Source organism: Melospiza melodia, chromosome 6 (genome assembly GCF_035770615.1).
Source record: "Melospiza melodia melodia isolate bMelMel2 chromosome 6, bMelMel2.pri, whole genome shotgun sequence".
NCBI classification, from domain to species: Eukaryota; Metazoa; Chordata; class Aves; order Passeriformes; family Passerellidae; genus Melospiza; species Melospiza melodia.
In genome coordinates, this window is record NC_086199.1 from 4,814,554 (window position 1) to 5,099,453 (window position 284,900).

A 284,900-nucleotide genomic window follows, 5' to 3' on the forward strand; every position below is an offset into this window, starting at 1 on the left:
TTATCCTGAATGTATTTATAGCCCGATTCTTTTGGGTTAGCATCACCATCTGTTTCCTCAACAGTCACATATTCGGGGGAGAGCGAGTGCTCTTCACATTATGCAAGCAGCTTTCTTGATTAAACCAGCCCGGCGTGGATGGATTTTGTTATGAAACCCTGGCACATCTCTAACTCTCAGGCTCCTATTATCAATAACTCTGAAAAGCCCATCCATTAAATTAAGCCACTTTTAAGCTGCAGCTTGCATTTCAGAACTCGTGTTAACTGTGATTGATTAACGTAATTTAAGAGGAGATTTCCAATGGACTATAAAGACGGTGATGTGATTAGCAGGAAACTCTGATCATTCCTAACCCAGGGATAATATGTTCAGGAGGAAGCCATGGGCTGTGAATTCAACTAGGGCCCCTGATTTTTGCACAACATATCTAAGCAGTCATTTTATATAAAACATTCTATTTAAAACATAAGCATAGTGACATAAATACGTAATTATAGCACAGAAAGATATAAATGGGTGAGATCTGGGGATGAAAACAGATCATGCAAACATCACGCTTAGACTTTAGTCATATATTAACTAAATTACCCCAATTTTTACACCTAAAGTATTTCAAGAGCAACAACATGAAGTATAGTAGTATATTATGTCTTTATAGGACCCCTATAACAGAGGTACTCAGGAGGATTTTACAGAATTTGAGAGGAGGAATATTCACACTCCAGTGAGAGCACATTCTCACCAGGCAGTGACTGCACAGCTTCCCTGTGCTGTCCTTGAACAGAGAGGGCAGACAGCATTCCAGGTAGTAACTTATCCCAGAATCATGGAATACCAGGTTGGAAAGGATCTCAAGGATTATCTGACACAACTTTTCTTGGCAAAATCACAATTGAAATAAGATAGTCCAGCGCTCTGCATCTGAATCCTAAAGTGTCCAGTGTTGAGGGATCCACCACTTCCCTGTGGAGATTATTCCAATGGCTGATTGTTCTCATTGTGAAAAATTTACCTTATGTCTGAACAGAATCTCTCCAGGAGCACTTGGGAAATTCTGGGATTGTTTCCCTGACAGAAAAACCAAATACAGAAAAGTTTCTTGAATATAATTCAGCCAGGTGTAATTACCACTGCGTGCATGTTCTTGGTGCACTGGGGAATTGCTCAAACAGGGCAGAGTTAAGGTTCTGTTGTGGAAATGACATTTGAACATATTTTCATGCCTCGTTGTTTGCATATCCTTTAAAGTTCAGCTACATTTCCATGTTCTGCAAGGCCATAAAATACTAACCATAAAAAAAAATTTAAAAAGCCACTAAAACATAACACCACACGAAATCATAAGGCAAGTTGAAGTCGGTGTCACAATGTTAAATCACTGCAGGAGTTTGTTTGTTTATTTTTTCATGTGTCAGCATCCTCCACTGCTGCCTTGGCAATGATCCCTCCTCCTCCAGAATCCACTGGATGTGTGCTGGTCCCATCACTGTTTCTGTGTCTCACATCAGCACTACAGCCTTGTCCTTGCTCCTCAGTTTCCTCTCCTAGGAGAGGATGGGAAGCTGCTGATGGGTTGTTTAAGAGTGCCTGGGCTCCTGTGGAGCTGTGGGATGGTGCCTGAAGGAGAGATAGCAGGGATTTCTGAGGGATTGTGATTTATTATGATCTCTGCTTTGAGAGGAGTCTCCCCTGAGTTTGTCACTGCAAAGTTCCCCTTCTTCACACCCTTTCTGCATTCCCTCTGCAGTGCCTGGATTCCTCATGTGTCCTCCAAGATCCCTTCCAGGATCTGCTTCAGCTCCCCCAGTCTGCACTTCTGCTCCACACACACCAGGACCTTCTCTTCTCAATGCTGCCTCTTGACCTTGCCTTGGTGACTTTAGGGTGACCAGAAGGGAGGAACACGACAAAGCTGTGACAGGAGCAGCAGAGAAAGCGTTTGTGCAGAGCTGCTAGCCCATGGGCTAGTGAGGGGGCTGGCCCAGGCAACACAGCAGATGGTGGCAGTGACAGCTTTTGGTGTCTCACATCACTCCCACTCATCACCCAGCTCCCACACACCTCCACCTTCAGGGGCTGCAAATAGGAAGTGTGGATGTGGGACACAGCAAAAAGCACAGCTCCACAAGCTGCTGCAGCAGCTCACAGGTCAGGGGGGTTGTGTTCAGTGACAACAGAGCACAGCAGTGTCACCTCAGCCTTCCCTGAAATCCTCTGCCTTCATTAGCACCCTTTTCCTCCTCTGCACAAACCCTCAGGCTCTCAGCCTGGCCTGGCTGGCAATGAGCAAATCTCTAGACCCAACTCCCCAGTTAATTGCTTTTTCCATGCTTGTTTTGCTTCCCTGAAGAGGAAATGGGTCTTGTGCACTTGGCTGAAATAAATACCCAGGATTCGTCTTTTGGGGGTGTGAGCAGGGCCACAGTCACACTCCTGGACATGACAACTGCCTGAAGAGCAGCAGCTCTTACAGGTGTGCTTATTGTGGGGAAGGGGAGGACTGGCAGGGGAGAGAGGATGGTTGTTGGGAGTGGGGCAAGTGCTACCTTTGGAATCTCTTCCACAAATTATCCCAAATTTGCATTACACTGAGCAAAATCTGTTAGAAATTCCCTTTTCCCAGCCAGGGGATCCAGTCACAGAGAGACACATACCACAAACAATATTCATCAGAACACTTTTTATTGATTAGGTTCTTTCTACTGAGCCCAGCTGATTTCCTGCCTCTCTGATCCCCTGTCTCAGGCCACCCAGTCTTGAAAGCATGGATTCCTAGAAGGTCCTGAGCTGAAAGTGTGAAAAACACCAATCACGTTTTTTAAAATTTTAAAAATTTAATAGTAACAAAATGGTTATAAAAATAGTAATATAATTGGACTAGTAAAAATTTGGACAGTTAGGGTTAGGACAATATGAGACAATAAAAATAAAGAATTATGGATAGTCCAGGTACCTTTTCTGGGCAAAATAAGCCCAAAAAAGGACACCCATTAACAGAGGATTAACCCTTAAAAACAACAGCCTGTTGCATATTCATACACCTCATCCATGATGCATAAATTCCATTCAAACACAGGATTCTATCTGGTCAGTGTCAGCTTCTTCCTCTGAATCCTAACAGCGCCTTTGAGGCGGGAAGTTAATTTCTTCTGATAATGAAGCAATAAATTGTTTTTCTCTGAAAGAGTGTCCTGTGTCCTGTGGCTGCTATCTGGGTGCAAGTCCTGTCTTTAAAAAAAGTATCCTACGTAGCATAGTTTCTATTTTAACATTATGTTATAACCTAAAACTATATTTAACACAGTACTTAAGAGAATTAATACAGCATCACTTTCTAACACAACACATATAATATTCATTTTAATATTTGCAAAAAGCCAATCATAAAATATGCATTTTTCACAGGTTGAAAAATTGGGAAAAATTTCTTCACCAAAAGGGTTGTGCAGTCCCCTTGTCCTGTCCCCAGGGAACAGGGACAGGACAAGGGGAAATGGCCTCAAACTGTCCCATGGGCAGTTTAGGTTGAAAAATTGGGGAAAATTTTCTCACAGAAAGGGCTGCACAGTCCCAGCACCGGCTGCCCAGGGACCTGATGGAGTTCCCATCCCTGGCTGAATTTAAAAGCCATGTGGATGTAGCACTTGGGGACATGGTTTAATGGTGCAATGGCTGGATTGTGAAAAATGCATGTATTTATGATTGGCTTTTCGCAAATATTAAAATGAATATTATATGTGTTGTGTTAGAAAGTAATGCTGTATTGATTCTCTTAAGCACTGTGTTAAATATAGTTTTAGGTTATAAAAAAATGTTAAAATAGAAACTATGCTATGTAGGATACTTTTTTTTCAAAGAAAGGACTCACAGCGAGATAGCAGCCACAGGACACCTAAATCTTTCAGAGAAAAAGAATTTATTGCTCTCTTATCAGAAGAAAGGAACTTCTCGCCTCGAAGGCGCTGATAGGAGTCGAAGGAAGAAGTTGACGATGACCAGACAGAATCCTGTGTTTGAATGGAATTTATGCATCATGCATGAGGTGTATGAATATGCAACAGGTTATTGTTTTTAAGGGTTAATGCTTTGTTAACAGGTGTTCTTTTTCGGCATCGTGCTGCCCAGAAAAGGTACCCGGACGTCCGTAACTCTTTGTATTTATTATCTCATATTGTCCTAATTCAATTTGTCCAAATTATTATTACTTTAATTGTATTACTATTTTTATAACCATTTTATTACTACTAAACTTTAAAAAAATTTAAAAACAAGTGACTGGCGTTTTTCACGGACTCGAGAACCTTGGGCTGCTTTTCCAGCCTAAACGATTCTGTTATTTTCACAATTTTGCTCCAGCCGGAGCAGCCCCGGCCGCGCTTCCCCCGCCGCCCTCAGGCAGGGCCCGCCCCTCCGGCCCCTCATGGCGGCTGCCCAAGCTGCCCCTACTGCTGCCGGAGCGGAGCTGAGGGGAGCCCGCCCCGCACCGCGCCCGCCGCCGGCACCACGGCGCTCCCGGCTGTGCTGGAGCCCTGCAGGATGGGGCGGGAGCGGCGGTGCTGGCCCAAGAGAGGCAGCGGGGCGGTGGAGGGGCGGACAGGCGCTGCGGGCAGCCCGGCGCGCCGGGAGCAGGAAGGGCCCGGTAGCGGCGGCTGAGGGAGGGGAACGGGAGGGAAGCGGGGAAGGGAACGGAGGAAGGGAGGGAGAAAGGGAGGCCGGGCCGCGATGCCGCTGTACGAGGGGCTCGGCAGCGGCGGGGAGAAAACCGCCGTGGTGATCGACCTGGGGCAGGCCTTCACCAAGTGAGTGCCCCGCGCTGAGGCCGGGATTTGGGGGTGTCCGGTCTGCGGAAGGGAAACATTCAGGGAGACCTCAGAGCTCCTTCCAGTGCTTTAAAGGGACTCTGAGAGACCTGGAGGGGGATTTGGACAAGGAGCTGGAGTGACAGGACATGGGGAATGGCTTCACACTGACAGAGGACAGGCTTAGATGGGATATTGGAAAAAATAATTCCCTGTGAGGGCGTGAGGCCCTGGCACAGGATGCCCAGAGAAGCTGTGGCTGCCCCTGGATCCCTGGAAATGTCCAGGACCAGGTTGGACAGGGCTCGGAACACCCTGGGATGGTGGAAGGTGTCCCCGATCATGTCAGGAGTTGGAGTGAGATGGTTTCTAAGTCCCCTTCCCATCCCAAGAATAATTACGTGAGGTTTTCCCCTTTCTGTCTTGATCTGTGTGGTGTGGAGCTGGTAATGAACAGCCTACGTTTTTAATGTTGTGGTTTAGATTAAAACAAGATTTAGCTCTAGTGCTGAAGCAGGAATTCTCGCTGTTTTTTTCAGTATTTCACCTCGTGGGCCAAAAGCTTTGTTATCTGGGAACGGGAGGATTTAACAGAGCCTACATGGATGGGGACAGGTGATTCCCATGGGTGGATTCACAGCTTTTCCCAAGTTTGTAGTGCTTGTGAGCTTTTATTCCTTGGGCATTGTTTATCCAATAAAACCCTCTCTTGGAAATGCCTTTTCCCTGAATAGTGTGTTTCTAGGATCTGTTCCCAGCCTTCATTCTGATAGAAGTAATAGGAGCTGAATTGTATGAGAAATGTTTGTTCTGTTGCAAATAAGGCTGAAATTCAGCTGAAAGTTCAAGGAAAACACTGGGACTGCACAAGCATCTGTTTGAGACAGAAGAAGAAAATTAAATTCTGAATTCAAGAAATTCAAAATTCTGCTTCAAGATTTTATTTTTCTGAAATGATCCAACATGTTTGCACTTGCCAAATCCCACTCAAGCATTGACTTTTTACATTAAAAGTGCTCCAAGTCCAGCAGCTTTGCAGAAAACTGTATTTTTCCTCAGAGATTTGTAGTTACTGGGAGGGACAGGGGTGAAACAAATATCAGGCACTGAGGCTAGAACAAACTTTGAATTTATTTTGCTTTTAACTTCCTTTCTTCAGTACAGAGTTCTTGTGTGTTTGAGGAAGACCAGGTGGGTTTCTGGAAAGTTTGATTTGGGGTTGCTGCTGTTTTTATCCTTTTGTTGAGAGAGTCAATAAAAAAGATACAAAACCTTTAAATTTAAATTTTTAAATTTATCTCATCTTTAAATTGATCTTAAAGTGGTTGGATAGGAAAACTGTGTGCAAAACCCCTCTCTGCAGTAGGAGAATTCCCTAATTCATTACTCTGTGATGGTCCCCAGGCCCAGGGGGTCAAGTGGTGACTTCAAATAATTTAATAAAATCAACATTTTCTTTCAGGTGTGGGTTTGCAGGAGAAACAGGACCCAGGTGCATCATCCCCAGTGAAATCAAGAAACCTGATGCCTCAAAGGTGAGCTGGTTTTATGCTGTTTGTTATGGCATAGAAAGAATTTGCAGATGCTTTTTCTGTCCATCACAAGCCATTTTTCACTGCCTGAATAAAATATTCTGAAACTTTATTATTACATTTTTCATTATTTTAACTGCTGCTTTTAAAAACTGTGGGTAGGTGCAGGTAAGTGTGATGCCAGTGCTCAGTGCCCATGGAGCTTGTGTTTTGGGGAGTTTATTGAGAATAAACAACAACAACAACAACAACAACAACAACAACAACAACAACAATAATAATAATAATAATAATAATAATAATAATTCTTTTCATTTAGTAGAGGTTGGAAAACTAATTCTAAGTTGCCTGTATGAAAAAATAGCATTAATTAACTGGATTTCAGTTATAGGGTGGGTTTATGGGGTGTTTTAAGGAAAAAGAGCAAATCAGGCAGGAGTGAATATTTATATATAATTTCAGATAAAATGTATATTATGTATTTTATATATTTCTTTATATATCCTGTGAATATATGGATATATATATAGACATACATATACATACATATATATATAATATATTTTTATATATATAATATATTTATTTAGATATTTATATATTATAAATATATATTTATACATTATAAATATATATTATATAAAAATAGAAATATTTATATATTATATACACAATATTTATATATTATATATTTATGTTTTATTACAATATTAAATATTTAATATATATTTATATATTATATACACTATTTAAATATATAATATATATTAAATATTTAATATTGTATTATTAAATATATATTTTATACAATATATTTTTATATACAATATACATACTATAATATAATATATTTATATTATATTTATATTATATTTATATTATATTTTCTATAATATATAAATATATTTATATTTATATAAACATATAGATTTGTATAAATTATTGTATATTTATATATTTATATAAATATATGTGTTGTATACAATATATATTGTATATTTATATATTATATACATATTCTATATATATTATAAATATATATTTATATATATATTTTATATACAATTTATATAAAGATATTTATATATATTTATAGATTTATAAATGTATTTATATATTATATACAATGTATTTTATATATAATATATTTATATTTAAAATTATTTTATATAAATACATAAAGCTAATTTTATAATAATATTTTATAATAATGTATATCATTATATAGAATAATTATTTATTTCTATATAATTATTTATATAGAAATATAAATAATTACTGCTCAGCATTGGAGCTGACTGTGGGTATTTTCCCTTGCCAGCCTGTCAAGGTGGTTCAGTACAACATCAACACAGAGGAGCTGTATTCCTACCTGAAGGAGTTTATCCACATGCTGTATTTCAGGTAAGAGACCTTCCAGGCCTTCCCTGAGCACTTCCAGGGCTGTGAGCAGGGGATGGGCCCTGCCTGCTTTGATAAGAGCACTGAGATAAGGCTTTGCAAGGGGCTGCCTGGCTGTGGTGGTGCTGAGATCCAGGTTATCTCCCAGAGAGTTCCTGTCCTGCAGCAGCAGTTGCTCTGCAGAAGCAGGAGGTGTTTGATAAATGACCTTTGAGCTGAGGGGTTTATAAAGGGCCTGAGAAGGGGAAGGCATTCCCTCAGGAGTTGCATTGATTTTGGGAGGGCTGAAGCTCCTGTCAGTGCAGAACTCTCCTGTGGGATCTCAGCACAGCAGTCCTGATGTGCAGAGACACCGAGATAACCCCTGGGGGGCTCGGAGCTCCTGGAATGTTGCCAGAAGGGTCTGGTGGCTGGACTTTGATCCTGCACAGGAGACAACACCTGTATGAGGATGGGAGGATCTCACTGGGATAAATGGTGAAGGGATAAGTTAATTAGAGTGTGAAACACAGGGTTTAGAATTTCGGTACAGGGGGGTCTAGAGAAACAAGATGGAGGAATTGGGGCGTGTCCTGTTCTTCTTCTTCTTCTTCTTGGCCTCCATCTTCTGTGGTGGTGGTGGCACGTTGGGATTGGTTCTTACTAGAAGTGCACTGGTCAATAAGGGTGAAAGGTGTCGGTTTCTCGGCTGTTTAGGTGGCCTTGGACAGCCCGGCGCTTCAAAGGATGAGAAGAGACTTCTGATCTTTCCTCGGTCTCGGTGTTTATTAATTGTTTATCTAAAAGATTTTCTCTCAGCCCGACAGAGGTCTGCTCAGCAGCCAGCCATGAGCACACTGAGAGCCCCCGGGGCGGTCACCTATCTTTATACTCGAAATTACGTATACAATATTTGTACTTTTTCCCCAATACCTTTTACCCTTATTAACCAGTGCACTTTTAGTAATAACCAATCCCAAAGTGCCAACATCACCACAGAAGATGGAGGCCAAGAAGAAGAAGAAGAAGAGGACGCGCCCCAATTCCTCCATCTTACTTCTTCAGACCCGCCTGTACAGAAATCCTAAACCCTGTGTTTTACACTCTAATTAACTTATCCCTTCACCATTCACCCAGTGAAATCCTCCCATCCTCATACAGGTGTCGTCTCCTGTGCAGGATCAAAGTCCAGCCACCAGACACTTCTGGCAACATTCCAGGACTCCCGAGCCCCCCAGGGGTGGTCTCGGCCACTCTGCACCTCTGTTCTGAGGTGCTGAGATCCCACAGAAAGGTATTGGGGGAAATAGGTAAATATCTTATACGTAGTTTTGGGTATAAAGACAAGTGACCGCCCCGGGGGCGCTCAGTGTGCTCATGGCTGGCTGCTGTGCAGACCTCTGTTGGGCTGAGAGAAAATCTTGTAGATAAAAACTAATAAACACTGAAGAATGAGAAAAAACCTGAAGACTCTTTTTGTCCTTTGGAGCGTGGGCTGTCCAAGGCCATCCCGAGCCTTTCCAGGTCATTAAAACAGCCAAGAACGGGACACTCTCCCCACAGTGGTTTGGAAGGAGGAATCTTTACCTGTGGAATGTTTTTACCTCAGCAGTACATCCCTTTATTCTGTTGTTAGTACCCTTAGTGAATAATGAAATTGGGCTTGGTCTTTTCTCTTTGCTTCCAATCCATATTTTTCCACAGTGAAAACCATCACAGGGAAACCAGGATTTAATTTCTGTGCCTCAGATCTGCTGTGGGCTGGGTTGTTTTCTTCTCCTGTCCTGGACCAACACTTTGCAATTGCAATCTGGACAATTTCATCCTCTTCCACTGAAATCAGAACATCAGAGTATCATCATTCTTATGTGCTTTATGACACTGGACAAGCCATTGATGTCTTATTCTTGTGTTATTTTATATTGATTTAGAAATGTATCATGAATTCCCTGACTTCCTTTTAGGAAAGCACTGAGGTTTTTAGATTAGTGAAAATCTTTGGGTCTGCTGTAGCAAATGTATCTAAGTGCAAATCTTTAGGATTTTTGAGGAAAATGGAATATGACTGTAGAACAGATCTCATGATATCTACTTAAACTTCCCAATTTTATTTTTCACATCTTTGTCTGTTTTTAGGCACCTGCTGGTGAATCCCAGGGACAGGCGTGTTGTGATCATAGAGTCAGTGCTGTGCCCCTCACACTTCAGGGACACCCTCACCAGGGTCCTTTTCAAGCATTTTGAGGTGAGTCCTGCACAGAAATTTGCACATTTGCTCCACTTGCCAGGAAGAATTTTGCTGTCAGTACCAGATGTGGGAAATAAAAATGGAAATAGTGGCAAAAGAGTGAGAGGCATAAAAAAGAAAATTCAGATGATGGTGTGAGGAAGTAGGGCATGGAAGTTGAATTGAAGACCATTTTGTTCCTTTCTGACTCTTCATGAGGCCACAAAGCAGCAACAGCAATTAACAAGGCTCTGCAAGGTTTCCCTGCCTTGTGGATAACACAGCTCACAGTGCACTGTCCCAGACAGATCCAATAATCCCCATTGAGCCCTGCCTGCAGCCAGGATTTCTATTTAAACACTTCTTAGTGCCCTGTCAGCAAATCTCCTGATTTCTGCCACAGTCAATATCTGCCCAGCACGTGGCTGAGCTCATTTGGAGATGAACTTACCTGAAATCAAATAGTGCTCTGCCTAATCAGCCTTTGTGAAGAAAAGTTGTGGGTAATAAAACCTGTGGCTGCCCTGGAGGTGTCCAAGGCCAGGCTGGGACAGTGAAAGGTGGAACTGGATGGTCCTTAAGGTTCCATCCCACCCAACCAGTCAAGGATGCTGTGAAAAGTCTGAACCTAATTCTTGTGTTGTTGTAACATAAAATGTTTTAAAAGGTGACTCCATGCTTCTTCAGTTCAGACAGAAGAAAGTTCAAGGTTTTTCTATAAAATTAATGAAACCAGTTTGACTTCACTGTCCTTCCACAGCACAGTTACCAACTAAGCTCAAACTCCTGTATAATTCTTTCTTACTATTGGTAAAATTTTCTGATCACTTCACCTTGCTGAAAGATTTAAGTTGGTTTTTGGAGGTTTATTTCCTAATCCCTTTTGCAGCAATAAAATGTCTCAGCTAGAGCACATCCCATGCAACATGGTTTATTGAAAATGGCTCAGGTATTCAGTCATATTTTGATGGAGAGACTTTGTAACATGTTGAGAAGCCAGGTAATACTGATAGAAATTGAATTCTCTCTGGTTTCTATTTTTCTGCTTGGTGCAAAGAGTGGTTTATTAATTCAGGGTCAATATTTTGCCTTCTGGCTCTGGGTTAAGGGTCAGTATGGTTCCTGTAAGTGCAGGATTTATTGAAATTTCTCATTTAATTCACACTTCAAAGTGTTCTTTTAATGGAACTGTTGCTTTCTAGAAAACTTGATCGATGGAATTCTGGGAGAAGGAATAATTCTCATGTAATTTCAACTTGAGTTTCCACATTGTTTTTATGAGAATGTTTCAAACAGCCTCTTCTGTTTGGATGCAGCAGTGTTTATAATAAAGCACACTTTTATGGATTTTTTAGCTCTTTTATTCACATCTTCAAGTTTTTACAGCTTTTGAAGTGGCTGTATTTCAGCTTCTTTCATTTTTTTCAATAACAATAAGAAAGTGGACATGAGTTTTATAGCCAACACTTGCTTTTCTTGCAATCCATCATTACTGAAGTACCTGGTGTGCACCACAAAGAAGATGGACACAGAATCTGGAATCCTGTTGTATTTGTTCATTAGATTACTACTGGAATAATTCAAGTTGTTTTGGTTTTGCTTTTAAAATGTCATTCAGGAAAGGCATCAGTGCTTTGTTTCTTTTTTGTTTCCTTTTTCCCCCCTTCTGTCAACTTTGCTTTTGTTATTTGTGTAGGTACCTTCTGTTTTGTTTGCTCCAAGCCACCTGATGTCTCTCCTGACACTGGGGATCAACTCTGCCATGGTGCTGGACTGTGGATATGCAGAAAGCTTGGTGCTGCCTGTATCCTTTCTTTTCAGTGGGGCTGCCATGAAACATGAGATTTTTATTGATTAGAAATTCACTTTGGACAAAAGCAGTTAGAAGGTGGCAGATGCAAGGGATTGTAGAAGGGAAAAGGCATTTTATTCCAGCAGATTGAAATCTAATGAAAAAGAGATTTTCCTGAATTTCCTGTAGATCTATGAGGGAATTCCAATCCTGAGTTGCTGGGGTTCCCTTCCCCTGGGAGGAAAGGCCATCCACAAGTAAGTTCATAGTTACCCATTCCAGATTACAAATTATTTACTTGTCAAAGTTCCTCTTTGACCATGAGCAAAAATTCCTTTTCTAAATCATAACTTGCTGTAACATCGTGCTGTAAATTTTTTAAATTAAAACTGTGCAGCTGTAGCTGATGTGGTAAAATCTGTGGGAATGGGGTGTCCTTAGGATTATATTTACAAGGATGTAACTGCAAGGAATGAATCCTGTCCCTGGGTGCATGGATCTCTCTCTGTTTCAGGGAGCTGGAGTATCAGCTGCTGGAGCAGTGCACGGTGGACACAGGACTGGCCAAGGGACAAAGCCTTCCCTCTGTGATGGGTAAGGACTGGGGTGGGCAATCTGTGCTGGGAACAGAAAGTAAAATGGGTTCAGGATTCACTGTGTCTGCTGTGGCCTGCCTGCATGAGTTCTGTCTTGGCATCCTGGCCTGGAGCAGGAGGTTGTTGTTCCCCTGTACTCAGCACTTGAGGCCACACCTGGAGTGCTGTGCCCAGCTCTGGGCCCTCACTTTGGGAAGGACATTGGGACAATGGAACATGTCCAGAGGGGACAGCGAGGCTGGAGAGGGGCTGGGAACACAAACCCTGTGAGGAAGCCCTGAGGGAGCTGGGGGTGCTCAGCCTGGAGAAAAGGAGACTCAGGGCTGCCCCCATCACTCTGCACAGCCCCTGAAAGGTGCCTGTGCTCAGCTGGGGCTGGGCTCTGTCTGCAGCAGCACTGACACACCCAGAGCACACAGCCTCAGGCTGCACCAAGGGAAATACAGGGTGGATATCAGGGAAAAGTGTTTTACAGAAAGGGTGAGAAAGTTCTGGAATGGCTGCCCAGGGAGGTGGTGCAGTCCCCATCCCTGGGTGAGTTTAACAAAGCCTGGATGTGGCACTGGGTGCCAGGGGTGAGCTGTTTGGGCTGGGTTGGACTCCATGATCCTGAAGGTCTCTTCCAACCCAGTGATTCTGTAATTTCACAAGTGTATTATTTTTATGACAAGCCTTTTCTCCCAGCAGTTTTGAATAAAAGCTGAGATAAAAGTTCTGCAGTAATTTTTCAGTCTGTTTTGAGCAAAGACAAACTTATTTCTGTTCTTAATATCTTCTCTGCTTTGGAAATCTTTGAAAGCTGCTGTCAGAGTGAAAGTTTAATCTATTAAATGTAATTCAATCTTAGAACAAAAGTTTTTTTTAAGCAGGAAGAGAATTTAAGAACGAAACTAAGTTTTTTTTTTTTCTTATTTCAGGTTCAGTCCCAGAAGACATAGTAGAGGATATAAAAGGTAAATTTGTTTGCTTTGTATATCTCTATAGTGGAGTGTGATAATAACAAGTGTGCAATATTTTACATTTAGGAATTAAAAATATTTTACATTTAGGAATTTATTTGTCTTCTCTGCTATATTTATTACCTTAGATGAACTTGTGTTGTTCTTCCTCTTTGAAAGCAAAACCAAAACCAGGTTTTGAATTCCTCTTTCACTTTAACCTCTGTGTTGTTGAGTTGCAACTTTTAGATATATTTGATAGGTGGGCACAGAAAGAGGATTGCACTGTTGTGTAGTGTTGTTTATAGATTAACTAGAAAGGCTCAGTTTGCTTTAAAGTCAATTTTTCAAAAAAAAAAAAGTATTTATAAAGATGTTTTGGGGTGTTCAGGCAGGCAAGAGGAGACAAGAACTACATTTACTACACCAGAAAAAGTAGATTCTTTCTTTGGGAGAACTTGGGTGAATTCCTATGTGATTGTTCCATGTGCAACAGAGAGAAAAAGATGTGTTTTCAAGAAAACTGTAACTAGTATGTATCCCTTGGGTCAAATTAGGAAGAAATCCTTCAGTCAAATGCAAAATAAATGCAGCTGGTGCTTTGTGAAATGGAAGTTGCTTTTCTGATTCCTGGACTCGCACACTTTTTCTGATGAGTTGTGTTTTCTGTGCAGTCTTTTGGAAGCACAGACCCCAGGCTGGGGATGAAATTGTTGCTGTCTGTGTTGAAGGGTTGTTCCTTTGTGACAGCAGGTCATGGGGAAGGTCCTCACCTGTGCCAAATGCAATAATGAAGTGTACAATAACAGTGGCAGCTGGGATACAAATGAGGCTGGGCTCTGTCAGTGTTGTCTGGAAGCAGAAAACCCCTCTGGAGTTCTCAGGGTGTTGAAGAGTTGCAGGAAGGAAAATGTTGCATGGCAGGAGTTTGTTTAGGAAATGAGCAATGCCTCATTTGAAGCTGTGGTGCCAAGGCTGCAGTGAAGGCAGGATACAGCCCCTGGCACCTTGAGGCACCATTAGGAGCATCCCTCTGGCTTTAAATCTTGTGTGAGAAAGGACAGGCAGGATTTCCAACATGATTTTAGTGTCAGCTTTGTTTAACTTGTGATCTAGAGAGCACCTGAACTCTGCTGGAGAGGAGAGACTGCTTCTCTTGGCATTTATTTGATAATATCTTGGACCAGCAAGGGCCTGGAGTGTGTGTTCTTCTCTAAATTAAGAAAATTGTTGGTTTTGCTGGTGATGAAAGGATCCAGGGCCTCACTCTGCCCCTCTGTTCCTTCCCCTCTGCTCAGTCCGCACTTGCTTTGTCAGTGATCTCCAGCGGGGGCTGAAAATCCAGGCAGCCAAGTTCAACCTTGATGGCAGTGCTCAGGTGAGTGGAGGAGGAAGCTCTTCCTGCTCCTTTGAGGTGGCTGCAGCTTTTGGTGCTCTGAAATAATAATAATAATACAAGTTTGGTTGTGTTCCAGCGTCCCTCACCACCTCCAGACGTGGACTATCCCTTGGATGGAGAAAAGATTCTCCATGTAGTTGGGCCCATCAGGTGAGAAATGCCATGGCAGAGTATTTGTCATTACAAGGATATATTTCAACTCTAAAAGCACATAAATGTAGCTATGATATTTTCTGAAAAAATCCTTTTTTTAGGATTTTTCCTCCTGAGAAGCTGAGAGGCCTCAGGAACAAAATGTAAACATTGATTATCTGCTGCTGTGGAATGCAACAGGGGGATTGGTCTCATGTGGTTGTTTCTAATTAATGGCCAATCACAGCCCAACTGTCCAGACTGTCTCAGTCAGCCACAAACCTTTGTTATCATTCCTTTTCTATTCTTAGCCAGCCTTCTGATGAAATCCTTTCTTCTATTATTTTAGTATAGTCTTAATAGAATATATATCATAAAATAATAAATCAGCCTTCTGAAACATGGAGTTTCAACATTCTTGCCTCTTCCCTCATCCTCAGACCCCTGTGAACACCATCACACATAAGTTTTCATAAAATTGGATTTTAATGAGACACTTGCATATGCTTTTAATGCCTCTAAAGTGAAAGCTGTATGCTGGGCACAGTGCAAACCCACCAGGGGAGGGGGTGGCTTCTCCAGAGCCCCAAGAGAGGCTGAGAACAGAGAGGTTGGCAGGATGGGGGAAGAGAAATGTGTATCAAAGCCTGATAAGAGGGATAGGTTTAGTGATATGAACAGGGCATTTGAACCTGGACAAAAGGAGGCTCAGAGGAAACCTCACTCTGCAGCTCCTGCCAGGAGGATGCAGCCAGGGAACAAGGGACAGGACAAGAGTGAAGGGTCTCAGGTTGACGTGGGGAGGTTTAGGTGGGGTGTTGGGGAGAATGTCTTCACTGGAAGGTTGTAAAGCACTGGGACTGCCCAGGGCAGTGGTGGAGTCACCATCCCTGGAGGTGTGCAAAACACACCAAGTGTGGATGTGGCACTTGGGGACGTGGCTTAGGGGTGAACAAGGTGCTGATGCTGGGTTGAGGGCTGAATGTGATGACCTTAAAGCTCTTTTCCAAAGATTCCATGGCTGTCCCAAGGAGCCCATGATTGTCCCCTCCCTGCTGGCACTGCTGTGTGACAGGAGTGACAAATGTTGGAGCAGAGGGCTGGAGTTACCTGCAGCTCTGCTGTGCCCAGTCCAGCCCAGTGTGTTCTGCTGCTCATTAGCACTCACTCCCCTCTGTCTGTGCCACAGAGACTCCGTGGTGGAAATCCTCTTTGAGCAGGATAATGAGGAGACATCTGTTGCCACTTTGATCTTGGATTCACTGGTTCAGGTACTTTTATATTAGAAACAGTTTAGGGAATGCCTCCAGCCTTAGACAACCTGCAGTTAAAAATGACTCCAGACTTGGAGTCCTGCAGGCTGCTGGTTTACCTTTGCTAGAAGAAAATTAATTTGGACATCTTTATTGCAGGCAGTAGATTAAATTTAGTGCAGAATATTTTCTTGGTGTATACAAATGCTTCACTTCTTATTATATTTAGGAAAAAAAAATGCATTAGAAAACCACTATAAATGGAAATTTTCATTATGTGGTGGTGTATATATGTTAATTAAAGTTGGCTCCCTGTAGCTATTGATGCCATTTAAATAAGTTTGCTGAGATGCAATTTATTGGAGAGCCATGGACTTGGCTGATATGACAAACATTTCAATTAGAATTCTTTATGAAAACAAATTGTTTAAGAAGTTCTGTGCCTGGAGCCTTCACCTCTGCACCTCCAGGCATTTCCTTTGCATTTCTCTTGTTATGTTGGTTATTTGCCAGCTAAATATGGTGGGCATAGAAATGGGCTGACTTTCTGAGAGACCTCTGAATGGCTTCCAGCTCAGGCAGTTTGATTTATTTTGGTTTTTTTGTGTCCCTGTGTGCATTAGTGCCCCATAGACACCAGGAAACAACTGGCAGAGAACCTGGTGGTGATCGGGGGCACTGCAATGCTGCCGGGCTTCCTGCACAGGCTCATGGCTGAGATCAGACACCTGGTGGAGAAACCCAAGTACAAGGAAGCTCTTGCCACCAAAACCTTCAGGATTCACACTCCCCCTGCCAAATCCAACTGTGTGGCCTGGCTGGGAGGTAAGAATGGGAACAGCTGGGAAGAGGGGGTGAAAAAAAACCCTTCCAAGTGGGATTTGTGAATAAAACCTTGTATATTTAGGGTTAACAAACCAGAACAATTTATGTGCACCAAATTCTGTGGTGCTTTTCTTCCCTGGTCAGCTGCTGTGGGCTGGATCTTCTCACAGCTGGTGGGAATTTGTGGTGCAACTTTTTGGGGGTAAAAATTGCCCTGAACACAATGGGGTTTGGTTGAAGTGTTTCAAATACCAACTTTGTTTTAAGAAGTGGGTCAGCCAGGCCAGGTTTGCTGTCAGCAGAGAGCAGATGATTCCTTGTTCTCAGTTAATTTCCAGGGATATAAATAAAGCAGTTTGGGGCTAGCTGGGCTGCTGCGAAGGAAAGCAGCAATATCCATTCACCCCTTTAAATTTAGGGGCAGAGCTGAAATATCCCAGTTAAGATTCTTGATGGGAAGAAGCAGAAAGAGAAATTCTCGATGGAATTAATGCAGATTTTTTTTTTTTTTCTTTGGCAGGAGCAATTTTTGGAGCTCTCCAGGACATCCTTGGGAGCCGCTCTGTGTCCAAGGAGTATTACAGCCAGACCGGCCGCATTCCCGACTGGTGCTGCCTCAACAACCCCCCCCTGGAAATGATGTTTGATGTTGGGAAAGCACCCCCACCCCTGATGAAAAGAGCTTTTTCCACAGAAAAATAAGCACTTAAATTCCACACAAGGATTCTGCCTCCTTTCAGCTGCATCCATGTGCTTTGGTTTTTGTTCATGAATTTGTGTGTAACACTATTAAATATGAACAGTGTGGGTGTTGTCAGGGTATAGGCACTAACACTATTTAAAATCCTGTCCAGTTATAGTTTACAGACTTAACTCTGGCAGCTCCTCTGCTCTTTTGTCTTGTTTTGGAGAAATTCTGTCCCCTCACGAGCTGTTCCCTACTGAGTTGTTTATTATTTATCTGTATAGTAAATGGCATTGCTGAGAGAATTTGGTTTAAGATATTTTATTTCAAGCATGTTGAGAAGAATGAACAGCACTAGGGAAACATCTGTGGGAATTTTTAGTGCCAACTTCTGTATTAAAATATTCTACCCTTGAGTCACATGTGAAGAAATGGTTTGGGGCTGTTTAGCAAGGGTAGTGGAACATTATTTCCCTTGTTTTAAGAGTTTTAGTAGAGAACTCTTCTGCCTGTAATCCTCTCATAGTGCTGAGCTAAAACCTCCAAGAAAAATTCCAGCAGTGTAAGATTATAAATGAATTATAAACAGGTTTGAAGTCATACTTGACTCACGGTGACTGAGGTGTAAATCCTACTCTGAAGAGCAATTTTTGTCTCAAATTTGGGAAGATAAACATAACATTTTTTGGGGTGGTGAAGCCTTTCATTGGCACAAACATGCTTTTTGTGACAGATCTCCCCCTGCTGCCTGCTGCCCACCTGCTCTGTGCCTGAAGCACGACTCTGCAAGTCAAACAGATATTTAAATAAATCCTCTTCTGGTGAACCCTGGCACAGGGAATGTGCTGCAGCACTCCAGTAACTCCTGCATGGCTTTGTCATTGTGTTTTGCCTTAACAGGTGCTGTTAGTTTTTATAGCTGTGGGGTGAGGTTGGTGTTTCAGGGATCATCTCCAGGCTGGATAAACAGGCAGAGTCTTGTTGCCAGGCACAGAGAGGTGTACAGAGCATGCAGCCTGGGCTGTGCTCCTCATTTTCAGTCACAATCTGGGAAATTTGGGGTGCAGGTTTTATTTTACCTCAATAAGAGCTGAAGCAGAGCTTCCTGAGAGAGGAATTTGCCATCAGCACAAGTCCCATGGAGCTGGGAGCTCCTTCCCTTCTCAGGAGCTGGAACTCCTACAGAGCCTGTGGTGGTGCAATGATGTCATTTTCCTGAACTGCAGCAGACTGCAGCTGAGGAAATTCAGGATATTCTTAGCCCTTCCTTTTCAGGGGTATTTCTGTGCTGCTCTGTGCACGTACCCTGGGACCTCTCCTGGCGTGTTCTGCCACCTCATCCTCCTGCTGCCCACTCACATCTCCTCCTGTGGGCTTTCTGCATCACTGACAGCCTCAGCTGCTTCTGTTCCACATGGCAGGGACAGAATTCCTAACTCCCATTTCCTGCTGGGTCAAGTGCAGAGTCCCAGGACCTGCTGAGGCAGATTTTTATTTCATTGAAGGAGTGAGAAACACTCTTAATGGTGTGCCCTCAGAGATCACACCCTAAATGTGTAATGGTGTAGAAATGGCTGGGTTTTCACCCTGGCTGTTGTAGTTCTGTCCCTGGCACAGCTGTGGGATCTGTGGATCCTCCCAGCAGACAAACTGACAGTGTCTGCCTGGTTTAGCAGGAGGACAGTGACAGACACAAACCCCTGCAGTGACTGGAGGATTTCCCTCTGAGGTTCCTCATTCCAGCAGCCTGGTTTGGCCAATTGCAGACAGCTCCAGGTGAGTCCTGACTGGAGGAGGATTTTGGAATATTCATGAGCCCGTTGTGGTCTGCATCTCCCTGGGGAAAGTGGCTTTGTCTCATTCCCTCTCCCTTTTGGTGGAATCAGATTGTCTCAAGTCAGAAGGGAGCCCTGAGGCTCCTGGAGTGCAACTCCCTGCTCCTTGCAGGAGTACATGCAGTAAATCCCATGGCTGAGAGCATTGTGCAGATGCTCCTTGAGCTCTGGCTGGCTGGGAGCACTTCCCTGGAGATCCTGTTCAGTAATGGACCAACACAAACCACAGAATCCCAGAATGGTTGGGTTGGAAGGGACCTTAAACCTTACCCAGTTCCACCCCTGCCATGGGCAGGGACACCTTCCACTATCCCAGGCTGCTCCAAGCCCCATCCAGCCTGGCCTTGGGCACTGCCAGGGATCCAGGAGCAGCCGCAGCTGCTCTGGGCACCCTGTGCCAGGGCCCCACGCACTCACAGGGGTGAATTTCCTGCTGCCCTAAAACCCCCAGCTCCCTTCCCCTGGGGCTACTCTCCTGTAGTTCCTGTGTTTAACCAGGGTTGCCACATCCCAGATGGAGAATCCCACCCTGGCTCTTGTTACATTTCCAGCTCCGTTCCTTATCCAGGTATCTCTGTAATTCCTCTTTTATCTGTGGGGGAGCCCAGAGTTCCTACTTGATGAGCATCTGTTTTCTGCATTGTCTATTTAAAAAATAAAGTGTTATGGGATCCGGTGTTTAGTGGTCACTACCCAGCTCCTCACGGATTCTATTTTGGTATTCACATGCCATTGTTGCATGCAGGTCACTTACAAAAACTGATTTTCATAGATATTTACCGAGGGTTTTCCCTCAGGAGTCGGCGTTTCCCGCCTGGAACGTTTTAAGAAGTTCAAAACTAATGCGCCCAACGTGGGGCTCGAACCCACGACCCTGGGATTAAGAGTCCCATGCTCTACCGACTGAGCTAGCCGGGCGCTCTGGAGAATATTCTCATTACACATAATTTAACGTAGCGTATGGTGACGTCACCCCCGTGCGCGCAGCGCGGCGGCCAATGGGAGCGCGCGTTGCTGGGCGGTGGGCGCGGGACGGGCTGGCAGCGGCGCCGCCATGAGCTCCATCGGCACCGGGGTGAGTGCGGCGTGAGGGGCGGCGGGGCCGGGGCCGCCACGGGCACAGCGCGCCCGCCCGGCCGCCCCCGCCGGCCCCCGCCCCACCCGCGGCCTCACCGGGCCCGCGGCGAGCGCGGCGCGGCGGCTCCGGGGCGCTGCGGGCGGCTGAGTCACTGCGGCCCGGCAGGCCCGGGGAACCGGCGGCGGGGCGGGGCGGGCGCCGGGATAATGCACTGCTTATACTCCTCTATATAATCTACATTATGCATTTAAAATATATTCCTGTGATCCATGCGTTTGAATCAAGTGGGGACTTGCAGGGAAGCAGGGGAGGGACTGTGGATCGGGAGCTGCAGTGATGTGGCAAAGAGCAATGCGGGTACAGAGTGACACAGGGCAAAGTGAGGTTGGATATTGGCAAATAATTCACACCATGAGGGTGCGGGGCCCTGGCACGGGTGCCCACAGCAGCTGGGGCTGCCCTGGAGCCCTGGCAGTGCCCAAGGCCAGCTTGGACAGGGCTTGGGGCTCTCTGGGATGGTGGAAGGTGTCCCTGCCATGGCAGGGGTGGAACTGGGTGATCCCGAGGGTTCCTTCCAACCAAACCACGCTGGGATTCTGTGAAATGTAAAGGCAGACAAATCTCCCGTGGGTTTGGAGTGTTGTGTAATGCTCAGTGATTTCACATCCAGCACTGTGAAATGGCCTCTCCTGGCTTTTTTTCCCTGTGTTCTTCTGTTTCTGTGTCTTATGTGAGAGCTCAGCCTGCTTTGGGGATTTCACACCACCTCTAGCAGTGACAGTCTTGAATTTTTTAAATCAATAGGCTTAATTTTTTAAATGAATAGGTTTAAATGAATCTGAAAATGTTGTGATAATTTGTGGGTTTTTCTTCCTGAGAATTGTGTCTTTTTCTTCAGTATGACCTGTCAGCCTCCACGTTTTCTCCAGATGGCAGAGTGTTCCAAGTGGAATATGCTATGAAAGCTGTGGAGAATAGCAGGTAAGATACAAATGTCTGCATCAAATATTTGCTCTTTTGGCCTCTTTTACAGCAGTGCTGTTGGGCTAGAGAAACATGAGGGTAAAATTGGGGTGGTAAAATGAGTTCTGATCTAAAAACCCATTTTAGGGATGGGAGTGTCTCTGCTCCCTGGAGTGTGTGGGAAGGAATGTTGGGAACTGGAAAGGCAGTGAGATGGATTGCCAGGGTCACCCAGGGCTCTGTCTGCTCCAGAGCAGGATTAGAATCACAATCCCAGGATGATTTTTGGGTTGAAAGGGACCTTTAAGACCATTTTGCACCCCCTTGTTTTCAGTGCTGGAGTTGTGACCAACCTACCTTGGGAGAAATCTTATTTCTTCTGTCTTGATAATTGTCTGTGAAGTATTTTACCTTGTGAGGAACTGACATTTTTCTTGTTTTCCAGTACAGCAATTGGGATAAGATGCAAAGATGGAGTTGTGTTTGGAGTAGAAAAATTGGTGCTGTCCAAGCTCTACGAGGAGGGCTCCAATAAACGCCTCTTCAATGTCGACAGACACGTGGGCATGGTAAGGCACTGCAGAAATTGTGAGGTGACCCCCTCAAAAGGATAAATTTATCAAGCAGAGAATCAAAAATAACTAAATTAAGAAGGTAATGTTAATGTGTCTGTGTATGAAGTCAGAAATGCCAGTGGGTTTTACTGTTTTTTGTTATTTATTCTTTTAAACATACATAAGTAAAATCCAAACTTGAAGTAGAAGACGGAGGCTGTTTGAAATTTTTAGGAATGCTTTTCCAGGTGTTCAGACTTGTGTGTAAGTATAAACACAAGTGTTAAAATGGTGCTTTTTGATACAGTTACCAGATAAGGTGTTTAGGGAAAACATGGTGCATGTGAGGTGGTGGTGGTTTCTTCTCAGCAGTGTGGAAATCACCTGAATTCCCCACAGGTTGGTGTGTGGAGGACAGGGCTGTCCAGAGCAGGTGTGAGAATGGTGCAGGGAGTGCTGCAGTGTGAGAGGAGCTGTGGCTGCAGGGGATGTGCAGCTTTGCTTGGGTTGCTGCAGTCTGGGCAATCAGGAGATGATAATGAATGAAGATAACTTTGGTTATTGGTGTTCCTGGAGGAAAACTCAATACGTGATGGCATTGGCACCTTCAGAGGCTGGGGGGAGATGGGCAGCGTGGGTTGCTCCATGGCAGGGCATGGCTGAGCCCCTGCCAGCTGTGTGAGTGTGTGTGTGTGTGTGTGTGTGTGTGTGTGTGTGTGTGTATTGTGGGTGTGTATTGTGTGTGTGTGCTCTGTGTGAGTGTGTGTGTGTGTGCTGTGTGTGTATTGTGGGTGTGTATTGTGTGTGTGTGCTGTGTGTGTGCTGTGTGTGCTCTGTGTGCTGTGTGTGTGTGTGCTCTGTGTGTGTGCTGTGTGCTGTGTGTGTGCTGGGTGTGTGTGTGTGCTCTGTGTGTGTGTGTGTATTGTGGGTGTGTATTGTGTGTGTGCTCTGTGTGTGTGCTCTGTGTGCTGTGTGTGTGTGCTCTGTGTGAGTGTGTGTGTGTGTGCTGTGTGTGTGGGTGTGTATTGTGTGTGTGTGCTCTGTGTGTGCTCTGTGTGTGCTGTGTGTGCTCTGTGTGTGTGCTCTGTGTGCTGTGTGTATTGTGTGCTGTGTGTGTGTGTGAGCAATTCTGGGTGTGTAAGCAGTTGTGCTGTCTCCCTGCAGGCCATGTGTGTGTCTGTCTGTCTGTGTGTCTGTGTGTCAGAGCAGCTGTGCTCTCCCTGCAGGCCCTGTCTGTCTGTCTGTGTGTGTGCTGAGCTGTTCTCTCCCTGCAGGCCGTGTCTATCTGTCTGTCTGTGTGTGTGCTGAGCTGTGCTCTCCCTGCAGGCCGTGTGTCTGTCTGTCTGTCTGTCTGTCTGTGTGCTGAGCTGTTCTCTCCCTGCAGGCCGTGTCTGTCTGTCTGTCTGTCTGTCTGTGTGCTGAGCTGTGCTCTCCCTGCAGGCCCTGTCTGTCTGTCTGTCTGTCTGTGTGTCAGCAGCTGTTCTCTCCCTGCAGGCCGTGTGTCTGTCTGTCTGTCTGTCTGTGTGCTGAGCTGTTCTCTCCCTGCAGGCCGTGTCTGTCTGTCTGTCTGTCTGTGTGTCTGTCTGTCTGTGTGCTGAGCTGTGCTCTCCCTGCAGGCCCTGTCTGTCTGTCTGTCTGTCTGTGTGTCAGCAGCTGTTCTCTCCCTGCAGGCCGTGTGTCTGTCTGTCTGTCTGTGTGCTGAGCTGTTCTCTCCCTGCAGGCCGTGTCTATCTGTCTGTCTGTCTGTCTGTGTGCTGAGCTGTTCTCTCCCTGCAGGCCGTGTCTGTCTGTCTGTCTGTCTGTCTGTGTGCTGAGCTGTGCTCTCCCTGCAGGCCGTGGCCGGGCTCCTGGCTGACGCGCGTTCCTTGGCAGACATTGCCCGTGAGGAGGCTTCCAACTTCAGGTCTAACTATGGCTATGACATCCCCCTGAAGGTGAGAGGGCAGCTCTCAGGGCTTTTGCCTTTTGTTCTTGACATGAGAATGACATTTTATCCCTTGTTTTATTTTTCCTTTTTCTGCACACAGCACCTTGCAGACAGAGTGGCCATGTACGTGCATGCCTACACCCTGTACAGTGCTGTCAGGCCCTTTGGCTGCAGGTGAGTCTTGCACACACACTCTGTTTGTTTGTAAATAGCTTTTGCTTCCCAGTTGCTGGAGCTGCTCCAGTTGTCTGAGTTCTTTTTGGAACCTGGAATTAGTAACCTACAGTTCCTGTCCTAAAGAATCCCTTCCCTTTCTTTTTGTGTATGTCTGACACCTCAGGTGAGAAATTTATATTCCCATAAGGCTCTGCCAGCCTTCTACAGAGCTGGTTATTTGTCCCAGGTTTTAAAGTTTGAGAGTTTGTGCCAGTCAGTCTGTGCTGAACTTCCCTGTGCAATCCCCTTGCTTGCCCTGACAGAGCAGGGTACAGCTCCTGTGTGACTCTGGTGCAAAGGGCTGATGAACAGAGTCCTGCTGCCAGGTCACTGATCAGTGAAATGCTTCTGGCAACGTGCAGGTGCTGCTGTGAGGCAAATTGCTCAACAGTGTAGGAGGACAGGAGGAGTTCTGCTCCAGGAATGGTGTAGGAAATCCAAGCTGGTGTGGTCTCTCTAGTTCTGTGTGTGTTGGTGCAAGGAAAGGTTTTAATTTCTCTTTTCTCCTCCAGTTTCATGTTGGGGTCCTATGATAGTGATGATGGTGCACAACTGTACATGATTGATCCATCAGGAGTTTCATACGTGAGTGTGTCAAAAATATTTCCATCTTAGCATAAATTCCTTTTCTAGTTGGGAAAATAGTGAGTGTTGGTCCTAAAGAGCTGCTGTTGTTTTCTCCTTTTGCCTCAGGAGATCTCTGCTGAATCACTGCTGCCCCTTTGCACATCCTTGCTAAACAGACATTGTGTATTTCTTCCAAGTGCAGCTGGGAAATGAGTTTAAAGCTTGTCTGTCAGAAATTGGGAGTTCATGCCCGTGGCTGTGTCCAGTGAGAGCTCCCATGCCCTGCTCCAGAAAGGCAAGAAGTGCAGTGATGCCCCTTCTCTGAATGCTTCAGCTAAGAGAGGGCTGCTCCTCTGGCACTGCCTGCCAGCAGCAAACCAAAGCAAAACAGAATTGTTATTAATTGTTGTTAGTGCTGCATTTTCAGCTGTGTGTTACACACAGGTCAATGCACACTCTTACTGCTGGATTTCCTAAAATTTTCTTGCAGTATATCCAGTACTATGGCTGTTGAGAGAAATAGAAATGTTTAATTTTTATGTGTTTACACTCAAATACATTTAGGTGGGTTTAGCTTGGGGTTTGCTTGGATCCTGTAGAACTTCTGTAGCTCATATTTAACTTCTCTCTTCAAACTAATTCTAGTTCATTCTTCCATTTTTGTAACAGCAATTAAAAAAACCTATTACAACATTTTGAGCTGATAAATTTCTTTCCAGGAATTACTGAACACTTTTTTTATCAATAGTGGTGGTACTGATGTAGTAATTGGACTCTATTCAACAATTTGGGGATGTGCCCCAAGACAGAACAATACCAAGGTTTTTTTGGCCTCTCATTATGAGTAAGGTGGGGTTGTCATGTGCTAAGTGACAGTAAGAGGTGTAGAGGGTCTGGTACTTAATTACATTTTAATATTGTTTATTTCTTTTTTTTTGTTTTTTAGGGTTATTGGGGTTGTGCCATTGGTAAAGCCAGGCAGGCTGCAAAAACAGAGATAGAAAAACTCCAGGTATGGTGTAACAGTGTTGTGCTGTCTCAAGACAAATATTCCTGCCTTACCATGTTACCTTTTGGGTGCCTGAAATACATAAAATGCAGGAGAAGCAGGTGAAATATTTTCTTGTACATTTGCCAGTGAGCCAAGTGAGTCAATATAAAAGTATAAATGAGTTTTTAATTCTGAATGAAAACCATAGGGCAGCATTGTGCAGGGTGCTGTATTTATTTTTTCTCAAAGGTTTCAGATGATTCTTCTGTTTAACAAGTTCACAAAGGCTGCTCTTGCTAAGGACAAACTGGTCTGTGGAGAGAAGACAACCAAAAAGTATTGAAGTATGCTTTTAGCTGATTGAAATTATTTTAGAATCTTAAAAGATTTCTGTTTTCCTCATGTGTTTTAACATCTGACACCCTTGGAGACAACATGGAACCAAATCCTTCTCCTGGTCTGTCTCATGAAGTTATGTGATAAAATATAAATATATTTTTGGCCTGCAGAGGGATGTCACAGCTGTTCAAGGAAAGGTTCAGAGTTTATATGATTGTTATAATTTTAAGAATAGCCTATTTATGGTGCTTTAGCATCATGACTGAAAAACTACAGGAAAAATGAGAATATTCTAGACTTGATTCACTCAGTTTTGAATACCAAATGAAAGGTGAGAGGCCTGCATGATCATTTGATCTTTATACTGGAATTGTGGCACCTGGGAAATCATCATTTCACTTCCTGTGTGTGCACATTGGTAACACACACATTACTCCAAATAGTTCATTTTCTGTTTGTGCAGTGCTGAAATTTTCCAAAACTTGTGCAGTTTCTGCTGTGAATTCCTGGACCTGGACAGCAGAGCTGTGAATGCACACTGTAGCAGAGGTGTGGCCCAGGCCCTGCTGAGGTGATCATGTAGGGGCTCCCCAGTAATGAAGTGTGGGATCCTGCCCCAGCTCTGTGGGGTCAGTCCAGCCCCACCTGCCCAGAAATTTTGTCCACTGTGGACTGGGCAGGTTTGCAGGTCACAGCTGGTTTGGACAAGGTGAATTTGTCAAAGCTAAGGTGGGAAAACCACAAGTAGAGAAGGTTTTGTGGGGTGATCCAGCTGATGGCCAGCTAGGATTTGTTTGTTGGGAGAGATGAGTGCAGGTGGAAAGGGAGAGGCAAGCAGGGAGTCAGGACTTTATCCCTGCCTTGGGGGACTGCAGAGCAGCTCTGGCTGGGGAGGATACACTCTGTGAAACTCTGAGGGGGCAAGAAGAACACCCTGCATTGATCACATCCTTTGCATTTCATGTCTGCAAACTCAGCTGTGGGAAAACTTGTAGTTGTGCAGAGACTGCTTTAATCTCCTCATCTCTGCAGCTCTGATACTGTTACAAGTTTTTGATACATGGACAAGATCATGATTAACTCCTGGGATAAAACTGCTCACATTGTTTGCTTTCATTGTCTGCAGAATTAACATACCTGGGATGGGAAAAGGATAATGGCAGAAATTAAATTGACTTCAGTTTTCTTTTTTGTAAACATGCATGACAGTAGTAGAGCTTTGGGTTTCCTGTTTGACTGCTCACTTTATATGCATGAATATTCATCATTTAAATGTTTGTGTGACACAAGTTACATTTCTGTTCTGGACTGAGTGTCACAAAGGCAGTGGCTCTCTGTTCAGGGAATTCTCCAGATGGGATTGTGATGGCACATCTGTCTGACCAGGCATGGGCATTTCTTCTGTGCCTGTTGCTTCACCCCAGAAAGGGCTGTGACATTCCACATGAACCCTTGTCATCTTAATCCCTTCACCAGTGCCTTACAACTGCCTGCCACACAGAGAGTTTGAAAATGTTTTGGGAATGGGAAGAGATGGTAAATTGCATTAATGAAATATAGGAAAATATATTACTGCTTCATAGACCAGAAAAGTTGAGCTATAAAACACAAGTTTATTATGTCCTGGAAATTTGCACCAGCCTTTGTTCTGATGAACTGTGAAGCTGCCAAAAAACTGAGAAAATGTGAAATGAGATGCTGATGCCTTGCTCAGGCAGGCAGTTGGTTGTAAAACAATATTCTCCTCTTGGGGCATTACTTAAAACCCAAAATGACTTGCATAAAATGTTGGTAAGACCACAAGTATTCCTGTGCTGCCTAGAAGGAATGCCCATATTCCATGTGAATATATTGTGGCTATTTTATATCAGTTGAGCATAAAGCATCCAGGAACAAGCCAAGCTTTGAGGATGCCAGCATCACCAGTGTAGCTGCTAAGATTTCAGCTGATGAGTGCTTTAAACTGGGAAATTTCCAAGTAGTTTTATTTTCCTAGAATCTTTCAGTTGTAAGATTCTTCCCAGGAAGAATGACTTGCATAGAGCAGGCTGGAAGATGCATTGTAGAGAAGAAATTTAGTTTTGGCTTTTTCTGTTCCTTTGACTACTGAACATGAAAAAAAGCTCATCAGGCACATGCACAGCCTCTCCTGTTCTGACTCTGTGGAAGATTTATATTTTTTTATTAAAAATCTCATCTCTGTATGTCTTTGGCCTGCAGATGAAGGAGATGACGTGCCGTGATGTTGTTAAAGAAGTTGCAAAAATGTAAGTCTGCAACCTGTTTTTCCAACTTGACAAAAATCCAGCCTGGTGAGCTTGCTTTGGTTTCAAACTGAGGCTGTTCCTTTTCAATTGGGTGTTGTGTGTTGAAATGTCTGACTCTAATCCCTGGTTTTAAAATATTTAAACCAAGTGACAGATGAAGGGCAACTTCTTGGTGTGCTGCTTCTGAAGTAGGAGTTGTTTGAACAATGACCTGGTGCTTCAGAGAGGAGCTGCCCACAAGTGATGCTGAGATCTTGGACCCAGCCTGAAAAAAAGACTCAAATGCTTTGGAAAGAAGCAAACTAGAACTTTTTTAAAGGACTATATTCAGTATAGATTTATTATCATTAGACATATAAAAATAATTTCTGATAATGAGAATAACTTCTGTTCTAGTTCTGCTTCAGCTCAAACTCAGCAGTGGCTCTAGACAGGCTCCTGTTTCACAGCTCAAATTCAGCTCCTTATTAGCACTGAGCAAGATAGCAAAGATTTTAATAACTTTTAAACCTAAAATAGTAGGCACAGTCCAGAGCAGTGATTTCTTCAGGAGCCTGTGAAGGTGGCAGAAGGTTTGTAACCAGCTGAAAGGTGAGAAAGGCCTGGAGATCACCTCAGCTAGCAGACAGAGGGGTCTGTAAGCACAGAGGGGAATTTTCCTGGACACCAGTTCCACTTCAGTCTTTACATTTGTTTCACAATAATTCCACTGAAAGTGCTGCTGAAGGTGTCCTGCCTTCCTCCACTGTCTCCAAGGTTTCCACATTGGATAGGAATTGCTGGTATTTTTCACCTTCTGACTTAGTGCTTCCTGAAGCAAATTAAGAAATACAAAATACAGGCTTCTTAAACAGTGAAGCCACAGGTTATTGTGAGTCCTGCTGTTTGGAGTGTCTCAGCCCAGAATTGTTCCAGTTTGTTTGCATGTTCTGCCACAGGATGAATCAAATCAGTTTTGTTATTGCAGTGTTACCATTTCTGTCCCACAGGCTGCTGGCACTGTGTGTGCTGTGATACCACTTGGGAGTTTCAATTCCCATTTCCATGTTTGCCATGAGCACCACACTGGAAATCTTCTGTACAGATTAGACACAAGATACTGTGCCTGATTTGGGATTTAGTGTTAAGTGTAAAGTGCAGTAGGGTTTGCAGGGGAAATGCAGGACACTCCAAGCTGCATTAGAACTGGTCTAGCAGAAGCAGGCAGTGATGATGCAGCCTTGGTTCTGCAGCATCTAAATCTTCATGTTTGTTCCAGTTAAGGCAACTTGGACATCTCAACTTGCATCTTGCTGTAATGATTTAAGGTGTTGTTAGATTAGCAGTTAAGCTTGGAAAATTCTCTGATGGTTTTTGGTGGGGGAGGAGGCACAGGGAGAGCTTCTATTAATCATGAGAATACTTGAACAGAAGAAATCTGGGACAGGAACAAAGTATATTTAGCCTGTTGGTCAGTCTGTTCTAATCTGTTCTTTGTCTGTTCCTTTCAGAATCTACATAGTTCACGATGAAGTAAAGGATAAAGCTTTTGAGCTGGAACTCAGCTGGGTTGGAGAAAGTAATGCATTTCTATAATTTCTATAAGCACTCCAGAAAATTTATAACTTTTTGTAACTAAAGCAAAAACATTGCTTCTTAAAATTCGCTCTGTATGTCAGGTCCTCGTGTGAATTGTAATTCAGACATATTCTTTTTATTGGCAGTAACCAATGGAAAACATGAAATTGTTCCCAAAGACATCAGAGAAGAAGCAGAAAAATATGCCAAGGTGAGTTATGACTTTGGTGTTGTTGCAGTGCTTCAGTGTCAAACTGCTGAGCTGCCTGGAAAATGTATCATCCCACATCCCTCAGTGTGAGCTGGGTTATGGGAAGGGACAGGAGGGGAGGCTACAGTGTAACCCAGGATGGTTCTGCTCTCAGAAACTGTTAATTCACAGCCTGCCACAAGTGGGGTCTTTCTCCTTTAAAGGTCAATGTACTGATGGGAACTGTGCTGCCTGCAAGGGTTTGGGTCTGTGAGAGGGGTGTGAGGCTGCAGCAAACTCATTGTGTTTATTGCAGGCTGAATTAGAAAACAACTGTTAGACTATAATTCTACTTTCTTTTTTTAAACAGGAATCTTTGAAAGAGGAAGATGAGTCAGATGATGACAATATGTAACACATTGTTACTCCAAAACAAGTCCAACTTTTCTTATCTTAGAGCAGGTTTGTTTATAATGCATTATGCATGGGATGCTGTTGTGTTCTTGTTGGAAGAAACCAACTGACCAACTTGCACTAATAAATTTTCCATTTTAGTGTCTGTTAGCTTTTATTTCAAAATGTATAGGCCAGCAACTGTATCTAAGGAGAAAAAAAGGAAAGACATTATCAGGCTGCTGTTGCTTCCTAAGCACTCCATTTGAGCCAGGCAATGCACAGAAAAACAATCTGTTTATACACCAGCCAAGTCTCTTGTTAATGCTGCATAGTTTAATATTAAAAATTAGCACTCTGCTCTTCCTTGATTAACCAGCAGCACAATGTGCAGTTTGTGCACAGCCAGTCTGTGCCTGCTCTTGGCAGAGATGAGGACAGGGCCAGCTCCAGCAGCAGGTGCCAGTTTAGGGTGATGTGCACAGCTCACAGCCCCTAACAGCCTATGCAACGACAGGAGTGCAGCTAAAGGAATGTTAATCTGAAGTACTCAGCCCAGGCTTAGTGGAGAAGTAGGAGGAATTAAAAACTAATTCAATTTAAAACAGTGCTTGTGTTAAGTTCTAAAGCTGTGAGATCTATTAAGCAATGTAATTGGAATTAATGCTTGAAGAGGCAAACTATTTTTAAACTCTTTTATTCAGCTGTAGTTAATCTTAACACACTTCTGAATCAGCTTCATCAATTGTTGACCTTTCCAGAAGAGAAAAACAAGCTTTGCTGCTGTCATTCCCCACTTCCTAGGAAAACAGGCTGCCTGTTCTAGTCGCTTCAAACTTTTGAAACAGCAGATGGGGCTGGGAACAGCCTGGTCTGGTGGAGGGGGACCCTGCCCATGGCAAGGGAGAGCAATGAGATGATCTCTCAGCTCCATTCTGACCCATATGATTCTGTAAGGTAATACACTGCTCTGTTCACCACCTTACAACTCAGTTAAATTTTGTAGTCTTGTTTGTACATGCAGTTAAAAATTCTAATGTCCCTGCTTATCTAAAATGCATACTTGTGTAATGAATCAAACTCCTCAGTTTAGGACTGCACACTCATATTCACCAGCCCTAAAAACAGCTTTCCCTTACAGGTTGATTTTTACAGAGTTAGTTTGGAAAATACCTGGCCTTCTCCAGTCTCCTTTGTACCAGGATTACAGAGCAGCTTCTATTTCCTTTTTGTGACATGGGAAGGGCAGCAGAGGGAGGTGGCTCTGACTGTGTCACTTCAGGCTCCCCGAGCTCCTGTGGGACAGAAGGGGGCAGGACAGGCAGCCTCTGTCAGTGCCACCTCCTGAGGCAGCAGAGCAGCTGCTGCACTGAGTCAGCAGTGGAATTCCTGGAATTCCAGGGCTCCAGAATGAATTTACTACTGCAGCTTCCTGCTGACTCAGCTCCTGCAGTCACAGGCCAGGGCCAGTCAGGAAACTCCTCAGCACCTTAAAGCATCAGCTGAGGTGACCTGCCACTGCTGGCAATGGCAGCAGGGAAGTTGCTGATTCTGTTCCTAAAATCACAATATTCTGAGTTGGAAGGGAGCCAGAAGGATCATCAGAGCCTTGGTTTGGTGAGTTTGGTGCTTGTAGCACACACTGTGAGCTGCTAAAGGGACTGAAGGTTGTCCTTGTGTGGCCACACCACCCATCCACGCCTCTGATCCTTTCAGTGACAGCCACTCAGAGCTGGGGACAGGAGCTGGAACCACCCACAGCCACATTTCAGGCACAGTGAGAAGAGCAGGACCAGCTGTGCATATTTAAAAGAAAAAATTGAAGGAATATGAAGAGCTACGAGGTGCACAGCCACCTACTTGCTTATCCAAAATCTCCAAATAACTACTTCTTGGAGAACATGGCAATCTAAAAAGCTCCTTTGAGGATCAACACTTAATTTTTCTGTACCTTTACACCACAAGCAAAAAGTCCCATGAAAAGCAATTTCAAGAGGCTGTACATGCAAAGTGCTCCCCAGTGTCTTGCCTGTCATGGCAAAGTTTAGTTAATACCAAGGTTATTACTGTCAGATTATTTTCCAAATTTAATCATTAATTTACCAGAGTATAGACTCAGCCTGTTGATGAAAATTTTATGGTAAGGAAAAAAACCTACTTTCATTTTCACTGACTGCAGATGGGGAAAGAAAAAAATGAGCATTAGAAAGAGGGAGGGTCAAAGAGGAAAGAGAAAACCAGCAGAATTCTTTTTGATCACAGGTTCAGCATTGCTTCCTCTTGTCAGCAAGGCCCAGGAACATTAGAACAGATTTCTAGCCCAACTCATTCCAGCAGAAAACTACTGCAACTCCCCTGTGACAGCTATTTTTGTAACCCTGCAGTTCCATGAGGCAACCACACTGTATTTAACAAGTAACTCATTAATTTTAGTCACTTGCAAATTAACTAATTATACAGTAGTGCATTAGTCATCATAATGTTTCAGTAATTTAGTCCACAGCTGATAGGCTAAACAGAAACTTCAATGAGTTTTGCTACTGACAATCATTTACTTGTTGCTGTGTCAAACACTGCAGTTGAGAAGGGGAAGAAATGTTTAAAAAAGAAGGAAGTGGCTGCTATGGCCACACTGACCAAATGAACTAAAAATGCAGTGGGACAGCAAAACATGATTAAACTTTAATTTATGTTGAGGACCATTTTATTCTTAATAGATGGAGCTGTCTGAAGGAAGTCACTTGGTGAACAAGTTCCAGAAAGGCTCAAGCTGGATCTGAGATTATTTAGGTGACAATTAGATCTGTTCCAGAACAAGACAAAAGAACATTAAATTGCAAACAACCAAAAAACTGATATTTAGCAGAGGCTCTCTTTTAACTACAGGACTAGGGGGGGAAATCTGGCTGTATTATAGATGCTCCCATATCCTGCAGGCTTAACCAACATCTAAGGACAGGAGTTTGATTTAAGCCCAGAGAACAACACCTGCTCAGGCAGCCAAGGTTTGAAAGGCAGCATGCATTCCTACAGAAGGAAGGCTTGGATCCCCTTCCCTAAAATTAAAATTAGCTTTTGCAGCTGGCTTGAAAATGGTCAATTTTAACTTCAGTGTAACTAAAATGTAGAAATGCTTTGCAAGGCAAACAAATGGTAGGGTGAAATCTTCTGAATTAGAGATGTGAGCAAGAGGCGAGTCTGAGAGTCTTGCTGGGTTATTTCTGCCCAAAGCACTGGGAAGTTCCAGATCTAAAGATAGCAGAAAAGCAGCACTGCTTCCTCCAGGCTCCACAAGTAACCTACTTTGTCCTACTCTGGCCATTTATGGGAACACATCAGACAGCACAAAGTTCAATTCCCACTTGGAATGCAGAACTCCAGTCCTTGCTGTGCTGAAACACTGCAGGGTTTCAGTGGGGTGTTCTTGCTCAGGACCCAAAGCACGGGGCTGACAGGGCAGCAGGAAGGAAGAGGCTACAGCCCAAATCATCCCTGAGCTCCAAGTCATCCCTCCACCCAAGGAGTGTTTCAGAAGCTCAGATCCAAGGATGATACAAGAGCAGCCTGTTCAGTGAGATGCTTCCTCCTCCCCAAGTCTCTCACATCCACTGGCTGTTACTCAGCACCTGATGAATCACTACTCTGCTGTTTATTGAGGCTGGATATGTCACATTCCTGGTACAATTATTTACTCAGCAAGTCCACATACAGCAGCTTGGCTCAAGGAAATTAAGAAGGGGACTAGGTGAACTGCAGGTGACAAATGACAAAACTACAGGCTCCAGTATCTGGTTATTTTATCCATCTCCATGACTGCACCAGGGCAGATTTTAGAATATGAAAGTGCACTTGCAGAGTTCAAAAAACAACTTTAGGCTATTGCATCAAGATAATTAATTTTATGCTACTCTAATAAGGCCATAAAAGTTATTGGCTTGGATAATAGCCTCTTTACAACTGCTAGTAGTGCTGATGAAATGATGGCAAGATTGTCAGAAGTAACCCATATATGAAATATTCTGTGTGGCAGACATCCACGAGGCCATCTCCAAAAGAAATCCTACTCATCTGTATTTGGTGCTGACTCTCAGCAAGGAAACTTTCCAAGCAGAACGTGCCTCATGCAGATCTGAAGTATGCCAAGCATTGGGTCATTCATTTGTAACTCCTCAGCACCAAAAATAGCTCCATGGCCTGAGGTTAAAGCCCCACATGCTGAGGGTGTGATGGCCATGTGGAAGCAGCACTGCTGGGATGCTCCTGCCTGTGCAGTCCCAGGCACCCTTAAGGAAGGAGATTTGGAACAACTCCAGGGCTGTTTTGCAAGTCTCTTCCTGAAGATAAAAGCACAGCCACAGAAGGGAACACAAAACAGCCAATTCAGTAATGCATCTCAACGTGACCTTAAAATGAAGTACACAGCTGAAAGATTACAAAGACAAAAAAATAGTTTGGATTGTCATGACAAATTCTGATGCTGTAATTGCACCAAAAATACAGCACAGAGTCTGTTCTCTCCCCCTCATTTTCTTCTTTCAGTTGCATGTCTGTAAGACAAGGACCAGCTTTTCCTCTGCCCACCAGTTCTTCAAGTTGCATGCAGCAAGGAAGTTTCTTCCACTTAAGAACTGAGAGCTATTTTGAGATGCCAACTGCTTGTAACTTTCCTTTCTAGAGCATCTTGCTGCCTATTATGTCTAATTACCCAGAGTTGCAGAAAACAAGTGGTAGCAGAGTTAAGCCTTGCCTGACTGTAAATACATTCTAGTATTTTAGAACACAGGATCTACAACCAAGTTTCCTTTTTCCAGATGGATGCAGCCACCCCCTCACAGTGCTCTTTCATCTTCAGTACATTGCTATTAAAGGACTCTGAAACACTTGTTTAAAAATGGTTCTTAGAGTTGCTGTGCCAACCAAAAATGGACAACTAGAATGAAGCAGGCAGCAGCATCACACAGTTTGTAGTCCAAACACATGCATATCTTCAGATACAGGAAAAAACTAAAATCCCCTCAAGTCTCCCCTAAAAACAGTGTAGGAACTGCCCACTGGTAATACCATTTTAGGCAATGTGATAAAACAAGCCAATCAAAGGTTTAGAAAGAACATGGTGTGCTTTATTGCTGCATAAAATTAGATATCATTTGGTTCACACACTGTCTGCATATCCAACATCAGTTATTAGGATTCCAATTTCACCAGATTAGGAGTAAGTTCAATTATAGTGAATTCACCCAAAAACTGATGCATTCCAAACACACCCACACACCCCCAAAACCCCTCCAAGTGATGCCTAAATATTTGTAAGTTAAAATTCATCTGTTTGTTGGGGTTTTAGAGGAGCAGGAAATCTGCTCCTTTCATTACCTTCAGAAAGAACAGAGAGCTGTTCCACGAGACTGCTTTAACAGGTGACAGGAGCAGCACAGGAAGCAGCAGCTACTTTAGCACAATGTTCAAAGCTCACTTTCAATTCTAACTCCAGGTGCTCCCACAGCCAACAAAGCCCACCAAGGGAGAGCCTATTTCCCCCAAACACTTCTGTGCACATCGGGAACAGAAACAAACCTGAAATGCTGTTTGAGGCTGAAGCAAAATGTACTAAATGTGTTTTCCATCAGTTGGTTTAACAAGAGCTGCTTCCCCCAGCTTGTGTCTACCCTCACACCAGTGTATCCTGTTGTGTATCCTGTTGTTCTGCTTGCAAGGACAAGACAGATCACTCCCACAAATACATCTTCCATTGATCCAGAATAACAAAACCCTCTAAAAAGCCATGTATTTTGCTCTGTCAGAGTTCTGAATGTCACACAGCTCTGTTTAGAGCTGTAGCTAATGAGGTGACACTGCACAGGAGCCCTGCAGGGGAAGGCACATCCCTGAAGGTACCAACTCCAGCAAACAGCACAGTCTGGCAATTAATTAACAGCTTTAGTGTTGATGGGGCAGCCAACTCCCTGGGCACCTGGAAATGAGCTACCTGGAATAACAGCCTCCAAAAACACACACAAATGAAAAATGGCTTTGGAAAAGATGGCTGAGCAGGAAAAAAAAAATAATCAGAATTTAATCACTGGCTGAACTGTAGGTTCTCACCAACAGCAGCTACTTACAGCTCAAAACATTTAATTCAAAAGACTGAAGGCATTAATACTTTTAAGTAAGAATCAATACTGACCAACTGCAGTCTTATTAGCTGAGGCTGAAAAGTAAATTAACCTGCAGTGACTGAAATAATTTGGACAAGCAAAAGCCCTGGAAGAAAGGCCATGCAAGCACTGCCCTCACCAGCTTTCTTTTGCTGAGCAGCCATGCTGAACAGCAGTGCTGCTGCTTCCCTCTCTGTGCCAGGCTGCAGGCTGGCAGTGCCACACAAACTGCAGTGCCACACACACAGAGCTCTGGAGGGTCAGAGGAAGGACTGGGAATCCACAGTCCTGATCCTGCTGGATCACATTGCTCTACACTCTGCATGTGTAACAATAAAGGATTTTAATCAGCAGCTTATCAGTGCTGGCAGGCCTGAGACACCCCTGGTGTGCAGGTGCACCCTGTCCAAGGACTCACCAGCAGTGTAGGACCCTGTTCTTTATCTGCACAAGTATGGAAAGATGCATTTTACTTAAAGTCTGAACCCTGCAAGCCACTTGCACAAGCTTTTTCAGACACTGGTGCATGAGAACATGACTCAAAACCTTTATTTCCTTCTTGGACTTTCATTATATGGCTACTGCTGCAGGAAAAAGTCTTCACAGGAAACAGTGAGGAAAAAAAAATCAGTCTAAAATATAAACCAGCAACAGGTAGGAGAAAAGGATAAACAGGGAAGATTCTTATATATATAATATATATTTATATATGTATTTATATATTATATATAAATACAAACCAGCAACAGGTAGGAGAAAATGATAAGCAAGGAACATTCCTATATATATAAGAATATATATTTATATATGTATTTATATATGATATAGAAATACAAACCAGCAACAGGTAGGAGAAAAGGATAAGATTTATATATTGTATATACACCAGCAACAGGCAGGATAAAAGGATAAGCAGGGAAGATTCTTATATATATATAAGAATATATATTTATATATATATTTATATATTATATAGAAATATAAACCAGCAACAGGTAGGAGAAAAGGATAAACAGGGAAGATTCTTATATATATAAGAATATATATTTATATATGTACTTATATATTATATATAAATACAAACCAGCAACAGGTAGGAGAAAAGGATAAGCAAGGAACATTCTTATATATATATATTTATATATGTATTTATATATTATATAAAAATATAAACCAGCAACAGGTAGGAGAAAAGGATAAGCAGGAAAGATTCTTATATACATAAGAATATATATTTATATATTATATAGAAATACAAACCAGCAACAGGGAGGAGAAAAGGATAAGCAAGGAACATTCTTATATATATAAGAATATATATTTATATATGTATTTAGATATTATATAGAAATATAAACCAGCAACAGGTAGGAGAAAAGGATAAGCAGGAAAGATTCTTATATATATAATATGTATTTATATATGTATTTATATATTATATAGAAATACAAACCAGCAACAGGTAGAATCTTCCATGCTTATCCTTTTATCCTTACTTCAGATTGGCCATGACAGATCACTGAACTCCAGACAAAGAAGAAGAGCCTGAATCTAACAGAGGTAAAGAAATGAATCCAGCCAGTCAGTGCTCTACACCCATTTCAGCTGCCCAGGGTCAGCAGCAAGTCCCACCTGAGCCATGGGCAGCACAGACACCTCTCAGTGAACATTTCCTCCCAGTGGGGTATCACAAGGGGCTGGAAAAGTGACCACACTTGCTACAAAGTAGATCTTAGAAGTTAAATATTTATGGAGGAGTAGCTTCTATTTCAGCATCTTAATTTACTCAAAGACTGCAGCAGGGTTCTTCAAATACAACAGGCAGAACTTCAAAGAGTTTTTCTCCTGCTGGTTTTCATAGCAATGAAATAAGTAATTGCCACTCCCAAAGCCGCATGGGTTTTGCTTTCAAGTTTTACCCTGTACATTTGATTTAGATGGGAGTTTACTAAAGCAGCAGTAATTACAAACCAGAGATTTGACTTTGGTAGGAAGAATACAGACTATTTAGAGATTCAGGTAGAAGTTTAAATGTTTTCCATTTATTTCAAGAACATAAAATATATTCAACCTGTAGATGCGTAACTGTATTTACCAACAAAACTATTCCTTCAATCCTGTAAAAAACATATTTTCTCCCCTTTGAAAGATCAAAACTTTCACAGATAAAGAATTTACATCAGAAATAAGGTTTTCACCTCAGAAGCCAAGAAAAAGGCTGCATGATGCAGAGATAATTTGGAAGCCAGTTAAAAAGCACTGAGAGTTAAAAAAAATTAAATTTACAACGCTGGAATGTTTGATGCACTGATGCAGCCTGAACATGCACAAAATCCATTTCTGGTACTAATCACTGTCTTGTGCCTGCCATGAAAAATGTTACTGACAAAGCCTGAAAGGGAACTAATGACAGGTAGATATAAATATCTGATCCTTCACCTTTACTGCTGGCATCCAAAGTGTTCTTTTGAAAAATATGTAAGAACATTCTCCTGTGAGCAGTGCTACCCAGAACAGTAACTAAATTCTCATTTGACTTCAAGCACCTACTTCAAGTTTTGAAAGACAGGCTGATCACTTGATTGCAGGTGATGACAGAATCCTTTGCCACATCTAAATTCAAGCTGCTGCACAAATCTCCAGCTTCCCTGCAGTGCTGTGCAGTTGTTTTGCAACACTGCATGACTTCCCCAGGATAGCTGTAACTATCCTCACCAACGTGAACGTGTAGTCCTGGGAAATAACACAAGAAATTCAGTGTATTTGTAATCAAATTCCATATCCTGCATCCCTTTATTGACAACAAAACAGAAATTAAACATTTATATTCAGATAACTTAACAGCACTTGCCAAAACATGCAGAAACTGGCTTCAGAATCCATGCTGAAGTAAACCCTGGCAATAAGCATGTAGTTCCTAAATTAGCCAACATTAACATTTGATACAAATATGTCAGTTATCATAAAATTCCATACCAGAAAGAATAAAAATAGCCTCTTACAACACAGCTCTTGTTCTGTCCAAACACAAGATTACCAAATCAGTCTTAAAACAAGGAACATTTTCTGTGTGGCATTCAAAGCTTGCCTGACAGATGTCAGAGCTGGGGGAAGGAGCAGCTCCAGGAGCTGAGAGGGCTCTGATTCCTGCACACCCTGCTCACACCTGCAGCCACAAAGCACAACAAAATCTTTATTTTTTTATTCAGAAATCTTTGTTGTGCACATGGTTTATTCAGGAAACGGGGCTGCTGCTCCCTGGACATCACTGAGGCTGCTGCCAGAGCTGGGCCAGCTGAGCACAGATCCCTTTACTGGTGTTACTGGGAAAAGCAACTGCAAAGTGAGTGTTATTTCTGCAGAGCTGATAGAAATGCCAATTCTGAGATTTTTCTCACACAAATATTTCTGACAGTGCTCTGCATCACAAATAATTCCATCATTACTCATGTCCAGAAGACACTGCACTGCTGTAAAACACCCAAGAAATCAGCACTGAACTTTAGTGAGGAAATGCATCAATTCAGGCCTCCTGAGGGCTGCCAGGCTTTGTGTCTCCAGTGAGAACCCTCCCAAGGCAATGATTAAAATCAGCATGAAGTTATGCTTGAATAATTAAATGGCTAAATAATTAAATGTCCATTATCTGAACTTGAGGACAGGAATGTCCCAGAGCTGGGGAAAATGTAAGTAAGCATTTAACAGGTTTCATTCAAGTTGGTTTGGTTTTTCCCCCCCTCTCACACATGATTATAAAAATGAAGGAAGTTAATTCTGATAGTTTAATTTTTCTGTGACCAGGAAAGGTTTGATATTCCATTTTTACAATCCAGCTATTACTGACTGATCTTTTTGCTGTCAACTTCAAATTTATTGGGATTTTTTTCTCTGTACACATGCACTTCACAACTTCTTACCATGCTCCTCTGAGCAGTTTGCAATCACTTAGGTAATAAAGCTTTGTGGGAAGCATGTGACCTTAGTTTGTACAGAAATACTGCAGTTCCACACAGGCAACACTTCTGCAGATTCTCTGTCTATATAACTACAGAAACACCAAGGAAAAGAGCATTAAAAAAGAACAACAGAAACAGAAATAAAAGCTAAAAGTCTCCTGAACTGCAAAGTCAGAGCAGCACTGTACTTCACTACATAGAGAGAAGCTCAGTGTTAAAATAAGATCTAATATTTTTAATATTTCTACAGGATTTTGGCTGCAATTGTATATGTATTCTGAGTTGTTTTAGCTACAAAAAAATCCAGTGTGTCAAGAGCAGGATGTGATTACTGAACAGAATAAAACCATCTCATTCATCCCAGAAATCTCCTTCCTTTATCTGTGATCTGAAGGAAGCCATGTGCTACATTCAGCAGTTCTGCTGTTCTCATAAAGAGCTGTAAGATACAGAAATTCCTAAATTTGCTTTTTCTTATCCAGTGCCACATGTGTGGAAGACTTTGGGCAAGATTTCTGGAATAAGTTTATTCTGCAACTAATGCACCAAACACATTTTCAAGTGCTTAAGTGGATTATTTTTATTAATTTACTAACAGCCATCACTCAGAATTCCATGTGACCAATGGCCAGTGCCATGCTTACAGTGCCTTAATGCTTTTAATTGTTTTTAAATGAAGAAGCCTTTAATTTGTTCAGGCTAAACTCAAATGCATTTTCCCAGGCAAACCTCCCATGCTGTATCTACAAGACCTTTGGCACTAACAGAGTACAGATAACCCAGCACTGCTGCTTTGAACAGTGATCTAAAAAATGAAATATTTTTACCTCACAGAGTGTCTGTTTACAGAGAGATTAGATCCTAAAGGACTCACTGTGAGTGTCCCACTCTGGAGCTTCTCAGCTGTTAACTCTGTGCAGTGAACACTCCAGGCCATGGTAAAAAGGCTCCAAGTCACCTTCTCTGCTCATTTCTTCCACTCATTCCCAGAGTTTCCCTCCTAGGGTTTGCACAGGGGGATGGGGCACAAAGATCCAGCACAGCCAGGAAGGTTGCAAGTTTCAGAGCTGTTTAACAATGACATTTAGGATGAAAAATTTCAGTACCATGGAGCAACCCTTGAGCCCTGAAGTTCCTATTCCAATGAAAAGATATTTAAATCAAAATCAGATTTTTTTTTTCTTGCCTTGCCAAAAGCACAGTGTTCTCATTCCATCACACCAGACATCATCCCTAAGCTGAGTGAGAACATTTGTGCTGTGCTGAGCTGCCCACTGGGCATTCTTAGGTGCTCAAAATACCATAAAAGAACAAGTCACCCCTCCTGCTCACTGGCTACAGAGAAATAAAGTCCTTTTGCTCACAGCAGCTTGGTGGGTGATGTGCCATGAGCCTCCCAATTGTGCTGGCTGTAACTGCTACATCCACAGGGGCAGGATTTTTATTCTAGAAATCAGAAACAAGACTGATTAGTTCAATCACAAGCTGTTATTTATTGAATGGTTCTACACCCAGTACAGATACAAACCATGCCTCAGGAACAACAGCTCACAGTCCAAGCCAGGATTTCCCCAATACATTCCACAGAGATCAGAAGTTCACATTCAAATGGAATTTTGGAAGTTTTGTTAACATTTGGGTTAGACATAACATATTCTAAGTCATAGAAGCAGAGAATGGTTTGGGTTGGAAGGAACATTAAAAACATCATCCAATTCCAACCCCCCTACCATGGCAGGGACATTTTCCACTATCCCAGAGTGGCCCAAACCCCAACCCTGGCCTTGGGCACTGCCAGGGACCAGGGGCAGCAACAGCTTCTCTGTGCCAGGGCCTCTCACCCTCACAGGCAGGAATTCCTTCCTCTGTGGAAGCTCTCAGTCAGTGCAAAGCCATTGTCCCATCCTGTCACTCCATGCCCTTGGCCAAAGTCCCTGGCCAGGTCTCCTCTAGGTTCCCCTCTGACACTCTCCAGTTTAACCCCTGCATAAAACAGAATGACAGCACAGAATCAAAGCTCCCTCAACACTAAATGCCTCAACTTCTACATATTCTGTAGAGATCTTCAGTCATCTTTATACTTACAACCCAGATCCAAACACCAAAATTCCAGACCTTTCCTCCATGTCAGGCATTGCCTGCAGTCAATTCCAAACAAATCCTGTGTGCTTTGTGTATTATTAAGCCTTCAGAGCTTACCTGCACCACCTCTGCTCACTGACCTCTCTAGAGAATTCTTCCACTACTTGCCAATTTCTAAAGCATCAGATTTAATAATATTAAAAAAAAATACAAAAGCCACCTTCAAAGCAGAACTTACATGGGGACCATACATAAGTTAATAATCTATTTCTGTATTTCTGTCAATTAACACAATGGTCCCCCACTGTTGCTTTAGGTAACCCTTAGAGATACCTTCCAGCTCACAGTGAGCACTGTCAAACAGACGCTCATCACGCTGGAATAAAAATTATGGATCCATTACTTCAGAATAAAAACTGTGCATGAGTATTACCATGAAGCACAGAAAAAATTCTGTATAGTAAGTCAAAATCTGAAACTAAATTTAAAGCATTTGGTTTTTATCATAGGCTTCGGCCTGTAACTCGTACTTAGCAAAGTGAAAGCCCGTCTCTAACACCAAACTCCCTCAGATACCCTGACAGGTGTGGATGTCCCGCCTCGTACGGCCGCACTCCAGGCCAGGAAGCACACCCCCCATCTCCCAGAGGAATCCCCCATGTCCCCCGCACTGCTCACGGCCGTCCCTGCAGAGAGAACCGTGAGGAAGCGCTGGAGCAGCAGAGCCGGGCGCGCTCCCTCCCCACCCGCGTCACGGGGCCGCCTCAGGGCGGCGGAGCCGCGCCCTCCCCCGCGGGAAGGCGGCGCGGGCCGGCAGCCCCTACCTGCACCCCGGGCGTGTCTCTGCGGCCGCTCGGGCCGCCCCGGCGGCTCCGCGCCCTCACGGCGGGCGGTCCCAGCGCCTCCATGGCGGCCACTCCACTTCCGGCTCCGGCCGGGCCCGCTCCTGCGCCATCGCCGCCGCAAGCGGGGTCGCCACCGAGACCCGGCGAAGGGGTCGTACCGCCGGGAAGTGACGCGGTGCCGCCTCAGCGGAGCTCAGGATAAATCTCCCGGCCGTTCCCTCCGCCGTTCCCGCGAACGCTCCCGCTCCTCCCTCTCCCCGCGGCCTAAAATGGGAAAGAGCCGCGCACAAAATGGCGCCTGCGACGCTGCGGCCGCCGCGCCTGCGCGCCGCTCGCGCTGGCTCCGCCCCCATCGCCGCCGTCCCGCCCCTCCCCGTCCTTCCCCCTCCCTCCCGCCCGTCCCGCCCCGAGCCAATCGCATCGCGCCGTTCCCCTTCCGGTCCCCGCCGCCGGCCAATCCCGTGCTCCCGGGCCCGCGCCGCCACCCAATGGGGGTGCTGTCCGCGGCGGCCCAATGCGCGCGGGGCGCCGGGGCGGCGGCCAATGGGAGCGGCCCCGCTCCCGCCGCTTGTTTATTGGGGCTCGCGCTGCGGCGCGGGGCGGGTCCGCGCGCGCGGGGGGGGGGCGGGGGGCGGGAGAGAGGGGGGGCGGAGCGGGGGCCGCGCTCAGCCGGGGCCGCCGCCGTCTGCGGAGGGGCCCGGGCGGCGCGGGGGCTGCGGAACGAGGAGTTCGCAGGTAGGAAGGGACGCGCGAGGAGGAAGGAGAGAAGGAGGAAGAGGAGGCGGCGGCGGCGGCGGAGTTGCGGCTGCCGCGCCGCCGTCCCGGGGGAGGGGACGCGAAGCGGCTCCGGGAGCTGCGCTTTAAACCCCCCCCCCGCCCCCCCTCCCCCGCCCTGTGGGAGCGCACGGGCGCGCGCGCCGCCCCCCTCACGGAGCGGGACCCCCGGGACCGGGACCCCCCAACTCTGTCCCGGTATCCCCGGGATCGGCCCCCGCGCTCCTTGGGCCGGGGGGCTGCGGCGCTGCCCCGGGGGGCGGGAGGCACAAGTCCCGGGAGGAGGAGGGGGCCCGGCGGGGCCGCGGAAAGTTGAGAGGGGGCCGGGGCGGGTGGGGGGCGGCGGCCCCTGAGCCCCGCGGAGCAAATGGCGACGTGACACACACCGAGCGCGGGGCCGCCCGGCGGGAAGCGGCGGCCGCGCTCCCTCGGCGCGGCCGGGACGGGCGGCGGCTCCTTCCCTCCGTCCGTCCCTCCCTCCCTTCGCCGAGCCTTGCCCGGGCTCCCCCCGCCGCCCCTCGCGGGGAGCCCCGCGCTCAGCCCTCAGCCTCCCCCGCTGTTGTTTTGCAGTGTTGCCCGTGCGAGGAGAAGTCCCGGAGCTGGAATCGCTCGCATAACCCTGAAAGATGAAGGTAGGCGGCTCCGGCGGGAGCGGGGATCGCCGCCCTGCTCGCCCGCCGCTCCGGAGATTTCATTTTTAATCGCTCTCCGTCTGGGCACGGCAGCAGCGGGAGAACGCGGGGTTCGCTGCGTGCTGTGAGCGCTGCTCCTGCTCCCCGGCGAGGTGCAGGTGATTTAAAGCTCTCACCGCCGTGCAGGAGCGCTCGGAACACCCTCATCGCCTCTGAGTTGTTGTTGTCCTTCGGGCTCCCGTCTTTAAACGCTTCCTGTATCAGCAGCTGCTATGGCAAGTTTGCAAAACCACAGCTTTTGTCCCGCCTTTGCTGTTGCCGGTTTGCTCAGTACAAAGGCTCAACAATTGCAGTATAATTTACAAAACTTTTCCTTTTCCCTTCAGAGTTGAATGAAATAATCAAGTTATAAAAAAAGCCCTGTCCGTATCCCATTTTATTTTAGATTCTGCACCCATTTCCTGTCTTTTCAATGTGGTTATTTTGTCCTTGTTTATCGGTTGCAATGAGCACAGTAAAGTGAAATGTTGAGTATGAAAGTTCAGGTTAAGGAAAACGTGATGAATATTTCTCTTTAAAAACGCACTGGCAATTAAGTTTTAATAAAGGCATTCCAGGAAAGAAAAATAATTGTTAATAGCTGTTTGAAAGATTGCAACAGATTTCTCTAGAGGTCTCCTTTTAGTCATCAGGAAAGAAATCCTATATATAGAATGTTATAGACTTAATTGTAAGTGTTGGGATGACACCAATCTCAAACGTTTTAAATAATCTGTGTCATTGGATTGCTTATAGCTGAAAAAATACAGCTGTCTGTTGCCTTTTTGTACAAGTAGTTGAGTTAATAGTTGCTCCTTTACTTTGTTGCCCTTTTTATAAGCAGTCTTCAGTATCAATGTGAATATCCTCAAAAACATTTCTGGGAGAGGCTGGCAATGAATTGACAGGAGGTGTGTGTCAACATCAGTGACAAACCAAAACTTCCTGTAACTTGTTTGTTGGGTTTTGTTGTTTTTTTTTTTTTTCTCTCCCTTTTGAAGAACTCTGTGTTGGCAATCTCTAGGACAGACAGTTTATCAATTAAAAAGTCAACAGGTCTAAAAGCCTAGGCGTGAAACGAAATAAATAACAATGCAGCTGTAAGTTTAAGCAAGAGCTGAAGTTTGTTTTTGTGTCTTTTGTTCCCCTGCAGGCAGCAGATGAGCCTGCCTACCTGACAGTGGGGACTGATGTCAGTGCCAAGTACCGAGGTGCCTTCTGTGAGGCAAAGATCAAGACGGTGAAGAGGCTTGTGAAAGTCAAGGTGAGTGTCTGAGACTGCTGCTGCTTTTGGTGAAACATTGTGCTGAAAGGAGTTCCTACTCCTGAAGATTAGAAAATGTTCATCACTTCACTGTATGAATTTTAAACACTTAAATATGTGTTTTTTCATATTTTGTTTTTTTTTCCATTCAGAATGAGTTTTTTGGGGGTTTTTTTGCCTCATTTTGTTATTTTTATTTGGTTTTTTTTTATTATATTTTTTTGTGGGATGCTGGAACAAAAATGAGCATTCTTGCTTCTTTTTTCCTGACTGCATTTGTCTTCTGTTTTTGAATGCATCAGTTTCCCAGCAATAAGTTTTCATGTCACAAATACAGGATTATGGCTTTACATGAATAATAAGGAATAAGAGCAACCTCTTCAGAAGCAAAAGTTCCATTTCATTCCAGCTGGCACTCTCACTTTTACAATTTGGAACTGAAAAGGCAATGCAAAAATAAGTTAACAGCAAGAGAATTGGCAATAATTTGTTTCTTAGGCCAGGTTTTAGCAATGCCTAGGGTAATATTTGAGTTTTGAGCATCTTGATTCAGCTCTAGAGCAGCTTGATTCTAAAGCAGCGTGCCCTGGCTGTAGCTGAGTATTTGTGCATGGATAGTATTGGCACATAGTATTCATTCACATTTGCAGGGCTTTTGGAAAAACAAACAAAGGCAAAGTTGTCATTTTGGTGTTGTAATACTGTTGTAAATGCCACTATGTGACAATAAGAATAAAACATTGTTAAATGCAAGTTAAAACTGAAAGTAAATACAGAAGTTGTTGTTGTTCTTTGTCTTGTTAAAGTCTTCCTACTTCCTACTTTAGTGCCTGCTGTCCAAGATATGTAAATAAGTCCTTAGTGACCCAAAATCCCCAAGAATTGAGGTGAAAGCTGCTTTTTGTAACCATACATCCAAGCTTTTCTGTGCTTTAATGCCTAAATCAAGTAGAACAATCCTCAGCCTCTTCAGTTACATATATAGATCATATCACTTTATCAGAGTGCTTTTCATCAATAGAAAAAAGTGTAATTCAGATCCTGGAGTCTTTTGCTTGTTCTTAATAAGTACTTGGGGGAACTTGTGGTGTTCTTTGAAATGTGTGTTAATGAGAAGCTCTGTAGGAAGCAGTGTGCAGGTCTGACAAGCTTCATTTTGTCTGCATCTTTGGTCTGGTAGAGTATTTAGCTGTTAATAGGTAGGAATTGCTTTTTCTCATTAGAATCAGGTGCTTTATTGCTCCATGATAAGATTTGGAATTACACCAGGCTGCTGGGACTTGGTGGAAATTCCTGTCACTGCCTCTCAGTTCTGTTATAACAATAGGAGTTTTAACAAGCTGAGCCTGATACTGTCATTAAGATGTGTAGGCACACCCTGGCATGCTTGCCAAGAGTGCAAAAAGTCCAGAACATCCCCTGGCCTTTTCCTGAGCAGCAGCACAACCTGTATTCATCCCTCTGCCATTTTATTTTAAATTTTGTATCAGCATTGAGTGCTTTTTGAACCTGAATGTGTGTTAATACTGCTGCTGCTTTGGCATGCCACTGGTGTTGTGTTTATAAATACAGTACAGTGGAGTCTGTGCTTGCAGGATCATTGGGGGAGCCAGAAAACTGAACATCACTATCAAAGCAAACTTCTGGAGCTTTTGCTTCCTGAAAACAAATAGAAATTTTGGATTTTTGAAAATTAAACTGCATAGGATGATGTTAACTCTGTTTCCTCACTGTTCCCCTCTGGAATGTAGGATTTTTAAAGGCAGAAGCAAAGTTTACTTACACTGTAACTAATCCTTATTTTCATCAGGTGGGTGGTGTTCCACATCTTTGCCATAAAAAGTTGCTCAAGGTGGCAGAAATGCTGTTATCATGGCCAGTTTGGTGATTTTTTGATACATTTTTAATAAAGAGATGTTTTTATTTTGGTTGTGGTTTAGTATTGAAAGTGTTGTCAGTGAAATGCTACAGTTGAATCAGAGAGAAAAAAAAAACAAACCTGCTTAATCTCATCTGGAAGCCCAGTTCCAGGTTTGCCCTGGATTGTGTCAAATTCTAAACTCACCTAAAAATTTATTTTCTTTTTTTCTTTCCTTTGGCATGACTGGCGTTTGATTTGCCCTGTTCTTTAATTGTGATGTTTCAGATTAAAAATTAAATGTGATACTTGGGGCTTTGTGTCAGTAAAATTAGCCATGCCAAGTGTTTTCTGTTGAGTAACATTTGAATCTAATTGATAATCTTAATGTGGATAATAAGATATTTTTTATATATATACACATTTTCTTGTGTTTTTTGTTTATTAAAAAATCAGATGTATATTAAAAAGTTGATGAATATTTTTCAGGTGGTGTTGAAGGGGGATAACTCAACTCAGTTAGTGCAAGATGACCAAGTGAAAGGACCTCTAAGAGTATGTATATTGCATGCTTTCTTTTGGTAATCACAAAAATGTCCTAAAACTCTTAAATGTTGAAGTTGTTTAGGTGGGTACCTGTTCTTCAGGATTGAAATCAACAGGAGGAGACTTATCACTTTAGATTAGATGGGTTCTGAGGAATTAGTCTTAATTTTTGTAGCTGTTTATGCTTCTCTGTGTTGTGTACTTGATGCACAGTTTTGCCTGCACAGGAATTTTTGTATCTTCTCATAAAATACAAAACTTCCTATAAATAATGAAACCTTGAAACTTCTCAGAAGTAATTAACATCTTGAGTGCCAAGCCATGTTCATGCCCATTAGACAAGAGCAAATACAATTACTCAGTGCTTTAGAATAGTTGATATATTTTACATAAAAAGGTGTTTGTATTTTCATTTTATGTAACAGTTGTGTGCTAAAATGCAGAGCTGTGTCATGAACACTGAATGCAAATAGAGTTCTCCAGAGAAGGTCATCTTGTATTTGTCTTTTCTGTGTTGCTCCTGCAGGAGCACCAAGGCTGCTACTGAAATTCTGATCTAGCTGACACTAGAACTGTGTTTAAAGTATAAGAAATACTACTAATTGAATGATTATCACTAATGAATTAATTTTGGATATTTGAATTAATGAATTAACTTTGGATATTTGTTTTCTATTGGCTTTTTATTTCTTGAGATGATGAAATCATGCTGAATTAGATGTTCTGAGTTTCTCAGTGCTTTGGTGTCTGCTTGTAGTTCAGCCTTCCTGCTGAAGGACCTTTGTTCTTACCTGTACCTAAACAGGGTCTTACAAGAACTAAACTTTCAAAGCAGCACTTAACTAAATGGAGTCTTTACAAGCCAATCTGCCTTGCTGGGAGGGTCAATGTGTTTTTATCAATTTTCTGAGTGTGAGATTCCAGGTAACCTTGAGCTGCTCCTTGTTGCAGGTTGGAGCAATGGTTGAGACCAAGATGCCTGATGGATCTTTTCAGGAAGCAGTTATCAGCAAGCTGACAGATGCCAGCTGGTACACTGTGGGTGAGTGGCCACGTTTCATTTATGGGCTGTAATCTTTGAACAATGTATTTCTAATTACAGGTAACAATGTCAGTAATTTACATCTTGTTTTGCATAATCTCAGATAGTTTTTGGAGGGGACTTTTTTTAAACTTGTCCACATCTTGATTCCTTTTCCATTTCAAGCAGGATAATGATTAATTGTTGTTCAAGGAGGCTTTTGCACAGATAATTGCAGGGCTGAATAGTAAAGTTTTGTTTGATACAATGTACCTGTAATGATAGAGGTTGCACTCAGTGAAATTCAGAATCATTTGTGCAGATTTTAAGACATAAACCTTGTAAAATCATTCTTCCAGCTGAAAATCTGTGGCATGAAATAAAGGCCTGAAATATATATGAGCCTCCTTGCATTGTATGCAGGCTTGTACACAAGGAAAACAGGGATAGAAGACAGAATCTATTTCTTTTTAAGAGAAGAATCACATACCACACAATAAAAGAGGAGACATTCATTTATAGTGTGAATAGCTGTTTCCTTTAATGTAATTTTTGAATAATGATCTAAAGAAAAATAGAAAACTACTTTTCTCCTCATGTTGGAGGCTCATGTGGTGTTAAGTGGTTGAAATAGAAAGTTCAGAATGCAGGGTCAGCGAAATGTCAGTGTTGAACAAGAATCCATTGTAAGACAAGTTTCCTTATTTTCAATAATTCTGATCTCCAGGTTTTTCTGAAACAGCTTTAAGAACAGAATGACAAAACTCAGGGACATTCAAGTATTAGTACAGAAGCAAATATAAAAGAACAATATTTGAATCAGAGGGCTTTGCAAGCACCCATCCTTTCTTTGCACAACTTTTTACAGCACTGGAGCCTTCTGTTCCCTCATAGCTGCCTAGAAGGAACATGCTCCTGTTAATTGTCCTGTGCATGCTGCTCTTGGGCATTGCTGTGGAGATTAGGACTTGTAAATTTAAACTCTGTGTTTCTCATTAGCTGCCTTGGGTACCAAATCTATTCAGCTTTGCTTCATATTCTTCCATCCTCTCTTGAGGAGTCCTCTGTCCCATGAACTCTTAATCATTTTGGTTCATTAACCCCTTTTTAAGATTTAAATAAGCTGTTTTCAGTAATTCAGCATTTCCTTTGCAGTAGGTGAGGTTCTGTTGTCTTTGGTGGGATCAGGATAAAGCTCTGCAGATAATTTGGAAGGATTTATTGCTTTATGATTATTATTGTTAGTGAGTGCTTTAACTCTAAGCTGGTTGACAAAGCTCACTGTTCTTTGCCTTTTTCTTCAGGATTATAACATTGCTGTAAAATTGTAGTGGATGTCAGGTCAGGGAGGAAGGGCAGGATTATTTTGGAGTGCAGAAGTTTTAAAATCTGCATAATTTAGTACTGTGATGTGACATACTCAAGGTACAACACTGGACCTTTAACTTCTCTGTATAGATTTTCAGAGGTTCACCATTCTGTTACAGAAGTGATAAGAAACACAGTCTTGCACAATTTCATGGTTTATGAGTTAACATTTTAATTGTAGAACTCCCAGCTGATTTCAATTTTCAAGTAGCACTTTCAGCTAATTCTGTTTGAATTTGGGCCAGAAGACATTTGTCTTCTTACATTTGACATGTGAACTTTAAATCCCTTGTTTGGGGCATGAGTTTTGTCACTGTTTTCTTTTTTTTTTTCTTTTTTGCTTTCTTTTTTTTTCCCTTTTCTTTTGAGCAGTGCATTTCTGCCAAAAAATCTTTACTTGATGAGCAGGAAATGTGAACAGTGAATAAATGCTCTGCCCTGTATTAATGGATTGTTGTTTATATTTAACAACTTGTTGAACTCTCCCCAGTTATGTAAGAGAGAAATCATGCATGCCATGATTTTTACTTCACGCATTTATTTAAGTGCTGTTCCTCAGAAATTTGAACCAATGGATTAATTAACTTCTGTAATTTTCTTTCCCCAGATAATATTTTTGACAGACAGAATGGAGAAAATAAAATACATTTTCCATATGCAAATATGTTATGGCTGCTAGGATTTTGTAAAAGTTTAGAGCTCAGGGGGGATTTAAGTAATTTTATGGTAAATGAACATGCAGAGCTGTTACATGGTGCTTTAACTGTGAGAATACAATTGTAATTGTTGGGTTTAGATCTTAGGAACATTTCTGTTAGTTCTGTGTGCAGAGTTGCTGTTGGAAGCACAGGTAACACTGACCAGAGTAAGCAGATCATCAGTTTTGCATCATGGTTCTTCTGCAGTTAAAACTGGGAAGGTGTTCTAGGTTGAGTACAGGAATATTGACATGTGAAAAATAAGCTTTATCTTCAGCCTGCTGCTTCCATTGTGTCTTTGCAGAAAGTTTTGGATAGACATGAGGTGGATATTTATTGTGCTGAAGCAAACAGTTGAGTTGGTTGCTGGTGGCTGTGCTGCTCCACAGCCTCCCTGACTGATGCAGAGCTGAGAGGGAAGTGGATTAACCAGAGTCCAGGTTTACAGGGTGCCTCCCTGAACATTTTGAGATGGAAAGCACAAGGGAAAGCTTGTATTTCAGTAGTTTGTGCATTTCCCTTACTATTTATTCTCTGTTATCTAACATCTCTTTCTCAGTGGTGTGAAAGCAAACTGATCTCTGGCTAATGAAACCAGGAATACATCCAGGCAAACATTTTCAGAGTATTAAGTAGAGATGTGTAAAAAATGCCAAAACAAACTGCCTGCATGTCTAGTGAGAAGTGATGATGTTCACTTTTGCATATCAGTTTCTCTGTTTCATGTAGGGATGTAAAGGAGAAAAGGCACCTGAAACAACTTTGCTTTGGTCAATAAATGGAGCCAGTGGCAGTGCTGAGCCTGCTATAATGGGCTGCTTTGCCACCCCTGGAATGCAGGAGCCACAGTGATGATCAGTTTGTGTATTTCAACATTATCTCCTGGCTATTAATGGTGCTCAGGTACCCAGAATAAACAAGGCTTTCTTTGTATTGTAGCTTCAACAGAATCACTTTTTTATCTCTTTTTATATGACAATGATGTTAATCTAGCCATGTAGCCCTCTTGGACAGTTCAGCTGTGATTTGGAAGTACTTCTGAAGTTACCTTTGAAATTCAGTTTTGCAGTATCAGCAGGTAGAGAGGCAAAAGCTGCTTGGAGTGGAAGTTTAGAAGTGTCTGGGAAATGTCATTGCACAAGGCACTCCTCAAATCCAAAGTGATGTGACACTAATAGGGGTTTAAGTTCTTTGGTTAACAAATGGCTCAGTTGGACCTGGTGATTTTACTAAGTGATTCAATGATTTGATGATGCTTTTCTTTAGAATGCAGTTATCTAAAGTGAACTTCTTTAATTTACAAATTACAAAGTGCTGCATTGATGCTTTTGAAGTGCTGAATATATTGTTAGGTGATAATTGCATAGAACTAGAATGGTCTGTCAGATCTGCTTTAGCTGAACAAGGTTTGAATTACAGTTTACTGAGTGTACCATCCACCTGATTCTCTGTTAACTTGTAAAATGCTTCAGGTGAATCCTGAAATAATGTCTGAAATGACTGACAAAGAAACCACAACCTGGACCACACCTTACAAAGTGCATTGTTGTATTTTCCTTCTCTCACACTCTGCCTGGAGTCTTACAAGCATTACCAGAATTTCAGAAAACAAATCCTTATGTGGATGTTCTTTGAGGAAACACTTTTGTATTACTTCTGCACAGACCTAGAAGTGATGTAATACATTATATGAGTAAGAAACAGGATTTCATTTGAGCAAGCATCCAGGAGTTGCTGTTGGAGTGGCCTGGTTTGCCCCATGTCATCTCTCCTTTGAGAAAGCTCAGGTCAGTGATCTGGGTGTGCTTAGGTCTCTTTTTATTATGTAACATAATTTCCACAACTTTAAACAAGTTTAAACCAAAACAGATCAAATACATTGAGCCTTGTATTTTGCTAGGTAGACTAATGGAAATATGTTTCTGAAGAAAGAAATAAAAAACATTTATGAACTTCCAGTAATGTTTCCTGTGAAATGAGTGGGAAATAGGAGAGGGAAACAGTGAGAAGTCTTGGCAGTTTTTTTGCTGTCAGATTTCAGGATTTTATGTACTGCTTAGAGTGAAAGGAATGTGATCCCTTACTCTTTGAGACTTTTGCCTTTCAGGCCCTCCTGAGGCACCTCAGTGAGCCCACAGCTCTGCTGGTGGCAGTTTCCAGGGAATGCTGAGTTAAGTGTGTGTGAGCAGAGTTGGAGACCTGGGTGCTTGTTCTGGGTATGAAGTGGAGTCACCCCCAGCTGCATCACTTCACAGTACTGTGGTGGTGAGGTCATGGAAATTAAAGATAATGAAGATTTGGTTTTAGTCATCTTGCATGTTTCATGGATTTTGAAAATTCCAGTTCATAATACTGAGGATATTTATCAGCAAATGAGCCAACATTGATGTCCCAGGACTTTAGGAGCAGGGTTGCTAACAGGAGCTATTTATAGTAATATTTTCCTATTTTTAAAGAAGTTTTCTTCTGGTGCTTTGTGGAGATATTTATGCTAAGAGGAAGAATAGGCTTGGTCCTGGGTGCAGTGCAGCTGTATGCTCTTACTGCAGGGGTGCTGGGAGCTCTGAGTGCCCCCACAGCTGGCTCCATCCATGGCACAGAGCTGTTGGTTTGTCCTGTCCTGTGCTTGTGCCAGGCCCTGGCCATGGCTGCAGGGCTGGTCTGACCAGTTCCCAGCATCCTGCTGAGGCCCACGTGGCACCAGCATCATCTCTGGGCTGTGCATGTGTCACCAGGAATCCACAACCACAGGTGTGTGCCTCCACTGGGCTGCTCTTCTCCACCACCATGACCCACCACAAATGATTCTTTTTAAAATTTGCTTGTGTGGATTTTGAGGAAACCCTGTATTGTCCAGAGCCCTTCCATGGGATGTGTTTTCAGGTGCACCTGTGGCTCATAAAAATGCTGCAGTAACTCTGTTGGTTGCTCTCTGGAGAATCTAGAAAAAAGCATAAAGTGTTGTGTTTACTCATGTTTAGGGAACAGGTGTGTAGAGAAGCAAGATTTTGTAGTGAAAAAATTAGTATTTTAACAGTAGAACCTTGTTACAAATCAACTGGATCTAAGCTTTGCTTTTGAAATCACCTTTGTTACTATGTGAACTGAGTGTTGAAAATATCTTAAAATTGTGTACAAACAATACTCTGGGGAAAGCAAGGAGGTAGATTTTTTCTCTAATCTCTTTATGTGTAACAATAGTAAGATCAACATTTCAGAAAAAGCAGTTTCAGGCAGCAGGCTTTTGTTTGTGAGGTGATGGTTTTCTATGAGCAGCCTCAAAGGTCACTCAAACTTCCCTGTTTTCTGGGATATTTCAAATATATTTTTGTAAGAGGAACTTGAGCTCACTTAACAGAATTTAAAAATATTAAATGTGAGTTGTGTGGTGTCTCAGTAGCACAGTACAGTGCAGTACTTGCTCTTAAACCCTTTTGCAGTGATGGATTAGTGGTACAGCCCTTGTCTACAAGGACATTTAACAGGCCCTGCACAGCTCCTGGTACTTTCTATATTGTTTCCACAGCTGAACCCAAAATATCTGCAAAATCTGCACGCATTAGTCAAGACATTCCTAGACAGCATCTCTTGTAGTTCATAAATTGCTGCTTTGCCAGGCAGCCAGTGAGAATAATTCAGTGTGCACAGTGACACTGAGCAGCTTTAATTTGTGGTATGTACTTTCATTTCATTGTCTTGGTGACTTAAAAGTTTCTCAGTGGGTTGGGAAACGAGACCAAATTGTTTCCTTGCAGTGTAGAATCTGATCTCTCTTGGTTTGGGCAGCAGCACTAACACAGCTTGTTGGATTTGAAGCTTGCAAGATGCAGCCTTGAGGGTTGTTTTCCCTGTGCACTTGTGTGTCACAGAATTGTCACAGACACTGCCTTGTCCTGGTGACACTGGTGGCTCTGTGGAAGTCATCTCATAACTGCCATGAGGATGTTCTCTCTGGAGTTCTGCTCTCTTCTCCTTTTTCTGTCTGTTTTTTTTTTTTTTTTTTCCTTAAATCTATTTATAATATAGCTATATATATACTTCTAAACAAGATGTAGTCAAAGTGTTCTGTAGTATTTTGTGACAAGCTTCTTCACAGTTCCTAAAAATGATTTTGATTAGTTGACTGGTTAATATTATGTATTTAAATACATGAAAACTTGAGACAGGAGAAAAAAACTTGAGGCAGCCCTATTGTAAAGCCAGGGTCAGTGGATTTTTGCTGATGGTGTGCATAAGTCTGCTATAGACAGAAAATGGAAGATACCAGCTCATCAATAGTGAGTTTAAAGTTGCATTTTGAGGCACTGAACTTGTAGTAAATTTTTTTGTTTTAATTCTTGCAAAGTGTTGTATTGATCACCAGTGGGAAGTTTGTTTTTATTTTTCTGTCCTAGATGAGGGTTGTGTAGATTTCCACAAACAGAAAAAACCCAATTCTGTTTCTTTCCTGTTATTGCAGACAAGGTCAAGATGCAGCAAAATTCAGAAAAATTCCATTTTATTGTCGCTGTTTCAATATGCTCTGTATGGAACATATTGAACTCAGTTCTTGGGACTAGACCAAGCATTATGGCAGAGACTGTTCCTCCAGGTTGTGCTGCTTACTCATCTCTTTCCCCTTCTGTCAGTGCTCCTCATTAAGGAACGTGTTTGGAGGAAAGGGCTCTGCCCGGCAGAAATGTCACTTTTCTCCCTTCCTTCCCAGGATGCTCCCTTGGCTGTTCTGCAGTTCCTGGCTAGTTTGTATCCTTCCCTTCCCTTCCCTTCCCTTCCCTTCCCTTCCCTTCCCTTCCCTTCCCTTCCCTTCCCTTCCCTTCCCTTCCCTTCCCTTCCCTTCCCTTCCCTTCCCTTCCCTTCCCTTCCCTTCCCTTCCCTTCCCTTCCCTTCCCTTCCCTTCCCTTCCCTTCCCTTCCCTTCCCTTCCCTTCCCTTCCCTTCCCTTCCCTTCCCTTCCCTTCCCTTCCCTTCCCTTCCCTTCCCTTCCCTTCCCTTCCCTTCCCTTCCCTTCCCTTCCCTTCCCTTCCCTTCCCTTCCCTTCCCTTCCCTTCCCTTCCCTTCCCTTCCCTTCCCTTCCCTTCCCTTCCCTTCCCTTCCCTTCCCTTCCCTTCCCTTCCCTTCCCTTCCCTTCCCTTCCCTTCCCTTCCCTTCCCTTCCCTTCCCTTCCCTTCCCTTCCCTTCCCTTCCCTTCCCTTCCCTTCCCTTCCCTTCCCTTCCCTTCCCTTCCCTTCCCTTCCCTTCCCTTCCCTTCCCTTCCCTTCCCTTCCCTTCCCTGTTTCCCCTGCCCACTGGGAGATGAGGCAATGGGGGCACCTCAAGGGCTTCTGCTTTTTCACCCCTGTTTTTTTTGGAAGGACAGGACAGTAATTTCCTCTTTAGAGATGAGAATGGTGACACTGTAAACACATCCTTTGGTGACTTCACTGTGTCTGTGTGCATGGGGAGATGTCTCCTTGTCTTCTGTTCCTGTTTCCTACCCTCTCCCTGCTCAGTAAATCTTCCTTATAAAACACAACCTTTAGGATTTTTGCTTTTGAAGAATTTGGAGTTGGAGCAATAACCTGTTGAAGGAATGAAGAACATTAATTTGAAAGTTTTTAGTTTGATTGTTAGTTGTAGGCATTTTAGCTAGAGTCAAACAACTTTGCTTCTGGATGAGATTAAAAAGAGGAATGAATTTGCAGCTTAGAGTTTATTAAGTTCTTCTGACACGACTGTTATCACAGCTTCAGAATATCTCATAGCCAAAAACTGTGCCATCTGCCTTACTGCTCATATTTACAGAATCCTTCATGTTTGATACTGTGCCTTGGACAGACATTTCCCTAAATCCTCCAGGGCTGGCATTAAAGAGTCACTCACAGGGTGACATGGATATGAGCAGTACTTTGGTGTAGCAGATTTTTCTGAAGAGTGAGATGGAAACCACAAGGCCTATTTAGTTTAAGAAATGCTTGTATTTTTAAAGGTGCTGAGTTTATCAGTGGGAGTTTCTGGTTGCCCTTTCAGTCAGGCACAGTCAAGTGTTTTCCCTAGAGGAGAAGCAAGTTTGAAGTAGCTACAATTATGAAATACTTCAAGCATCATGATTAATTGGAGAGACTCCTTACTTGGCTCCACCTTAGTAACTCAAATAATTGCTATTTTTGTATGACAAATGGTGCTATCCTTTCTCTATTGAAACTTATTAAAGTGATCACTTATGTAGATAAGGAAATCTTTCTTTTTATGCTGTTCTTTTACACTTTGTTTTTCTGCAAGGATGTTTTGCTCTAAGTTCTGCAGCCATGCTGGCAGTTGCAGGTGCTTTGTACATGTCCACAGCATAAATTGTTACTCTTGATTGTCATAATTTCCTTTGTGTCTTAATTTAAGTGTATTTTACTGAGGGTATTTTACTTAACTTTCAGTATTTATAACATTTAATCTTTTAAGGAGGAAAAACTGAATATGTCATCTGCTTTATGAACAGTTTATTTGCTTTATCCCTCTACTCTCTAGCTTTAAATAAAGAGGTAGAGCTTCCAATTTTGGAGTTAATAAATAAAAAGAAGCAGTTTGGTTTTATTGTCAAGTATTAGGTTCTATTTGCTTTATTCAATCAAGTTACTTGTTGCCAGTCACCAGCCATTTGTCCCCTAAAATGATTATTCTTGAAAATTTAGTGGTTTGATATTTTTGGAGGGGGAAAAGTGAATTGTTTTGTGTGTAGAAGTGTTCTGAGCCATTAAGATAATTCAGTGTGGAGCATATGGAGCATACCACAGCAGTATTTACTCTGAAGATGGAGGAACCTTAAAGCTTATCTTATCCAGCTTAATTAATTTTATAAGTATGCCAAAATTACCATACTGCTATGCACAGCACTTGAAACTTTCTTTCACTAGTGCACAAATCCTGTTTCAAGTAGTTTAAATATAGAGAATTGTTCTGTTCTGCTCTTTGACCCCATACAAATAAACTGGGACTTTGCTGGGATTCCAGCCTGCAGCCACCTGGGCCCTGCTCTTTGCAGTCAGGGGGAATTGGGAACTTTGCTTTTTTTCTCTTCAGGGACATTTTCCTGAAGAGGTTTTATCTAAAATGAAGAGTAGATCTTTCTCAGCAAAGCTTGCAGTTGCCTCATGGTGTTCTATCCTTCTGCTGTATATTGATGGAAATTGATGGAACTTCCTATTCACACAACAAGATGTGTCCCAAATATTCCTTATCAAGTGTCAGACCTGGAATTGCAGCTTTCCAGAATCTTGATCTGTTTGTAAGATGGCATTGATAGTGTAGCAGAAACTTGTTTTTCTTTCCATTGATCTTTCTGTGGGATTGCTCATAGCAAGAGGAGAAGTAAAAAGTACCATATCTATTCAATGATGATAAGTAAGGAAGAAATGTATAGGGTGGAAAAAATCCACAAAACCAAACAAACCCCAGAGATTGCTAGATGATAGTAACTGGTGTGCAGCCAGGCCTGTGGTTTGAAATGTGCAGTTGTATTGATAAGAGGAATGTCTGAATTACACTGAGACTTGCATCCAAAGCCTTGCTTGGTCCTGGCTTGAATCTCTGTGAAAATCTATTCCAAGACTGAATCCTGAATACTGACTTTCCTTTTGCTTGTGGACTAAAGAAGTAAATTAGGCTTGAAAGTGATGTTTTAGAGGATGTTCTTGATTGTGGGATAAACAGTAGATTGGGATTGAGATCTGATCAGCTTGTGCTGATGCTTTTCTTGGCTTGCCTCTAGTTTTTGATGACGGTGATGAAAGGACCTTGAGGCGAACTTCATTATGCTTGAAGGGAGAAAGGCACTTTGCAGAAAGTGAGGTAAGGCAGTGGTGGGCATGGAATTAAAAAGAAATAGTTAATTCATATTTTTTTTATAACAAGATATTGCAAACCATTATTGTTTCCCCCTTTTCTGTGCAGACACTTGATCAACTGCCACTAACCAATCCAGAGCACTTTGGAACTCCAGTTATTGGGAAGAAATCAAATAGAGGGAGAAGATCTTCTCTTCCTGTGTGAGTTTTGGGAGTGTTCTGCTTTTCCTTTAGTGTTCTTTGCTAAAACTGAAGCAGTCCCAGTGAGTGAATGCTCTAGCACCTGAATTTTGTGCACAGCTGATAGACATGGTCCTATGCTGGCAATATTGTGAAATTGAAGGGTTTTTTCCCTGTAGTATCCTTAAGAACATTTCTGCTTCTTTCATCTAAGAGGAAATGTAGGATTTTTTAACCTTCTTGATATTGAACACAGTAAAAAAAAAAGGTACCTCTTAATTTTTGGGGTGGAGAGCATTTTTCTCTGTTTCATGTCTGTGCACAATAAAAACCTGAGTCATGTCTCCAATTCTAACATGATGCTGTTGTAAAATACTGCTACTTAGAAAGAATTCCTATAAAATTCCTCTTACTGAATAAGTGCACTTAATATTTAAGTGTATTTCAAGTAATTTCAGCTCTTAAAATCATAACTTGTTTTTGAAGCTTTGCGAAATAGGAAGAAAAATCTTTTTGTAAGCTCTTTTGGTTTCCAAGTAGTAACTTCAGACAAACTTTAAAATATTCTACATTTTGATAATTCAGTACTGAAGATGAAAAGGAAGAAGAAAGTAGTGAAGAAGAGGATGAAGATAAGAGGCGCCTCAACGATGAATTGCTTGGCAAGGTTGTGAGTGTGACTTGTAATGCAGAGAAGGCAGACTGGTACCCAGCTTTGGTGAGTTCCTTCTGCAGCAAAGCTGTGAATGCAGTCAGGCTAAGCTCTACTCCCATGCTGGCTAAAAATACAAGTGTTTGCAGTATCTCTGAAGAGTAGGAAAGCAGAGATTAACATTTATGTGTGAGTTGGTTTTGTGGCATTCAAGTGTTTTGGAACTGCATATAAAATGATCAGTGTGTAATGATACTTTTCTTCTAAAAATAAAGTATGTTAGGACTTGCACTCCCAGGCAATTTAAGAGGATCTAGATTTATGAATTTTAATTGTAATGGGATTTGAAATTTTTTTTAATGTAATTGTCTTTTTCCCTAGACTTTCAGTTTTATGAAATACTGATTTGTTTGATGCTTGCATTTCACTGGTCAGTTACTCTAGGAGCAGATGTTGGTGCTTATTTTCATTTGACTGCCTATAAATGATACAGCTGTTCATTGCCACTGCTGAAATTAAATATACATTAAATAAATCCAAGTTCAAGTAGACCTGTATTGTAAAGGCAGAGACTTTGCATCTTATTGATACACACAAAAAGTTTACATGTGCATATTAAAAGTTGCTTTCAGTAGAAAACTTCTTGCTGTTTTCAGAAATGATGTAATGTAGAGTAAACAGCTGACACTGCCTTATCCACCTGTATGTACCTCAATTTAAAAAGTGGTATTTTACATGTTCTGGCTGTAGCTCCTTTTAGTAATGACAGATTTTTATTTAATGTGATTCTGAACTGGTGGGTTAAGTACTTGGAGGTCATATATTTGCATTTAACATTTTCTGCTTTTATATGTTCTAGAGCAAAACAAACTTGTTCTGTTTGTGGTAATACAAATACTGCAAATGTATTTTTATCACTTGCTTTAGACCTAGAGATGATACTGGTGTGGAAGGATGTGGTGGATTCACAGTGGTTTATATTATCCACACCTCAATAAATAAAACAAACCAAAAAACCAACTTCAGTCTCAGTTTAAATGCCAAAAATCAGAAGCTAGTATTAAATAAGTGAGTTTGTGACTTTTTAAATAGATGCTTTTAAAAAATTTTGTGTGAACGAGAACTAAAAAAGCAGAGTGAATGAACAGGATCCTGTGATGTGACCTCAGCAGATTAGTTTCCAAATGAAATTTTAGACTTTTTTGGCTTGTACAGAACAAGTCAATAGCTTGGGGTAAATTGCTTCTTGAAATGTGTTGTTGTTGTTGGCCTTAGTAGCATAAATGGAAGTAGGTTTGTTTATCCAGTACTGGAAATATAATTGAAGAAACAGCAAACAGCAGTTTAGATTTCTTTCCTTTCAAGATCAGGTGTTTGTTTGTTTGGTTTTGGTGTGTAGTTTGTTTTTTTTCTAAAGGAATGTTTTATTTGGCTCCTCAGGTGGTGTCACCGAGCTGCAATGACGATGTCACTGTGAAGAAGGACCAGTGTTTGGTTCGATCCTTTGCAGATTCCAAATTGTAAGTGACAGCTCACTTTGCTGAGATATCTGTGGGGGGAAACTGGGAAACTCAGCACATATTGCTCCTGGAGATGTTATTTCTTCCAAAAGGAGAGGGTGCATTTTTCTGTAATGCTGGATGGACACATTTGGCATTCACAGTCTGTTTCCAGCTGACTCCCTCTGTGCTTCCTCACCCTTCTTTCCCCTGTGTGTAACAAGAATTCATTGAATCAAGAAAGTTTCTGGTGCATCTTCATGTAAAAATATCAACAAGTTAGAATGTAAGCACCTGGGTGTTCTTCCTTTTTTTTTTTTTTTCTTCATAATTTCTATCCTTTAACGTGAGTTTTGGTTTAAATTATTTCCCTTTCTGCTTTAAATTAACTTCTTTATGGTGTCAGTTGTAGTAGTTTGGGAATCTGCTTCATTACTTCTAGTGCCCAGATGTCCATAGCTGTTTAGATGCTTCATAAGGGTTTAATCTACTTTTTTTTTTAAATAGGAAAGAGAATTTTAAAAGAATTGATAATCAAAATGTTTACAGAATCTAAATCATATTCCTTCAAAAAGAAAGAAAAGTCCTGTTAGTCCATCCTCCACTCCAGAGGGAAGAAGGAGGAGAGAGAGACAAAGATGTGTTTTACATAATGAACTGTGTATTCATAAGGGCATGAAGGCTGCTTTGGGGTTTTTTAAAGGCTGCTCCCCTTTATTTCTCTTCATTGTTATTGCACTGCATCTGTGGTAACACATTGTAACTAAAACTTCCTTGCCAAAGGCCACCTGTAACCCTCTTTCTTTCAAAAGGAGCAGTTTTTGACTTTTGATAGTCATGATTTTGAGTAGGTTATTTAGTGGATTACTGAAATGTACTTCAAGTACCTGAAGATTTGGTTCATTTTGGCCTCTTCATGTGGATATATCATCAGCCTTCTGGATAAGCCTGGCTCTGTGCTGAAGGTTGAATGTTACTGGTAAAACATCTTGATCTGCTCTGATTTATTTTTTCTCCCCTTAGCCTAATAGCTTTAACTTCAGAAAATGGCAGCCTCTGATTCGTGAAGTTTTACTCCAGATTTTCTGAAATAATGAAAAAAGGGAAAAAATGTGTTAGTCCAACTCACTTGTAAGGCTCTCCCTGCATTTTGGTTGGGATTTCTCTTGTAACTCAGTGACTGGATATCCAGTATGACTTTGGAACAGAGCAACCTCCATATGTTTTGCTCTGAGAACACTTTTGTAATTTAAAAATTAAAATCAACTGTCTATCAATGCAAATCTGTGAATTGGCTTCACTGTTGTTCTGTGCTAGTAAAAAGGCATTTTGAAAATAGAGGACTTTTCTGTCCTCTTAGCTAGATCCTTGTTTTGGAGAGCAGCTGTTGATTCTTGTGCATATTTTCAGTTCAGAAATTTTTTTTGCCTGCATGTTTAACCTTTGCAAATTTGTCCTTTATTTTAATTGCTTAGCCTGCACATTTACAAAAGTTTCTTAATTACTTAAGGATGCTTTAATGCCTGGATTTCGAAGATTGGAAGCTTACCCTGGGTAACTTACTCTTGTATTTGGATCATACAACAAGTGCCTTAGGCAGTTAGTTGTTAGCAAGGACCTTGCAAGTGAATGATAACTCTTGAAAATTTTAGAAATTGCTGTTTTTCTAAATCAAATGCTTGCTTTTCTGTGATGTAATCACAAAACCTTATTTTTTTACAGTTACTCAATAGCAAGAAAAGACATTAAGGAGCTAGATCTTCAAAACTTACCAAAATCAGAGGCCTCTCCTAAAAAAGGTAATTTAGAATAAATTCTAGGTGTTTAAAATAAGTAATTTCATACAAAGGTTCTTTTAACATTTGCTGATAAATGATGACCTGTTGATTTCTGATAATTGCTCTTGGATATTTTGTAAGCAATTTTAAATGGGAGAAATTGGAGAAACTTTGGATATAGCTTTTGTCTAGTAGAAATGTGATTTTTTTAAATTTGATTTTTTATTTTATTTTTTTCTTTATTTGATTTTTAGTTCATTATTTTGATCCAGTCCAAATTTGTGGAAAATGAATAGAATATTTTCAGTGTAGTCTATTTGAAGTTGCCAGTGAGCAATGGAATATATACTTACCTCTCCTAATACTAAAATTTTGTGCTACTGCTCAAAACACTCAAAACACATGTTTACTTTAAAGATACCCAGACAGCAGGGTGTAAACTTCATAGCAAGTCTATGATTAATGTTTAATTTAAAAATATAATTACAGAATTGGATGAATGGATAGATGACATGGATACCAGAATCCATCAAAACATGAAATGTGTTAAGGAGAAATGTTTTGATTGTATGTATTAAAAATTATAATTAAAAATGCCACCCAGCAACAAGAAAATCCCCACTCAACAACAGTATCTGGTTTGAGTAAAGGTGTGCAGCAGCTGCTTAACAAGTCAAAATTTAAAATGCTTAAAAAAAAAAAAGGTTGAGGTGGTTTTGATTGATTTGTCTAATACTATATGATTTCTCTCCTACTTTGTTCTTAATAGCTGTTTCACAGTACAAGAACTTTAGAACAGCAAAAAAAAAAAAAAAGAACAGATGCCAGGTTTGAGATAAATTGAAGAAAGGGACTTTTTTTTCCTGTGGAGAACATAATTGGGTTGTGACATTCCTTGCTACAAGGGAATATTTTGGAACCAAAGGTACTAATGGTTTATGGTTTCAAAAAAAAGAAAAGAGTTGAGACCAATGTCTGGAGGTTTTTCTGTCAGCAGTGTTAAAAACTGGTGCCTTTTCTTCTCTGCTAACACTGAACAGTTCATTGCAGTATGTTCTTCTTTTGGGTGTTTTTCTGGCTCCTTTATTAAAGTCTTTTATTGTGACTGAGGGGCAGATTTTGGGGTTATCTGGGTTTGTTTTGCTTTGTTGTTTTCCACCCTTGGAGCACCTCTGAAAAGAAAAGAATTTGAGGTATTTCCATTTTACAAATGTAACTTGTGCCTGTCCCATCACTCCTTTGCTCACTAACATGTTTTCCCTCTGTTCCAACCATTAATGTCAAATCTCTTTGGGCAGTGCTGGTTTTCTCTTTAATCTGAACCATGGTATTTTGGAAAGAGCAAAGTAAGCCATGGTGCTTGATCTATGGTGGATTCATTGCATTTCAGTTGGTGTTGTGATTTACAAGAAGGTGAAAAGGAAATAAAAAAAGCTTTGTGGCTGTGAATGCTGCAGCTGAGGTAAAGCCAGGGCCCTTTCCCCTCTAGGGCTACAGGAGGCAAGCACGTTTCTCAGCACCAGGGCTGTGCCTAGGAACTGGAAAATGGACATCAGTGAGATCCTGGAGTCCTCCAGCAGTGATGAGGAGGATGGAGCTGCTGCAGAAACTGATGAAGAAGAGCCAAAAAGAGAAGAGAAAACAGAAGAAGTAGCGGTGAGTCTGCTCAATTTGTCATTTTTGGACAATCTCAGTCATTTTTCAGGGATAATTTCATGACTTGCTTGCCTGAAAATTCTGCACTTACCAACATACTGTTCTCAGACTCAGCTCACTTCAGTGTCTTTTCACTCCTGCTCATTTTCTCTCTGCTACAGTTGTCTCTGTTGGGATTTTTGAATGGTGGCAAGTTGTCTCCTGTTACCCATCTCAGAAACTAAATTCAAGGCAGAGAAGAGTGAAAGGTTCTGGGTCAAAAGAAAAGGCAAAACCTAAAAACTTCTGTTGACCCTAATAGTATTAATTCCACTTTAAATACAGTATCTTTGTATTTTTCTTTTGTAATTTCCTTTTGGATTTTTCTTTGTATGTGTTAGAACTCTAGATACTAAATTTTAAAACTTTCTATACTAAAAATCACAAAGCCTCAAGAGAGCATTACATTTAACCTTAAGTCATAGAGAAAGCTTCCAAAATTAATTAATAATACTAAAATTATGAGTATATAATTTAAATAAAAACTTCTAATATCACAAAATAAAAACCTTAGAATTTAAAGTTTTTAAATACAGTAATATATATACAACAAAAACTAATCCTTCTTCTTCACCCTCTTCATAAATTTATGTAATATTCTATAATTATAGAAAAAAGTCTGCATTGCAGACTTCAAATAACTAATTATTAAACTAAAAATATTTTAAAAATATTTTAAATAATATTAAAAATAATTTTAAAAATAAAAATAATTCAAATTATATTTAAATATAATTTCTTAAATAATTTAACCTTTAAAAATCTTATAAAAATAAGAAACCATTTTTTAGCTTATTAATAAAATACTGTAGAACGCATGTGTATGTAGGTTATATAAAAGTAACTTGTTTCAGAAAATAGTAGTGTGATTTCAAAAATACAAGAATTTCAAGCAAAAGCAGGAGGTTGATTGAAACCATGAGCTGATTCACAGGGCAGTAAATGCTATTTGGGAGCAGCAGAGGACAGACCTTGGTGCCTGTTAGGTTGGGAATCACAGAATGATGTGGGGGATGGATTTTCTGTCTGACGTGCTGTGGCTTGTCCAGACTGGGACAGGAATTCATGGAGAGCAGCCTGTGGAGAAGAGCTTGGGGGTTCTCGTGGGTAAAAGGCTGGATTTGAGCCAGCAGTGAGTGCTCATGGCTCAGAAAGCTGAAAGTGCCCTGGGCTGCCTCAAAAAGGGAATTCTCACTTTCCTCTGCCCTGTGAGACCCCTCTGGAGCTCTTTGTCCTCAGCACACGGGGAGCTGTGGGGGCTGCCCCAGAGGAGGCCATGGAGCTGCTCCAGCCTGAGACCTGAGAGCCCCTCCAGGGCATAAAGGGGCTCCAGGAGGGCTGGAGAGGCACTTTGGACCAAGGGCCAGGGGGAATGGCTTTAAACTGACTGAGATTTAGGTTAGACATGAGGAAGGAATGCTTGGCTGTGAGGGTGTGGGGCCCTGGCACAGGCTGCCCTTTTAGAAGCTGTGGCTGCTCGTGGATCCCTGGAATTGTTCCAGGCCAGGTTGGACAGGGCTTGGAGGAGCCTGATCTGGTGGAAGGTGTCCCCATGCAGGGAGTTAAACTGGATGATTTTAAGGTCCCTTCCAACCCAGGGATTCCACGTGATTCCATGATTCTCATAATAACAGTTTTTTCTGCATTCGAATATTTCAAGTGGCTCCTTTTCCATGAAGTTAACCAGTTTCCTCATGCCATCAGAACTGCTTTTACAGAATTCTCTTCTATTTCTGCTCCCTGCTTGTAACCTGGATGTTGGATTTAGAAGCATGGGCGGAGGTGGGGGGTGGCGAGGGGAGGCACTGCGGGATTTATTTGTTCTCACAATACCCCCAAAACCACGACCCGCGGAGCCCCGGCGCGGCCTGTGCGTGTGGGCAGGAAGGTCAAAGGCCGCTTCCCTTTCCCTTCCCTTCCCTTCCCTTCCCTCACGGAATGGCCGATGGCGCTTGGCGGCGGCCTCGGCGTTCCCAGGGCAACCGGGAGCGGGCGCGGCGCCTGCGCGGGGAGCGGCCGCGGGAGCCGGGGCTGGCCGGGGGCTCGGAGATGGGCTGGCCCTTCCTCTGCCTTTCATCTAATGCCTCGCGTTCTCCTTAGTCTCCCTAGTTCTTTTCATTAGTAATTTTTTATTATTTTTTTTCCCCTCTCCCCGTGCGGAAGAGAATGTAAGTAATGCCGGTTAACCGCGGCCGCCGCGCGGGGAGAGAGAGCGAACGCGAGCGAATATTTGGAAGTCAGGCTGAAAATATGTCCAGGCAGTGGGCAGATTAGATAGAAAGGAAGTAAAACCATTTTACGTTTGAAAGAATGCAGCTGCTAGGTAAGGATCGGGTGCTTGGATGTGTGATGTGAGCGTGGTGCTTGGGGATGGGGGTTTGACTTGGGTTTCTGAGCTGGGAACTGTCTGCTGGAGCTTGCAGCCAGGGGAGATCTTTCCAGGTAAAAATAAAAAAAAAATAGACAATAAAAATCTATTTTTAGATGGGGATTTGATGCTCGGGTATCAGTGTTTTGGAAAATGGAGGAGATGGCTGTGTAAGAATAATGGTATGATAAGATAAATCTGAGATGAATGTGTGCAGAAATGTAAAATCCTCTGGGTTTTTTCCCCTCTGTTTGCAGTGAAAAAGACTGAATAGGCCACATTTTGCAGGGTGTGAACTGTTGCAGGCTGTATTGCTCTGTCTGTATTAACATTGGTTAAAATTTCAGAGTATCAGTCACTGAAGATCAAGGATTGCTGTACTAGTTTTCTAGTATCCATTTTTATTATCATTTTTCATGCCTATTGCATAAAATGCTGTGTGTTTCAAACAAAGAAGGGGGAGGGGGAAGCTTGATGATTAAAAAAAAAAAAAAAGACATTCCTGTAAAAGAAATAGAGATTATTTTTAAAGAAGGATGTTAATGTAAAATAGTGAAGCAAAGGATTCCAGACAGGTGGATGTGCTGATAGGAGAAGCTGTGGAATCCATTATTTCCAGGTGACAAGTAGCAATGTAAGGTGAGCATCTTCATGCTGAAGCTGTGTAACAGAGGGTAGATATGAATCTTTTTAGATAATGTCACAGCAGAACTGACATGATGGCCTATTAAGTCAGATTCCTGGTTCAGCTGTTAAAATACATATTTTTAATTGTGGGCCGTGCTAGATATTGCAACAGACAACATTTAGGGAATTTAAGGAATTTCTGTTTTTTTTCCCTAGAAAAGCAGTAATTCTGGCTGCAGAGAGATTTGACAAGTGAGTGATTGGGGTTTTTTGCCTGTATTTGAATACAGATTTTGAATTACTGAAATTTTACATTTTATAGAGTGCTTCCTTTTATTAATCAAGGTCAAAAAATGCTTCTGTCCATCTTCTCCCAGAATATTCTCAGTGGGCTTTTTGTTTTAGCACTGTAATTTGTTATATTATTAGAGATGGGAGTGAGATTATTAAAAATACCTTTTTATTTCCCCCCATTCCCATCTTTTGGTGTGCACAGCAGCTTTGCTGACAAGGCCTGTCCAGCTGCTGCCCAGGCATGATAGGCCATCATTAAATAATCAAATGGACACAGACCTACTTAATATATAATCACAGGATAAAGTCAGTCAGAAAAGTCTAATTCTGGAATGGAAAGGATCCTTTTTTTCTGAAGTAAGATCTTTTATAATGATGATGGAGCAGAGAGATCTGCTGTAGCTGGTGACATTAGATCCTACCATTTTCCTAGTAGCTGGCTTAAAAATCTGCAGCTTTATTTTGACAGAAACTTATCTTTCTAAGTGTGTTGCCTTTTGTGACATCTTTAAGAGGTGGTGGAATTTTAAACCAGGTTTACAGGGCTTTAGTAAGCTAAGGAAGGGGAACAAACATGGGGTTGGTTTGGTGCTCCTCCTCCTCACCCCTGGTCAGTGACTTGTGTGGTCCAGAGTAGACTGGGAAGGAGGACAATATGGAAATTGCTTGTCATGGGCTCTAACAGGGATTGCATTACACAGAGCTACTCAGCATGTTCAAATTGCTGGAATTTTGGTGATACATGGTGCAACTCAGGATTATTTTCCATTAGCAATTAAGATTTTAATAACACATTTCATAAAAAGTGAAAAAAATCCAGAGGTATTATAAAAATAAAATCTTTATTGAATGAAAATGAAAAGAATAATTCAATTAATTTGGATCTAGATAAAAATCTGAATATTGCTTTTGCTTCTTAGCCATTTTTCAACATGTCAGAGGAAGATAGTCAACTCTGTTTGGAGGGTACATTTGGCAGCCTGTGCACTGCAGCTAAAAGGCAAGAGAAAATCTTCACTCCAGTATCTCCACATAGAAACAAAGCTTTTGGAATCTTGAACATTACCTGATTTTTGTTCAAAACAAGTTGTATCTCCTACTGTATTTGCTTGTCTTGAAGCTGTTCTGTCAGGGAAGAAGAATCTAATCTATAAACATAAAGCAGTGAAGCAAAGGATTCCAGCCAGGTAAATGTGCTGGTAGGAGAAGCTGTGGAATCCACTGAGATCCATCACATTTGATTCTCAAGCTTAAATATGGAAATCCTCCCTGTTTTACAGGGGGATGTGTAAGCAATATTTGGGTTTGGCTCTGTCTCCCTGTGAGCCATTCTGATTCCATAAAAATGAAGATCTTAACGTGCAGTTATTTCAAATATCTTCTCAGTACATGTTCTCCACAGATACATTCACTGAAGACCAGACTAAAGGCAAGGAATTTCTTCAGAAAAAAATTCCAGCCCTCCATGGCTCATTGAGGGAAGATTTGTGGCACCTGCAGGTGTTTGCTAAGAGGGATTTTCTTCAAGGCTTGTTTCTGACAGTCACTTGGAGGATGGATGTGTGGCATGTTTAATGGGGTGCATTCATTTAACCTTTTTAAGGTTCTTGCATCACAACAGCATCAAAAAAATCAGTCACAGTTGCTTTACATTGTTGAAAAGGGAAGATGCCAGAGGCATTTTCCAATGTTCCTACTCTGCAAATAAGCAAGGATTTCAGTTCTCATGATAAGTTATTTCCATATATTTTATCAACATTAAGTCCATCATGTAAGGATGAGAAATCCATGATGTGTTTTAGGAGGCTTGAAATTCCTACAAATAATCAGTAGTCGACTATTAAAATATTTACATTTTCCTTCAAAATAATTCTTGTTCCCTATGTAGGCTCTGCTCTCAGTAAATGTGGGAGATCACACAAAATCATACCCAAATTGCCATGTCTGTTGCAGCCTATTTGTATTTTAAAATAACATTGAAATAGCTGACTCTGAAAGTTCAAAACAGGAAAAGAGTCATTTCAAAGTTAATGAAGGGTGATATCCAGAAAGAAGTGGTTTATTAGATATTAAGAAAAAATGATTTCCTGTGAGGGTGCTGAGGCCCTGGCACAGGGTGCCCAGAGCAGCTGTGGCTGCCCCATCCCTGGAACTGTCCAAGGCCAGGCTGGAGCAGCCTGGGATAGTGGAAGGTGTCCCTGCCCATGGCAGGAGATGGAACAAGATGGGGTTTAGGTCCATTCCAATCCAAACCAACCCAAGATTCTGTGATTTATATATATAAACCCCCCCCCAGCAGCTGTGATGTGTAATGCACAGAATAGCCTTTAAAAATATCTAAACATTGATTAGCAAATCCTCCTTCTCATGCATGTGTGCATTTGTAGGAGTTGTGGCTGCTGTGAAGCACAGCCTGCACCATGCCATGCACAAATGTTCTTTAGAGCCTTCCTTGCTCACAGTTTTATGCAAAGAGGCATTCTCAGAATGTCACTGCAAGGGAAGTTGCAAACTGAGGCACAGCTCTGGAGTGAGTCATTGTTGGTTTGTGGAATTTCTGGTTTCTTGTTGGTATAAATTAACATTTTAAGACCATGCTCATCTCCACGTGGTTCAAAGCTGTTAACTTGTTGCAATCAGTTTAATTCTTGTCATTTCCTTAATTAGTTTTCAAGCTCAGCTTTAGAAAGCAAATGTGCAAGTGATGAAATCTCATTGAAGTACTGTGAAGCAACAAAATTACATTTACTGTAATTCTGGCAGCTTGTCTTGATCATCTCTTCCTCTGAACTCCAAATCCTGTGGATGCTGCTCTTCCTCTTCACCTGCATTTCTTTCACAGAAGCATTTATGGTCCTGTCAGTCTATTTATAACATAAAAGAGAGATCTGTCCCTGGTAGCTCCACCTTGGATTGCCTGAGTGCAGGGTGAACGTGCTTGGAGGTAGAGATTCATTCTTTCTTTTGTAGAAGCAACTATTTCATCCTTTGTGCTCCCACTCAGCTCTAAAGGTTGGCACCCACAGAAGTTTGAACATCTTTCTGGAGAGTAAATGATGAGTCAGGATAACAGAGCCACATTCTTGGTGAAAATCATGCTAAGGACAGAGGCAAAGCTCATGGTGAATTAGGTGACTCAAAACCAAATGAAGCAAAAGTGTTCTACACATTTCTGTGTGCTTCATGGTGCTGCTGCTTACCAGATAGATCTGGAAAATACATGAATGCTGGTAATGTTCATAAGAAATGGAGTTGGGAAGGAAACATGTCCATTATACAAAGATAAAAGATAATGTTCATGGTCAGTTTTATTGTTTTGCTATTTCCATGTGGCCTGCTTGTCAAAAAGCAGGAAAAAAATCTCAAACTCATAAAATTTCAATCTTTAAATTAGAAAAGGGGCATCTTAGAGATTTTTTTATTTCTTTTCATTTAAATTAAATTCAGCCTCTCATCCTGAAATGATAAAGTTTTTCTCATGTTACATTTAGCTGTAGATGTTGGATGAGCAGCAGAAAGGTCTCAGTTTTGAACTCTTGCAGCTTAAAATTTTCCTGTTGTTTTGCCTCTCACTTGGACTTACCTTTGGCTATAGTCTCCCCCTTTTTACAACATCTGTATAAGAAACAAAATGAAATGGAGAGACAGAATTCTCTTCAGTAACAGGTTTTAAATAATTCTCACTGTAAACTTACTTCTGCCCAGTCTAAAATGGGCACAAATGCCTGGATAGTAGCAGTGAGAATTTCAGCTGGGAATTTCAGCTCTCCATTTGCTCTCTGATGGTGATCACAGGTTCTGGCATCAACATTTCTCAGATATTTCCCTGATTTGGTGCAGATTTACAGCAGCTTAGATGAACCCCCAATGGCAGGAGGTTGGGACTGGGTGGTCTTTAAGGTCCATTCCACCAAACCCATTCTATAATTTTATGATGGCTGATATATTTATAGTCATACTCACTCAGAACAGCAAACACTCTTTGGAATTCTTTAATGTCCACTTCCAAACAGATAACCCTGGTAAAAAAAAAGACATTTTATCCTCATGTTTGCAGTAAGCATATCCAGGAGGGGTTGGTCTTTGTCATTTTGGCCAGAAGCAGAAGAGCAGCTGATCCAGGCTGTGTTCTGTGGTGACAGTCACTCAGGCCTCACTCAGGGGACTTCTCAGAAGGTTCTGGTGCCTGCCCTGCCCTCAGTGCCAGGCACAGTTCAGCCTCCCTCTGTCAAAGGGCTCTTAAACCATCAGCAGAGAGAAGCAGCTGCAGACTTTGGGATGTCTCACAGGTGGATCATTATTGCAGCCAGGTTTTGTGCCCCCACCCTATAATACTTTCCATCTTCCCTTTTTGCTTTTCTTCATCTGCATTTCTTCCTCTCAGTCTCAGTGGAATGGCTAAATTCTGGCTGCAAGATTGCTGTTTCTAGCCTACATTTCTGCTGTTCTGACCCACAGTTCTGGTTTGGCTTGGTGCCCACACAGAAGAAATGGCTTTAATTCAACTATTCAGAAGTATTTCTGGATGTTTACTGTTATTAGATGTATTTAGTTTGCACAGTTTGAGCTGTATTGCCTTCAGCCAGTAAACATTACAGTAGATGTAGAAATTTCTCGATCTTGAAGTTATTTTGCAGTCTGGATGGAGAGAAAAAAGCTGTGGTTTCTATAGCAATACTTCACTTGATAACCTGGAAGAGCATGCTAATTCTATAGATAACTGTTTCTCCTTATATAATCCCTGTGATGTGCTGAGCAAATGGTAACTGATGCTGTACAGCTTTGTGATTCCACATTTAATTTCCTCCAATTATTCCACAAGAAAAATTAGTGAAGTAAGACACAGATATTGTCTCTGCCTGATTGTAGCTGAGCCCTGTTGGGTTTAGAAGCTCAGAATTCAGTGAAGCAGGCAGGGCTGGGATTCATTCTGATGCTGGACAGATTGCTGGTTAGCAAGGCATTAGCATGTACATCCCCATTTCCCTGCCTATCTCCTTGCCTTGAAGCTTAAAGTTTACAGAATGCAGAGATGACTGAAATCTAAATTGTTGTTCTGGTTTCCTTCTGGAACTGCTTGTCACTTTCCTGTTATTTTTAATAATGTAATGATAAGATTTTTTGACACGTACTGTACGTCTTTCCTTCAAGACAGCTGCAGCCTGCCTTGTGCAAACTGCCAGGCTGGCAGGAAGAAAGTGGCATGCAGAAAGCAGTGCAGGGAAGAGGCTTTGGTTTTTTGGTTTTTTTTTTTTTTTTTTTTGGTCTCTGCTAGAATCTCAAAATTCCATGAAGATACGTAGACATTATTTCCTCTGCCTGCCCCTTCCACCCCCTCCAATAAATTGACTGTATTTTAAATAATTTTCACTGGAATAAAATGGAATAAAAGGAATTTCTTTGTTTCATGCTGAGGATTACTTGCCATAAATTTATCTCATAGTGTTTATCTCTTTGAGGCTTCAAGTTGTAAAGGTGAAACTAAGGAATTTATAATAATAATAAATTATAGAAGTGACTTTAGAGGTGTTTCCAAATATAAGCTGAAATCAAGCATTGGAACTTAATTACAAAACAAATACTGTCTGGAGCATCTCCAACAGGTACTGTTGGAGAAAGAATTGATCTGCAACCTGAGATAAAGCTGGGATACGGAAAATGAGTTAAACAAAAAAGCCCCAAGCAAACAGAAAGAACCTAACAAAAAAAAAAAAAAACCAAACTGGAATTCCTGTGAATTCTTTCAATCTTGTAAATACCAGACCTCTTCTGTGCTAGGCAGGTATGCTGTGTGTATCAGAGTTTTCATTTTGAGGGTCACTCATTCATTCTGTCCTGGACTGATGCTTTCCCTGACTTGCATTTTCTTCTTTTCCTCCTGAGGTCCCACTTCAGTCTTCTTGAGTAAATTTTGTTTTCTGCATATTTCACCATTACATGGGTTCAGGGCCAAATGGGAAGTGGTTTGGGTTTAGTTCTTGCTCTTAGGCTTTTGTACAAATAAATGGTTACTTTGCATATTTGCTGTTTTCATTTATGACTGCATTTATTTTCACAGCCTGAGGAAGAGCTTGATCCTGAAGAGAGGGACAACTTCCTCCAACAGCTTTACAAGTTTATGGAAGACAGAGGTAACACTGAATTTTCTTTTTTTTTTATCTCCAGTCCACCTCTTTAATGGCACAGCACTCAAAGGGAACTCAAATCCTCCCTGAGGTGTTTTGGTTTTGTTTTGCTTTCACAGAGGCTTTTTTATGTTCCCAACACTTGTTAAATAAGCCCTTGGTTAATTTCTGGTTGTCACAGCCATGGCTGAGAACTCTGCTGCTGTTAATCCCAGGCTGGAAGCTGAGAAGTCTGTCCATGGATGGTGAAATCCAACCAGCACAGAATGGAGATGTGCCATCCTCTAATCTCTGTGCTGAAATGGAGCAGTGATACCTGAAGAGACAACTTAAAAGATTCTATTTTATCCTGTAGATACAACAATAAAATAGTGTATTTTAAACATCTGTCTTTACAGAATTAAGTGAGGCTTAATAAATTAGAATAGTTGAGGTCTGGGTTTCAGAAGTATCAGAAGTGCTTGTGCTCTGCATAGGGAGCAGGAGGTACCTGCTGGCTTGGGAGAGCTGCTGTTGCATAAGGCATGTGCAGTTGTGATGGGACTGACATGAAAATGGAAGCTTTTATGCTCCTTTTTAAAAATCTATATTCAAGCCTGCAGAATTTTGTCTTTTAGAGTATATTGGTTTGATAAATTTTACACATGAAGTCACCATTTCCATCCTGTATTTCCAATACCATTTTCATCCTGCAGTAGCCTTGGTGTGGAGGTAGATTATAGGTGTAACTGCTGCCCTTTTCCCTTTGATTTTCAGCTTTCTTTTCTCTTGACAGCAGCTACCTGAATGATATTTCCATAGCAGCACAGAGTGCAGCAAATGTTGATGTATTTGAATTTGAAATGACCAGAGCTAAGGGTGAAACATGAAGAACTTGCAGAGTCTGAATATTTGCCCCTTTCTTTTTTGAGGGTGGGAGGTTGTTGAAATTAATGGGGAAATCCAGCTGCCTTTGTAAAAGAGGGTCTGTTCTAAGGAGGGGTGTTCTAGAGCACAGAATCATAAAAGCACAGTCCAAAAGCTGTTCAGTATTACCAGTTCTTATCAGAAGTTTAGAAATTGAGCATGTATTATAGCAAAGTGTTCTGGAGCTCATCCAATATAATTTTGAAGGCCTCCTGTGTATATAACCAGTGTTTCTGGAGAATAAGCTGCATTAGGGGAATAAAAGGCTAACTTAGGGGGAAAGAAAAGAAATCATTCTGCTGCTGGGCTAATCTAGAGTTTTCCTTTTATGTAGCCTGATTCTTCCCACTTTCCTGTTTTCTTGCCTTCTTGTTCTCTTTCCTAAACACTCACAGACTACAAAACCAGTAGGGATGTCAGGACCTTGTGAAGGCAGAAGAGGAAAACATTTGTATGATGAATTTGAAGACTCAGTCCATGAAATATTTTTCAAGGCAGTCTGTGGATTGAGCAATGCACAGGACTTCTTCAGGACTGGGACTTTCCCCTTGCCTGTTTGCTTTTTATTTTCCTTCTCCATCCTTATAGCAAGATTTCTGTTCCCAGCAGATTTATTCTACATTCTCTTCTCTCAGTATAAATGTTTTGATTCATGGAATCATGACAGTATTCCCAAAGTCCTATACAATTATTTTAATGATTCCAAATATAATTGCATGGAGTTGAGGGAAGATAGAAAGCAGCAGGGAGGAGGTTTGGCATTCTTCCTTGCTGGGAGGATTATTGTCTACGTATGCAGCCACTTGCCCTAAGTCACTTTTGGTTTCTCCTTCTGCAGATAATTACTGTTCTGTGTGTCACTGCCACTCAGCTGATCTGAGTTCTTTCTTTTCCCTGGAACTGCCCCAAATATTCATGTCCTGTCAGGTCTTTGTGCTTTTCCACATTCTGACAATTTGCCTGAGTGTCTCTTCCTAATCCAACCTCTCTGCTTCTTCCTCGTTCCTTTCAGCCCACGGTGCTTTTAGTTAATCTCTTCACACACTGCTCTATTCCAGCATTCCTCAGGTGTTCTCTGCAGCTTCCTGCAGTTCTGACTGTGCTCCCTGCTCAGGAGAGGAGCAGTGGGATGCAGCCAGGTGGACCAGGTGGATGGGGGTTGTTAATAAACCTGGGAGGCTGATAAACCACCCAAGGATAATGATGCATTCAAAACAGAGTGAAGCCTTGACTGATCATTGGAATTTACTGACTTGGGAACATACCTCTAATTCATTAAATACAGATTTTAAAATGCAGAAGAATACTTGTAATCAAATGTGTGCTAAAGGAATGCAAGAGGCACCTTGCTGTTCTTTGGGATAACTTGTTTCTGTTTTATTTCATTCAGGTACTCCTATCAATAAACCACCAGTTCTGGGCTACAAGGACCTTAACCTCTTCAAACTTTTTAGGCTGGTTTATCAGCAGGGTGGGTGTGACAATGTAAGTGCTGGATGTTCCCTGAATTAAATGGCTGTTCATTCATATCTGTAAATGGTTGTCCAGGGAAGCTGTGGCTGCCCCATCCCTGGCAGTGTTCAGGCCAGCTTGGATGGGGCTTGGAACAACCTGGGATAGTGGGAGGTGTCCCTGCCCATGGCAAGGGGTTGGAACTGGGTGATTTTTAAGGTCCCTTCCAACCCAAACTGTTCATTGATTATAAAAGACTTTGGCTTTTAGCTCTGTTAGATATTATTCCTTAATGTTCTAATTTAACAAAACTTATAAACTTCATTTTTTTTCTCTTTTTTTCCCCCCAAAGATTGAAAGTGGTGCTGTATGGAAGCAAATTTATATGGACCTTGGCATTCCTATTTTGAACTCAGCTGCTTCCTACAACGTAAAAACTGCTTATAGAAAGTAAGTTCTTGTATTGGATAGTGATGAGAACACTTCTTTCTTTTCCTAGTTGTAGCTTGGACAATATTCAAGAGGTTTTTGGTAGTTAGAGACAGTATTTTATATTCTTCAGTTAATGAACAATTCTGAGCATTTTCCAGTGCTGATGTGGAGGAAAGGAGGGAGCAGTCAGGGCAATAAGTTCCTGTTGTGTTGTGCCAATACATCAGAATTCTACTCATTTTTTTACAAAGAAACTTTCACTTTCCTCCTGTGCTGATGCTTTTTCAGAATAAACCACTGAAATTTATAAAATAAGCTTTGGCAGATTCAGTTTTGCCAGTTAGACAATTAATAGTAATAAGACTCCTTAATCTTTAAATCTCATATGCATTGAGGAGAATTTTATACCAGTTGCTTTAACTTTGTGAAAGGTTTTGACTGAAAAAAGGCATGCTTAAATTGTACATTTACATAAAATCTTTGCAGAATTTGTAGAATAACTGTGTGCATTGCTATGGTGGATGTGAGAGTTATTAAATAGTAAAATCATTACTTACATTGACCAAATGCATAAATCTTTTTCTTCTCACCCTCACTTTCCAGCTGTGTTTTAATTTTTGAATTGGAAACCTTTCAGGAATTACATTTTCCAAGCTTGTTTTCTAAATAAAAACTGTTTTATTGTTTATCCTCCTGGAAGTTTGACAAGAAACAATTGGGCTTTTTGAGTAAAAGGGAAGAATGAGATTCTCTTGACTCAAACCTAAGGAAATTTGGAAATAGGGATGAGTAATGACTCAACTCATGTTGATGTCAATGAAGATGACAATGTTGAGACACTCTGCAGTGGGATTTGAACTGGGCACATGTTTAAGGTCTGTATTTTACAGAGAAGAGTGTTTATCCTGGAGAGAGTAATTGGTAAATGTGTACTGGGTTCTGTTACAGTGGAAATAATGATGATGTTGTTTGGACACATGAAAATGTGTTGTGACAGTGATAGTGTGTTGTAACTTGCATATTAATTCTTTGAGGAATAAACTAATTCATACCTCTGTCACCTATAACTGGATTAAAGTGTGCACAGGCAGTTTCCAGAGAGCAAGCTCATGCATGGCATTACTGTCATGAATTCTTAACTGGATGGAAATGGAGTTAAATATATGAGAAGCACCTCTGTGTATTCTTTTTCAGCATTTGTTATGAAATTGTTTCACTTCAAAACCTTCTCTAGCTTTTATATTTTTATTTGGTTGTTGTGTGCTTTTTTTATTATTATTTTCCTGAAGTTACTGAGCAGGAAAATAGGTTTTATGCACTTGAAAAAATGAAAAATAAACCATGGAATATAAATGGGACCTTGCTTGTCTGTAGGTATCTTTATGGTTTTGAAGAGTACTGCCGTTCTGCAAACATTCAGTTTAGGACCATCCATCACAATGAACCAAAAGTGGTAGAAGAGACTCAGAAACACGTGGAACCAATGGAGGAAAGTGTGAAAGAGGAACAAAAAATGCCCCCAACAGAAGTTAAAAAAGAAGCAGAAGAAAATTATTCCAGCAGTGAAAGTGAGAAAGAAGAAGTTGAACTAAGATCCCCAAGGGTGAGTGGTCTGGACTGATTTGTGTTTAGTCCCTAACAAAGCCCCTTTGTGTAGTGAACAGTTCCCATAGTGAGTTTTCCCTGTGCAGCAGCTGCACATTGGAATTGTTGCACTGGTCCAAGTGTGGAGTTCTGTGGGTGTTAATTGTTAATTATGTTCTACCTGGACACAGAGTCAGGTTTGATTATTCCTTCATATTCCACACCATGCCTGGGATCTGCTCAGGCTCAGCTGGAAGTGCTGTGGTTCAGGGGTGCCTTGGAGCTGTTCTCATCACAGCAGTGAAACACAGCAGGACAGTCTGCTTGTGGGTGAGGGTTTCCACAGGCACATGGAACCTGGAGCCTTCTGGCAAGAAACAGGAATATCAAAAACCTGCTGTGGATCTTAGAATCAAAGGAAGACCCATTTCTCTGAGCTTGATTTTTATCACAGTTTCTCTTCTAATAGAAGAAACACTCAAATCTTAGAGTATATAGACAAAAGTAGAGGGAGGAACAATTAAGTTTAGCCTCCATTTGTCTTTAAATGCTGTAGAAGTGAGAGTTGTGTTAGTAGCTACATAGATCAGATCAGTGGCCCATCAGCTGGAGGGTACTAAACACCATGAAGAATACAGACAGTACTTCAAAGGTGTTGGAATATGACTACAGCACTCATTTAATTATGTTAAAAGAACATTTTGTGCTCTTCAATAGAGGATGACTACTGAAGGACAACAATTGCTGCTTTTAAATTGTTCAAGTTCTAAAGATTCTGTTTGACTAAAACGTTATTCAGTTGAAGTCGTCCTTGCAAAGCAGCTTTTCAAGCAAATATGTGGCCTTATAGATTAATAGATGAAAGGACATGGTGTAAACACAGGTTGAGACTTCTGTTATATTTCTGTTTAAATGAAAATGGTTGTTCCAAGCTGCATCAGCCTCAGTGAACTTCCTGACATGACATTAGCTTTGTTCTTAGTTTGTTCATTTATTTTTGAGTTTGTTTTTCTTTTTGAGAAAGCTGAAAAGAAGGATAAAGAAATGTAAGAATTTTTTGTCTTTATGATAATTAGCTCTTTGTTCTGACTAAAAAACAATGATCCCATCAAGAGACTTCTAATAAATCAAATGATAATCCTGTGCTAAAACTCTAAGAATCAGTTGCAGATAGTCCCAGGCAGCAACTGCCTGAGTACTCAAGGTGCCTTTTAAAAATGGGATATTTAGAGTTTTTTGAAACTCTGTTTCTGCCCTTGATGTCCACAGGTGACTGTCAGGATTGAAGATGCCTCCCCTCCATATTCCTATACAAGCACTCAAATAATGATGTTGCTGTAGGTGAACAAGACATTTTGGCCTTTTCTGTGGAGTAACAAACATTACAGGTCCAAACAAATGTCCTGAAATCCTCCATCAGTTAATCAGAAACTCATCCTCATTATTCCAAATGAAGCAGATAGAAAAACTTAAAGCTTTAATTTTACTATTTTGCACTTTTTTTGTCATCTCCAGCCTTTCTTCTCTACAGGAGTTGCGTGTCTCACTTTTTTGCTGAGATTTGGAGAGGTTATGAAGAAAGCAGGGGACAGGAGTCATTAAAGTGATTTTATTTCTGTTCCAGGGACGAAGAAGACTTGCCCGTGATGCAGCCCCTGCTAAAAAAGATGGTGAGGAGGATAAAACACAAGACAAGTTAAAAGACAGTAACAAAGAAAACAAAGATGTAGAGGAAACACCTGAGAATGCAGAAAAGAAAGAAAATGAAACTCCTCTAGGGAAGAAAAGCACACCAAAGCAAAAAGAGAAGAAAATTAAAAAACAGGAGGATTCTGATAAAGAGTCAGATGAAGAGGAAGAGAGGCAGAGGGACAGGTAAGCACTGACTTGTATCTCCTTCTTTGAGTCTCTCTGTGCCGTGATTGAGCTGTTCTCCAGGCAGGAGGACACAGACTTGATCTTCCTGAAGTGTGAAAATCAGCAGCCTTATTCACTCAGACAGGCAGGGAAGGGAACATTTTATTTCAAGCTTGTAGAGCCTGCTGTACTTTCTGGAAGCATCTTTTTGTGCTCAATGCCAGGCTGTATTTTTCACTGTCACTTCACTTGCCAAGGCTGTGTTGGTGTTTTTTATCTCACCAGTACCTCCAGACACCAAACTGACCAGGCTGTGAGAGGGTGGGAACAGCTTGGGGACACTTCCCTGGGCAGTGGAAACAGAAATATGGCAAATCCCTCTTCTCCTGTGCTTTGAAGGGTTTGCTGATGGCTGGTGAAGCTGCAGGCTCCTTGTTTTTACTGTCAGATGATCAAGGCAGCAAAGTTTTCTTTGAGCTGTGTGGGTGTTACTTGTCCTCTGAGTTCCTTGCCACAAGATAATTGATCTTTCACTGGAGGCCAACAAATCTGTTTCATTAAAAGCAAACTCATAGTCCTTTTTAGTATTTCATCTCTTGCTGACTTTTTTGTAGAGTAACTTCTAAATTATGCCAAATTGTCCCTTAAGTAGGGAAGGAATTATAGCTAAAAATAGGTTTGATTGTAGTTCATCAAAATATGTTTGAGTATAATATTTAAACAGTAGCTAAAGTTGTAATGAGAGGTGGATGTATCTAATAAAGAGCTCTGCAGACACTTTTAAGCTTGGCTGAACACTTTTGTGATCAAGATTTTTTCCAGTGGAATGGTGTTTGTGTCATGAGAGGATCACTGTGATGGATTCACTGTAGAGGATCACAATTCAAACTCAGGTGCAGTTAATAAACTGTAGCATGTTAAGCCAATGGTAAAAGTACCTTTTTTTTATAAATAATGTGTCAAAATCAAATATTTCAGAAACTGAAGTTATTTCTTTCTTCCTATGCTATTTAGGAGACACACACTGAGTTAACTTTTATTCCTTTTTGTATTATCAAAATATCAATTTAAAAATAATCTTTAAGCTTTGAAGTAGTTGTATGCTTTATAAATTGTGTTTAAATTTTAATAAAACTTGCTGGATATTTTTGGCACTTAGCCCTATTATCCCTAAGTTCTGTTCTTGATTTAAAAAAATCTGTTTCTGAGCAAGCGTCAGAGATGCGACAAGGTATAGAAAATTAATTTCTTTTTTTGTTGCAGCCTTTTTCTACCTCGACTACTCTCTAAATTTTAAAATATGATTGTGGGCATTTAACTCATTAGTGGGCATTTAAAATATATTTTACTGCAGGGAAGAAATTGAGAACAAAGGAGAATCAGAAGGTGAAGAGGATGAGGAGGACACAGAACCCTGCCTGACTGGAACCAAAGTGAAAGTAAAATATGGACGTGGAAAGACTCAAAAAATTTATGAAGCCAGTATTAAAAGCACAGAAATTGATGATGGAGAGGTTTTATATTTAGTTCATTACTACGGTTGGAATGTAAGGTGAGGATAAGAAATTGCCTTTCCTTTCTTTGTTCAAAGGCTTATTTGCAAAAGAAATTTTTGTTTTTAAGGAAATAAAGTGAGAGATGGTCAGTGACCTGGCTCCATATTGAATTATCAACATAACAGGCTCTGACTTCTTCACTTTTCAGTGTTGGTGATTTTGTTCATGGTCTTGCATTGAAATGTCAGAATGTACATGTATTTTTCTAAGTGTCCATCTGCCTTACTAATCCTCACCCGTTCGAGGAGTATCCCTGATATTTATTGTGTCTGTCAGTGTTAGCATTAGCAAATTTTCCTTTAAGGGAGCCATTGATAGTGGTGAAGATATTTACAATTAAGTGTATTAAGCACTGGAATTTTGGCAATAAAATTGCCAAAATATTCTTGTATTGAATGTTAACTGGGATTGTAAAAATGCTTCTCCTGGCAGGCAGTCTTTATAGCACTTTATTTACTTCTGGTATATAACATGTGGTGTTCCAAATCCATAAGCAAATTGCTTTATGTGGCAAAATGAAATTTGACAGTGGCAATATTCCCTAAATATTTACAGGTTCCCTTTACTAATACAATTAGGAGATTTTGAGGAGCATCAGTGTTTGTGCTTTTCAGAATCTCATCCTGTTTGGTGCCATAATTAAAAAAAAAGGTACATTTTCCTGCTGAGGTATGGTGAAAACACACCATATGTCTCTGATGTGGAACAACTGACACTTTAGAGCTGACTCAGTCCCCTGAGTGCTCCAGTGAGAGACAGGGAAGTTTGTACCTTAATTCCCTCATCCCTTAAGGTTTTTTTATGGACTGGAAATGTCATTCACCTTTCCAAGGCCAGACTACTGCATGAGTTGTAAATAGAGGCTCTGCTGTCATGGAATGGATTGGGTTGGAAAGGAAATCCCATTTCATTCCACCCTCCTGCCATAGTCAGGGACACCTTCCACTACCCCAGGGTACTCTGAGCCTTTTCCTACCTCATTAATAAATATTTTGTGTTAATTCATGTCTTTTACTCCTCATATTCAAACAACATAACAGCATGGTTTCATTCCCTTTCAGGTATGATGAATGGGTGAAAGCTGATCGGATTATCTGGCCAGTGGAAAAAGGAGGACCAAAGAGAAAACAGAAGAAAAAAACAAAAGTAATGATTTCAATAAGTCTGTTGTAGTACTGTTTTTAAAGAAAAGTTTTTCAGGCCACGGTCTAGTTTTTAATAGAGCAAAAGGTTTGATAATCAGCAATGAAACATTAATAAAAATCCACTGTTTCCCCTGCAGAATAAAGAAGATGGTGAAAAGGATGAGAAGAAGGATGAGGAGAAACAAAAATCCAAGCGTGGGCGGCCCCCTCTGAAATCCACTCTCCCATCCAACACGTCCTGCAGCCTCCCCAAAACGCCCAACAGCGAAGGTAAATGTGGCTCCGGAGGTGCAGAGAGCAGCCGAGCCTGGTGCCCTCAGGGGGAGTCCGGGCCGAGCTCGGTGCCCTCAGGGGGAGCCAGGGCCGGGCCCGGTGCCCTCAGGGGGAGCCAGGCCGGGCCCGGTGCCCTCAGGGGGAGCCCGGGCCGAGCTCGGTGCCCTCAGGGGGAGCCAGGCCGGGCCCGGTGCCCTCAGGGGGAGCCAGGGCCGAGCTCGGTGCCCTCAGGGGGAGCCAGGCCGGGCCCGGTGCCCTCAGGGGGAGCCAGGGCCGAGCTCGGTGCCCTCAGGGGGAGCCAGGGCCGGGCCCGGTGCCCTCAGGGGGGAGGCCGGGCCCGGTGCCCTCAGGGGGAGCCAGGGCTGAGCCCGGTGCCCTCGGCTGGAGCCCAGAGCTCCTGCTCCGCCCGTCGGGACTACGCCACCGGGGCTGGGCGCTCCCTCCGATCGATACAAATTAATTCTTTCGATTTTAATTTTAGCAACACCTCGCAGGCAGACCAGACGTAGCTCAGGAATGTTTGATTCTGATAGAGGATCAAACGGTGAGTGATCTCAGCCCTGTGTATGCTTTGGAGGCTTTTTCAGTACCTTTTTGAAAAGAAGTTTGGGTTTTTTTGGGTTTTTTTTAACCTTTTTTTGGTTGGTTATTTTTTTTTTCCTTTCTCCTTGTAAATTTTGTTGAGTAAGCAGCTGAGCTGACACTGCTGAGGAGCACAGCTTGCTCACACAAGAGCAGTCAGTGACTGTACAAGTCATCCCATGTTCTTCAGTCAGAGCCTTTCAGTCCTGAACAGACCAAATCCAGGGCTATAATGATGGTCTTTATTGTGCTAATTAAGTCCTCAACCTCAATACTCCATCATCCAGCAGAGTTGTTAATTATACACAATGGCAGCACATCTTGGGTGTTTCTAAGCCTCTCTGAACAAGAACTGAAGTGAAATCACTGTCTCCTTTTAGTACAGGTCCCTGAGTAATCTCCTGGTAATGTACTAATGCTTGCTCTCTGTGTGGTGCAGCATTTGTACAATAGTTCAGCAATGAAATGTCCATACTGGGGTTTAGAAGGTTTTTATTTTTGGGTTTGGGTTGGGTTTTTTTCTCTGCATGGAGGGGAGAAGTAGTTTTTTTTTTGGTTTTGTAGTGTCACATGGGAGAGGCAATATCCATGGGATCAGGGGAACCTATAAAACTATTTTTGCTGCAATAAAATCTAATTCATTTATATTGGCTTATTTGGGAAATAGTAGGAGAATCACAGACTTCAGCTAAATCACCCGAGTTAAGAGCATCATCCAGATGCTTCCTGCACCCTGACAGCACCATCACTACTGCAGTTCCATAGAAATTTTAGGTAAAAATAAGAAGTGTAGAAAGTGTGTTGAGTAATGCAGGATTTTTAAAGTGTAAAGTTATTACTGTAAACGGATGTTAACACCATAGATTACTGAAAGCAGGTTTTTTGTGAGGTTCAAATAAAAAGTCATGCTGCAATTCATTATTTAGGGTGCTGTTTGCTTCTTTTTAAATTTTTTTTAGACTCTGGCACATCTGACAGTGAAGCAGATGAGTCATCTGAAAAGAATTTGAATGAAGAATTTTCTCCAGAAACTTCAGAACTGGAAAAAAGTGAAAAACTCCATGATGAGAAGCTGGATGAGGAAAACCCAAAGATTTCTCATGTGCTGAAGGAAAACGACAGGACTCAAGTACAGCAGCTAGAAACACTGAAACTGGAAGTTGAGGAAAGTGAACAAATTGTTCAAATTTTTGGAAACAAAACTGATCAAATGGAAGAAATCAAAAGAGAGGTTGAAAAATCCCCTAAGGGAAAAGGGAGAAGGAGCAAGACAAAAGATCCTTCATTGGAGAATGCAAAGATTGCACCAGGAAGCCAGGAAGAGGTGGCAAATGAATCTCTTACAGAACCTGAAAGGTTAGATGTGTCTTCCTTGGACTGTAAAGACATTTCCAGCACTACTGAAAGTGAAACAGAGCCCTCCACAAAAGATAAGAAACTTTTAAAAAGGAAAACTTTGGAACAGGCATCACCTGAGAAGAGAAACCGGCGGGAGAGCGAGATGGAAGTGCCAAATATTGTATCTGAAGAGAGGACCAATGAATGTAGTGGAGCAGAGGAATGTAGAGGGCTGAATGCTGAGGAGTCCCTCAGAACTGAGAACCAGGAGATGCCATCCCTGGTGGCGGAATCGGCGCCGCACAGGGCAGAGCTGAGGAGTGACAGCTTCCAACGGCCAGCTGAAAACAACGAGAGCCTGCCCTTGAAAGATGAGGATGACACAATGCCTCAGATTGGCCCTGAGACCTTGCTGTGCCATGAAGTAGACCTGGATGACTTGGATGAGAAGGAGAAGAGCAGCACTGAAGAGACAACAGCAGAAAAGCCAGACCCCAATGCTTCCAACTCTGCCCCCTCTGCCTTAGCCCCCGGCGTCCCCTCGAGCTTGCCGGTGGCCTCTCCTCTGGCCCTCAGCCAGGACGAGTCCCGCAGCATCAAGAGCGAGAGTGACATGACCATTGAGGTGGACAGTGTGGCAGAAGAGTCCCAGGAGGGGCTGTGTGAGAGTGAGTCTGCCAATGGATTCGAGGCCAGCACCACATCGAGCAATTGCAGCATGGCGGGCCAGGAGAGGGAGGCGGGAGAGAAAGGTGAGCGATTCCTGGAGGAGCCACTCCAGCTCTGGTCCTCCTGAAGGTGCCTTCAGGCTGCTGTCACTTGGCTAAAAATTGCTGCTCTGTTTTGTCTGCATGGAGGGAAGAAGTGTTGTTTTTTGGTTTTGTAGTGTCACGTGGGAGAGGCAATATCCATGGGATCAGGGGAACCTATAAAACTATTTTTGCTGCAATAAAATGTAATTCATTTGTATTGGCTTATTTGGGAAATAGTAGGAGAATCACAGATTTCTGAGTAAAGAGCATCATCCAGATGCTTCCTGCACCCTGACAGCACCACCACTACTGCAGTTTCATAGAGATTTTAGGTAAAAATAAGAAATGTAGCAAGTGGGTTGAGTAATGCAGGATTTTTAAAGTGTAAAATTAATACTGTAAGCTGATGTTGACCAGCTCTGATCCTCTTGAAGGTGGGTATCACTTGGCTAAAAATTGCTGCTCTGTTTTGTCTGCTGGTTATAGATTCACAGAATGGTTTGGGTTAGAAGGGACCTCAAAGCCAGTCTTGTTCCAGTCCCCTTCCATGGGCAGGGACACCTTCTACTATCCCAGGTTGCTCCAAGCTCCATCCAATCCTTGAGCACTTCTAGGGATGGGGCTGGGCATCCTGTGCTAGGGCCTCAGCACCCTCACAAGGAAAAATTCTATCCCAATATCCCATCTAGCCCAGCCCTCTGGCAGTGGGAAGCCATCCTCCCTTATCCTGTCACTCCAGGCCTTTGTGCCAAGTCCCCCTCCAGCTCTCTGGAACCCCTTTAGACCCTGGAAGGGGCTCTAAGTTCTCCCCAGAGCTTCCTCCTCTCCAGGCTCTCTGGTTTTAATTTTCTTTGTTGCTTATAAAATGAGCTTTTTAATAGCAGAAGTATCTGAGATATCTTATATTTTATTTTTTATTTTTTTTTCCTCCTCTCACAGGTCAAAAAAGACCCAGTGACAGCAATAGTGGAACGCTGGCAAAAAAGCAAAAGCGAACTCCAAAGCGAACCAGTGCTGCAGCCAAAAATGAAAAGAATGGAACAGGTATATTCCTGCAGGGAGGGGAGGGGGAAGGCTGTCCTGGCCTGTAAATATGTGTAAGAACATACTGTTCTCATGTTACAAACAGTTTCCAGTGGATGGGGCTTCCCTCTCAAGGTTTTTTATTTTTATTCATTGTGATTATTGGTGACAAACTGGAGAGGAGTTCTGAGCTCTCTCCCAGTGTAACTGGGAAATCTCTGGCCTGTTTTATATTACTTACTTAAAAAAAATGTCTAAATTATTGTTTATATTAGCAGCTAGTACATATTTACCATTATGCTGATTTTTAAATGTTGGATGTGTATGGATTTGGCAGAGGGCACATTTAAAGTCTTAAAACAGGTGTTTCTCCTGGGGAAAAAATGTTTTTGAAATACAGAAAAATGTTGGATGCTAAGGAAAAGCTTTTCATCCAAAAGCATCTTGTCTAGTTTTTCTCTCTAGCATCTGATTATTTTATGACTTGCTATGAAAGTCTGAATTTTTGTGTTTCTGCAGCTCATTTTTCAGAGAATCAGAGAGTGGTTTGGTTTGGAAAGGACCTTAAAAGTCATCTTGTTCCAATCCCCTGCCATGGGCAGGGACACCTTTCACAATCTCAGATTGCCCCAAGCCCCATCCAAGCTGGCCTGGAACACTGCCAGGGATGGGGCAGCCACAGCTCCTGTGGGCACCCTGTGCCAGGGCCTGACCATCTTTATTATAAAGAATTTCTGTCTAATATCCCATCTGTCCCTGCCCTCCCTCAGCTTAAGGACATTCCCTCTTGTCCTGTCACAAAAGTTTTGACAATCACTGCACGACTGAATCTGTGATTTTGGCTTTGTGGCAACGCTGTTATATTTTTAAATATCAAACTAAAATACTGGGTAATATAATTATCTGACATATATTCAGATATATTTAACATGCCTCTGGAGAACTTGGCAGTTATTGTGGGAATCTAAAATATTTGAATATATGAGCTAAAAATTTTCTGTTACATGTTGAACTTCTGTTGTTTTAGTCATATTTCAGAGTTGTTCCTTTAGATGTGTAAAGCAGTTTAATAACTAAATACTACCCATAGTAATCCACCCATAGTGCTACCTACCCATAGTAATCCAGGTTTAATCTTTAATAAAGGGGTTTTAGTGTCTGCTTTATATTAGAAAGCTAAAATAGGTGATGTAAGGCAGTTTATCTGTGCTCTAATATTCTAATTTTGGTAAGTTTATTTATTATTTCTGTACAGAAGTTTGGCTATTACTTTTTAACTAGGCCTAGCTAGCCCTGCATCAATTATTATTACACTTGAGAGTTCAGTGCATGTTGTGTCTGATCAGGTTATCCGTGGAATCTGAGATCATTATTCCTTGGGTGTGTTCTGTGATCTTCTAAGCAAGAAGCAGCAGGGTTTTTTGAATCATTGTTTTCTTTATAACCACAATTTTAAAAATGTCAATGTGGAGTTTTTAAGTCCAAATGAATTTTTTTTCCTGCAGGACAAAGCAGTGACAGTGAGGATCTCCCTGTCCTGGACAGTTCCAGTAAATGTACTCCTGTCAAGCACATCAATGCATCCAAACCCCAGAAGATTTCCCGCTCCCCTGCCAGGGTGGTTTCTCCTCACATCAAGGATGGAGAGAAGGACAAGCACAGGGACAAGCACCACCACCAGAATGCTTCACCCAGAGTCTACAAATGGAGCTTCCAGCTCAGTAAGGATTCTAGAAATGACTTGATTACAGGGAATTGGTGAGAAAATTTGTTCTGAAGGAAAAACATGAAAATTTTGGGATTCTAGATTAGATGTGGGCCTTTTCTGACATTGTTACAGAAATGTGTTATCTTCCATGCTGTGTCTTACATCCTCTTAAGAACTGCATTCATTTGTGTATAATCACCTTGACAAAGCTATTTTTTCTTTCCTTTCCACTTGCAGATGAACTGGACAACATGAGCAGCACTGAAAGGATCTCCTTCCTCCAAGAAAAGCTACAGGAGATCCGAAAATACTACATGTCCTTGAAGTCAGAGGTAGCAACCATAGACAGGAGAAGGAAAAGGTTGAAAAAGAAAGACAGAGAAGGTGAGCTTGAGATTTGCTTTATGATTCCCATGAGGAGTTAATTTGTTTGGAAATGTGTGTCTCACAGCAATTTGAGTTGAATTGATGATATTTTAGAAGAAAGGAAAGTGTTACCATCTGTTTGTGTGTGTATTTAGAAAGAATATTTGTGGTGTTTTGGAACTTGAACCTGACAGAAACATTTGCTGAGTCTTTTATAACTGTGTGATAGAAACTTGGATTTCCTAGTGCAGGTGTTTCCATTAGACTCATGTGAGTTACCTTTTCAATAACTGGGTAAGGCTAATCCTGTGTGAATACAGCAGGGAAAGCAATTGGCAGAACCTCTATATCAGTTTTTTGTGCCTGGGCTGCTCTTTGATGTCTTTTACACAACCTAAAAGCAAGGAAACCTTCCTTGTGAGCTGTACTTTGATAACCTGATGCTGATCTGCTGTTCTGTGTGTTCAGTGTCCCACACAGGAGCATCCATGTCATCTGCTTCCTCAGACACTGGAATGAGCCCCTCATCATCCTCTCCTCCCCAGAACGTGCTGGCTGTGGAGTGCAGGTGATAAACATTTCTCTGCCTTGCCAGCAGCTCTCTGCCATGGACATAAACCCTGAAATTCTGCCACAGAAAGCACTCAACTGGTTGGACATTGCCAAGTATATCCTGTACACACTTCCACTGCTGGACTGTACCTGTTCCCCCCTCCTACCCTCTTCTTTTGTTTAATTTACTGTTCAGAGAACTTAAGCTCATTGGTAACTGAAGGTTTGTAGGCACAACGTGACATCCTTGTAATTGTGTTTGTTTTTGTTTCTTGTTTGTTTCTTTTTGTTTTGTTTTTGTTTTTTTTTTTTTTTTCCTAACACAGAGGAAGGGCACTTATCAAATTTGCAAAGTTAATGTCCAATGAAGCATTCAGGTGTTCTAGGGTGATCTTTAAAAAAAAAAAAAAGCAAGTGCACCAAGCAGACATCAGAGTATTCTCCAAAAGAACTGAGCAACTGCTGCACTTTCACCAAGCTGTGGGTAACTCTTGGTGAGTAGTTCCTCTTTGTGGAAGCACTTGCTATACAGAACTGCCAAAGTATGTGTTCAGCAATGTGCCCAGTTTTAAAGCTGTAAATGGGACAAAATAAATTGTGAAAGGAAGTGTAGTTGACTGAAAACTACAGTTGTAATAAGTCTTCCACTTTTTATAGGATTTTTGAGCACACAATTATGCAAATGTTTTAATGTTTATTAATGTTTACAGTGGAATTGTGAATAGGTTTTCAGTGGACTATCTTATCCCTTGACAAAAATATTTTGTCTTTTTTCTATGTAATTTCAGAGTTTTTATTTTGTTACAAAAAGACGAAAAATGAAATATATAACAACAATGAAGTTATTTAACAAGATTTCTAAAGCTGAAATTTTTGTGTAAAATAAGGTATCTTGCAACTTGTTAAATATATTTATTCAGACATTGGATGTTGTATTTTTATGTATTTTTTAAAATATTAATAAAATTGGAAAAAAAAAATTCTAGGTTAGTTCACTCTTTGGACAAAACATCCTTCTCAGTTCTGGCTCTGCAGGAGGAGTTATCCAGTAGCCAAACCTGTACTTCCAATGGGTCTGTCTACATATCCTCCACCTCACAGATCTGCCAGCAGGCATCTGGGTTAAAATAAAACTTAATTTGGAAACTTTGGCAGTCCTAGTACTTAACCTTGTTTGGAGGAACAAAATTTCTTGGGTTGCCCTTAAGATACTTTGTCACAAGTTCTTGTGTTTGCTGTACTGCCGAATAAATTTCTATCTCCCAAAGTTGAGATGCACCCAATAAAGTAAAAGCAACTGTGTGTGCTCTGCCTGTGGATTGTCCCACAGGCTGATGCAGCTTGTAAATAACTCTTCCAAACCCATGTATTTAAAGCAGTTTGCATATACATTATGTATAAAAAGTGATTTTTTTAAACAATTTTTTTATTCATGTTTGTACATTGAAAGGGGGCCTGAGCCCCTTTTTCTGTGTTTAATATGCTGTAGAGTAATAACATAGATGCTCTAGACTGTATATCAGGATATTCTGGTTCCACACAGCAGAAGGTCAGGAGGAAACACTAGTGATGGCGTAGCATTACTAAAATTGATGTTTCTTGAAATTTCATTTTACAGCATTTGTCAACTTGTGATTCCAATTCCTTCCATTTTCGCAGAAAATTAAAGAAAAAGTACTCTTGTAAATGCACTTTTTCTGTCTTTTCTTAAGCAAAGCAGAACTATTTCAATGTAAGATAAATATGGAGCTCACTAGACAGCGCTAATAAAGGCCATGTTTTAAACATAGGCTTTATATTCTATTTTTATTTAAGTGATTGTTCTTGTAAATGTCTGGACTTTACCCTAAATAGGAAAGTTAATCTCCATAAATTACTGTAAAGACTTTTTCAGAGCTAACTTTTACTTGTTAATCTTCTAACAGCTACGAATAAAAAGCAATACTCATTTAAAAGGAAGTAACATGGGTCAAATGTTTAATATTTACAGAAGCAATCTAAAATCCTGGCAAATAACAGATTAATGCCATCTTGTGCAGATCTCTGATCTCTAACCTGTGTGCACACTGTGAGATCTTAAACAGGCACAGAGGATGGAGGAGCTGCTGCCCTGGCCTGGATGTTCCCCACGTGTGTTCTCAGCTGGCTGCTGTCCCTGTCTCTTAGGAATGTTTAAAATGCTGCTGGAAGGCTCCAGGTATGCTCCCATGGATGATGGAACCCCATTCCAGCCCTGACAGGGACAGCTTCCTCCCTGCTTCCTCTCCCACCTGCTTCCCTCACTGTGCTCACCCCAAAACCAGCTGGGGTTACTCTGGCAGAGCACTGAACCTGCAGCAAAAGATGCACTTTGTGCCAAGGCAAAGCCTCCAGCCTGTCACTGATTCCCTGGTTTTTATCCTTCTGGGAAGGAGCACATCAGATTATTCAGCAGAAGTTTGCAGTAGTTTGCTGTGATGTTTAAAAATTGCACAGGGAAAAGAAAACGAGCTGGAATCATTGAACTGTCCTGGGTTAAAGGTGAAATCAAGATGAAACCCTAATAAAATCTATGATTTCTAACTCTACAACAATCCCCTTATTGAAGTCTTGTTTATATAAATTCCAAAGTGTCTTTCACTAGCTGGAAGTTTGTCCTGTTGAAGACACAGTAATTATGATTATACAGAAAATACAGAATTGTTTTTTTTTTTAATAAGAGATTAGGTATTGTGTTTCTGAGACCAAGCAGAAATAAAGCACCTTCTTGGCAGTCTTTGTGCTGTTCTTTTGCCTTCTGATCTTCTACAGGTTTTCCTCAAAATGGTATTTGCTATTTCAAGCTTTCTTAGAAGGTTAAAAAAAAATAAAATTAAGGTACGGAATGAACACTGTTAGAAGAAGCAAGGTTGTAAGAGAATCAGACTCTTCCTTCATTTTCTGCAGTTGATACAAAGAACTGCCAGATAATTTATTTTTGTATTAGCAAAAATCTGAAAGCTAGAAAACCTCAGAATATTTCCATGCAAGGACATAAGGTAAGTAAGATTCATTTCCTTACTTGTTTTATTCACTTTCCATCAAGTGTATCAGCTGCATTTGTACTGGTGAGTTTTTATTTTCTAATGTGAAAGTTCAGAACCCCCATTAAATCCCTGCTTGGTTTTGGCTCCTCCATCAGGTTGCTGGTGGCTGGGAAAGTTTCTTCTGTTTAATCAGGCAAGAGAAGCAGAGTTGTCAGAACAATAATAACAAAACATTGTTTTGACAGAGGTTAAACAGATTTTCAGTAGTAATTACCTGTGAATGAAAAGCATAACAAGGGCAAAGAAATTTGTCTTCCTGAAGGATGATGTGTCTGACCTTCACAGGGAGCAGCAGAAAAGGTGATTAAATCAGTGTTTGTGGTTTTGTGCATGCTTCAATCTAATTTTTTAGAAGGTGCAGTATTAGACAGAAATTTTTTAAATGGTTATATAGTCTTTTTTTTTTTTTCTTTTTTTTGTAGGGGGAGTCATGCAGAAATGGCTACCAGAATTACTCAGGATGGCTTTGATGTGGAGCTGGGAGGAGAAACTGGATCTAAGGATTGTCAGCTCCTGTGCCTCAGTCAGAAAATCCACTGCTGAGAGAGCCTTCTCTCTGCAGACAGGTTTGTCAGCCAGATGGAATATTGCATTAAAAAATTATTACTTTTATAACATGTTCTTTTTTTGTCCATTAAAATTCTTCTTGGATAGCTGAGGCAGCCAAATGGATTTTCTGGGCAGCATTTACTGGAATTCTTTAACAGCAGTAAATCTAAGAAATGCTGTAGTCTTCTTTTTAAGAAAAAGGCAGGTTTGGTTTGATGGCTTGAAAGAAATCTGACATGAGCCAGATTTACCAGCTGAAATAAAAGATTAATGTGTTCACAAAAGTATGTTGAGCTGTTTACTTCACTGCAAAAAAACTTCACTGCCCTTTGCAAAAATCATGCACTGAAATCTTGGTTATTTTCCTTCTCTGGTCTTGGGATTTTATTATTTGCTAGAGTGTGAGGCTCTGGAGATGTGGGGGCCATAATAAAGCAGTGGAACCAAAGGGGATATTCCCAGAGGCTGACTCACTGTAATTCCAGGGCTAAGGAAAATGACATTTTGTAATTAGCTCATACTATTAAGCTGTTTCTCTCAGATGTTCAGAAAGTCTGTCATTCTCCCATATTGCCTCACACCAAACAGGATGGGATTTTAAGAGGTCTCAGTGTTTACAATTACTCACCTTTATCAGTGACCCCTGAGGAGCTGGGATTTATTTGGGGTCTTCTGTTTGCTCTGAATATCTGTGCATTCCCCAAATTCCACAAGTATTTATTTATTTAAGTATTTATTTATTAGCCCCATCATTGCTTTGGGTGGATATGTAAATTTACTTTTTGTGTTCCAGTGTTTTTGGCCTGATGGTGTGTTTGTTTTAATGCCAGTGAGTGGTGGATTTTATGATTAGCCCCAGCTCAATGACAAATGCTCACCATGCTGCCATTTGAAGAAAACTGGAAGGATAAAAGTGTTGATTGTGAAAATTTTTCTAAGAATAGTAATTTTCTTGTGTCTTGATTTTGAATTATCTTTGCTATTTATGGTGTTATTCTTGCTCCTTCCCATCGCAGAGATTCTGCAGTGGCATTCTGGCTGGATTCTGGCTCAGAGCAGGTTGGTTCTGCTTCAGCTCTGCAGCTGTTTGCATTGGTTAACATTGGTTCACACCCTTGTGCTGCTGCTCATCCCTCACCAAGAATTTCCAGAGATGAGAATTGGCTTTGTTTGATGCCCCTTGGCCTCAGTGCCCCAGCACAGCTCACTCACTGCACTAACCATGGAAGCTTTGCTTCACTTTCCCTCTGGCAGTGTTTGCCAGCCAAGGAAAGCTGCCCTGGAGCTGTGCTGGAGCTGTGCCAGCCTGCAGGAATTGTCACTGTGTTTGACCCTGAGCTGCTGCTGGGGGACACTGCCCTGCCTTGGTGCTGGGCTTTGGTGATTTCTCACTTTCCTGCTGTTCAGAGTAAACCCAACAACATTTCCATTCCAGCACTGTTGGTGTCTTCAGCTGTTCCTAAACTCCTCCTCTAATCCCTCATCTGGGTACAGCCTGACCTAATTTACCCTGCTCCTGCCAGCTATGCCAGTTTCATAAGGAGGGGTAAGATGTGGAATTTGTATTAAATACTTTGCTATATTGCACAAGAGTGTGTTTGCTTTCTGCTTTAACAAGGAACTTGTTTATGTGAAACTTAAAACCATATCTTTTGATATTCCTTTATTTCCCTTATGAATAAATAAAGCTATTTTAAAAGGAAAAAAAAAGGAAAGCCCCAACCCTTAATTCCTTCTGCACATGCTCTGCTTCCCACCCTGCAGGTGACCCCTGTGTGCCATCCCAGGGGCATGGACAGGGGCAGTGGCTCCCTCAGGTGGGCAGGACAATCCCTCTCTGATGAGGAAATGTTTTGGCACTGGAACCAGTGAGAGGTAAAATTTTATGTTGGTCTGTGCAGGTATTTGAATGTGATTGACTCAGAATGTGAGAGCAGCCCCACAAAATGCTGTGGGAATAATTATGGAATGTTGTTATCCACAGGCAGTGCAGGGGGGAGCTGATCTCTGTGGCTGAGGTTTGGCTGCTGCTGTTCTTGTTTCCTGCTTTTTCTTTGGAGAGCCCTGAACAATTGATGGGAATGTGATTTCTCTGTGGCTCAGAGGCCCTGGGCAGCATCCCCATGCAGGGTAACACCTCTCTGTGCCTCTGAATGATCAGCTCATGTTACATTCAGCCCAGAGCTGCTTTTTATAAAACCTTTCCTGTTGGGCTGTCCCAGTGCCCAGGGATGCCACTGCTCCCTGCATCCCCTGCAGTGAAATGTGTTGTCTCTTCTTCCAGACCTTCCATAAGACATTTCCTTATGTCTCTGGAGAATAAAACCAGTTTGGATTGGAAAGGACTCTGACAGATCATCTACTTCCATCCCCCCCAGGAGTATCTGCTTGTGCCCCAGCAGTGTCTGTGTGCTCCAAGGGTGACCCTGCCCCTCTCCTGGTGCCCCAGGATCCATCCTTCAAGTGCCTTTTGGCACAATATAGTCACAAATCCAACAACAGTTTAATCTGCAGAAATAGTCACTAATGTACTTCCCCTGATTCAATTCCAGTTGTTGCTGTAAAACTGCAACAAATGCATTTCACCTGATGTTTATTGTGAAGAAGCTGCTGCTCCCTGACACCAAAACACAAAGGAGTGTGAAGTTAAGGTAAAACATCATTTTTAAAACCCTGCAGTGTGAGGCAGAATTGTAACTTTTGGAGTTCTTTTAATTCTGTCTTCTGGAAATGCAAGGTTGCAGACGTGATGCAGGTTTAGGTGTCAGAGGCTTTAATGGCTTTTACAGCTTTCAGAGTTTGGGCCAGACTCATTCAAGGAATTTTGGAGCTGAGCTTAATGGAGTTCTTAATGTTTGAACTGGATTCCTCAAATGCCATGTGCTGACTTCCCAGCTAGCTGAGAGAAGATGCTGAAGCAAGAGCTGTTGCTAAGCTCCAGTTCCCAGAGTGGGGAATGCCAGAGCACACAGGATTTGCCTCCCTGCTCTGCAGCCACAGCCACACTCAGTGCTCACCCACACTCCTGACAGCTCTGCAGTCACTCCTTTTCTTGCCTTCCAACAGAGCTCAGCAGTTGAAGCTCTCAGCAGGGAATTACATAAATTGGGGCTTTGCTTTTATCCTGGAGAGAATTCAAAGAGCCTCCATTATAATCTTCCAGCTGATTGATCTGCTGGCTGTGCCAGCACTGGCTGTCCAGGCCACTCTGGAGCAAGGCTCTCATTTGACCCTTGCTGCTGAACAGGTTCTGGTTTCTGTGGGCTCAGGAGGAGCTGTGTGTGTGCAGCAGGAAGGATCTGTGTCCCTCACTGCTGCTGCAGTGAGCATCTCCCCCTAATGAGTGTCTGTTTACAGCTCAGTTTCCTTGAGCTGCTTTTGGCAGGCTGCCCTCCCCTCCCACCTCCACTTTGGCTCACTTTTTCCTTTCCAGCTTTCTCAGTACTCCTCCCTCAGCAGCTTCCCATTCTTCACCCTTTGCTCCTTCTCCCATCAGAGTGGGATCCCTTCCTGCACCTCCTGTGCCTCAGCAAGGTGTTTCACCTCCTCCTCACAGCCCTTAATGGATTTAAGAAAATGCTGTTGTCTTTGTAAGGATCCAGAGTAAAACCATTTTTATCCAATTTTATATTATTTATTTGTATCACCTGGATGCTTTAGTTACATGGATGCATTTTATTTCCAAGCTCAAATGTATTTGTATTGTCTGTATGCAACCTGTCACCTGGATGTGAAAGACCACAAGATTTTTGTAGAGAAAGAGCTTTGACAAAATTGATTATCCAAACCTGAAAGTGGGTAATTTATTAACTAAGTCCCTCTAAAACTTGCTTTACCTTTTAAAGAAGAAATCTGTCCTAATATTTAAATATTTTCTTAGCTCCAAATACAGAAATGAGAGAAAGCCATTATTTTTTTAACTCCCTTCACTTCAGCCCCAAGGTGCTTTGTTCAGAAGACATGAAAATCCTCCACTTTTCTCAGTTAAACTCTTCAGGCAGTTTTCTGAGCACCTCTTTGCACATGAAGATCCAGTGGAAAATCTCAATCATGGATTATTTTCAAATGTTTAACAGAAAGAGAGCTGCTTCAAGGAAAGCCTTGAAGTCTTTACTATGCATGTATTGATTCAATTTAGCTGCAGCATTTGTGGCCTGATTGTAGCAAACAACGTGGACATTTTTAGCTTGATATTCCTTTGAAAAAACAGGACACTGCAGACTTGCTGCCTTATTTGGGCTCATTTTCAGCCTTCACTGTTTCAGTGAGCTCTCATCCATCTCCAGGGTAACGAGGCACAGGAGGAAGGAAGGGGCTGTGGTACAAACACAGGGATGTGGGGCTGGAGGCCCCCACTGGCTCCTTGCACCTTGGCAAGCCCAGGAGCAGGGGTACAAACACAGGGATGTGGGGCTGGAGGCCCCCACTGGCTCCTTGCACCTTGGCAAGCCCAGGAGCAGGGGTACAAACACAGGGATGTGGGGCTGGAGGCCCCCACTGGCTCCTTGCACCTTGGCAAGCCCAGGAGCAGGGGTACAAACACAGGGATGTGGGGCTGGAGGCCCCCACTGGCTCCTTGCACCTTGGCAAGCCCAGGAGCAGGGCTCCAGGCAGAGCTGCAGCACACAGAGCAGTGCTTGGTGCAGGTGCCAGGGCACTGTGCTGCCCTCAGGGGCCAGGAATCCACAGCCGAGTTACTCAAGCTCTGCTGGAAATAGAAAGGTAGAGAAGGTAACAACAAAAAACTCCTCCTGCTCTTTCTGTTCCTTGCTGTTGCCTCTCTATCAAAAACAGAACCTGGCAGCTGACATGGGATAGCTCTGGTTCACTCCTCATCACCTGGAGTCTCAAAATTGCTGCTCCTGATGTTCAGTCCCTGTTGTCCCTGGATTTTATGAGACCTGAAGCACAAGGTGCCTGCTGTCATTCCACTGCACTACTGCCCTGACTGCAGGATTGCAGCTGTCGGGATCCTTCCAAAGCACTGCTGTGTTTGTAACCCAATCCAGCTGCCTTCCAAACCTCTCTGTGGGCTCCTGCAGCAGCAGGACAGACCCTGTGCTGTGCAGAGCCTGGATTTCCTGCTGGCATTCACAGGAGAAAGGAGGTGTTTAACAAAGCCTGGATGTGGCACTGGGTGCCAGGCTTTAGTTGAGGTGTTGGGGCATGGGTTGGATTTGATGATCTTTAAGGTCTCCTCCAACCCAGTGATTCTGTGAATTGTGTGCAAACTGCAGCAAGCTCAGTGCCTGGAGGGTGTCAGGCCAGGAGGCCGGGCTGGGAGGACCCCAAGGGCTGCACAGGAGCTGCCCCAGGCACAAGTGCTGCTCGTGTCCCCCTGTCCCTGTCAGTGACCAAAGACAATCTGGGGCACCCCTGCCTGAGCTCCCTCTGGCCTCTGTCAGCTCCTACAGCAGCAGCGAATGAGCAGAGCTCTGGAGCAGCTGAGCAAAGAGCCCCCAGCAAACAAAAGGCTGCTTTCAGATGTCCCAAAAATGGCTCTTTGGAAAGAACACACAGGTGTATATGGCTCCAGCTGATTTTATTTGAATTAAATAAAAAAGTATTCCCTAAGTTACATTGATTCATCTCAACCAGTCTCAGCAAAAGGCAGGTGAGCCCTCCCACCACCCCTGAAATTCAGATACCAGGCCCTGGGAAAAGTTGTATGTGCATCATTCCCTTGTGGAAACAAACTTCACTGCCAGGCCACCAGGACTGAGCTCCTGTTTAACCCTTCTGCTCCCACTGCCTGAGCAGCACCCACAGCTCTGCTCTGAGCTGCTGGACACACATCCTGACAGCAGGAATCCCCCAGTGTGTTCTTGGCACAGCTTAGGTCTGAGCACAGAGCTCTGCTCTAGCGAGGTTGGCTGAGCAGTCCTGCCTTGGCTGCCAGAGCCTCGTTCTGCTGGATGTGGTACTCCTGGAATCTCATGGAGATCCTCTGGGTCATCTTCAGATACTTCTGCAGGCAGTTTTCTGAGCAAGTTATCTGCAGCAAGAGGGAACACAGGGCTTCAGAGAGTCAAACACATCCCCAAACAGGACCCAAAATACCAGCACAGACAGGGATAAACAGTTGGGTGAGTGCTTCTCACACTGTCAAGGTGAGGGCAGTAGAAAATGTAAAGTTGAGTTTTTCTGGTATGCCTGAAACATTCATAAATATTCATTCTCGTGTTAAAGTCTCCATGGAAAACACCCTGCACCCAGAGATACCATCCTTTTGTCCCCAGGCTCCTCTTGTGGAATTGAACTACATATTTTGAAATTAATAATAAATCTATTAAATTAGTAAATTTTGTTTTAATTCTGTTTACAAACACGTACTGGCTTTGACAGCCAAATATGATCTGCTCTTTGCTAACTCAGTTTAACCCTTTTTTACCCTTCCTGTTGTTCTAGCAGCATTCTGGTACCTGCCTTGCCACCAGAGTACCTCAGTCAGCTGGACTGGGAAATAAATACCAGAGCCTATTCCACCCACAGTATTTTTCAAATTTAAAGTGTAGAGAAAGAGTTGTGAGATTATTTCTGGGCTACAGTCCTACTAAGTGGATATTCTGTGCCATGGCTCAAAGGTAAGAGATTTGGGTGGAAAGGAAAGGTGACCCCTGTGCCTGGGAACACAGCAGACATTGCTTTGGTCCTGCTCAGTGCAGAGGGATGTGAAAAGCAGAAGGGATGAAATGAAGTGGACACAACCCCAGCAAGCTCCACACAGCACCCAGCCCCTCAGCCTGGCAGCAGCTCCAGCCAAACCTGCTGAGCAGGAGTGGAGTCTCCCTAGGAAACAACAACTGGAGCTGCCCCAGGCCTGTGTGTGTGAGTCCAGACTTGCCCTGGCACCTGGGGGAGGAAAGAGCTCAGAAGTTGGGTTTTTTCAAATGTAGGATTTCAGAGGAGATCTGTGGAGGTATGGATCTCAATTATTTAATAAGGAACTACAACTCTCAAGAGAAACATGGGAATTTCCACAGCAGTGTCCATCTAGACAAGTGTCCTGTTTCCAGACAGGTGCTCTGCAGGAAATCCCATAATGGACAATCTGGCAGAATTTCCCATAAGAAAGGTTTTTCCCAGTTCCTCTGTTAACAGATGGTTCCTGTGCCACCAGACATGAACCCTCTGCAATCCACAGAAGCAAAAATAGGCAGCTCACAATCAGAAAATGGTTTGGGTTGGGATGGACCTTAAATATCATCTCATTCCAACCCCCTGCCACGGCAGGGACACCTCCCACTAGTCCAGGCTGCTCCAAGACTCTTAAGAATATTTTTGAACTAGGTAATCTTTAACCAGAAATAATTATGACCTGTAATAGAATTCCACTAAAGCAGAAAGAGAAGATTAGGGAAAGAAGGAATCTGTCTTGGGAAGCTAAGAGAGCTCTGTTCAGGGCAGCAGAAACAAAGGTGGAAGAACACATGAGTTTTACCTGCTGAACTCCAGAGAAGCAGAAAAGGCTCAAAGCAATGGTTAGTTGTTTTGTTTTGGTTTTTTTTTTTTTTTTTTCCTGCCAGCAGAATCAAGCAAAGGTTATTAGATTTTTAACCAGCAAAATGATTAGGCTCTGAAACAGCCTCTCAACAGGCAAGGAGAAGCAAAACCATGCAAGTAATCTTATGGAGAGCTTCATCTCTCTGCAGATGGCAGCGTGAGGGAGCTCCCTGCAGTGCAGGGACGTGGACTGAACAGCAGAGCTGTGTTCCCATGACTCACTACAAGGCAGGAACGTGGGCAGGTAAACAAATATTTCAGCAGGATTCCTCAAAGGGTGAGGTGCAGGCTGTAGGTGGGCAGCTTCCTGTCCATGGAGTCACCTCCATGAGAAGTTAAAGCACAGGAACCTCCACTGACAGCTCAGGGAATGAAACACATGGAATTGTAGGGAGCAGCCAACAGTCAGTGGGGACTGGGCAGATTCTGTGTGTCACAACCACTTCTAGAGTGGTTTTGGTGAAGGAAGCCTAAAGAGCATCAGTTCCACCCCCTGCCATGGGCAGGGACACATTGCACTGTCCCTGGCTGCTCCAAGCCCTGTCCAAGCTGCTCTGGGATGGGACACTCACACTCCACTGCCTGGCTTTGTACCTTGGTTTAAAGATCAAAACTCTCTGAGTTGTTTCTGCAATTGGAATGCTGCACAGCCATTCTACCAAAGGATCATTAGAAGCCATCACCTACCTCTTCTGGTTTCACATCTCTGCTAGTGAAATCCTTTATGCAATCCACAAAGCAATTTTCTGTAAGTTTATTGTATGTGCCAAGAAACTCCTTGAACTGTAAATAAAAATTGGACAATGAATATTAAAAAAAAAACCTTAAAAATCAGTGTTTCTTTTTCTTACATACAGCTGCATGGTATAAGAAAATCTGAAGGGCAAGTCCCTAGAAAAATTTACTCTCAGGCAGAGGATTTCAGCACCAAAAGCTGCTCATACCAAAACATGCTGTTTGTCAATGGTCACCTGCTGAAATTTTGGTTAACTCAGATAACTCAGAGTTTCTGTCCTTCCCTATGCACTACACCTTCCACTCCCTGTGACAGAGCAGCACAAGACTTTCAAAGCCCCCCCTCCCAAATGCAGCATCTCACCTGTTTGATCTGATCAGCCTCTGATATTTGTCCAGCCATGTTCCACCTCCTGTGGCTCAGTCACCTAAAGGTGAGGACAAAAGTCAAGATTTAAATAAAAAACATAAATATGAACTGCAACATTTTACATCAGAATGGAATTTTGTGCATCCTTGAAGTGTGTTTAAATGCAACTTTGCAAGCAAACTCCCAAGCCATTCGCTCAAAGGGAAGTTACCTGTTGGGAATGTATTCAGTAAAAAAAACATCCACGATAATTCCAGGTATGAAACCTTAGCAGAGCCACCTGCCAATTGCTGTCCTTTAAAGGCTTTTAGGGTATTTCACACAGCTAAAGTGACTTACAGAATATCTTAATTATTATTATAAGTGGTGTCATAATTACTGAATAAGCTAGGGCAGGAGCTGGGGAAGAAGCAAAGTCATAACACTTTCCAGCCTTGGAGTTTCAGTGACTTTAGATGTGATCTGTAAAAGGAAAAAAAGCAAATATAAACTGGCAGTCACTGAAGAGATGCAGGACAAGGTGCAGGCCTGATTTCTGTAGCTGCACCAAACACCTGAACTACAGCAAATGTTGTGGTTATTGCAGTGAATGAAATGCAAGAAAAACAGAGAACGATGAAAATGGAATGAAACAGACAAAGAAAAAGGGATGAGGGTAACAGCCATGGATCTAAGAATTTAAACAAGCATCCTCAAGGAAGACTCACATTCCTAATCCAACACACTGAGCAAGCTAAGGCTTGAAAGCATCCCTGCAGGTTTCCTAGAAGACTGAAGCCTTGTCTCCTTTGCCCTTCATTTCCATGTTATCTAACACCTGTTATCACAATGATAATGCAAACTAATATCAAGTGTCAGCAAGAACAAGGTCCTTAGTTTAATTCAACTTGTGGAAGAAAAACGAGCACTGAAGTGCAATCACTTGGGTAAAGAAAAAGTTCTTTTAGTCCTTCAGCAAGGGCCATTTACAATTAATCTTCTATTATGCTTTGCCAATTTTTGGGCAAGACATTGATGTTTTAGAGAGCTTTAGCTAGTGCAGTCTCCCAGCAGGGGGAAGGGAAGGGGTACACAACTGCCTGAACATAAACAGAGAAACAGCAACAATTATTTCTACAATAGAAAGAAAATGAAGCAACTGAAACAGCACCAGGGGGCTCTCACAAGAGTGGAGTGTCCCTACAGAGCAAAGTGTCCCTACAGAGTGGAGTGTCCCTACAGCCCCTGCCAGCAGCTCAGCGATGGTGACATCTCCCACTGACACCACACTGGATCCCTGCACAGGGAGCCAGCTCAGACTGCAGGCCAGGGGCACAGATGATTCTGGGATGTAAAATGCAAGAACTCCTCATGGGCAGGCAGCTCACACAGGTTATTCAAAGGAGAACCTGCAGGATATGGTGGTAACAAGGAGCCAGGTTCTGTTCAGGTGGTCACTGAATCACAGACTGGTTTGGGATGGAAAGGACCCTCAAGATCATCTCCTTCCACCCTGCTGCCATGGCAGGGACACCTTCCACCATCCCAGCCTGCTCCAAGCCCCCTCCAGTCCTGGAATACTTCCAAGAATGGGGTCCCACAGCATCTCTGGGCACCCTGTGCCAGGGCCTCACCACACTCAGTCAAGGACTTCAGTATCTAACCCTGCCCTGTGGCAGTGCAAAGCCACCACCCCTTGTCCTGTCACCCCCTTGTCCTTATCCAAAATCCCTCTCCAGCCTCTCTCCTCTCCCCTAAACCCCTATTTTGTTTCAGGAGAATGGTCCTGCCCATCACTGGAGTACCCAGTGGGCAGTGATGCCAACTCCTCTCTCCTCTCTCAGCCTGTGAGCAAACAAGAGCAGTGACAATTCTCCAGGGCAGGTATGTGGATAATTCAACAGAAACTGCAGGGAGCACTTCTGTCCCCTGGCCAAGGCAGGAAGCTCAAAGTTTCACCTGTCAGAGCCATTTTCCCACACTCAGGCTGCCTCATGATCTGTGTTTATGGCAAACCTGATCCCTGTCCTCCTGTGATCTGGCAAGATTGGGAAAGGCAGATTGAGACTGGAGTTTCACAGAGCTCTGGCACCTGGGAAAGGCTCTGATTCACATCAGCACAGCCTGATCTGAAGTGCCTGAAGCTCTTGTCCCTGTACAGGCATTTCACACATTCCACAGGGGAATTACACAGCTCTGCTGCACCTTCAGCCATAAATCAGCCTTACATCTAAAAAGAGCTCCTGAACATTGCCAGGAATGTGCAAACCTGCTTTGTTCCACACTATGCTAAATGTATTCTCTCAAGATTTCCTGCTGCTTCTCCCCTTTCCCTCCAACTCTGCAAAAAGCTTTCAAAGGGTGATGAAAGAGTGCTCAGCACCTCAGCCAGCCCAGCCCAGCCACCAGGCTCCTGCAGGCTCCGGTTTAATCCCGTGGGCTAAACACGATTTAAAAATTCAGCACCGCCCCTCTCAGCAAGGACATTCACACTGCAGGAAGCAGAATAAATAAACCTCTGCTGCAAGGGACACAGCCTGGGTGTGCTGGGTCACCAGAAAGGAGCAAAAACTGGGAAATCTCCCTTCTTGAAAAGCCCCGGGGCTCTTCCAAATACAGAAGTTTCACAAGTCCCTCTGATCAAAATAAACAAGCCTTGTGTTTGGGAGTTTTCCTCATCTTTTTAGAAGATCTTTCTACATTTTTCTGGGAAGAAGAGTGATGGAGAGACACTACAAATCCCTCACACTTGTAAATTCCACTAACCATCTAAATCAGCTATAACTATCACCTACTCCATAAAAAGAAAGCTGAAATGTCTCTTTAGACCTTTGCTTCCAGCTGCACACAGAACACCATGCAAGTGTTTCTGAAATGGAAGGGTAAAAGCATCAAGTCAAAGAAACGTGTCAAAGAATAAAAATCTCGAGTCAAAGAATTGTGTCAAGGTAAACTCTTCACAGCTTGTAGAGAAAGTTCTTTTATTATGGGGGATTACTGGGCTACAACTGAACTGCCATCAGATTTAAAAGAAGCCCAAACAAATTAATTTTAAGAGGCCAGGGGCATCTAATGAATTGAGGACAGGGTGAGATGAGAGGGGCCAGTCAGGAGTTGGATAACCAGGTGTAGCTGGTGCTCAGCTTGTTATCACCCACTGCCTCCTGCATTTGGCCTGGACCCTGCTCTGAGGGAGAAGGGATCAGAGGTGGAAATCCAACACCAAAGGTGAGTGACCAGCGTCAGCCTGACCTCAGGCACCAGGGGAGCCTCTCTGAGCACACCAAACACGTGCATGGGCATAGGCCTGAGGGAAAATACACATTTCCCCCCAGCACTCTCCTATTTGAGATCACACCTGGCTGACGCTTGATAAAACCAAAACCTGAGGCTAACAGCTCGAGCCTTATTTATTTTTGCTCTTTTCCTTCTACTCCATCCTCCAGCTCTCTCTTCCAAGGGCACATTGAGTTCCTCTCCCTCGGGAATCACCCGCTCAGCCAAGCCCCGGCCCAACACCGGGCACAGAGCGGGGATTTCCCTGTTGAGAGCCCTCGGTAGCGCCCTCGGACCCTCACGGGCCGCGAGGAGACAACCGGTGTCTCCCGGGCCCTCACGGGGAGGCCCCCGGGGTCTCCCGGGCCCTCCTGGGTCCTCACGGAGAGGTTCAAGGGCTCTCCCGGGCCCTCACGGAGAGGCTACCGGTGTCTCCCGGGTCCTCACGGAGAGGTTCAAGGGCTCTCCCGGGCCCTCACGGAGAGGTCTCCCGGGGCTCTCCCGGGCCCTCACGGAGAGGCTCCCGGCGTCTCCCGGGTCCTCACGGAGAGGTTCAAGGGCTCTCCCGGGCCCTCATGGGGAGGCTCCCGGTGTCTCCAGGTTCTCCCGGGCACGGGACCACTCCTGGTTCCTCCCGGTGCCTCAGGGACACTCCCGGTCCCTCGGGAGCGCGCGCCCATTCCCGCGCCCGTTCCCTCACGCGCTCCGGGCCCGCGCGCACTCACCGCCCCCGCGCCGGCCCCGCAGATTCGCCGCGCGCGCGCGCGCACGAGGAAGGGCCCGTCCCGGGCCCGGCCCCGCAGATTCGCCACAGAACCGGGCGAATCGGCCGCGCGCGGAGCCGCCGCTCGATTTACCCTCCCGGGCCCGCGCGTTTCCCGCCGGACGCCGTTGAGGGGAGGACCCCGCGCGTTTCCCGCCGGACGCCGGGTAAGGGGACGCCGTGGCCATGGCACCGCGCGCTTCCGGTGCCGCCGGCCGGGCCGGGACAGCGGGAACGGGGCCGGGACAGCGGGAACGGGGCCGGGACAGCGGGAACGGGGCCGGGACAGCGGGAACGGGGCCGGGACAGCGGGAACGGGGCCGGGACAGCGGGAACGGGGCCGGGACAGCGGGAACGGGGCCGGGACAGCGAGATCAGGGCTAGGATAGGGGGAACGGGGCTGGGACAGCGGGAACGGAGCCCGGATAGCGAGATCGGGGCCGGGGTAGCGGGATCGGTGCTGGGACAGCGGGATGGGAGCCGGGATACCAGGAACGGGACCGGGACGAGACCAGGGAACGGGAGCGGCAACGAGACTAGGACAGTGAGAAAGGGGCCGGGATAGCGGGATCGGGACCGGGACAGCGAGATCGGAGCCGGGATTAGGGCCGGCACAGCGGGAGCGAGCGGTGCTCTCTCAGGGTCGGCAGCCGCGGGAGGGAAGCGGAGCCCCGGGGCCCTTAGCACTGTCCCGGCTCCGTTCCCATTCCCGTTGCCGGCCCCATGGAGGCGGAGAGCGGCTCGGGCGGCAGCCGGGACTCGCTGGGCAGCCTGACGGCGGCCGAGGTGCTGGTGCGCTCCACGGCGGCCCGCAGGGAGCAGCCCCCGCCCGGCGGCCGCGCACGGAAGGCGCCGGGGCCGGTGGCCGTGCAGAAGCTCCGGGCCGGGGGCTCGCCCTGCCCCGCGGAGCCGGCTGCGGACGGAGCTCCCCGCGTTGCCCGGGCCCCGAGCGGCACCGGCGCCACCCGCGACTCCCCCGGAGCCGCCTCAGGTGCGTCCGGGAGCGGCGGGTGCAGCACGGACGCTGAGAAGCGATTTCAGCCACGGAGAAGTTCTGTAATTGAGGGATCTCTGCGTTCTCAGCTGGCAGCAGGGTTTGTTTTCCCGAGCTGTTCTGCACATGAGGGCACGGGGGCCCTGGCACAGGTGCCCACAGGAGCTGTGGGTGCCCCTGGATCCCCGCAAGTGTTCCAGGCCAGCTTGGATGGGGCTTGGGCCACCCTGGGGCAGTGGAAGTTGTCCCTCTCCATGGGGGCAGGGATGGTTAATCACTGTTAAACATCCCCAGTTAAAGGATGTGATGTCTCAGGGTTTAGCTTTTCTATTTTTCAGATTCTATTCTGCTTTAGTGTGTGGGTCTGGGCTTCATATTAGGGGGTGGTGAACTCTCTGCACAGAGCAGGGAGACAAAACAATTCCTGCTCCAGCTGGGCACCAAGGACAAATGATCCAAGTCTCAGCTCCAAGAGCACAATGTCGACTAAAGAGAGAAAAACAAAAAGGATGGGACTTTAAAACCTAAAGCTGGAATTGGACAATTAACTCCAATATGCTAATGTACCAGGACTATGAAAGTGAGAGACCCCATGACCTGTGGTCCATTTTTGTGGCCATTTTGGGTTCACCTGGGGTGTAGCCCTGGCTGGGCTCTTGTGCTGCCCAAGGTGGATCTATTTGAGGCCTCTTAATAAATCCCTACTTTATTCTTTAACTCTATCCAGCCTCTGTTCTAGGTCAGCCTTCATAGGGCATCAGTTGTTTAATAATGTTCTGTTTTTCAGAGGTTCCCCCATGCTGTTAATCGAATTTCTCATTCAGACTCACAGAATTCATTTGATGTTTTTAAGCTTCAGCTCAATCTCTGTGCTCATTTGTGTTATGAGGGTTGTGATGTTTAGGCATTTAGAGATAAGGGAAATGTGGAGCTGTACAGAAAATGCACCACAAGTGATTCTGACCACAGTAAAACTGCTTTTGTTTTAGGAGTCCTAAGCACCAAAGCATATCCAGAACACCTGCTGCCAGTTGAAAATTCTGTGCCCATGTTTTTATCCCAAAAGGTAAGAAAAGCTGCTGCTCCCTCTTGCAATCCTAAGCTAAGAGAACGCTGCTTTCTTCAAAAACTGTAGCTCCTCTAAAAGCAGCACAAGATTTTGGCTCAGCCTCTGCACCACAGCTGTGCAGCTGCTTTTTCTCTTTGAGCTGCTGCTGCTGTGATGTTATTGCTGGTGCTTTTGGAGGGGCTTTATTTAACACTGAATTCTCTGTCTGCTTCATTCTCTGTGCGTGAGCAATCCTGAACTATCCAAGTTTAGCAACTTCTCTACACTTCAGCAGGTACAGTTTCACTACTGCCTCTTTAGCCATAAATGAGGAAAATAAACTTATTTAGCATGTAGAAGGCATGGTTTTGATTTTATTTGTGTTTGTGGAGTTTTAGTCCCTAAAATGCCATGGGAGTTCTTGCCAGCAATGTCCAGACCCTTCTGTGGCAGAAGTCTTGTCATGTTTTGTGCCAAGACCTTTGTGCTGCTGTGTGCAAATGGTTCCCTTTGTGTGCTCAGCAATTCCCTCTGCCTCTAAAATTTTGGCTGCAGAGGCTTTGATCTCTGCTTTTTCTGCTCTTGTTCTGAAGGATCCTCCTAAAGAAGCTCCAGCAGAAAATGGTCCTTTGGTGCTTCTGGAAAATAGCAGAGGACCTGAAGGTAAAACACACCAATCACCTTTTTTTTTGTAAGGAGATTGATTAATTAGAGGAATAGGGAGCTTTTAGTTTGTTTTTTTTTTTTCATTATAGAAACTTCTGAATGAAAATATTCAAAGATTGCTTTGATAAAAAGATGATGATTGTAACAAACATTCTTTAATTTTGCAAATTTTATCTGATTCTTGCTGGCATTGCATTTTTTAAATTAACTGAGTGGGACTTCTGCCAGTGTGCCAGAGTTGAGATTCCTTTTGTTAACCAAATATTCATGTTTCTGAATAGACAATCTGGGGAAGGGGCTTGTTTTGATCAACTTTCCTCTTGTGAATTATTGTACTACAAAGGTGTATTTTTCTTCAAGCAACCTGTACCAAAAAAGTGTATTTGTAATCCTTAAGAATCCTAGAAATCACAATGTCAGTGTCTTTTCCTTTAATTGCTGAATCTGCCAATTTCAATCAGATTTAGGGAAGTGAAGGCTTTTTAAAGAAAACACTCTTATGGAGGTTTCTTGGATATCTTGAGCTGTGTAAAGGAGAAAAAAATACAAATCAATACCCTAGTTAAGACCAAAAATCAGAACTTTTACACTCACAGGCTGCAGCTGCCTGACTTACCAACATTTGCTTCCTCTGCCCAGCAAACAGTGGGTGAAGGAGAGCCTGCAATGCTTTTAGTGTGATTTCCACCTATTAAGTAAATTTATTGTAATTTGTGATGCTGGTAGGAAAATCCTCTTTCTGGGGTTTTCTTTTTTCAAGTCAGAATTTGCAGCATTTTATTGACTGGGTTGTCTGAGCTGTAGTTACTATTGAGAATTTACTCACCATTATTAGACTTTATTGATAGCAGCAATCAATGCTATGAAAATTGTGTTAAATGAAGCCTGCTCTTACTCTTACCATTATTTAAATTTTCTGCTTACTGAAAGGAAACAATTTGTTGTTGCAATAGATGATGTGGTTCCTGCAGGCAACAGATTCTTCACAGCAAAATTAAATGTATTGAAATATTTTGTCTCTTCCTGTGAAATAGACATTTTGTGTCAATTATCTCAACAAAGGATGTTTGTCCTTCCCCACAGATGATGTTTTTATTTCCCAGTATGCTACTGGCCAGAAGGAGGCTCTGAGAGCAGTATTAATGCAAAAGTGAGTGTGAATTGTTGTTGGAATCTGAGCTGTTCTGTTTCTTTACAACTACACCACTTCAGCTTTTTGCCAAAATGAACTTACAGTTCTCTGTCAGTTTTCTGTGTATGAAAGTGTTTTCAGTGTTTCACTCCTTGGAGTTTCTTGTGCCAAAACTCCCAGGAGAAATGCTTATACAGTGATATCAGTGCTGTGTGTGGGAAATACTTGCTTGGAGGAGATATGAAGAAGATGCTGTTTACAGGCACATTTTTATTTTTCTAGAACTCAGGTTATTCCTGTTCACAAGGAGGTGAAGGTGCAGCTCTTGGGAAGTGCCCCCACAGAGAAAAGGGAAGGTGCTGGCAGTGACACCAGGTCAGCAGCCAGGGAAGTGGAGTCTGCAACAACCATTGCAGCAGCCACTGCTGCTGCCATTGCCAGCACAGCTCCACTCCTCAAGGTCAGTGGGAGCAGCAGTTCTTTGTCCTCTTAAAATACTCAATGTTCCAAAAAGCCTGAAACTGTTCATTGTAGCTCCAGAGAGCCTGAATGTGTCTGCTCTCTGCTTTGTGTGTTTGTCACCTCACACTTGCTGACCAATATACCAGAGGGAACTAATTTGGTTTCAATTAAATGGGCAGAAGACAGAGACCATTTATTTAATTTATCTGTTTTATTTAGAAATTCACAATATTGCTAAACCACCAAAAGTTTAAAGCTAAACAGAATTTTGTTTCTTTTGGGATGCAAATCGAGGATTCTGTGAAGGATGTTTTGTTCTTTTGATGCTCACACATCTAAAATAATGAGGTTCCCCCCCCCTTCCCTTTTTTTTTTAAATTATTTCTTGCAGATTCAGAATGATTTGGAAGAAAAAATGAACACAGTTTCAGAACTACTTCAGAAACTGCAGGAGACAGACAGGCAGCTGCAACGAGCATCTGAGCAGCAAAAAAATACAAAGGCTCAACATGAGGAGCCCCACTACCAGCAGAGAGTCAGTGAGCTTGAAAAAGAAATTAATTCTTTCATGGTGCAAAGGATTCAGCACCTGGAAAAGCTACAGGAGCAACAAATGAATATTCAGGTTAATAATTTCTTCTGTGTCTGAGTATTGTAATAATTTGCATTGTTTTTTAGTATTAGAAAGAAAGAAAGTTCAGTGGAAGTGGATCAAAGGAAGTGAAAGCAGTTAGCAGTGAGGAAGACACTGAGGGGTGGAACATGTGCAGAGAAGGGCAGTGGAGCTGGGGAAGGGTCTGGAGGCCCAGGAATGGCTGAGGGAGCTGGGAAGGGGCTCAGCCTGGAGAAAAGGAGGCTCAGGAGGGACCCTGTGGCTCTGCAGAAGTCCCTGCCAGGAGGGTGGGGCTGGTGCAGGCTGGGCTCTGCTCCCAGGGAAGCTGGGGCAGGACAAGGGGAAATGGCCTCAAGCTGCACCAGGGTAAGTTTGGGTTGGGTGTCAGGGAAATTCTTCACTGAAGGGTTGTCAGACATTGGAACATGCACAGGGCAGTGGTGGAGTCACCATCCCTGGAAGTGTTCAGAAATCATGGATTTCCAAGCCCTGGAAGACTTGGTTTGGTGGGGAACATGGTGGTGCTGGGAGACTTGGTAATCTAAAAGCTCTTTTTAACCTTAACGATTCTGTGATTCACTGACCAGAAACACTCTGTGCTTTTGTCTCCCAGTCCCACCTCATCAGCTCTGCAGTGAACACCCGTGGCCTGCAGCAGGGTCCTGTGCCTGCCCCTGGGCCCCTGGCAGGGCACTGGGAGAAGCCAGAGCAGAGACCTCTCACTAATGAAGCACCTTCAGCTCACAGGGGTTTGTTCCCTGCCAATGCTGCACCTGCCCAAGGTGGAGACAAATTCTTATTTTCACTGTTAGTTTTGCATTAATTTGGTGTCCATTAATATTGGATTGTGCATCACATCAGTAATGAGTAGTAAATATTTCTTCTGTGTAATTTGTTTTATTGCTCTTTGTAATTCTTGTGACATTCTGAAGATGTTCCAGCATCTTCCAGTTTAAATTAAAGTGAGACTTTTGATTTACTGAAGTCTGCACCAGGACAGGCATGGACTTAAAATAATCTTTTTGAGACATAATCTGTGTGGAAGCCTGTGACAAACTACAGTGGGATTTGGGGTTTTTTTTTAATCCCCTTATGATAGCAGTCAGAAGTATGAAATTTTCTTCCTTTACTTAACTAATGCAGTAATTCTTTGCATTTTTGTACAGAATTTATAGATCTGGCATGGGGTTTTTTCCTAGATATTTCTTTTTCCTAGATATTTTTTTTTCTTAGGGACTGCTAGTGCAAGTAGTGATAGGACAAGGGGGAATGGCTCCAAACTGAAGGAATGTAGGTTTAGATTAGATGCCAGGAAGAAATTCTTGTGAGGGTGGTGAGGCCCTGGCACAGGGTGCCAAGAGCAGCTGTGGTTGCCCCTGGATCCCTGGAAATGTTCCAGGCCAGGTTAGACAGGTCTTGGAGCAACCTGGGACAGTGCAAGGTGTCCCTGCCATGGCAGGGGGTTGGAACTGGATGATCTTTAAAGTTCCTTCCAACCCAAACCACTCTGTGATTCTATGATATAATTTCTTGTAAAGGAAATTGTCAACCTATTTAAATAACTTTATTTATTTTTAGTGTTCCCTGAAGCATATTCAAGCAATTTTCCAAGTCAAGGGGCTCATACACAAAAATCTCCTCTAAAGACACCAGTTCCTCGAAGATATGCTCCAGAACCTGTACCCAAAAATGGGAAAATCTCAGAGAAAGAAAACCCTGTAGTAGAAAAAGAAAATATTCCCAAACCTCCAAGAGAAGGTATTGTCCTCCACTGGCCTAACCTGGTGGTTACTTTGTGTATTCCTCACCTTTTCTGGCCTTTTCTGTTGAGCTGCTGTCACTTAAATGCATATATTGAGAATATTTGCAATCTACATTTGGGAAGGGTTAGTTTTGTGTGTAAGTCACTCATAAGTAACTAAAGACTTAAAGACAATGCTGGTTTAATCAGTCCTATTTAAGCAGGACTGCTCACTGAAATATTGTTTCAAAGTCAACTTTCAGGAAGATTAGACAGAATAATGTAAAACTTGAGAGCTGCTTAATAACTTTGTCATTATTATTGGTTAAATTGAATTTTTATTTTTTTTTCATGGGTCCACAAGGTCTCTGGGTTATTGTATTGAAAGCAGCAGGTGTAAAGCAAATGGAAAGTAATTTTCTTTTGCTGCTTTTGATCAGGTTCTGTCTCTGTTACAAAGCTATCAGGTGTTCCTGTTGTTCAGTGGGTCCAGGAATAAATTAAACAAGACAAAAGAAGAATCATGCTGTCCATAATGTCACAGATTTGTTCTCAGTAACTCAGTTCATTGCCATCTCAGCTCCATCTAGCTTTGCTAATTTAAAGCAATCTCAGAGAGACAGATTAGTGTGAGTGGTTTTAAGTGACTTGCCTTATCTGAAATAGATCTATATATTTAAATCTAAAAATATTTTACTCTCCTTGGTGAGTATAGTGAAATACCTGTAAAGGAAAAGAAAATATTAAATATATTGAACTAACTTAACTTTCTTTTTTTTCTGCTTCATTTCACTTCATTGCAGGTGAAGGGAAAGCTCTGGAACATGTTTTGAATTCTCAAGAAACACCACTAAAGCAAACGGAATTTTCCAAGAAGACAGGATCGAACAGCAATGAAAGCTACAAGAATGCTGAGAAAGACAGGTGGATAAACACAACAATCCAAAGCTGAGGGGGAGTTTGTGTTTCAGTGAAATTGAGAGAGGTGCATTACACACTGATGGTGTAACAGTCCCTGTGTGCTCCTGCAGGCTGGCACAGCTGTGCTGGAATATTTCTGGCTTTGCATCACTTTTGGCAGGGCCTGAGGGAATGGCTGGAGCTGTGCCAGGGTGGGTTTGGGTTGGATTTCAGGAAAGGTTCTTCCCCCAGAGGGTGCTGGAATGGGCACAGCCCCAGGCTTGGCAGAGTTCAGAGTTTGGACAATGCCCCCAGGACAGGGTGGCATTGTTGGGGAGTTGGACTCTGATCCTCGTGGGCCCCTTCCAGCTGTAATATTCCAGAATTCTGTGTTCCTGTTGAACTGCAGGCAGATGAGGGCTGTTGCTAAGGACAGCTCACCACACCTTCCTCAGAGGTCAGCAGGTTGCTCTTGGAGTGTTTTGCAGGAGCAGCATCCACCTAACCATCCTTAAGACTTAAAATGGGTGGAAAAATGTTCTTAGCCACGCAGTCTGAAGCATATTTTCCTCAGGCAATAATGTAAAGTTATAATTTCATTAATACAGTGAGAAGCTTCTCATATGTGCTGTCTAATTAAGAACAGTGTGCACAAAAATGTTAATTGCTTCAAAGGGAAAGATATCCAAAATTTAAGTGTTGCTCTATTAGATGTAATTTCACTATTGAAAATAAAAGGATTGTGCTGAAGGTGTTAAGGGGTAAACAGAAAACCCAATACCCTCTGTGTAACTTCAGATGCAAATCAAGTTCCAGTTTATCTGAAAGTTTTGTACTTGCACTGTAAATTCCTGCTTAGTTTCGTAGTTGAATCTTTTCTTGGGCCTCCTCAGGAGTGATGAGAAGTGTAACCAGGAGTGTTTCTCCCCTCAGATACAAAGCTTTGCCTGCAATCTTATTTCCCACTTTGGAAAGGTACAATTCAATTGAGAAAACAGTGCAAAAAGCAGATGATCTACTTCAAGATCTTGGCAAGTTGAGAAGAGAAATGCACAATATTCTGCAGGTAAAGTCAATCTAATCACAGTGAGCAGGGGTTTGAAAAAGGGGAGTAAAAAATGTGGAGAAAACCATGGAGGTCTGATATCAGTGAAAATGTTGCTCTTGCTTCTACACCTGTAAAAATGCCACACCTGTTTACAATTAATTGAAATATTGGAGTCTCTGTGTGGGGAAGAGCTTTGAGCCTGAATAATGCTCTGGCTGTGCAATGGACTCTGACCACCATTGTGCCAGACATAAAATAGGTGAGAGGGAAGGACAGAAAGAGAAAAAAAGAAGTTTGTTTATTTGAGAGAGAGAGGGAAGAACAGAAAGAGAAAAAAAGAAGTTTGTTTATTTGTTTATTTAAAGGTTTTGGACGTTTTCAGTGCCTGTTCTCTGCAGAGCTGATATAATTTTCCCATTTGGGAAAGAACAATGTTCCATTTATCCCCAGTTAGCTTCAGGGCTGATTTAAGCATTTCCTTTCTCATTTTGCCATTTTTTTTTTTATTGAGTGTTTTTTCCAAGGAATTGCCTGGCATAGAGTCCTTGTGCTGTTTCTTGTGCTAATGATTTTGTGCTTTTGGGGGTGCAAGACCTGCTTCTGTGCTGGCAACATGGAGCTTTTCACAACTGAGGCTTTTATCTCTTAACCTGGTGCCTTTCCTGGCTCCACCTGTCAGTTTGTGGTTCTTTCTGTCCTTGTCAATATACACAGTGAGAAAGGAAAAAAAAAAAGTGAAAATTCACCTCTGTGAATTGGCTTGAAATGTAATAGCTTTCATTTTGCTGGTTCATTTCTGTAGTTGGAAGTTTCAACTTGCATATTTCCCTTAAAAATCTTTTGTATTACCTGCTGGTTTTTGTTGCTATAACTGTAGAAAAGACAGCGAATTTGTTATACAGTATAGCTGATGTATTTTTTATAGATTTTGTAACACTTTGTGGATTTTACATTTAACTATTCTTACTAGGAATGGAAACAGGTGTCACTGAGGTTGCAAATATTTTCTTACCACTGTTGGCAAAAACTTAAACAAGTAACATACTTTAATACAGGCAACAGAACAAGATGAGATGGGATAAGGGATGGGAGAAGGACACAGTCACAGAAATTATTTGCAATCTCTCTTATGAAAAAGATCAATAGAAAGAGATGTGGTGACTTAGCAAATGGAGAGTTGGGTCAATTAAACACAGCTACTGACTCTTCGTCACTGAGAGGTTTGTAGAGTGATAAAATGTTACATTTTTGGCTAAATGAGAACCCAGCTCTGTCATAAAGCCAAGGTGTGAGTTAGCTGAGGACAGAAGGTGGTGCTCTAACCCAAGGAATTCATTGTGGCCAGAGAAAAAACTAATCCAGTATCTCCTGTGGATTTTACCTTCGAGTTTCAACAGCTCTTCTTCTGTCTTTTTAGGAAGCAAGTTCATGGAAAACTGACATGACTGATCTTATTAAAGTACGAAATTGAATTTTTTATGTGTGTTTCTTTTGTGGGTTTTTGGATTTTCTATGAAATGCTCTAATGCTGCAGCAGTTTTGAGTGTGTTTGCAATGAAACATCACAGCCTGCCTGTGGCACACCTGGATGTTTGTTAAAGGATTGCTCTTGCACAGATCACATTCCTCCTGTCTGGCTCAGTGCCAGCAAATCCCTTGAGGGGATAATGTCAGGAGGAAGCTGCTGTGTCACCCTGGCACTGTGGGGGCTGCTGCCACCAGCATTTTTTACAGATTTAACAGATCCAGTTGCCCTTTCATGATCTGAGTCTCACTGCATCATTTTACAATTTATCATGTATCTGTATTTCTTACCTGTCTTACTGAGTTAGTATTTGCCCAAAAATTTCATTTAAAAATGAAAGCCTATACAAAACTAATAAATAATTTGGTATATTGTCTTTTAATCACCAGGCCAAAACCAAGGTTCTGGGATCAGAGTGTAGATTCCTGTTTTGTTATGGCATTGTGGCAGTATTGAACATAAACTTTTGTTTAATTCTGATTTGACAAAAAGTAGCCTTAAAGCCAAAACTGAATTGTGATCTGTGAGATTTTTCTGTGCATGCAGTTGATGTTTTCATAGTCTGGGCATTTTGGTTTTGGTTTGAGGTGTTTTTTTAATGTACATTTATCACTTTGAAATATTTTTACTGTTTGATGAAGTTTTCATGGGCCCCTGAGTTTTTCCTCAGGAGTGTGAGAACGAATGTGAGAACTTGTTTCCTGTGTTTGTGTCCCTTTCTTTTGTACTTAGCAGCTAATTTATGCTCGATTTTTATCTCTGGAAAAGGGTTCTGCAAAGTGAGAGTCTTCATTGTTCCTTCTGAAAAGTGAAAATGAGTGAAAGAGGATCAAGGGGCTGCTGTGGGGTTTATCTTCTTAAAACTTACAAGTATTGCTCGCTGTTTCTTGGGGGTAGATTGATGCCAAACAAGTGCATATATTTAGAGGACTTGGGCTTTTATTAGGCTCTTAATTATATTTAATTGCTGTTACATGGAGAGATTTGCTTCATGTATCTAATTGCCATCTTTTCACATGCTTATTAGCCTCATTAGCATTGCCTCCCATACTTCCCATCCTTTTCCATTTGAGATCTTTTGGATGTCTTTCACTTCTCTAAATATATTTGCAACATAATGAAGGTCCTTGAGTAATTGAAGTTGCTGATAGTGCCCATGGGCAGGATTTCATGTGATGCCACTGATGTGATAACAGATTAATAGGAAATTACAATCTTTGATTAAAAACTAGTGCTTCTGTTTCAATTTTAGACAAAAATTTTTCCTGTTGCGCTTGATCCTCCTGAACATCATCCAGTCAGCAAACCATCCATCCTTCAAAACGTCCAAGTGCCAAAGTCTATCCTGACAGATGCTGAAAGGATTTTGAGGGGAGTGCAGAACAGTAAAAAAGTCCTTGAGGAGAATCTGGAAGCTGTTACTCATGCACAGGATGGAGATGCCTTGTATGCTTTCAGTGACTCCTTGACTACAGACAGGTCAGACCCTGCAATTCAGTGCTTTGGGAGATTGATGTTTGCAAATCTGGGCATTGAAGAACTTGTGTTCTTCCCTGAAAAAAGCATTTATTGGCTCTTGCTAGCAATCATTGTCTGATTCTTGAAATTCAGATGTTTTTCAGCCCTTGTGATGTGAACTGATTTTTGTCAGGTGCCTAAATCTGATTTCTGAGGATTTATCATCTGGACAAACTGCTCTGCTGCCAGGGCATGTAACTGTTTCCATACCAACCTGCATTAAAAAGAAAATTGAAGCCTAATGTAATTATTCAAAGCAGAAGAGACTTCATAAGCCTGTAAATTTGCAGAATTTATCACCTCACAACAGATCTTTGGCTTTTGAACTTTTGCTTTGTTAGTTGTGTTAAATACTCCTGCTTGGAGTATCATAATGGAAATTTTCTATTAAAATCATAGTGGAAATTTTCTATTAAAATCATAATGGCAATTTTCTATAAAAATACAATCTAAACTTGCATTTTCCTGAGGAAGGTAAATATTCTCTATGTATAAGGGTTTTTTTTGAGGCATGTTACCTGCCCTCATTATCTTTTAGAGGATGTAGTAATTTGTCATTGCTTTTTTGTTAAGTTGGAATATTTTTGTTTTCTTGTTTTTTCAGTTTTGATCAAAGTAGAAAGTGAGTCATGGCTGCCTCTTATTCCTAAAATATTTATAATTATGTCAGTATTTACCAGCAGGGAGTGAGGTTTGCAGGTGGCACCATGCAAGAAGAGATTTGGGGTTGGGTCTGGTGCCTTTTGGGGAGTGTAGATTTATTGGCTCTTGCTAGCAATCATTGTCTGATTCTTGAAATTCAGATGTTTTTCAAGCCTTGTGGTGTGAACTGATTTTTGTCAGGTGCCTATATCTGATTTCTGAGGATTTATCATGTGGACAAACTGCTCTGCTGCCAGGGCATGTAACTGTTTCCATACCAACCTGCATTAAAAAGAAAATTGAAGCCTAATTTAATTATTCAAAGCAGAAGAGACTTCATAAGCCTGTAAATTTGCAGAATTTATCACCTCACAACAGATCTTTGGCTTTTGAACTTTTGCTTTGTTAGTTGTGTTAAATACTCCTGCTTGGAGTATCATAATGGAAATTTTCTATGAAAATCATAGTGGAAATTTTCTATTAAAATCATAATGTCAATTTTCTATAAAAATATAAAAATACAATCTAAATTTGCATTTTCCTGGGAAGGTAAATATTCTCTATGTATAAGGGTTTTTTTTGAGGCATGTTACCTGCCCTCAATATCTTTTAGAGGATGTAGTAATTTGTCACCTGCTTTATTATTAAGTTGTAATATTTTTGTTTTGTTGTTTTTTCAGTTCTGATCAAAGTAGGAAGTGACTCATGGCTGCCTCTTATTCCTAAAATATTTGTAGTAATGTCAGTATTTACCAGCAGGGAGTGAGGTTTGCAGGTGCCACCATGCAAGAGGAGATTTGGGGTTGGGTCTGGTGCCTTTTGGGGAGTGTAGAGGTGCAGAATCTCAGTGTCTGTGCTCTCAACTTCTGTTTTTAGACCATTTAAAAGTTACTACTTTCCCAGGAACAAATGTGTGCAATTTGAGAAGCTCTGACCCAAATTGTTCCTTTCTTTTGTTTCAGAGATATCCTGGAAGAGATTCGTATCCGAAGAACTGTGGATGAGTGGATCAAGGCAATCAGTGAGGAAATCCAGGTAGGGCTGGAAAATGAGCTCAGATTTTTGTGAGTTCAGATTTTTGGGTTTTTCCACCTTGCCTTGTTCTTTCATGCCCACAGTAAAGTGATTTACTCGCCTCTTGAAAATATGAGCAAGCTGCCTATTATTACTAGCATGCAAAATATATAGTAAAATAAATATAACAAATAAATAACAATAATAAAGATAAATACATAAATAATAAAATATTTTCCTCTGTTTTAAAGCTGTAGTTGTGTATTAAAAGTCCCTGGTCTCACTTACTGGCTAACATGAAAAACAGGCCCTTTCTCAGAGTTTCAAAGTTATCCACACGTTCTGCTGATAGCCTTGAAGACAGAAATCTCCATTTATTATATTTACGTTCTCTATTTAGGCTGAAATGGCAAAAAATGATTCAGAACAAGAGAAACGTGATCAAAAAGCCCCAGGGAACAAGAAAGCCCAAAACCTCAGGGCTGTGAAGACCAAGAAGGAAACTAAAGAGAAAACTGAAAACATCCAAGGAGGCTTGACAAAAAAGCTTCCACCTCCAGCTCAGCCATTGCAGAAGCAGGTGGAAGATAACACAAAGAAACAGAAGTTTAAAACTTACTTTTCTGAAAATGTGCAAAGCAAAGGAAAAAAGGCAGATGTGAGTTGCCAAGCCGTTGGTTTATTTTCTAGGAAAAAACTGTTCAGCATTGACATGAAAAATGGTGTGTGCAGGTTACTAATTCACCATGAAAGTGATAGCTCTATCCTGCTCCAATTTACATTAATGTAGAGTTGTAAACTAATTTTTTTTTTCTTTTTTGGTGTCCATCAGGGAGCTGTAGGTGGAACTGCAGTGGTGCAAAATGAAGATTTTCTGTCTCATGTTTATGGCAAACCCATTTACCACGGGCGCCGGAGCACGCTTAAGAAAGGGCCCTACCTAAAATTCAACTCTCCCTCTCCCAAATCTAAACTTGCCAGACCCAAACTGATAGAGACTGTTAGAGGTAAGTGATTCTTTGATGGGAACAAGGTGTTCCTTCTCTTTTTTAATACCAGGAATTCCTTGTGGAAATGAATCTGTTAATTTTAATTCAATATAAATCTTATGCAGTGGATTTTCAGAGAGGTGGTCACTGCCTCAGGTTGGTCAGGGCTTAAGAGGAATTTGGAAAATGCTTTTAATTTAATTTTTGGTCAGCCCTGAAGTGGTCAGGCAGTTGGACTAGATGCTTGTTGTAGGTCCTGTCCATTTGAAATAGTTTATTTCTGTTTAAGATCCTCTTTTCAAAACTAAAAAGTATCATAAGTTTTTCAACTTTACTTAATGGGTCTCTCACTTATTTTAGATTGTCAAATAAATGCTTATTTCTAAATATGATAAATGTATTAGTATGTATTTATTGTTGTCCTAGATTTAGTGAGCTGAATTGCTAAAATTAGTCACAAGTTAGTGTGTTGAAAAATGAACTTAATTTTTGATAAATGTCACTGGGTGATGTATTTTTTGTGTCATGTTTATCCAGTGATTTTTCATTTAAATATTTAATTTGTTCAGAAATGTATTGAGACTTGAAAACTGAAGAAAGTCTGATATTTAATTTCCTGTTTCTAATGCATCAATTGAAATATGAAAATTAAATATATGGGGGTGAAGATTAAAATAGTAAAAGTTGTAATCAGAATCATTGGTTAAGTTCACTAAGTGCAAGTAACTCCTTTTTTTTCATTCAGTTGGAGTTATAAGCAGAGTAGAATCCTTTCTGTGATAGCTTCTTAAGGTTATTTAATTGATAAAGGTTTTTAGTTGATTAATAATGAATTCTGTTCATTAGTTTAGTTGGCAAAGTGTTAGGATAAGAGGATCCTAATTTTCTAACCTATTAAAAATGTGTAAGAATAATTACAAAAGGAGATTATATGATATCTGACATAGGTCAGTGTAGATAAACTTCATCTAGAGTTAGTAATGTTTTAATTGGATCTGTTTTATTTCTTAATTACTTTTTCAAAACTTACCTGATTCTTAATGCAAAAATTGAGAATAATCTTTAACTGGTATTAAAAAAAAACCAGTGTGGACAATTTTACTGGGGAGAAATGACATGAAAAAGGATAAAGATGAAAGGAAAATGTGGAGATGGGAGAGAAGCTTAAAAGGAAGAGGGGGTTAAGGTGGTGGTGGGCACAAAGGAGTTAATAAAATGTACACCCATGGAAAAATATTAACTGGCTCCCTCCATGCTTCTTGCACTTAGGCTGTTGCTACCCATGCAGAGAAAATACACTTGATGCAGTCTTAAATGCCATGTTTTAATATGCTGCCTGGGTTTTTATTACAGCTGTCAAAACATTACATTCTGTGTGAAATATGAGAGATTAACATCAGAAGGGAGCCAGTCACTGGGTGAAATCATGGTTTTAGGCCATTGCAGTGGATGGTGTAAAACATGTCTGTGTTTCTAAAGACAGGCAGTGCTGGGGTTTGAGGCTGGGGGTTTTATTATTATTATTATTACTACTATTATTATTATTACTATTATTATAATATTTTAATTTTTTATTTTATTTATTTTAATACTATTGAGTGACCTGGTCTAGTGGAAGTTGTCCTTGCCCATGGCAGGGGGTTGGAGCTGCTTAATCCTGAAGGTTTCTTCCAACCCAAACCCTTCTGTGATTCTGTGGTTATGATGTACATCACAGTGGCAAGTCCTCAAATTGTACAAGAATCTCTTGTTTGGCCTGACCTGGTCTTTATGGCACTTTCCTTACCTGTGCTCTGGAGCCCAGTCATGATCTGTGAAGAGAAAATGTTATTGGTAGAAAATATTCACAATTCTCAGCACCCTCCTGGAAAATGTGGGTTATAGTCCTGGCAAAAACCTAGAAAACTTTTCAAAGCTCACAATTTTTTAAAAGGTGAGACCTTGTTACATGAAAACTGCCAGCCTTTTGACTTAGGTATTTTGTTTGCCTTCTCTTGAATGTTTTTTCTTTGGTGAAAAATAGTGTATCCTCTGCTATACTCACTTGAAGCATGATATAACACTGGTTTTGACTGTTGGCTCTGCTGTACACCCATAATTTAATTTATTCTGTATACATCTTTTTGAGTGAAATGTGTGCTAGTAAGCACTTAGGGCAGTAATAACAGTGACACAGTGACCACTAAGATTTGGATTGAGAACAGACACTTCTTTAAAAATATTTAATCAGCAGTTCTGCTTTTGCTGAGCCCTAATTGAATTTTCTTCTCTATTTATTGAGCTCTTGTCTTTTAGAGAAGGTCATAACCTTTCCAGGAAGGCCAATTTCATCATTCCAGAAACAATATCTTGTAAAGTGGCAGAAAAGAGTGTCCCCCTCCCCAATCTAATTATAACAAATAGATCATTTGATCATTTGAAACCACCAGTTGGAATTCAGTGGTGTCAGTGAAATGAAAGGTTCTGAGCAGTTGGAATGAGCTGCTCCTGTGCTTCAGCTTTTTTCTGTTGGGTGCAAATAGAAATGAAAGGGAAAGCTGGATCAATGCTGCCTTCAATCTTGCAGAACTCCTGTGTGTGACAAACAGCTTCAAAGCTCTTTGCTGGAAAACACAGAGTGAACTCTGGATAGCCTTTTGCCAGAGTGCTTCCCTTCCAAGCCATGAAGTCATGCTGCAGAGAAAAACCTGGCTTTGCAACAGTAAAGCCACCATAAAATTTGTTTCTCTATGTAATATCACACTGGAGTTATGGGAAGTTATGGTTTTGTCTCTATCCTGACAGTAAATAAAATAAGACACCTCCTGGTGTTCTTATCTGAGGGAAAATTGGAATTTTTTGCACGTTGTGTATAGGAGCAGCACTCCAGTGTGTATGTCCTGTTCCAAACTTTCTGATTTTAGCTGAGACTGATGTTTGTTTGATACTGGCATTATTTATCTTTGCCTCTTGGTAAGACTATTGATCAAACTACTTCATTTTTGTCCTTTCCATGCCAATAAAATGGAAAAATAATCCCTGGTGTTTCACATGGGTCTCACAAAGACAAAACACTTGAATCATTTTGGGGGCTGCTCTTCTGGAAGAAGCTGTTATGGCAAAGCAAAGTATAAATAATAAAATCAGGAACAGTTCTGTGCTCCTCTATAGGAGGAGTGTAAATAAAATGCACCAAGGTTGAATGAGCACCTCAAAGCACCGAGTTCTTAAAAAAAAACAAACAAAGAAGAGGTAATAGAAAAAAAAACAAACCAAGAAGGAAATAAACAAATCTCTTTGACATTGGTGAGTTCTTCCCTTCACAGACCTGCACCCACAGATTCCCTTCCTGGCCTTGATGTACCAGGTGACAAAGGCTTCAAAAGGTTGGAAATCTTTAGCCTTGGGTTTGATTGGCTGAAAAATCCAGACTTATTATTAAATGACTCTATTTTGTTAGAGCAGTCCACTGAGCTTGTTTTAAATTAGTGTTAGAATAAGGATGTTTATTTAAGACTGAAATGGCCATCTGGAGAGTCTCTTTTCAGTCATTTTATAACTCTCAGCCATGTTCTTTGCAAATAAACTATGGTGACTAATGCTTAGTTTCTTATGGGAAGTTAGGAAGAAAATTCAACTAGCACTTTTATGAGTAAGAGATCATTTCTAAAAAAAAAGCTGGAATTATTTTCTTGCATAATATGAACTGATAAATACATGTAAAACACTGGTTTTTTTTAAATCTAAGTTTAATTAAATGTCTAGTTTCTGCCCAGTGCAAATAAACCTTGCAGGGAAAAATGAAAAGTTGCAAGCAATTAAAATGAGGTGCTGTGTGCATACAGTACTTAATCATTCTCACTGAGAAAACCTTGTTTTTACAGGTTGGCAGCATTACAGATACTCTGCCAATTTCTGCTTTTACTCAAAAGTTCAAGGCCAAGGGGGACTGTTAGATCATGTGGTATGACCTCTTCTAAATCACAAGCCTCTGAACTGGATCTGTTTATGTTACAGAGCCCAGCCATTTGTCTGACTGCAGAACAGTTTTTTTGCCTAACCTGGGCTTTGCAGAAAGGCACAAGCTCATTATTTAAAACCAGCAGAAATTCTGCTTCTTCCCATAGCAAAATACCTTGTGCTTCAAAAGCAAATGGGACATTTCAGATTTGTTATCTGATTTGTAGTGAGGTTTTGGCTTCAGTTTCCAGCTACTTCACTTTCCAGGTGACTTTTCCTTAAAAAGTGAACAGTGCCTGTTAATGTCTAATCTATTTTAATATTTGCAGAGATACAGAATGAGTGCTGAGTGCAGTGTTATCATCTGTGGATGTTATCATCTATGGAACCTTCTCCTGCTCCATCTCAGCCACTCTGCTGACACATCTGGGGTCACATTTATCCTCTTGACCAGAGCATTGTGTTGTGATTTCTCATTCCATTGCTTACCCACCATGACCACAAACCCTTTTCTAGAGATGCTTCTCTCTGACTTGTGTTTTCTCACTCAGGAGTTATGACTTCTTCTTGTTTCCAGGCTTACAAACCATAATTTGTACAAAAATATCACTTTATAAGTGAACTGCCTTATCTGCCTCTGACAAATTCACATTATCAATCTTTATTTTTCCTATATTTTACAATCATTGACTTTCATTCTTCCATTAATTAGGAGGCTCTTAAATTCAGAGTTAAAAAGTGCTTGTGGCCATGTGTTAACTGGATGCAGGTACAGGGAGGTGATTATTAGAAACAACAGAGGAGTAAAATGACATTTTTTTGGCTGTAATAAAGGCATGGAGATGGTTATCAGCAAGTTTCTTTCCAAATTCATTATCCTAACACCTACAAAATAACAGTAGAAGCACTTCTGCCTGATTGACAATTGTTGACACCTTTTGGGGGGGAATTTTCAGGCAGTTTTATCCATTTATATTAAAGTTAATAATTTCCCTAATAATATCCATCGTTTGCTGTAAGTTAAGACCTTGCATGATTGCATGGTGAGAAATGCACATTGCAATAAATGCTCTTTGCTTAAGACATTTTTACATATAAATTACTTCTGGCTGGATATTTACAGCACGCTTGAAAAGTTGGGACAAAAAAAATCAGCATTTCCTTGATGACAGAAGTCAAGACTTTTGGTTTTTAGCTATGGCTTGATTTTGCAGTAGCACTGAGTTGTTAAAGCAGGAATTTACAGATTATACCTGTTCCTCTGAGTACCTGTCAGTTTTGTGGCTGCATTTCAAACCTAAATTCTGGATTTCTTCTTAGCTGCTAAATCACACATTCAGCTCCAAATTTCAAACTTAAATCATGGATTTCTTCTTAGCTGCTAAATCATACATTTCATTCCAACTCACTACTGTTCTTTGGTCCTTTTCATGTTTCTGTGCCCTTATCTGCTAGAGACAACTTAAAAATTGCAATTTTAACTCCTTCATTGCTGCCAATGCCAAGACATTCATTCATCTATCTATCTATCTATCTATCTATCTATCTATCTATCTATCTATCTATCTATCTATCTATCTATCTATCATCTATCTATCTATCTATCTATCTATCTATCTATCTATCTATCTATCTAATCATCTACCTGTAGCACTTTCAGGTTCTGCCCTTTGGGACTCCCTCCCTCATTCCCTCCATCCCACAGCAGAAATTTGCAGTGGGTTCAGTATGAAGGCTTGGCTCAGTGAAAAAATATATTCATTCATAGTGTTGAATAGAATAAATAATTATATATATATAAAATATATATTTATTATTATATATATTTATTCAGAGTGCTGTCACTGGGTTTGTGCACGCTTTGTGACCTTTCCAGTTTGTGTGCTCTTGTTTCAGGCACAAAGGTGAGGTCAGCAAGGACCCAGACCTACTTTCACACTCAGAAGGTCATCAGCAGCCCCAAGAAGAAGAATCCTGTGTTGGTCCCTGCCCAGCAGAGCCAGTTCCTCTTCAGCCCCAGCCAGGATGTCCCTGCTGCCCCTGGTCCCCTGGAAGGCCACCTCATCCCCATGGCTATTCCTCTAGGTAGGAGAAAACACCCTGGAGCAGATTGTGTGCAGGTTAATCACTGCTATTTCATGAAAATATAACTTTTATCTTCTTAAATCAGTGGTTTGAGGCTTGGCATTAGATGATCTCTAAGATCTCTTCCAACCCAAACTATTCCATGAGATTTGTACCTGCTCTTCTCATAGGAAATCTGAGGGATCAGTTGAAAATGTTCTGGTTTTCCTCATCCTTCATGCTGGATGTCTGGTGACACCTTGACAGAGCAATTACTTGTTTAGCTGTACCTAATTTGATTTATTTTGGTTTTAGGCCTCATGTTCTTGCTTTCAGTTTGGTATCCAAAGCAGGAACTGAATCACTCACCCTTGGATTCAACTTTTGCAATGACTTCAGCCCAACAATTTCAGTAGAACTGAGCCAAGCACAGTTAAATCCTTCTCATGACTTCTGGATTTTTAGACTTTCAATAGAACCTTTATACAGGGCTTGTTTTGAGAAGGATTAGTATTATATAAGGTAATTGCTTTTTTTTAAAGGCTATTTCAGGCAAAAATTTGTGGGTTGTTATAATAAGTGTACTTTGGGTGTGATGCTCTGTAGTTTTTGAATGGCAAACACAATTCTTGATTTCAGCAGTAGGTGTCACCAGAGACAAGAAAAATGAATAATTTTAAAAACAGATAATGTTGAGTTGAAAATTTCTGCTGGGAAAGCTTAAAATTAGCTGGTGAATTACTGTAGTTTAGTTAATGTTAATAGGGAGCTTTTTAATTGCTCTGTAATTGCACACAGAATCTAGAAACACACAGAATATAATTTTAATTAATTTATTAATTTACTGCCTTTGGAGATGGATAGATAAAGTTTTAATTGTTTTGCAACTGTCTTTAGGTCAAACCCAAAGCAGCAACACATCAGTGCAGCCTGCTGGAGTGATCATAGATAAACCACACCCTGTCACAGTTACAACCTCTCTTCCTCCAGTGTCACCAAAGCCTCCTGTAGAGGTAAAAAAACCAAATATTGCTGTGATAGAGATGAAATCAGAGAAAAAGGAGCCTCCTCAGCTCTCTGTGCAGGTACATGTCAACAGTGATGGTGATTTGTTTGTTTATTTGAATGAGTGCTATCTATAGGCAGCCTGATCCATCAGTAACTTGAACATCAGTAGATGGTTTCCAGTAAGAATTAGAAAAATATGGAATGGAGAAACCAAGCAGTTCTCATGCTAGAGTTATATATTTATTCATATTTTAACAATTATCTTTATTATCTGGCCAAAATAGAAAACTGTTTCTTCCCTAAGTCACCTATGCAGGGCATTTCTAAAATTTTTGTCACATTTTCTTTTTTTTTAAATGAGATTTTTGAGCCAGAACAAACTTGGAATAAAAGAAGTATAAATATAAATGTCAGTTTTCTTGGATGATTGCTTTGGCCTTTAAGATTTCTGTTTCAAGCATGATTGTCAACCCAAGATTTCACTCCTGATTAATCCACCCTTGCAGTCTTTACCTCGTGGGTTGGGGTTTGTTTTCATTTTTCACATGAGTCTGTTGTCAAGGAAGTGAATGTTTCTTCCATGTTCATTGTTTTGGATTCCAATTGTTGAGGCTGCACCCACTCCCCCACACACCTTTCAGACACAAATGATTTATGGAGCTCAGAGTTAAACACAGGTTGGGTGTTCTGTGCTTTGTTCCCTTGCTGTGTCACTTCATCCCACTCACCTGCATTTTGCTGTTATTTCACACAGTTCTTCAATATTTAAGGTGATTTTTCTTTTCCCAAAGGAATGAAGCATTGAAATCTTTGTTCTTGACAGAAATGCAACACATTTTAATGCTGTAATGGGCATGCCTTGATTACAAACTATATTTTAATCTTCTAAACTAATTGCACATCCAACACACCTCTGCTCTGAGTATTTTAGGTAATTAAAATTACAGATACATTCCCCTTCTGTTCCATGCAAGACAAAGTGTGAGGGGATTAGAGAGCAGGAGAAATCAGATACTGCAAGAGAAGAGGTGACTATTTCTGGTGTTAGTTTGTGTCATTACAGTAATTTGATTTTCAGAACCAAGTTGATATCAGATACAGGCATGAGAAAAGGAGAACAGTGAATTTGAGTGGTTCAACAGCAGGTGGAAGGAAAACAATCTAAAAAGTTCCATGATAATATATAGATTTTTATATTGATGCTTTTTTTTTTTATGCCCTAGGTGTTACCAAATGTTGATATTGACAGTGTTTCAAGTACCAGGAATGTAAGTCCTGTTCCTCCAAGCTCTGAGCCTGTGCTCCCTCCTGTCACTGCTGTAATACAGGTACTGGTTGTCTGGGGATTCAGACTTACTCAAAAGGAAAATATGTTAAATTGCTGCAAAGTTCTCATTGTCTTTCTTTAGTTAGAGAAATGAGACAGTTCTAGGAAAAATGGAATAATTACTCTAAAGAATTTATAGTACAAGGTATTTGTTTAAGAAAATGAAAAATTGTAGAAAGACACTCTTCTGCCAAGATTAAGTGATCACCATGGTAAAAGTCTAAGAAAAACAGTGTTCCTGTGTCCTGTAAAGAATTATAATCCCTGTTGGCCCATGCCTGGCTTGTTTTTGCTGGCTTGAGTGCTCTGAGGATGTTCCTCATCCCTCCCTCTGCTGCTTGGCTCTCCTGGAGTGCTCAGTGGTGTGGGCACTGAGCCCAGCAGCCTGTGGTGTTGCAGTGGCCACTCTGTTCTCTTTCCCTACAACTTTTCAGAAGTGTTTTTAATCTTGATCTGGAAGGTTTTGTGCAGCTTGAGGGTAACTGCTGTGTGCTGAGTGATAAAGACAGAGTGTGTGAAGGCTTGGTGATTATTTTTGTGTGGTTATTGTACATTCCATTTCCCTGACTTCAGGAGTTAGGTCCTCCAGAGTCCTGAGATCCAGGTATTCACTGAATCAGACAGAGATTGTGGACTAAAATAGTGATTTGTATTTAAAATTCTATCCCTCTATCCCAGCAAGTGAGAGATGGAGCTCCTCTCCTATGAGGAAAGGCTGAGAGAATTGGGATTGTTCATCCTGGAGAGGAAAAGGCTTTGGGGTGACCTCATTGCAGCCTTCCAGTACCTGAAGGGACCCTACAAGAAAGAGAGAGACTATTTACAGGAGTAAGGACAAGGGGGAATGGTTTCAAACTGACAGAGAAAAGGTTTAGATTGGATATTGGGAAAAATATCTTTGATTGTGAGGCTGCTGAGGCCCTGGCACAGAAGCTATGGCTGCCCCTGGGTCCCTGGAATTGTTCCAGGCCAGGTTGAACAGGGCTTGGAGCACCCTGGGATAGTGGAAGGTGTGATTTAGTTGATTATTGTCACGAAGGTTTTCTGCATTTGCACCCCCCAAGATGAAATACCTAACAACTGCAATCTGTCTTTGTAAGACTCCAGAAGAAATACACAGTGAGGAGGAGGAGGAGGACACAAAGCTTCCAGGAGCTAACTTCATTGATGTCACTGATGTCACACAGGTAACCCCATTGCAAATCTGTCTTTTCCTTTTATTGTTTTTATATTTGTTTTATATTGTTCTGCCAAAACTGGAGACACAATGTAAAGGAACTATTTTGCTTTCCTAGCAGCTTTAAAAGTTCACTTTGTGAGCAATACTGAACTGTTTACAGTGTTATAGAGGATATTTGAAATTACTGTGTGTTGGTGAGTACAGAAACTTTTGAAAAATTAGAGTAAAAAGCTAAAATTAGCTCTTATTTGGATATGTTAGAATCCACTAGAAATGCAAATAATTTCTCTAAAACCAGCAGTGATTATAGCACTTAAGAGTTTACAATTTAAAATTCTGCATGAAGTGAATGTAGTGAGAGGCTGAGAGAACTGGGGTTCTTCATCCTGGAGAAGAAAAGGTTCTGGGGAGACCTTGGAGCACCTAAAGGGGCTCCAGGAGAGCTGGAGAGGGACTTGGGACAAGGACTGGAGTGACAGGACAAGGGGGAATGGCTTCAAAGTGATAGAGGACAGGGTGAGCATTTGATCCTAAGAAGAAATTCTTGACAGCATTGTTGTTTCTGGTTTATGGTAACACAGGTTTATTTGAGATCCTCTTTCACAGTTTAATTTTCTCAGGTTTTCCTTGGTTAGCTGACCTCTTGTCTGGGGGGTTCTGAGAAACAAAGGTTGGTGACCCAGCCTGTATTTCACTTTACTGAACAAAACTCACTGTGTGTAATCAAAATTTCCCCAAAATTTATTCTTTTTACTTCTATATCTCCCTGATCCCAGGATTAGAGTGTACATCAAATATTAACCCTAGTGCTTGCAGATAGTTTTATTTTTAAAATGAGTTAATCATTTAACATTATCAGCTCATTAAAACAGCCCTAATTTGATGGTTTGTCTATCAAAAGTGTGTAAATGCTTTATTCATTTATAATTTCAAAATTACCTTATGTTACTGGAGGGGAGGAGTTAAATCTCTGTGGACATTGTTCTTCTGTTAGCACAAGAAAAAAGCTTTAAAGAAATCATTTTAGGAGCTATCAAAAAATGCTGCAATGTTAAATTTTTTATTATGTGAATAATAGTTACTCATCTTTTTTTGTTTCTTTTTTTTTTTTTTTTTTTTTCCCCTGGATTGCTTTTATCTTTTAGTTTTGGCAATGGGATATATTTTAACCACAATACCAAAATTGTTCCAAGTGAAACATATGTTTGGCCTATGACCACACAGACAATGTTCTTAAAAATGTGCAAGGCAAACACAATGGGGGAGCATAAAATCAGTCTCTGGAGTGGCAGGGGTATTTAAGACATCAAAAGAAAGCAAAGTTATTGTTATAAAAGAGTCTTCAGATTCATGAAAGTATGTGCATAAAATGCTATACAAAAAAATAGCTTTTATTGTCTTCCCCCCACTGTCCTTTTATTATGAAAGCTTAATTCTGTTAGGACTGAGCAGGATAAGGATTTGTGTGAAATCTCTTCCTTTTTTGTTTGTTTCTGTTTCCTTTTTCTGTGTTTCTTTTCCCTGGCAGTGTTCCAGGCCAGGTTGGGCAGGCTTGGGGCAGCCTGGTCTGGTGGAAATGTCCCTGCCCATGGCAGGGGTTTGGGACAAAATGTCCTGCAGGTCCTTTCCCACCCAAACCATGCTGGGATTATTTCAGAGTGAGAACCTTGCTCAGCTCTCAGATTTATTGAGTCTGCTCTCAAATTCTTACCAGCAGCCACATCCTGCAGTTCCTTCAGCAAACTCCCTGGGATTTCACATTAAATGCACTTTTTGCTCTCTCTGAATATGCTCTCATTGCAAGGTAGGGGATTTTTTTTCTCAGAGTTTTTGCTTCCAATTTGAATTCCACAGCAAAATATGAAACCTGCAGAGCTCAGGTATAAATATAAATGTATTTTCCTCAAGCCTCATTTCCCATTGATGCTCTTGGGCAGGACATTGATATTTTTACACTTCACTCTTCAGACAAAAGCTCACAGGTGACACCTGCAAAGCAGCCTGACCTTGCTCCTGAGAATTCCTGTAGAAATCCATCAAGAGGAAATCCATGGCTTAAGTTTCAGGAGTCTTTAATAAAACTCTGCATGTACATGTTTGGTAATGGAACAAAACTAATCTATAACATCTAATAATTTCAAACTTTTTTTTTTAATTATCTGAATATAATTTAGGAAATAGAATTTTGGCTTGATACTTTATAATAAAGTACAGTAAAGATTCCAATCGTATCTGACAGACTTTCTAATTTATGCCATATTTTGATTGGGGATTGTGATAGATATTTTCAACAGTCCCCAGGGAAGCAAAATGCAGAATTGAGTGCAGAGTATTCAGGATTGGTCTGCAAGTTTTGATATATGTTCAAGTTCAATCTGTATAATTAAATACTGACTATTACATTATTGTTTTATTTCAGCAGAGATAATATATCACCCCCAAATGAATATGATTTTGTGCATTATTATGGATTTGTGTGCTATAAAATATAAAATATTTTAGAAATGCAGTAGAGCTGCAAAAGTTTGTCAGAGTTACTAAATAGATGTAAGATGTATTGTATGTACTTGCTTTATTTAATCCAGATGTTTGTATTTTGCATACTTTCAGAGGTATTAAATAGGCAACATCAAAGAAAATTTATGGAGTAATGCAGGCAGAGGAAAATACATAATGAAATGCTGGACAAAGACATCTTTACATTTGCTGTCAGAGTGAATTACTGTTCTCAGCACACATATCCCAACAGCATGAGCTGCTGAGCAACTTGCAAGGAACCCAGGGCCTTCTGACTTAACTTCTCTGCTCATTCCTAAGCCTAAAATGGTTTAAAAATCTTTGTTTAGCACCCAAATACACATATTCTGCTTTTCTCCCTGCTTTGAAGATTATCACTATTTAAAGATCCAGAAAGACCCAGCAGTTCTTTGTGTAATTCCCATCAGGGACCTTTCTGACTCTGCAGTTTTAAAATGTGTTAAAGCAGGAAAAGTGTTAATGCTGAGGTGGGAAGGAGACAGGAAAATGTTACTTTTTCCCCCACTTTCTCTGTTCTTTCTCTTTTTTCTTTTTTAGTTTTTCTTTTTTCTTTTCACTTTTTCACTTTTTTTCTTTCTTTTTCATAAATAATATGTAGCATTGAATCTTTTTATTTTATGGGTTGAAAGTAAGTTTAATTTATATAAGGGAAAAGGAGACTTTTTTTCTCCTTTCACTGTGTTGGAGATTAATCTTAGTAAATATAGATTTACAGTCAATTTTATGCACCATCACATACTTCTCACTGGTAAATCAGGGCTCAGCTCCCCATCTCTTTCATTTGACATGCCAAATTTTCTTTTTAGAGAGTCATGTTACTATTAGAGACATTTGTTTTTAATATTAGAAGTGGAGGTTGCAGGTTCTCATTCATCAGGAGGCATTTCTGCATGATGGCTCAGTGGCTGCTTTTTGGGACTTGGAAAAGGGGAAAAGGAAGGAGGCATCTCTGGGAAAACCCAAATATTTTAACTCACCAATTATTTCTCTAACTTTTTAGGAACAGAACTTTAACATTAAAATCAAGACATCTGTGAGGGTTGTCTGAATTATTGCCCAGAAATACCTTCTACCTTCAGTTAATGGAAGTGTAAACACACATGTGACATATATGTGAACTATTTTCTAGTTTGCAGTGCTGGCAAGTTCATTAGAGATTTGATTGACTACATGCTCATTAACTTTTGTGAATTTGTCTTTTCAGACTTTAAAAAACAAGTTTGATTTATTTTAAGAAAAACAATCAAAACACCAAAACCCAACCCAAACAAACAAAAAACCCTAATCCAACAAGTAACTGTAGAATGTTTCCTAAAGTTTTTGGTTTAGAGGAGGAACGTTTCTGGTGTGACATTAAAGAAACCTGACATAGGTCACAAGTAAATTTTTCAAGTATTAGCATTGCCACTGGCTCCCTGCCCTGTGCAGCACAGGCAGGAAATATGAGCCAAATCATGTTTTACTGAGCAGTTCCTATGGCTTTATACCTCTACAGATTTATGATTTGCTAAGCTTAGAGTTGTATCAATTAACTGCAACACACTGAGGAGGGAGAATGTGGTTTGTGTGCTGTCCTGCATCCACAAATGTTCCTTAAAGCAAAAAACCTGACAGCTACCTCAATGACACTGCCTTCCAGAAATGTACCATAACTTAATTTACTGCTTATTTATTAGGATCAGGAAGAGGAGAAGGATGAAATTCCAGAATTCCTTGAGCCTCTTGTGGAGCTTAATGGCCAGTTTAAAGCTGCCTCACCACCACACAATAGTCCTTTGTTTCCTCCTGTGCCTTCTGCTCTTCAGCAGCCTGCTGATATTTTAGATGAACTGATTCGAGCGAGAGAAACTATAGAAAACAAGTTGGTAAATTGGTGAGTTTCATTTTAACAAAGTGGCAAAGAATATATATGGAAGAAGGAATGATTCCCTAATTAACCTTCCCCTTTTTCTCACCTCCATTCCCTTATCCATTTTCCTTTCAGCTGCCTCGCATTTTATGTCAGGAATGCTCTTTTGTGTGCTTTTAGGTGTCTTGGTGTTTGCTGATACTTAAATGGGTTTTATTCTGCCAGGGTGGAACAAGAAATAATGGCAAAAATCATCAGTGAGATGTGCCCAGCTCAGACAGAGGCAGTGCCCAGTGTTAGCAGCTCCATAAAGAGTGAAGACAGTGAGCCTGTGACCCCTGGCATTGGTAAGTAGGAATTATTGTTCTCTGCAGATGGATTAGCTCCATTTTTGGCTAATTTTAACAAGCTGTGTAGGTGGCTGTTGCCTCAGCCTAAAGGTGGATAATCCTGAACCTGTGAAAGTGTGAAAAGCTGCAGTGCACACCTGAATTTATGTGGAGACACAGCCAATGTTACAAGGCCACTGAAATAAATTATAGAAAATAAAAAGAATACTTAGAATAACAGCACTGCACAAATCACCTTCTGTTATTGGCCACCTAAATCACATTTGGCATTTTACTGAGCCTGTAATGTTTGTTTGCCTTTCTTTTTTTAATAGATATGTCAAAAATTCCTTCTCTTATGAATGTGTGAGAATGCAGAGAAAAGCATTTCTCCTGTGATGTCACTGCCCTTTAGCTGTTGCCTTCTTTTATGCTCCTGATTTGTTTCTCTGCTGTTATTTATCTGGAAGGTTAAAAAAAGTCACTTTTTGCAAAGGAATGTTTAAAATTCCATAGAGAGTGAGTGGCTGCAGTGCAATACATGGATTTTAGGAAGTGAGACCTGGCTGTGTGCTTCACATCCCTTCATTTTCAGCTGAAGTTGCAGGTGGTGGAGGATTCCAGCTCTTTGTCAATGCTGGTGTGCCTGTGGACTCAGAAATGATAAATAACTTTGTAAAGGAAGCTCTCAGTGAAGCCATTGCAACCATGCTGGGTGACAGCCAGGCTCAGAGAGCAGCTCCTGATCCTCTTCCTCCCTGCACCACCTCCATGATGGTAAGTCTGTTTTATTCAAGCTTTTCTGCTGAAGTTCTGCTGGATTTGCTGCTTAATTTCATGTTGTTGAATGATAGCTCATGTTATTTTCAACCAAAAATAGTCATTCTGCTTTCTTGCAAACAAATGAGAGATGAAAAAAAATTAATTTCCTCATCTAATAAGGAATGGAAGCTGAGAGCAATATTATTTTTGGTCTTATGGGCTTGCAGCCATTCTTTAAGATCTGTTAAAATGACTATTAATTCTTTCTGAGTTTTGACTTCAGTAGTTTTGAATAAATGCTTAATTGATGAGTAGAGCTTCCTGTAATACAGGATAATTTCCTGTGTTCCCTTTGATAATCAAATGACAGCTGGCTCTTCCTTTGATAACAACATGACTGTGCTGCAATCTGCTGTTGTGTAATGACTTTGGGATGCTTGTGGAAATTGCTGTGCTTAGAAATCCAGCTATGGAAGGCTTTGTTGAAAGTGGGATCAGTCATTCTGTTCTGCTGCAGTGCAGTTAGCATGAAACATCTCCCCCTGCCTGCTGCAAGGGCCAAAGAGGTGATTTTATAGGAAAAAGTAAAGGTTTCACTGCTGAGGGCTCAACCTCAGCCCCCCAGCATCTCTTCCACTCCATCACAGATTGAGGAGGGCCTGATGTTCACCTCAGCTTGTTCTTCTGATGCTCAGAAACCTCTTCTGTGATCCATTCTTCATTTACTGATCTCCCTTTGGTTTCTCTATCAGCTTAAACTGAAATCTCCTTCAGCTGAAGTGGTTGGGTGTTCCTTGCTAGATGTGTTTGTGCACTTGAAGAGATAAGTTTTCTCCTCTTTGGCCTTTTTTTGATTAGCCTAAAGAAAGCAATCATCCATTTTTTGACTCTTGCTGTTGGGCAGCACTTTGATGTTTCCCAGTTTAGATTTCAAGCACAGGTAATACTAAAATGCTAATTCACATTTTTAATAATAATGTGGTCTCCAAGATGGGGTTTCCTCAATGCCCTGAGCTGTAGTAGTGATTCTCTCCTGCCTTTATTTGAATCCTGGGTAGCTAATTATGTTTTTTAAAGCCTTTCCACATTTTTTAGCATGATAGCACAAGTTAAAGGATAGCTAGCAAAGTTTCTGCATTCTTCTTTCCCCATTTGTACTCAGCTCATAGCAGAAGTTCTGGAATATGTAGTTCATGCATTCTTGTTTTCTCATTTCCCACTGTGAATTTTCCTATCTAGAACTGAATTTCAGCTGTTACTGAGTTCTTTGGTGCTCAGGATGTCACACAGTTGGGTGTGAGCTGCCAAATGTTCCTGCAGGTTCCACTTCCCATGAGACATTTTAATAAAAATCATCAGCCTGAGGACATAACCTTCAGAAACTAGCCTGGAAGTCTTCCTGTAGCTTCACTGTCTTGTTTTCTTTATGAAAGGTCAGAAAACAAGGCTGGGAAAAACCTTCAAAGGTCCAGCATATTCCTCCACAGCAGGCCAAACAAGAGCCATCATATTTGCTAATTTGTCATATTTCTGTCCATTGCTGTCATCTTTTTAAGGAACATCCCAATTCTCTTTGTGTTTCTTTTAGTGCTTTGCTGTCTTGGTTATTGCTTTGTTTGTAATCTTCTTTTAGCTGATTCTTCTTACCATAAAATCATCATAATGACTCAATTTTATCCTTGTAATGAAATATTTTCTTAACATTGTCTCAAATGCTTTATTAAAATCCATATAATAATAGAATTCATATTTAAACTGGACATTAGGAAGCATTTCTTTACCAAGAGGGTGGTTAAACATGGCATAGGCATCCTGGAGAGGTGGTTGGTACCATTAAATGTTGGGTTTTGGGGTTTTTTTGCCTCTGTTAAGGTTGGGATTGAAAGCACTTGAGATGATATTTTGTGTTCAGACTCAAATGTTTATTATTTCTTATTTATATCACAGTCTTACAAGTTGTGAGTTCTACAGCATTCTACTAACAAGCTACAAAATGGCTCACTATCTTTTTTTACAAGGTCTTGTAAGGCTAAACTGTCTAATTAAGAAATGACACCTCAATTATTTTCACCTTTAACTCAATAACTTATCACCTGAAGTCTGCAATGTGGACTCTTCTAATTTATCTAATCTAATTACAAAATACCACCCAAACCCATGAAGAAGAAGGTGAAGAAGAACATCTAGCCACTGCCTTAAAACTTCTATCTTGCTTTTTACATTTTGCTATATTCTAAAACTTTAAACTCTGAAGTTTTCCACCATGTGATATTACACACTTTTATTCAAACTACACACCCATAATCCCAGTGCTATCAATCAATTTTGGAAGTTTTCTCCATGACTTCAGGTCAAATATAGTATTTTCCTGTGGGTTTGTGCCTTTTAGCACAGGAAGTTTTAAAATTCTCAGCATCCAGGGTATCCCAAACCTGTCAGTATTTCAGAGGCATTTGGACAATGCCTTTAACAACAAATTCCAGCTTTTGGTCATCCCTGAATTGGTCAGGCAGTTGAACTGGACAATGATTGTAGTTCCAGTTTAAATAGTCTGTTCTGTTCTATACATGATTTCCCAATTTAATCATTTTAATGCTTAATTCACTGGTTTTAATTAATTTTGTGCTGGTGCAGCATCCTGGAGGAGTCAGATCCATGGCAGCAGCAGCTGTTGCTGTTCCCTCTCCTCCCCAGCTCTCTCTGGGGCTCCTGGGAAAGCAGGAATTCTGCACTGAGATCATAATTGTGGTTATGATTTTTCTTCCCCTCAGGAGGCTCCTGTGCCTACTCCAGTGCCAACACCCCAGGCCACACCACCACCAACACCACCTTCAGAAAAAGAATTGCCTCAGGTCACAACTCCAGATTCATCTCCATCTCCTCCAGAGATGAGTGGGGATGTTCATGAACATGAAAAAATTAAAGAAACAGGTATCGAAAATAATAATTGAAGTTTAGAAGTAGCAAATATGCTTTAATCTACTGCCTTTAATTTTCTTCTTCAAAGAAGTGTTATCTCTCAAGATAAATATTCTTGAGGCTATAATTCAAGTGGAAACTCATGTTCTACAAAAATTTATGGGCTAATTTTATATAGAAAGCAAACATCTTTTATTTGGTAACAGTTCTATTTTGAAAATTAATGCACATTTCTATGGTCTGTGTGATTTCCACCCCTCCCAACCCCTCCACAATTTCTCACATCAGAAAAATAGCTGTCTTTTGCTCCTTCCTGTCCTTGTAATGTTAATTTAATCAAATGTGCACTCTTCAAGTAAAGCAGCTTGATTTTTTAAAATGCAGAGCAGTCTCCCTTGAGGAAGAAATTGAGGTTTTATTCCAACTTCTTCAGGTGCCAGCACTGTACTTAAAAGCAGCAATTCTTAATTTAGTCTTTCTAACTATCAAAAAAGGTATCACAAAAACTGCAAGTGCTTGGTAGAACTGACTCTCTCTGTCTGATGTACATTTCCTGCTTTCCTTTCAGATCTGAAATTTGGCTTCCCACGTGCAGGAGTTGAGATTGCAGCTGCCATGGGCCGTGTGGTCACCCCTGTGGTCACCCCTGTGGTCACCCCTGTCACCACCCCTTCCCCAGTGGCCACACCAAGCCCTCCTGTCTCAGAATGTGGCACCCAGGCTGGAAAAGGGGAAAGTCCAAAGCTTCCAAACCCGTGGGATGGTGCAGAACTTCCTCTGGAAGAAGAGAACCCCAGTCCTGTCCCCGAAGAACCATTCTGTCCTGGGACTGTGTGAGTTCAACAGGCTGCACAATTTCCTCATTTCTTAAAAATTGAAATATGTATATCCTCTATACAGATATGCTCAGAAAGTCAGGAAGAAATGCATTTGACATAAGGCAGGATTAGATTTTCATTTTTTTTAATTGCTTGAAGGGCAGTTTAGAGAAAAATCTGAAATCAGGGCCTTTCTCAGGGTTTATCAGCCCTTATTCATTGCCCTTAGTAAAGCTGGATTGCTACACCTGCCAGTAACACAGAGTGACAATGAAATCTTGTGTTATTAGCATTTAAATTTTTGTGTTACCTCCTGGGGAATGCACATGGTAATTTTTAGTTATAACCAGAAACTCACAGATAAAGTTGTAATTTTTAGTTATAACCAGAAACTCACAGATAACATTATTTAACTATGTTAACTCCTGAACTATTCTGTAAAATACTGTGATCTCATTGGAAAAAATAGTTCAAAATTAGTTTCTTTTCAGAATTAGTTCTTTTCAATAAAGAACTAGGATTGGTTTATTTTCAGTATTGGATTCAGATGTTGGTCTGCACTGTTGGGTGTGTTCTGGTGTATTCACAGTGCCCATTCCGTCCTTGCAGGGAGATGTCAGTGGCCAATGATGAGGAACCAGAGGCTTTGGTGTTCCCATGCCAGCAGCTGCCAGAGAGGCCCTTGGAGCCCCTGCCCTGCCCTGCCCAGGTGCCATCCCCTGTGCCCACAGTGAGCTCTGGGGCGTCCAGCCAGGAGAGCAGCCTCACCCCCACGGGCACTGAGACCACAGACAGACCCCTCTCAGAAGGGGAGGTGCTCTTCCCCTATGGACAGCCCCTGCCTGCTGCAGGTAACCAGCTGTGGAAATCAGAATTGGAATTATTGCTTATTCCTATAAAGCTGCAAGCATTAACTTGCAGTTTGTGAAAATTAACAAGGCTTTGTTGTTCTTTTTCCCGTCACTGAACGAAATGCTGCTGTTTATTAAAGAAAAAAAAATATTCAATCTGCTCTTTTGTCATGAGATCAACTTGGAAAATAATTGGGACTTGTCTTGCTTAAGTACCATGTGGTGCTGAGCTGTTATTGTGTAAGAAATAGGAAAAGAAATATGAAAATATGTCTTTATAATAGACATCCAGCAGTAGGAATTTCCAAATTTACTTAAGCACAGTGTTGCACTTAAAGAATGTGGCTTGGGTTTTCTGTCATGTAATTTGAATGTTTTTAATAGTTGTAACATAAAATATTTTTCAGCCTTAGCAGAAGGAGGATTATCTCTTCCAAACCTGGCTGAGAGCTTATCCAGTACTCTCCGAGATGCCAATGAAATGGTAAGGAACTCTTTCATAAAAATCAGAGATGATGTGGGTTCCACCTTGGCCATCCTGCTGGATTGGATGTGCTTTAAACATTTTCACTCACCAACTTTTTTAATTCATACTCACAAAGAGTGTTAGAATTTCAGAACACCAAAGGAAAAAAACCACATTATGCAAACTAATTTATGTTTTAAAAAAGTTGGATAATTCACATACTTCTGTAGGTGAGAGATAGCTATTATGCACTTTCATTTCTTTATTGTTTCTAGTTTTAAGGCATCTTAAACAGAATAGAACATTGCTATCCTCTGAGCTGTTGCAGCTTTGAGCCATCTTTTAATTGCTTGCATGATTAAATTATTAAAGTGGGTTAGCTGAGGCTGGAGTTGGTTAAAGCTGCTTAATACATCAGAATAGTTTCTTATCCATTGTCTGCTGCAGTCCATGGTTCTGGAAGCCTCCCAAATCAAGATATTCTCCATTCCCCTTCTCTTTGGTATTCCTCAAATGCCTGGACTTTCCCTCTCTGACTTTGTGTAAAGCCTCTTGGTGAGATGTCACTGTGACATAAATTCTGGGAGACATGATGGAGAAGAGAAAGCTCTGGGGGGACCTTACCAATGGATAAATATGTGGTGGAAAGAAGTAACAAAGAAAGAGCCAGTGAAATGTGGGAGGGAGTTGGACACAGGATGAAATTCAGGAGATTTGGTTTAAACATAGATGTTTTTACTGTGGAGTGGCCAAGCACTGGAAGAAGGGCTGCCTTGGGCAGCTGGGTTGGGATAGACAACCTCCAGAGGTCTTTCCCAAGCTCAACAAGGCAAGTTTAATGTTCTGGAGCAGGAGTCCCCTTCTCCTGGCCTATCCTTCCTACCCAGAGCTTCCCATGAACATCCATGATTCCAGTCACAGCCTCAGAGAACATCCTCAGCTGGAAGGCACCCACAAGAATGATCAAGTCCCAACTCCTGGCTCTGCACAGAACCCCCCCAAAACAACCACCACAGCTGTGAGGCTGCCTTGGACTGACAGATCTTCAGGTGTCTTCTCTGTCAGCCACACTTCTCCCTAAAATCTGGGTTTAAAACTCTGATAACAGATTCACCTAAATTAAAGTTCTCTTCATCAAAGGAACATTTGCTTGCTGAGATGTTCTTACCTCTCTTTGTCAGCTGTATTTCTCCTCCTTCTACTATTTCTTCCTTTTTCTAGTATTTCTCCTCCTTCTAGTATTTCTCCTCCTCCTAGTATTTCTCCACTGTCAATCCAGTCTGTTTGAAGAAGGTAATTCCTTGCTGGTGAGAGCAGCTCTGCAGCCAGATTGTTGCTAGCAAGGGATGTGTGAGGATTTCACTGTTTCCCTGATCTGAAGGGCTTTGTTCCTCTTTAAGTGTTGCAGTCTTTTGTATCAAATAAAGAATGTGCATGTCTGTGGGTAAAAGGAACCAGTGTGTCATCTGTTTGCTTATTTTTAAAGGCTTGAATTTTCATGACATAATTTTTCAGTGTGGAAACTTACTGTTAAAAAAAGCTTAGTTGTGAACTAAAGTAAGAATTATTCAAATTCTACCAAAAACCAGTTTTGGAGCATGTATTATGTGGATTTTTCTGTTTGGTTTTTTTTGTTCTAGGATTATGATCCTCCAAGTGAAGGGCAGGTTGTGAGGAGAATGGGTAAAGGCTCTCACAGGGATCCTGTCCTGGCTCTTTTAACCAAATTAAATCAAGCACCTGTTTATGTACAAGAAGGAATAGAGCACTCAGAGGTAACTTACAGTCCTTGGCTTTCCAGTACAGTAGTTTTGAAGTGATTCTTTCCTACTCAAAAGTAGATAAAATATCCCAAATTTATCCTTGCTGTTGGCTGTAGAACAGCTTCATACACTTCATCCCCTGCTGCAAGTGATCCCACTTCTGCTGGCTTCATTCTTGTGTAAAACCCTTAAAAACCACTGAAATCTCAGTGTTATAAACAAACTGTACATCCTGTGTACCTCGTTTTCCAGATGTGGGACTGTCCCCATGTCCCAGGTTTGTCCTGTCATGTCACTTGGAGTGCCAGGGAATTTTCTGTCACTTCAGCAATAAAGGTGGAATGTTTATCAGTACAAATACACTGCATGTAACAGCCACAGGAGTGTTTTAGGGAGCTGTGAAGAACAACTCAGCAAGTGTTTACATGTACTTTGCACATGCTGTTGATACTGATCTTGGAACAAAACCTCAAAAATTCCTATTCAGTTGGCAGAAAAAAAAGAGACTCACAGAAAAATGAAATTCTCTGCAGCACATTTTTTTTTGTCACACATCTGAGTTATTTCTGTGTTGGAAAATAGCAGTTTGGACTGGGTGTTCATTCTAACTGACATGGCTGGAGGAATGTTTGAAGGAAATGAACTTTGAATGCTGCAGCAATGGTTCATGAACACATTTATTTACAGCAGATCTTGCTTTTTTGTGATGCTACTGATGCATATGCAGTTTCTTCCTTCTGTCTTGGTCAGTTTAGTCTAAATAATTACCAACTTGACTCACCTTCTTGGCTGTTCCTTTGTCTTTATTTTGCTAATGAGCTCTGGTGGCTGGACTTGGTGAAAAGCTGTCTCCAGTGTTAACTCCCAAGTCTGCCTGTAATTGCAGTGCCATTTTCTCATCAGCACTGCCAGTTACAAATGCAGCTCTGCTTTGCTTTTTCCCTTTCCCAGAGTCACAGACCACTCAGTCTGTCCATCCAAGGCATTCATAAACTTCCCCCCAGGTTCTGGCAAAGTGTCCCTTCTCCTTCAGGGGAAAATCAGCATTCTCCTGGATGTTTTCTGTATGATTTTAGAGTGATGCTGTGCACATGTGTGTGTGTCTTTATGTGTGTGTGTGTTTATTCCACCTATTTTCTGACATGGAACCAAGCTGGGTTTAACCTGCAGCTTTAAAAGTCAGGATCCAGGGAACCATCCCTATTTTTAGTGCCCTCCAAATCTACTTGAAAGTTGAAGCTTTTATCTGACATGCAGTGCAGAGAGTCAATAGCTTTTAGATGCTGCCAATGTTTCAAGGTCAGGCAGTCAACAGTGGCCAAATCTATAATATCAAAGGCTTCATGTGCTAAAAATGTAGCTTAGGTTCTGGTCATGTAGAGATACCACTAACAGAATAAATGATGTTTGGCTGCAAGTGTTTCTTTTCTGTCCTTCTGATAAATGTAGATCTTAATTTCAAACCCAGATGGTATCTCCATGGCTTGTTTTCTTCATCCAATGCAAATAGAATAAAATTAATTTATAAAAGCTTTCAGGGTTAATGTAATTAGAAAACATTGGGTTTGGAAGACTTACACTGGGTTTTTGTATGTGCTGTGGTTTTGGTGTTCTGTGCAGGATTCTGATGGCAGCATTGGGGAGCTCAGTGAAGGTCAGAGGCCAAGGCTGTCCAGAGCACAGGAGAGAATCCTGATGGGAAATTCCATTTTCATGGAGCATCCAGCTGCCCAGAGCTTTGGGAACAGACCACGCCAGGGTCTCCGCTCTGCATCTCCAGGGCAGGTTGTCCAAATTGGAGGTACAGTTCCATTCTTATTTCTTCTCTATGATATTCATGTGGATTCTGAGGATTTTCCATAACAGAATCTGAAATCATTTCAGACCCTACAGTCAAAATCCAAATTTACAGGCAATTCCTACAATGAAACTATTAGTGTTCCTCTTTCAAGAACTGAATTTAATTCAAGCCTTGTCTTCACTCTTCTTAGCAATTTCCTATAATTGGAATAAAAATCATGGCAAATACCCATTTGCCTATACAAAAGTTAACTTGTAAAGTGTGTCTCTTATTCTTTTAAGTCAAATTCAGTTGTTGGAGGCAGTTTCCATTGGACAGGTGTTAGCACCAGCACTTGAAGCTGCTTCTCTCTGTCCCCTTGCTCAGCCCTGCTCCTCTTTGCTGTTATCACTCCATCCTGGTGATTCTGCAGTGCCTCATAAATGGCAATATATTTTAGCTTCATATATTCCTCCAATGATATGGAAATGGATTTTTTTTCCCAGATGGATAGGCACACACATCTTGTACAAAGCAGGGAGTTGCTGTTGGTAAAGCAGGGAAATTTATTTTATTTCAGTTGAAAGTAGTGCTGAAAGCAGTGGTCCATCCTTCCTCTTCCTTATTTTTTATCCCAGGTTCTCTGTTGTTATCTGAAAATGTGCTTCTAAAATTGTTTAATGTAGCTGCTGCAAGCATGTAGAAAGTATTTTGTTGACTGTGGTTTTAAATATGTTTAAACTAAACTGAAATAATTACTAAGCTGTTGCAACACAAATGTAGTTTAACTGATTCATCAAAAGTTGTGTAAATTAAAGTGATCAAACAGCTGCTTTTCTGTCCTTTTAATTTTCACGTTTATGAATTTGACAAGAGAAGCTTATCTCACATTATTAACCCTTGACCAGTAGGAAGTGAATTGGAATTAAATGTGTTTAACACGTGGCAAAAACAATCTTGGAGAAAATAAAATATTTGCTTGGTTTTGAAGCGATTAACATTTGAACTGGTCATACAGAGAGTAACCTTTTAAACCAGCTGTGACCTAACATTTTGGACAAATACACCAATGTCAGCCTTGAAAATATATTCTGGTACTTTATATATTATCAAACTTTTCCTTTAAAGTAGTTTGCTTGAAAATTGGTTGCATGAAGTTTTCTGAGATAAGAGATTTCTCTGAGTCACTTGTTTGACTCTGTGTTGGTAGAGGTCAGTCAGCACTAAGGACACTGATGTAGCAATAAATCAGTGCTCAGATCATCTGCAGATAGTGCAGCACAAGGGGGAGATTTGGATTAAATGTGGGGAACAAATTCTTCCCTGTGAGCAGTTTCAGGGTGGTGGGGCCCTGGCACAGAGGAGCTGTGGCTGCCCCTGGATCCCTGGAACTGCTCCAGGCCAGGCTGGATGGGGCTTGGAGCACCCTGGGATGGTGGAAGGTGTCCCTGCCATGGCAGGGGGGTGAACAGGATGGGATTTAAGGTCCCTTCCACCTCAAACTATTCTGGGATTTCTCTGGTTCTGTAAGTCTGTAATGGTGCTCAGGACCATGGAGTTGGAAGATGTCTGTTAATGGCAGAACCTGTCCCTATGTCTGTCTGTCCTTACCCACACTGTCCATGGCTGTATCTGGCACAACAGGGTTGTATCTCCTTGTATCTTTAAAAATAATTTTAAAAATTCATTTAATTCAATTTAGGGTGCCCTTTGTCTGTCCTGTAAATAACTTAACACTTTTCAGACCAGCTCCTGCCTGTGATGATAATCCACCAGCAGTGTGTTTCTCTACTGATTTTCATACTTATCTCCAAATCTTGTAGTGTTGTTTTTAGTCTTTATTGCAGCATATTTTTGAGAGGAGCCAAGTGCCCTGTACTAACTACCATAGGGCAATGCCCTGTGCTTTCACATAATCTTTATAATCCCAGCCTGAGTTCTGTTGCATTCTGATGATTTTTAATTTAGCTTTCCTCCCTCCCTACCTCTGAACACAGCACAGTAATTTGTTGCATTGCTAAGGAAACAACATTGTATAAAAGCTTGGATTTGCTTTCAAGACAGGAGTTGTTTTCATATCAAGGAGAAACAGAAATCCTGGTTTCTAAGTCCTTTTGTTACTGAAGTCAACTCTGAATAGAAAACAATCTGGTTTTGGAGGGAGGGTCAGGTCAAGGGTGGAAGGGATGATCTGTGATTGTTTCCACTTTCCTTCCAAACCTTTTTTCTCTCTGCACTGGGATGTGATTTTCTGGCCTTCAGTGCAAGTCAAACATTTCCTGACAGCCACAACAGCTACAATGCAGGGCCATCATTTTATTTGGTAATTATTTCCAGGGCAAATACTAAATAATAGTTAAACCACGGGTGTCAGGCATCACATATTTCAGGGTGTGCATCTTTCACATGAAACATTGCAGTGGATACTCAATTCCTCTGGCAGAATGAGTCACCCACAGAGGTGTCTGTAGGAATTTTGAGGATTCTGTATTTTGTGGGGTTGTTTGCAGTTTTGTGACCAGATTTGATTTGTATGATGGGAACACAGTGTCCATTTGTAGGATGGAGAAGGTGTTGCTCATGTGGGTCCATAACAGCATCTTGATGATCAGTCATTTATAAATCCTTGTTTTCAATGCTAAAAGTCAGGGATATAAAAACCAACATGCAAATGAAATGTGGCACATGCAGTCTTAAAGTGAACAATAATTACAGTTAATTAAGCAATGATTATAGTTAATTAGGCTTAAAATTCATTCTTTGGCTCTGTATGATAGCAGAAGGCTAAAGTTAGTTCATGAGCTGTCAGTACATTTTTCATAAAGATGTTTTACACACTTGCAGGCTGCAAAACCATGATAAATGTTGGATTAGAGAGCGAATTATCCCTTTAAGAGAGACGATATACAGGTTTCTTTTGGTTCATACAGGAGTGAAACATTTAATGAAGAAGCTTTTCCAATTTCTTTGCAGTAAGTGTGATAAAGCTCATTAAGCATATAATGGTATGATGAACTGTACAGCTCTGAAGCTTTCTCAGATGCTGCCACATTACAAAACTACAGATCATAAAGCTGATTTATTCTTTCAATTTCCACAGGCATGTATTTCTTATTTCATTTTTATCCCCGCAAGAGCAATTTAAGGGGTATACAATGAGCCACGTAAGGAGGAAATCATTCTCTTTAACATTGCATGTCCCCCCGTTGGAAGTTTGAAAGGCTGCATATTCTGTCACATGAGTTGACCAGGAGATTGTGGCTCCAGCTCATGAAGGAAATTTTCTCTCTCAGCAGAAATTCTTGGAGATGCAGATCCAAGTCCTATTCCAATGCTTTTGGTTGAACTGGAGTCACAGCCAGGTTCAAACCCTGCTCTGCCAGCAGCCCAGCCAAGCTGCAGAATGACACCACTCCCAGAGGATCTGTCCCAGGTGAGCTGAAAGCATTTTTCCTGTGCCTAGTCAGAAAGAGCAAACTGAAACCTGGGAAAGTAAATTTTCCTGTTTCACTGTCATGCCTGACGTCACAGAACTGGTGCATAAAGTGACACATTCAGCTGAGAAGAGTCAAAGGCATGTGTGCTGTAAAGGTGACTGTTTCCTGTGACAAATCCTTACCAAATCCCTTCTTTAAAGTTCAGACCTTTTTTTAGCTTTTCTGCACTTCCTCACAGCTTCAGGGGTCTCACAGGATCCATTCCTATACAGCATCCATTGGGGCATTCCCATGTTTTAGGGGCACAGTCCTTCAAATGCAGGATAAATCCTGAATATAGGACTGAGGAGGTGAGCACAGAAATACAGAAATTTGCCTCAGGGGTTGTAACCCCCTCAGCATTCCAGGAGTTTCATTTGTCCTAGGAGGGGCAGGGCTGGAAAGGCAGTGAGGATGATGAACCCCAGAGCACTAACAGATAGAGGAACATCCTATTGATCTCTGCTTCAAGCCTGGACAGTTAATTTTTTGCTACTTTATTAGTATGTGCTGTTACCTAGAGATGATGGTTTGCTTGCTAACTAATTCAAATAACAAGTGGCAAAAGCTAAAAATGAAGTGGCAGACTGCTCTCTAATATGTGAGGCTGCACAGTGTGTTTGAGAGCATTATATACTTGCTGTATTCATGGATAAATTCTGTCCTTCCCTGAAATTTTTTTGTATTTGATGTTTTATCTGTATTTTTAAAAATCTAAAGTATCTTGCATTAAACTTCCTTTGGGTTTATGTTTTTGAGCCTTGATTTGTATTGTGCCATTGGTGTCTGAGCAGTTCTTAAATTTGTCACCTGAAGTGATGTGTTGCATCTTCAGAGAAGATTTTTAATGTTACACCTCCTTTACTTTGAGCTCACCAGAACAGACTTTCTTGGAATTACTGTTCACAGGCAAAAGTAATAGGGACAGAGAGGGTAACACATGTGCCTTTCACAGAAGATATACAGATAATTATATATTATCTTATCCTTTATCTGTAGGTAGTTATAAATTATCTTATCTTTAGAAACTTCTTGCATCTGAACTCTTAGTGTGGCTTTTTTTTTTTTTTTGCCTGCTGGCATGTAAAACTCACCCTCCCTTCAAACCACACAGGCAAACCCCAGAACCTGGTGTGGTTTTGTTGGGTTTGGTTTGTTCCTGAGTGTGACTGATTTAACTCTACATCACTTTCTCACAGGATAACTTGATATGAAATGATGATATTTATAAGTGATTGCCCCATGCAGGAGAGATGTTTACTGTGGTTAAGGCATTCTGTAAGATCCTGTGCTAGATCTTTACATCCTTCTGTGAAATTAAAAAATAACCCCTCTACCAGGTGATTTGAAATCTTGTTGTGACAGCATTTATCTACCTTGTGACAAGGATGAACCTTTCCCCTGCTTTAATTAAGGATGGCATCTGTGCTCAGCTCTGCCATTGGATCTGCCTTGTCACCTGCCTGCAGGAACAGAATTTCTGGTAGCATTACACCAGCAAAGAGAGCAGGAGCTGCTGAGCCTTTCAGGATGATTCATTCATTCATTCTGTGCAATGTTTAAGGCAGCAATCACTTCAGACTTCTTGAAGGATTTCCTCACAAGTTAGTCACTGACTCTCACATCTTGTTCTTCATCTCCAGACAGTGTTTGCCTTCCCTGAAATCAAACTGTATCACCTACATACAAAGGCAGGAGACAAATCTATTCAGGAGCAAAGTTTGCTGAGAGAGCTGAGAAAATGCAGGATTTCAGATGGTGTCCTGCTGGTCCTTGGCCCTGGGAGGTGATGGCACAGCCTGGGTTGGTTCTGCAGCCTGAGTGAGCAGGATTCTCGTGCCAGGGAGGTTTGGCAGGGACGTGGAGCTGCCAGATTTGTTTGCTCCCTGGCACTGGTGTGTAGGTCACAGAAAGAGCCCTGAGTTTTCACACACAGGGCAGGAGCAAATGCCTTTTAGTCATGAACAGTGAAGTCTGTGTGGTCACTCAGTCCAAAACAAATGGCTTAAGTCATACAGGAATTTTCTTATCTACCCAAATTCCTTGGCTGCTCCTCCATTCCTGGCATTAGATTTTTTTTTTTTTTTTTTTTTTTGAGATTTATATATGCTTTTAGCCACTGTTAGACAGAAAGCCAGACTAAATACATCTTTACTTTGACCCCTCCTGTCCATTCTTGTGCAACAATACAGGAATTGACTGTTATTTCTGCCATTTTGCCCCCATGGTCTTAGCTTTAAGAAGCAAGAGAATGACTTGGAGGAAGCTGAGCTCTTCCTATTCTAAATAAATCATTTTGATGATGGGAGGGACAGGAACATTGAAGTCATATTTGCGTGGCTACACATTCCAGAGATGGTAAATCTAAATAATTTCAACTCCCAAATGCATTGTTAAAATCTTAGAAAATCACTTGGTTGCAAAATATTTTCATAATATTCCTTTATAAGTATGGATGTTTTTATACAATCTGCATTTTTCAAGAGGGATTGTCACTTTGGTATTCTCGTTAGCTTTCATTTTTTTATATTTCAAAAGACATGGTTTTTTAATCTTCAGGAATGCAGAATTGTAGGTTATGAATCTGTGTTATCTCTAAACTTCTGTTTGCAGCTTGGTTCAGTTTAAACTGAGTTTTTATGTATTACAAATCCAACAGAAATAAAACCACTTCAGATGGAGAACCCATGAGAACTCTTATGCTGCTGATATTTAATATTCATTTAATATATTGGTGTCCTTCTGTCATGTATCCATGAGACCTTCATGCCCTCAGAAAATAATCTCAACTCTTTCTCATCTTGTCTGCTTTAAATTTATCTGTCTTAAGAGAAAGTTTAAGTCTTCCAGGTAGGCACCTAGTGACAGAACAAGGGGCAGTGATTTTAAACTGCCCAGGGCAGGCTTAGATTACAGATAAAGGAAGAAATTCTTCCCTGTGAGGGTGGGCAGGCCCTGGCACAGGGTGCCCACAGAAGCTGTGGCTGCCCCATCCCTGGAAGTGTCCAAGACCAGCCTGGATGGGGCCTGGAGCAACCAGTTCTAAAAACATGGCCAAAGAAATAAATTTTAGATTTGGCTTGGGTTTTCCAACCTGTGTGCTGAAATTTTTATATTTCTTTTCTCTTTCATCTTTCTCTTACTCGTCAGGAGGGTAATACCTAGGGAGATGTCCTGGGTATTAAAGAAAGCCAGGGAAATTTTATGTTCTTTCTACTACATGCTTTGAGTAAAAATTGAAAGTCTCTTGTGTCTTAAGGTCTAAAATGGCACTTTTGCATCCATTCCTGCTGCTCCCAGGATGTTTGTCTAGAGGGAATAGCTGTAATAGGCTAATTCAGAGCTGAATTCTCTTGAAGTCAGATGTAGGGAGAACAAGTGCACATGTTTAATGAATCTTTAAAAACTTCTTTGGATGTTTCTTGAAGCTGAATGTAATCTTGCTGTGCTTTGCCATCAAAAGTGAGATTTGTAATGTGATTTTAATGCATGATACCTAGGAGGAAAGCCAAGGAGCTGCACACGTTCAGATTGTGAGACCCAGAGTTATCTTTGTGAGAAGGAAATCTGAGGAGATGCAGCAAGAAGGTAAATCAGTGTCAATGTGCAGAGTTCTCTCAGTTAAGCACATCACTTCTAAATATTTTTGTATACTGACATAACAGTGCTGATTTTTTAAAATTTGGTTTTCATTGCTCTACAACATTTCCAGACATTTCTATATGCAGAGTTATACACGTTATGTGTATAAATGTGTATACAAAGTGATGGCTGTGTGTGTACACAGTTATGTTGTTGAAAGGATTGGAAATTCATCCTGCAGAAGGCTCCAGGGAGACCTTAGGGCCCCTTCCAGTGCTTAAATGGGCTCCAGGAGATCTGGAGAGGGACTTTGGACAAGGGGTGGAGTGGCAGGACAGTGGGCAGTGGCTTCACACTGACAGAGGGCAGGGTCAGGTGAAATATTGGGAAGAAATTCTCCCCTGTGAGGGGGCTGAGGCCCTGGCACAGAGTGCCCAGAGCAGCTGTGGCTGCCCCTGGATCCCTGGAAATGTTCCAGGCCAGCCTGGATGGGGCTTGGAGCAACCTGGGATAATGGAAAGTGTCCCTGCCATGGCAGGGGTGGAACTGGATGAGCTTTAATTTCCCTTGCAACCCAGATCATTCTATGATTCTATGAAATGTATCTGTATGGAAGTCATGAGAATCTTGGCAATTAAGTATTTATTTAAATTTAGATTTGCCAAGAGCATTGCAACGTGCATTTTCTGTAGTCAACTGAATCTTAATTGCTTTATAGAGAGCTGTTCAGCAAAGGAGATGTTCATGATGTTGTGATAAAGGGAGTGGCTCATATGCTTGAGAGAACACAGGAGTGCTGCAGGAGAACTGAAAGACAATGTGAAGTTAAGATCATGCAAATGTGGAAAAAAATAAGACATTTTCAATGTTAAAATGACCTGGTTTGAGATGGACTTCAAGCTGGTGTGTAACAGATAAAGATTTTCTGTTCTGAAAGACACTAAGTATTATCTCTGCTATTTTTGGAGGTTGCTTAACAGTGTTTGTAAAGGTGTTCAGGATGATGAAAGAGAGGGAGAGAATATCTTTTGTTTATTGTAGTTCAAGTCAGTGTGGGAATAGCATAAACTGTGCACATGACTGCCATGGGTAATTGTTTTAGCAGATAAGAAGCTTGTGGAGGTGCTACAGTGAGATGTGTAGCAGTTTTAATCTTACATTCTAAGAACAAGAATCTAAAAACCTGCCTGTCTACAATATATGCAATTATAATTGCTCCACCCTAGCACTGAGAAATTCTTCCTTCAAGCCCTTTTAAAAATAATTCTTTGAACTTCTTCCATTTCATTTTTTTTTAAAAAAACATCCCATCGAATTCTGAGGGAATTATTCTGCTTCAAATATTTATAAGTGGTAAGAAAAGCCCCAGGCCATTGTTATTGGTCGTGGGACTTGGAACCTGATTTCAAAACCGTGGTTTGCATATGAAGAAAGTTATGAATAATGTAAAAATTATCTATGGATAATTAGTGGAAAAGCTTCCAGAGCTGAAGTGGCACAACTTAGTGCAGGTCTGTGTTTACCTGTTTTTACCTCTGCATTTATCTGTACTGTAGCACAAGGAATTTGGGCATGGTCCAGTTGTGTCTGAGCTGAAAATGTGTGACCAGGAGATGGCAGTAGTCAATTTTCTTTGAGAGGGGGAAAAAAAAAGGAGAAAAAAAGGATGATTTATATACCAGGATAATTGAAATCTCATTCGAAGTATACATATTTAATAAGCCAATAAAAATCTCAAGGATTAGAGAATGGAAACAACTGTCTGTCACTTTTAACCAGAATGTCTCCTCTCTCTAAGCTTCACCACAGAGACCTTAATCAGGCCAAAAGTTGAGGGTAAAAATTAATAAGAAGCATTTGAAAGAAAAAGGAAAGCTTGCAACATGATAAGTGTACGTGGGTTTAAGTAAATACAACATTTTAAAATGAAGCACATCTGTTAGTGTAAGTTCAAAGCACCTTGTTTATAAAAGCTTCATGTCAGATGGTTGCCTTCCCTGGGGTAGAAGGGACAGGGAATGCCTGGAAATGGAGAAGCATTCTGGAGGCAGGAGCATTTATTTAGGTGCTTTTTCAGGGTTTAAAGGGTAAGTGATTGGCTTGGTATTAGAGGTTAGGAAATCCAGAGCCCTGAGATTAAGTGTGAATTCACAGTGTTGGGAGAAAAGGAAAATTGTTTTGGGCTTCAAGCTGGATGTTGAAAAGCCATTTTGATATAATTGATAAGTACATGACAAGATTTGATTCATCTTTTGGTGGCCATAAACACATATATACACATTAGAGCTTTCTTTTGTTGTTTAAAAATTTCTGTGGTCTGCAGTGAACATGTGTTTTTACTGAAAGAAAGATGATTGATGGCTTCTAATGAAAGTTGAATTTTAGGACTGCTACAATATCATGCCTGAAAAGGGTAAAAGTCTCCTGAAAAGTTACAACTGAAAATCAAGGCTGGGTGTATTATTAATTGAAATGTGTGCCTTCTCTAGACACAGTGGAGACAGTGGTTTGAAAACACAGAGTTGTTCTACATAATATACATGCATATATATTTTTGGCTTTATAATACCCTTTAATCTTTGTGCCATTCTTTCATATATCTTCATGAATTTAATAGGAGAGTAATTGTTGTGGTTGGTGAATGCTCATATTTCCAGGATTTAAGCATTTTCAGGCTTACATTAAAGGGATTCAGAATTTTTAAAATTAAAATGAAAGAACAGGTGGCAATGCTGGAGTGCAGAGCAATTTTAAACTTTAATATGAGCAGCTCAGAGGTAGCTGTATCTTCACTTAATTATTTTCCTACAGCACAGACTCTCAAAATGTGACCTAGAGAGCACAACTTGATGCTAGTAATTCCTTTTTATCTCCAGCTAGTGAATTATGTTCAGGCAGTGTAAATACATGGGAAAGGAATATTGGGACACTGAGCAATTGGCTTTGTTGCCACAGAGAAATTGCACAACTGCTTGTGGGAGGAGATGATCTGTGCAATAAATGAATAAGATGACAAGAAGCCCTTAAAACAATCTGTATAAAAAACAAAAATTCCATAGTCCTTGCTGAGTATTGAAGATGGGTTGCTTCTGTGTTAACATTGACATTAGGCTGCATTGAAAGCTGTAATGCTGAAAATATGGCTATAACTAAATACTTCTTTGTCTTTCTTCTGCAGCCAGGAATTGCTCTGAGTTAGGTTTTGGGTTATTTTTTCTTCAAACTGTTGTGGAGTGAGGCAAATGTGTAACAGATGCTTCAAGGAAGGAAGAAGATTAGGATAAGGCTAAAGGTCTTTCTTTTTTTCTTAGAACTGGAACTGTTTTGGTCAAACTCAATGACTATTCTACTGAAAGCTTACTTTTCCCTCAATATCCTGCTGTTTCTTTTTTTGGCCTGAATTTCACTGAAGGCTTTTGCTAAAGATTCTCCACAGCAGCCTGGATGTAGCAGCCAGTGAAGCAAAGCAGAGCTCTCCTTGCACAGAGCAGGGAGAACAACCACAACCTGAGAGGCTGAAATAGTTTGTGCAGCCTGTGCTGCTCCTTGAATTTGCCTCATTTCTGAGAAGATCTTGGAAACTGGAGGAATGAAATCACTTGGTTGTAATTAAGGCATTTTTCAGGCAAGTGTTTCATGTAAGTTTTTTTCAGGGTTTCTTCAGAATTGTCACAGACTCACAGCGTGGTGTGGGGTGTAAAGGACCTCAAGGATCATGTAGTTCCACCCCGTGCCATGGGCAGGGACACTTCCACCAGACCAGGTTGCTCCAGCCTGGCCTTGAACTCTTCCAGGGATGTTTCTGATCTGTTTTTCCTCTGGTTTTCCTCTCCAGTTACCTCTCTGTGCTATCAGGTAGCTCATTGACATCACTCACTTAATGTATTTTACATTTGGGCAAGTCAGGAAAGGCAGGGCTGCATTTCCCACAGAGGCTCTGGCTTTTTGTAAGTAGTCATTGCCTTTTAGGTGCTCCAAGTGGTTTAGAATGCCAGTTCTCAGGGAGGTTTTGTTCATTCTGCATGTGTCCATAGGAGCTGCACAATAGCCCATGCAGTAGAAAACATGTATGTTAGTGATAAAGTGTGCATTCTGAATAATATCCCACATAAAATCCTCAGTATCCACACATGAGAGTTTCTACTGTGAACTCCTCTAAGTAAATATTTAGTTGTGTTATAATACGTTTGGAACAGGAGCTTTTAATTCCTTGGCTTTTGTAAATATTATTTATCTATTAGCAAGTGTCATTTATATCTGTGGCTGTTTCTTTTCCCACTGAGTTAATTCAGTTATTTTTCAGACAAAATGTTTAACCAGAAGTTGGATTTTCATAGCTTAAGGCAAAATCTTGTGTGAATTTGTCAGTGTGGATGATGATGTTCTGCTGCTTCAGCTTTGAGTCATGAGGAACCAAACAGCAGCAATTGCTGGAATTTCATGGGACTGTGCACACCTTTGTAGCCATTCCCAAAAATCCTTCCAGGGAAATGCTCCTCTGGTCTCACACAGTTGTCATTTTTCCCCCTCACCTACTTGCCCTAAAGGTGTGAAGAATTGCAACCACAAGCAGGTGAAGCACAGCTGTAGTTTGATTTTTGGATTCCTAGAATGCAATTTGATTTTTTTGAGGCACCTAAATGAATTGAAATGGAGAATTTAAAAAACCAAGAGAACACAGTTTATACTTGAAGACAACTGCACCAGCAGTGCCATATTGCCCTGCAGTCTGAGGCTTTGCTGCTGAGGGCTGTGCTCAGGGAGGAGGATTCTCCACACCATGCATTGCCCATCTTTCCCTCCTTGGCAATTTCCTTCAGCTTCTACAAAGCTGAGAGTTTGTTCTTCTGTTCCTGCAGCCTTCAGTGGCATTGCTGTGACCTTGTGCTGAGGCTTTTGCCATGTGCAAAGGCAGGAAATTTCCCTTTTTCCCTTCCCTTGGTGCCTGTGAGGTGGTGCTTTACACCCATCATGAAACCTTCACAGCTTTTCTGTATCCTGTATTCTGTATCCACCATGAAATCTGCTTTTCTGTGTCCTCACACCTCCCTCCTCCATCCCACCCTGTTGGGTGTGTGTCTGGGTGATCTCTGGAGGGAACTATTTTGCACTTTTCATACAGTAAAAAAGAATAAATCCTCCCTTTTGAGAAGATCTTTGTGTTTAAATACCTTTATTTTGCTGAATTTCAGGGTGTGTTCCTGTACCAAGCCCCTGCTCTGGTCTGAACACAGCAGCAGGGATTTTCAGTGAAATTCCAGCACCAGATGGGATTTTTTTGTGCAGAGAGGGAAAGAAAAACTTCTTCAAAGTGATGTTATCACTACTGAAAGCATTACTTCCTATGGAGACTGTCAAATATTTAGATTTTTTTTGCTTGTCTTTATCCAGATTTTCTGAGGCTCAAAAGTAAATATTGCAAAAACTCATTTGATTCCCTCTTTAAGCCTGGATTTTAAAGGTGATCTAAAGATGAAAGATTCTAGGTGATCTAATCCAGTGACCTGTGGCATCCCTCTAAGTGTGTTTTATAGATCACAAGTTAAACTTCTGTTAAATTGCTATTTCAGTCATATATGAGGGACTGTAATGTGAAAATATTGAGGTTCCAGTCTCGTTTTCATGCAGATAAGCTGAAAATTGTTGGCACTGCTGCTCAAAGCACCCAATGGACATTTGGAGTTTGAACTTTTTCCTGGAATCATGGAATCATAGCCAGGTCTGGATTGGAAAGGACCTTAAAGCTCATCCAGGTCTGTCCCTGCCATGGCAGGGACACCTTCCACCATCCCAGGCTGCTCCAAGCCCCATCCTTGGACAATTCCAGGGATGTGGCAGCCACAGCTCCTCTGGGAAATCTGTGCCATATAATAGAAATAATTTCATCCCAATATCTAACTTAAATCTCCCCTCCTTCAGCTTAAGGCCATTCACCCTTTTCCTATCACCTTTTTTATCCCCTTTTTACCTCAAAATATCGTGTAGCCCCCAGTCCAGGTGCCTGCTGACCTGCCTACATCACATCAGCCAGACACCAGAAGGTTCAGAGGATCTTCTGTTCTGTAGTATATATTAAAAATCTAAAGGATTTCACATCCAAATTAATTGGAATTTATTAAAAAAAAAAAAAAAAAGATTTGTAATTGCATTTACTTTTCAAACACTTTGATGACCTGGAACCAAAGCAGCACGGTTCTATCACTGCAATTCTCTGTATTTTCCCTTTTTTTCCCCATCTTTTTGCCAGTTAGGGTGGAGCTTTTTACAATTGTTTAATTGTTTGGGGGGGTTTTATATTTTATTTCATTTCAGAGTTTCTGGCAGCTTGTTTCTCTAGTGGCCAGGCATATCCTAAGCAGAATTCTCCTTAAAGAAAGGGTTTCTCTTGTTGCTGCATATCCACCCTTTAGGGTTGGAATGTACCAGCTGAAAGCTCTAAATTGCAATTTCCATTTGGCAGCCCACCTTTGATCTCTCACCAGTTCCAGTTTTAGTTGTATAAATCCATCTCTTGTCAGCCTGTCTGGGGGTGAAGCTCCAATGTGAGGCTTTTCCTTTTGTCAGAGCCTCTCATGGTGGTGGTGAATCAGCTGGAGTTGCAAACAGGGGATGGAATTGATAACAACTATTAAATACGAGTCTCTGATCTCCTGGACACTAGCACACTCCTGCCCAGCCTGTGGAAATGGTTATGCCAGGACAGCTTTTCTCACAGCCTGTCTAGGATTTGTAAACATGCTGGGATCTGACTGAGGCAGCTTTGTATTGAGGATTATGATTTGTATGCACTTTTACAAACTTACAGTAATTGCTGTTGCCTTCATTGTAAAGAGCAAAAAATAAACACACACAATAAACCCCTTTAATGGGCACTGATCCCACTGGCACTGATCTTGAGCAACTCTGAATAAAAGCAGATGGTGGCAGGCTGGCTGGGCTGACCTGCTTTCCCCTTTCATGCAAACATTGCTTATATAAATGGGGGACACACACAAAAAATTAATGGGCTTGGGCAAGCCACCTAAGGACAGAGACTCCCCATGTGCTTAATGCTTACATCAGCCCCAGGGCTGCTTCCAGTTAGTTCTTCTCTGGAGGGAGAAGTTTCTCACAAATTAGTGGTTCCACAGCTCTGAGCCCATGGTTTAACAAGAAAGAACTGATGTGCAGCTAGAAAGTAAGCATGTTTAGCTGTTCTGTGGCCTGTGTGTTGTGGTGGGTCTGCAAGAGAATCAGAACAGTCTCTCCTGAACCTGTTGCTCATTTGTGGACAAATAATTGAGTTTGAAGTCCCTTTGCAAATCATCTGCTGTCATAATGTTGTGAAGAGGCATTTGATTTTTGTTGTGGTCTTGTACTAGTTTAATTCATGTGCCTATTTGTTAGCAGTGATGTTAAAAGAATGTAAATTGGGATTCCTGGTTGTTCTGCAGGGTGTGCCTCAGTGTGTCACTGCAACAAGATGTGACCAGAGCACCTCTGCTGTGGAGACAGGCTGGAGGAGCTGGGATTGTTCAGCCTGGAGAGGAGAAGGCTCCAGGGACACCTCACTGTGCCTTCCAGTACCTTAAAGGGCTCATAAAAAAGAGGGAGATGGACTTTTTATACAGATGGAGAGTGACAAGACATGGGGCAATGGTTTTAAACTTGAAAGAATTAGGTGTAGATTTGACATGAAAAATAAATTTTTTGCTGTGAGGGTGGTGAGGCTCTGGCACAGGGTGCCCACAGAAGCTGTGGCTGCCCCATCCCTGGAAGGGTTCCAGGCCAGCTTGGATGGGGCCTGGAGCAACCTGGGATGGTGGAAGGTGTCCCTGCCCATGGCAGGGGTTGGAACTGGGTGATCTTCAAAGTCCCTTCCAACCCAAACCATTTTGTGATTCCATAATTCAGAGCATTCCCTTTCCAGCAGGGCACTTGGAGTTACTGCATCCAGAACTCTGCTGCAGCTTCTCACCCAGATTCCAGCCTACAAAGGCAGATTTGTGAATAAGATCCATTTGTACTTCTCAGTCACTCTCTGTGTACAGCCTGATGCACCCAAACCAGCCAAGCTGAGTCAGGAACCGTTCCAGGTCTCGGGCAGACCTGCTGCTGGCTGCCTTGGCACACACACCACAGGATCTCCTAGGATGACCATCCTTACTTGGATTAACAGCCATTTAAGCAGGTTTCTTATCTCCCTTTTTTATTTTTATAAAAGGCATCATTATCAGAGCAGGAAGTCTTGATGGTTTTGCGTGCTGGCAACACATTGCCTGGATACTGTTTGGTGACAGGTGAAGACAAGGAGTATTACAAACACATATTTCAACTTGGAGAAACATTTCTAGCACTGTGATAGGAGAAATGCAGGCTTTATGTCTTCAGCATGTGCTGAGTTGGTTACATTTTTCTGCTTGGTAGGGAAGGCAGATGTTGCCTTTTATAATTCAGTGGCAGCACAACAGAAGGAGCAGCTTCTGCTCTCCCCACTGTGCTGGCTTTGCTGAGCCCTGGGCAGATGCAGCTGGACTCCCTTCAGCTTTACCTGTTCTTCAGTTGCTCTCAATTCAGCTTTTTGAGCACTACCTAAAAGCTGGGAAGAGCCAGCTGTTAGTGTGGGGGACGGGTAGGAGAGACATCCCTGGGACATGAGTGTGTATGAGGTGAGTGATGAATAACTCACAAATTCTGACTGGCTGCCCCCAGACCTCTTCTACAAAGCAGACAGAAGCTTTCATTCTCAGACAATAAACTTCTTTTTCTTTTTTAATGCTTTGTAAATTTTTGGCACTGCTGAGGAGAGGCAAGGCACGGCTGCAAAGTTACGGTGAGAACCAAAGTGGCCAATAAAGATGGATATTTAGACAATTTGTGTTCACAATAAAATAATATTTTTAAAATTCTACTGCTTATTAGATTGTGAAAGGCTTGATTACAGGCAGTTTTCATGCTTGTGGCCAGTGTTGTTTCTAGGTATTTTATTTCTTGTTTTTCTACATGCTTTGGGAGTAAACAGAGCTTCAAATTCATGCACCAAAGAGAAGCCAGGTTTGTCCAGCTCCACCTTCTCAATACAGTGCTACAAAGGCTGCTTAGAATTAAATATAAATACAGGGTTCCCAAGCCCACAGGATTAATTTCTTAAGAATAGGAGCCCATGAAATTTTCAAATAAGGCAACAGCATGGAGTAAATGTTATCTAGGATATCTTCCAAATGAAGAACACTGTGTAAATACTGGTAATGCTCCTCTTTGATAACATGCTGATTTTGAGAAATGCAGGCTGCCAAAGTAGCATTCTTGGTAAAAAATGGGGTAAGGGCTGGTGAGTGAAGATTAAAGTTGTCATGCATGACCTGTTGCTCAGTGCACATGGGGCTGTGTTTTGTAACTCTGTGGAATAACATTTCCTAACATAAAGCTGGAGTGAAACCCTCTTCATCTTCCATGCAACTGATTCTGTAAGGGAAGTACAGCAAATCCTCATCTCTGAAATACCACTTGCAAATGTGCTTTTTGTGACTGCCTTTGCAAGGAACAGTAGTAAATGATGGAGATGGGTTTAACTTTGTCTGTGGACTACTGTGCTCTGGTTTTTATCATAGTGCTGTCATTGAGAGGAGGAAAAAAAACACCCTGCACCTAGAAAAACTTAATTTAAATTTAGAACCTTTGTATGTCCTGTCGTTCTGCTCTAATCTAAAACTTCTGTTTAGCTTTTAAAGAAGGAAGAGCTGGTTTTGAGCACAGTTCTAAACAACCTGAATGAAAGTTGTTGAGTGTGGCACAAAATATGGAGCAGGTCTGTGAAATTCATTTTTTTCCCCCAGTGCTTTGGCTGCAGGGAAGTAACTGTGTCTCTTTGTGTACAGCATGACTTTGCCTTCCAGTTAAGTCTTTCTTTTTTTAATGTCATACAGGCATGTATTTTTAATACAAATTAATAAATCATCAGCCAGATGTGAGCAATGAAAACGGATCTCACCTTTTCTAGGTCTGGTAGAGTTGTGTTTATATTTTGCCTCAAAATTAGCCAATCAAGGTGGTTTAGACTTATTGGGTTATCTGCTGCTCTCCATCCTACCTCAGATTGTTAAAGTAATAATCTCAGGGTTGCATATGACCTTATTTTAGGCACTGTGCATATTGCAAGAGTTAGGCAGAGCTGTGTTTGTTTAAAGACAGTAAAACAGCTGCAGAGTCTGCCCTTGTCAGGCCATTGTATCTTCAGGAGAAATAAAAAGCATGGAATTTGTTGCAAATTGCCTAATTTCTGACTTTTTTCTTTTAGTGTGTTTTTGTTATCCTGAAACCATAATTACTGATCTTGAGAAAATTGTTTAATTTACTTAACAGCTGCCACTGTGCCCTGTTACGTAAATCAGAGTTATAAATGGGAAATATTTACAAGTTGGAGTTACAGTGGAAATGCACGAGTGACTTCTCAGAAGCACACATTGCTTTTTTCAGTAATTGGACCCTGTCCTAGACCCAGCCAGGCAGGGAGATTACACAGGGAATGCTTGTTGCTGAAAATGAAGCTTCCTTCCTGATTAAAAAGAAGAAAAAAAGAGAAAGGGGGGAGCAGTTTCCTGTTGGAATCCTCACTCTGAGGGAGCCAGGGCAGCCATGCCTCCCCCTGCTCCAGCTGCCCTTTATGTGCAGGAGCTCTCTGACAAACCACGTCCAAAACCCTTTTTATAACAGCAATTGGGGTTTGCCTCTGCAGGCAGACCTGGGGTTTAAAGAGCTTTTTGCTCCCCTCTCATCTGCTTTTAATGCAGGGCTACCAGTGCCAGTATCTCTGAGGTTTTAAGGCTTGATAAATAAAGGCTGTTCTGTTCCTAAGCTTCAGCATTTTCTGGTAACGACCTAACACAGGGACTCAACCCAAAATTTCAGCTGCACGTAGAAAATGTGGTCTGACCTCGGTATATATGATGTGAAAAATGAATAATAGCAGCACTGCAGGCAAAGTCTTCTCTTGCTATGATGTGACAGCCCAACCCTGCTGCAGAGGGTTCAAGAATTTGGCTGCGCTTTTGGAAATGAGCCCTGTGGTTCTGCTGGGGAGATGTTTTAGCTCAGAGAGAGCACAGCACACAATGGCTTTGTTGGCTCTGTGCTTATGGCAGGACACTGAAGTAAAACCTGTTTTTTCTACCTGTAATATGTGGTGGTTTGGGTTTTTTTGGCCTTTTTTTGAAGTGAAGCCATGCTCAAAGGCTGGGGAGCCACAGCAGCTGAAGGCTAGAACTACTTAAGGGGATGATTAGGGCCTCTGAATCTCTGATTCATTAATTCAGAGAGGGTTTTTTTCACTTTCTTAAAAGACAAAATCTCTCTGTCATTGCAGAGTCAGCCTGTTAAAGGAAAGCCATACATTCAGAGTGGGTTTAGATTAGAAATTAGGGGAAAAAATCTTCACTCTGAGACAAAATCTCTCTCTCGTTCCAGAGTCAGCCTGTTAAATGAGAGCCATACATTCAGAGTGGGTTCAGATTAGAAATTAGGAAAAAAAACCTTCACTCTGAGGGTGGTGAGGCCCTGGCACAGGGTGCCCAGAGCAGCTGTGGCTGCTCCATCCCTGGCAGTGTCCAAGGCCAGGCTGGATGGGGCTTGGAGCAACCTGGGATAGTGGAAGGTGTCCCTGCCCATGGCAGGGGCTTGGAACAAGACTTTTTTTAGGTTTCTTCCACCCCAAACCATTCTGTGATTTCATGATGTGTGGGACACTGATTTCACAAGGTATCCAGGACATCTCCATGTCCAGGTCCTTGCTGGGGTTTCCAGGTTTGGTTTCCTTGGTGCCATCCAAGCTCTCAGACTCGTGTGGAGCTCCACAGTGCAGGGTCTGCCACAGGGAATAGTCTGAAGCTCATGAAAAGAAAGTTCAGATGTTTTCAGTCTGAGAGTGAAATTGCAGAAGGCCCTTAGAGGTCTGAGTTATTGTGCAATCTCTGTAAGTAATTTGTAATCAAAATACCTTTGCACATGTCACTTTCATATTTCCTGTAATAAAACAGCAAGAGCAATTAAGATTTTGGACCATAATCTTCTACAAGCTTCTAAAAATGAGTGGGCTGGGGATTTTTTGAGTTATGGCTGAAATAGGCAGTTTTTAAATTTTTGATTGCTTAAAAAAGGGTTTGGTAATAGCTATTTTAATAGATTTTTTTTTTAACTGTAGCCTGACAAAACTCTTATGTGGCAACATAATTGACCTGAAGTTTGCTTAAAAAAAACCTAAGTAAGAAACCAGAAGAACTCTTCACAAAACTGGAGGACATCTGTACTCTGGTAACCCAGCATGTGACCTATTGGGCTTTATGCGTTTCAAATCAAAAAGAATCAGTAAATATGTTGCCATATGCATGTAAATATGTCTAATAACCCTCTGTGTATCTGTAATGTTGTTCTGCCACGGTTCAGAAAGTTGTCTGTGGTCTTGGCATTCCTCAGGAAACATTAGATTAATATAGCTGCCTTTGTCATAGATTTTTTTTTCTTGTTTAAGTAGGTGTGTGAAGGCTGGTGCTACATAAATGAATTACACGGAAGACTTTGGAGGAAGAAGGGGCTTGTAAACGAGACTGAAATTAATGAATATGAGAATTAGAAATCAAAACTTTATGTTTAGTCTGAGGAGAAACAATTCCTTAAACCCTAACCACATGGCTGTTTCTTGTTTGCATCAGCTCTGGTTGACTGTTATTGTCTTCTGTTAATTCTCTGGGGCAGTGGCCTGACTTTGTTGAATGAGCCAATTGTTTTCCTTTGTGTTGCCCATGAAGCGAGTCCCCATCTGGTTTGTATCAGACTGTTTTCACAGCCAACAACTGCTGCCTTTTCTATATCCTGACACTTAAGGGCCCCATGCTATCAAAGCATTGCTGTGATAGCCTGTCTGGCTGGGCCCATACAGCTGTGCCTTGCAGCTTGAAGCCATTACCCAAGTAATGGTAACTTAGAACTTGAACTGGCTCTTATTCCCATTGGTGTCGTGTGTACAGTGAACAGAATGCATTTTTGTTGAACCCACTGTTCCACCAAAAAAAAAAAAAAAAAAAAAAAAAAAAAAAAAAAAAAAATTTTTTATTTTATTTATTTTATTTTTTGTCCTCGTTTGAGTTTATGCAATTGGTTCCTTTTTATTTTCCAGCAGCTTCCTGTATCTACAGGCAGTTTTGTGTTCTTCTGAAATTAATGAACACAAGAAAAGCAGTACTTAGTTAAGGCACTGTTGTTATTACTTTTATGGTACATTAAAGCTCAATAAGTGAAAATTAAACAAGCAAATGATTCTTAATGAGGATTTTTTCTTATCAGATTTTAGAACAGGTTTCCAGGAAACTTTCTGTGCATAATGAATGTAGGTTGTGTGAATAAAGCTGCACCTTGGATACTGCACTACTCCCTTTCCAAGTAGCTCTCTAAAAATCTGCATTAACCTGTTTACTTCTCATCTGAAGGAACAGGGGATGATTGGAAAACCTGTAATAGTAGAGTTAAAACTGCATTGCAGTTTGCATTGCAGAATTAGTGAGAGAAGCTCCAGGCGTGATCCAGACCCTTTCCAGGCTTTCACTAACGTAGGAGACAGTCCTCTTGCAAGAGATTTTGCAACACGTGGCTTCTCTGCCTCCAAGATTTAAAAAAACCCCAATATTGCATTAATAACAGTGACACTTACATGTTGTGTTTAAAGAGAGATGATCTTTAAGCCTTTGTTCTCTCCTGCTCTTGTGTAGGCAGCATAATGCTCAGTGACAGAGTAATGACAAGGGAAAACATATTCCCCAACTTGGAGATGTATTGAATTTTAAGTATATTCCAGATTCAGTTCTTCCCTGATATTTAAGAGGCAGAAAGAAAGAAAATAATGGATAATGTTTCTTAAAATCCTGGTCTTATTGTAGCATGTGAGGGAAATTGCCAGAAAACAGATTGCTTTATCTGATACTTGCAGAGAAAGTATTGCTGAACCTGGGAGTGTGTTATGTGTATAATGTGAGTGAATTTGCTTCAGGTGACATATTGGGAGCCAATAAATTCCATGAGGCACACAAGATAAGGCTTCCTTTGCCACTGTGCTTTTCCTGCTGGCACACACTGGGTGTCATCGTGTCACATCAGGATTGTGCTGAATAATTGAGTCTATGCCATTGTCAGGTGTGGGGACGGCTTGCAAAAGCCACTTTGCTGAGGAGCTTTGTGTAATTGCTGTTGCTGTAACAGCTCCTGAATTCAGGTGTGTGTGCTCTGGAATGATGCACAGTGCCTGTGCCCTGCACCTCAGAGGACTTTCACAGCCTCACTGGTTGGATAATTCCAAGTTGTGTCCATCATCAGGCAGAGCCCAACTCTGCTCCCACACCTGCAGACTGGATTTCCACGCATGATCCTTTGCAGTGCAGATCTCCCTGTATTTTGGCCAGGCATATTTAAACCCAGAGAACTGATAAATGATTTTCCCTCAGATGCCAACAAGCTCTGTTAATCCTGCTCATGGCCTCTTGGTTTCTCTGGGTCTGGATTGGAGGCACTTGAGACAGTAATTCATGTTCAGACTCAAGTGTTTATTATTTCTTATCAATAAAACTGCCTCACTACTGTGAGTTCAGCAGCAAGGCACAAAATGGCCAAGAATCTCTTGTTACAAGGTCTTTTAAAGCTAAACTATCCAATGAAGAGCTGACACCTAGATTATTTTCTCTTTTAACCCAATAACTGATCCCAAAGAGCCCCCAGTGGGGACTTTCCTGCCCAATTACAAAATGCCACCCAAACCCTTGGAGAAGGAGGAAGAAGAAGCATGAAGAAGAAACCCAGGACAACACCCTGTGCCCTCCATCCTGCTTCCATCCACAACATACTAAAAATCCCAAAACCTCAATTTCTCACCAAGTGATACACCTACACCGCTCTCTATAATCTATTTCACATTTTTGTGGATTCTAGTTTATCTTGAAGTCTGGGAAACTTTCTCCATGAATGAGAGTCCCAGAGCAGACAGAGAAATATTCCCTGGGTTTCCACAATGGCCCAAAGCACTGAGGGACGATCTGGGTGCTCACCAGGTTTGGCACCAACACCTTGAGCTGGGAAAAGTCAGAGCTGCAGAACTTCCTGAAGGAAATTGGTGCAGCCAGCACCCCAAATGTCAATTTGTGAGTGTGTGGCTGCAGCTTCAGAGGCAAAGAGCACCTCCCAAATGAGAACCTGATGGAAAAGGTTCTGTTCAAGGCCCTGCCTGACAGCAGCTCCAAGGGTTGTGCAGAGCAGCTCCTGACAAGAGCTGTTGGTTTCTCTGGTGCTGCTGGGAGCTGCCTGCAGTTCCCCCTGTGTTTTGTTGTTTTGTGCCACTTAGCACAGATGGAGGGGGATGATATTAAAATCACTGATGTGTCTAAGAGAGAGTAGAGAAGGTGCTGCACTGTGCTTAATGTGCAGCATTAATGTAGAGAAATACATTTCTGCAGCTCATTTATTCTGCTGCTTTAGAGCTCAGATTCACCCAAGTATTGCAAAGGAATTTTGGTTTTACTCTTTCCCATGTTACAAGCCAAGTGTTTTTTGTTTTTTTTTTTTTTGTTTTGGTTTGATTTGGTTTGGGTTGGGGTTTTTTGTTTGTTTGATTTGTTGTTGTTGCTATTGTTATTGTTGTTGTTGTTTTGGGGAGGTTTTTTTGGTTTGGTGGGGTCTTTTTGGGGTTTTGGGGTGCTTTTGTTTGGTTTGGGGGGGTTGTTGTGGGTTTTTTTTTTTTGTTTTGGGGGTTTTTTTTGTTTTGTTTTTTATAAGGAGGAATGCTTATCTGCACTGCACAAAGTTTAATCATTTTAGATTTCAACAAACTTTAAAATAGCACAAGATAAAATCATATATTTACTCCCAGACCTTTCCAAGTTTCTGGTCACAGGATTGTGAAGGCAGAGTTACTTGTCATCACACTGAGGGCTCATTTCAAGAGCAGGTCAAAATGGGGTCTGGTCACAGGCAGGACCAGAGGAAATGGTCTCAAGTTGCACCAAGGGAGATTTAGGTCAGATATTAAGAAAAATTTCTGCACTGAAAGGGTGGCCAGACATTGGAACAGGCTGCCCTGGGAGGGTTGGAATCACCATCCTGAAAATGTTGGAAAAATGTGTTGGATGTGGTACTAGGGACCATGGTTTAGGGATGAACTGGTGGTGAGGGTTAATGGTTGGACTTGATGATATTTGAAGTGTTTTCTGACCTAAATTATTTTATGCTTCTATAGCAGTGAGCTCCCAGGTCTTCCAGTACAGACATTTAATGTTTTCCTTGTTTGAACATGTGCTCATTTATTCAGTCCTCTTTCTGAGCTAACAGAAAAGTTGTTTGCCTCTCTAAGCTTCCTAGAAATGCTTATTCCTACCCATTTTCAAAGGTCACTGATATCCACAAATGGTAAAACCTGTAGTGGCCACCCTCTGCTGCTAAACCAAAGGCTGGAAAAAATGTATTTTTTTATAAGTTTGTTTGTCCATGTGCTAGAAATGTGCATGGAGATGTTCTGGAATTTATTAGACTGACCATTGGAAAATGCAAACTCTGTAGGGCTGGCTTTTGTTCTGTCTTGTTTTGTTTTGTTCCTGGGGAAAATGCTCATAATTTTCTTTTGAAAAGGTGTAATTACAAAAATTTGGGGTAATTGTGCTGTAGGTAGAAGCATTTTGAATATGCCAGATCCTGGTAATGGTAGTACAGTAAAGGGAGTCTTGGCAAACTGTTTCCAGATGGGGAATCCCATGACTTTGTTAGTGAAAATCATCAAAATAAATCTCAGGATCATGTGAATATTTAAGTATTCAGAGTAGAGAAATAAAGCTAGTTTGCTTGTGGTTGTCTAGAAAAACACTTTTTATTTGAAGTTCTTTACACTGAGTGTACCTTATTTAATTTTTTTATTATAAGAATGAATTTAGTGACTCCATTATATGTGAGGAGTGACTTGAAATGAGAAAATTCTGCCCTGCAGCACTTCCCTTCAGGCAGAAAGTTTTCTCTTTTCTTTTTGATACCCATTCCCTGACTTTCAGTCAAATCTGGGTGCAGATTGCAGCCATGGGATAAAACCTCTTGTCTGTTTGAGGGAGAGCTCACTGAGGTCTCTCACTGAACTTAGTGGTGAAAAGTGACTTGTGACTTCTTACAGGGGTTCACTGAAACTTGTCCTCTGAGGATTTTTTTGGATATTTGGTGTCTGGAATCTGGCAGGGCTGGAATTGTCCAGTTCTGTCCCTTTTTCATGGGCAGGGACACCTTCCCCTCTCCCCCCAAAATCCGAGCTGGCCTTGGGCACTTCAGAGGATGGAGCACCCACAGCCTCACAGGGACACCCCACCTGCATTTCAGCTCTGAACTGGGAAGATTTTAATTAATTTTCAGATCTTAATTCATGGTGAAACATCACTTGACTTTGGTCGCTCAACTTTAATTATTCGTGTAAAAATATTTTTAAATTGTTGTTCAATAAAAGGAGGCCATGTAACTTCTAAGAATTAAAAAGATGCTTTGATTTTTATTTCTTTTCCTTGCCACTCCCCAAGAAGGCTGTGAGTGCTGCTATGTGTGGCACTGTGGCACGATGCAGATAAGCTGGAGGCAGTATTGCTGCAATTAATATCATTAAGATACGAGGTCTCAGTGGAGCCAGTGCTACTGCTGGCTTTGCACTGACATCCCAAGGGAATTCAGCAGAACTTTATCTTAGAATTAAGTGTGAATTCCCATAATTGATCATTCAAGTTCCTTTTTTTTTTTTTTTTTGTTTGTTGCTTTATTTTGTTTCAGATACAGGCATTAAAATGTATGGACCCCCAAACATGAGTAACAGAGCCCAATATATTCTAGAAATATGCTTTTGAAATCACCTTTCTGTCCACTTGCTGGTTAAATTTTGCATAAATTTTTTTTAAAAATTGTATATAGGTGATATTTAGTTTTACTGAATAAGTAAAATATTAATTGCACCATTAGATCTGCAGATTTTTAATTAGCACTTGTCAGATTCTCCTGATTCCCCCAGCTGTTTACCTAGGTTATCTCTTGTGGATTTAGGGATTGCTCCTCCCTCTGGCCCTTGCACAAGATACACATTTTCCTGGTGGTTTTTCAAAGACTCTGGACCAGTAAGGAACCAACTCCTTCTCTTTTTCTTATTTTAAAATAAAAGTTGCAGCTTTTATTTATGTTAAGTTTTCCTCAGGAAAATTGGTTGCAGCCTAGAGAGAGCAGTGCTTAAATGTTAAATTATTTGTTTTGAGCCAATTGCACATCCAAAAATCACAGCCATCTGTATGGAAAAATCAAATTCACTTTTAATATTTCTTCTTAGTACTAATAATTACTGTAGTTATTTGGAAAGATCATTACACATGTTTTGGAAGGGATTTGGTGGGAAACAGCAGCAAAAGATGTGGCCAGGGAACAGATTTGTTAAGCAGTGAGAGGTTCTACAGAGGAAAAGATACCAGATCTAAAGGAGCAGAGGAGATTTTAGGCACCAAAAGGAAATATTTATTTAGTAAACTCTGCAATCTCGTTTCTAGATGTTTTTGGAGCTGCTTTCTGTCTGCCCTTCCCTGCTGGTCTCTGTGTTAGGATTTTGAAAAATCTGGTTTTAGTTTATGTAATGTATTTCTAGTTTTTGTTCTGTTTAGTGTTGCTGTTGGTGGGAATATAGAGTGTTTTGGAAAAACCACTGAACCTTGAACTCCAACTTGAGAGGAGAAGGAGAAAACCATTTTCAAATATTCTGCTTTGAAATGTTTGTTAGCTGCTGAGCCTGGCCCCACCCTCCTTTACTGGCTGGGGATCTGCATTTATTTTCTTTTTGGAAACATTTATAGCTGGGCTATACATTGGGGGTTACACAAACAAACAGCAAAAGCACAGTGTGTGTGTATACACGTGTTTATTTTCTGTGTGCTTGTGTGCAGGGTTTCTGTAAGTACATGACACCAAGGGGAAGGTGGAATTTGCCAAGTTTAGGTCAGAACTTGAACTGAACTCACATTATATAGTTTTCTGTCTCCACTGGTGTCTGTGGCCCACTTATGGAAGTTTATGAGTTGGCTGCAGCCTTTGAGAATGAAACCATGTTTTTTCAGCTCCAGCAGTAGACTCGTGCTTTTAAATCCAGACATTTTTGGCTCAGTTCCCCCAGATGTCTGTCCATTTCTGTAAAACAGCTCAAGTGTTTTAATTGTAAATGTACCCCTTGCATGGAGCTCAGCCCTGGAAATCTGGCCTTGTTTTGCCTCGAGTCTTTTCTGTTTGTCATGGAGCAGCCAAGTTGGGGCAGTGTGGGTTGGGGTTAAAAAAGAGCTGCAGGCATTTGCAGGACATCTTGTTCTTGTTTTCTGTGTTTCTGTCCCACTGGAAGGCAGAGCTCTCACCTGCTGCCAGGTGAAAGTTTGGCAAAGCATTCACACAGCAGGAAGAGAGCCCCTGCCCTAAAAAGCACATTTTGGCAGGGCTGAAAAAGCACAGCTTCTCCACAATAACCTAAACAAGCCCATGGATTCGAGGTGACAAAAGCAAGAAAAGCTTCCTCTGGAGGAGGAACTCTCATTTCTAATAAATGGAGAATAATTTGCCCAAAATTTTGGATTATTTGAGTACCTGTTGATGGTCCTGCTTATTCCTGAAAAGATTGTATTCATTAGTTCTATAACCTATCCACTTTCAACTTTATAAGCCATTGAATACAGAAACATTCAATAGCCAGTGTGCACAATGCAGCTGAATGTGACTCTGAACTGGAAATGCTGAATATCATTATAGTTAGTAGCATGACTGACATTGCAGTGCAATTTCTTTTTTCAGCTCAGCCTTCAGAATTACTTACATCAAAATATGGATGTTTCTTACCCAAGAATGTGTTAGCCCAGCAAGCCTGGAATAATTTTGATTTTGCCAGAAATGCCACTTCTTGGGTTGCTGTGCTTGGTAACTCACCTGTACAATTATGTATGAAAGTGAGTGAATTTCAGTGTGGTACCACACAAACCCATGGAGACATGGCCTGGACACATATTGGTGCAAAATGGAATTCACAGGTTTGCTTACAGGTAAAAGGAGACCTTCAAGAGCATCCAGTTCCACCCCTGCCATGGGCAGAGAACTCCCACTGTCCCAGGTTGCTCCAAGCTGTCCTATCCTCCAGATAAGAGAAAAGAGAGGAGAAAAGAGAGGAGAATTGAGATGTAGATAAGAGAGGCTGCCAGGCTGAGAGCTGGGGATGTTCAGCCTGGAGAAGACTCCAGGGAGACCTTAAAGGCCCTGCCAGTGTTTAAAGGGGCTCCAGGAGAGCTGGGGAGGGACTTTGGACAAGGGATGGAGTGACAGGACAAGGGGAATGGATTCAAACTGACAGAGGGCAGGGTTAGGTGAGATCTTAGAAAAAAATTCTTCCCTGTGAAGCTCTGGCACAGGTTGTCCAGAGAAGCTGTGGCTGCCTCATCCATGCAAATGTTCCAGGCCAGGCTGAATGGAGCTTGGAGCAACCTGGGATAGTGGAAGGTTCCCTGCCCATGGCAGGGGTGGAACTGGATTATCTTGAAGGTCCCTTCCAACCCAAACCATTCTGTGGCTCTATAAAATGTTCCCACTGCCACTGGTTACCTTTGAGCCTGTAGACATTTGTTCTTCTACTTTGCTTTAGAACTTCTTTACTTCTCTAAAGAACTTCTGACAACTCTCTTTCCCTTCTAATGGTCTTTGCAGCTGTATGCCAGATGTAAATCTTTTTATGTAGGGAAAAAGCAAAATGGGGGAATGACAGGAGAAAAAAAAAAGGCACCTTCAGTGAAGATTTTAAGATGCTGAGTTGGATCTGCAGGTGCTGTGCTATCCCAGTGCTCAGAGCACTTGAGCTAATGCCATCTGGAGGAAGTTATTTGTTGGTACAGGACAGTGTTTAAAACTTTGAAGTCAGGAATAAACAAAGAAAAAGCAGCTGGAGTCTGGCAGAAGAAGAAACAAGCCATTCCTATCAGCCCCTGCTATTGAAGGAATGAGAGCACAGCACTGGAGTTGTTTTTACAGTCTTGGGAGTTTATTCTTGCTCTTGAAGAGAGCTGCTTCAGTTGGGGAATAGAGGGAAGATTGTTTTGAAATTTTAGGAAGCAATAGGTAGGTAATTACAGTAATTATGGTTCTGGTTTTGTACTGAAAAATAACCTGGGTCCTGATCCTTCAAACCCTCCCTATTTATTGTATTGATGGGGAGAGGTGATTTACAAGAGCATGGACTGACAGGGCAAGGGAGAATGGCTTCCAAATGAAAGAGAATAAGTTTATATTAGATACTGGAAAAGAATTCTGGACTGTGAGGGTGGTGGGGCCCTGGCACAGGTGCCCAGAGATGCTGTGGCTGCCCCTGGATCCCTGGGAGTGCTCCAGGCTGGGTGGGACAGGGCTTGGAGCAACCTGGGATGGTGGAAGGTGTCCCTGCCCATGGCAGGGGTTGGAGCTGGGTGTTCCTTAAGGTCCCTTCCAACCCAATCCATTTTGTGATTCCATGATTACAATTTCACTTACAAGATATGGCTCTCTTTCATCCCCAGACAGGTTTAAAATAGTTTTATTTCATATATGGACACCCAGTCAGAGGAGTTAAAGCACATGGTTTTCATTTGGCTTAGAAGTCAGACTTGTTTAGTCTTTTTATTTTGCCAAATAGAAAAATTCAAAAAGAAAGATTTTAAACATTTTTCTTTGCTCTTACTGTTGCTATATGGTGTGAGTAACCAAACTTCCTTCAGTGTGGTTTATTCCTTTTTCCTTTGGCACACATTCATGACACCCTTTGTATGTGGCATATTCTGAGTGTGACAGTACCTCTTAGAGAAAAACTCCCTTCACAGGTCACTGGATGGTTGACACACCATTAATTTTTATGCTTCTGTTAAACAAAGGTCTGGAAATTAAATACTGTACATGAATTTGTTAGAGAGTGCCAAGAACAGGAAAAATCTCTGATCTGAAATGTGACCTTTTCCATCAGCAGGTCACCAAGATGTTTTCAGTCACTGATGAGTTTCTACCAGCCAAGGACTCTCTTACCAAGAGTGTCAGTTTTCACAGCTCATAGGAATTTATTCTATTAGAAAAATGAATTTGGAAAACTGGAGGTCACCTAAGGTCACATGCTCCATTTATTGGATTTTAACAAGGAAAATTTTTATAAATACACCTAACTACATGATTACAAAATTGTACTGAGTTCTCCCAGAGCCTCTAAAAAAGGTGGGGGGAGGGAAGCCATGAAGATTACCTGACTGCTTGCCCTTTTGTGCTTTGTAAAGGAAAAAAAAATTCATTTCAATTTTTATGGTGTATCAAAAGATTTTAGCCATTCTGGTAAGGAACTCAGTGTTAAAGAGGAAAGCATCTTAATATTGGTTATGAGCTGCTCTCTGATGAGGGGAAGACATAAAATGGAATATCACATTATTAAAGAAGGAGCAGAGCAGGGACTATACAGGAATTTAAACCAGTCTGCCTCTGTTTGTGTCTTTATTCCCAAACCCCTCCCTGGATGTGTGTTTAAAGTGTTTTATGCACTGGGCGTGCACGAGGTTACACTCAGCAAAAGGTAATAATGAGAAAACACATGTGAGAGTAACTTGGTAGTTGTATTTTTGGGGCCAATGTAGAGTTTCAGGACCAGCAGCTTTCTATCCTGGGAAGTTACAGGCATGGAGCAGAATCTCCCATTGAGCTGAAATATGAGATCCACAGTTTTTTCACAGTTAAAATGCTGAAAATCCATGTTCTTTATTTTCTGTGTGAATGTAACAAAGTCAGAGACTTCAGGTTTCTGCCTTAAAAAAGGGCAGTGTTGACTTTGGGTATTTTAAAATTAAAGATATTTTGATAGCTCAAGAACTGGTAAATTTTCTGTTGAGCAAGTAGATGGAATTACTATTTTTATTTTTTCTGTCTTTTAGCACTTTATTACTATTGTAAAATTGGTCTGTAGTATATCTGTAAAATATATTAGAGTATGTGTTAGAGGAATGCAGACTAATATGATACTTTCTTTTAGCACTCCCAGAATCAAAGAATTGAGAGGTTCTGACAGAGCCTTGGGAGAAGGGAATATTACTTTCTTTTTTCCTTTCATTTTTTCTTTTTTCCTTTTTTTCCCCCCTTTTTTAACAAACCTGAAAACAGCTGTTGAAACAATGACATCATGGAATGTGACATGACTGTGGAAATTATTAAGAAAGTCAAGCTTTGAAAGCATCAAACTACATCTAGGGTTGGAGAGGGGCTTTAGTAGAGGATGATTTGCCAGGTTTCCTTGGGCATTGCACAGTCAGGTCTTCTCTGTGTCATTTTCATGCCTGACCAAACAAACCCAGCAGCCTTTTTGTATCACACAAACACAGCCACAGACTGCAATCCCAAAATCCCAGGATGGTTTGGGTTGGAAGGGACCTTAAAGCTCATCTCATTCCAAACCCCCTGCCATGGCAGGGACACCTTCACTGTCCCAGGCTGCTCCAAGCCCTGTCCAGCCTGGCCTGGAACAGTTCCAGGGATCCAGGGGCAGCCACAGCTTCTGTGGGCACCCTGTGCCAGGGCCTCACCACCCTCATAACCAACACCTTCTCAATATCCCATCTAACTCTGCTCCTTGTTAGTTTAAATCCATTCCCCTTGTTCCATCACTCCACAGCCTTGTGGAAAATCCCTTCCAGCTCTCTTCCACTTAGGCACTGGAAGGCTGCTCTGAGATCTCCCCAAATCCTTCTCCTCTCCAGGTGATGTGCTGATTCCCTGGGGACACAGAAAATGCTCTTGTGCTCCTGCTGCCTTCCTGAATTGCAAGAGGCTGTGCTGGCACAGGTCGCTGCCTCTCCTGCCTTTACTGTCTTGGGCCTCACTGATATTTGATTTCCCAGGCTGTTGGCTGCTGTTCCAGCAGGAAAACAGCAGTGGAATTTTATTTTAGCAGTGGGGTTTTGTTTTAATTAGCCATTCAAAGCGAGCTTTGCTGCCAGTCAGATGAATGCAGATGACTGCTTCAGTGACACAGTAGATAATTAACTGGGCTGAAAGAAAGCCTAACTTTTTTGTTTTATTGGGAAAACAGTGTTTTAATTACCTAGTCTATCACAGAGGAAGGGAGAATTGTTACAGCTTATTGGAATAAGAACAAGCTCCAAGACTTTGCTGTTGTACGTGGACTCAGAAATGTTTGTTTTGCTTGTAGCTGCTGCACTTAAATGCCCCCAGGACAACTGAAATCTCAAAATGCTCTTGCTGCAGTTGAGTGCCAGTGCCATTTCTCCTGAGTTCCTTTATTCTTTGTTTCTACCCTGATCCATGACTTCCTTTCCCTGCTCCATGAATTGATTCATCTGGTCTCCTTCCTTTGGCTAAATACATTAATTTTTGCCCATGGCTTTTCCAATGCTGTGGAAAACACCAGAATCACCAGTATGCATATTTTCAATTATTCTGGGCCTGCTGAAGGTTATAGATGTGTGTGTGTGTGTGTGTGTGTGTGGGTGTATGTAAATACAGCCCAGTGTATTTATAGAACTCAGGTGCTTCCAATACTTAAAGGGCATCCATAAATCTGGAAAGGGACTTTGTACAAGGGCATGGACTGACAGGACAAAGGGGAATGGCTTGAAACTAACAGAGACTAAGGTTAAATTGGAGATTAGGAAGAAACTCTTGTCTGTGAGGGTGTGAGGCCCTGGCACAGAGAAGCTGTGGCTGCCCCTGGATCCCTGGAAGTGTCCAAGGCCAGGCTGGACAGGGCTTGGAGCACCCTGGGATGGTGGAAGGTGTCCCTGCCATGGCAGGGGCTTGGAATGAGATGGTTTTGAAGGTCCTTTAACCCAAACCCTTCTGTGATTCTGTATGTGCACAGAAATCCATCCCTTTGTTACCTGGTAAGGAGAGTTCTGCTGGCTCTGAAGTGCCTCAGAACTGTGGGCAGCAGGGCTGTCTGTGTACCTGCATTCCCAGGGAAAATTGAGATGACTTCAGCACTGTTCACAGACAGTAAATAATGACTTTAGTTTTACTTTTTACTTATTCTTTCCTTTTTTTTTTTTTTAGGAGATGCTGCCCCTCACCTGAATCCACATCATTCTGCAGCAGGGGTGTCAGTGCAGCTGCCTGGCATGAGCACAGAGAATGAAACTCAGAGTCTGAGCAGTGCACGTGGAGATTCAGATTCTTCAGGCACAGACACATTTTAAAGCTTAGGGCTGTTTCTGGCAGCCTCTGTCTGAAGATGTTGTCACTGGTACGTTTGTCTGTCTAGTGTGATAGTCTGGCTGTTCCATCAAAATAACAGTCATTCAGCACTGCTTATTTTCTACTATTTTTTCTTACAATTTTGTTATTATTTTAAATGATTCTGTCTGTGAATATATCAATTATTTTTAAGCAAATAAAATTCAGTTTTTTCCAGATTGTTGTGAGTTGAAGTCAATAAAGACCTTTTAAATATTTGTTATTATAGGAGAATGTGGAAGTGGTTGGTATTAAAATCCACTGCAGAAGTGTGTCTCACTTGTGGAAAACCTCTTGGCTCAATATCACATCAGTACTGTCAGAATGTTGAGCCACAGGGAAATATATTTGGAGCCAAAGTCTGCAAGAAAAATTTCTCTTTCTAGGTATCATCAGAGGTTGTTCGTCCTTGGAAGACCACTGTGACAAGCCAGTAATTCAAAACCGTGTGTGAAAAAGACCTCTAGAATTTGTATTATTATGAAGAATTTATTTTTTTAGACTTACAAGAATTTCTCTGCATTTCATGTTTGTTTCCCTAAAGATTTTTTCCCATCTTGAAGCCTGTGAATGAGAGATTGTGTAAGTAAGGCTATTTCTTTACACTTTTAATGTATTTTTTTTCCCTTCTCACGAGACACAATTAATTCCTGCAGTCTCAGCCCTTCAGAATCATGAAAATCTCAGCTGGGAATGCCACAGTAATGGTGAACAGCAAGAGTGCATGGACACAGTGCCACTCTCCCAGGGACTGCTCCAACTTGTGGAGCCTCTATCAGGAGGCTCCTGATAAAGGGGGTTGATCTGGGGGAAGGTGGGATCACCTGTCCCAAACAGCATCCAAGCAAAATGAAAAACAGGAATTCAGATGTGTTCCAGTAGAAAAAGCTGGGAAAGAAGCTGTTTTCTAAGCAAGGCAAACAAAGCTTTGCTCTGTTCCTCATCACTCATGAGAGGCATTTAGTTGTTGCAGATACTCATAACTGTGAGCAATTCCCTTTACTCTTATTTTCTGTAGCCTGCACTGATTTCCTCTCTCCTTAACAGAGAAATATCAAAAGTTCTTCTTGGCTTTATGTTGATCTCATTGACCACAAGGTTCAGTTAATTTGCTGCAGCATCTGCAAGGCTAAATGGAAAAGGAGAGAGAGCTTCAGCCTGCAAGGTCAGTGACATCCCCAGGATTCAGCTTTCAAGGGTGTCTCTTCAGCACCTTGCAGAGTTGTGCTCTTGTCTGTGAGGGACACATAAATAGCAGATTTGGGTGGGGGTAAAAGAGTGTCACTTTAAAAAAAAGGAAAATGCAGCATCACTTTAAAATGCAACCACTTTAAAAAAAAAAAGGAAAAGCAAAAATGAAAATCACAGAACCATGGAATGGTTTAGATTGGAAGGAAACTTAAAGACCATCCAGTTCCAACTCCCCTGCCATGAGCAGGGACACCTCCCACTATCCCAGGGTGCTCCAAGCCCCATCCAGGCTGGCCTTGGACACTTCCAGGGATGGGGCAGCCACAGCTGGTCTGGGCACCCTGTGCCAGGGCCTCACACCCTCACAGTCAAGTATTTATTCCTAAGATGCAGTCTATGGGATGGCATCTCTGGGAGCCACAACCCTGGCACCAGCAGGGAGCTGCTTCCCAAAGTTCTGCTGCTGTGATGGGGATCTCCACAGCTCTGCTCATTGCTGCTCTCTGTGGAACTGCACTTAAATCCCACTATTGACCCAATCAATGCTTTCTATAAACAACAGCTTCTCTGGGAGGATGGGAATGTTCTTTTACTCTGCAGTATAAGTTGCTACAACAAGTGATTTCACTCAAACAAGTGAGAGGATAAGGAAATGCGGTGGAGAGGGTGTCACAGACATGTTTAATGAAAAATCCTTTCCTTAGGATTTCTTCTCCTGAGAAGCTGAGAGGCCTCAGGAACAAAATGTAAACAATGATTATCTGCTGCTGTGGAATGCAACAGGTGCATCTGTGATTGGTCTCATGTGGTTGTTTCTCATTAATGGCCAGTCAATCAGCTGGCTTGGACTGTCTTGATCAGTCACAAGCCTTTGATAGCATTCCTTCTCTATTCTCAGCTAGCCTTCTGATGAAATCCTTTCTTCTTTTAGTATAATTTTAAAATTTTAATATAATATATATCATAAAATAATAAATCAGCCTTCTGAAACATGGAGTCAGATCCTCGTCTCTTCCCTCATCCTAAAACCCTCGTGAACACGGTGACAGAGAGAACAAGAACTTCTTAAACTTAAATCTTTCCTGCAAGAGCAATCCTTGCTGGAGCTGTGTTCCAGGGGCTCTGTCAGTCCCTGCATGGCCCAGGGTATAATTCAGGTCTGATATATAATTCAGGTTTGTTGCAGGTAAAGAGCAGCTGAGCTGTTGCTGTGCCCAGGGCTGCAAGGCTGGGTCAGGGCTGTGCTCTGCCAAACAAAGTGCAGTAATGGAATCGAGAACATGCAGAGAGCTGTCAGATGAGGGATGGGGTTGGGATGGAGGCAGCAGAGGGATACACAGGCAAGGAGATTGTTTAGGAAAGGATGAGGCAGTCCAACCAGTGGGAGAGGCCAGCAGCTCATAATCCCAGGAAAATTATTGCATGGGGTTTTATTGTTTGCAACGCTGAGCATCTCACATTTTGTTCCAATTATCTTCTCTTGCAATTAATCAAAGGTGTTGTCATTGTCATGGACAGAATTGGGGAAAAACATTGAGGAGAATATGTCAGGAAATGCCCAGTGAATACCATTTTCAGTCAGTTTTTAAAACTCCCCACAGGGCTGTGTTCTCTCCCAGCTTGTCGTGACTGACTGATCTTTTTGGAAGCTTCTGGGTTCCTGGCACTGAGCTTCAAAGATGTGCTGCTGCTGGGGATTACAGCATGGATGGCACTGGGATCTGCTAATCCTTCATCCCCACTGCAACCTCTGCTGTTCCTATTCAAACAGCATTTTGGAGAGGTGAAAAAAGTGCAAACTCTTGGCTTTTCCATCCTCCAGGCTTCCCCAAAACAATGTGTCCTGCCACATAAACATAAGGGAACCTCTGTAAATCTGGCGCTCCATGCATGGATCATATTACAATTCTTTATTATTCCTAGGAAAAGCCAGGGGGAGAAGGGAGAGTTGCTTTAGTTTTTATCTGAGTCTCCATTTTGACTTTGAAATGGAAAAAAAAAAAAAAAACCCTAAATGTATCTTCTAGAAATTTATCTATTTCTTACTTTTGGACTCAATCTTGTATTTCAGGTTCCTGTAAGTAGTTTTCCGGAGTTGGAAATGGTAAGCACATGTTCTGTGAGCACAGCCAAGCCTTGATAAGGAATTTTTCTGTCTGCATCTCCAAGTTCCATTTTGTTTCTACAGCTTTTATGATTGAAAATGCACATTTCTCATGGGCACTCACGGAACTGAAACAGCGTGATTTGCAAGCTTGCTAAATGGATTTCTTCCAAGCCACTCATTGGGGTATGTCATCAAAGCTTAACAGCATCAAATAGAATTCCATCCAGGAAAAGTATTAAAAACCCACCTCTGTACAGCTCTATTTTTCAGTTAAATCTCAGCAGCAGAGAGGTGAGGGGGTAGCAAGGGTGTTATTGGATTTCAGGGTTGTGGCGTGGAAACCAAACCCTGGCTTTATTTTTTGGTTTGATTGAATTCCTGGTGAAGTTTGCTCATGCCTTACATTGGGAAAGCTCTGGAACGAGGCTGTTTGCTCATGGATTGGACTGGCAGTGCTGGGAAAGCACGAAACTGAAATGTCAGAAGCTTTTATATTTGCAGAGAATCTTTTTCTGACTTTGATGAGGAAAATCCGACATTTTGGAAGTGAGGTGCTCAAGAATCCATGGCTTTTTCCCCCTTTTCTCCCCTTCCTGAAGATAAAAGGGAGCTGCTGTGTGGTGAGGGTGGTGGGACATGAGATTCCTGGCACAGGGGGAGATCCCAGCTCCCAGGCCAGCCCTGGCTCTGGGACAGGACTCCAGCTGGTGTCACCCCTCCCTGCTCAGCTTATCAGGGTTTTCAATATCAGAAGCAGAAAATTTCATGTGCACACTTCCATCTTATCTGAATTGTGGGAAACTGGATAAAAGTGAGGTTTTTGTTATTCCTGTTCATAGCTCAGAGATGGAAGTTGTCAAAATGAGCTGCTAAAAACATGAGCTGCCCTTCCCAGGTGCTTTCTGAATTGCTGCAGGATAACATTTCTGTCCTGATGGAGGCAAGATGTGTGTGCCAACCTCCTCCCAGTGGATTAAGCACTCAGATGTGTAAAATGACACGTGCAAAAATTCTGCTGGATTCCAGTCTGAAATGCAGCCACAGAAGAGCTGGAACCCTGCAACTGTTTAACAGCTCCCTGTGAACACTTGGCACAAGCACTGGGGGCAGGATTGCATCCTGTGGGATTGTTACAACAGGGGAAATCCATCCATCCATCCATCCTCCCCAGAGGTGTCCCAGTGCTGTTTGGTGCATGGAACTGAAAGCTTCTGCATAAGCAGTGAGATATTTGCCTGCCTGGCAGGATTGTTCCTATGGAGATCTCTTTTTTATTCCCCTTTTTCTGCTGCACTCCTGATTTAGATGCATGTCTTTCATAAGTCACCTCAAAATATTCATTATTTGTGTGTTGATGCCTCCCCCAACCCTCCAGGACTTGGATGGGATTTTGGTTTTTTGCTCTTGTGAATGTGGCCAGATCCCTTATCCAAATCTCAATGTTGTGGCATCCTTGAGCCAGGTCAGGGAGCTGCAACAAAAGGTTTTTCCAGAAATCCCAACTAAAATTATGGAAATCTCAGTGTGGTGGTGTGGCCAGCTGAGCAGAGGCCAGAATAAGGGCTGGGCTTTGTTCCTGTGATGGCAATAACACAAACCCACAGTCCTGTAGCCATGTCTGCAGCTTTTGTTGTATTTTGGGTAGAAGGGGAGGTCTGGTTTTGTCTTTTGCTCTCATTTTCTGCCTTGAGAGGTGAGTACAGAAAGGGGATTCCTAAAGTTCAGGGTCATTTTGTTCTTTATACATTACTTCATATTTAGATTAAAATAAAGAAAGGAGAGAAAGGTCAAGAAGTGGAATCAGAAGCCTGTCAGGTGCCTTGATCATGAGGGAGGTAATTCTCATATATTTCCAGTGCAAGAAAGGGCCATTTTGGGAAAAGGTGCTTTTTCACCCTCTCTGTAGGATTTACTTGGGGCAGAGAATCATTGTCCTTCTGGTCAGGCTTCATCCCAAAGGCCCCAGGCTCCCAGGCTGGCAGATCCTGCACCAAGGTTGTGGAGGACCTTGAAAGGGGATGTGAAGCCGCTGAAATTTCTTGAACTAAAAAGCCAGTGAGGCTCTTGCCCATGGAAAGGCTGTTGCAGGTCTAGGGCAGCTCCTAAAAAAAAAAAAATTTGAGAAGAAGAGATACAAAAATCACTCACATGAAGAGCTGAGCAGGCACTGAGCAAAGAACTACTAAAACCCAAAAATCTAAAACCAGCTGGGAAGCAGCAATGCTGCTACTCTGCTGATGAGCTGGAATCATCAGCAGCTTCCAGCAGGGAGGTTTGGGAGGAAAGCAGTGAACTCCCAGCAGTGCCAGCCTTCATCCTGCCTGGCAGGACAGACAAGGCAGCAGCTTGGGCTCTTCAGAACACTCTCAGCTCTGTTCTCTCCTGGCAGGGGTGCCCAGCCCTGCAAATTAGGGTTGCTAACACTTCCTATTGCCTTGACCTGGCTGCAGGCAGGGATGCACTGGGGTCTTCTAGAGGTCTCAGCACTCCAATTTGTCACTGTCAGATGAAAAAGCCTCCCCTGGTTGGTGCCTGTGCCTTAAAGCAGGTGCAGTTGTACTTCCCTGCAGCCTGTTATCACCCAGAGAGCTGAGTGTTTGATCACCATGGAAAAATCTTGCCACTGAAATGAGGACTTAGAGCTTATTTTTAATGGGTTCTGGGAGCTGCTTCTTGCAGTGATGGGGGATTTGGCTGGGTGAGTGGCATCCTGTCATTTTCTTTTTTTCCTCCCTTCCTTTTATCCTGACAGTCTGGGAAATCACTGCTGCAGTGTGATGTGCCCTTGGCCAAGGGCATTCAGCATCCTGCATGTCACACAAACACCAGAACCACATCCTCCCTCTCTGCTTCCCTGCTGTGCTTTCTTCATCAGCACCTCTGGCACAGCAGCAGGCACTGAGCCATGGGGCTCAGTGACACCCAGGAACTGCTGCAGGAGCACTCAGGGCTGCTCATGCTGGCTGTTCCAAGCAGTTTCCAGCACTGTGCCAGGGGATGGACACTCAGGGATTCCTCTGGCCCTTAAGCTCTGCAGCTCAAGGCTGAGGGGGTTTCCTGTGCTTGGGCTGCTGAGCTGTTGCCTCTTTGTTCAGCTGATTGTGAGTCACAGAATTCAAAGGGACCTTAAAGACCATCCAGCTCCAATTTTGGGACACCTTGCACTAGCCCAGGTTGCTGCAAGCCCCATGCAGCCTGGCCTTTAGCTTTGTTTTATTTCCCCAGCTCAATTAACAAAACTCATCTTTGCCATAAATGTTTTATTTTTAAAAGCAGTTGCATTCTCTAACTGTGATAAGGATGTTTTCCAGGGTGTGAAATGCCAGTGTAGGTTCCTTACACAGACAATAGTGGCTGATTTCTTCAAGTCCTGCTAAATCCAGGAGGCTCCAAAGGGTTGAGATGGGGACCACACCACAAAGAGGCATTCTTATGGAAAATAAAAAGAGCAGGAGTGTGAGTCAGAGGGTGACAGATTCTGCTTTCTGCATCTTCTCCTTGTACTGTTTGACAGGTAAAGCTCTTTGAGGGAGTAACTCCTTGTTTTTCTCTGCACTGGGCCAGTAAATAACAGCAAAGAGCTGTTCATCCCTGCCTACCCTGAACTGCTTGTGTTCTTATCTTAATTGCTTCGTTCTCACAACCCACACTCAATCTTCTCAGAAAATCAGAGCCTTGAACTTCATTCCAGGATCTTGAGGAAATCTCACATCTCCCTGCCACTTCCCAGCCCCTCTCATGTAGGAGAACAAACCCCATCTCTCTCCCTGCTTGATGTACTCCGAATTTCCTGGGGGATTATCTAAACAGAGCCCACGTGATCCATCTCTCTCGAGCCCTCTACAAATGGGAAGGCATAAATCACAGGGCCCTACAAATAAACACAACTGGCAAGATGTTATTTTCCCCTGGCTGAAGTACCAGCAGTTCTTTCATCTGCTGCCTCCTGGAAACGTGTCTGTTCAGAGAAAGTACAACCCCCCCCATGTACACACAGTGTTTTCCTGCCACTTCTCCTCACAAGCCGTAATGGGAGCCCTGCACCAGAAACACTTAAAGAAATGCAGCCAAGTGAATACCTCTTACTGTTTTCACTTCTCTTCAGCTTGGCTCTGAAAGCTGAAAGCATTCCTGTTTGTGAGGAAAGGAATGGTTGGCTAAGAAAGGGAAAATCCTGACCGTGAAAATCCTGCTTCAGCTTAATTTTCAGACTTGTGACTTTTCATGTTAGAGTTGGGGGGTGTTGGGCGTCATTAATTCTGAAAATATTCTTTGTAAGCTGAAGAAAGGGTAAGTTCTTGCTGTAATGAAAACAACTCGGAGCCGAACACTTAAAAATGCTGCAAAAACTGGAGATGTTTTTACAGTTAAGCCTCGTCTGGAGTTCATTTAAAATAATCATGTTTACATGGAGGTGAATTAGTGAGCTGAGCTCTGCCAGTGCCTCACCAGAGTTGGGAGTACCCAGCCAAGAATTATAACCCTGGTAATTCAGTCCCTGCCTGCTGCACCCCCAGCCATGTGCAGGAACCCAGAGGCAGAAAGGCCAGTCTGGAGGGGGTGGTGGCACCCAAATTCACTTTAATCAGTGATGAATGCTGTAGAAATATTCCTTGGGGAATATTGGATCCATGCTTTGCCTCTCAGTGCAGAGCCACTGTTTTTCTGTGTGTAACAGGTAAGGCCAGACAGGGGCCCTGTTGCTGTGACTCTGCTGAGAGTGGGATTCTGTTTGGTGGGCAGTGAAGGTGTCCACACCTCTGCCATCCCTCTGCACCTCCTAATGGTTTTTGGAACAGACTCTCTAGGATGTGAGCCCCTCTGCTCTTGGAGACTCCTCCTTTGGGCTGAGTTTTTCTGTTCATTCCCCACATCCCTGGATGGTTGGGATCAGGGCTGAGCCCACCCCAATGGTCATTTTCCACTAGCACCATTGTTCTGAGAGCCTCTACGTGAGCAAACCTCATCTTCCAACCTTTCTTTGAGGAGTGCTGGCTGCTAAATCTGTTTTTGGAATTAGCAGTGACCAGAGGGCTCCATGCAAGAATTACTGCTCCACTCTTGTCCTTAGTTCAGCTACCCTTGCTTGAGAGTAAAATACACTTAGGCAATGAGTTTTGCAGCTGATACACATAAATAATAGCAGGGAATGGCTCTGGCGTGCCTGGGCTGTGAGATCCTTCCAGGAGCCTGAGAAAGCATTTCTCCCCCAAACTTGTGAGTGGCCTTCCCAGCCAAGGTCTGGGAGCAATCGCAGAGAGCAAAAGCTTTTTGGTTTTGCTTTGATGATCAAAAATGCAGTTGCCTTGAGTGTCAGCTGATATGAGAAAGAGTTTTTTTTTCAGGCAGCCTCTGCTGTTTTCAGCTAATTGGAGCTGGTGGTTGTAGCAGTGCCTCTCCTGACCCTTGTCTGGTCTCCTATCTCTGTCTGCCGCTCGTGAGCTGTCACCGGAGATGCTCTTCCTGCCTGGGCTCTCAGCCTGCTCCTGGAGATGCCCTTCCTGCTCAGCCCGCTCCTGGCAGGCTGGACCTGTCCCTGCCAGGCTGTGTGTCAGCAGGGACACGTGGCCTGGCAGCTCCTCCATGCTGGCAGCTCGGTTGCTGTCGTTTTCCTTGTTACTGCACCCTGTGCTGGCCAGGAAATGTCAGCCATGGGCTGCCAGCTCGGGCTTGGCTCATCCCCCTTCACCCCTCTGAAGGGAAAAGTGGACAGAGGGGATCATGGAATGGGTTGGGTGGGAAGGAACCTTAAAGATCATCTCATTCCAACCCCCTGCCATGGGCAGGGACACCTTCCACTAGACCAGGTTGTCCAGGGGAAGAAAAGGAGTTGACCAGAAGCAGGTTACAGAGGTACACAAGGTTACAAATGGCACCAGAAGGTGCCAAGCAGATAGGGACAAGCAGGGGGTGTGTGTTGGTGGCAGATGGGCTCTGTGCTGGGTGCTCACTCCTTTGGGTCTGGATCTGAATGACCATGAGATCTCTTCCTCCAAGTAGAAATAGGCTGGAGGAATCTCAATGAGATGAAAAGGAAATAATTTTATTACAGCAGCCTGCAAGTTCCTTATTTTTGTGGGTATTAATGTTGGGGATCAAATTCTTCCTGATATAAATCTGCCTGTGGCTCCTTTGGCTTTTATGGCACCAACGCCATTTCCTGCACCTTGTTATTCACTGGGTCTGTGCCTGGATGGCTCCCAGGCCTGAGGATGGCTGGAATCCCAGCCATGTGTCCAAGGTGCTCTGCTGGGTGTTTGCAATCCAGAGCATCTGCCCAGGGAAGCTGTGGCTGCCCCTGGATCCCTGGCAGTGTCCAAGGCCAGGCTGGACAGACTTGGAGCAGCCTGGGATAGTGGAAGGTGTCCCTGCCCATGGCACAGGGTTGGAACTGGATGAGCTTTAAGGTCTCTTCCAACCCAACCATGCTAGGATTCTATGATTTCATTAAGGACTGATTAACTAGGCTGCCTTGTATTGCACAGTAAATTGGATGTGTTGACAACAGCCTGTGGTCCAAAACCTGCAGATGCCACTGCTCTGAGCACTCCTCACTAATCATTAGCTTTTAATTTGTGTAAATAAAGATTCTCCCTACTTCTTTTTTTTCTTTCTTTCTTTCTTTCTTTCTTTCTTTCTTTCTTTCTTTCTTTCTTTCTTTCTTTCTTTCTTTCTTTCTTTCTTTCTTTCTTTCTTTCTTTCTTTCTTTCTTTCTTTCTTTCTTTCTTTCTTTCTTTCTTTCTTTCTTTCTTTCTTTCTCTTTTCTTTCTTTCTTTCTTTCTTTCTTTCTTTCTTTCTTTCTTTCTTTCTTTCTTTCTTCCTTCCTTCCTTCCTTCCTTCCTTCCTTCCTTCCTTCCTTCCTTCCTTCCTTCCTTCCTTCCTTCCTTCCTTCCTTCCTTCCTTCCTTCCTTCCTTCCTTCCTTCCTTCCTTCCTTCCTTCCTTCCTTCCTTCCTTCCTTCCTTCCTTCCTTCCTTCCTTCCTTCCTTCTTTTTTTTGTCACTTTTGGGGCTGGGAGAGCTCTCTGCCAGCTGCTCTGCCCACAGATATTTTTCTCCAGATAACAAATCTTGAGACCAGCAGCTGAACCACGACACGCTGCCATTTTAACGAGCTGTAAATTTAGAGCATCTTGGCATATTTGGGAAAAGTATAAATCATAGGTTACTCCTGATTTTTTTCCTTTTTTTTTTTTATATATTTTTTATTTCCAGAGTGAACAAGTAGCCAAGCATTAGGTTTCTTTCAGCAGTGACAGGCTAATTGTTTCAAAATGGGGCTGTGAAATACGTTGAGTGCTGCAATGTGGGATCAGCTGGAACATCTGTTCCTGAAAAACGCCATGTAGGAACATGGCTTCTAAACAGAGATAAGCCAGCTCAAACAGGATATGAGGGAACCTTGCAAAGCTGAGAAAATTGCTGTCATGACAGCTGTAAAACCAAAAACCTCTTGGAAATGCAGCCTGGGAATGCTGCTCCTAAACAGAAGCAGAGAAGAACCAATCTGGGTTTCCAAGGCTGGTCCTCCTGCAAAGCCTTTAAAAAGTTCCTTGCCCATTTTTCTCTGTGAGAGCATTTTGTAAGCTCTGAGATGGCTTGGAAAGGCAGTGCTCACATGAAGAAATTAGCTGGGAATTCATGTGGTTTTCAGGAAATGCAAGACAGTTGTCACAGGTTGGATTTTCTCTATGCTGTGGCCACCACCAGAAACATGGCACAAACTTGGATGGATGCAGGACAGTTGTTGTGCTGCTTCTGTTATTTTTACAGCTATTTCTGCAGCCTGCTGGGTGTCTTTGTTGAGAAAAAGGCCATCTTGGATTATGGTTTTTTCCAAAAAGTGTTTGATGTAATGGGGGTTGAACTGTGATAATTTTCACATGGCAAATGAAACGTCTGGATATTAGGATAATGATTTTTGGATATTAGGGAAAGGTTTGGACTTGAATATGAGGAAAAAGTTTCTCACCCAGAGGGTGTTTGAGCACTGAACAGGCTCCCCAGGGCAGTGTCACAGCACCAAGCCTGACAGAGCTCAAGGAACATTTGACAGACATGGGGTGGGATTATTGGGGTTGTCCTGTGCAGAGCCAGGAGCTGGACTGGATGATCCTTGTGGGTCCCTTCCAACTCAGAATATTCCTTGGTTCTATGATCTAAAGAAAACAGTGCTTGGATATTGCATAGTTTAAGGTCAGATAAAAGTAATACAGAAATTTCTGATGCAACCCAAGCACCTGATCAAATACTGGTTTTCCATGTCCCTGGCAGTATTTGAATTGTTTGGGTGGCTGTTGCTGCTGGTAAAACTGACACCAAATGGAAAATTTATCCACCCCCAATGGAAAACTTAAGTGTGCAAACATTTTTAGTAATGTGAAAGAAGCTCTGAAAGGAGCAGGGCTGGGGACAAGCTTAGAAACATGGAAGTATTTTGGGTTACTGTGCTCAAGCTTCAATTCCACAAGATATTTAAAACACATCCCTACATTTAAATATAAGAATATTTGTACCAGCTTCAATGAGCCCCTTCTCTTGGGTAAATTTAGGCACAGGCTCAGATGTCTCAGTGGATGAGAAAGGAGAAGGAGTCAGCATGTTTCCTCCTCAGAGCCCAAACAGTGACAACTCCAAGTAAATCTTGCTTGAGTACACAAAGCAGATGAGTGCAAAAAACCACTGTGATAAATGCTCTAGCCGTCCTTAAATCTTGCTGATCTTTAATCTGATAACTTTTCCTCCCTCAGACAAACTGGTGGGTGTAGGATTTCAGCCCTCAGACTGTGCTGGTGTGTGTGGATTTACATGCTGTGCCTCAGGACAGCCAGAGCATGCAGAAATTAGGAATCTGGGTTTTTCAGTAAGATACAGACAGTTTTTAATCTGTCTTTTGTTAAATTTATTCTTTAACAGAGAGCTTTCTCACTCATCCAGGAAATGCTGCTTTAAGGTGCTGCTGCTGCAAAGCCAGCTTACACACAGGTTCCTGATGCTTGCAGTGAAGATTAAATAAAATAATTTCTCTTGCTGCTCCCTGTCCTCTGTTCCTGTCCCTTCTGATGGATTTGTTGAGGGTGGTGGGTGAGGAGGGAGGTGTGCTCTGTCCCCTGTGCACCTCTCACAGGATGAATGTGCCAGACCCCACCACCCTCTGCTCCAGCTGAGCTGAGATGGGGCTGCAGAAGGACCTGCTGCTCCTGTCTCCCTGCCAACATCATCCAGCCCTTCCCTGCATCCTTCAGGCATCACCATAGGTAGCAGGAAATGACTGAAAATCCCTGGGTTTGTGCTAGGGGAGGGAGCAAACCACCCATCTGCAGCTCCCTGAAAGGAGGTTGGGGTGATGTGGGGTCGGTCTCCTCTCCCAGGTAACAAGTGAAGGACCACTGAAAACAACCTCAAGTTGCACCTGGGGAAGTTTAGATTGGATATCAGGGGAAATTTCTTAATGGAATGGCTTTTCAAGCACTGGAACAGGCTGCCCAGGAATGTGGGGGAATCACCATCCCTGGAGGGGTGTAAAAGGCCTCCCCTAGATGTGGCACCTGGGGACACGGTTTGGTGGTGGGTTTGGCTCCTGCAAGGCCATGGTGAGGTGCCCAGCTCAGCTTGGGGTGATCCAGCCAGCCTTGGGGGGCTCAGACCCCACCCTGCCTCAGGTTTGTGCTCCTGCATCCCCTCAGCTGCGCTGGGCTGCTCTGTCCTCTGTAGACTGCACTTCACATCTCACCTCCTCTAAATCCCAAATATCCCCATTTTTGAGGGTGATGAGCATTCAAACAGCAGCATTTTGAGGAGTTTCAAAGCCTGCTCCTCAGCACTGAAGTCACCAGTGTTACATTTGGCTGCAATGCCAAAATGTCTGTATGAACTAAAATAGCAGAGCCTGTTCCTGGTGCCTTCTGTTTGTAAAGAGAATTTCAGAAAGCCATGGTTCCTGCAGCCAAAAAGCAGTGACAGTGATGCAGGAACTTTGTGGAAGAGCTGATTTAAACCTTTTATCTGGTTACAGGTTAATAAAGGCAAAATAGCTCTGCTGCTTGGGGCTTTACACATTGACTTTAATCCAGTAGGAGCTCAGGAACTGAATTTAAATCCCAGCTTGGAAGACATCTCTCCATCAGGGGTGAGAGCTACTGCCACAAATCACTCTGCCCCTGCTTTTGTGTGTGGCTTTTCCAGGGTATTTTGGTGCTCCCTGTGCTCTCTACCATTCAAGTTCCACAGCAATGTGGTTGCTGTCGTTTTTGTGTGGGGTTACTCCTCACTCAGTGAGGAGATCAGATCAGACTCGGTTCCAGCCTTATTTCCCAAGCGCTGGTTGTGACCTGTGGGGACCCAGGACATTCCTCTGGCTGCCCTGGGTGGTTTGAGACCCTGGCAGGGGGCTCAGAGACCTTGGCACAGAGTCAAAACCACCTGTGCCTTCCATTTTAGCCCATGGAAAAAATTACCAACTTTGTGTGAAGAGTTACAAGCCACAAGGGCTTGAGTAGAATGAGAGTTAATTTGTCACAGGGTGAAAAGTAGAATTTTGAGGATTTAGAATGGGGGTTGAAGAAGTAAGAAGGAGGAGTCTGGGCGTGTCTTCTCCTCCTTCTCCTTCTCCTTCTCCTTCTCCTTCTCCTTCTCCTTCTCCTTCTCCTTCTCCTTCTCCTTCTCCTTCTCCTTCTCCTTCTCCTTCTCCTTCTCCTTCTCCTTCTCCTTCTCCTTCTCCTTCTCCTTCTCCTTCTCCTCCTTCTTCTCCTTCTTCTCCTTCTCATTCTCCTCCTCCTCCTCCTCCATCTTCTGCTGGGATAGTGACACTTTTTGATTGGTTTAGAGTAGAGACAAACTGTCTAATACAAGTGATAGGTATTGGAAAATTATTGTAAATAATGTACACATGGTTTGTAGTATAAAAATCTAACACCTAACACCACCCCAAGGGCAGGACTGTGCCACAGTCTGACCTGCCGGACAGATCTCAGCAGGTCAGAGAAAGAATGTGATAGATAAAAAAAATAAACAGCCTTGAAAAGCAAAACTGACAAATCTCAACTTCTTCTTCAGTCACGAAGCTGAGGAAAAAAAGACTTTCCAATACCTCAAAAGTCATCTCAAGCATAGAAACCTGAGAGTGATTCTGGCAGCCCATGGCTCTCATTAACCAGCCACTGCTCACACAGCCCCACTGACCCTCTCACGTGTCCAGCTGAGCTCCTTTGGCTGCTCTGGCTACTCCATTGATCCCCAAATTAATCTTTCCACTTCCTTTCAGCCACTTTGCAGCTCCTCAGCAGCTTTGCCTGGAGCAGCAGAGTATTTTTCATCTCTGCTGAGTTTACACGAGGTGAATTCTCAGAGCTGCCAGCACATTGAACTTCCCAGGCTGCAGCAGAGACATTCCTGCCTCTGAGTGAAAACCCGAGGCTGAATTGGATTTCTCTTGTTTCACTAATTGGCTCAGCACTGTGGTTGGTATTTATGGCTTTTGTGCTGCTCCTGGATTTCTTGCTCTGTCTGGTTTGTTGTGCTGCTCCTGTGAAACACGGGGATATCATGCTCTCTTTGGGATATGCCAACAACTCGAGGAGTGGCTGAGTGCAGCCAAACAGATTTTCCACCTCCAGGAGCAGGGAAACTGCTGAACTGTGCCTGCCTTTTGTTTGGCATGGGAGGTGCTGTGCAGATTGTATTTGCTGTGTGGATTTCTGCAAAGGGAAGAAATTCCAGCAAGGAAAGACTTCTGCCTCCATCAGCTGTAGATCCAGGCATTTTCACAATGGGAATGGCCTTAAGATGAAACAGGGTGGGTTTAGATTAGATTTAAGGAAGAAATCCTTCCCTGTGAGGCTGGAGAGGCCCTGGCACAGATTGCCCAGAGAAGCTGTGGCTGGCCCATCCCTGGCAGTGTCCAAGGCCAGCTTGGATGGGGCTTGGAGCAACCTGGGATAGTGGAAGGTGTCCCTGCCCATGGCAGGGGGTAGAACTGGATGTTCTTGAAGGTCCCTTCCAATCCAAACAATTCTGTGATTCCATGAATCTCCTTCTGAGGTTGTTTTCAGATCCAGCCAAGGCAGGAGCACAGCTGAGTACTGGGTGTCTCATCCTACTGTAGCATTATTTCCTTTCACAACTATTATCTTCCCTGTTTTGAAGGCCTCCTGCTCCTCCAGAAGTGTTTTTAAGTGGTTATGAGGCTATAAAAAGAGAAAACCAAAATGCTGGGAGAAATTTTGCAGGCCCTTCAATGACACTTGTGTGAGCAGCAATGGCGAAATGCACCTGGGCTGCTCTCCTGGAGCTGTTTTTGACTCCTGTCCTCAACCAGCCTGGTCTCAATGGCAATGCTGCACCATCCTGGAAATCCTTGAACCCCTCCAGATCCCATGTAAAATGGAAACAAACCATTTCTGTCTTTTTTTTTTCGTTCCAATTCTTCAATTTACTCTTGGCCGACGCAGCTGGAAAGAGAGAGGGGCAGTGTTGGGGTTGTGACTAGAGGTGATGCCACCACTGATGGTGCTCCTGCATCTGTTGCTAAATTGAACCTTTTGAAACCATCCTTGAGTGGAAGTCAAGCTGCAGCAGGTCCTTTGCAGGGGGGGATGGTGGGGATTTTGTGCTGGGTGAAGGCAAGAGTGATGGACCTGAGGCGCCTGTTTGGCCATTTCCCCCAGGATCAGCTTCCCTGAGTTCATCGGGAGAGTGCCAGAGCCCTCTGGATTCCTTCTCATGGTTTAAAGCAATGCCTTTTTCCCCAAGGAGCTGCTGTAAAAAGTTAAAAAAAAAAACCTCAGCGGCCTCTTTATAACTTTTCATGCAGCCACATTCTAATTAAGAAACAGAACTCATCATAAATTGCTTTCCAAGGGACCTACTCCAAGTGGGGATTGAGGGCATTTGCCATGTGCCAGGAGAAACATTTAAAAATGTGTTTTTAGAGTGCAGCAATTTCAGCACAAGGGAACAGGCTATTCCAGCTCAGGGGATTTGACTATTCCCCATTTGGGGGCCCTGAGCAGTGCTTTGCTGAGGACAAAAATGTCTTAAGCAAGTACAAAAATCCCCCTTAGCTCAAGGATTTAGTGGATGGCCATGCTGGAAAACTGAATTATCAGCAGGGAAAGTTGTTCCCTTGATGCTCTGGTCAGATATTGGCACTTTTGAGATCCATCCCAAGGGATTCTGGATTAGTTTAGAGCCATTACCCCTCGTCCTATCACTATATGCCCTTCTATCCTTATTTTTTTTTTTTTCTTTAAAGTAGAAGTGCTTTCATGGCAAGCAAAACACAAATTGTGGATAAAGAATTTTGTTTAAATTCCTGACAGCCAGGCCTGGGTGGGTGACTCCTCTCCCTGCCCCATGTCAGGAGTGAACATCCCAGCAGCCTCACAGCCCCTCTGCCAGCTCTGAGCCCCCCTCAAACCCTTCCTTGCCCAGCTCTGGGAGCAGCCACATCTCACCCCAGGGCAAGGCAAGGCAGGGAAACAGCCCCTGAGATAAAGAAAATTATTGAAAAAACCTGTTTCCAACCCATGCAGGGAGCAGGGGTTTGGAAGCACTTTGGAGCCTTTCTCTCCAGGTTTTTTCCAGGCTTTTCTCCCAGCTCTCCAGGCTTTTTTTTTTCAGTCAATTGCATCAAAATTTACTATCCAATATTCCATCCTGACAGGGATGAGCTTCATCCCATCTTCCTGGGCTGGTGGGGGAGTGTGAAGGGGGCAGCCAGAGGAGACAGGCACTCTCTGTGAGCCAGGAACTCTTGTGGGAGGGAGGAGAGGGAGGGATTTGGGGCTTAAGAAAAATCTGCAAATGGTTTTTCTTCCATCCCTGGCTCCCTCCCTGGTGGTGCTGCTTTGTGGGCATCACCAGAGAGCCCCAGCCATGCAGAGGCTTTCCAGGAGCCTCTGACAATTGCAAAGGAAAGCAAACTGGCAGCAAAAAGGGGCAAAAGCTCAGCCAGGCACAGAGGCAAGTGGGGAAAGAGGAGAAAAACAAAGAGAAAAGCAAACTGTGCCCCAAAACTTCAAGCTGCAGAGTCAGTCAGTCCTTTTTTTTCACTTTAATTTTCTGGGATGACTTCTGCATCCTCCTCCCTTTTGTCAGCAGAGTTCAGCTGATTTTTCCCTCCTGGGGAAGGACTGGGCTGCCCCTGTCAGCAGCTGCAGCCAGACTGATTGCAGTGTGTCACACATGCATATTTATAGGTGTATTTATATGCACATCTATATATAGGTGTAACTCTCTGAGCCCATCCAAGGGCACAGTCCCACATCACCAACACCCCCCAAACTTCTCAACCCTCCCTCACCCCAAACTGGAAGGTGTTTCAAAGTGGGCTTGAAGGTCTTCAATTTCTGCACTGCCTTGGAAAACCTCCCTGCTGCTGGAATCATGGATTATTATCTCCATGGATATTCCAGCACTGCAGTCCTGGCATTCACAAGCTCTGCTCAAGAATTTTACAGTGAAAAATGTGACAGCCCTTGGATGGACAGGCAGCATTTGGGAAGAGCCCTGACCTGCAGCAGTGGAGTTTCAACATTACCTTTGAACAGCAGGAAAATTGAAGCCATCTCTGTCCTGGGAATGGGGACGCTCTGCCATGGATGTGGATGGGTGATTTGAGATAAGAAAATTCTTTGAGTGTTGCATCCAACTCTGGGGTCCCAAACATCAGAAGGACCTGATGGAGCAAAGATGTGACCAGAGGGCTGGGGAGCCTCTGCTTTGGAGACAGGCTGAGAGTTGGGGTTGTTCAGCCTGGAGAACAGAAGGTTCTGGGGAGACTTCAGAGCCTCTTGCAGTGCTTGAAGGGGCTCCAGGAGAGCTGGAGAGGAATTTTGGACAAGGGCATGGAGTGACTGGGCAAGGAAAAATTATTTTAAACTCAAAGAGTGTAGGTTTAGATTGGATATTAGAAAGAAATTATTGACTGTGAGGGTGTGAGGCCCTGGCACAGGTTGCCCAGAGAAGCTGTGGCTGCCCCTGGATTCCTGGCAGTGCTCCAGACCAGTCTGGACAGGGCTTGGAACAACCTGGGAGAGTGGGAGGTGTCCCTGCCCATGGCAGGGGGTTGAAACTAGATGGACTTTAAGGTCCCTTCCAACCCAACCATTCTGTGATTCTGTGATTCTCTTGCTGAGTGTTTTCATACCAGAACCAGGAAGGATCACAGCCCAGTTACCAGAGGTCTCATCCTACCAAGAGAATGAATTTTCTTTCACAACTCTTACCTTGTCTTTTTCTCTCAGATGTTTTCTCCCTTGTGCTCTTGGCTCAGCCAATCCACAAGACCAATGCCACATCTTTCTTCAGGTCACCAAAATTTAATCTGGGGCTCAGAGGGACCATTAACACCAGAGTGTGGGGACACCTGTGCCTTTGATTTATCCCAGTGTGGAGGGAAAGGCCTCATGTGCTGCCAGGTTCCAGGGTCTCCCCATCATATCTATTATTAAAGATATTCCTGCCACTGAGCTCATTAAAAAATACTTTCCTCAGCTCCTTCAGGCCTGGCCCTGCCTCTTTCAAAATTGAACCTTTTAATTTGAATGAATCTTTAATTTGATTTTTGTGCTCTCCCTGTAAAGAGCTATTCCCCAGGATCCTCAGGATGAGGAGTAATTTGATAAGCCCTAAAGAGGAAGTGAAGCCATGGAATTGATCTAATTTTGTTGATGTGGCTGCAGGGTTTTTTTGCCTGCTTGTAGTGGGGTAATCATAAAAGAGAGAGGTAATGGGAAGTCCTGGGGTATCTGGGTCTGAGCTGCTCATCTCCAATGGGTTTAGCACAGGGAACAGGGGAGGGTTCACTCCTGGGTTGGTTTCCTGGTTTTCTCAGGGGGTTGCTTCATTTTCAGCTGTGCATTTTTTTGTGCTCAGGCTCTCCATGCAACAGGATACCAGGAGGAAGGGGGAGCAGGGAGAGGATATTTAGCAACAAAAAGGAATCCATGGGGACTTTTTGGAGGGGGGTTAATGGCTACTTTTAGGTCCTGATCTTATTTCTGGGTAGTAAATGGCCAAAGGGTTTGTCTTTTGCCTCTGGAGGAGCAAATTGAGCTGGGAAGCAGAGCCAGACTGGAGTGTGGCTCTGGGTTTGTGGGGTTTTGGTTTTGACCCCAGGTTTGATTTCCAGCTGATGAGCACTGGATAAATGCACACAGCTGCAAACCTGATCCGGGGAGAGCACCTCTGATCCAGGGAAAGCATCACATGTGCCGTGGTGTGGGGTGATAGGGACGAAATCCCCTTCCTGCCCAGACCTCAGGGCCTTCCTGCAAAGCCTTTCTTGTCTGACAGCAGAGATGGAGGAGGTGCCTGTGGCTGATAAACGGGAAATCCTGCGGGTTCCCTCCTTCCCCTCCTGGATGCCTCCTTAACCACAACACCGTGTTTGTCAAACCAGCACACACAGAAAAGCACCTTCCCTGCTTCCCATCACCTCTGGGCAAACCCTGCCCTGCACATGGAGGCTCTGAGTGCGCTCCTCATTTACACCCTGGAGGTGAGGGCTGGGCCCTAAGTGCTTTCACATCAAAATGACAAAAATCAGCTCAGCTCCAGCCATCCCCAGATGAGCTGGTGCCTCTGCAGCACCCCTGGCCTCTCCAGGCCCCAAAATGCTGAAAGCTTTCCTTAAAATCCCACCCCCAGAGGTTGTTTTTCCCCAGAAGCCCTGCTCAGTGTGTGTGTCCCTGTGAGCAGCTCCTGGGCCAGCCTTTAATGCCCCACCACCATTGCTCCATCCCCCTGAGGCCAGGCCCTGCCATTGCTCCATCCCCTGAGGCCAGGCCCTGCTCAGTGTATGTGTGAGCAGCTCCTGGGCCACCATTGCTCCATCCCCTGAGACCAGACCCTGCTCAGTGTGTCTGTCCCTGTGAGCAGCTCCTGCCCCACCACCATTGCTCCATCCCCTGAGGCCAGGCCCTGCTCTGTGTGTGTCCCTGTGGGCAGCTCCTGAGCCACCATTTCTCCATCCCCTGAGACCAGACCCTGCTCAGTGTGTGTGAGAGCAGCCTTTAATGCCCCACCACCATTGCTCCATCCCCTGAGGCCAAACCCTGCTCAGTGTGTCTGTCCCTGTGAGCAGCTCCTGGGCCACCATTTCTCCATCCCCTGAGGCCAGGCCCTGCTCTGTGTGTGTCCCTGTGGGCAGCTCCTGAGCCACCATTTCTCCATCCCCTGAGGCCAGACCCTGCTCAGTGTGTGTGAGAGCAGCCTTTAATGCCCCACCACCATTGCTCCATCCCCTGAGGCCAGACCCTGCTCAGTGTGTGTGTCCCTGTGAGCAGCTCCTGCCCCACCATCATTGCTCCATCCCCTGAGACCAGACCCTGCTCCTTCCCTGCCAGGTGCTGCGCTTGGGTTTGGGGCTGCAAATGCTCCTCTGGGTGCAGATCCTCCTCCAGCCCATCTGCTGCTGGTCTCTGTGTCCCCAGCTGGGACCAGGCATGGCTGCAGCTTGCTGTGACACTCTGGGGGGCTCTGGTTTGTGGCAGAGCTGCTGTCACCTGATCCATGGCACCTCTTGCTGCTGCTGCTGCTGCAAGGTCTGCCCCACAGAGGGCCTCCTGTGGATGATGGCCCTGCTGGGCTTCACTTTTCTCCCTGTTCAGGTGCTGAATCCTGAAAATTCTCTTTAACTGGCACCACAGCATGCTGAGGGCAGGAAAAACACCACAACCAGCCTCAAATTGGTGAGCTGGGCAAGGGGATGGGCTTGCAGTGACCATACCCCATAGGGATGCCCCCAGAATCAACCCTGGGCTCCAGAGAAGCTCCCAGGCACTCCTCATGCTCCTCTAGGAGAGCTGTGACCAGGCTGAAGGGTTTTGCCTTCAAATTCCACAGAAAATTCCAGCTGCCCAAGCTCCCCTGCTTGCCAGGACCAGCAGCAATGGCACCCCACATGGATCATGGCACTTTTGGAGCCTTAAACCAGCCCTAAACCCCAGCCCTGGATTCCTGCATGAATCTCCTGTAAACCTTCCTCTGCTGAAGAGCTCATTTCCCATCCAGGGTGAAGTGGATGGAACAGTGGAAAAAAAATGCAGCTTTTGTGCTGCTGGATCCAAGTCCCCATCTGTGTTTAAGAGCTTGGCTACTATAAGCAGGGATGGGGAAACCTGGTTAACCCATGCCTGGCAGCCAAAATCTGCATGAGGCTGTGCCTGTCCTGGCTCTGGGGCTGGGAACACAGAGGTGCTCCAGACTTCTTTATTTTTAGGTGCCATCAGTACAGATAAAATCAGACTTTGCTGCTGATTTAGATGAAATTTGACCAGCAACACCATTCCCAGCCTAATTTTATACCTTTTTGACTCTCCCCTCTATTCCTGCCCTTAAAATGTTTTATGGATTATGCAGTTCCTGCCAAAGGACTGAGTTTGAAACCTTACTGTATTTTGGCCTGTAAAGATGTTGAATGAACAGTTTAAAACTCTGAGTCATTAAAACTGTCTGGGAGAACCTAATGAATGTTATTTACTGAGCTTCCCAGCTCAGCAAAAATCCAGCTCTTTCTTCTCTTGCTTTCTATACTTTACTTTTAAAAACAGCAGCCAAAGTTGTCTGGAAACCATTCCTTGCTAGAGACAAACTGGATCAGTAAGTGGAAATGTCAGTTTTTTAAGAATCTCCAACACTGCTCTGAAGTTACTTGATTTTTTTGTTTGATTGTTCTAAATCAAAAGCTTTATCTTGTAGGCTATCTCAAAAAAAAAAAAAAAAAAAAAAAGAGAGAAAAAAAAAGGAAATTTAGGGGCTGCAGTTACCTTTTAAAAGGAGAAAAAAGCAAAAAAAAAAAAAGCTGCCAAATCCTGATCTTTTGATGACAGTCTCTTCAGAAGGCTGCCTAGGTGGGCTGGGCAGCACTGCTGAGCTGAGCTCAGTTACTCTCCCTTCCTGTGATCCTGGAGAGGTCAGAATAGGACCCCCCATCCTCTTTAATTTCTGTTTGTGTTGCTGAGCTTCGCCTTGGAAATGGAAATCTGACTTGAAAAGAAACTACTTGCGATTAGAGGCTGTGAAAAAAAAAATAATCTAATGAGCTGCTGCTTTTAATTCCACATCTGAAAGGCAATCTATTACTGTCTTTTATCACTCCTGTCTCCTATTAGGGAAGCAGTCTCATGCTGGGGCTCTTTCAACACCCAGGCAGTTAATATACATTATAATTATTGCCTAATGTATGAATAGCCTGGTGTGCTCAAGTTGCCTGTTCATTTTTACTCAGCTCCTGGAAAAGCCCATGCAGTACCTAAGGAGGGCTGGAGAAGGGATCTCATGAGATTGATCAAGGTTTGATTTTTAAATTATTTATTTTTTCATCATGCTGTTGCCCCAGGGGCTCTGGTGTTTGAGAACAAATGCAGAGTACTCATGTAGGAGCAGACAATTCCTGTCCCAGAGGGGTTACAGAGGGATGGGTAGAGGAGGGAAGGAAGGGGAGAAATCCCAAGAGATCAACAGGGAATGGTCTGCCAGCGGTGAGCTCAGGAGGTCTGAGCTTAGGGTGGATTTCCCAGTGCTGCTAAAAATCATAAAGAAAAAAAAATGGATGAAATTTTAAAAAGTAATTCCCAATGCTTCACTTAAAATAATTTTTCGTCCCTCATTTGCAAGTCTGAAATTTCAGATTATTTAGCCAGTTTTAAAGCAAAAAGCAGAAGATAAAAGGCCAGTATTTTTGAGGCAACATGCAACAGCAGATCCTCCCTGCCCACAGTCCCAGAGGGGCCTGAGTGTGCCCTGGGTCCCCAGCTGGGGATGCTGCTCAGTGCCCTGGCCCAGCAGTGAGGTGAGCACTGAGCCCCAACCCCTGGGTGACCCGGCACGGGGGGTTTCAGACAAGCCAGAAGCTCACAGCAGGTTGTGAAAATCCTTTATTCCTCACCACATGTCGGGGACAGCTCCATGCAGTGATGGATTTTTGGTGCACTGGGCAGCCTGGTACAGCTTTATGACTGAACCCTCATTTGAACCTTCTCCTAAATCTGACCTCTCCGAGTGTCTGCAAACTCCTGTTCTCCCTCTTCCCCATGGCAGATTCCCAAAGGTCCATCCACCCCCAAGGATGTTGCGAACCATCACTGAGGAACTGAGGTTTGGGTGGTTCCTCACAGCCCATGGTCCTGCCAGGAACCCACATTGACCACAACACCAGGGAGGGCTGGGGCAGCCCGAACCCCCAGGACAACTTATCCACCCTTCCCTAAAACTCTGGGAGTGCAGTTAATTATTTACAAGCCTTAACACTTAGGGCCACGTGGAGCCGAGGATAGAAGGGCATTAAAATGCCACTTGATGCTCACCAGGCCTGACTAATAAAATGATGTCCAACAAGGACATCAATTAGCTGCCAATTCGCCGACACTCAGAGAGGCTAATGACAGCTGGAGCGAGGAATTTGAAACCCGAGCCGTCCCTGCAGCCTGCACCGAGGTGCCGGGGATAAAAGGTTAGTCATGTGTACCAAATGCAGCGTGAGCTCCTCCATTATTTATGTGTGTCAAACACACAAGGAGCGTTTCAATGCCTGCAGTCACTCTATGGTAATTTGTATGATATAAACAGATATAATCTGGTCATTAATATACATAATTCTGAGCGAGCTGACAGTAATGAATCTGGAGTGGGTTATTCCATTGATTTGTTTCCTTGCTAGATGACAGTCTGGGGTAAAAAGGGTTGGTGCATCAGGGCCAGCAGGAGTGTGGTGGGTTCATGGTGGATTCTTTATGGTGGGTTCAGGGAGGACTCAAGGCTGGAGAGGGGCTTGGAACACAAACCCTGTGAGGAAGCCCTGAGGGAGCTGGGGGTGCTCAGCCTGGAGAAAAGGAGACTCAGGGCTGCCCCCATCGCTCTGCACAGCCCCTGAAAGGTGCCTGTGCTCAGCTGGGGCTGGGCTCTGTCTGCAGCAGCACTGACACACCCAGAGCACACAGCCTCAGGCTGCACCAAGGGAAATACAGGTTGGATAGCAGGGAAAAGTGTTTTACAGAAATGGTGATAAAGTTCTGGAATGGCTGCCCAGGGAGGTGGTGCAGTCCCCATCCCTGGGTGTGTTTAACAAAGCCTGGATGTGGCACTGGGTGCCGGGGGCTGAGTTGAGCTGTTGGGGCTGGGATGGACTCGATAATCTTGAAGGTCTCTTCCAACCCAGTGATTCTGTGATTCTGTGAATTCTGTGACTCAAGCTTTGCCCTTTGCTTCTTGTCCTAAATTTCTTTTCCAGGCCCTGGCTATGCACTGCAGGGATTTACACTCCTCTTTCCCCATCCCCTGAGTTTGCTGGCTCAGGGCTGCTCACTTTGCATCAATCTCTGCTTGGCTCTGCAGGCCCCACATCCCTGGCTCTGCTGAGCTGGGCTGGGCTCCTCAGCTTCCCTGCTCCTTCCCACCTCTTGGAAGAATGCTTTCATTAATAGTCAATAAATGAGGCTTTTTTGTAGTGGTGTAAGAGGCGTTTTCTGGGAAAGTGGAGGTGGGTGTGTGAGGACATTGCTTAGGAACTTGTCTCACCACAAATACAGCAGATCTGTGCCTCTCTCTGTAGATTTCCTTATTTTTTAAGGCACTGGAAGGTGAAGATACCAGCTGGTGATGCCTCTCTACATGTGCCACGAGTGGGGCAGCTCAGCTACTGACAGCTGAGCCAGCAGTGCCCCTTGGATGTGTTCAGATGAGCTGATTTCCATGCAGCTGCTGTGGAAATGGGAACAGCTTTGTGGGTCAATAGCAGGATGGCCACTATCCTCCACATAGGTGACATAAGACATTGTGAAATGAGGATCTGCCATTCCCTCTTGGCAAGGTGGCTCCAGGCAGGGAGACAGGGAGCAGAGTGGTGCCTTGTCCTGGCAGTGAGCCTGGCCATGAGCTCACTGAGCTGCCCTGGGCTCACCCGCGCTCTGGGTCTGTCTCCATCAGTGAAAGGTTTCATGACTAACTCTGCCTTTCTGGTAACTCTGAGGATGTTTTGGGAACTCCCTGAAGGGCTGCAGCTCTGCTAGAGAGCAGGGAAGGGGCTGAGCAGGATTTGTGTGGAGTTTCTGAACCGGATTGGCAATAAACAATCTGTTAACAAACCCAGATGAGGTGGGTTTGGGAGTGTCCTGCTGGAAAGGCAAACTCTTGATCCCACAGTGAGTCTCAAGCCCAGGAGCTGTAGGGGAGTGTCTGCAAGATCCTGTCCCACCCAGTGCCCCGGTCCTTCTTGCTGCTCCAAGGGCAGTATCCAGCAACAACAGCACAGGCTTCTCCTGAGATTTAATCTCTGGGATCCAGGAGGCCAATCCTGCTGCTCTTTAGGAGGACAGGAAAGATCTGTTTGCCAATGGCACAACTGGCTCATAACTACCAGTGGAGATGGGGGAGAGATTTACTGGAAGGTCACTCCCAGTGTTTTTGGTGTTGCACCCATGTTGTTGTTACCCAGTGTTACCTCACACACTTTCTGGCCTCTCCTCTGCATGGGAATTCCCAGAGCTGCTTCTGTTAGCAGAGCATCAACAGGAAATTGGGAGGCAAAAGCCCAGCACAGACAGTTCTGCCTTGCTGCAGGCTGGAGAAAACCCTTTATTTAAAAATATCTGATCTCTGCCTAATGATCACCCTACTGCCCACTGGGGGCAAAGCTCTGTCATCAGCCCCAGGTGGTGTCACTTCACCCTCTGGGTATTTTCAAAGGACAAACACAAAAATTGGTGCTTTTCTGCTGCTGCCTTTTCTGCAGGGCTATTGTCCCCCACATGGAAAACAAGAAGATTCCCTGCACTTAAAAAAAATAAATTGCTGCAATTGCCCTAATTCTCTTGGCTGTCTCCTACCCTTTTGTTTCCCATATGGATGATCTATAGATCCTACCTTTGGATTTGTACCCACTGCCTTCAGCATCTCTGTTCCCCATTTGTTTATGAAGGATATCTCTGTTCTCCTCTTGATGAAGAGGTATTGTTTTAACCACTAGAACAGTCCCTCACTTGTCAGATTGTGGCTTTTTGACAGTATGGAGAAATGTTCTTCAATATTCTCTATTATCATTCTTGGGATATTTTTTTTTTGGGTGTTGTTTTGGGGTGGGTTTTTTTCTGTTTAAATTCTTATTCTGAACTCAGTTTGCCCATGATTGTTTTCAGGTTGGTAACAGCAGCCTGAGACAGCAGCAAGGCAATGTCTGACTGGGTTTGATTTTATTCCATCTGCACATAACAAATGTTTTTGAGTGGCAATCACTTCCCACCTAAGCTACTGTGTGTTTTCAGTGCTGTGATCAGATTCTCTGTATCTGCCAAGAAAAAAAAGGTCTGATCCACAGTTCTCCCTGTTGGATGTGTGAGTTCTTTTGAGATAGCAAATAATCACCATCATCCCTCACAAGCACGGCGCCTGTCTCGGTGCTGGAGGCAGCTTTCCTGCAGATTTGCTCCATTTGAAGTTTCCCTGTGACAATCTGGCCCTTTTCCCCTCCTTGCCTTTGGCAGCTGCTTGGGGGGATGTTCAGATGGTTCACAGGTTTGATTTTGTGCTCCACTGCAGACACTGGCTGGTCTATTTTGTACTTTCTATTTTAGATGATTGAGCCATCAATTTTCAGATTCATTTACTACTGAGTCCAATGACCTGGATGCTCATGATCCCATTTCTAACCCGTCCTTATCTTATCCTCACTTCAGCCTCCCTAAAAGCCATGGTTTTAACACTCCAATGAGCTTCCCACCAGGTTTCCATCTTTCCAGCTAGGCCAAAATTTTGCTGTACAACAGATTCCTGTTTATTAGCCAGGACTTACCTTTGGTGAATAGGTGATGAAAGCGTTTTTCTCCACTTCCTTCTTTGCTTTGATTAATTTTGTTCTCAGCACCTTCATTATGTGTTAAATGAGTTTCCATTTGTTCCCTCTTTGCACCTTTCCCTTTTGTTGTTAGTTTAACACCTCCCTGCCCAAGGCAGCCTGCCTTTGGCTCAGAAAATTGGTTTCTAATTCGGGAAGGAAGCAACCAAAATCCTCCAAATCCTCTCATGGAGGGTTGAGGTAAGTGCTCTGTAAACAACACTCATCTTGCCATTTCCATGCTCAGTTTTCCCATCAAAAAGCTTCTGTTTTTCTTCATCTACAGGAGAGGAGAGATCTCTGAGAGCTCCTTTAGAAACCTTTTAATGTCATTTCAAGTGATGCAGCCTAGAAAACAGGAGAGAGGCTGAGATTTAGGGACACTGGTGCCAATATTGAGCTGCAGCTGAGCTCCTGCCTCCCTGTCCCAGTGTCCTACCTGCTGGAGCCAGCACAAGGAAGCTGTGCCTTTTTTTGGAATGGATCCAACCTCTTGGAAAGATGGCTGTGCTTGGTAAATTAACAGAAAACTAACCTGGCTGGAAATGGACTGAGTTCTCATTGTGTTTTTGTCTCTGGAGCATTTCTTCAGGACAGAAATGATACAGGGATTGATCCCCACGGATCATCCCATTGATTTTGGCTGCCATTGGGAAAGATTCTTTCTCTTCCTCCCAGACTTTAAGCATCTGTGCATGTCCTGCTCATCAGCAAACATTCCAGCAGATGCCAAGCATCCCTTGGACTCTCACCATGCTGGGAGCCACACACAAGCTCAGGTGCTCCACTGAGCCAGGGCCTCTCTAAACAAGAAGAGACCATTAGTTTTGGCTCATTAGCTTGACTGAGCTGACTATTAAATCCCACTCCTCCCGCCACTTTCTGTAAAATAAACTTAGAAATGAGCCATCTTTGCAGCTGTGAGAGTAATAAATCCAATTAATTTCCATGTCTTTAGTGTTAATATATGCATTAGACGTGTCAGCACTGCCTTTTTGTTTCCTTTGTGGAAAAGGTTGTCTCAGAGATTCCCTTCTAATTAGGATGGGACTTTAATCCTTTGTGGATATATTCCTCCAGGAAGCCACTTGCTGAGATGCAGAATCTTCAGTCCCAGGGAATTGTGTTACTGTTTGTTTGGGAGCTTTTTGTTTCTTTCTTTTTTTAGTTGATTTTTGTGCATATGACAACGACCATCACAACAAATTCATACTTCCCCTGCTAATGTAAGAGTTAAGGAAAAAAAACCCCTCCACTTTGTCCTGTGAAGATGTCACCAAACAAAGCAGAAAGGCAGGCACAGATGCAGCTCTCTTTGAAATCTGCATAGTAATGAGTGTTTACCCTCCTTTCTCCATGGCTGCTGACTCCAGCACCGAGGGTACAGTAAACAGCTGTGTGGCATTCATGGTCAGAGCCATCAGCAGGATGGAGCAGTGGCACAGTGCAAGTCTCATGCCAGTCTTTCAGGGCAGGCTAAGAGGAAAATCACGGAGATCACAGAGTGTGTCAGAAGTGCTGCTGGTAGAGCTCCTGGTTACAGGGAGATCAGAGCCCCAGCACAGACGGAAGGGCAAAGTGCACGGGCTCCAGAGAATCCTTTGAAAGTTTATCAGCCCTTCTGCTCCAAAAGATGCCTGTAGGTGCCTCATGGCTGTGTGTCACAGAGTGCAGTCCACTCAGAACAGGAGCTGCTGGTGCAGGTTTCAAGGCACCCTGGGCTCTGTAGATTGAAGAAGGAGCTGGAACTTGGATCCTGTGCAAAAGTCACTTTTAATTGTGTGACCAAGAAAAAATTGGCCCAGAAACCAAGTTTACATGAATAAACTCTGCTACCAACCTGCTCCTGCTGCCCCATGACTAACCCTCTTCACCCTTACAAATATTGCAAACTCCCAGCCTTGTTCTCTGAGATTTCCCAGAGCACTGTGAATTCTTTCCTTCCTGCCTGTCTCTCCTGCTACATCCAGGAATGGCCATTTCTCCTCCCAAAGGTTATCTAGGTTTGGAGCCTCCTCCCCATGGACACAATCATAAGGTCTGTGATGAGGAACAGCAGGGCTTTGTTCACCCTCAGTGCACAGGGGCTGTAAATCCTTGGAGGGTGACCGGGGAAACCAAGAGCTGGCTGCCCCAATAAATCTGCCAGGGTGGCTGCTGCAGTGCTCCCTGAGAGCTGCAGGTTCCCAGTGCTGCTGTGGGATAGAAAATAAGCCAGTGTGTGCGCTAAGGAAAAGAAGGAAAGATGGTTTTGGTCAACCTTTAGTTAAAAGGTTGCCTGGATAAGCTGTTGGGAAGGCAGGAGAGGGTAACAGCCTTTGGAGCTTTCCCCTCCTTCTTGGTTAATCCAGCCTGGGTCACCAGGGCTTTGTGCACTAAGCTGGAAGTGCTGGCAATACCCCTGCTGTGGTAAACCCAGGGTTACACCCACACTGGGGCTTGGGACACTGCCTTGGACATGGCCTGGGGGCTGGGGACAGCTGGGGAGTGTGACCGTGTTCACAGGGGTCTGAGGATGAGGGAACAGACAAGGATCTGACTCCATGTTTCAGAAGGCTTGATTTATTATTTCATTATATATATTATATTAAAACTATGCTAAAAGAATAGAAGAAGAGATTTCATCAGAAGGCTAGCTAAGAATAGAAAAAAAAAAAAAGAATGAAAAACAAAGACTTGTATCTAAAACAGAGAGTCTGAGCCAGCTGACTGTGATTGGCCATTAATTAGAAACAACTACATGAGACCGATCACAGATCCACCTGTTGCATTTTACAACAGCAAATAATAATTGTTTACATTTTGTTCTTGAAGCTTTTCAGCTTCTCAAGAGGAAAAATTGTAAAGAAAGGATTTTTCAGAAAATATCATAGCTACAGGGGAGGATCTGAGGGATCAGCACAGTCCAGCCAGCACTTTGCAGCCTGAATGTTGCTCTTGGGCTGGGTCTAACCTCTCCTCACCTTTCCCTAGAATACCCTACCTTGAAAGAGACTCACAAGCACCATGGAGTCCTGGCCTTGCACAGGACACCCCCAGGAATCCCCACCCTGTGCCTGAGAGTGTTGTCCAAACACATCTTGAACTCTGGCAGGCTTGCTGCTGTGACCACTTTCCTGGGGAGCCTGTTCCTTTTATCTTGCTCCAGCTTCAGGGAGGCTGAGAGAGGACAGGGAATGGCCTGGAGGGCACAGAGTGACACCCAAGAGCCAAACCCTTGTTATTGTACCAACACTTGCCACCCAGTCCTTGCCAGCACTGCAGCCCTCTGTGGTTGGTGCCACCATGCAAGGTGAAGGTGTGTTCCTCACCTCAGCAGTGCCTGGTGTCTCTTGCAGGGCAGTGAGGTTATTTTGAGAGCTCCTTGCTCCAGGATGTTGCCCATTTGCAAAGCTGGGAAAACATCTGTGGGACCAGCAGGCCTCAGCATCACCACCTCAAAGGCAGAGAGGCAGAGTCTGAGAGCCCCACAGTGCCCAGCCCAGCCTGACAGCTCTCACAGCTCTGCTGAGCTGCCAGGAGCTGCTGCTTGACTTCTTTTAATTATTTATTACCTGCTCCTTCCCAGGAGTAATCCTTGTTCCACATCCAGGGGTGTGAAGGAGCCTGATTCTGTGTCAGTAGTGCCAGACGGTGGCTGCTCAGATTCGTGTGCAGATGCCAGCTCTGCTCTCATGTCTGGGCCTCACATCAGGCAGGTCTCCCCATCCCTGTCCCACTGGGTCAGATGAGACATTCACTCTTCTGGAATGAAGGATTCCTGGTGTCTCCAGCCCACATGCTGTGGTGCAGAGCAGACACAGTGGGAAGAACATTCACAGGGCAAGTTTGAGGCAGGTGTTGCCCAAGGCAGTTGTCATTCCTGCCTCTCCTCATCATGGTGTCCTGGTCACTCTCTGTGCCAGACTCCCTGGGAAGGAGCAGAGCATGGATAGGTGAGGAATATTATGGCTTTTGTGGCAAAGCCATGTCACAGAAAGCAGCAGCACATGCCCTAAGGGAAGTTCAAGGCAGAGTCATCTGTCATACTGGGGACACTCAGTGAGTCACACTGGAGACACCCAGTGAGTACCACCACCAGAAACCCCTTTAGAAAATCCTCCAAGACCATAAAAGGTCTTCCAGTAAGGGACAGATCCATGCAAATGAGTTCTAGGAAAGTGCTGTTTCTGGGTTAGCTCGGGAGTGTGCTGCAGTGAGGATGTGGGATTATGAGGGAATAAATACCCTGCTGTAAATTTCACAACACACCTGATTAGAGGAAATATTTCCTGGATGTCCAGCATGCTGAAAATAGAGAAAGCCTGCTTGCTAAGGCTTCAAATTGTATTAGAAATTTTGCTTCTAGCCAATTTCATGACCAGCAAGGAAAGGCCTGCTGCTTCCCTAGGCCTCTTTTTACTCCAAGTGTCAGCTCCTCCTGGGCCCTATAGCCCTTGGATGCTCCTTCCTCCTCTCATCTTCTGGCAACCAGCAAATCCTTCAGTGATGCTCTTACTGGCAGGCCCAAGATGCAGCCATTGAAATTCTGCTTTTTGTGTTTAACCAGGTTCATTTTCTTCCCTCTCCAGGCCATTGGTAATTCCCTTGCAGGGGCTCCTGCAGCCTCAGGCATCTGACTGCCACTTGCCCTGCTCACCCAGACAACTGGCAATCCATTTGTTTTCAGTCTCCCTGGAACAAGCCTGGCCTTTTATTTCCTAGCTCTCTCCTGGCCTGCCAGCAGCCCTGAAGCTCCCTTGTCAAAGGGAGAGAGGAGAAGAGTTATGCTCCACACACTGAGATGTGGCTGGCACTGCTGTGAGATGGGAAGCAGGCCTGGATTTGGCCATGTGGCCCAGATGTTTTGGGGTTGATTTATTTGTTTGCTGCCTTTCTTGATGCCTGCTGCTCTGCTCTGGAGGATCTCAGCTTTTGTTAGAAGCAAATTGAAATGAATAATAAAAGAAAAAAAAAAAAACAACAGGGAAAAAAGAACAGAAAGTGTTGGAGGAAGCAGTGACATTTGGAAATGTACAGGAGGCAACGTGGTGATGTTTGCTTCAGTCTGCTGAAAGCTGGAGACAACAGCTTGGAGGAAGATGGAGGATCTCCCCCTTGGCTGCCATCCCTTTCCTCTGCTGCATTCCCTGATCTCACTCCCTTTGCTCTTTCCCCCTGCAGCCTCTAAGTGGGTGCTGGGTGGCATTTGGATAATAACCAGACCTGAGGATTTCACTCAGTTCTGGGAGCTGTGCTGCAGAGGCCTGACATTTCTGGAGGAGCAGCCAAACTGGAGGAGCTTTGCAAGTCCTGCACACCCTGGGCTGAGCATCCACCCACTGAACACTGAGGTGGTGCCTCAGCTTTGCATCCCAGGGAGGGGGAGCTGGGGAAAGCATCATCAACTCCAACCTTGCATAGAAACAGGGTTTAACAGCTCCCTGCCTGCACTTCAACCTCTATGATCAACACAAGCATCGATCAGAGTGAGGCACAAGCTGAAAAATTCAGGTCCCAGCCCAAAATATGAATGTGCCAGCACTTGGGTGTGCAGTTCTGGAGCTGGAGTCATTTGCAAATAGGGACCCTCTAAAACATGGATCAAAGTTCGAATTCCTGTCCCTCCAAAATTAAAGAGTGAAGAAATTTTGAGAACTCAATGTTTTGGTTCTGGGCCATCTGAGAGGGGTGAAGTATGTGCTTTAAGTGTTTTGTTGAATAGGAAGAGACTTGAGCACGTGCTTAATGTTATTAAGTGCTTAACTGTTTCTGTTGAATCAGGGCTCCCCTCCCCAGCTTTTAAAGTCAATTCTAAACCCTTAGGCTGCATCTGAAAGGATTTGGAAAAGAAGCGGCATCCAGACACTGCTGGGTGTTTGACTGCTGAGCTCTGCATTCCTGCTTTGAAGGCTGGTTCCTCTGAATCCGCTCTCACTGCTATTCCAAACCATCTCCACGGCTTGTCCCTGCCACCAGGTGACCAAGGAGAGAGAACAGAGGGTTAAGGACATTTAGGACATTTAACACGAGCCCTGGCACAGCTCCTAGAGGAGTTTGGATGTCCCGCAGTTCCCATCAGTGATCCCAAGGCAGGGACCAACACCAGGGTTGCTGCCTGAGGGGTTTGCCTGTCTCCAGGACCCTCTTCAATCCCAGCAGGGACTGTTAGGATACACTTTCAACTTTCTCTGTAGCTCAGACCAAGAAAAAACTCACATAGGATTCCTTCATCAAACATCTACTTGCTGCGTGAGCCGTGTCTGTTTTTAAGGCATCTGCCTGAAGATAAAGGCTTAAATTTATAAACCAAAGTGTTTAAATAAATAAATAAATTTTTTAAAAACACCAAAAAGCAAAAAAACAAAAAAAAAAACCAAAAACAAAACAAAAAATAAACCAAACCAAAAAAACAACCAAAAAATAAGACAAAAACCAAAAAACCTAAAAGCAAAACAACTCTGTAGTTCACCTGGTCTAGTGGAAGGTGTCCCTGCCCATGGCTGAGGGTTTGGAACTGGATGATTTTTAAGATCCCTTCCAACCCAAGCCATTCTGTGATTCTGTGATGCTGTTTTGCTGGCCCAGCTGAAGAGACCCTGCAGGCCTCCTGATGGCCTCTGTTGGTGCTTGTAACCAGCTTCCCCTTGGTGTGGGGTGTAGGTGGCTACAACAAGTGGGTGACATGAGCTGAGCTGGCCTGCTGTGATCCCAGGAATACAATTGATCCCTCACCGACAGCAGGGAACTGAGAGTGGCTGCAGGCAGTGGGCTTTGCAGCCAGCAGAGATGCTGCTGGAAACAAGGTGTCCCCAAAAACCTGCAGCAAGAGGGTGTGAACCTCACCCCCTGAAACAGCCTTTTGGTGGCAAAAAAGCTGGAGCTGTGCTTGAGAGGAATGAGGTTCCAGAAAAGAAGTGGAAAATAAAGAATTTTTCCTGCTTTACAGGTAGAAGAGTATCTGAGACCAGGATGGAAATAGATGGAAAACTTATGCACAGATGAAAGGCTTGAAATGAAATCCATTATGCATGAGACGAACAGTTGGAATCTGAGAAGCGCTGGGAGGTAATCATCTGAAAAGTGGGAACAGTTCTGGGCAACAATACCGGCCCATTGCAGGGGCATCCAAAAGGTTCCCAGAATCTGCCTTTGGGAGGAGCTGAAATTGCAGGGGTGGAGTGGCCTCTGGACAAACCAAACCTTCCTTCCCCATTGCTCTCCCAGGTCTGGAGGGCTCCTGGCTCAGTCCAGGACAAGCAGTGCCATATGAGAGAGGCTTTGATTGGCGATTTTGAAATGGAATAACATGTTCCAGGCTATTTTTCTATTTTTCTTTGTGAAGATACAGTCCTGTCTGCACATCTGATGGCAATGCAGCAAATGGTAATGTAAAGATGCAACATGCCCTGAATGAACAGTTCAGCTGTGAGAATCAGATCAAAGTTTTTGGGCCAATAATTTCTGGAAATTGAAATGCCATTCTTTCCTCTTGCACGTTTGCAGGTGCCTGGGTTGATAGAAAACGCTTTCTTCCAGGACAAAAGCTTTCATTAGAGAAGATTAAAAAGTGTTATTCCCTCTTATGCCAAGATTGATAAGAGGGTCAATACTGAAAAAAAACCATAAACCAGCAGAAATTCAGGTACCTCTGCATGTCAGTTTGCACCTGACTTCAAACCCAGCCTTTTACAGAATCATTGAGGTTGGAAAAGATTTTTAAGGAGTCAGGCAAACATGAGGATGAAGTGACAAAACATACAGGGAAGAACTGCAGGAATAATTGTTCCCATGGCAGGGACCAGAGCTGCTCCCATCCTGCAAGGTGGGAAAAGAGTTGCACAGGTTTCTCAAAGGAGAATGGAGCTGATTTGTGGGTCATTCTGTAAAACCTGCAGCTCTTCAGCTCAGATTTTAAGGTAAGGCTCAGAGGCTGGCAGCAAGAACCTCCAGAGCCCTTTCAGACCCTGCTGGTTTTGTGCCCTGGGCTCTGTGGCTGCACCCCTGACCTTCTCAGCTTTATGGGACTCACTGATGCAAAGCCTGGGCCAGTGACACCTTCCTGCAAGAGCTCTGTGTGTGTTCTCCTCAGAGCAGTGGAAAAGGAACTTTTTCAGGCAAAATGATTTATGGTTTTGGGTTTTTTCAGTGGTTCCTTGACCTGCTGTTGTTATACACTAAAGAGACTCATTCCTGTTATTTCCTCTGAGTATTTTGCCCAGTTCCAGGCTCCCATCATGTGCCAGCTTGAGCTGAGGGGTCCCAAGGCTGTCCAAAGAGCACAGCTGCAGCCACCTGTGCCTTCATCACAGGCAGTTTGAATGTAAATTGTACTGCAGGTTATGTCCCTTCTTCCCTGCTAAAATTCCTTCTGTTGGGAATCTCTCCCAGGCTGTCTAAATCTCAAGTTGTAATTGAAGTCCCAGTGGCTGATTGCTCACAGTTTAATAGGTATTCTTTCACAAAGTCCATGATGCTGAGGGCTGTCCCCAGCCCAAAGTGCTCAATGAACACTGGCAGCATGGGTGTAAGAAGGCATTAAACTAAGCAGAAGTTCATGCATCCAAATTTAGGCACTTTAAAAATATATATGAAACCAGTCCAGGACAAGAAAAGGAGTCAAAACACAAGAACACCAGACATGATATTGTAAGGATGAATTGAAAGTAACTGAAGCAGAACTCAACTGACATCATCTGCTTGGGGATGAGGGAAAAAAAAAGTGGGAAAGGAAGTGTCACTTGGAATAGTCCAGCTCTGACTTATCTGAAGTGTCCATGAGCCTGAGGAGGGAATGCAGCCCCATCAGTGAGCATCAGGGCATGATGAATTAGGTGATCTGCTGAAATGCTGGTGAAGTTTCTTTGTGGTGAACCATGAGGGTGGGAGCTTCAAGCTCTGGTTCTTGTCAGCTGTGAACATCATAAGTGACACTGGTTTGTTGAACTTCATTTTCTCCCTCCCTGTGCTGTCCTTATCAGAACTTCTCTTATCCTTAAACACAGGTTAAAATGGAGCGGATCTTGCCTGGCTTTCATTGAATCACAGAATGGTTAAGGTTGGAAAAGATCTGTAAAATCTTCGAGTCCACCCACATACACAGCACTACTGTGTTCACCACCAACCCATGTCCCCAAGTGCCACATCCACAATGTTTTTGAATACTTCAAGCACCCCCAGCTGCCCTGGGCACCCTGTTCCAATGCCTGACCACGCTGTCAGTGAAGAAACCTTTCCCAATATCCAATCTAAACCTACCCTGGTGCAACCTGAGGCCATTTCCTATGGTTCTGCCTGGCTACAGCCTCCTTTAAGGTGGTTGTAGAGAATGAGAATGTCACCCTTGAGTCTTTTCCACCTTTCCATCAAATTTCCTCACAGATCTTCCCTAATCAAGGGATTAGAAGCAAGTTTAGCATCCCCTTTGCCAGTGTGACACCTGGCAGGCACTGGGCATTGCTGAGCAGCAGTGACTCTTTGCTGGGCTCAGGGCTCACCTCTCCTCCACAGGTTCTGCATGAAGTGGGTTTCTCATCGCCCTGGGGAGCACCACAGTGCTGGAGGCAGCAGTGGGTGATCCAAAACCAGCCCTTTCCCTGACACAACAGATGGGCTGCTGCTGTGAAAAGGAAATGAATGTCATTGCATGGCTTGCAGTCTGACAGGAATGTCTGGAGAAGCTCTAATGTTGCTTCCCCACAAGCAGCTGTTGTCTGCATCCTCTTCCATGGCCTCCTGGGTGACTTCTTATTTTGAAAACAGTCCATCCTTCCTTCCACATTCCGTCTGGATGGAGGTTTTTGCTGGAGGGTTTCCTGCTCTTCTCCCCATTCCTGCACAGCTCTGCTGTCCCTGTTGTGCCAGCACAACTGCTCACCCTTAAAAGTGGATCACTGAAATATCAGCAAAAAAGGAAAGAAGTTATTTGGTTTTTTTTTAACTCAGACCAGAATAGAGATCTATTTTCCAGCCACACTCCCAGCACAGCTGGTGGAACAATGCTCTGCAGCAGAGCAACAACAGAAAATGCCCAAATGAACAGGCTGGAGCAGGGAAGGGCAGCACTGCCCTCGCTGGATCCATCACATCTCCTCCTCTCCTGTATCAGCTGAGGGGAGTTGGACTCTCACAGTGACCCCCTGGAAAATGTCTTTGGATGGGAGATCACAGCCACAGCAGATGAGAGCCAGCCCTTGAGAAACTGGGCCCTTGAGGGACCTAATCAAGCTGCCAGGGGTTCCCAATGCAGCAGTTTTTGTCACAACACCACAAACGTGGCAGTGTTTTGACAGGCTGGGGCAGTGCTTGTCATCTGAATACCGTGAGTTTGTGTTAAAGATTCTACTCCACTTTCCAAGAATCTGGCCTCTGCGCCTTGTTGACAGCAGGGAAATGTTTCAGTGCTGTACAAATGCAAGTAAATAAATGCAGAAGGTTGAAAATGCATCGTAGGTATGCTGCCGTTACCTAGCACCCAGAGAAATTAGTTTTGTTTGACAAAAAATGGAAACACCGCCAGGATATTTTGCTCCAGTTTAGCTTGTTTGCTAGAATTGTTTGTGGTTAGTAATAAGCACAAGGTTCACTTGTAATAATAATGTAACCATGGTAATATGATAACACAGGCTGATGCCAGGCTGATTTGCTGATAAGATTTATGCCCTATTATATTATCCAATGCAATTAAGAAATACTTGGACAATTAACATTAGAATAGATTAAAATAAAGGATCAGACAGCTGTGGGTCTCAGGCATAGTCCCCAAGTGTTTGTGTCACCCTGCTGTGTTTCAATGAGCAAGAAAAGCATTTGCTTTCATTTCACCAACAGGGAATTGTCATGTTCCTCATTTTTTCCAATTCCCTACACTCATTTTAGTGTGAGAGGTCAGAAATGAACCTAGGAGAAGCAACAAGTGTTAATTGGCCTCATTCAATCTAAATTGAATTTGATGATCAGCAGGGTGAAAGACAAATGTGTGGGTTGGGATTAGGGGTTTGCTCCCAGTGGGAAGGAAATGACCAGGAGATGGGGGTCAGAATCTCTCACCCCTTGCCTGTGGGTTGGGAGTTCACTGTGCCAACCACTACTTTCCCAGGACTCCTTTTATATTACCAGAGGCAGCTCTTCCTTGTCTTGTAAGCTCTGTGGGGCAGAGATCATCTCTTCATTCCCCACTATGAATCCTGAAGGAGCACAGCATTTCCACCACTTAATAATACAAGCACAGGAGATGAGGCAGGATAATCACGAGAGATGAGCCATTTCATAACCGCCTCTGTAGCAGACACAGTTACATCTCTCACAACATCCTAGCAACAGAGCTCCTCAATCATCAGCTCCTCTCCTTACCTGCACACATCTCACTGCCTCACTCCTTGCTGTTTCCACATTCAGTGGGGAATCTGGGATCATTTGTGGAGAATTTAATCTGAATACCCCAGTGAAGGATAGCAGCTTTCCAAAGGAGTGTAAGAGCAAGTCCTTCAGCTTTGCTATAAGCAAGGAGATGAATGGAAGACAATTTTGGACTCAATTTTTTTTTCATGTGAGAGTCCTATTATTCAGCCCTTGCTAAGAGTTTTGAGGTGTTTGGCTTGCTGAGACAAACCAAACATCTCAAAACTCCAAAGGTCCAGGCAGAGCTAATGTGGGGACTGGGGCCTCTCTCTCCTCTCAGACTGGTTTTTCATTGGGATTATCAACTGCAGTGTAACTGAGAGGGGAGAAACCAATCTTCGTCTCTTGTTCCCCATGTGCTTAAAATCTTCATTTTACTTAAGAATGATACCTACCCCCTTCTCCTCACCTTATTGTCCCATTTTGCTGCTTATGGGCCCTTCATTTTGCTGTTTTCTGAGTGGCTTCCTGAGTAAATTAAAAGGCCTGTACTTTATGCTCATTCTCTGCTCTTTCTCCTGCCTTCATACCCTGCCTTTCCAGGCTCTCTCCTCCCTTGTCTCCACGACCTGCACTCCATGAGCTGCATCCTACTTCTCAAATGGTCTCTGTGGCCCTCCCCTCCCTTGTTTTGTCTTAGGTGATGCCTTGTTTTCCTTCTATTATTCACACAAATTGTCATTTCTTGCTGGCTGCTCAATTGCACATCTCCTCTTCCCATACTGTCCAGCCTCCCCAGTCCCACTGCTTCCCAGGCATTTCACTCCTTCCTCTATGGGGAAAAAGCTCAGTTTCTCTCCATCAGATCCTCCTTCCCTTCCTCCTTGCTGATCCTATAACCACATGGTGAGCCTGGTTCACTCCAAGCTGTGTTCTCCCCTTGTGTGATGTAGGGAGTTGACTGTTCTGGCAGTTCCTGTGGTTCTTTTCCTTTCAGGAACTAATGCACTGTGAAGGATGAACACAGAAATGTCAGCAGAGAGTCCTGGAGACAGCACCTTGTACTCCTCAGAGTGAAAGAGGTGACTTGGGAGGGAGGAATCGGGCTGAAATCTACCAGATGATAAGTGGCAAAATCAAAAAAAATATCATTAAGACAGATTTCATTCCGCTGTATTTTATTTTGGAAGCAACATACACATTGTACAGCGCACAACAGCTCAGAAAGAGCTGAAATAGCTTTGCATAAATATTGCATGAAGCTTTTTGTGCAAACACATACAAGGCACAGAGCTATATGCAAAACCTGGCTACAAAGGGTGAAGGAAAATGTGGAAGCTTTTGCTTCCATATCTGGAGAGCTTCTGGTGCTCTTGGAAAAGTCACTCTGCATTGCAATACAAGTTTCAGCATCAACATGCTCAGGGATGCTGTGAGCCAAGATCCATGCAAGAAGGAAAGCCATGGAGCGGATTTTTAAGTCAGCATGGGTGGCCTAAATGCTGTGGGGCAGGGGTTGAACCTATTTCTGGGCCTTTTATGGGCACAGATACACAAAAGGAAGAGAGAGACAGAGGTCCAGCATGTGGCTTCTTTTTATTTCCAGTTTATCTTAGCAACCTCAGGTGAGCTGGGATGATGTGGAGAGACCCTTTGAAAAGTCACTCCCAATTCAAGCTAAAAGATGACCATAGATGTCCTGCACTGCCACAGCTGTGCACTGAAGCTGCAAAAAGAAACAGAGATGGCTTTACCTTCAACCATCCTCTGAGCACGTGCCCTCACCTGCATCTGGGCCAGGATTTGGGAGAGCTGGTTTTAAGCTGCAAGAAGTGGATGTCCTGTTTTGAAAGCACTTTACAGTGGTTTAAGAGGACTGTGAAGTAAAGGATTTTGCCAGCTGTGGCTCTCAGGACAAGGACCCACCAGGTATGGCACAGCGCTATGTGCTGTGTGCTGCAAACAGCAGGGCAGTGAGGAGACAAATTCCATCTGAGACCTTCCAGTACCACAAACATAATCTTTTCAGGGATAGTGAGAAAGAGCATTTCATTATGCTCATAATGTCCATGAGAGCTGCTGTACAGTGGGCTCACATCTTCCCAAACAAACCCCACATTGTGGAGGACTCGATGCTTGTTTCTTCCTCGTCCATTTTCTCCCCTTAGTACATGTCTGCAAGTCAATTTTCACTCTATTTTGAAACTAGCATTTTCCTTTTTTTTTCCCCTTCAGCATCTGCATTCCACTCTCCGCCTCTTTCCACCACATGCCCATTGAAAACCTAATTGCAGATCCTTTGCTGCAATTAGCCTGCGTGCTGCTGCAAAGTTCACTTCATTATGGCTTTTTTGGGCTGGTTTATTCACACAGGCTTTGAATCAACTGCTCACCAGTGCTTTGATCCCACTGCCCATGCCATGGTCAGCACCCCAGTGCAAGGACTTCCATGTTCTCCTCTGCTTTTTTCCACTTTTCTCTCTCCTTACACCCTCACCTCTTCATGCCTGGATTTTTTTCCCCCCAGATGCATCATTTTTGCTCCTGGTTTGGATATGTTGGTCTGTACAAGCAGCATTTGGCTTTAAACTGACAGAGGGCAGGTTTAGATTAGAAATTAGGAAGAAATTCTTCTCTGCGAGGGTGTGAGGCACAGGTTGCCCAGAGAAGGTGTGGATGCTCCATCCCTGGCAGTGTTCCAGGGATATTCAGTCTGGACGGAGCTTGGAGCAGCTAGTGGAGGTGTCCATGCCCATGGCACAGCGGGGTTGGAACGAGGTGGTTTTAATATCCCAACTCAAACCATTCTGCCATTCTATAATAAAAACTCCGTCATCACTCTGTGATCGTCCGTGACTACACCGCGCAGGGCTCCAGAGGTCACGGATGGAGTTTTTGGGAAGGTCAGCGGTTTGCACTCCCGCATCCCCCACCTTCCCGCACCCCGCGGCGAGCAGAGGGGAGAGGAGGAGGAGGAAGAAGATGAAGATGAAGAGCGAGGCGACCACGGGCGTGGAGCCGCGGCCGGGCGGGGAGGAAGGCGGGCGGGAAGGAGGGATGGAGGAGGGATGGAGGAGGGAGGGAGGCGGGCGGTGGGCGGGCGCGGGGCGGTGGCAGCCGGGGAAGCAGCCGGGCGCCCCGCGGACCATTCGCGCCCGGCGGCGGCGGCGGCGGCGGCATCGGCGCGGGGCTCGGCGCGGTGCCCCCGCGGGCAGGGCTGGCAGCGGCGGCCGCCCCCGTGCCCGGCGATGAAGGCGAGCCCCGTGGCGAGCGCCGCGGCGGCGGCGGGGCCGGGGCAGGCGGCGGGGGGAGCCGCGGGGGCGCCGCGGGAGCCCGATGCGCGCTGGCGGGAGAAGGGCGAAGCGGAGGCGGAGCGGCAGCGCACCCGGGAGCGGCTGGAGGCCACGCTGGCCGGGCTGGGCGAGCTGGAGTACCTGCGGCAGCGGCAGGAGCTGCTGGTGAAGAGCCTCCTGCTGCGGCGGCCGGCGGGAGCGGGGCCCGGGGCGCAGGGCGGCCGCGGGGAGCCGCCGGCAGAGGGGCCGCCGCCGCGGAGCCTGGAGGAGAAGTTCCTGGAGGAGAACATCCTCCTCCTGCGGAGGCAGCTGGTGAGCGGGGGCGGGGGGCGCCGCGGGATGCGAGTGGTGAACGCCGCGGGATGCGGGCGGGGAGCGCCGGGGATGCGGACGGGGAGCGCCGGGCGATGCGCGCCCCCTCGGTGCCCCCGTGCCGGTGTGACCCGCGGGTCCTGCCCATGTCTCTGTGACCCGCGGGTCCTGCCCTTATCGGTGTGACACGCGGGTCCTGCCCTTATCGGTGTGACCCGCGGGTGCTGCCCGTGTCGCTGTGACCCGCGGGTGTGCCCGTGTCGCTGTGACCCGCTCGGTGCCCCCGTGTCGCCGTGACCCGCGGGTGTGCCCGTGTCGCTGTGACTCCGCTGCTCGCGGAGAGCCGAGGAAGGAGCAGGGACGCCCCGCGGGCGGCACCCCCGGCCCGCTGTCACCCGGCACGGCGCGCAGGTGAGGGCGGGCCGGTGACAGCTCGGAGGTGGCCGGGTGGTGCCGGCGTTGTGCCGGGGGCCGCACGGTTCCCCTCGGGTCCCGGAGCCGGGCCGGCGGTGCCGCTTCCATTCATGGCAAGAGAGGCGCCGCCGTTGCCATGAATGGAAGTTGGGAGCCGGCTCCGGGTCCAGCCCCGGGAGGAGGCAGCGGGCGCTCGGGCACCGGCGGGATCGGGCCCGTGAGGAAGGGATGCTTTTGTTGGACGACGCGCTTTGGAGCTGGTGTGGGAAGAGATGGAGGGCGGCATGAAGCGGCAGATCATTTTTCAATGAAAATAGCGTACAGCTGTGCCTGGCGCTCTTTGTGCGCGGCTCAGCATTTGCTTTCACCCAGGGAGAAGTTGGATTGCGTGATTTATTTCCCTGATTTTTTCTTTTCCCCACCCCACCCCCCTTTTTCCTCCTTTCTTTTTTTTTTTTTTTTTTTTTTTTTTTTTTTTTTTTTTTCTTTTTATCCTTTTGGTTTAGTTAGGTTAGGGTTATTTCCTTTTTAAAAAGACAAAAATGATTTTTTTTTTTTCTTCTGAGAAGGGGCTGGCTGGCGGCCGAGAGCCGTAGTGAAGGACCACGGAATCATTACTCAAAAAAAAAAAAAAAAAAAAAAGTCGGAGATTTGTGGTAGCACTTTAATTTGTGCGCACTTGACATTGCAGATTGGAACCAGATGCGGTGCTGACTGGGGGAGGGGGCGCTGGTGGCAGTAGGTGGCGCAGCGAAGTCATCCCTTGAACCCATCACCTCCTCCAGCCTGGCTGCCAGCCAGCCCTGGCTCCCGCAGGAATGGGGGAGAAGGCTTGGGATCACCCCTTTGGTTCTCCAAAGGATGGCCTTAAACGCCAGCACGTCTTCAACCAGTGCTTGCTGGTGCTTTTAGCATTTGCTCTCCCTTTGCCCAAGGCCAGGCTGGACAGGGATCTGAGCAACTGGTCTAGTGGAAGGTGTCCCTGCCCATGGCAAGGAGGTTGGAACAAGGTGATCTCTAGCGTTCCTTCCAACCCAAACCCTTCTATGAACCTATGATTCTATGACTGGTTCACTCTATGGAAAAGATTATCCTGGATTTAATGGGTTCAGAACTAGTCCAGCTATGAGGATCAAAACTCATTGCAATGAATGTGTCAGAGCACCCCTGGGTACCAGTCAAATGATGCATTCAAAGAAACAAAAGTAGATGAACCTTCCTCCTGCCTCCTCCCCTTTCCCCAAAGCCAGAGCAATTAAAGGGTATGAAGCTGAACAGATGATGGATAAGCAGCATTATAATACACTGGGGGAAACTGATTGTGTTGACCATGGGTTAATGAGTGCCTTGCAAAATAATTTCTTATTGCTTATTTTATGCCATCAAATTACCTTCATAAATAGCCTTAAAATTCATCTCGCAGCAATTTCATACAATTATAATGGGAGAAGAGGAAGAATTACTCTTCCTTCCTGCTGCACTGCAAAACTAATAAAAGGGCTGTGATCCCAGCCCTGGGAATCTCCCTCTCTGCATGGTGGACTCTGAGCTCATCATGTGCAGCAGAACAAGGCGGTTCCCACACCACAGGCACTTGTTGGCAGAGCTGTTTGGTGCCATTGTGTGAGCAGATGTGATCTCTGAGTAACACCAGTGTGGTGGGGAACGTGCCCTGCTCGGCTGGCACGGCCATCCTTGCCCGTTCCATGGGCACAGGTCTGCTTGGGCCCTATCACACAATCCAGCTTTGTTCTTCCAGCTGTGGTCAGCACAGCCCGTTGGTCTTCCTGAGCTGTGGGACATGCTCCTCATGCAGAACTGGCTGGAACAGGCTGGGATGAAGTGCCTGCATAATTTTTCACTGAAGTATTTATCCAGAGCATCCATCTAAAATGTCAGGGCTTTGTTTGGTTTTTATATAAAAGAATAGCCATGAGGTGTTTCACAAGGCTTAGATAGAGAAGTCTGTTGGTCCTTGGGACCCCTTCCCATCTGCCCCACTGAAGGAGCTGATGTTCTTTGTCCTCTTCTTTTGCAGAACTGCTTGAGGAGGAGGGATGCTGGGTTATTAAATCAGTTGCAAGAGCTGGATAAGCAAATAAGTGATCTCCGCCTGGACGTGGAGAAAACGACAGATGAGCACCTGGAGACAGACAGTCGTCCAAGTTCAGGTAAGGGCAGTGCTCAGCAAAATCCAGCCTCCCCTGGGACCTGGAATTAAACTGGCTGTAGATTTTAGTGCTGGAGTTTTCAGTACTGCAGCAGTAAATGTCTACATCTTGTTCACACTCTGATGATAATTAATCCCTACTAACAGAGTTCAGTGACCACTAAAAAGGCTGCTGGTTGCTTCTTTCAGAGGAGCATTTCAAGTTTAATTAGATTTTTAGTGTTTGGGGCATTTGTTTTTTCAAGGCCATCCTCACATTAGTTCGAAAAGTTCCAATTGTCATGTATTTAAGGGAGGAGGCTGAAGGAAAAATGGTGAAAAGAAGCACCATTATCAGGAGGAGGCTATCAAAAGTGGTCATACAGCCAGAAAGGAGCATGGAATCAAACATTTTCATCCCCCATATATTGAATTTCATCTCATTCTAACTGTGTTGAAGCCAGTAAGTGGTATTTAACTATGGGGAGCCTTTCCTAGAGGCCCCTAGACCTGTTCTGAACACACCAAAAAGTGGAGAATCCTCCAATTAGCAATGGTTAAAGCCATTGCTAATTTCTAGTCTGCATCTGACTTGTTCCAGCACTGATATTTTTATATCCTTTTCTCCCCTGAAGAAAGGTTTTTTTCTAATAGCCAGCTTTTCCTCCTCTTGGAGGTGCTATACATTATAATTCTGGCTTTCATTTGATGAGCTAAACAGGTCAAGTTCTTGAAGTCATTCATTTTAAGGCATTTTTCCAAGCTCCTAAATAGCTTGGTGGCCTCCTTCCAATTTTTTAGCTTTGTTTTATGCATGCTGGATTCAAGGACTGGGCTCACCGTTCCAGTGTTTCTTACCAGGGCCATGTAGACTGCTGAAGTCATTTCCCTGCTGCTATTCATTTGCCTCTTTGTACATCCAACAATCTCATTAGCTTTTTTTTTTTTTTTTTTTTTGCCATATCATTAAGCTTGATTAAGCTGCTTTTCCACGCTGACTAAGCCCTTTCCAAGATTATTGTTTTCCAGGATGCATCCCCATTCTGTAGGCATGCTCTGCATTCCTTACTCCTAAATGAACAATTTAAATTTTGGTTGTGGTATGTCATTTTTCCTTGAGTAGTCCCAGTTTACCAGGAAATTAAATTTGCTGCATCTGCACATTATTTACCATTTTTCTTTTTTCTTGTAATCCACAAATATCATGTTTATCTCCAGAACTTTGAGGAAAGTAATGGATATCATTGGGCCCAACACTTTTATAGTTAAGTAATAGTTGGAGAGTCTGGCTTGGAAGTATAACACTCTATTAAATGAGTGAGCTGCCAAACACAGCCCGGATCCTTGTTGCTAAAATCTGAAAATCCCTGAAAGGGTTAGAACCCCAACCCTTGTAAAGTTTTAAAAAAAATGCATATGCTAAGATAAGTTCTGCTGTTTTAAGTGCTTTACTTTTAAACAAAGCAAATTCATGGCACTAAGGATATTACTAAATTGTTGGCTGTTTTTGGGGTGACTGAATGAAATCCCATAACTACTTGTTAGAGCAAGCCAACTCAAACACCAGCTTGACTGACTTTCTAGGGACACAAATAGTAACTTTGTGTAGACATAACTAATATAAATCCAAACTCTTATTTTTATAGGGTTTTATGAGCTGAGTGATGGAGCTTCTGGATCGCTTTCCAATTCATCTAACTCTGTCTTCAGTGAGTGTTTATCCAGTTGCCATTCTAGCACTTGCTTTTGCAGCCCTTTGGAGGCAACACTGAATATCTCAGATGGACGCCCTAAATCTGCAGGTATAGTAAAAGCAGGTGGAATACATCATACTCCAGGAGGTGGCTTTGGCTTTGGAAATACTGCCTCAGGAGTACCTGGGTTGGATTAACCCTTCTTCCTTTCATGTGCCATACAATGCTCTGAAAAGATCCCAGTGCCTCTCACGTACATGGGTCATGAGGCAGGACTGTTTGCCCTCCACTGCTCCAGCTTTGCACATGAATTTGTCACTCTAAACACATAAAAATGGCATGTGAAGATCTGGCAGCTGCTCTACCCAGCAGAGGGCAGTGGTACCTGTACACAGAAACACATCAGTCAGCTGATTTCTCTTTCTTTAGAAAAGCATTTTTAGTGAATAGCAATAATTAACAATAGCTCTTAGCCATGTCAGCATTAAAGTCACAGAGGAAGGAGCTGGCTACAGGTTTTAGGGGGTCAGGGCACATGTTTTTAGTAGTCATTTTGTCAATTCTGATGGTCCTTGACCCTGGGTGAGCATGGTGAGGTGTATTCTTCATTTATATAGACATCATGAACAGGCCAGGTACATTTTGTCTCTTGTGCAGAGACCAGTCTGAAGATGCAAGCCTTGATTTGTGATATGGTTCAATAGGAAGGCCTCCTCTGTTCTCCAGAAGAGACTCTTCAATGGGGCTGCTGTGATCCAGTGTTACTGACTGCAGAGCTTTTCAAAAGCTTTAGCTCATTCTGGCGTGGGGAGGATGATTCCAACCACAGCATTTCCACTTTGCATTCTGCTCCTTAAGGTTACCTTATAGTGATTTGTTGTGAATCAAGGACAGAATAATTCATGCTCTTGTGTTTCTGAATTGGGAAAATGCAGCCTGGAATACATTCATTCTGAGATGCTGACAAGTCCTCTAAGTTTTCCTGTGAGCAGCTCGAGGTAATTTAATGCTCCCTGTTGTAAAGTATATGTGATCTTCATGTGCCATACATTAAAACAAGAAAAAACACACACACACAAGGAATTCCAGCTGATTGCATTGCTGTTTTTCTGTATACATCACAAAAACGTATACCTCTCATTATTCATGCAGTCTCACTTTCAGGGATGAAATTTCACAAACTGACAAATTTCAAAAATGCCTTTTTGTCAACATTCCTTGAAGCCAACATAGAATTTAGGCGATGTAGGAAAACTGAGAGGTGATCTGGAGGAAGTTTATGCTCTTAACTTCCCTGTTCATCCTCTCCTGCTCACACAGGAACATCATCTCTATCAGCAAATTTCATCAATGCCCATGAGACCTCTTTGAAATAAGCCTTAGATAAGTGATGAGCATTGAGCATTCCAGTCAGAGTACCCTGGCTGAAGTTTCCAGCCCAAGGGCAGAAAACAGGACTGGCAGAGGATCACTTAGATTGTACCCCTACCCAAGAAGACAGAGGCAACTTTAGCTTAAAAAATAATAGTAATCTTAGGTGTTTGGGTGGAAGCCCTGCTCTTAAGGTCGCTTACCTCTCTAGTAAGCTCCTTAGCCAGTAACTAGCCATTAAATCTGACTCATGCATCGTGAAATGCACTGGATTTCTCTGGCAGAACTCTCTTTGCAGAGCCAAGGCTAGGATGTCAGCTGGATTGACCTGCACTCCTTGTGTGAAAACACGTTTCCCACTCTTTAACCCCTTATCACTCAAAAGGAGCACCTGTTAGTACTATTAGCATTGCTATAAATAGTATTATAATAATAGTAGTAACAATAATAAAAACAACAATAACATTAAGTCTGGATTTTTTTTCCTGACCTGAGACATGCTTGAAAGAATCCAGAAGTGAAATTTGTCAATAAGCTACAAGAATTAATTGTTCTCTTGTCTGTATTTTTTATGTTTCTCTTTGGATTTAAAATTTATATATGCTGAGGCCTGCAGAGTTTCACAGGTGACTGTGTAACAAATAAGAGACCCTTGCAGACTTCTGGGTGGCTTGAAAGGAAGATAGGAAGATCTTAACAACCTGGGCACAGGTTTGAAACCAATGTACACATTCTCATTAGGGCTGTGATTTTTATTGTTTTAACCATGTTGTCCTTGTGGGGTAAATCCCACATGGATGCAGTGACAGGGAGACCCACAGAAGGATAGTGCTGCTTTTTGTGTTGCTTGAACAGCATCCCTGGTGGCAAAATTGCTGCTGCTGTAATTAAAGCTTTGCACTGTGTGCCTAGATGGACCGGTGTCCTTGGCAGCACATTAAAAACGTAGCACAGCTGTCCCTGGCAGGCTCTCTAAACTCTCCTAAAATGCCTTTCAGATCTCATAGGCTGGATGGACTATAATAAGGAAGGCCAGCATGAGGACCAGACCGCAGGCTCTGTCTGTCGCTCTTTATCCACACCGCACTCAAATTCCCTCGATGTCGTTGCAGATGTTCATCCCAAGTACCAGTGCGATCTGGTGTCTAAAAACGGGAACGACATCTACCGCTACCCCAGCCCGCTCCACGCCGTGGCTGTGCAGAGCCCCATGTTCCTCCTTCCCGTGACTGAGAACCCCCAGCAAGAAGAGGAGAGGCTCCCTTGCGATCTGAGCGACGTTTGCACCCCATCCGAAACAGACTCGGGACAATCCGCCAGCGCCTTCCCCACGCAGAGCTCCTGGCCGGCTCCGTGCCCTTCCACCAGCAAGAGGATAGACAGCTACATCTTAAGCCTGGTTCAGAAAAAGACTCACGCAGTAAGGACTAACAAACCCCGGACGAGTCTCAACGCCGATGCTGCCAAAGGGATCTTGAGGCACGGGAGCATGTGTGTCCGGCAGCCGGCAGCAATGGTGGCCCACGGCAATGTGGTGAACCTGAAGAGCTCCAAGGCGGTGGTGTGTTTGCCTCCTGGTGGGGCTCCTGCTCCGGACCACACAGCTCCCTCCCCATTAAAGCAGAGGCCAAGGGAGCCGGCTGGGGAGCAGGTGGAGAGTAGGAAGGCCCCTTTGCCAGCAGCTTTCCCACCCAGCACAACAGCAGAGCTCCAGAGCAAGCACCTGCCACGGGGCGCCAAACCAGCACCGCTGGAGCTGGGCCGGAACACGGTGGGCACAGCCGGGGATGGCCCCAAGGAGAACGGCCAGCTCTTTGCTGCATCTCCCAAAGACACCCCAGGGAAGCCGGTGGTGCTGCAGCCAGAGAACAGGGTCAGCCAGCCTCCCAAAAAGATCCTGTTGAAGAGCAGCTTGCAGGCCGCTCGCTCCTCGTCACCGGCTGTGGAGGAGAGGCCCGCGCTGGATTTCAAAAGCGAGGGCTCTTCCTCGCAGAGCCTGGATGATGGGCTGCTGGTGAACGCCCAGTACATCCCGGCCCAGCAGCAGAGCATGAAGCTTCACAAAGGCACCCGCAACGTCAAGATTTTGAAAAGCTCTGCGTTGAAACACAGGTCCCACCTTGCCAACGGGGTGGAAAACAGCTCACAGACCTTGAGGGAGAAAGCCAAACTGGTCGGCAAGAAGTGCCGCTTCCCCGAGGAGTTGGATACAAATAAGAAACTGAAAAAGCCCTCGTCGCGGGGGAAGAGAGGCGGCGGCCTGCCGCTGGAGCCGAGCCTCCCGGGCCGGCAGGCCGGCCTGCACAGATCCGCCCTCCGCTCCCACGGGCACGGCCGGGAGGTCGTGGTAGCCAAGCCCAAACACAAGCGTGCCGACTACCGCCGCTGGAAGTCCTCGGCGGAGATCTCCTACGAGGAGGCCCTGCGAAGGGCGAGGAGGAACCGGCGGGAGGGCGTGGGGGTCTACTCACAGGTGCCCCTGCCCTACGTCAGCCCCTACGCCTACGTGGCCAGCGACTCGGAGTACTCGGCCGAGTGCGAGTCCTTGTTCCACTCCACTGTGGTGGACACGAGCGAGGACGAGCAGAGCAACTACACCACGAACTGCTTTGGAGACAGTGAGTCAAGCCTGAGCGAGGTGGAGTTTGTAGGGGAGAGCACGACCACCAGTGACTCTGATGAGAGCGGGGGCCTGATTTGGTCCCAGTTTGTCCAGACGCTCCCCATCCAAACAGTCACGGCACCAGAGCTGCATGAAAATGCGGCCAAGGCCTTTGTCAAAATCAAAGCCTCCCATAACCTCAAGAAGAAGATCCTCCGCTTTCGGTCAGGCTCCCTCAAGCTCATGACGACCGTCTAGTGAGGTGACTTGGTGGAATGTATCTGCTTCTGCTTTTGGAAGCAAGGTGCTTTTTTTTTGTACATATTTCCACAGATTTTTTTTTTTTTAATACAAATATTTAAAACTTAAGGTAAATTATGTCACTTGTCTTCAGAACTTGGGTGGATACTAGTGCCTTTTATGTGGAAATAAAAGACCGTTACACTTGTTTAAAAAAACCCAACAACACAACACTGCCATTTCAGTGGTGAACAGCCTCCAGCGCATGGTGTCAGAAGGCTTTGAGAAAAGGCTAAAATGTTTCTGGGAATGGATCTTCCTTGCCTAGTTTTTCCAGTTCTGGGTCTTATACAGGATATCGACAGCTTAAGGTCATAAGTTTTTAGGGAATAAAGGGGAGGGAGTGAAGGTGTTTCTTAATGTTTTTGCTTGTCCCTTTCTGCTGCTGCTGTTGCCACATCTTGAACTTTTTCCTTCTGGTACTCTGGTCTGTTTTTTTTTTCTTTTCTTGTTGATTCTCTTCTTGAAACTCACTCCTGTCCTCCCCCAGCCTTCCCCCACCAGGAAAGGGCTCCTGTTCAATCTGTCTCCAAGGTTAAGTCGCCTTCTCTAGAGTGCACTCTGCTCCGATCTCCTGGGAGTCCCACTGCAGATGGTGGTGATGTCCAGAGTAAACTGCAGCTGGAGCAGCTGACCAAGGCTTAGTAACTTCATTATATTGTGTAAAACTGCTTTTGAAAAAGAAAAAAAAACCCATATGCATGTCATGTGCATGAGTTATCAGTAGTTTTAATATTCCTGTTGATGTCAAATTTACTGTACATCATCAATGGCTGTTTTTATATATATATATATATATATCATTGTGTAAATTAATATAACACATCATATGCTGTAATAAACAGTCTGTTTTAATACTTTTTAAAGTTTGTTACGTTGGTGCAGAACCAATCAGTGCTTTTATATTGATGTTGTCACCACTTAGATCCCTCCTGATGTGACCTGATAACGTTCCTTGCATTCAGCCATGCAGGAAAAGGGGCAAGTTTAAAATGCTGCTGTGGATATGACTTGTGCTTTGAGGGAATTGGCTTGTCACGGCTTCTCTTGTTCTTCTCATAGCTTGCATTTTTCCAAGGGCAAGGTGGGATTTAGGAGCTCAGAGGCATCTTCAGGTTGTTGCTGACGGGCAGCTCATGTTTCAGAGCAGATGGAAGTATAACATTAATCCTGCTCTCTGTCTGGGTGCTTGCAGACTTTGGTTGGTACAACACGGGGACAGATGGTTGGTTTCTGTAACCAAATCGATCTGTGGGACACAACAGGTGTCCCCATGGAATGTCCAGTAAGTGAATCCCCCAGAGCTGTGTGCTCTGGGAGCTGTGCTGGGTGCAGGAGAGCACAGGCTGCCTGTCCATGGTGCCCTCTGTGGCTTTGGCTGTTGGCTCTGTTACAGCCCTAGCAGGGTCATGGAAGGTGACAATTGGGTCCCCCACTGGTCTCTGTCTCGTTCCCTTGGGACTGGATAGGAATCTGGCAGCAAAGGAGAAAGGAGCCCTCCATAGGCAGCACTGCTTCCATTCACAAAAACCTTTGGAGCTGCCTGGTGGGAAGGTTGGAGGTTTTGGGCAGCTTGAGCTGTTTGCTGCAGGTTCATCTTCTGCTTTGGCATCCACAAAGCAATGGACAAACAACTGGAGTGGGTGCTGTGGCTGGTGTGGATATGTGGGATAAGTGTGCAGCCTGTCCATATATCAGGGATATGAGTGCAGCCTGTCCATTCCACAGCAAGGTCTGAGCAGAGCTCTCCTTTGTGGCTCCTCTGTGTCCTTCCTGCTGTCATGCACCTGAAAGGCAGAGCAGGTTTTTTTTCCCCCATATGTCCTTCCATCATGAATATGGAAAGGAAGGATCCATTCAGAATTCAACATCTCAGGTAGCAGCTTCTGAGACAGTGGGAACACTTTTCCTAAGAGGCACATTTTGTTTTTTAATCTGTGGTGTAGTAAATCCCTATTTATAATGTTGCATATTATTATTTTCTGATTTGTGGTTTGTTTGTTTTTTTTATTTTTACAAGGAGTGGAAAATCAGTTTCTATAAGAGTTTTGCAGTAGATCACCAGGCTGTGGATCCAGTGACCCAGAAAGTCCTTGCACTTCCACCTCCCATGAAACAGCAAAAGCTGTAACACCCCTTATTTGCTCATAACTCTCCTATTACTTTATACATGGAAAGGCAGCCTGTTTATATATATATATATATATATATATATATATAAAAATGAAAAAAAATTATATATTGGCTTAGAATAATTCACCCAGAAACTGCTGGACAAAGGCTGCCACTACAGAGAGGGGAGAAAAGTAATGTTTGCTGTTAAATATGGCATTACTAAGCTAAGCAACAGCTTAAAGCCATCCCATTAATGGGTGTTATATCAAACAAAGGGAATATCTTGTGGAAGCTGGTAGTTTCTTTCCTAGAATATCTCTTAATCATGCCACATAATCTCTCTTTGAGTGAGAGAAACATGAACAAATCCCTGTAAATCTCCTCAAAGGTGTGGGAGAGCAGCAGAGAGGGTCCTCAGCCATGCACTCTCTCTGGCTGTAAAGGAGCTGCTGGTGGAAAGACAAACCAATGCCCAGTGGCATTGGGATGATGAGTTTCTAATTGCAGTGCTGTAGCAGAATGCCTTGTACCAGGTGAGGGAGGCTGGCTTTCAAAAGTGAGCTGCTGAATGGTTTCTTTTCAGATAATTGAGTAAAAAAAGAAAATAAAATAACTGCCTAAATATCACTAAGGCAGTATCCACTGCAGCCACTGTATTCTGCAGTTCTCTTGTTGAATAGCTTAATACCAGGCTTGGAAATGGGCTGATGGTATCTCCCTCTTAATTGCATCTGAGTCTTTTCAGTTTGGGGAAGGAATTTTCCTTCTCTTATGTGATTTAGGTAAGCATCCAGAATCCTTTATCCAGGTCCAGTTTTTTTTTCTATCAACACCCACCCTCCTCCTTTTTTTCTTCTTTTTTTTCTTTTTTTTTAATAACAGATCTTAACAGTGCTGGAAAAGTACTTGATATGGTCCCAATACACAGGACACATTCTCATCTCTGGTTCTGATTTAGGAAACACATCTGAGTTAGTAAGTTTCTGCAACGTTAGGTTGAAAAACATCTGCTGGTCTTGGAGACCAGTTGAATTTGGCACTTCTTTAAGCTACCTGGCTTTCCAGTGTATTTTTCATGATGTTCACTTTTTAATTATCCCCAGTGTTCGTGGTTGTTTTTGGGAGTCTGAAGCGGGAACGTTTCATTGCACTGGGAGCTGTTTCAAGGTGGGGGTAGGTGGTAGAGGGGAGTTTTGGGATTAGTGTGCTCCTTATGTGCACAGGAGCATAAAGGAACACGAGCAGAGCCCTTTGAGCTGGATTCCTTGTGGTTCAGATAATGCAGTGTTTCTGCACACCTCTGGAACACCATCACTCCCACTGAGGGAATCAGCACCACACTCTGAGGGGATGAGCATGTCCCTGGGCTGTCTGCCTTCCAGCAGCCTTTCTGGGTCTTTCCTCTGCTTCCTCACCCCAGCCACCAGCCCTGGGTCAGCAAATAAAGAACCAGGCTGTGTCTGGTGTGTGTGGGGTCAGGGAGAGGCTCTGGCCTGGTGCCCAGACGTCCCAACTGCGTGGGGCCCCTGCTGTGGATGTCCTGCTTTCCATGAGAAAGCCAATGTGCCTGTGGAGCAAGCACTCACACAGCTGGCTCTGAGGGAAGGGAGGAGTGGAGAGTCCCATGAATAGAGTGGTCTGATCCTGGTTCATCTGCATTTCCAGAACAGGTGGGAAGAGGAGGTGTTTCAGCCTAACACCTCGCTCAGTAAATTAGACTGCACTGAATGGAGTCCTCCCAGGGATTCTGCCTCATTTCTTCCAGAAAACCATCTGACCAAGTCCTGTGGGAACTGGGGACAAGAGATGAGCTTCCATTCCCCAGGTCTGGGTTTGGCCTTCCACAGCACAGCCCCTGCCTGCAGAGAGCCTGTAGGTCCCTGCCCTCTGCAGCTTTCCTGGTCCTGGGGCTTTAGCAGGAATCTGTGCATCCCTCCCTTTCTGCTTTTCTCATGGCTTGGGGTTCATGCTGGATAAGCACTGAAAACAGATTCTCCACAGCAATCCCGTGCCTTCAGTAACCCCAGATCTGTTTGTTGGCTCAGAAGAAGGTCAGGCACTCCTCAGGTGGCAGCCAGCAAAGCCATCCCTGAGGGACCTGCACCCCTTCCTATCACAAAGGGCAGCAAAGGCTTTGATGAGCAGTGGTGGCCCCTTGGCAGGTGACTCACCATGCTGGGCATGGCTTTCCCCAGGCACATGGTTCATCTTACAAGAGGGAACAATGACATTTTTAAGAAAGCAAAAACACTAAATATTTTTAATAGCTAACTTCAGAGTATGTACCTTTGGCCAACAAAAATCATTATGACTGAGCTGCTAATACAAAAAACTGAACCTTTCTCAGTTTAACATTAGAGAAGGAAAACTGTGGTGAGAAACAATTGATGCTGGAGCATGTCCAGAGAAAGGTAATGGAATGGATTAAAAGACTGGATTAGAGCAGAAATATTGAGAGAGGTGGCTGAGGGGGTTGGGAGCCTCAGCCTGGAGAAAAGGAGGCTTAGGGGAGACCTTATCACCCTCTACCGCTCCCTGAAAGCAAGGTGGAGCCAGGTGGGGTCGATCTCTTCTCCCAGTTAACAAGCAATATGACATGAGGAAATGGCCTCAAGTTGCACCAGGGGAGGTTTGGATTGGATATTAGGAGAAAATTCTTCACTGAGAGGATGTTCAGGCAGTAGAACAAGCATCCCAGGGAAGTGGTGGAGTCACCATCCCTGGAAGTGTTCAAAAAGTGGCACTTGGGGACTTAATTTAATGGTGAACAAGATGGTGCTTGAGTTAAGAGTTAGGCTTGATCTTAGAGGTCCTTTCCAACCTTAACTGTTCTATGATTCTATGAGTTGCTTTGGGGTTTGAAAATTGTCACAGTTCTGGAATGAGGGGAGATACATGAAAACCAGGGGGATCTATTTAAAAGGGATACTAGAAAGTGCTTTTTTACACAGCAGGGAATTTGTTTCTGCTGGAAATAGTGAGATGGATGTAACATCAGCAAGTTCAGAGGGAAAGAGAAGGTAGGGATGGATGTGCTCTATCAATGATTCTGGATGCCAGGAAGAGTGTGAGGTGACTGGACTGCAAACAGTGGCCAGGCTTGTGTGCTCCTCCTCAAGACTGTCTTTTCCTGCAGCTGCTGAAGCACCATTAGCTGGGGGAGATGCACCATCCTGCTGACCCAGCAGACCATTTCTTGTGCTCCTCTGATCTTGAAGTAACTAATGGGAGTTGTCTATGCAATTGAATTTTCCTCACTCTAATATTTATTAGTCTTTTGCCCTCCCAACTTCTGCTGAAGGCCAGTTTTGCATTGCTTTGCCAAGAAGTTCACTTTCCACGCTTGGCTGATGGTGACATGCATTTATTCAGGCTGTGGACACGTGGTTTTGGTCACTCTTGTCCTCTGGCACAATAAATTCATCCACCCTTTCAGGCAGGCACTCTAAATCCTCTGTTAGGGTGAACATCATCCCCTGTACCACAAATACAGTTATGGACACAACCCATGTGTGTTCCTCATGACTTCAGTCCTTAATGAATCTACCTTGGGAGTCACTGTTGGGCAGCAATTTTACACCCTGCATTTGCTTATAAACTGCAGGAAAATCTGGTGACAAAACAAATGAACCATCCTAGAGCCTGAGTGCCTCCACTGCTCTTTGCCTTGGGAATTTGCTGTCCTTGGGGAGTTTTTCTCTTCATCTGACTGTGTCTCCACTTGTGCCTTGGTTTGGAGCAACAGAGCAGGCTGGAAGTGTGCACCATGGTCATCTCCACTTGACCAGTGTTGGTTGGGGCAGCAGAGCAGTTTTGGAGCATGTTGGTAGAACACTGACCACGGCAGGCCAAATGTGCTTCCCCTTGAGCAGGATCTGGGGATCTGACCCAGTGATGGCTGCCTGGAATAGCTTCCAGTCAAAAAATATGGACAGGCTTGGTCCAAATGACATTGGGGACCAGACTAAGTCCGGGCTGAAGTAAACTTTGTACATTGTTCTTGTGGGGCCCTCGGTTTGTGGGGACCTGAGTTTGGATCTGCTCCTTTCACTCCTTTCATGCTGTGTGACTTTTGGATGTAAACAGAGCCTCTCTCTCAGTTAATGGCCTTTGTTTCCATACTGTATTCCTTTAAGATCAATAAAGTATATTAATATTAGCAACTTTATTTCACAGAGCCAAGCTCTGAAAATCTGGATTTTGTTTTTTTTTTAAAGGAGTTGTAAGTCCTGGGAACTACGACTTCCTTGACAATACTGAAGGAAAACCCGTATGACTTGGACTCTGACCTCGTGATGGGGTTCATGCCATCAGGCTTTGGAAGTAAATTGTTTTATCCTCCCTTTAAAAGGTCAAGTCTTCTGTGGTCAAGGGGCAGGAAGCTGGAAAATTTGCAACCTGTTGAAAAATGTGTTCTCTGTGTCTCCTTATGAGCTTCATGGCCTCAGAAATGAGATTTTCCCAAAGAGGGGAGGTATGAGGTACAGGTAGGAGAAGGACCTAATCAATCTTAATCTCTGAAGTGCTCATGCAGTAAGTGTTTAAGCATGTGATTAAGCCCATTCTTACTCAGCCAAGCATTTCAGCACACGCTTTGGGGTGAGTTAAGCATGTGCTGAGGAATGCTGGATCAAGGTCACTAAGCTTTCCAAGAGTTCCATGCCTGTTTGTACAAACTGTCCAAATGGCTTCTTTTGGCTCATGTTGGAAGGAATTCCCTGCTCTTCCTTAAAATCCAAACTGAAATTCCAGTTTCACCAGCCACGAATTGGATTCAAACTGTTAATTTCAATTTGGGAGAAGCAGTACCTTGAGTCCTTGATTTAAGCAGTAATAGCAAGGAGAGCTTTTAAAGGAAGAAATTAATTTTGTTGTATTTGAGAACACAGACTTAAACCATTTCAATTATCTGTATAAATATGCTTTGTGCTCTGTATCAGTAGCAGGACTTTGTGTAAACCCTGGGAATGGCACTTGGGAAGGGACAGAATGACCCTTTCTGTATCCACTCCCTTCTCTTCCCTTGGATGCCCAGGTAGAGCTGGGAAAATGAGGCAAGAACAAACACCAAATGTGGAGGGTCTGGAGCCCCACTCATTCATCTGCCTGGCTAATCCAACTTTAATCCCAGTCTCAGGCAGTGAGATTAGCAAAACAGCAGGATCTCTGGGCTGGAGAGCAGAATGAGAAAGCAGAGAGGGTAACTTTGCCTGGCTTCAAAGGAAAGGTGCAGTGTAACTGAGCAAGCAGTGGAGGCAAGGGAATGCTCAGAGGTTTGCCTTCTCTTCCCAGACACATTATTTACAGTGGCTTGGTTTCCTTTTGGAAGGGCCCTCTGTAAAAGGAGACGTTCCCAGCCTTTCTGAGGGTTAGACCTGTATCACATTGCAGTTTTCTTTCCTGGCCTCTTGACTGACATGATTTCCTGGAGTTGCTCTCCTCTAGGGAAGGTGAACTCAGGAAAGAGTAGGTGTTTGCTAAAAATCCAGAGTCTTGGAAAGCAGAATCATGGTGATGGTCTCCTCGTTCTGGACCTAAGGTCAGTCCTCAGTGCTGCATCATTCTCTTTATCTCCCAGTCCAGGGCAAGGGCTGGGAAAGGAGTGGGAGAGGAAATCCACGAGGTTTGATAAGAGAGAGGTCTGTAAATCCTGTTGGAGCAGCTTGCAGAGGAGCACAGGAGCTGTGCCAGGAGCAGCCATCCCACCTGGTGGGCAGGGAGGTCAAGGGCAGTGCTGGCCACTGACCTGGATTTCCTGATCCCTGCCTTTGCTTAAGCCACCTTCCTGCCCCCAGGCCACAGCAGACAGCGTGCTCATCCTGCTAAGTGTTTCCTTTACTGCTTTTTTTTGTTCCTTGTGAAATAAATTGTGGCTTGGCATTAAAGCCTGAGTGCTGAATGAAAGTGAAGTTCTGGCTTGTTTCTCCTGTCAAACACCTCATGAGAGTGTTTTCCTTGATGTTCAGTTGCTTGGAAGGAAGAGATGTGATCCTCTTCTCATCTGCAACACATCCATGTTTTTTTACAGGTGTCTTCTGAGTGATTTGTGTGGCACAACAAACCCATGGAGGTATCACATCACTGTCTTCAACACTCTGGGAGCAGCCCTATTGCTGCACAATCCACAGCTACCCCAAAGTATTTTTCTCTGACAGGAATATTGGGATTGAGAGGTTTGGATCTGACTGATCCCACCTGAAGCCCATCAGGGTTTAGGGTGAAGATGTTCATGCAGGGAGAGGAGGAAGCACACTCAGAAGTGTTTATTATTGCTGTTAAGTGACAAGCTCCCTTTCCTTCCCCTCCCCTTCCCTGCCACGGAGATAGGGATCTCTGCTGTGGTTCCTGCTGCTTTCTTTTTCCTGTGTTGATCCATGGTGAGACTTGCTGCCTTTGAAGGATGGTCTGAGCCCTGAGAGAGGCTTTTATTGCTGAGCCACTGACATTTGATTCAGAGCATGTGTCTTCCCCTGGGCCCATTGCAGATGCCCACTATCACCCTGGGTAAGTTGCTTGGGCTCATGAAGATGGTAATTATTCATTACAGAAATATGAAACAAACAATTAATTTCCTATTTAACAACAAATAAAAAGGCAAGTGGAGAGCTGTGTTTTCTTTCTGTTGTGTTCCCACCCTTTATTAGCTACTCAACACAAGCATCATAATATGGACAGGAAACACAGCAAAGTAAAAATAATAAATCACCCTCCCTAAATGTATATCAGAGTTAATGGATTTGTGTGAGGCAAGGAAACAAAAGGCCTTTTGTCCTGCCAAAAGATCCTGACTGACATTAATCTAAAAACCAAAATAATTTAAATATCTACAGCAAGGATTTACATATCTACAGCAAGGAGAGATGGCAAAATGGACAAGTGTCCCTGTGCTAGAAGCTGCTTCCTCTGGCTGCTGGATCCAGTCCTGTTCCTGTTGCCTGATTCTGAGCCCGTTTTCTTGGTGGTCAGGGCTGCTTTCAGAAACTGCCTCTGGTGCACTGATGAAAAGGCCAGTTTGGTGAGTAAACATCCTAATAAGCAGGCCCTGGCAGATGGTTTGTTGCTCAAGCCCTACATAACCCTTCAGCTGGTGTCAGTGTCTCCCACAGATGTTTCCCAGGAGAACTTCCCCATGGTGTGCTCGGGAGATCTCGGCTTTCCCAGCACGTCGGCTGCATCCCAAGGAGGAGCCTCAGTGCTTGTTCCACACATTGCAGGTATGTCCTGGGAACAACAGGCTCCCAGAAATGTGTTTCTCACACTGTAGATAAATTTAGGCTCCCAGGCTAAACAGGGTGAGCAAAGGTGCCTGGGCACAGTGATGCTGCTATTGTCATTTGGTCCATGAGCAGTGAGAAATGTTTGGTGTTACATGAAGCAGAACAAGACACTTTTAAGTATCTTTCAGCCCCTTTTGTTTTGGTATTGCTTCACATCAATCTTTCCAGAATCTGTCCCTGTATTTTCTAGCAAATCAGAGAATAAATGTCATTTAGGCAGTGATTTGTCCAAGTGGATCTCTTCTTTTTGCCCCATTTCCTTTGTCTGAGTATGCTGAACTGTTCTAAGCCCCACAACACTGTAGTTACAATATCAGGTGTGCAGTCCTCAGGCAGATCAAGCGTTTCCATTAGATGGAAAAATACAGAGATTTTACCTCATTCTCCTCCCATGGTGAGCTCATGGGACTGTAAGATTGTTCATATCATCTGTCTTCCAGAGCAGATAATTTAGATTTGGCTGATTTGTATATCCCTGCAATGTTCCTGGTGGGCTGTACAGGATGTACAAATCTCTGCCCCTGACCTGAGAGCAGCTGGAACTGGACTGATGTGAGAGGAAAATGAGCTGTCCTGGGAGGGTGTCTGCTAGGAAGGGGCTTAAATAGCAGATTATGGTTTGGGAAAAAGTTTAGTTTTGATGAAACTAGGCTGAATTCCTGCCAAAGTAGAGCAGAACACAAGCAGGTAGAAATTCTGCAGAAGGGAATAGTGCAGCAGCTTGCACTGTGAGTTGTCTCAAGAGCTGATCCACGGATCTCTCAGCCTCTCCACTGGGTTTCTTGGGTTCTTCATCTGGATGCTCTGGTGTTTCCTGCCTGAGATGGTCCAATGTCTGGGACACCCCAAGATGAGAAGTGTGGGAGCACTGAAATCCCCTCTTGCTAAGCAGCCCTATTTGGCAGCAGGCTGCCCCAGGGCCCTGGAAACCTGAACGCTGGAGGAACCAGATGGGTGACCAGGCAGGAAACTCAGCAGGTTTCTGATGTTTGGAGCCCTCTGCAAGTTTCATGGGAACCTGGGCAAAATTGACTCACCTTGCTGAGATTTTGCTGAATTGGTGAATTCCTCTGAAATGCTGTTTTGCCTGAAACCTTCTGAGCAGGTGCAGTATCTCCAGGTATCTCTTGCAGACAGAGACAAGGCATTGCCCTGTGCTTCCAGAGTGGGGCTTTGGGAGTCAGAGGCACATTTGCCTTTGCTACTGAGCCCTGTGCCAGCATTCACACTCTGGAGTGGTGTTGAGGAGGGAGGACTCAGGAACTTGGCACTGATGAGTAAAGGATGCTGACAGGTTATTCTGATCCTTAGAAAATCATTGTGTTCTCATTGCACTACACTCATCCACCTACTCTGTCTTGTCCTGTAGACTGTAAATTCTCCATATTCAATTAATTCCCCAAGTTCTCAATTTGTTTTCACAGCCTCTAGCTGAGTTTCCTAGGTGCTACCCTCATCCAAACAATAATAAAGACGGCTCTGTCCTGCTGCAAACCACTTCTGAGGATGCTCCCTCTAATTCTCTTCCTTGTTCAGCGTTGTATCATTAAAAGGCATGAGGTGGTTAATTGGAGGCTCACAGCTTTTGTGACTGATGCAAACCAGTGTGTGTGTGTGTAATTGCCTGCTGCAAATGCTCAGGTGAATGCTTGAAAAGAAAAAGGGGAGGACACAGATGGCCAAGAGCAGAAGGTTCCCTGCAAAAGGTCAGTGGAAAAGGTTAGTGATAGGGCTGCCCTGAAGCTGGAAAAAAGAACCTAATACCTGGACAACTGGTGAGGAGCCGGGCTAGAGCAGGGCTTTGTTCCCTAAAGGGGGCTGCTGCTGTCAGGAGATTGTACATCAAAGCTCTGGTAAGAAAACACAGCAGAGATCGGTATCACCCAGCCCGTGGCACTGGGGAAATGGATTGGTTGACAAGTCAGAGGCCCTCTCTGGGCAGATGGCTGGGTAGGAGTTACTGGCTGCTTGCAAAATCTCGGAAGGAGCCTTTAATTGCGTGTGATACTGTATGTTTTAGCGAGCATCTAGATGCTTATCTGGGCTGCATTAGTCACCAGGAGAGTCTGCTCTCAACCTTTCCTCTGCCATACCTCAGCTGCAGGCTTCTTCCCCCAGCTTTTGGAAGAGATGTGAGCTGAACGCTGCAGGATTCGTTGGGCTTTTTGTAGTTTTGACAAGGAAATATAACAGGGGCAGGTTTTCTTGGTAATGCTCTGCAGAGCATATTTAGTGCTGTGGTTTCACATGTGCTGTGATAGACTTTCAGAGCCTTGCCCAGTGGTCTGAAAAGTCTTATCACACTCCAAAACAAATAGTTCTGTCTTGAAGCCCATTAGAATAACAACTACAAAGCTTCTCCCAACCTGATGTCAAATGCCTTGCTGTGCCAAAGGTAAACAGGATCAATCACTCATCCTCCCAGGGACCCTCTGATGGCAGTCCATGAATCAAGCTTGGCTTTTGAGGTCATTTTTATCTGCCTCGGGGAGCACAAGCTGACCAAACTGTGGTCTTGCTCTGCATGTGCAGGCTGAAGAGTGCAAGCTTGGCTCTGGCAGGGTGTGTTAATGAGGCGTATCCAGTGTAAATATATCTGCTGTGATGAGCTCTGCAAAGCGGCGAGACCTGGGCGTGCAGGCTCTGGCCACCTCTGCTCTCCTCCAAAGCCAATATTGCCACCAAGCATCTGCTGGCTTGGCCAAACAACAGCTTGATGCTGCTTTTCCTCCTGTGCCTTTGTACCTGCAGTGTTTTGTTTGTCTTCCTTTGACTATGCCAAAAAAGAGCTTAGCTCAGTGGGGAAACCAAACTCCCAGCAATGCCTGAAGACTGCAGACGATGTAATAATCTGGAGTTTTGCTAATCCAGACAGTAACATGAGCTCAGGGTGTTCAGCTGAGGTCCCACTATAACTTTCCCCATCACCCAGTGAGATTTAGAGCCTACCAGGTCATGAGCTGTATATGCAATTAAAAAGCTCCTTTCCCCAAGGAGTTCACAATGCAGAGACAAAATATTAACCTCCCAATTAGTTTATTGTGGCAGACTGGGGCACAGAAGTCAGATTATCCGGGGGCAGGCTGAGACCATTCATGTGCCATTGAACTTGGAAAAGGCTTTTTTTCACAACATCTGGTTTCAATCAATTTGTCGTCAATTCAGTGTGCTGGGCTCATTTTCTGGGGCCATTAAAGTACACAGCACTGACACAGGGCTGCAGCTGGAATCCAAACATCAGCATCCAGAGCCCTGCTACTTCTTGCTGGTGTAGAGAATGAGAAGCTGGTGGCCAGGGTCTTCTGGATAAAGCTCCTTTGTTCATTTTGGAAAGCCTCAGGCTGGGCCATCCCCTTTCAGCTTGGTCATACATGAGGTGCCAGGACGGACTTCAGCAGGGACCCAGTCTCCATAGGCTGGAGAGGAGATTCAAGCCAAGCCTTCTGGAAGTCTTTGAAAAGGTTGCCCTGACATGGACCAGGCTCTTTCCCCAGCCTACCTCTGCATTTTGCTCCTAGGGCTCCAAAACCACCTTCTTGTGCAAGCAGCCAGTCCTGCCTGTGCCTCTGCCAGTACTGGAACGTGCTGAGAGGAGCCTGGTTCATTTGAATGTGTGGAACCACAGCTCATGCTTTTACAGCATATATTCAGTGAAGCAATGCCTTTATCTGCAATACTTAGCCTTTATCTAACATCTTTTCAGTCTAAAGCTTTTTTTGAAACACAGATTAAGTAATAACAACATAGGATAATTGAGCACATTTTTTCACGGTGACATAGTGATACTTATCTGTGGCTACTGAAAAGCAAGGATAATATACTTTGTCACTGCTGTATTATCTTGCTTCTGAAACAGAGCAAGTTTGGCATTAGGGTTTAAGTAATTGAAATACGGCTCCTTGTAGCACAGCCTGTTTGTTTACAATAAAACCTAATGCATCTTTCTAATGGACACTGCAGTGTCAGAGGCACTGACACGACCCCTGGCTCTGTGCAGCCTGTGGGGCTGGTGCTGCGTTGGGTATGGAGGTCACACTGTGCAAGGGCTGTGCTGGATGTACTGTGATGGTGTTCACAGGGGTCTGAGGAAAGAGACAAGGATCTGACTCCATGTTTCAGAAGGCTTGATTTATTATTTTATGATATATATTACATTAAAACTATATTAAAAGAATAGAAGAAAGGATTTCATCAGAAGGCTGGCTAAGAATAGAATAGGAAACAATGATAACAAAGGTTTGTGGCTCGGTTCTCTGTCCAAGCCAGCTGACTGTGATTGGCCATTAATTAGAAACGACCACATGAGACCAATCACAGATGCACCTGTTGCATTCCACAGCAGCAGATAATCATTGTTTACATTTTGTTCCTGAGGCCTCCCAGCTTCTCGGTAGGAAAAATCCTAAGGAAAGGATTTTCCATAAAAGATGTCTGTGACAATGTACTGAGGAAAACCCATCTTGCTTCAGGAGGAGGTGACCTCAAGAATCGGGGTTTGGTAATGTTTTTTGGATGTCAGGTGAGATGCAGTTCTGAGCATGCTCTGCTTAGCATCACCATGGCTCCTGCAGGGAATTAGCTGTAACACTGTTGTGAACAGACCTTGCAAACCCACTGGGTGATTTTATTTGCACAGGAGGCCAGGTGGAGTAAAACGACAGGCTGGCATGGCAAAACAAGCTGGATGCCCTTTGAATCCCACTGCGTGAGGAGGAAAACCTAAGTTAACTCCCCCTTCCAAGCCCTCAGACACACAGGTCTCTTCCACAGCAAAACAGCATGTGCATCTTCCAGGAAAAAAATGGAAGATCGATAGGAAAACGCTTAGATTTAAATTGACTTGCTGTCCAAAGTGGTATTTGAGTCCCTCTTGCATTTATTCAGGCAGAACACGATGGCGCGTCTCTGGATAATTTTCCACCTGCCTGTTTTGAATATCAAATGGAATCATTAAGCTGCTGAGCTGGAACGGTGCCAAATTTCACAGGAGCTTTTTCTCCCGACTTCTGCTGTTTTTGTAGCTACTTAGACAGAATTATCTGAGCATGCTCCCGGCTGGCGCAGGGTAAATGCTGAGCAACACAACATGAGTTGACTCTTCCACTCTTTGTGTGTCAACACAATTCCGTAGCTAATGTTAAGCAACAAGCTATTAGGGCTCGTTTAACTGTAATTCACAGGTTTTCAAAGGGCCAGGAGGGTATTTTATGTCATCTGGACCTGCAGAACGACACTCACCCAGCAGCAAAGTCATTTCAGGCACTGAAAAAATAGTTCACACCGCTTTCTTGCCGGATTTTTTTTCTGCAGAGCCTCCCAGCGTGCGTGACAACCGAATTGCTGAAAGCTTCTTACTCTGTTAAGCATCCTCTAATAGGGTGGAAGTGGGGGTTAATTCAGCAGGTGATGTGTTGCTTTGAAGTTGCTCAATCTATGAAATGTTTACCCGTGTATATATATAAGTGCACTGGATACAGCTGGAATGTCAGGATCCTGCCAGGCTCATCTCTCCCTTCCCCGTGCAGTTTGATTGGCATTAATCCTGAGGAAGGTGGTGCTGGTAACTGTTCTCCCGAGTGGAAAATGAGCATGGTCAGCCCCATCCATCCTCACATGTGGTTGGTATCTCCAGAGCGCAAGAATTTGTTAGCTTAAAGCTTTTCTCTAAATAGGTGACAACTCTTCTCTGATAAGCCTTGGCTGCCCTACATGTGAGACCTCAGACGGCAAATAAACAGCGCTGGCATCAGATAATTCTGTTTAGAATGCTGTGGCCTTAGAAGTGCCCTATCTTTTGAAATGCAATGTTTTTTTCATGGGTTGTTTACATCTCCCTGCAGTGACTTCATGTCACCTCGTAGCTCTTCGGCGTCTGTGAAAACTTCAACCACTGATCCTAGAAAGCGTTTACAGGACTGGGTTTCTTTTTCTCGGGCTTTTGGGGGATGATTTATCTTTAATACTCCCTCATGCTCCTAAAACATCCACTGCAGTGCTGATGGGCAAACCAGAGCCCGCAGTCATTAGAGATGTGACATTTCTGGAGAAGGCTTCGCTTGTGGTGTGCTCTGAGGGTGAATGTTGTGGTCAATGAGATCCAGCTGGGAAATGATACAAATGTCCTCATGCTCAAAGTGTAAAAAGTGTAAAAAGTGTAAAAAGTGTAAACCCCCATGTCAGCAGGTGTCAAAGCACCGTGGAGTGGAGATTTCTGCTCTCCCCCTTCAAAACACAGGCTGCAAACTGGGAAGATCACGACCTTTGGCAACTTGAGGGAAGGCCCGTGAGTTGGGATTTTGGAAACCTCTGGTGCTCGGGAAGCTGTTGAGCAAACAGGACTGAAGCTGGCTGTGTGAAATCACAGAGCCTGCCGAGCGTGGAAGAGAAAGCACCAAAAAGCTGAGAGTTTTGAAACTGTTTATCTAAGTTTCTTGCATGGCCCCTCTTATCGCAGCATCACAGCACCTCCCAGATGGTTAATATGTTTTATCTTCTTGCCAACACCCTCACAGGGTTCCTATCCCTATTTTACAGTTAGGAGACCCAAGTGGAGGTGCTGAGTGATATGCCCAGTGGCACTTGGGGTTTCTGTGGCAGATCAAGGAATGAAGCTCAACTTTCCCATGCCCCAGGCTAATTCCTAAACCCTGTGGGATCCTGCTGGAAATGAGCAGAAGGGCTCAGCAAAACACAGCAGCATGTGGGAATAATGCTCAAATGCACTATGGGGGAGCCCATCCTGGACTCCATAAGTGTAGATTTCAGTCTTGGCCTTTTGGAGCAAGATGCTGCACTGTGGGCTGGTGACAATGGCCCTTGAATGAGCAGAATAGGGCTGCCATCAGAAAAGGTTCATTACTCCCCACTAATAATGAATTCTAGCAGGTGCTGACCAGGCTGTGCCACTTTGGGGGTGAGATGAGCTGCTGGGTGTGTGGCTCTTGCTGCCCATGCAGAACTGGGATTTCAGGCTCTCTCATCAGGCAAGAACTGCATCTCCTTGGCTGCTGGCAGGTCAGTGGATTCTCCAGTGATGTTTGCCCTTGAGAAGGCTCCATCCCAGGAATCCCTTTTGCAAAAGTTCACTCCAGGATGGAACAGGCAGACTTTGATCTGCCAATTTCTTGAGTTATGCTGAGCTCTCACTCCTCCTTTACTATCCCACTTGCATCTTTTGATCCCTGCTTTTCCCATTCCTTTATTCTAAAAAAAAGTTTTAGAACCACAAGATACTGGTGTAGGGGAATGCATAATGTAGGGAGAGTGATTATTTAGTGTGTCCAGAATATTACCTAATAATGACTTGGTTCATTAATTCATAATGTTTAAACTATTTAAAATTGCAGCACCTTTTAAATGCTACTAAATAGTGCCATGCCCATGACTTGATTGCAATAATCCATCAGGGAGTGTATTTCAAAATATCAGCAATTACCTGGAAAACAAGTTCTTAGCAGGAGTGCTGGGATAATTCCGTGTACAAGATACTGCTGGGTGTGTTGGATGCTGATTCTAAATGGTGATTTCACTTTCTTACTCTGGGCTGTACCTGTGTCCAAAGGCCCTTTTAGGAGGTCAGAGAAATAATGATTAAACAGACTGAAGCCTCTGGCTTTGTCCACGAGGGCAAGGAGGCTGCAGGATGAAAGGACAGCGGAGCACAGGAGGCAGCAATCCCTGCTGGCTGCCTGCCTGCTCCTCTCTGCTCCCCACAGAGGTTTCACTGAGCAGGCAAGCTGCTGTGCTGTCAGCTGGGAATGCTGTCAGCTCCTCAAAACCTTGGTTTCTCAGTGCTTGCTCTCCCATGCACGCTCAGCAAGTTTCCAGCATGAGCAAAAAAAAAAAAAAAAAAGTCTTTCATTGTCACTGCGAGGCAGCAGCGCATCCTCAAGTCCTCATCTGAGAAGATCCCTAGATGAGTGTCTCATTTGCATGTCTAACAAAGCCTTGGGTAATCACCAGGAGGACGCTGGCCTCAGTTGAAAGGCTTGGACGATAGCAGCAGGTATTTGGAAAGAGGCATCTGTGCAGGGTGATCCCTTGATCTGCCTCACATCTGAGTTTGGGTGCTTGTCTTGCAAAAGGATGTTGCAGCAGCTTCATTTCCACGCGCATCTGGAAATTCCAGATTTTTGTGGAAGGCAGGGGGCTGGGAGCTGGGAGGTCTGGGACACCCTACAGCTCGTTTTCTCAAGCACTTTTCTGGAGCAAAAGCAGAGTCAGGAGTGCGGGGTCTTGCCCATGGAGCAGCAGAGAAGAAGAATAAGCAGGGGCCGCTCACACAGCAAAGATCACCAAGGGCCATCCCCAGGCCAGGTCTGGCTGGTTGCTGCAAATTTCCTGTGACATTAAACAGAGTCCTTTGAAGATTTCCTCCCAGCAGAACCTGCCACATTCTCACAGAGGCAAAGTAGGAAATGATCTAAATCTTTCTAGGGGCTGTAAAGCAGTCAGAGCTCCGGCTGCAGAATCACCCTGTGGGTGACTGTGGCAACAGAACAGGCTGACTCTGACCTTGAGATGCAGATAAAAATCAGGAAAAAAGATGAGTTAAGGCTTCTGGAATATAGGGAGATGAGCAGACTGCAGCCCTCATAAAGCAGGACCCTTTTTTCTGACATTCCACAAGGCATATTTCCACCTGAAGCACCATAATCTCTATTTCCTCACAACCCTCTTATTTCTTTCAAGTCTCACAAGTCACAGGTATGCTTTTGCCTTTACCTGCCACTGTGTATCACTGGTAACTCATTACTTAGTCCCAAGGTGACTGCTCACATCTGGGTCAGGTCATTCTCTGAGTGTGGAGGTGACAGTGGCGTGGCCAGGAAACACTCTGGACTTAATTTCCTGCCATTCCCCCTCACTTGGAAGTGTTACATCCTCCAGGCTGATCAGTGGACCCCAGCACAGATGTTCTTAGCTTCACAGACACGTTTTTCACACCTCAGGCCGTCTAATTCCCAGCCATATGCTGCTTGTGCTTACTTTTCCTGATAAAATATCTCCCAGTTTCTCTGTCCATGTTTGTTCCCTCTCTTGACCATTGAACTCTGAGGAAAGTCAAAGGGAGAAATCCCATGGGTGGCTGAAAATAGTTCTTCACTCTCCTTTTAAATTTTGCTTTGCATTTCAGCAGGACAGGTAGCAATCCTTAGGAACAGCAAAATTCCTTCTGCAACATCCCAGCACTTCCAAAATAAAACTGAAGGACTGAAAAGCTTTGGGCAGCTCCTAATTTGTGAGCACTGACATTTGCTTTCACTAAAATATGAGTATTTTTATAAGAGAACCTTCCTTTGCAGGTTTTTCAGGCAATGTCATGATGTGCTGGGAGCAAGTATGGAATCACAAAATCCCAGAATGGTTTATATCAGAAAGGACCAACCCCACTGCTCCTTGTCATGTTGTTTGTGCTGAACTGTTCCTCTCCTTGCAGACTAGAAAGTCTTCCATGGGGCAGAGAGATGCTGTGAATCCCCACATTTTCTCAGAAAAACTCCTGCTTTTCTCATCACCTCACAGGCTGATTTCAGGAGGGATTGCTCTGACTTGAGCTATGCCCTCCTGGCAGTGGGAATCCTCTATTTCCATTATGAGTAAAAATGAGCATTTCTAGGGGGACTGATTTGAAGGAGGCATTGAATCCTCCTCCTTCCTGAGCCAGCTTTAATAAATAACAGGGTATGAACACAAATTGCTGAGTGCTTGTTGAAGGACAACAAGCACTTTAAAAAGCCAAGCCACTGCCATGGGTTTCATTGGAGCTGCTGCTGGCCCCATGGTGAGGGACTGTGAGTTGAGCTGAGTGCAAGTATGGCTTCATAAGGACGTAGTTTGCCTGGGGGACATTTCAAAGGCCTGCGAGATGACAATTTCCACAGCTGATTGTGCTCACTGAGCTGCTGCCCTGTGTGTGCTCAGTGTCACCAGACCAAGGGAATGGCAGCTGTAGAGCACAGCACAGGCTCCTCTCCCTTTCCTGCACTCCCCAAGCAGGAGAGGAGTTCATTTTTGATTATATAGTTTATATTTGTCTATATTTTCCCTCTTCCTAAAGCACCTCAGTGGGAAGCTGCCACAGCCCTGGGAACTCGTGACCATTATAATCATCATCTCCCAGCTGTGTGACATAATGTGCTTTTAGCAATCAAACCTTAGGCTGCTTTGGGCACTGGTGCCTGGGAATAATCATAGGTCGGTTTTTAAGTGGCACAAGCTTGGTTCTGGGCTGGTGCCTCATCCTGAGCTATTGCTGATTTCATGGATTTGCTGCACAGGCTCTGCAGGGTGTAATCGCCAGGCTGGCAGCGCTCTGCTGTGCCAGGTGCCTGTTTCTGACAAGAGCAGGGGTTTTTCTTGTTTTGTTGTTGTTTTTTTTTTCATTTTTTTTTCTTTTTTTTTTGTTCAGAATGACTAAATAACCTGTAATCAGTATTAATTCCTTTGAATGCTCCAGAGTGAGTTATTGCTGATTGCTGCTGTCTGACCCTCGTTAAGTCCATTTCTAGAAAACGCTTTGTGTGACTGTGTGTGTACAGCTGAAAGGAATGCAGCTTTCCCCTAATTACACACTGGTAATGCAAGAGGAGACATTTCTAGTTCTGCTTCTGAAAGTATTTCCTTTAAGCACTGATGAGCCAGTGATAGCAGTAGCCTCTGAAACCGTTTTGAAAAGCAGAGACAAGGCAGGAACTAATAGAGTTTCATCACTCGAAGCCTTTGCATAGATTGTAGCAGCAATTGAGCCATCAGTACGCCACGGGGGATAATATCTTTAAAATGCTCTGTATTTTAATGAGATTAAATTGATTCGGGTCTTTGCCAGCCTTTTCAAAGCCGGTGCTGTATGATGGTCAGTGTTTCAGGCAGCTCTGCATTGGGAAGCAAAGAATTAAAGATTTATGTGTTTAAACTGAGGAATACAAACCCTCTTATTTTTTAAATGTGTAATATATTGTCTTAGATATATACAAAAATCCCCCTATAAGCAAGTCACATTCCCTTATCAGCTCTGCCTTTCTGATTTTTCTGCAGCCTTTGTTCTTAGCTCTTTAATTTTATTTAGATCTCCTGTCAGAACCGTGAAGGCATTTCTTACTGTGGGTGCTGCAAATACAATGAATTTCTTGCAGAAGCGAGTTTAATTGTCAATACCATTTGTTACAGTATTAGTTAAGGAGCTGTGCATAAATCAAAAGGATTAACATGATCTCTTGGGTAGAATAGAGGAACAGAACATTATATTGCTCATGTATCATTGATGAAGAATATTTTCCCAACCTTTGGTTTATAGAAATGAAAATGTATTTCCCTAAAGTGAGTGCATTTCTGTATTTTCAAACTGGTAACACAATTTTTGCCATTTAATCATTAAAAACTGTGTTTAAACCAGCACTGTGTTTTCTTATGGGTAAATATTACTTTATTTAAATATACTTGGGATACTGTCTCAATGCATTTAACACTTTTCGAGTTGGGCGTTTCATTCATGAATTATTCTCTCCAAAGCAATTAGACGAAAGGAAAAGAATACAAATGAGTTTATCTCCATTCCTGAGCTGTGTTTTAGAGATAATCCTGCTCTGGGTGAAGGGCATTTGTGTGGACATTTCCTGAACCTCAGCTGAGTAACTGCTACTCATTACAGGGCAGCCACGAGTAAACGTATTATTGTGGAGTAACCCCCCTGGTTTAGCTGACCCAAGAGGTGAGGACACAACTTATTGTGGTCCTGGAGTACCTGTGTGTGGAAGAAATTTCTAATGGGAGGTGATGCTTCACGTTAGCAGGAAAGGTTACAATGGAAATGAGAGTCAATTAGAGCTGGAGGACTTGGAGCAAGGAAGGCAGCTCACCTTGGAGCAGCAATTCAAGGACAAGTTGGATTTTCCATCTTCTAAGCCTTTATGTTGAGTGTGCATATTTCCCTGGGGATGGCTCATAGCTCAGGCAGGAGTTACAGACTTGGGGCAGGAGCTGTGATACATCTTGTGCAGAAGGTCAGGCAAGGCACTTGTTAAGATCTTCCTGGGCCCTTGAAGTTTATAGATTCCAGTGAGAATTACTGCAGGTTCGCACAGCTGGGCTTGAACTTGGTGCAAACTTTAATTGCCAAACACTGCATGTCTAAAATACCTTATAAATGAAAAAGTACATAGTAGAGTTGCCCTATGGCTCATTTGTAACATGACATATGATGCTGAAGTCTTGTTCTTTAGTCTGTTCCAGTTTATAGCATGACTTTGGGGTTAAACCATGGTGGGACTCAAGATCCTGGTTCTGTCTCAGGGTTTCTATTTGTTCTGGGCTAAGCTTTTCACCTTGGCTTCACATGGGTATTTATTTTCCCAGTATCCAATATGAAACACTCTTGCCTCTTCCAACAGATAACCAACTGCATATAAACCACATCTCAAGTAATTTCCAACTTTTACATCTCTAGAGCTTCTGCAAGGCATAAAAATTCCCAGAAATGTATTTTCAGCCCTTCTGATTTTGAGCAACACAGAAGCTGGGCACTCTTTCACTGAATCTGGCTTTAATTTGCATAATCTCTATAGTACAATTCAGTGATATTTCAGACCCTCAAAGTGACATGAATGGCACACAAAATGTGCCTATATTTTTAAAGTACCGTTTAAAAATAACTTGTCATTAGGACTGTGTCCAAAAAACCACAGGATTTAAAAATAACTCTCTTTTAATGAGAGCAGATTGGCAGTAGCAGTGTTATAGGTTAGATTTATGCCTGTGTGTGCCCTCCATGATAACCAGCCCTGGCTTTCTGAGACAGCAGCAGGGACATGATGCCCTCAGTCCTGTGGTGTTTTTCTCTCTGTTTGGAAATCCAAAGGTCTCTAGAGACACCTTTGAAAGTTGCCTCAATAACAGCCTTGAAAATCTCCCAAGCAGGGGCTGTGGTGTACCCACCACATGTCACATCCATGGAGAAGGCTCCTCTCTCACTGAATCAGTCCTGCTGTGAGTGGAAATATGCCCTCAAAAATCAACCTTTCAGGTTACAGTACAGATGGAGAGAGGATGAAAATGAATTTCAGCTTTCAAGTGACTATATTCAGTCTCCTTGATTGACTTGCTGGGTTTAATACTGTAAACTGGGGGATTGTGTGTAATGCATTCATGCCCTCCTTGTCTGGAATGAAGCAGGAACATAATTTATGGGGATATTCTCATCTCAGCCTTTGAGGAATTAGCTTCAATTAACTCTGTTGGGAATTGCATGTGTCGGGTGTCAGAAAGCCATCAAGTTTTCTTTAGAAATGCCGGCTGCCGTGCGCGCCTCATTCTTTGGCTGTCTGAGCAGCTTTAGCAATAGAGAAGGATTCAAAGCTTGGGAAATGCAGATCTGGGTGACCAAGTTTCAGGGGGTTAATGCCACGCACAGATGATGGACAGGATCATAGCTGAGTGCATTGCAGGCTGCTATAATTTATATCCCTCCAGCATGGGTGAGACGGGGTTTGGGGAGGAGGCAGCAGCTCCTGGACCCAGAGCGCTGAAAGAGCAAACACACCACAAGACACAGGCTGTAAAATAAGATCTCTCTGGATAAATCTTTCTGACATCCATGAGAATCAGAAAGGACATTGATTTCAGGCTGAGTTTGGCCAGTGCTTCTGATCTGAGATCTTTAGGCTGCAGTCTGCATGTCTGTGTCTGTATTGCTGCCAATTAGAGGCAAGCCCTAGAGAAAGTGGGGTGATAAGTATGTGGGAGAGGGGTCCCAGCAGTTCCTGGTGCTTGGGTGCTGTGTCAGAGTCCATTGTGGTGTTTTCACTCCTGAGTCCTTCTCAGCTTCATGAGGCCTTGCCATTATGCGATGGACAACCAGAGAGTGGTGAATAAGACTTTTTAGGGGAAAGACTTTTAGAGGAAAAATAATGGCTGTGGTGAAATAAGCCTTCTGAAATAATACCTGGCTTTCTTGCTGTTTGCAAAAGAGTGTGATGGGGAGCACTGCTCCTTGCCAGACACTGGAGATTCCGAGGGGCAGAACCGCACCAGTGGATTAAACCTGACCCTGGTGTCTCTCACACAGGGGCAGTGCTGCTTCTCAGCCTCACCAAGATGGGAAGGGCACACATCCTGCCAGACTTCACTGGGCAGGTGTATCAAAATACAGCACCAGAGAGCCATGGGGCTCAAACAGCCCAAGCAATGCCCCTTGTGCCTCCCTTGTCAGTGGTGACTCTGTAATTCCCCTATCAGGCATCATTTCAAATCTGAGATGAGTGGCGGGTGCTTTCCTTCACTCTTAGCCCACATTCCTCAGCACTTCTCTAGTTTCTGTGCTAGTGGAGACAGAATCAGGCAAAGATGTCTGGTGCTTCTTGAAAGCCAAAAATTCCCCTCTGCCCCCACACCCCGGGTTATCACTTTATTATCAAGCAGCACTTGCCAGATCTGACTCTGAAGTCATTTTGCGTCGGGTGCAGCGAACCATTTCCCAGCGATGCACTTCTATCTAAATGGCTAATTCTCTATCCACAGCTTATCCCAAAGATTAAAAACCCAACCAGGCTGGATCTGAGCAAATCCAAAGCAGGCATCCTAATCAGTTCTGTCGCTAGAAGTGCATTAGTGCAGCATGAGAGAGAGGGAGGGTGGCTTTCTTCCAGACAATCACGGCTCATTTGGGCGGGGAATTTTTCTACCGCTGTGAATTGACACAAAGGAGCACTTAGCTTGATAATGCCTCCTGGCTGCTGCCACCATCTGAATAGTAAGAACAAATTAAGGTGTAAGATTAAACCCTGAAAGTTGCTACCTGCTCACAGTGAGGCAGCAGTCGCATCTTCAGCTTTTTCACACCAAAATATTGGCTGTCAGCACCTGGGAGTTTAAAAATAAAAATTAAGCTCCTGCCTTACGCAGGAAACAATTAGGATCTCGAGTCTCCCGTAATATTTCTGCTACGGAAGTTTTAATCTGCATTTAAATACGTCATGTACTGCAGACCTCAAGAACTCTGCTTGTTAGAGTGGTTTACTCACGAAGGAGGTTCAAAGTGGCACAAATACAGCAGTTGCAATAAATTGAAAGCCAGCTCAAAGTTTGTCACAGCTAAACAATCCCCGGAGGATGAGATGTAGGAGACCCAAAAGTCTCCATGCTGGGTGGAGACTGAGTTGGTTTGGAGCAAACTTTGTTTGCCTACTTTTACAATTAACATAACTACAGGGGGATGGACGTGTGGCTGGCTTGCAGGAGGTGTCTCTTGGGTTACAGATGGTAAATCTGGCCAAAGGTGGCACTTCCATTAATGATCTCAGAGCTAAATTCTGTGTAGTCAGAGCTGCAGTCACTGTGCAACTGGGAGGAGCCGGGAGAAGCGAGCAGCAGAGGAGATCAAGGCTTGCTTTGGAAATTCATAAACTAAACAACATGGCTAAAAAGAAAATTTTATTGATGAGACAGGGAGGTTGGAAAAAGCATGGAGAAATTTTTGTGGAAGATCGTGAATGAAGGATGAGCATCAGGGACAGAGCAGCCAAACTGCAGGGAGATGGGCTGGGCTGGGCTGGGCTGGGCTGGTCTGTATGCGCTGAGCTGCCAGCCCCTCTCTGCTGAGCCCGTCTGATCCCACCCAGCAGCTCCATGTCCCCCTCCTGCCACTGCCACAGGGCGACGAGTGTCAGGAATTCAGAAATTCAGCTGGCCAGCTCTGTGCATAGCTTAGCTAAGCGCCCGTCTGACATTGGGTGAGGAATAGGGCAAAGATTAGGCAACAGCCCGCAGTCATTCGAAAGCCTGACGCGCCGGTGAGGGGGAAGAGAAATTTGAGGTTGTGAGAGACAAAGCGAATAAAAAACAATGGTGGTATGGTAAAAAAAAAAAAAAAAAAAAAAACCACCAAAAAAACAAACCCCCAAAAAAACCAAAAACCAAAAAACCCCCAAAAACAAAAAACAAACAAAAAAAACCAAACAAACAAACAAACAAACAAAAAAAACCCCAAAAAACAAAAAACAAAAAAAAAAAAAGCCCAAAAAACCTGTGGTGAGGACACCTATAAAGGTGTTAAATGGCTTTCTAAGGCGAAGGGGTGCAGTTCCATAGTGTGAAATCGGGGTATTCTGTGTTGTCGGAATTGTCCCTTGATGAGGTTGGAAAGGAATTAAAACTCTTCTTTCCCCCTGCTTTGAAGGAGTGCCTGGCATATTTCTTGTCCTTAACAGGTCTCTGATAATTCTAAGTGAAAAATTTTCCTTCCAAAAATACTGAGGTGACTTGGAAAGACACATGGATAATTCTTCAGTTATGCTTTTCCAGCCTGAGCTGGAGCACTTCTGAATTCACCCTCCTCAGGGACAGTGTATTTAGATGAAATGAACTTTCTTCCCAAATTCCTCTAGGGAACTTGAGCATTTTCCTCAACAATGGACATGAATGTGGCCAGCTACACAGTGAGCTCAGCGTTTCTCCCAGCGATACAGACTTGCTGAGGCTACTGGAAATGTGCAGCTGGATTGGGAAATGCAGGAAGTGTGGCTAGGCAGCAGCTTAGCAAATCTTGCCAAAATCTCTCTGGCTGCTTGGGTTTTTCCTCTGTATTTTCTTCCCTTTCATCTTCATTAACCTTTTATAACTCTGTCTGATTGCTGCAGCATTCCCACCATTTCCTACCGAAATGCCTCTCTAACAGCTTTGTTATGGGCAGCCAATATCGACGCTGGCTATCGCAGGGTTGTTAACTTCTAAGAGAGTGATCGAGATGGGATGGAGCTGTCTGGGGAGATGCTGACTGTCAAACCACCCGAGGAATGCATGTTAGAGGGGAATGGGAGGAGGAATGCATCTTGGAGGGAAATGAGAAGAGGGGGAATGCATGGCAGAGGGGAATGGGAGGAGGAATGCATGTTAGAGGGGAAGGGAATGGAGAAGGAATGCATGTTGGAGGTGAATAGGAGGAAGAATGCATGTTGGAGGAGAATGGGAAGAGGAGGAATGCATGTTGGAGTGGAATAGAAGGAGGAATCCACGGCAGAGGGGAATGGAGGAGGAATGCATGGCAGAGGGGAATGGGAAGAGGAGGAATGCATGTTGGAGGAGGAATGGGAAGAGGAGGAATCCACAGCAGAAGGGAATGGAGGAGGAATGCATGTTGGAGAGAAATGGAGGAGGAATGTGTGGCAGAAGGGAATAGAGGAGGAATGCATGTTGGAGGGGAATGGGAAGAGGAGGAATGCATCTTAGAGGGGAATAGAGAAGGAATGTATGGCAGAGGGGAATGGGAAGAGGAGAAATGCATGGCAGAGGGGAATGGAGGAGGAATGCATGTTGGAAGGGAATGGGAAGAGGAGGAGGAATGCTTGTCAGAGGAGAGCAGAGCACGTTAACAGCAATCCCTGTGTGAAATTCACCTCCGTGCGTCTCCCGAGATCGCTGATAACGCCGTGAGAAATCCAACAGCTTCTGGAACTCATCGAACGAACTGCACAAGTTTTTTGAGGCTTTGTTTTTTTGCAGTTGATATTTGGGGCCAAGTTTAAAGCAACAACAAAACCAAAAGAGCTCTCGAAAAATGTTCCTGCTGAATAGTTTGGAGAAGATGCTTGTCAGCTGCTGGAGCCTTTGTGAGCTGGGTGTGGCTTTTTTAGGGTATAACTCAGAAATTTCCATTGTCTAACAGCAGCTAGCTAGGGCATTAAATTGTCACGGATCATGTCTTTTTTATCACACATGCACAAACCTGGAAGATTAATTATACTCCCCTTTGTAAAACTCAGTATCCCAAGTGATTAGGGAAGAAATGAATCAAGAATATGATTTTAAGTACCTAAAAGGGACACAGCCATAGCTTGACTTGAAAGAAAACAGCTGCCAAGGAAAACAGTAAAGCAAAAATGTGGATCAGCATCTCCAAGGCTGGGGGAGGGATGAGGATTCAGGATGCTCCCAGAGAGTGTTTAGACTGACCTGAGGCCCTGACACTTTCAGATGGGATTTCATCATGTCTTTTACTGAGCTGGGAAAAACTCCAGAGGAATTTCTGTAAGGGACAGACTGGCTAACCTGTGCAGGAGGTGATGTTTTCCCTATCAGTTAGAAGTTAAAAAATTCTTGCCTGTCTGTGATCGCAGCCTTACAGTTTAGGCTCGATGGTGTTTGCTGGTGTTAAAGGGAGGAGAGAGCAGCAGTGCCCAGGAATTTATGCAGCACGTTTTGTCTCCTGTTCTCCCTGCTGCACAACTTCTTGCAAGATTGCTCTGCTGTGCTCTGTGAGAGGAGATGCAATGAGGAGATGTGAGAGGAGCAGGAACTCTCCCATTGAGGGCTCCCATGGGAGGTGTTGCTGCAAACTGCTGGCAGATCTCATGTGCTCAGTGGGTGCAGCACAGAGGGGTGGACGTGTGTCCTGTCCCCAGCCACGACAGGGAGCTTCAGAGGAGGAGCTGCAGCTGTGTGGGTGGAAAATCTGCTTTCCTGGCTGGAGCTGAGTCATACCCAAGGTGCTGTCCTGTGCAGAGGCCACAGTCCATGCTGGAGGGGGAGCGCTGAGTGAGGACCGCAGCAAAATGTGAAACATTCATAGAATCATGGAAGCATGGAATGGTTTGGGTTGGAAGTGTGGCCAGACTATAACAGAAGGGATGTTTAAGACCATATTGTTCCAACCCCCCTGTCATGGTAGGGACACCTTCCTCCATCCCAAGCTGCTCCAAGTCCTGTCCAACATGACCTTGGACACATCCAGGGATCCAGGGCCAGCCACAGCTTCTCTGGGCAACCTGAGCTTCAACCTCTCACAGGGAAGAATTTCTTCCTAAAATCCCACCTAGCCCTTCTCTCTGTCAGATCATACATGTAGGTTTGGTCTAGCATTCTGGTTTTATAACTATTTTATAACTATGTCTCACTGTCTGACCTCTTGCAAGGAAAATCTTCAGAAGAGCATTAAAAATGGAAAAATACTGCAAAACACAGCCTTGCACACGTGTGCCAGCCCAGAGGTGGGAGTGGAATGCTGGCACAAGCCATGCTGCAAAACATTTCTGGGGTCTCCTAGTGGCTGGCCCTGGTGGCCCTGCTGGGACCTGTTTTTATGCTACCACAGCTCACCAGAAATGAGCCACAGCACCCTCTCCTTCCAGCACTGTCAGCAGCTCTGCTTTGTGCATTGTGACCAACCACTTATTCTTTGTTTTTTCCTGAAAAAAAAAAAAATGCCACTGCTTGTCTAGAGGAGAGATGCAAATGTAGCAGAGCCTGAGTGGGAGCTGTAACCAGCTCCAGATGTGTGCTGGGAGCAGATGGAATGAACCATTCCCTGGGTCTGCCAGGCACAGGAAAGAGTCTGGGCCGAAACTGCTGTGAGGAACATCCAATTCCAGAAAAAGCTTTGAAGGGTCAAAAGGAGGGAGTGGAGGGAAGCAGTTGCTCAGGAAGACTGGAATTTTGGCCAGTGGATATTTTTAGCACTGGGTTGGGCAATAAAGTGTAATTTTACCCTGCCTTTGGGGGATGAACTAGGACACCCCTGGAGGTCCCTCGTGGCTCCATTTGATGTATTGTGTCGTATTTATCTGTGTTTATGTAGCATTTAAAGGGGGCTGGTGGGTATCTGTTCCTGTGCACTGGGATTTGAACAAGGGGCAGGGAGTTCACAGCGTGACCGGACACATTTATCAGAGTGCTTATCAGTAACAGTGCACAGATAAGGTGGCAGTGAAGCTCTCATTTTGGAGAAGAGAAAGGTTTATAATAAGTTTCCATGAAAAGCAGCAAGTGGGGGGAAGGACTGGAGGAAGTCCCACACTCCTTTCCCTCCCCTCTCCCACCCCCCATGCTCCCAGGGCTTATCTCTGCCCGGCTCCAGGACTGTGGGATCCCCCAGGAGCTGACATAAACCCTGGGCTGGGAGAGCACTGACCCAACACGGGCACTGGTGCCCAGTTGATGAGCTGAGGTGGCTTGGGAGAGTCTGGTCACCATCAAACCCGGGTGAAGGGAGGAGTGGGGTGACCAGCTGGAGATGTGGGAGGCTCTCTACGGCTTTCCTTGGCAAAACTCAGTGGGAAAGGTGACTTGTCCAAGACACAGAAACCTGTGATGTGGCAGAGCTTTTACGTATGCACTTTCCTCTCTGAGCAACATTTTAGTAGGAAGTAATGTCACAAAACAGTGTTTTCTGACATCTTTGGTAGCTCCTACACCAGAAGGTCCCTTGCAGCTCTGCTGTGCAGTTATTTGGACAGGTTTTGTGAGGCTGGGGTGGGCTGTGCTGCTCTGTGAAGCTGCAGAGCTTGTCCCAGCCGTGCCTGCTGCCAGCTCTGCGCAGAGGTGCCAGCCGAGCTCTTGCGAAGCACTTTGGGATGGAAATCACAATCTATATTTGTAACACATCAGCCTCCTCAAACACAAAGAACAAAAAAAAAAAAAAAAAAAAAAAAAGAGAAGAAAGAAATCCTGGGAGGAGCTCTTATCTGATTCCCGAGGATCGTTTCAGTGTCTGCGCTATTTTTGTAGCTGGAAGTGCAGTCTGCTACAGAGCAGGCAGTGCTGAGAAACCTCCCAGAAATTCACTATGAGAGTTGGAGGCCAAAAGTTGAGCAGGGACACGGGAAGCAAACAACTGCCTGCTTTGCTGCCTCTGAATTTGATCTGCCTCTCTGAAGTCCCACCAGCCGTATGGCTCCTGAGCTGGGAGACAGCTGGGCTGGAGCAAACAGCCTCCACGCAGAGGGCTGGAGGCAGGATAAAGTTACCTGAGCATCTTCACCCCACCACTGTCTAATGTGTCACACTTGGTGTCTGCTATCGACTTTCAGGGCTTGGGATCCTTATGACCATCCACCTATAGATCTGAATTAACTCCTGACCTTTTGAGAAGGGGTGGTGTTGAGCTGCAGGGTTCAAACCTCTCACCAGTTCGTTGCTCCTGCTCTCCAGGTTGGCCATCTGTGTGCAGCTGCCCTTGTCTCCCATGAAATGGTTATTTCCAGAGGGAAATAACCCAGGGAAGTGGACTCCTCTTTGCTGCTTTTCCAAAAGGGTGAGGGGTGCTGGGATAAATATGGGCCACCAGGCTGCTTCGCTCCTGTTCACTCAGGAAAAAAAAAGAAAGACCTGCCAATTTTTTTTTCCACATAGCATCTGAAGACCACGTGATTAAAAATCCTACAGAAGGTGGCTTTTTTATTCCATTTTCCTTTTTTTAATTTTTTTTTTTTTGGGGTTAATGCACAATCCAAAGCACTGATCTCCTGACATATGGCTGCTGACAGGTGCCCATCTGCTCCCCCTGGAAGCCCATCTTTCCTGCCTCTTCCCCTGCCGTGCGTGTGAGATGGGGTGAAGCAGCAGCAGTGCCAGGCTGGCGCGTGTGCTCCTGGCAGGGCTGAGCAGCTCTGCCGGGTGCCTGCAGCCTTGTGGCACGCAGGGATGGATGGGGATGGATGCAGGATTGCATCTCCCCACAGATGGTCCTCAGGCAGCCGGGTCTGCTGTCCTCACCCGCGTTGGGAACCGGCGGTGCCTGAGCGCACGGGGAAGGGGGAGAAGAGAAATCCACTGCAGCAAATGCCTGTGTGTGTTCATCACACACGGGAATCTTGGGTGGGAATGGGAGATCTGCGGGGATGGATGCAGGATTGCATCTCCCCACAGATGGTCCTCAGGCAGCCAGGTCTGCTCATCCTCACCCATGTCGCGAATGGCGCTGCTGGCGGTGCCTGAGCGCACACAGGGAAGGGGGAGAAGAGAAACTCTCTGCTGCAAAGGCCTGTGTGTGCTCATCATTGGGTGGGAATGGGACATCTGTGAGCTGCCAGCAGGGAAGGGGTTAAAATTTTTGATAGTGTTTCTATTAGGCCGGGAAAATTTGACCTCTGCCTGTTCTTCACTTCTGACTGAATTCGGGAGATTAAGACAACGGCTGTGTAGGCGTGTTCCCAGCGTTCAGTTTCCAAAAGATGGAAATACCATCTTCCTCAGCCTTCAGTGGTTTTAGCAGCAGGAGCTGGAATGCTGAGTTCTTGGCTCATGGTGCAGCCTGGAAACCCCCAGCTCCTGTACCCCAATTCCTTCTGTGCAGCCCCCCTCACGCCACTGCTGATGGCAGGGCAGGGTTTGCCAAATTATTGGCAGTATGGAAGATGTGGCAGGAGGCAGAACTTGCTGCACTCTGCTCTTCCACTGAAAGTGATTTATGGCATTTTGGGGGTCATGGAGAAGCTAAAGGGTGTGCATGTACTTTCCCTCCCTTTTTTTTTTTCTGTGTATATATAAATATCTGTGAATGCTGCTACTGCAGGTTTTTGAACGTATTAATATTTATTTAGCCCAGGATTCATCCCACCCTAAATTTGCCTGAGGTGCCTGACTCTGGAGCACAGACATCCTCGGGCTCCCTCTGTTGTCGATGCAGTGAAGCACCTGCAAAGGTGACCCAGCTCTCAGGTGAGAGCTCAGTTCATTTATTTCTGGCTTATCCTGCCCCAGCAAAGCACCTGCTGGCAGCTGGGAAGGATCTCGACCTTTACATCATCCTGTGTATCTGGGACCATCAACCGGGCTCTGTTGTACCAGGTGCTGCACAGACATGGGGCAGGAAGGTAGCCCTGACAACCTGACAATGGCAGGTTGAGATCTGGTGGTGGATCCACCTCTAGAGGTGCAAACCCAGGAGCATCAGGCATAGAATCCCAGAATGGTTTGGAAGGGACCTTCAGGATTTCACTCCAATGCCCTGCCATGGGCAGGACACCTTCCACTAGACCAAGTTGCTCAACCCCGTCCAACCTGGCCTGGAACACTTCCAGGGATGGGGCAGCCTCTGCTTCTGTGGAAATCTGGGCTAGGGCCTCACCACCCTTACAGGGAAGAATTACTTCCCTATATCTAATATAAACCAGACTTTTGTAAGTTTAAAACAATTTCCCCTTGTCCAATTGCCACCTGCCCACATAAAAAGTCCATCTCCAGTTCTGTTGTAGACCCTTAATGTACTGGCAGGTTCTAGAAGGTCCCCTCAGAGCCTTTTCTTCCCCAGGCTGAACATCTCTGTCTTCACAGCAGAGGTTCTGCAGCCCTCAGAGCATCCTTCTCTGGGCCTGCTCCCACAGTTCCATGTCTCTCTGGTGCTGGGGGTCCCAGAGCTGCAGCAGCAGTGCAGGTGTGCTCTCAGCAGAGCAGAGTGCAGGGGCACAACTCCCCTCCCTCACCCTGCTCACCACGCTCTGGGCATGCAGCCCAGGATGACCTGACTCATTCCCAGGCCATGTCCAGCCTGTCCTCCACCAACATCCCTAAATCCTTCTCCTAATGGCTGCTCTGAGCCCATTCTCCTCCCATCTCTTACCTGCGCTTGGCATTGCCCTGGCTGAGCTGCAAGATCTTCTCCTTGACCTTATTGAGCTTCAGGAGGTTTACACAGGCCCAGCCAGTCAAAGTCCCTCTGGATGGCCAATTTAGGGTGGAGACAGAGGAACTCATGCTTGTCTGGACCAGCTGGTCAGTCTAAGGTCCTGGAAGCCCCATAATCCCAAGCCCTGTGACACCCCTGTGTCCATAATGAAGGAGAGCTGGGAGAAGGGCAATGAGATGCCATTGCAGGAGTCCCTGGGTGACAGTGGGAAGCTATCAGCCCAAGTCCAGTGTGGGCCCATCCTGCAGCTGCTCAGAGCTGGCATCTCCAGGGTAAGGAGGAATGAAACAGCCAGGAGAGATGAGAGATAGGGCAGGGCACACCTTGAGATGAAAGACGTGTGGTTTGTGTTTGAGGAGCAGTGACGTTCAGTGGAGAGGAGTATTTATTTCTTCATTAACTCAGTGCCTGAACAAGTTTATCTTGAAGCACTGAACAAGTGTCATTAATGTTTCCTTTGAGCAAACAAGGCCCTTTGATAATGCTTACCCTCTTCTGACCTTTATTTTAATTTTGAATGATACTAATTAACACCGATCATTCATTCAAACACTAAACTGGTTGTTCCTGCTAAATGCAAAGCAAATGCTTTGTGGTCAGGAGCAAAATGTGGGCAGACTTCTGTAGGGAAACTCCAGGGCTGTGGGACATGGCACTGGTGTGTTCAAACAAGGGAATTTCCTCTCTGGTCCTGGGGGAGTAGCTGGGAATAACACATCCCTTAGGAGAGGAGAGGGAGCTCTCAGCAGATGGATTGTGGGGGCAGTGTTGGGAACCAGAACCTTGTACACACTTTTCTTTGAGCTTTTTTTCCGAAGTGCTTGGTTTTCAGCTCCCTTGGTGAGTGCATTTGGTGATGGATGTACAGTTTTTCTCTGATACCAATTCCCTCCCCAGCACTGACCAAGGATGTGCTTCCCCTGGTCATGGGGGATGCTCCTTCATGCTCGGAAGTTCATTCACCCTGTGCACCAACCTCAACCTGTTCTCCAGAGCAAACCTGCCCACCAACCTGACCACAATTCCCCACACCTGTGCTTGGAGGTAGTCTTCAGCCAGTTACTCCAAAACACAAGCAGAGAGGGGGGCTCACTTTGTGCCAGGGTCTCTGTGGCCAGAAGACCTGGGATGGGTTTGGGGGAGGAGGAAGGAGTTTTACTGCAGGGGCACCAAGGGTTTTCTTTCTCTGCACAAGCCACACCTGGGCATTTTACTTGGATAACTCATGGAGAGTGAGACAGCCAACACAAGCTTAAGGGACAAAACAGGATTTTGAGCTCCAGTTGAAACTCTCCCTGTGTCATATGAGTGTGAGTAACCACTGTGTGTGGTGAGACAGACTGTGGCCAGCACGTAGAGGCTGGGGATTTGGAGGTCAGATCCAACTGGAAGCAACTCCACCAGAGCTTTAGTTTCCTCTCTGAGGAATGGGGCTAAAATATTTCCCTGCAGAGAGTTCTGGATCTCCACACCAAAGTGCTTTTTATCTTGTTTGGATTAGATATTAAGCAAGACAGCAGTGCTGCTGAAAGACAGGACCCATCTATTTTTGGCTAATATTTTGCACTAACACTCTGCCATTATTGTGGGCCCATGATATTTCTAGCACAAGTAAGGGAAGATAAAACATCCACTGGCAATGAATGCCAAGCCTGTAACAGCTTCCAGAGCAGGCCAGCAGATATAATTATGACTTTCTATGACCAACAGCTTGGCACAGCTAAACAAAACCTCTTCCTAGACCCCTTGAGAATTTTTATCACCCACAGAACAATCTGGTTTGCACAGATCCATGCCTGTTATAAACTCAGCCTGCCTTTAGCCATGCTTCCTCAGCCTGGAAGTCCTGTGAGCCTGATTTTAAGCAGGATAGTTTAAACTTCTCATTCAAGAGCCCCACCACATCAGAGGGCAGCAAATGAATCACGTACCCGCTTTATCTGATGATGTGTTTTTGTAAAAGGAGCCACATGCAGTGAGGAACTTGCTGTTGCAGGGAATTTGTGTTTACATAAACCTCCAGCCCACAGATTTATTTCCCTCTGCCATTCCCTGTATGTAAAAATGCTCGTTGGGAGCTATTTAAAAACCATCACCATACAAATAGTTTACAAAGTGAAGCTGGGAAGGGGGAGGAAAATCATGATTGCCAAGGGATGGAGTGTTTAGGGAGCTGGTTTGTGGCTCTGGGGAGACCTCAGAGCACCTTCCAGCACCTAAAGAAGCTCCAAGAGAGCTGGAGAGGGACTTTGTACACGGGCACGGAGTGACAGGACAAGGGGAAACGGCTTTAAGATGAAGGAGGGGAGATTTAGATTAGATATAAAGCAAGAGATTTTCCCTAAGAGGTTTTTTTTTTTGTGGTTTTTTTTTTTTTTTTTGGTGTTTTGTTTATTTGGTTTTGGTTTTGCTTTGTTTTTAATGCAGAAAGGAAGAGTTATGTTAAATGTCCACAAAGACACCTATACCTAAGGACATCAGCAGCACATTATCTCCGCTCCTGGCAAGAATGAATCAATTTATTGCACATCAAAAAAATGCTTGCAGGCTTTGAATGTTGAAAGGACTCTGAAGCAGTGTCTCAGATCTGCAGTGATGCTTAATTATCCTCAAAAGCCTTGAAATCAGGCCCTGAAATCCCACAGATTTATGTGATTTGGCTGAGTCCTGATCCTCACCCTGCTGTCTTGATCCAAACATCCCCCAGCAAAACAGCTCCTGTACCCTCCCTTTTGGAGGCTCTTGCACACAAGATCACATGCTTGCCAAGCCACACACTGCAAACTTACTCTGGACAACACCAGAAGTGATTTTCTCATGCCTAATTCTCTCTCCCTGGCCATATTTTTCCCCTAGGTTGGTTTGGGGCTACCTGCCTCCCACTCATGGCTTCCTTGTCTGGTCCTGCCACTGAATCCTACCCAAGGTTTCCCTTTCCTCCAGATGTTTCTGCTTTCCTGAGCAGAGTTTAAAAGTTCTTCCTCATGAACACAACAGCAGCCCCCAGTCTTGAGGACTGGGTCCTTTGCGGATGAGGCTGAGACTGTGGCTACAAATGGTGGTCTGGAAAATCTCCTTTGGTCACAGAATCACAGAATAGCTCAGGTTGGAAAGGACCTTCAAGATCATCCAGTTCCCACCCTTTTCCATGGGCAGGGAACCTTCCACTATCCCAGGCTGTTCCAAGACCCATCCCACCTGGCCTGGAGCACTGCCACAGCTCCTGTGGGCAGCGTGGGCCAGGCCTCAGCAGCCTCAGAGGGAAGAATTCTTTCCTAACATCTAATCTAACCCCACCCTTTGCCAGTTTAAAGCCATTCTTCCTTGTCCCATCAATACATATCCCCCCACCAGAACTTGGTCAGGTGTTTTTGCAGCAGGGAGCCTCTGTTCCTGCATCACCAAAGGAGGACAGTGCTGGTGCCATTCCCCTTTCCTGGTGTCCCATGCACTCTCTTGGAGGACAGTCCTGCTCCACGGAGCACCTCCCTCCCCAAGCCTCATGCCAGGCTCAGCCTAATTCTGGGAAAACCCTTTGGCTCCCACGTCACTGAGAGCTGGCCCCGAGCCTTTTTTGCAGGATGCAGAACACATCTGGTGCTGCCTGCGTGGGCTTTGATTACGGTGCTGAGAGTTTATCATCACCTACTTAACCCTGCCTTAGAGGAGCTCGTTGTGCTGCCCCAGGTTACTCTGTTTGCTGGGGCTGCTGCAGGGAGCAACAGCTTGTGCACGCAGACATCACTAAAGGCAGGCTCGGCTCGTGTGTGAGGCACCTGCAATAACTGGGCTGCACTAATGGGCTGTGCCTGTTGTTAACATCACTGAGGTGCCCAGGGCTCAGGCTGGGATCAGCACTGCTGGGCTGACCCAGATCCCAGGGCTCAGGTTGGATTCAGGACTCCTGGGCTGACCCAGATCCCAGGGCTCAAGCTGGGATCAGCACTCCTGGCCTGACCCACACACCAGGGCTCAGGCTGGGATCAGCGTGCTTGGTGCCGTCCAGGTATTTGGGAGAGAAATTCTGATGTGATGTAGTTTGCAAGGAGGTTTTGTGAGGGGCTGATTGTCAGAACTCAGTATATCCCTCTGGGTGTCCAGAGTTGCTGAGGACCCTGCTGGGGCGCTCGGAGACCCTGGCACGCAGCCCAGAACACCTGGGGATTTGATTGGTAACTGGAGCAAGTTGCCAGCTTTGTATGAGGACCTGAAAGTCACAGAAGTTTGAATAGTATAATAATAAAGTTATCACAGGGTGAAAATGTAGATTTTAGGACTTTTGGTATGGGGATTATGGGAACAAGATGGAGGAACTTGGGCATGTCCAGCCTTTCTTCTTCTTGGTCTCCATCTTCTGCTGTGATGTTGGCACTTTTGGATTGGTTTAGAGTAGAAGCTCACTGTCTAACATAGGTGATAAGAATTGGGAAGTTACTGTAACTATGATATACCTAGTTTGTAGTATAAAAAGACAACACCGCCTCAGGGGCGGTCAGAGTGCCTGTGGCTGCCCTGCTGAGCAGACCTCCGCTGGGCAGAAAGAAAATTTTATAGATAAGAATTAATAAACAACTTCAAGACCGAAAACTGAAGAGCTCTGACTTGTTCTTCAGACGTGCGGGCTGAAACAGAGACATCCTGCACATCTCGGGGCAGCAATTAGCAACCATCTACCCAAGAGCTGACCACTGCCCTGTGTAGGTTTGGAAGGACATTATTCAAAACCCAGTGAATGCTGGAGTTGGCAGAAGGATGGAGTCTCTGCTCCCATTGCAGGGGTCCTGACTCCCCTTGATGGGTTGGAAAGGAGATGCAAGGGGGGTTTGCTCTGCTCTGAGGAGATGTTTTTGGTGTGGGGCACTGTGGTTACTTGCTGGGCAGAACAGCTCAGTCACTGCATGGGCTTGGGCTGCATGTTAGAGAGGAAATCAGAGAAGCTGTGGATGCCTCATTCCCAAAAGAGTTCCAGGCCAGGCCAGGAGAAACCTGGTCTAGTGAAAAGTGTCCCTGCCCACTGCAGAGGAAGTGGATGGTCTTGATGCCCTCTTCCCGTCAAACTGTTCTACAATTCCATGGTTCAATCAAATCTGATATAAGGAGGCAGCAGGGAGCCCTCCCAGCAGCAGAGCAAAGTGGGAACCAGAGCAAAAAAGAGAAAAGAGGGATGCAGGGAAAGTGAAAACCTTAAGCTTGGTTATTCCTGTGGATACTTTTGGGGCACTTTGGCATGAGGATCCTCCAGGGATGTGTCCCAGCAGATGCTCTGTGCTTTGCAGCCTCTCCTCTTCCTGCAGCCCCCCTCAGCAGTAACTCCAGCTGGCTGAGAGAAGAGAGTTCATCCCCAGCAGCAGGTGATTCATCTCCCAAGCAACCTCCTTGTGAGTGTCCCAGACACCCCTCTGGAGTGTGGATTCAGCAAGAGCAGGGTCAGCCCAGCCCCTGCAGTGCCAAGTCACCCCTTTGGTCACCACATCCAGAGTGAAGTGTTGCAACAGCCTGAGGGCAATCAGGGGTGAGGATGCCAAGGAATGTGCTCAGCACTGGATTGGTCTGTGCTAGGGAAAGGGAGGCATTTATATAAAAAAAGACACAGTTTGGGCAAGAGAGGCCTTTGCTTGCAACAGGCTGAGAGGGAAGCTTTGAAATATCCTTGAAGGATATCACAGATCTTCTATTTGCCTTGCAAAACAAAAACCATCCCTCTTCACTGTGTTTCCACAGATACAAAATCCAAGGTTATTTCTGATGTGTTTCTTTAGTGCTCAGAGCTCTTTCCAGAGTGGAAGCATTCCAGCAGCAGTGCCCTCAACAATGCTATTTATCGAAGCAAAGCCTTTATTTTGTGATGAGATGTGCTGAGCTGGAAAACATGGGGGCTTGTGATCTCAGGGACTAATCTGCTTGTTCAGAGTGTGGTGGGGGAAGCAGTTATTCAGGGCAATTTTAATGGCTGGAGCAGCTGGGTTGTAAATAACCCATGTAGGGCTGAGTCTAATTTTTCCCTTAACAGGATGCTCCCACAGATGTGACAATTAATCACAGCAATCGGTGTTTCTGTACCAGCATTTCCAGATAAACTGAACGAGGGGCTCTTGCTCTTTCAAGGGATCAAACCAAAGATTAAGTCTGGAGGCTTAACACTTAGTCAATAGTTCCCCAGAAACACAGGATATTGAAAGAGAGAAATTACGACGTGGGAAATGTCTCCTGGACTTGCAGTCTGAAGGCCACAGCTGGGATTTATTGGAAATATCTTGGCAGTTGCCATGGCATTTATTTTGCCTTTTAAAGGTCTTCCAGGTGATGCTCTTTGACGTTAGAAACGCTAAGTGCAAAAGGAAGCAGGTTAATTGGATTTCTCTGGAAGACAAAACACAAGAGGACCCAGGCTGAGGAGCAGCTGGAGTATTTCCCCCACGAGGTTGCCAGCTGAGCCTCTGAAAACCAACCCACCCCAGGGATGCCCTCGTGTGCTGCTGCCTGAGCAATGAGCTCCCAGCAGGTACACAGAGAGCAGGAAAATCCTGCAGGAAGATCCTGCTTTTCTCTCCCCATCTCCATGAGAGCTGTCTTAGAGGGGCTGCTTGACCCTCACATGGAGGGGTTGACCCTCACAGCAGCCCTGGGGCTGAACATGAGCCTGGACTCACAGGATCCTGGAATGATTTGGGTTGAAAGAGACCCTAAAGATCACCTTGTACCACAGGTGGGGACAGGTTCCTTCCCCTAGACCAGGTTTCTCTCCACCCTATCCAACCCAGCCTTGAACAATTTCAGGGTTGGAGCATCCATAGCTTCTCTGAGCAACCCGTTTCAGGGTCCAGTCTGAACTGGTCTCACAGTTCCAAACATCCAAATCTCTCACCTTTTAGTTTGAAACCCCTCCCTCTTGCCTTACCACTATCTGCCCTGTCATGGTTCTGCTGAACATGAGCCTGGACTCACAGAATCCTGGAATGGTTTGGGTTGCAAGAGACCCTAAAGATCACCTTGTTCCAAACCCCCTGCCACAGGCAGGGACAGTTTCCCCTAGACCAGGTTGCTCTCCACCACACCCAACCCAGCCTTGAACAATTCCAGGGTTGGGGCATCCATAGCTTCTCTGAGCAACCCGTTCCAGGGTCCAGTCTGAACCACTGCCCTCACAGTGAGATATTTAATCCAAACATCTAAATCTCTCACCTTTTGGTTTGAAACCACTCCCTGTTGTCTCACCACTATCTGCCCTGCCATGATCAGGCAGGGGCGCCACATGCTGTGTGTGAAGCCTTGGCTGTAGGGACAGGTTTGGGATCGATCCTGAATCTGCTCCCAGATGGAGAAGAGGCTGCTTTGCTCTGGATGAGTCATTCCACCCTTCTCATCAGCCCCCTGCTCTGTCAAACCTGCTCAGGGAGCCCCTCTTCCCATGAAAGGGCTGGAGGAAGGCTTGGACCATTCCTTGGGAGCTTCCTCATCAGTTTATGGTGTCAGGCAGGAATTCCTCCCTCTGGGACTGATTGTATCACACAGCCATGTGTCACCCAGGCACTTCAGGATTTATTGGGATGCTGGTCTCTCCAAGAGGCTGGATTTTACAAGCCTGAGTCAGGGGAAGGTGAATAGATATTTCTCTTCTCCCCAGTTGTGATCCCACCCCCAGGAGCCCACAGCAGGGCAGGGAGGGAGCCTGGATCCCATGAAAGCTCCTCATCAGCTGGGTCCCTGAAGGCTCCTCATCAGATGGGTCTCCAGAACCAGGGCTGAAATGAGAATGCAGGAAAGTGAACCTGTGCCTGAAGTGCCTACATTGTCCTGAGCATCTGTGTCACATCTGCACCCCCACCTGCTTTAAATCCTGCTCCTGAAGGGAATACGTGCTCAATCCCAGAGAGCAGGGTGGGAGATGAGAGATTTTGGCTTTGTTGTCACCTTTGGAGAGAAAGAAGAGTTGTGGTTAAAGGCAAAAGAGACAGTGAGCTCTCATTACCATTTGCCCTGTGCTGTGTCACTCTTGCTTCTATGAGCAGCAGCAGATGAGATAACCTGTGCCTGGATATAAAACTGAACAGTGTGGATAAAAAATAAACAAAAAAGAACAATAAATAATCCCTAGAAAAGATGTGTTGTTTGTTTTTTTCTCTTGACACTGCAGTGTTTTTCTTTAAAAGCCAAATAATCATGGCCATGCTCGGGATTTTCCATCCTGCTGAGAACCATTGGGTTTGATTAGCCCATTAAGTGCCTGTTGAAATTAAAATTATCAGCAGTTAAAAGATGACCTGAATGGTGAGACAAACAAGATACAAACTTTCTATGTAAAAGCTTTTTTGTGAATGAAACAAGATGAAGACAGCTCCTCTTTTTCTCCCAGGAGAGCATGCAGGACGCTGCTTATATTTCTTGTTCTCCCTTCTTCTGCTGCTTTTCTTTCCTCAGTGACCCTCAGATCACTTGGCCAACACCAGACTCCTGATGGACATTTTCACAGCCATGAATTGAATTATTGACAAGTGAAAAAATGCTCCACTGTGAAGCCAGCCTGCCTTGACCCTCCACCTGCCTTAAAGGAGAGAAGAGCAGCACATGAAATATCTCATTACCAAAGTGAAGGTAATCCTCAGCTGAGAGGAGACTTGTGAGCCATGTCATGGGCTGCCATGTCAGGGCCAGGTGCTCTGCCACTGACAGAGATGTGGGAGGTTCTTTTGTGGTTCTCTGCAGGTAGGAATGTCAAGAAGGGCCAATTACACCCAATTTCTCCAGCACACATTGGTTGGGTTGGGCCTGCAGGCGATGCTGCTGAGCTGGCAGTGAGTGCTGGCTCACGTCACTGCTTGCTCTGTGCGAGCCTCAGTCTCGTTCAATCCCCATGGCCATGAGCAAAATGAGAGGCTTTTGTGGGCACAGTGAGTGCCTGAGCTGTGCTGCCTCTGCCCCTGGCTGGGCTTCCTGCAAAGAGCATTGCTGAGACCAGTTCACCCCCCTGATTGCCACTGTTCCATTTCTGTAGCTCCAGATTTACAGATTGAACCTTTTCCAGCCCAGTTCTGCAGCCATGTGACATCATTCTGTCCCTGCTGGCTGGGAGAGGCTCTGATACTGGAAACTGGCTCTTCTTGCAATATTTATGGGCCTCAGCGTCGTCGGCATCTTTGAACTCCCTCTTGCATTAGCAGAGCAGATTGACTTTCTAACCTCTCACTCAAAACCAGCTTTCCCCCTTTATTAGAGCTTTTCTCTGAACCATTTAGAGCTTTTCAACTTTCTTTTTGAAGTGAGAACCCTGGGCATGGATATGTTTTTCCAGCAGCAAATGGTGAATGTGCTGCTCTCCCTCTTGGCAACCCCCACATATCCACAGCCCAGGACCCTGATTGTTCTCAGGACTTCAGCAAGAGGAGCTCGAGGACACCACAGCCACCAGCCAGGCCCTTGTCCAGTGAAAATTAAATTAAACACTCTTTGTTAGGTCTGGAGGGGATGGAGTTAAGTCAACCTACCACAGCTATTTAATTTTGATGGGTCTGGGGCTTTGCTTCTTTTTGGCAATGATGTTCAAACAAACACTTGTCCAATCTGTGGGTATTACTTCTACTCCTGACTCTGAACTGAGCCAGATTGAAACAAAAACCTACAGGCTTCAGTGGAAGAAAAGCCCAGCTGAGACCTTTGCACGTGGCAATGCCAGCGTGGGTTTGGTGCTGCCCTGTTACTTTGGTGACCCCAAAGCTTCTCTCTTGGCTTATGGACAATGATATAGACTGAAACTTGATTAATGAGCACATACACTAGAGGAAAATGGCTTCAGCATTTGCAAGAAGACAGACAGCCTCAGGCATTTTGTGGCTTTTGACAGCTGGGAGCCATGAATGTCTGTTGTCTTTTTTTTTTTTTTTCTTTAAAAAGAAAAAAAGAAAAGCCCTTCGTAGAATGAACACATTCAGCAAATGGAAAAAAAAAAAAAAAAAAAAAAGAAAGAAAACATTACTCCCAGCTGGGGTGAGAAAAATCTAGTCTATCAGTGAGATTGTCTGGTGGCTAAAAGGCAGCTTCCTGGGCTTTGATATTGGTGGGTTCATTCTCTGCATTCCTCCTTTCTCTGCTTAGATGGCTGGTTAGATTCTTCTAAATCCTTTTTTTCTTTTTTTTTTTTTTTTCTTTTTTTTTTTTTTTTTCTGGGTTTTCATTCAGGAAAGACATTTGAGCTATGCAGAGAACTTGCAGTGAAATTCCCCCGGGAGCACAGTGCATGGACTTGGGAGTTCAAAATGAACTCTGGAGAGCCTGGAGAGGTTGGTAGGAGTGAGATTCCACTTTGAAATTCAGAGGAACTGTGGGGGTACAAAGCAGGAAATTGGGAGTGCTGGCCCAGATTCACTGTGTGGGGTGGGAGGGTTGACTTCTGAGTTCCACCTGAAGGAAGGGATCCATGATATTTCTCCTTCAGCATCACTGCTGTTTGCTCACACAGCCAGACAGACCCTGCTGCTCTGGATGTACCAGTTGTTGGTCAGGGATGCAAGGAAAATGACTTATGGAGGAGAAAAAGGTTCTGGACAATATGATGTACTGTGAACGTGTTGTGCTGGTTGAAGCTGGCCAACAGATTGTGTGCTTGGCGTGTCTACTTTAAAATTAATAATTTGTTTAAGTGATATCCCGATTTGGGAGGATTTCCTGAGTTTGGGACCTGAAATGGAACTTTAGGGAAGAATTCCTTAATCCAACAAATAAATCTGTTGCAGACATAGGAGTGTTTTCTGTTGTTTTTCATGGAGTTCTTTATAGCTTTCAGATGGGGCACTCCCAGCTTCCTCCAGAAACTGCACTTGCAACAAGTTCAACTTCTGGTCAGCACCAAAAATCCACAAAGAATATCAAGTTGTTCAGGGTCCCAGCTGCAAAAGCCAAGAAGGGCTAGCAATATTTAGTGATTGCATTTGTTTCCTTTCCATAGGAAAGGATTGATTTCTGTGTTCAAGGGAGTGTGTTTCTAACAGAGCAGGCAGCGTGATGTGTTGGTAGTTATTAATAATAAAGGATTTCTCCTCTAAGGTGTGGCAATGGGTTTTAGACTCACCTCCCCCTCCTCTTCCCTTACAAAAGAGGGAAACAGAGACTAATTTGAGATAGGCTGTGCTGTGGGATGGCTGGCAGAACACATGATTATCTCTCCTTGCTGGAATGTTGCACCATAGGTCTCAATAATGGGTCCCAAAGCCCCCTTATGTCCCAGCCTGGGGACAGGTCCCTCCAGTGCTGGCATTTCCTGTACTTCCCACAGCCAAAGCTTCTGCTGGCAGCAGGACATCCCTCCTGAAGGGCTTTCAGTGCCTGTCAGTGACCTTCCAGCCTGTTTCTCCAAGGTCTGTGGGATGTGTGTGTGGGTTTGAGGGGTGGTCCCTTGGCCCTGGGAGCACGTGTGGCAGTGGAGTCAGGTGTAGTGAGAGAAACGTGGGGCCTGAGGCTCTGCGCAGAGTGGGGGAGGCAGGGCAGAGCTGGCAGGGATGGCGGTGGGAGGCTGAGGCTGTGATTTTCTCCCTCTGATCTGCCTCACTTGTAAACAGGCATTTCCAGCCCTCGGGAGTGGCCTGCACATGGGATCCATCCACTGCGTGCCAGCTCCCCCAGGAGCGGGTTCAAAGGGAAGGCAATGCTCCATCAGAGGGCTAATTGAGGAACTGAGCCTGGAGTCTGCTTGCAGAACAACCTGTTTCCTCCATCCTATTTGATTTCAATTCCACTTGCCTGGAAAACTCAGATCTGTGCATCCTCATGCCAGCTCTGCTCATTTCCCTGTGGCACCACACATCTTGTTGCAAATTATCAAAACCATGCTCATGCATTTCCTCTTCATCCTTTGGCTGCCTGTATTTAATATTTGCAATAACCTGTGCTGTGTTTCCTGCAGTTGTAGCTGTGTGTTTTGCTGGCAAAGGCCAATGGTGATTAAAGGCCATTTATTTTTCCATTCTGGGGAGGGAGATTTTGCTGCTTATATATCAATATGATGGCTTGCAGTGTTCTGGCAAGCTGGGGAAAGAAGATAAGAATGAAAAAAATGCTGCATTTCATGACCCAGTGGCTTATGCTCTGTGTGCTTCACTGTGGACATTTAACAATCAGGAGAGAAGCTCTTCTATGCCCCTTAAAATATCCACATCTTTAATGTAAATGAATCAGAACCATTTTTTCATGGTTGGGTCATGGGACTCTGGAGTCAGAAGGGATAACAGTGGGGATATTGTGCAAATGGATGAAAAGAGCAAGCCCTGACACTGGAGCAGACACTTGGTGCAGAGAGATGTGATAAAGAGATGGCTAACTAGTCTCATGTGCTTAATTTCTGTGTTATGTTTGGTTTCTCTCCTGAATGTCCCTGAAATGAGAGGTGACATGTGCAGGTCAGCAGGATGCTGAGCCCAGGGCTGGGAGCTCCATTCTTGGTACCACCACGACCTTGCTGGGTGACTTTAGGTACATCTTTCCCTTCTTTGCTTCCATTGCAGCTTTTCTCTCCCACCCAGCCATACCACGAGTGCTTTGGGGCAGAGATCATCTGTCCCTCTGTGGTTACTCAGTGTCTGGGACCATGGGGATTTGCTCTTCTCTCTTGTTATTTCTTTAGGATAATTTTTATGAGAGGCCTGACTCATTCAAACACTTGAATCAGGGATGGGGTTTGGTGCATCTGCCTAAGGGGAAATAGGATGTGATTTGCAGTTGTCCTTCCTTACAGACCCCAGGCCAGGTTCTGCTGACTGGTTAAGGCTGGGTTGTGGTTTGGTGGTCTCTCCATGTGGTCAGGACCAGCCCCTCCTGCAGGATGTGTCAGACATCAGTTTGCTGTCTGCACCAGGGGTGCTCTGTCGGTGCTGGATGCTACAGGGCAAACACAAAATGCTGAGGAGGGAAAGACCATCTTCAACCTCACTGCTCCTGACCATGGGGATTTGCTCTTCTCTCTTGTTATTTCTTTAGGATAATTTTTATGAGAGGCCTGACTCATTCAAACTCTTGAACCAGGGATGGGGTTTGGTGCATCTGCCTAAGGGGAAATAGGATGTGATTTGCAGTTGTCCTTCCTTACAGAACCCAGGCCAGGTTCTGCTGACTATTTAAGGCTGGGTTGGGATTTGATGGTCTCTCCTTGTGGGCTGGGCAGGGTGGCTTGGGGTTTGGTGGTCTCTCCACGTGGTCAGGACCAGCCCCTCCTGCAGGATGTGTCAGACATCAGTTTGCTGTCTGCACCAGGGGTGCTCTGTCAGTGCTGGATGCTACAGAGCAAACCCAGAAATGCTGTGGGGGGAAGGACCCCCCTCAACCCCACTGCTCCTGGGTGGAGCTGGCACTTGCCCCAAACACAGTTTGTGTCTTTTGTCTGGCCAGGGAGATATCACAAGGAATGGAAATAGAGCAATCAAAATACAAAATTCAGACAAATGTCACTCTTGGAGAAGCGAGTGGTGGACCCCAGTGGTTCAGAACTGGTTTGCCTTGCTTTGTATCCATCCCACACCCCAAGGGCTGCTGATCCTGCAGGGCTCTCTGTGCTTTCAGGAGCTTGCTGGGTCCCTTAAGAAGAGCAAAGCATTTTTGTTCAAGGTCATGCTTTCAGTGTGACAGTGGGAGAAGCTGTGTGTAAATGAAAGGTTGCATAAAAAATGAGAAAGGTACAGCCAGACTGGAAAGGACTTTTTTTTTTTTTTTTTTTTTTTTTGCAGGGTGTGTCACTGGCATTTCACAAAGGTAACTTCATGTCTGTGGCAATGAGTGTGGCAGGGCCAAATTCAGGGGACAGCTGGGGCCAGCTCCTTCTGCCAGTGGTAAGAGGCAGTGAAGTGCCCTGGTGGCATTATGGAGAATTTTGGGAGAATTTTCTCTGTGTGAGAATTTTCTCTGTGCCCTCTATGGATTTCATGCTCTCAGTGTGTGTGGCTGAGATGCACAGGCAGCCTCCAGCATACTGATGAGCCCCTGACATTAGTATTCAGTGCAAAAAGCCAGAGCTGTTAGACAGGAGTGATGGTGTGAAGTGGAGAACTGATAATTGATTAGGCTGTATTATAATATCGACAGCCCCGACCCAACTCCCTCACAAAGGACATTTAACAAGTACCAATTTAGAGCCTCAGCACCATAAATAAGTCACTGTGGAGGACATGGGTGTTTTGGGTGCTGGGTTTGTCCCTGGGGGATTTGCAGAGAGGGAAACACATGAATGACAAGGGGTTAGAAATGTCAGGTCCCGGGCTCCTCTGCACACACATGGTTTCTATCAGCAGGGCACCCACCCCTCCTTGGCACAGCACCTGGCACCAGGTTAGCTTCAAATTAGGCTCAGGCTGAGGTGCTTTTGTTGAACAGAGCCCCGAGTACACGATCACATGCAGCTCTTTGGGCTCAGAGTGCAAGGGGACCGCTGGCAGCGTGATGCATTCCAGATGTTCCAGCTGAAGGTGAAATTTCCCCTTTGCCCTCGGGATTTGGGTTAATTTTTTGGGGTTGGGGTTGCACAAGGTGTTTGATGCAGGGGCAGGTGCAGCCTGCAGACTGAAGGTTACTGTGCAGAGGTGCCCTGCAGCTGTGGGAGCCACAAACAGATTTCATGGGTAAATTAATTCAAACAGGTAAATGACTTTGCTCTGGTTTGTTGTGTTTAACCTTCCCTGCAGTCGATGGTTTATCTAGACCTCTGGATAAACAACAGAAGAACCCAGAGGCTAAACCAATGTGATGGTTTTTTGTCTAGTTTTCAAACAGAGTTGATTTATAGTGGGCACAAAAATATGAGCAAGTGGTTAGGCTTTTTAAAAATAAATTAAAGACAACATCAGCAATGAATGGAGCACATGATTGAGCCAACTTTTTTCCTGAGCACTTTTTTATGAGAACAATAGTGAGGAACAGCCTCTGATTTTATGATTAGCTGTGAATGGTTGTGAACACTTCCTTGACACCAAAGGCAAATGTGAAGCATCGTGAATTAATATTTGCAAGGCAGCATTTTGAGGTCTCTGAGCTCAGCAGACCTGTAATGAAACAAGGAGCAGAGATCATTACTTTTGTTTGCAAAGCTCAGGGTAGGCAGTGGCTGGGGACCAATCTCTAAAATTATCTGGTGGCTGTGGATGTAACTGGGGGGCAGGAATGGAGTGAATTCCCTCCCTGTTGGGGAAGCAGGAGATGGGCACAGATGAGCTGGAGATATCCATCACGTGCAGCAGACACCTCTGACAGTGATCTGCACTGCAGCAATTTTCTCTTGGCCAGGCAATTATTACTTGTCAGTGGCAGCTGTTACCTGCAGGACCCCAGTTAACAATTACTGGAGGGAGTTATCCCCAGCATCGATTATTTTATTAGCTCCCTGATGGATCATCTGTGTCAGCCATCTGAGCCCTGCATACCAACCTCTGGTGCAAGTCAGGGAGCCTTGGCCAACACCTAGGTGGCTGCTGTGGCTTCCCAAAAGGCAGGGGGATCCTGGGGGTCACCTTCTGCCTTGCTCTGTAAGGAGCCCTCATCCCCCCGCCCCATCTGGCTCTGTTTTTGGAGCCACCACACAAGTGCCAGGTGAGAGGAGGAGAGTGCTGGTTGTCCCACCACCCCAAACAGATGGCACAGCAGACACCAGGGCCCATTGTTCTCAGGGCTCTGAGAAAATAGATTGGTGACACACAGAAAATGTTCTCCGGACTGAGCTTGTGCAACGGGTTAAAAGGAAATAAAAATTCACCTAAAAAATCCAAGAAAATTTGAAAAGGGCTAGATATTAATTTCTGTTTAATGATGAGCAGTTCCTGTGGGGAGTGATGGCACAGCAGAGGAGATGGTGGGGAAGCAGTCAATGCACATTGCAGCTCTTGGTTTGCCTTATTTTTAACCCAAGGCCTGCAGGGTCTTAGGGCCTCCCTGTTCAGCACTGCTGCTCCTAATCAGTGCCCTCAAACATAAAAATGAAAGAGAAATGCCAGCAGGTGAAATCATTCCCACTCGGTCCTAGAAGAATAAAAATTGTTGATCTGCAAGAGAGCTGGAGAGGGACTTTGGACAAAGGCAGGGGGTGACAGGACAAGGGGCAATGGCTTCAAACTGACAGAGGGCAGGGTTAGATGGGATTTTGGGAAGAAATTCTTCCCTGTGAGGGTGGTGAGGCCCTGGCAGAGGTGCCCAGGCTGCCACATCCCTGGCAGTGTTTCAGGCCAGGTTGGATGGGGCTTGGAGCAACCTGGTCTCGTGGAAGGTGTCCCTGCCCATGGCAGGGAATTGGAATTGGATGGTCTTTGAAGCCTCTTCCAACCCAAACCATTCTGTGATTCCATGATGTGTGAAACATGGGGACTTTTTGAGCAATGCCACCACCCAGAGCCCTTGTGCAGCTTCAGCTGAAGCAGTTGGAGAGGGCACCAGCCTCTTGCTGAGCACATCCCCTTGGTGCTCACCTCCTTTGGAAACACCAAACCTTCATAGGACTGAACCACCCTGCCTTGTTGTGGCTGCTGGGGGTTTGGGAATGATGGTAAATAATAAACTGCTCTGGCCCTCCATGGGTGCAGAATAAGCCAGAGCCTGGCACCAGGTCTAAGGAGTAGAAACCTGAAGGCAGCATCTAGATGGGAGGATTTCCAGCTTGATTCAGACACTGCAGTTGGTTTGTCCACATTTGGCTCAGTCTCAGTGTAACACAGCTCTTCGGAGCAGAGAGGAAAGATCCAACAGAGTGAAAATCTTTGAAACAGGGGGAAAAGAGCAAAAACATAGCCTAGGGAGCCTGTCTAAAGAAAACAAACAAAAGGCAGAGAGGAAATGGGAAGCAGTGGATGGTATGTTACACAGTGTACAAGCCAACAAGCAATATCTGCAGGTCATCCATTCCTCCAAGCCTCGGAGAGGACAGAGGTCCCTGGGATAAATTACAGCCATCTCTCTTCCCCCCCAGCCTCTATTATTTTGTCTCCAAATGCCCAGCAACGGCAGTGACAAAAATAGTTTGCAAAGTCTGACAAAAATCTCCATTTCCCAAAGTTTTGCCAAGCCTTATTTCATGTCTGAAGTGCTCTGGCTGCTCCTCCTCAGCTCAGCCCTGACCTTCTGGCTGCTCTGTCCCTGCCTGATCTGATGGAGAGGCAGAAACACTCTGCATTAACCAGCACCCGGCCAGCCCTTCAAAGCCCTCTTCCTAGCTGTGCCCCTCAGTTTTTATTTTTGTTTCTTTTCCTGAGTGCCTTGCCTTTAAAACGAGATTTTCTTTGGTTTGTAATACTTCACACTTCATATTTCCTTCGTGGCTGGAGGGCTGTGGGAAGGCAGCAGCAGGGGAGTGTTGAAAGCAGCCTCTGAAGGGATGTCCTCAGCCTTTTTTGGGCAGCCCAGCAGCAGGGAGGGCTCACTCTTGGCATTTAGTGAGTGCCTCGGGCTCCCACCCTGGCACAGGGACGTGGCACGGAGCAGATTCGGCTCCTTCACTCATTCTTCATGTTACAGACAACAGATTAAATTGTCTACAGCATAGCAATTATCTTAATAAAGACAATTTCAGCTTTGCTGGGGTTACTGAGAAGAGCCCACAGACAAAAAGAACATTTGGCAGCAGCGACTCATTCTTGCAGATGATTTCTGGGAGTATTTATTTACTCGCTGAGCACTGGGATGGGAATTGCAGAGCGGAAAACTCTGAGATGCAGTGGGTAAATCAGGGGAATAAACAGACACCCTCCCTGCTTTCCACTGCAGCTGATTATGCAGCTTGTTGCTGTGCTTGCTCCCCCTGCTGCTTTTTTTTCTTAAATTTTTTTTTTCTTTTTATTATTTTTTCCCTTTCCTTGGGGTTTTGCTGACAGAGGAAACTCCTGTCAGGCCACCTTGGGTTCCACGCTGCTGCCTTGGCTGTGCAGCAGTGACGCAGATGGAGAGGGGACACTTTGCTGCTCCATCAGGCAGGCTGGGTTTGTCTGCCAGCTCTGGAGACCTGAGGAGACACTGTCAGCATGATCCCAGAGCTGAGGACAGGCAGAGGATCTGCCTCAGAGGATGTGGTCTCTGCTGCTAACGAGGACAGGTCTTAGGAGCTGTTGCTTTGTTTGCTGCCTCCTCTGCATTTTTTGGCTCTTTTCTGCCAAGGACGCCGCTGTTCGTCCTGTGGAGCAAGAGGAACTTAATGAAAGCTTCTGGTTAGCTTTCCCCATGGTTTGCTTGGATTTAGCCCATTTTCTTCTCCTTAGAAGGACACAAAGTGGGGAGAGGTGTATTTCCTGCACACCTGCCAGAGCAGACATGGAGAAGACAGATCAAGAGAGAGAGTTCAGCCAAGCCCGGGTACAGAGAAGGGAAGATGTGATTGAAAAGAGAATAATGGAATCATTAAGACTGGAAAAGACCTCTAAGATCACTGAGTCCAACCACTAACCTAACACTGTCAGGGCCGCCACTAAACCATGTCCCAAAGAACCACATCTACATGCTTTTTGAGCACTTCCAGGGACAGTTGCTCCACCATTCCCTGGACAGGCTGTTCCAGTGCTTCAACAACCTTTCAGTAAAGAAATTTTTCCTAAATCCAATTGAGGTCTTCATTGGCATCTGCTGGGCTTGTTCTTTCTCTCCTGTTCTTGATATCATGGAAGTGTTCAGAGTCCAGAACTGGGGATGGTGTGTCCCAAGTGGCTGAGACAAGTTAGACCAACACTCTGCCACAGGAGCTGTTGCAGGCTGTGTGCAGGGCTATTTGGGACAATGGGGGAAGAAACTTCTTTGAAAGCAAGCAGGCAGTTATGTGACTAATGAGCCCAAAGTCTGCTGAACTGCCTGGCATCCCTTACTGTAACAGCCTGGCATCTCTTACTGTAACAGCCTGCAAATCATTACGGTATTTTTAGGTCCCTGACAGCTCTAACAACCTGGCTAGGGCTGCTTAAGTCAATTCTGAGAATGGAGATCAGGTCCTTTAGTCACACCAACACAATTCATCCTCCCTGATCTACCCAGGTACAGTCAAGCCTTTGGCTGCAGCAACTGCTCAGAGCTGACTGTGTGGCTGGGGCAGAAGGACACACGGCCAGAAGGTGATTTTCCTCTTGCCAGGATGTGTATCCAGCTCAGGATTGACACATGACCTGCTGGAGAGGTTTTTCTCTGTCCTTTGTGAAGCAGCCTTGAAGATTTCAGCTGTCTCTAAGTGGGGTGTGGGTTTAAGGCTCGCAGCTTGTAGGAGGATAAAATTAGATAAAGTGAACCTTCCCCATAGATACTGCTACAAGATTTCCCCTGTGTTTTTAAATAGTTGTGTATAAATAACGCTGAGGAATGACACAACCCAGGTCTGCAAGGCATTAGCACTCTTGGGCACGCTGCACATTTCACAAGGAATGCTGTTAGCAGCAGGGAAAAGGCCAAGCCAGACCTTCACATCTAAGCATGCTCAAGCTGCAGAAAAATCTGGATCTGGAGGAGGATCTGAAGTTTCCTTCTGACCTCTATCTTCACAAGGAGCCAAACCACTCTGTCTAGCATTGCTGAGCCCATAGTTCCCTAACCATTCCAATCCAGCTGCTTCAACCCTGGGTCCACCTCAGCTACAGAAAAGCTCCAGATGAATAATTCTCATCTTTATGAACGTGCAACTCACAGTGCTTGTGCAGGGCTCTCCTAGACCTCATCTGCTGCACCTTGGATCCAACCTGGCTTCTAGTACACCCTGGATTATGTTTATAAGAGACATGTGGTGTAAAGTGTCCATACAAAGATATTATCTGGCAGAATGGCCCCAGCAACACCAACATCTGCTGGGGAGATGCTGCATGGGGGGAATGGGCATCTGCTGCTGTATTGCTGTGCCTTCCTCAGCCACCACCCTTCCTCTGAGAGATGGCAATGGCATGTTTCACCCCTCACAAGTAAATCACATTTGATAATAATAATTAATAATTGTAATCATAAAAAATTCAACAGCTGTCACGAGCTCATTTCACTTTGCAGGAAGGGGACACCTGAGGGTGTGTGATTACTACAAGTACTTGGACACAGGGTATATCTTCTAACCATGGCCTTGGAGGATCCCACTTTATTCCCAGCTGTTTGTACACACCATGGATCCCAGGGACAGCACATGGAAGTTTTCACCTTAAACCCACACATCCCAGACGTGGTGAGCAGTACTCTCACCCAGGTTGTTCTTGTAGGTGTCTCTGCTCTTTCCATGGTCTCAGTTTTGCACCACCCTGAAAACATTCCTCTCCCCATTTTTTTTCCTGGTGTTTCAAGTGCTTTCAGGTTTTTTGGGTTTGCTTTGTGAGGGGTCTAGTCCCACAAACCATGAGAGATTGCACTGCTGGTGGTTGAGCAATCCCATGTGGCAAAGCACTGATGCAGAAGTACACACAGGTTTGCATTTTCTATTGGTTTTAGTAAATCCTTGCTGAGAATCTCATATTTTTCCCAACTGCTACAGGCTGACAGGAGGTGGGAAAGACCTGGAGCAAAGGAGAAATTATGTGTCCCTCCTTGTGAAAGATCTTCAGGGACTGAGGGGGAATACCCGGGGAAGGCAAGTGGCTGTGGTGCAGCTGGAGTCTGCCCAGGGCAGGAGATGGGACAGGTTTGCTGATTTATTGGGGCCTGAGCACGAGGTTTGCAGCGCTGGTGCTGTGCCATAGGCAAGAAACCTGCCAGCCCTGGGCTGCTGCAGTGGCAGGTGTGTCAGGTAACACCCACACAAGCACACACAAACACTTCCAGCAAGGCTGGGCTCCTCCTCGGAGCTCTGCTGCACCACCACAGAGGTTTGCCCTTTTTAGAGTTGTGAGGTAAAAGACTTTATGGCATAACAAGACTGTCCTGAGATGCAGAGGAGGTAACACAAGAGTGAGTTTGCCACCTGTCCCTGGAGTTATCTAGCACAAGTGTGTCTGTGAATGTAGAGAGCACAAACAGACTGAGGAAATTGCAATGTGCTCCACACTGTGAATCCAGGGCTGCTCCTCTGTTTCTCTGTGCACAACCAGGGTCGAATCCTTCTCCTTGCTGCTTTCCTTTAATTCAATATTCCCTGCAATAGGCTGTTCCCCTTAATGTGCCTAATGTAAAACATGCTTGTTTGCTGACTGTGGCAGGAGTCTCTGGCTCGGGCTGCCCTGCACGTCGCCGTGCAGTCTGATGCTGGGGAGGGTAATGGCTCTGGCAAGTTTGACACTGAAATGACATATTGGGAGTATTTACTGGGCAGAGCAAGGGAGGGGAATTATTTTGTTGTCAATGATTAGATCTGGGCTGGCTCAAAACACTTGCTATTAGGCTGGAGGATGCTAATTTTTCGGAAACAAAAGTGGATCCTTTCCTAGATGGCTGCATTTACAGACATATTTGTGTTCCCTTTTAACACAGTCAAAGCAAGTATGTCTGCCCCGTGCTGAAAGCCTGGGCCTTCTTCCCAAACACAACCCCAAGCAGGGTTTGTAGAACATCCAAGGGAGCACAACAGCATCCCACTGGCAGGAAGGGGAGCTCCCCCTTGGAAGTTCCAAACTGGAATCCTGGTCCCCAGGGCAGAGGCTGGAAAGGGCAAGCAGCGTTTCCAGACGCTGTAGAATGAACTCATCTGTCATTGCCATTTTTTAATTGTTTTCTGAGGTTTACTGCTGATGTTTAATAGGGTGTGATCCAAACCTTGCTGCTGTGCTGTGGGCAGCATGTGCCCCTGGTTCCCCGCTGTCTCTGCACAGACTGACAGGGGGACAGGCTGGGGACAGGCTGGGGACAGGACACGTCAGAAATCTCCACCCTTGGCTAGCTCTGAGCAGGGGAAATGTCCCTGCTCCTAATGGGCAATGAATCCCAATGCAGGGGACGCTCCCCTTGGGCTGTGGTGTCACAACTCCATCAACACTCTCTTAAACAACCGCTCACTTCTGGCTTTTTTTTGCTCATTCTAGTGTATTGCTGAGATCATCCAGGTGATAAAACCTCTCTTTTTTCTTTTTTTTTTCTTTTTTTTTCCCCTACTAAATGAGGCTTTCCCCCCAAACCACATCCATTCCCAGGCACCCTGCAGCGGGCAGGGCATGGGGACCCAGCTGAAGCAGTCCTGCATGTGAGACCTCAGCTTTAATGCCATTCTCTCTTTCCTACCTACAGCAGAACTGGGTAGACATCAACAACTGGTACCAGACATCCTTGTAACGAGTTCACACGCCTGCAAGGTTTGAATTTGCACTCAGTGGAGCTGAATGCAGCCACGGTGGGAATAGGGAGAAGTGGACACCTGCAGTGCCAGTCCTGAGGTGGGATCACAGCCCTGCAGCATCCCAAAAAAGCAAAGGTGAGCTTAAGAGTCACTTAAGTCTTGGTTAATATGGGACCCTTTTATTGCCCTTTGGTTTTAGGCTTCTGAGACAGATTTAGTTCAAATTTTCTGTTTCTTTCCAACAATGCGTTTCTCTTAACAATTCCTTTAACTGCAGGATCCAGAGATTTAATGTATGCACTGAATCCCTCTCCCTCCCAAAGGAGAGGAGTCCTGGCAAGGACGAGCAGAAATTCCCATTCCCAGATGCTGATTCCCTTTGCAGCTAGGGCAGGGGATGATAAGATGCCATTTGCTCAGCAGGTCCCCCTTCTTTATATCCTATCAGAGTGGCTGCCATCAGCCAAAACACACGCAGGGGTTTCCAGGGACTAATGACATCTGCTGGTAATCCCACAGCCAGCACAGCACGGTGGGTGCCTCTGTGCGTGTCCCAGCCCCAGCAGGAGCCACTTCAAAGAGCCCACGAAGCTTGTGCAGGTCAGAAGGAGCCAGGATGCTGCTCTCCCAGCACTCTCTTATTTTGGGGAACTGCTACCCTGTTAATGACATCCTGGCCTTGCAGCCTGTCCCTGCTCCAGCTGCCCTCTGTGCTGCCTGCCAGCCATTCCCAACCCTTTGGCTTATTGTCCACCAAGTCCTCACCTCCCTGTTAACTGCCTGACAGCTTGTCTCTTTGCTCTGCCAGGCAGCTCCTGGTCCCTTGCCTGTCTGTCTGTCTCTGGTGGCCTCAGAGGTCTCCTTTCCTTTCCTTTCCTTTCCTTTCCTTTCCTTTCCTTTCCTTTCCTTTCCTTTCCTTTCCTTTCCTTTCCTTTCCTTTCCTTTCCTTTCCTTTCCTTTCCTTTCCTTTCCTTTCCTTTCCTTTCCTTCCCTTCCCTTCCCTTCCCTTCCCTTCCCTTCCCTTCCCTTCCCTTCCCTTCCCTTCCCTTCCCTTCCCTTCCCTTCCCTTCCCTTCTTTTTCTTTTTCTTTTTCTCCTTTTTCTTTTTCTCCTTTTCTTTTTCTCCTTTTCTTTTTTAGATAATGCAACAGCATGGAGGGGGAGTGGGGGGGGGGGGAAGTTTCTGAGCATGTGATCCCTTCCTTAGGTCTGAAACAGAAACACTTCATGTCCGAGGGGTGCAGCAGGATGGAGAGGCTGCTGGATTTTATTTTATGTGAAATGAGAGAAGACTGGGGCTGTGAGGGGAGCAGCTCCTTTCTTCACTGAAAGAGTGATCAGGCATTGCAAGAGTTTGACAGGGAAGTGGTGGAACTTATTAAATAATAAATATTTTAAAATGGAAATATTAAAGAACTGTGTGGATGTGATGTTTGTGGATATGGGTTAGTGGTGATGCTGGGTGATGTTGCACTCAGTGATCTTAGGGGTCTTTTCCAACCTCAGTGACTCTGTGGTTCTGTGATTCCTGCAGCAATCACACCCCAACATGATCTCCACCTCCACCCTAGCTGGGAATGGCAGAGCAAGTTTCCCTACGTCTCTTTTTTATTTTTTATTTCTCCTAGCAGTATCTGCAAGCCTGATCACACCCAGTACCTGCTGAGTGATCAGAAGAATTACCAACACAGATCCACCAGGACCAAGATGCTCTGCCCTGCTGACCTGAGGCATTTGAGGCTTGTCCTGGAGCCCTGGAAGCAGTGCTGCTGGCTTTGGTGAGCTGATGGATGATGCTCCACCCCAGGGGTCTCAGTGTTCCCAAAATGTGCCCTTATCTGGGGCAGCAGGAGTTAAGAGAAAGCAAGCTGCTATCTCACTGATCCCTGCTGGGACGGCTCTCCTCATTTTTAGCTTTGATATTCTTGTGCTGGAACAACCCTGGCTTCTCTGGGCTCATTTTTTTGCAAAGCCTGGCTGGGATTTTAACCAGAAAGGGTTGGGGAATCTTATCAATCTGCTATTATTATTTTCTTTTTCTTTCCCCTTTGAATTCCACTCTGCTGCCGACTGTGAAAACACAACAAGAGCCTCAAACCAGTCGCATTCAAATTGGCACCAGTTTGTTTGTTTTGGGGCTAAAGGCGGAGTGAGAAAGCCGGGGCTTTGAGATGCTATTGGAATCACCTGGGAAAATACACACTCCTTTCATCTGCCCCCATCCCCTGTGGCCAGCAGGGCTCTCTGCTCCCAGCTGGGCTCCCCCCAGCCCCCTCCTCCTTTTTATCAGCAGCAGGACCCTGGCTGTGCATTGGGCACTGAGCGCTGCCCATATGACACCCAGTGAAAGTCCCAGGGGAACAGATGTTTCTCTTTCAAGGAGTGTGGGGGCAAGGTATCAAATACCTGCCAGGCTGTCACAAATCAGTGCTGGGAGCTGCTTCTCTTGATCCTCCTGGTCACACCTAACCCCTGGCTCTGCTCCAAAAAAAAGGACCAGAATGCAACAACTCAGCCTCTTTTTATTTTTTTTTATTTTTTTTTCTTGCAGAAATTCATGTCCAAAGACATGCACAGACCTCCTTGAACAATTACTTTTTAGGCTTGGGAAATTTTTTATGCATCTTTCTGAGCCCATAAAAACAATGATTCTCTCCCTCTCATAAGAGCCAAGGGCAATGCAAA

General features: G+C 43.9%; 6 protein-coding genes and 1 non-coding gene across 12 annotated transcripts; 5 read left to right on the forward strand and 2 right to left on the reverse strand.

The window, feature by feature from the left end:
* The first annotated feature begins 4,667 nt into the window (after positions 1-4,667).
* On the forward strand, positions 4,668-17,866 carry ACTR10 (actin related protein 10). Its single transcript, XM_063159722.1, has 13 exons — positions 4,668-4,802; positions 6,265-6,337; positions 7,656-7,738; positions 9,851-9,959; positions 11,638-11,745; positions 11,923-11,990; positions 12,248-12,327; positions 13,247-13,282; positions 14,566-14,645; positions 14,743-14,816; positions 15,988-16,069; positions 16,675-16,876; positions 17,397-17,866. Exons 1-13 carry the CDS (start codon positions 4,726-4,728, stop codon positions 17,576-17,578), a joined length of 1,254 nt encoding a protein of 417 aa, XP_063015792.1. The 5' UTR covers positions 4,668-4,725; the 3' UTR covers positions 17,579-17,866.
* A 2,375-nt stretch (positions 17,867-20,241) lies between these two features.
* Positions 20,242-20,314, reverse strand: TRNAK-CUU (transfer RNA lysine (anticodon CUU)). The gene has a single exon. It is a non-coding gene; the product is annotated as a tRNA-Lys (tRNA).
* A 94-nt stretch (positions 20,315-20,408) lies between these two features.
* On the forward strand, positions 20,409-30,604 carry PSMA3 (proteasome 20S subunit alpha 3). The gene is made up of 11 exons (XM_063159723.1): positions 20,409-20,471; positions 21,373-21,455; positions 21,883-22,006; positions 23,824-23,925; positions 24,019-24,092; positions 24,647-24,719; positions 25,648-25,713; positions 28,252-28,298; positions 29,789-29,856; positions 30,002-30,066; positions 30,416-30,604. The coding sequence occupies exons 1-11, from the start codon at positions 20,451-20,453 to the stop codon at positions 30,458-30,460; spliced, it is 768 nt and encodes a 255-aa protein (XP_063015793.1). The 5' UTR covers positions 20,409-20,450; the 3' UTR covers positions 30,461-30,604.
* A 13,528-nt stretch (positions 30,605-44,132) lies between these two features.
* On the forward strand, positions 44,133-92,982 carry ARID4A (AT-rich interaction domain 4A). Of its 2 annotated transcripts, XM_063159724.1 has the most exons (25): positions 44,133-44,208; positions 44,818-44,879; positions 46,072-46,182; positions 48,530-48,595; positions 49,538-49,628; positions 59,411-59,490; positions 59,593-59,687; positions 60,252-60,384; positions 61,759-61,838; positions 63,540-63,616; positions 65,085-65,251; positions 74,638-74,710; positions 77,001-77,095; positions 77,415-77,512; positions 78,869-79,097; positions 80,703-80,953; positions 82,290-82,487; positions 83,553-83,637; positions 83,774-83,906; positions 84,391-84,453; positions 85,451-86,581; positions 87,521-87,625; positions 89,110-89,325; positions 89,550-89,696; positions 90,147-92,982. In XM_063159724.1, the coding sequence occupies exons 2-25, from the start codon at positions 44,874-44,876 to the stop codon at positions 90,248-90,250; spliced, it is 3,834 nt and encodes a 1,277-aa protein (XP_063015794.1). In that variant the 5' UTR covers positions 44,133-44,208; positions 44,818-44,873; the 3' UTR covers positions 90,251-92,982. The 2 variants fall into 2 exon arrangements, with proteins under 2 accessions (XP_063015794.1, XP_063015795.1); XM_063159725.1 differs by lacking the exon at positions 84,391-84,453.
* Positions 92,983-99,369: 6,387 nt separating this feature from the next.
* Positions 99,370-106,491, reverse strand: TIMM9 (translocase of inner mitochondrial membrane 9). Its single transcript, XM_063159726.1, has 4 exons — positions 106,433-106,491; positions 102,447-102,510; positions 102,035-102,130; positions 99,370-99,839 (listed from the first exon to the last, which is right to left on the reverse strand). Exons 2-4 carry the CDS (start codon positions 102,483-102,485, stop codon positions 99,705-99,707), a joined length of 270 nt encoding a protein of 89 aa, XP_063015796.1. The 5' UTR covers positions 102,486-102,510; positions 106,433-106,491; the 3' UTR covers positions 99,370-99,704.
* A 106-nt stretch (positions 106,492-106,597) lies between these two features.
* KIAA0586 (KIAA0586 ortholog) lies at positions 106,598-176,870 on the forward strand. Of its 5 annotated transcripts, none has more exons than XM_063159731.1 (31): positions 106,598-106,637; positions 108,454-108,530; positions 109,106-109,175; positions 110,262-110,328; positions 110,593-110,770; positions 111,164-111,397; positions 111,999-112,167; positions 112,964-113,143; positions 113,930-114,050; positions 114,960-115,092; positions 116,492-116,533; positions 117,852-118,078; positions 119,722-119,794; positions 120,174-120,431; positions 120,606-120,780; positions 126,598-126,786; positions 127,663-127,850; positions 128,997-129,101; positions 130,201-130,287; positions 134,495-134,691; positions 134,893-135,014; positions 135,592-135,773; positions 138,530-138,689; positions 139,246-139,510; positions 140,105-140,346; positions 140,754-140,830; positions 142,453-142,587; positions 144,196-144,376; positions 147,649-147,788; positions 151,332-151,419; positions 176,512-176,870. In XM_063159731.1, the coding sequence occupies exons 2-31, from the start codon at positions 108,513-108,515 to the stop codon at positions 176,652-176,654; spliced, it is 4,446 nt and encodes a 1,481-aa protein (XP_063015801.1). In that variant the 5' UTR covers positions 106,598-106,637; positions 108,454-108,512; the 3' UTR covers positions 176,655-176,870. The 5 variants fall into 5 exon arrangements, with proteins under 5 accessions (XP_063015801.1, XP_063015797.1, XP_063015798.1 ...); XM_063159727.1 differs by lacking the exon at positions 106,598-106,637 and adding an exon at positions 106,831-107,461; XM_063159728.1 differs by lacking the exon at positions 106,598-106,637 and adding an exon at positions 106,832-107,461 and having other exon boundaries at positions 147,652-147,788.
* A 41,513-nt stretch (positions 176,871-218,383) lies between these two features.
* Positions 218,384-228,136, forward strand: DACT1 (dishevelled binding antagonist of beta catenin 1). Its single transcript, XM_063159732.1, has 4 exons — positions 218,384-218,740; positions 221,193-221,325; positions 222,950-223,105; positions 225,367-228,136. Exons 1-4 carry the CDS (start codon positions 218,384-218,386, stop codon positions 227,226-227,228), a joined length of 2,508 nt encoding a protein of 835 aa, XP_063015802.1. The 3' UTR covers positions 227,229-228,136.
* The last annotated feature ends 56,764 nt before the right edge of the window (positions 228,137-284,900 follow it).

Excerpts from the sequence above, each read along its gene's own strand:
- PSMA3 (XM_063159723.1), top strand. The coding sequence starts at position 20,451 with ATGAGCTCCATCGGCACCGGG. Across the intron at positions 24,720-25,647 it reads ATCCATCAGGAGTTTCATAC|GGTTATTGGGGTTGTGCCAT; the intron begins GTGAGTGTGTCA and ends TTTGTTTTTTAG. Across the intron at positions 25,714-28,251 it reads CAGAGATAGAAAAACTCCAG|ATGAAGGAGATGACGTGCCG; the intron begins GTATGGTGTAAC and ends TTTGGCCTGCAG.
- TIMM9 (XM_063159726.1), bottom strand. The coding sequence starts at position 102,485 with ATGGCTGGACAAATATCAGAGGCTGATCAGATCAAACAG. Across the intron at positions 102,131-102,446 it reads AGGCTGATCAGATCAAACAG|TTCAAGGAGTTTCTTGGCAC; the intron begins GTGAGATGCTGC and ends TTTTATTTACAG. Across the intron at positions 99,840-102,034 it reads GAGATGTGAAACCAGAAGAG|ATAACTTGCTCAGAAAACTG; the intron begins GTAGGTGATGGC and ends CTCTTGCTGCAG.
- ACTR10 (XM_063159722.1), top strand. The coding sequence starts at position 4,726 with ATGCCGCTGTACGAGGGGCTCGGCAGCGGCGGGGAGAAAACCGCCGTG. Across the intron at positions 11,991-12,247 it reads GGAGGAAAGGCCATCCACAA|GGAGCTGGAGTATCAGCTGC; the intron begins GTAAGTTCATAG and ends TCTCTGTTTCAG. Across the intron at positions 14,646-14,742 it reads ACCTTGATGGCAGTGCTCAG|CGTCCCTCACCACCTCCAGA; the intron begins GTGAGTGGAGGA and ends GTTGTGTTCCAG.
- KIAA0586 (XM_063159727.1), top strand. The coding sequence starts at position 107,194 with ATGGAGGCGGAGAGCGGCTCGGGCGGCAGCCGGGACTCGCTGGGCAGC. Across the intron at positions 135,774-138,529 it reads CCTGCACCACCTCCATGATG|GAGGCTCCTGTGCCTACTCC; the intron begins GTAAGTCTGTTT and ends TCTTCCCCTCAG. Across the intron at positions 147,789-151,331 it reads TCCCAGAGGATCTGTCCCAG|GAGGAAAGCCAAGGAGCTGC; the intron begins GTGAGCTGAAAG and ends CATGATACCTAG.
- ARID4A (XM_063159724.1), top strand. Across the intron at positions 77,513-78,868 it reads GTAAAAACTGCTTATAGAAA|GTATCTTTATGGTTTTGAAG; the intron begins GTAAGTTCTTGT and ends GCTTGTCTGTAG. Across the intron at positions 79,098-80,702 it reads TTGAACTAAGATCCCCAAGG|GGACGAAGAAGACTTGCCCG; the intron begins GTGAGTGGTCTG and ends TTTCTGTTCCAG.
- DACT1 (XM_063159732.1), top strand. The coding sequence starts at position 218,384 with ATGAAGGCGAGCCCCGTGGCGAGCGCCGCGGCGGCGGCGGGGCCGGGG. Across the intron at positions 221,326-222,949 it reads AGACAGTCGTCCAAGTTCAG|GGTTTTATGAGCTGAGTGAT; the intron begins GTAAGGGCAGTG and ends TTATTTTTATAG. Across the intron at positions 223,106-225,366 it reads TGGACGCCCTAAATCTGCAG|ATCTCATAGGCTGGATGGAC; the intron begins GTATAGTAAAAG and ends AATGCCTTTCAG.